This window comes from Zootoca vivipara, chromosome 14, assembly GCF_965207765.1.
Source record: "Zootoca vivipara chromosome 14, rZooViv2.hap1.1, whole genome shotgun sequence".
Taxonomy (NCBI): Eukaryota; Metazoa; Chordata; class Lepidosauria; order Squamata; family Lacertidae; genus Zootoca; species Zootoca vivipara.
In genome coordinates this window covers 43,605,037-43,824,822 of record NC_142597.1, presented here as the reverse complement: position 1 = coordinate 43,824,822, position 219,786 = coordinate 43,605,037, and the positions used below count along the sequence as shown (strand labels likewise).

General features: G+C 47.0%; 10 protein-coding genes across 22 annotated transcripts; 6 read left to right on the top strand and 4 right to left on the bottom strand.

Annotated features, from left to right (window-relative positions):
* Positions 1 to 271: 271 nt before the first annotated feature.
* On the bottom strand, positions 272 to 17,189 carry LOC118096918 (uncharacterized). Of its 5 annotated transcripts, none has more exons than XM_060268489.2 (19): positions 17,036 to 17,189; positions 16,520 to 16,658; positions 15,522 to 15,667; positions 14,782 to 14,899; positions 13,405 to 13,533; positions 11,599 to 11,828; positions 11,235 to 11,334; positions 10,427 to 10,501; positions 9,452 to 9,591; positions 7,956 to 8,109; positions 6,201 to 6,279; positions 5,649 to 5,738; positions 4,914 to 5,004; positions 3,908 to 4,003; positions 3,505 to 3,533; positions 3,191 to 3,270; positions 2,736 to 2,822; positions 1,126 to 1,220; positions 272 to 507 (listed from the first exon to the last, which is right to left on the bottom strand). In XM_060268489.2, exons 1-19 carry the CDS (start codon positions 17,099 to 17,101, stop codon positions 331 to 333), a joined length of 2,121 nt encoding a protein of 706 aa, XP_060124472.2. In that variant the 5' UTR covers positions 17,102 to 17,189; the 3' UTR covers positions 272 to 330. The 5 variants fall into 5 exon arrangements, with proteins under 5 accessions (XP_060124472.2, XP_088513687.1, XP_060124473.2 ...); XM_088657561.1 differs by having other exon boundaries at positions 6,210 to 6,279; positions 17,036 to 17,177; XM_060268490.2 differs by having other exon boundaries at positions 16,838 to 17,126.
* Positions 17,190 to 17,823: 634 nt separating this feature from the next.
* LOC118096916 (transient receptor potential cation channel subfamily V member 2) lies at positions 17,824 to 38,534 on the top strand. Of its 3 annotated transcripts, XM_088657559.1 has the most exons (17): positions 17,873 to 18,353; positions 19,202 to 19,357; positions 20,935 to 21,120; positions 22,132 to 22,259; positions 23,490 to 23,642; positions 23,765 to 23,905; positions 24,495 to 24,796; positions 26,022 to 26,198; positions 27,257 to 27,415; positions 28,456 to 28,551; positions 29,883 to 29,953; positions 31,271 to 31,436; positions 31,711 to 31,777; positions 31,931 to 32,238; positions 32,720 to 32,841; positions 34,426 to 34,520; positions 36,019 to 38,534. In XM_088657559.1, the coding sequence occupies exons 3-17, from the start codon at positions 20,951 to 20,953 to the stop codon at positions 36,114 to 36,116; spliced, it is 2,253 nt and encodes a 750-aa protein (XP_088513685.1). In that variant the 5' UTR covers positions 17,873 to 18,353; positions 19,202 to 19,357; positions 20,935 to 20,950; the 3' UTR covers positions 36,117 to 38,534. The 3 variants fall into 3 exon arrangements, with proteins under 3 accessions (XP_034995206.3, XP_088513685.1, XP_088513686.1); XM_035139315.3 differs by lacking the exon at positions 19,202 to 19,357 and having other exon boundaries at positions 17,824 to 18,353; XM_088657560.1 differs by lacking the exons at positions 19,202 to 19,357; positions 20,935 to 21,120.
* A 5,355-nt stretch (positions 38,535 to 43,889) lies between these two features.
* On the top strand, positions 43,890 to 58,458 carry LOC118096917 (transient receptor potential cation channel subfamily V member 2). The gene is made up of 15 exons (XM_088658207.1): positions 43,890 to 44,192; positions 44,915 to 45,042; positions 47,910 to 48,062; positions 48,191 to 48,331; positions 48,463 to 48,764; positions 49,644 to 49,820; positions 50,547 to 50,705; positions 52,075 to 52,170; positions 52,933 to 53,003; positions 53,506 to 53,671; positions 54,639 to 54,705; positions 55,418 to 55,729; positions 56,370 to 56,487; positions 56,633 to 56,727; positions 58,358 to 58,458. Exons 1-15 carry the CDS (start codon positions 44,026 to 44,028, stop codon positions 58,456 to 58,458), a joined length of 2,253 nt encoding a protein of 750 aa, XP_088514333.1. The 5' UTR covers positions 43,890 to 44,025.
* A 3,587-nt stretch (positions 58,459 to 62,045) lies between these two features.
* ITGAE (integrin subunit alpha E) lies at positions 62,046 to 129,614 on the top strand. Of its 2 annotated transcripts, XM_060283081.2 has the most exons (32): positions 62,046 to 62,212; positions 67,962 to 68,076; positions 71,975 to 72,066; positions 76,237 to 76,304; positions 78,413 to 78,530; positions 79,071 to 79,187; positions 80,925 to 81,074; positions 82,007 to 82,128; positions 82,249 to 82,397; positions 82,517 to 82,670; positions 85,486 to 85,636; positions 86,709 to 86,776; positions 87,691 to 87,823; positions 91,642 to 91,772; positions 95,703 to 95,843; positions 97,359 to 97,580; positions 100,101 to 100,234; positions 101,751 to 101,878; positions 102,638 to 102,786; positions 106,213 to 106,344; positions 107,499 to 107,569; positions 109,040 to 109,172; positions 109,936 to 110,037; positions 110,673 to 110,752; positions 111,385 to 111,462; positions 114,802 to 114,868; positions 114,974 to 115,078; positions 122,795 to 122,839; positions 123,513 to 123,614; positions 126,768 to 126,863; positions 127,775 to 127,885; positions 129,421 to 129,614. In XM_060283081.2, exons 1-32 carry the CDS (start codon positions 62,179 to 62,181, stop codon positions 129,475 to 129,477), a joined length of 3,555 nt encoding a protein of 1,184 aa, XP_060139064.2. In that variant the 5' UTR covers positions 62,046 to 62,178; the 3' UTR covers positions 129,478 to 129,614. The 2 variants fall into 2 exon arrangements, with proteins under 2 accessions (XP_060139064.2, XP_088513998.1); XM_088657872.1 differs by lacking the exon at positions 111,385 to 111,462.
* On the bottom strand, positions 116,028 to 119,645 carry HASPIN (histone H3 associated protein kinase). Its single transcript, XM_035139806.3, has one exon. It carries the CDS (start codon positions 119,484 to 119,486, stop codon positions 116,580 to 116,582), a length of 2,907 nt encoding a protein of 968 aa, XP_034995697.3. The 5' UTR covers positions 119,487 to 119,645; the 3' UTR covers positions 116,028 to 116,579.
* A 10,636-nt stretch (positions 129,615 to 140,250) lies between the features above and the next one.
* Positions 140,251 to 171,969, top strand: P2RX5 (purinergic receptor P2X 5). The gene is made up of 12 exons (XM_035139404.3): positions 140,251 to 140,625; positions 150,596 to 150,746; positions 154,187 to 154,258; positions 154,906 to 154,981; positions 155,421 to 155,517; positions 155,641 to 155,721; positions 157,715 to 157,853; positions 160,553 to 160,689; positions 162,177 to 162,270; positions 162,983 to 163,048; positions 166,433 to 166,515; positions 168,406 to 171,969. Exons 1-12 carry the CDS (start codon positions 140,489 to 140,491, stop codon positions 168,500 to 168,502), a joined length of 1,230 nt encoding a protein of 409 aa, XP_034995295.1. The 5' UTR covers positions 140,251 to 140,488; the 3' UTR covers positions 168,503 to 171,969.
* Positions 171,970 to 174,112: 2,143 nt separating this feature from the next.
* Positions 174,113 to 176,426, bottom strand: EMC6 (ER membrane protein complex subunit 6). 2 transcript variants are annotated; one of them, XM_088657871.1, is made up of 3 exons: positions 176,333 to 176,426; positions 175,322 to 176,240; positions 174,113 to 174,696 (listed from the first exon to the last, which is right to left on the bottom strand). In XM_088657871.1, exon 3 carries the CDS (start codon positions 174,650 to 174,652, stop codon positions 174,317 to 174,319), a length of 336 nt encoding a protein of 111 aa, XP_088513997.1. In that variant the 5' UTR covers positions 174,653 to 174,696; positions 175,322 to 176,240; positions 176,333 to 176,426; the 3' UTR covers positions 174,113 to 174,316. The 2 variants fall into 2 exon arrangements, with proteins under 2 accessions (XP_088513997.1, XP_034994954.1); XM_035139063.3 differs by lacking the exon at positions 175,322 to 176,240.
* A 1,035-nt stretch (positions 176,427 to 177,461) lies between these two features.
* TAX1BP3 (Tax1 binding protein 3) lies at positions 177,462 to 187,346 on the top strand. The gene is made up of 4 exons (XM_035139061.3): positions 177,462 to 177,571; positions 182,476 to 182,595; positions 183,852 to 183,929; positions 185,209 to 187,346. The coding sequence occupies exons 1-4, from the start codon at positions 177,533 to 177,535 to the stop codon at positions 185,344 to 185,346; spliced, it is 375 nt and encodes a 124-aa protein (XP_034994952.3). The 5' UTR covers positions 177,462 to 177,532; the 3' UTR covers positions 185,347 to 187,346.
* A 734-nt stretch (positions 187,347 to 188,080) lies between these two features.
* Positions 188,081 to 202,481, bottom strand: CTNS (cystinosin, lysosomal cystine transporter). Of its 2 annotated transcripts, none has more exons than XM_088657870.1 (11): positions 202,300 to 202,481; positions 200,438 to 200,521; positions 197,390 to 198,007; positions 196,536 to 196,623; positions 195,504 to 195,607; positions 194,575 to 194,706; positions 193,236 to 193,335; positions 193,027 to 193,146; positions 192,232 to 192,402; positions 191,067 to 191,184; positions 188,081 to 188,827 (listed from the first exon to the last, which is right to left on the bottom strand). In XM_088657870.1, the coding sequence occupies exons 3-11, from the start codon at positions 197,410 to 197,412 to the stop codon at positions 188,697 to 188,699; spliced, it is 987 nt and encodes a 328-aa protein (XP_088513996.1). In that variant the 5' UTR covers positions 197,413 to 198,007; positions 200,438 to 200,521; positions 202,300 to 202,481; the 3' UTR covers positions 188,081 to 188,696. The 2 variants fall into 2 exon arrangements, with proteins under 2 accessions (XP_088513996.1, XP_034994950.3); XM_035139059.3 differs by having other exon boundaries at positions 197,390 to 197,468.
* Positions 202,459 to 212,346, top strand: SHPK (sedoheptulokinase). Of its 4 annotated transcripts, none has more exons than XM_035139058.3 (8): positions 202,459 to 202,596; positions 203,236 to 203,445; positions 204,103 to 204,244; positions 207,788 to 207,971; positions 208,384 to 208,536; positions 209,897 to 210,072; positions 210,582 to 210,782; positions 210,883 to 212,346. In XM_035139058.3, exons 2-8 carry the CDS (start codon positions 203,260 to 203,262, stop codon positions 211,275 to 211,277), a joined length of 1,437 nt encoding a protein of 478 aa, XP_034994949.3. In that variant the 5' UTR covers positions 202,459 to 202,596; positions 203,236 to 203,259; the 3' UTR covers positions 211,278 to 212,346. The 4 variants fall into 4 exon arrangements, with proteins under 4 accessions (XP_034994949.3, XP_034994946.3, XP_034994947.3 ...); XM_035139055.3 differs by lacking the exon at positions 202,459 to 202,596 and adding an exon at positions 202,726 to 203,052; XM_035139056.3 differs by lacking the exon at positions 202,459 to 202,596 and adding an exon at positions 202,737 to 202,903.
* The last annotated feature ends 7,440 nt before the right edge of the window (positions 212,347 to 219,786 follow it).

Here is a 219,786-nt window from a genome sequence, read left to right as displayed (position 1 = left end):
GGACACATTCTACTCATGTAAAAACATGCTGATTCCTGGACCATCCGTGGGCCGGATTTAGAAGGCGATTGGGCCGCATTCGCCCCCTGGGCCTTAGTTTGGGAACCCCTGTCATACGCCATACGCACATGGCTTGGCCTAATTAGGTTCTCCATTGCTGCCCTAGGTGACTTTGAGGACATTTCCTTCAGTAGTCAAAGAGGCCAATACTTGCTCAGTGGGAGGTGTACCTGTAGCACAATGCGCTTGATAAAAGTAATGCTCTGTAGCAGATTATTAACCAGATTTATGGATTCCAAAGGCTTTGCTTATGTAACAAGGGCACACCAATCACAACACATCCATGTGGGTAATAAATGCTGGTAAACGCCTTCCTCTGGCTGCCATGTAACGAGCTTCTGCCCCTCGTCGGAGTGCCTGCTCTAGTTTCTTTTTCACGTCTTTCCTTCTGGCTTCTGGGATGTTGTTTATTTCATCTTCACTAATTTCATAACCAAACATCTCAATCTATGGAGGCAACGAGAAACAGAGTTTTGGCAGCAGTTGCTGTTGGAAGCATTCATGCCATGCACCTAATATAGAAAAAAAGCTTTAGGTACTGGAATGGCCAGCTGCCCAGCCCAGGTGAGCTGTTGAATGGAGAGAGGGAGGTGCTGTGAAATGCCTCCTGGGGCAGGGATGAAGCATAGAGGGAGGGAGGTTTGGTCCAGTGTGTGGGAAGGGCCAAGGGGTATGTGGAGTTAGGGTGGCAGCCCCTAGTATGTCATGCTTTTTATCCCTATAAAAATGACAAATCTTGGAATAACTTTTACACCTTGGCACTCCTAATAATGCATTGGGAAGATGGGATAAATCTGTGGAGGTTTAAGGCTTTCAATGGCTACCAGCTTCGATGGCTATGTTCTACCTATCCTGTCAGAGGCAGAATGCCTCTGAATGTCAGTTGCTGCGGAATCAAGTGTGGACAGTTACTGTTAGGCCTTGTTCTCAGGCTACTTGGGCACAGGACGCTGGATCTGGATGAGCTATCTGCCTGGTCCAGCAGGGCTCTGAATGTTCCTTTCTGCTGCTGGACCATACCATAAAAATATAAACGGCAAGCAATGAGTGAATGCTTCAAAATACCTTTGCATTCTTGTCATCTTCATTGTAGTCCCGGATATGCTCTCTTGTGGCTGCATCCAAGCGTTCCCTTTCCTCGGTGCTCGAACCGTTAACAACTAAAGAAACACAATTACTTTCTGGGTAGTAGACACCTAGGTTGCAACCTGTTTAAATCTAGACACTCTCACTTAACTAGTTTGTGGCTCAGGCTGTCGCACAGTGTCGCAGTGTAATACGGTTCAGGTTCTCATTCCAATTTCAGATGGAATGCAGGGATGGTCTTGGTGGATGAGATGCATCTCAAATCTACCGTAGCACACTATCTCCAGCCAGATGCCACCCAGACCTTACAATTGGGGAGTGACAGCAAGGGCCGCCCCCTATGCTTCATCCCTAAAATCTGCTATTAGGAGATAAGGGTGCCTCTCAACACAGAGGTCTGGTTTAGCTATCACAGCTAAGAAGCCAATGATAGCCCAGTTATCCATGGAGGTTTCTCCTGATCCTTTCTAAAAGCTGCCCAATATGACCTTGGGCATTGGTAGATGAGAGAAGGCTCCACACACACACACACACACACACACACACACACACACACACACACACACAACAAAACAGAACTCCCAGCCACCAGGTGAAATGTTGGGTGGCTTCCTTAGGCAATACAGGTGCAACAGGTTTGGGTGGTCACCCTGGATCATGGAGATTACAAACTAGAAACTTTCTGGCAGATTGACGCTACCTCAGTAGGATTCCAGGCAGCCCACAGACAGGTTAGTGGGATGGAAAATGGTAACAGTTTGGATCCACTTCTGCAAAGCATAAACCCTCAAAGAATCTCCCAACTCTTCCACCAAGGAGTAATGTACTGAAATAGTTGCATCTCTGACCAGAAGGTGTCGCTTATCTTCCATGAAAATGACGATAGCCTCACTCTCCAGGCTGCCCAATGCATGCACACACATTTTGTGTTCCTTGCCTGTGGTCTGTGACAGCAAAAGCGCCTTAAAATGTTTCTGGGTGAAGAGAATGAAGGGAGCATCACGAGTGCTGGTGGGGAGGAGGGCCTCAAAGCAGACAGAGCGAGCGCCAGTGACAGGCAGAGCCAACTAATTCTAGTTTTATCCCTGTCTTCCGCCCTGCTGGGACAACACTGAGACTAAGGAGGAAGGAGGTGGCTGGCAAGGCAACCCCCTGGACTGGTTGTAAGAAGGCATGAAGGTGGGGGCAACAGGTTGGTGGGGCAGTTCCCCTTTTGCCCTAGTGGATCAGCCTCCAGTGCCTCTGTCCCCAAAGCCTTTAAACTTTTTTTTTTAACTTGACCCTGAATAAAGTTTTAGGGAAAATGAGAAAGGATGAAAAACAACAATCTGCACTGTGCTGTTTGTTATTTTATAAACCGGTATGTGTGTGCCTGCTCCTAGGCACATTTTTTCCCCAGCGAATGTGTCGCTTGATAATGTTCAATTTTAGTTTCATTAACTTAAAGTAAGTTTACACACAGCTGCGTGTTTTGTCTCAGTCACCTTTGGCTACTGGCTGTTACTTTTTATCCTTTTCAGAAAGAGAGGGAGAGGCGGCAGTGAGTTCCACAGATGCCAGCATTTGCATTACAGACAACTTCTGCTTACTTGAGCTGGCTGCCTCCATCATCTGCTTCAGCAGTTTGAGGGCAATGGCGTCTCCATCGGCAGTTTTGTGTTTCTGATGTGCAGCGGCTGTGAAAGGTTGAAATGCAAAAGCCAAATTATGAGACGTGATTAATCTATTTAACCTTACATCCTGCTTTTTTGCCCAGTAGGTTGCCTGTATCCAGAGTTATTTCAATCTCAGATTTGCAAAAGAATCTCAGATTTGCAAAAGGACAAAAAATGCTAGGCCTCTTGGCTTTTACGGGCCTATGCTGTTCATTTGTGGCACATTAGCATCTAAAGCACACATCCAATTATCTGTCAGTTTAATAAACTTCCCTGCCTCTTTGGCTGGAAGTGATTCCTGTTCACCACAGGCAATTAGGGAGAGTGTTGGAATCAAATAGCAAATCTCAATAATACCTGATTAATACCCGCAAATGTTTTCCACTAACCTGTGTCTGACAAGCAAAAATGAGGCAGGGAAGTCTGAGATGGCGTCTGGGACTGCAGGGAAGGTGCAGGGGCGAGGAGACTGCAAAGCAGGAAATCAGGTGTTCAGTAAGTCTTCCAAGGAAAGCCCTTTCACAAATCCCTGTGTTCTCCTTTGTCAAGGGGAGGCACCAATTCTCAGATGCAAGGGAAGCAGACCTGTTGCCAAAGTCAACAGAATTATGCTGCCCCCTCCCTTTGGGATCACTGTGGGCACATTCTGGCTTATGTTTCTAAGTTGTGGGGTGTGCCTTTGCATGCTTGAACAGAACCTTACCTTCCAGCAGAATAGGTGTCAGGTGAAGGCTGCAAGAAAAATATGGAAGGACAGTATTAAAATCTGTGTAAGCGACAGGATCTCCTTAGGGCACCCAAGTTTGTTTTAAGACCCAAGGCATGGGAGTTAAAATGCAGAAGTCCAAAATGCTAAAGTCTAGGATGCCGGAACATAGACAGGCTTGCTAGCAGAGCCTGATTGATCATTTGCCATGGGAGGGACAGTGAGCAAGATTGTCAAAACAGATTTTTGTTTTCTAGTATAGAAACACACAGCTCCAGGCTATTGGGCAGACCATCACAGTGGACGGCCTTTCTTCCGTCTACAAGTTCCCTGGGCATTTGTATTTAGTAGTGGGTGAGCTCAATAAAACAAAACTTCATTTAAAAAAATAAAATATTACCATCTTCCTGTCCACAGCAAGTATGTGCATTTCAGCCTGCAGCCTGCTTATCTGCTCCTCTGCCTTCATTTGCATATCGTAGCGGACCTGTCTCTCCTGAAAGGTGCCAAATTGTAGTTGTTAAAACTTTGGAGTGGGGGGGGGAGAGAGATTTCATACCCCCTGAGTGCTCAAATGGAGGCTAAATTGGTACTGTAGTACACTGATTCTACTTCACTTTCCTGCCTCCTGAGTGCCCAAATGCAGGCTAAAGTGGCACAGTCCTCCTATTCTGCCTCTAGGCTAAGTGTCTCTAGCTCTCCTCATTCTTCAACATTCAAATGCAGGGCAAAATGGTACAATTCTCCAGCTCCCCAGACTCTAGGCCTGGTTGTCTCTTCCTCTCAAGTGCAGCCAGCGGCATAGCTAGCCGCTCGGGTACCCAAGGTGGGATGAACCAGGGCAGGGCGCACTGCACCTAGCCAGAGCCTGCATGGAGTCTGCTCAGCCCACCCGCCTCCTCCTCAGCCACCCTCCAGCTGAAGGCAGCAAGCAGATGCAAGCCCCGGTGCCTGCAGGTCCCCCAGCCACCCTGTCACTCCCAGGAGAGATGCGTGGCTCAGGTGCACTGCAGCACGCACACGCACACACACACACACACACACACACACACACACACACACACACCCTGCAGTAAGTGGCTGCCCAGTGCCCCCCTGCCCTCCAGCTATGCTAGTGAGTGCAGCTATGGAATCTCAAATGGTACAGCCCAGCTTAATCTGCACAATGCAATTATGTTTTTTATGCAGATTCGTGTTTCATTATGTGAGGCTGTGCCTTTATAGGCCCAATTTATAGATGGGGAACTGAGAGGACAACAGAGAGTAATGAACAGAGTGACCCACCCAAGGTGTTCATGGTTAAGCCAGTGGGGTTGACACACCCCCTTTCTCCAGGACACCCCAACCGTCTTACGTAAATCGATTGTGTTTCTCCTAATCTTTATTCCATGGTTGGAAGAAAATACCTGGGACAGCTGATCTTCCAAATGGACCTTCTGCATTTCAAATTTTCTCTTATTCTCTTCTAAAAGCTGCAAGAATCTCATCTCTTGTTGCCTGCAAGTCCATTAAAAAAAATGTTGCTGAGAAACTCCCAGGAAATTAAATCAGATATGGATGCCCAATTTCTCCTGACCCTTACTCTGTAGGGCAGTGTTTCCCAACCTTGTGCCTCCAGCTGTTTTTGGACTACAATTCCCATCATTCCTGACCACTGGTCTTGCTAGCTAGGGATGATGGGAATTGTAGTCTCAAAACATCTGGAGGCACAAGGTTGGGAAACACTGCTGTAGGGTACTCAGCGGAATGGTTAAAACAGCAGAGTCTTAGCAGAGTACCACCTCGCCTCTCGGCCCATTTTTTCTAGCCCATTTGGAAATCTAAGAAACACCACAAGATACCCATTTCACGGAAGTGAAAAAACTGGGGTGCTCTGAGCTCCCTGCCGCCACCCCCAAGCACTTATATGCATTTTCAAACAAATATAACATGGATAGAAATGTAGTTTCTATCCCACAAAGCAACAACAGGCAACATCTCAACCAAGGAATGCCCCCCCCCAATAATTAAAAACGCAACCCCTCAATTTAAAAATAAGAATGGGGCAAGAGGATTTGGGGTGCCGATTGATGCCATGCTGGGGGCTCTTATTAGCTGAGAATGTGGGTAACTGCAAATGCTGCTGACAAGAAAAGTCTTACCTCTTCTGCTCTTCCGCTCTGAACCTTTGAAGTCTCTGTTCCTGTTGCGCCCTCTCAAGGCGTTGCTCTTCCAGAAACTGGCGCTCCTCTCTGAAAATCAGGACATGCCCTGTTTGCTGTACGTATTCTCCCTCCCCGCCTTTCCGTGGCCTCAGGCGAGCCTCAAAAATGACACCGATGCTCCAAAGGAGTGGGAGAGGACCAGAATGACATGAATATGAATTCTTGGGGGGGGGGGAGGATTAAAAAGCACTAGGTACGTTCTGGGTCCTTGCCAGGGCTGATCAGCTCTACAGTTAGGCAAAATGAGGCAAAACGACAAGATCCCAGTCCTCATGGTTCTGAACCGTGGGCTGATTTAAATAGGAACAGAGCCAGACCCTTGGTCAATGTAGCTCAGTACTGTCTACACTGACTGGAAGCAGCTCTCCAGGGGTTCAGGGAGGGGACCGTTCCAGCCCCACCTGGAGATGCTGGGGATACTGAGCCACCACACCCCCTTCCTTTGTGCCTTTCATGGGGCCATGGAGCAAGAGGGCAACCCTTAAGCACCTTGCTTGCCTCCTGTCTTCTGGCCTTGTCCTTGGAGGTGGTACCACTTGGAAATCTCTGTAGCGCCACGAAGGGAAAGCTCAAAGTGGGAGGGAAAGAGAAATAATGAATGTTAATCTGCTATCCTGCCCCATACCTTTGAATGACACATAGAATGAGAGGCACAAAAGCTGATAAAATTCCAGTGCATGTTGAAAATGTACCTGTGCACCCTGGCAGCTCTCTCTCCTCTTCCTCCCTCCACCCTGCCGCTAGAGTTTAATGTCAGGTGTCCTTGAGATGATTATCAGATGTATTTTATGCATCTCACCCCCTTTACCCTGTTCCGGTATCTGCACACCTCAAGAGATTGGGCACTGCTGAGAATAATGCATGCCCCCCCCCCACAGGTGCCCAAGCTTAGCAGGTCCTAGAAACCAGACTTTTAGTGTTGCAGCGCCAGCCCTCTGGAATTAGTACTTAGTCCAAATTGGAGAGTTGTGATGTTTTCGCCCCTGCCGAAGGCATTTTAGTTTAAAAAGGCTTTCCTTGAAGTGTGAGTGACCCAGTCATCTTATGAAATATTAATTGCATGTCTGCAGAAATGGCTTGATTGGACTTTGGGGGGGGGGAGAGAATTTGAAGAGATAGCTTTCTTGGTTTTAGAGTTTGTTTGTTTGTTTACAAAACCTACATAAATAAAAAAATTCCTTCAGTAGCACCTTAAAGACCAACTAAGTTTTTATTTTGGTATGAGCTTTCGTGTGCATGCACACTTCTTCAGATATCTGAAGAAGTGTGCATGCACACGAAAGCTCATACCAAAATAAAAACTTAGTTGGTCTTTAAGGTGCTACTGAAGGAATTTTTTTATTTTACTTCGATCCAGACCAACACGGCTACCTACCTGTAACCAAAACCTACATACTACTTCACAATGATACCTCCAAGCAGTTTTGCAAACAAGTGTTGCTGAGATGTTTTTTGTTTAAAAAGCATGTGTCCTTTCAATTCTTCCTTCTTACCTTGTATACTGCTTCAGTGGCTTACTGCTATGATGGAACAATTACAATTTTACTGCGGTTTTATATTTTTAACTTTGGCTCTGCCTTGAGACAGAATGTATAGGCAGTGTGTAAAATACTGTGATGGGCTTGGGGGATCATTCTGCCTTCTGCTCTAGTCCAAGCCTTTAGGTCTGCTCTCTTCTGGCTGCTTTGCATGCTTTTTATTATGGCTCTTATTTGGCTTTTTTAAAAAAAGTTATTGTTCTGTATTTTTAAAAGCTTGCTTTGCAATTTGTTGCCTTACACCTGCTGGGGTGACAAAGGTGGGGGAAATGTATTTGTTCAGGCTGGATGCAAAAAAAGATTAGGAAGAGAAAGTTAGATCATAATGCTATAAATTGTTTTGGTAACTCAGACTTTTAATCTCGAGTTAGCTGATGGTACATACATCTGATTTTTCTCTCCTAAACATTTGCTATATTACTGCTGTGTTTGTATTTTGGTATTTGTAACGTAATTGTCATGGCCTTTCGCTAGCACAATAAACTTATTGATTGATACTTATTTTTCTTCTTGTTGGTTTGTTATGTATTTTGTGTTCCCATTTTGTATTTTTATGTCGCAAACTGCCCCTGTGATCCTCAGATGGAGGGCAGTATACAAATTTAATGAATAAAAATAATAAATTGATTGATTGATTGACAGGTAAATGTTTTGAGGCTGAGAGGAAGGAGTGACCCTGAGCAGAAGACATTCATCAAGGCCTTACTTTGGGTAGGGTCATGGATCGGGGTGGGTTCCTTGTTTCCTCCAAGCAACTGGCTGTACAAATCTTCAAAGAAGTGTTTCCCCATCATGTCTTGGAACTCATGCACAAGCAGAGACGGTCCCCAGGTTTTCAGTGTTGCTTCCAATTCCACTGGCTGCAGTAAAAGGCAGGGATGGTGGGTGGGTAAAATTGCACCCAAGGGGGTCCTCAAAGGTAGGGCAAACAAACATCCTCTTAGAAACAGCAGGGCTTTTGCTCCCACCCCCCCAAAAAAGCAGCAGCCGTTAAAACAATTTTAAAAACAAGGCCACACAAAAGCAAAAATTTCAATCCATGGCAAATTTAGAAGAAACATTCTAAACAACAGATAATACAATCATACCTTGGAAGTCGAACAGAATCCATTCCAGAAGTCCATTCGACTTCCAAAGTGTTTGAAAACCAAAGCACGGCTTCTGATTGGCTGCAGGGAGCTCTTGCAGCCAATCGGAAGCCACGGAAGCCCCGTCGGACATTCAGCTTCCAAAAGAATGTTTGAGAACTGGAACAGTCACTTCCGGGTTTTGATCGTTCGGGAGCCAAAATGTCCGACAACTAGGCCATTCGAAAACCAAGGTATGATTGTACATGCAAAGATGGCGAAGTAAGAAAGTCATATAAATGTCAGAATTTCCGGAGGGTGGTGACACGAGAACAGGACCTTTTCAGTGGTGGCTCCCTGCTTGTAGAATGTTCTCCCCAGGAAGGCATTGGGGGTTCCAAACAAGAGTTGTTCCCAGCTATACCTGGAGATATCAGGAATTGAACTGGGGGTCTTCTGCATGAGCTACAGCTTTCCCCCACATACAGATGGACAGATCTCCACTAGAACAATGTTCCATAGTCTTAGAATATAACCTCATTTGCCCCTGATTCTTGTCCATACCAATTCTATATTATTCCAGCATTTAATGCAATACTTGTTGAAGTTACACGTTTAATGTACATAAAAGCATGGTACTGTATTTAAATGCATTGTATTTAAAATGCTGCAAAGGGAGGTTTACCGTGGGCAAGGAGTTTCACTCTGGCAAAAGCGTCAGAGAAGGCTGGCATCTTCCCATTTCAATGAGCTAAACTACCGTATATCTCATCACCGGGAAACAAGAGCTGCAGAGCTCTCACAGCAGGAACTGGAAATTTAAGAAGCCAGTGTGTGGTGGTTGGTGATGGCTAGTAGCAGCGGCTGCAGAGAAGTTCTGCAATGTAGGATCTCCCTCTGGGACCAGAGAGAGAGAGGACAGTTTACTGAACAGCATGAAGGACTGAACCCCATTGCTTGGTTATTTTGTAACGTTTATCTTATTAAATCTGTTCTGCAGCAAAGCTTTGAAACTCAATTCTTGTGGAGGAGAGAATTCATTTCTGCACAAGGTCCCATCAGGGGTTCCGCTGGACAACTCTAACAATGCTTTGTAAAACAGTTGTGGCATTAGATTTCATCAGGCTGTACATACGGATTGACACTTGAGTAGCTGGCCACGGAGCAGGAGGACAAAAATTGTGGTGAACACAGGGAGACAGTTGTATGACGGCCGCTCCAGTCCCAGGATAATCTGGTCCCAGATGTACAACAGAGTGTCCATGTTTAAGTAGCCTGCAAACAAAGCAAAAGATGAAAAGCATTTCGCTAGCTTCCCTGAGGCACAACGAACACTTCAGGAAGGTCTGTGGCTCGTGGTGGAGCATCTACACCAGGCATCCCCAAACTGCTGCCTGCCTTTGGCCTACAACTCCCATGATCCCTAGCTAACAGGACCAGCGGTCAGGGATGATGGGAATTGTAGTCCAAAACATCTGGAGGGCCGAAGTCTGGGGGTGCCTGGTCTACACTGTATGCAGAAGGTCCCAAATTCAATCCCTGGAATCTCAAGGTAGGATTGAGAATGTCCTCTGTCTGCACCCCTGGAGAGCTGCTGCCAGTCAGTGCAGACATTAATGAGCTAAAAACATACAGGTGCACTATGAGGGGTTTTGCTGTGGTGAGGAACGATAGAATCAAAATACAAAGGAAGAGTTCTGCTGGATCAGACCAGCAGCCCACCCTGTTCTCACAGTGGCCAAGCAGATGCCCCAATAGGAAACCTTCAAGCATGACTCAAGCACATGAGCAGCTCTCCCTCCTGGGGTTTCCAGAAACTGGTATTCAGAAGCATGACCGCCTTTGATTGTGGAGGAAGCACATAGCCTTGTGACTAGTAGCTACTGACAGCCTTATCCTATTCCATGAATTGCCTAGTCTAGTCCTCTTTTAAAGCCATCCAAGCTGGTGACCATCTCACTATGCTTTGCAGGGATTAGTTTAACTATGGGATGTGTGAAGTGGTACACCCTTTTGGCTGTCCTGAACCTCCCAATTCCCAGTCTCAGCTCTAGGTTCAATTTTTTGGGGGGATCATTTTTTTTTGGATCACCTAAGAAGTGCATCTCACCAGCAAGCAGAGTGTTGATAGCCGGCTGGATCATGTGGCTCAGCCCCTTGAGTAAGGCGTCTCTGGAGCCTTCCTCTGGAAAACAGCAAAGATGTGGGATAATACAAGTATATGATTATTATTTATTTACAGCACTAACATCCCGCTTTGTAGTCCCAAGAGGCTCTCAAAGCAGCTGACGGAACAATTCTCAATATCAAACCCACGTTTGGTGGTGCCACTTTCAATTGTCACGGCTTCCCCCAAATGACGCTGGGAACTGTAGTTTGTCAAGGATGATGAGAGTTGCTAGGAGACTCGTATTCCACACCCAGAGCTACAATTCCCAGAGTGGTTTAGCCATCAATCTCTCTTCCCAGAGATCCGTGTGAATTGTAGCCCATCTCTTCTATAGACGTTGGAGCTGAAGACATTCATATCAGCAGGATCATCATGAAAGTAGGAATTTTCCCTCTAATCCCAAATCTTTGTTTAGGGTAAATTGGCCAAGAGATGTTAAGCTTGCTTATACAGAATTGGTGATCCTTTTCTTTTCAGTGTTCAAAGGTGAGTGACATTACTTAGGCATCCACACTCAAGAGGGAGGAGTCAGCCAGCTCAGGGAAACCCCAAAGTTTGCAGATGAAAAGCAAAAACAGAGGGGGAACGCTAGGAAGGTGAGGACTCCAAAACTTGCCAGTCAACATGCTCAGTAGCCACTGAGTATGAAATGGAGTACATTGCACAGGGGCCATGCACCCCAAGTTTAGGAAGAGAAATGCCCCTATAGTGACAGGATTACTGAGGTGGCACCCCAAAGCAGGCTTACCTGGTTGTGCATAAACGCTCTCCAGGAACCTTGCCAGATCTCTGTCTCTCTGCTCCAGCAGGGAGGCAACTTCTTCCACTATGCTGACCCGGGAAGGATCCTAGACAGAAATTTGCCACAAATAGTAAATCAAGAGAGTCTTATTTAAAGTTCTGAGTCTAGTGGTGCCATTTGGATTCTGGATTAGCTGTTCTCAATGAAATTTAATTTAATAGGACAGGCTTCCTAATCTGCTGCCCTCCAGATGTTTGCAGGGAGGGGGAGACCCTGGTTGATGGCCAAGGCCTCTGGAGTCCTATGCATGGCTCAGCAGGAATTGGGGTGTCCTGTAACCCTATATGAATGGGTGGAGAGGTGGAGATACCTGGACGGAGGCGGAGAGTCTAATAAGTTGAGGATGAAGCTTCTTGAGAGACATAAATTCTTCAACTAGGAGGGCAGAAACAGACTCCACAGAGTTGGTGGAAGAACCAAAATCCAGAATAACTTGCAGGAGAGGAACGGGTAGGAAATAATCTTGGTCTCGCAGAGGTGCGGAGGTGCCCTGAAGCTTGTGGTAATAAGAAAGCACATTCCTCAGGCACTGTGTGGCAACTAAGGAGAGGTTTTTTAAAAAGTAGCGCATAGTTAACATATAGAACTCATTCCCACAGCATGGCCATCAACCTAGATAGTTTTAAGAAGGCTGGACAAATTCATGGAGGCAAAGGCTATTAGGCACGATGGCTATGCTTGGCCTCCACAATTGGAGGCAGTGATACTTCTGAATTTTGCTGGAAACCACCGGGGAGGAGAGAGAGGGCTCTTGTTCTTAGCTCTTGCTTGAGGGTTTCTCTACTCTTTGGGGCATCTGGTTGGCCACTGTGAGAACAGGATGCTGGACTAGGTAGGCCATTGGTCAGATTCAGCTGGCTGTTCTTATTGAACCACTTCTCAGCACTGACCCCGAAACACAACCTGAAAAGAACGCCCACGCCTCGAATCTCTTCATCGCCACATTCTTTTTTTTCTGGCTGTGACAACAACACACACAGACACACTCGTGCTCATGTGAAGTTGGACTTTGACAGTCTTCCACACCCATGAGGATTAGAAGCTTGCAACGGATCCCCAATATATATCTGTGTATAGTGGATACATGAAGCCATAGGGGGATGTGGCTTCTGCTAACTGGAAATGTGCTTCCCAGGGAAAGCAAAGAAATAGATGACCTGCTGCACCACCCTTTCTGTCTTGAGGGCTTTGGGCCGATCATGCCACACGGTCTTGTTTATGGTCTTTAATGGCTTCCTCCTTTCATCCCAACTCAGGCATGTGGGAAGGAACACTTGCTTTTCTCAGAAACAGGCATCTGCATGGCCACTGTGAGAACAGGATGTTGGGCTACGTGGGATACTGGTCTGATGCAGAAGGACTCATTTATATTCTTCTGGGCTAAATATGTCAATGTCAGTTCCTCATTCTTCCAATCTTAGGTTCAGTTCTCCACATTGCCACATCAGCTAGTTAGTTAGTTATTTTAAACCCTCATTAAAATTTTCCCCCATGTTGTAGGGTGAATTTCTCTTTAAAATTTCCTAACACACACTTTTTTTTCCTTCCAAACTAAGTTCCCTTAATATAATGTGGCTTTGTATGGTATTTTGGCCAATTTATATGCATTTATATGCACACTTCACCCCACTATATGCATCTTTATATACGATACTCATCTGCACTGTAAAATTCAGAGAAGTTCCAGCTTCAGAGGCTGTTTTGGTTCATGCATTGTTTCAGAAAGTGCAAATCTGGTAAATTCACATTTAAATGCAAACTGAACGGAATCCGCCTCCCCCCCCCATCCCACCTCCAGTCTTCCTTACTACTTTTGTGTGGCTCAGGGGAGGCCCGTCCTATTTCACCACCCTGCTGCTGAAGCCCACCATACCTGGCTTGTGTGGTGGTGCCCACAAAGCAATGGCAAGGTCTGGTGAGATCCTGCAAGATATCGGCATAATCTCACAAAATCTTGTTGGAAGCCACCGCCCCTTCTTTGTCAGTGGCAGCAAGAGTGGGCATGAGTGTCCATGGGGCACCGCCTCTTGGGGTTCAGCCGCCCGAAGCGGCTGCCTCATCCTGCCTCATGGATGGGCCTTGCCCTGATGTGACTCCTGTGGTGGTTTCTTCATACCCTTGTGGTTTCTTAAGGACTGGAACGTCGGCTCAGAATCCAGCAGGGCTCGGCACCTCAGAGAGATCTCTCTGTCCTTCCGGGAAGTGGCTCTGTTTGCTGCCAAATGGGAGAGATACCCCAACCTTGCTAGGAATGAGAAAAGGAACAGAAGAAAGGGTGCATTTCATTTCATTTTCATTTTCGCAAAACTGTCCATCAAATAAAGAGATGCAATTGTGACAGTATGGTGTTGTATGCCCTCGTATATTTATGGTGGGGCTGTGATAAGCTTACTGGGATTTGGCAAAGCAATTTTGATGTAGTTTCTAATATTACCAGTTAGTCATTGAACCCAAATCCTGCTCTGGCCCCATCAGTCGCTAGGTGTCAATACATAAGGACCACACTGCCATGCTGCTTTCTGCTTCCCACTTAGAGATCACCTCCCATTGGAAAGACCCCAAAGGTCCATCTCTGATGGGATGGCAAGGGGAAAGTTTGGGACCTGGCTCTTTCTCAGCATCTAACACAAGACAGGAGGGGTGTCAGAGGCCAAAGTAAAAGCCATCATTTTGACCAGGAAAGGTTCCCATTTATCAGATATGCAAACAGAAGCAATGTTATTGCCAGACCTTTGCTAACCACAAAGGCCAAGTCAGTTGTCCAAATACTTGTTTACATATGAAGAATTGGAAGTTTTTATTTATGATTGCAAAATAGTGTTTTGTATGATGAACTGTTATTTTGTTTTTTCTCCTTTGTTTAAAATCTGTTATTCTTCTTTTTTCCCTCCTTCTTCTCATTATCAATTTGTGGTATGTATGTATGTATGTATGTATGTATGTATGTATGTATGTATGTATGTATGTATGTATATCCTTTTAAATCAATAAAGATGATATTAAAAAAACAAAAAACAAAACAAATACTTGTATACCAGGTAGAGGGTAGGTTTTAGTTCCAAATAATAATAATAATAAGAGTTTGGATTTGATATCCCACTTTATCACTACCCGAAGGAGTCTCAAAGTGGCTAACATTTTCCTTTCCCTTCCTCCCCCACAACAAACACTCTGTGAGGTGGGTGGGGCTGAGAGACTTCAGAGAAGTGTGACTAGCCCAAGGTCACCCAGCAGCTGCATGTGGAGGAGCAGAGACGCGAACCCGGCTTCCCAGATTACGAGTCTACCGTTCTTAACCACTACACCACACTGGCTCTCATAACAAATAACAAACCACTGTTTGCCCCTCCAAAAGCAGAAGAAAGCAACCCATTTCACAAAAGGGAAAACTGAGTAAAATAAACTGGTGAGGTAAACCACATGGCCCAAGCCACCTGGAGGTCTTGCCTTCGCAGTTTGCCTGCCTCTTTTAGAGAACTGGTATGTGTCATACCCTTCGTGTTAGAGAGGTAAAGCTTCCAGGTGAGATGACGCAAATCGGCAGGTAAGGGCTGGTTAAAAAGAGAACAAAGCCTCCCTCGCAGCTCCGGCCGTTCCTCCAGCAAGGTCATCTGAAAGGAAGGAGTTGACTCATTGAATGTGGCTGAATTAAGGCCCCTTTTTCTACAGTAGCTGAACCACCGGATACCATAGCATAGTTGCTTAGAGCAAATGTTTTGCACACAGAAGTCCCCAGGTAGGGCTGGGAAAGACTCGTCTGAAGCACTGGAGAGCTACTGCCAGTCAGTGTAGGTAATACTGAGCTAGATGGACCAACGACCTGACTGATGGGTCCTTTAGGGGCATTTCCTTGCCAACCTCAGTCTGCCCTCACTTGCCCTATAATATTGCCTCCATCCAGTCCAGAGGCTGACCCTGCCTGTCCTTTTCCTCTTTCTCCTTAATCTCACTGTTACGCCTTGCAGAAGTCAGCAGGAAGAAGGAGGCATAGCTGTCAAGTTCTCCCTTTTTAAAAGGGAAATTCCCTTATGCTGAATAGGCTTCCTCGCGAGAAAAGGGAAAACTTGACAGCCATGGAAGGAGGATGGGGACAAAATGGGAATTAGTTTGCTCTCCTGTCATTGGCTCTGGCGCCACCTACTGTTGGGCTCCACACCTTCCACCCTACCGGCCCTAGTGGGTGTCAGCCCCACACTGCCCCAACTGAGAATACAAAGCAGCAAAGCTACGTACCACCCCATCCTTGAGGTGATTCAGTAGCAAGGCTGGCTTATTTTTCACCCGCCTGTCTCCATCCTGAATCTCCCGGGCGATCTGGCAATAAATCTGTTCCTCTAGGCAGCCGCTGACCTGTGACATCAGGGCCTTATAAGCATCACCTGAAAGAATATCAGAGAACGAGTGGATTATTTCACAACATTTTCTTAACTCCCTTTTTCAAGGAGGGGCACAGTGGAGGGGCAAATCCATTTCTACGGACAGGGACAGGTTTGGTTGACATTTTGGTTCTAACACACCTGATTTGCACCTTCTGGAAACAGTATAGGAAATGAAAGCAGCCATTCTTCAAAATTCACACCTCCAAATTTATGCATTGTTGGCCTCCAACCAAACAAATGTGCACAGAATGCATATTATTAGCAGGGCATGCATTAAAAAATGCACATATTAGTGAAAATGTCATATCAAGATGCATTATACTGGCGGGTATTGCTTGCAAAAAAAAAGTACATTAGGCAAAAGTTCATACAAAAATGTGTTCATTAGGAGAGATGTGCACTAAAAAGAGATTTGGTGGGCTCTTTTTTTAATGCAAATTGATGAGGAAATTTGGCAAAAAGAACAGAAGCTGAGAGAAATTGAAATTGACACCTTAAGTTTACCCAGTGTACTTCTTGACTGAGTGAGGATTTGAACCCAGGTCTCTCTTGATAGCTTTGCTGCTCCATAGTGCCCCCTACTGATTGTGGCAGGGAAGGGAAACTATAGCCAGACCTCTAGCCCAAGAGGACCAGGTGACCTGGGCAGCTAATAGGGATCTTGGTGGCTCTACACTGGTTCTCCCTTAGGATTGGCTGCTTAGTCTGAATAGCTTGCTCCTGGCAGAAGCTGAGCAGATCCTGGAGAACTCTGGTTTCACCTGCATGTGTGACATTTCTTAAGCCCCTCCCTCCCCATAGCAAATCCATTGGAGGTGAACTGTTTATCAGGCCTGGTTCCTAAACTCTCACCTCCTTGGATGGCGCCGACTGCTTTCTCCAGGACAAAACCTTTCGCTGCCTCTGAGAGGTCCTGCAAGGCATTGATGTGGCTCTCAGCCATCTGCTGCTGGACAGCGTCGGACAGCGTCAGAATGAAATCTTCCCATTCCTGATAAAGGGGGAAAGAGTCAAGCAGTATTTGCAGATCTCCATCTCTGCCAGTTGGACTTCTGCCTGGTTGGCATGAGAGTGTTTGGGAAGCAAGCAGATGCAGGAGCAACCTGGCTTGCCAGCTTCTTCTTCCATTGGCCCTGCTCCTGTGTATTGACATGCAAGAGGGGAACTTACCTTTACAGAATGGCTTTGGTGGCTACATTTCAGACAAAGCCACATCTATTATCATTATTTATTATTGGTGATGATGATGATAGTTGGCAGCCACTGAAAACAACCCTGTTGCAGAGTCAGGAAACCAGCATTTCAGTCTGTGGGGTTGCTGGACCCTCTCAGATCCCAGATGCAGAGAGTCCAGTCCACCTGTCCTACCTGTGACTCCTCAATGCTGAGTCGCACCTTCTGCAGCCAAATCAGAGCACCTGAGGAACCAGCCATGAATTTCGACTGCTTTTCTTGCAAGGAGTCAAGCGGCGCTTAGAGATCTGTTGCTACAACAGTCCCTTTTTTTCAAACAGGAAACAGTTGTCTGATGCTAAATTTAGCTGTTGGAGATCAGGTGACCTTCACCAGCCTCTCTTACCTTACCTGCCCAGAGATGTTTCTTCACTTTAAATTGTAAAAATTTCTGCGTGGCAATGCAGAGAACACAAAACCTTTTTCTGTTTCAACAAGCTTTCGAAGTGAAGATATTATTTATTTTTTAGACCAGTCTGAACCTGTATTGGATTGGAAATTTCCATTAAAAACATTATCAGTGGTTTTTGTTTTGTTTTAATCGTTGAATCACTTTGAGCTGTTTCACAGAAGGAGATTCATATGTGAAATGAAAAACAGCAAATTTATAGTTATTTATAATGAACCCTGCCCCTTTTAAAAGATTGTTCGTGTGAACCCGCCTCTTCACAATACACCATGTGTCAGTCATTGCTCCCTCCCCATCTGCCTCACTTTGCCCAACAGTAGGACCGGGCCTGTTGACTTAGGGGAGAGAGAGGGGTGTGTTTTTAATGTTTTTATCTCAATTTATCAGCATGGGGGAAAGCACACTTATTTTCTCAGTAAGTAGGTCTGGCAGTGAGTGTAGCTGCGTCTGGCGGCTTTCCGCCCAAGGGTGGCATTTCCAGATAACTTGTGATGTGCACGAGTGCTGAAACCACAAGCATAAAAAAGGGGAATTAACAAAAAAGGAGGAAATCTTATTCTCAATGGGGGCCTTGCGTGACTCTGTTTCTCCGCCTTGGCAGGAGGCAAGCTGACAGATATTAGCAATATTCCGGCATCTCTGAAACGTGGAACGATTCCCACACCCATCACTCTTCTAAATGCAATTGTCATTCTCTTTATGGGAACAGGCAGTCGATAATAACCACTTCCTCTAGATTGCCTCCGACATAACCGTCTGCAAGTAGCTACGGGGTTTCAGAACGCGGAAGGTTCTGCATCAGGTTGGGTGGAACAAATACTGTGTGGATCTTTTGCTGGTGTGCAAGTGATGAAAGCCAAGGTTGCTTTCCTCTCCTTTTAATTCTTTTCACACAGAAGAATCAGCATCCGCAGCCCAACAACGGAGGGGTTGTGAATCCAAAATGCCTGACATTTGAAATATTGCTGGCATTTGGGGGGCATCGTTTGCTCGGCAGGATACAGGAGACCTGTGCACCGAGACCGGGTGGAACCCCTCTGTAGAGTAAGTACATCACAAACCATTATTTCCTTCTCCCTTCCCCTCCCCAACAAGCCTTGCCTATAACTAAACATGCAGAGCATAATTTAAGCCAGGGAAAGTCCCCAGAGTCTATGGCAGGGATGGGGAACCTCAGGGATGCGAATGTGGCCCGCCATGTCTTTCAATGTGGCCCCCAGGAGCCTCCCCAGGCCACGCCCTCCTTGAACTATCATAATGCCTCTTGGTTGCCTGGATTGAGGTATATGCATGTAAAAGCCTCTGAATTTTCTATTGTGGGAAATATGCAGCTTCCTTTGCAAAGAGAAGATTTGCATCTGTTGCTCTGCTTACTTTTACGCCGGGCCACACCCACCACTGCAATGTGGTCTCTGGAAGGTGGAGAGTGGCGACAGAAAAATGTTCTCCCTCCACTCACCCCTCATCGTGCTATGAGACCATTTTAAAATTCCAAGCATAAGTCTGGCTATTCTCAGGCAAATAATGAGAGTGTTTCAGAGCCTGTGCCGAATGCCCTTACCATGCCATGGAGTAATCCAATCTGTATGACATGTCTGAGATTAGGGCGTGACTTTTGAAATCAGGAGTGGGGGGTGGGTGACCTAGCATATACTTCTGGGTGATTTCCCCCCTTTTCTTTAGAAAAGAGATTACTGAAAACATTGAGTTTCAGATGGAAAATTGGCCTAGAGGTGAAGCAACGGTCTCTCTGTGGGTGCATGTTTATGCTGAATGTGTCAGATTCATGCCTGTCATGCAGGTACCTCTTTTCTTCCTAAAGCTCCAGGTAAGGTTCCGTGATGATGATGATGAGGCACATAGTTGTAAAAAGGCTCTTTTTGGCCTCTCAGGTTCCACGGTTGAGCCCTGGAGCGCTTGAAAGAGGTTAAGGACATCCGATGAGTCCAGTTGTTGCATCAGGCCAGTGGCTCACCTAGCCCAGCATCCTGTTCCCACAGTGGACAACCAGCTGCCCCCCGTGGGAATCCCATACGCTGGACTTGAGGGTAACAGCAACTCTCCCTCCTTGTAGTTCACAGGAACTGGTATTCAGAGAGGTCTCCAACAGTGGAGGGAGAATATAGCCATTGTGGCTATGAGTAGACACTGATATTCCTATCTTCGATGAATTTGTTCAACCCTCTTTTAAAGTCCGGGGGTCATCACAACATCAGATTGTGCGGCTCACATGAAAAGCCTCCTCCTAGCCCTCCCTCTTTTTTCCTGCTCGCTGCAATTATATCTGAAGCCTCACACCCTTTTCAGCAGGCATGTGACATGAGGCACTCCTGATAATGAATGCTGCCGTTGTCTTGTAACTCCATTAGGTCCTGCATCTTGGGAGGCACCGCCCTCAGCTGCATCCTCTTCCTAGTTTCTGTCTGAGTGTGTCGGAAGCTTGCCGTTGCAGATGGCTCTCAAAGCATGGCTCAGCAAAAACACGAAGCAGTTCAGAATCAAAATGTTATTACGCAGTTCACAGGGCTGCCAAACAAAAAAGAAAAAGAACAATCCGTCTCCTTTGGAATTGGGAAGAAATCAAGAGTCAGTTTGCCTTTAGGCTCCCTCTACATTACGTATTTAAAGCAGCACCAGACCCCTTTAAACAGTCATGGCTTCTCCCAAAGAATTCTGGGAAGTGTAGTTTATTAGGAGTGACTGGGGGTTGTTGCAAGACCCCCTATTCTCCACATAGAGCTTCAGTTCCCAAAGTTCCTTGGGAAGACGGACTGTTTGTTAAACCATTCTGCGAATCGTACCACTGTGAGAGGAATAGGCGTCTCCTAACGATTCTTGGCATCCTTAACAAACTGTAGTTCCCAGGACTCTTTTGGGGAAGCCACAGCTGTTCAGAGTGGTATCATAGTGCTTTAAATGTGTAGTAACGTACTGTATAGGCATCATTGTGATTTCAATGTATAGTGCAGATTTGGTCTTAAAGGTGAATCTGCCTAAATCACACTTCCCAACATCTAATTTCCATTTACCCAAGAGTTGTAGAAGTCCATTAAAAAACCCCACACACTTAAGGGGAAGACCCTCACCCCAACAGCCAAGGACTGAGCATTCTCAGTAACCACGGGTGTTGGATATCAGTTGGAAAAGAAAAAGAGAAAACTCAGGTTGTAGGTGGTGGGCAATGGAATATTCTGCTTTGAGATACAGTAATGGAATATTCTGCTTTGAGATAATGGCTGGCATGAACCCTGAAAATGAGCATTCCTGTAAGGAGGTAAGGACACACCACGACATTTCATTGCAGCACACACAAGTTACTGGAGATGGGGGATTTCATAGCGCCCTTGGCATGTGTATGGCAGATTTTAACCAGGGAATTTCAGGCTCATAACTTACAGTGAGGATCTTAATGGTCAGGCTAGTTTGTGCAGGTGGAGATGGTTCTTGAGGTATTTAAGGATCCGTATACATCTTATTTTATGCACAGTTCCATACTCCTGCCCCTCTGGATGTGCCAGACCTTTTTGTAATGCACTTTTCTTTGTAATCCCGAGGGCTGGAATCTATTCAGTCTATTTGCTGTAAATCAAATAAACCTTCTTGCGGTGCTCTATTCTCTTGCCAGCACTTTCAATAGCGTGATGCATAACTTACCAATACTGGAGACAGACGATGGCACCTTGGACAATGTGGAGACAAGGGAGAAGCAGGCAGTTGGGGGAAAGGGAGAACCACGGCCTATGGAAACCTCCTATGAGACGGAACGTCCACCATCTCCAAAGATTAGGATTAAGATTCCTCCCACTTTGAGGTAAGGAGCTGCCTTCAGGAGTCAACCCATCTACTGCAGGGATGGGGAACATCTGTGGGCCTCTGGAAGTTGGTGGACAATAACTGCCATCATGGCTGACTATCGGTCCTGCTGGCTGCTGAGCTCCTAGACATATCTTTGTTGACACTCTCCAAGAGCTCTGAAAGGTTAATCAGACAGGACTTGCGGAAGCCATGCTTATGTCTTCTTCAGAAATACTTGATCATCTATATGCTTGGTCATTCTATGTTTAATCATGCTTTCCACCATTTTTCCTGTGTTAATTCCCAGGTTCATTTCTTTAAAAAATGGGTGTTACATTGGCCACTTTCCAGTGCTCAGATATGGAGGCTGATACTACGGATTTTTGTTAGAAGATCAGCAATTTCATATTTGAATGCTTCAAGAGCTCTTTGGTGAACGCCTTCAGGAACAAGTGATTTGTCAGCTTGTCCATAAGGCCTAGAAGTTCATCTCTTATCACCACCATTTGCCTCACCACCACTGGTCTACAGAGGCTCTTTGAAATTTCAGGGTCACTCCCAGCTCTGCTTGGAGAAGTTTTCATGGATTGAACTTGGGACGTTCTGCATCCAGAGCAGGAGCTCTACCACTGGGGTATTATGGTCCTTCCTGGACTATATTCTGCCTAAAGAAGGGCGTCGGTTATCTCTGCACTATGAAGCATTATAACACCACCTTAACAGCTACGGATTCCCTCAAAGAATCCCGGGAACTATCATTTGCTAAAGGTTCTGAGAAGTAGGAGACGCTTAATAAAGCTACAACTCCTCTGAGAGCTTTAGCAATTAGTTTCTCTTCTAAGAGAACTCTGGAAAATGTAACCCTGCGAAGGGAACTAGGGTATGCTAATTATACATCCTTAACAAATGACAGTACCCAGGATTCTTTGGGGGAAGCCATGACTGTTTAAAGTAGTACAATACTTATTTAAATGTATACTGAAGATGCGGTCTTTGTTCATTCTGCTTCCCTTCCCGCCCCCCACAGTAAAGAGAACACTTTTAACAAGAGCCGCCTCTTTGGTGCTATTGTGAGGGGGAACCCTAAGGAGCTGGAAGGACTGGGGGACTATTTGCAAAAAACCGGCAAATTTCTTACCAACTCTGAGTACACAGGTAGGCATAGTGATGTTTTCTCAGGGAAGTTGTGTTATTTTTAACTAACAGATTCACATCTGGCGTTGCTTCGGAATTGTAAAAAAAAAAAGTGGTTAAAATCAGTGCAGTTTTGAAATGCTAGCCTGCCATCTTTATTCAATTGTATCCAGACTTAGACCAAAACCTGCTCTTTGATCTCATGAACCATCATGCAAAAATTGGTGAAAATCAATGCACTTTTGAAATGTATATTCTGTTACACCTGATTCAAAATGGTGTTCAACAGTATCTGAACATAGACAAAAAACTGCTCTTTGGTCTCAGGGAACAACATACAAAAGTTGGCTACGGTATTTTAAGGGGGGAGGTTCCAAGCATATAGAGAAAAGACAATTTCCCAAACTATAGAGTAGATTGGTGGTTCCCATCATTTTTGGTATGGCAACCCACAAATCCAAAAATATATTTGCTATGTTGACTCATCCATTTATTGTCAACCGAATGTTGGACCTTACACAGGATTCAAAACTGCTTGGGTTTTCAACCCCACAGGTTGGGAAACTCTGTAGTAGAGGAAATTATAAGGGCCCAAAGCACAGTTACAGGTACAGTTATCTGCTTTGATTGCAGAATGTCCCTGGTTCAATCCCTGGTATTTCTGGTGAAAAGGATCAGGGAGCGGATAATGAGCAAGAGGAGAAATAACAGAGAAGTTCCATTTGATTCACAAATGCAAGCTTACTTAATTCACAATTCACAACACATATGCAAATTTGAGGCATCTCTGTCCTTTGAAATAGGCTCTTCCCTGAATATTTGAAATGGATGGAGTTGCTTATATGGCACCCCAGCATGAAGTCTGCTTGATCTTTATGCACCTGTTTTGTGAAGAAATTATTTATCTCTGTTCCTACCGGTATATAACATATTAAATATTTTCATCTTGCTCAGCTAGTGCTTTTGGCCTATCAGAGCACAGTTCAGTTGTGTTTCAATATGACAGAAACTTGAGATAATTTCCAAGATTCAGGGATCCTCTCACCCTCTAGAATACTTTGGAACAAGATCCTTAGCCTAGGATTGAGCTCTTCTCAGAAGATATTATAAGATACACCTGCTGCACCCCTTTCATTGGATATTCTTAAAGCATCTGATAAGACTTGAATGGCCCTTTACGTTGTCCTTGTTAGAAAAAAAAGAAAGAAATGTAGTTCTCCAAACAAAGGATGGAAATCCCTTCTCTTCCAGATGGAGAAACGGGCAAGACCTGCTTGATGAAGGCCTTGCTGAATTTGAAAGACGGGGCAAACCCCACCATCCCTTTGCTGTTGAAGATAGACAAGGAGACTAAGAACCCAAGGCCTCTGATCAATGTAGCTTGTAAAGATATCTTCTATAAAGGTAAGGGCCTTGAGGTGGGGAGACAGCATTAAAAAAAGAACTCCTCCACTCAGGCGTAGGAGAACATGCTTGTTTTGTATGTTTGACTTCCTTAATGATTTTCTTTCATGCCATTCTTCTAGGCCACACAGCACTCCATGTTGCCATTGAGGCAAGGAATCTAGATCTGATCAAGCTCCTGGTGGAGAACGGCGCTGACATCCATGCCAAGGCCTGTGGAAAGTTCTTCCACCAGCAGGAGAAAGGGGCATGCTTCTACTTTGGTAGGTTGATGCTGTGTGCCTAAAGTCTGCTGTCACAGATTCTTGAAGTGGGTGCTCAGTTTTTGTAACTTGTGCCAAAAGCAGCCATTCCTCTCCCAGTTTTGTTTGTTTGTTTGTTTAGTCGTGTCCAACTCTTCGTGAACCCATGGACCAGAGCACGCCAGGCACTCCTGTCTTCCACTGCTTCCCACAGTTTGGTCAGACTCATGTTGGTGGCTTTGAGAACACTGTCCAACCATCTCGTCCTCTGTCGTCCCCTTCTCCTTGTGCCCTCAATCTTTCCTAACATCAGGATCTTTTCCAGGGAGTCTTCTCTTCTCATGAGGTGGCCAAAGTATTGGAGCCTCAGCTTCAGGATCTGTCCTTCCAATGAGCACTCAGGGCTGATTTCCTTCAGAATTGATAGGTTTGATCTTCTTGCAGTCCATGGGACTCTCAAGAGTCTCCTCCAGCACCATAATTCAAAAGCATCAATTCTTCAACAATCAGCCTTCTTTATGGTCCAGCTCTCACTTCCATACATCACTACTGGGAAAACCATAGCTTTAACTATACGGACCATAGTTTTACTTCTGTTTATCTCCTTCAGGTGAGCTTCCCCTCTCCTTAGCTGCTTGCACCAACCAACCAGAAGTGATCAGGTATCTCCTGGATAACCCTCATCAGAAGGCCAACCTGGCAGAGCAGGATTCCCTCGGCAACACAGTCCTCCACGCCTTGGTGATGGCGGCCGATGATGCAGATGAGAAGAACAGGGAGCTGGTGATCGAGATGTACAACAAGATCCTGATGCACAGTGCCACGCTCAACCTATGCCAGAAACTGGAGGAATTAACCAACAGGGAAGGCTTGAACCCTTTGACCCTGGCCGTCAAGACTGGAAAGATAGAGGTAAGACAATTGGGAGCTTATCATCAGCTGCATTTCTGAGCTGAGGAACCTGTGACCTTCCAAGATGTTGTTAGACTCCAGCTCCCATCATTCTCCTGGCTGCTCCCACTTCTCATTCCCACTGGCTACTTGGAGACGGAAGTCCAACAATATCTGGAAAGCAGCATCTTCATGTCATGCTCGCAGAGATTCAGGCCACACAAGATAGGTCAGTGTTGTTAACCTCCAGGTTGCAGGCGGAGACTGAGAGGACAACTTGCAGAATACAACTTAAGAAGATTTGTACCAGGGGATACATGATTTCACAACTCCTCCATTACAGTGCAGAAGCTCAGATATCATGTCCCAGGGATGGCGAGACTCAGGCCCAAGATGGCGAAACTGGAGGTCCAACCCTCCAGGCTTCTCTATCCAGCCCTTGGGACTATTTTTAGGCTTCACACCCTCCAAGCTACAGGCGTCCCTGGCAGATTGCAGTCCGCCAAGGCTCTTTTTCCAGCCCTTGGGACTCTTTCTAAGCCACACCCCTTACTGGCAGAGATGCTTTGGTCTGGGGGGTCACAGGCGGTCAAATACCCATTATAGCAGGGTACCAGTGCCATCGTCTTCTTCAGTATCCCAAAGCTGCCCAATCAGCATGAAATGGGAACTTTTTAGCCACTGAGAAGAAGTATTCCCACCCTTTGTGCTGATTGGAGCCAATCAGAGTGGAAGGAGGTAAGGTAGCCACTCAGGGTGGGCTCCTAAGGTCACTCTGGAGAAGACATGCCAGCAGAACACTGAGGAGTTGTTGGTCTGTGTTATTGTTGTTGTTTTTGTTGCTGCTGCTGCTGTTGTTGTTACACCACCATCCATGCGAAGATCACTGGCTGTTTTACAATATAAAAACACAAAATACATAATATAACAACGGAAAAAGCAATACCCTCCCCTCTGGCACATTTAAACGGCCATAGATTGTTTAATCAGCCAAAGGCCTGGTTGAAGAGAAATGTTTTCACCCAGTCGTTAAAGGTGTGTAATGAAGGTGCCAGGCAGGCCTACCTGAGGAGAGCATTTCATAAGTGGGGAGCCACCAAAGAAAAGGCCCATTTTCATGCTGCCACCCTCCAGATCTCTCACCGAGGGAATACACAAAGGAGGGCCTCAGATGATGTCTAACTATTCATAAATGTTGGAAGGCAAAACTCAAAGAAGATTCCTCCCCCTTTTCTGTCCTTCCTAGATCTTCAAAAACATTATTCACCGTGAAATCAAAGACCCGGAGTTCCGTCACCTTTCGCGAAAGTTCACTGAATGGACCTATGGGCCTGTCCACATCTCTCTCTATGACCTGACCTCCATTGACAGCTATGAGGAGAACTCTGTGTTGGACATTCTTGCCTACAGTAGTGATACTCCGGTGAGATGATCAACAAAGGCGACTTGTCTGCTTCAAAATAATCCCTAAGGGCTTCTCTCTTCAGGAGATTTTCTTGGTGCCATCTTTGTTTTCTTCTCAGTGCTCTGCACCCATCTTTTTTTTTTTTAAATAGTTTACACAGGCCCCTTATATTATTGATTTATTCTTCGAAGATGTCTCCACAAGAATAGTTTTTTTGTGGTCTTCCCATAGGCACCTGGTTGGTCACTGTGTGAAAGCAGATGGGCCATTCAGCTAATTCAGGAGGGCTTCTCTTGCCTTAGAGAGTCTTGATTTGTGGATACTTACAGTATTTTGGGAAAACAAAATGGGTTACCCCGATCGATTGCCTCTCCCCATAAAAAGCTGTAATGTAAAATATGGGATTAACCTGGAAAATGTTATCCATAGCACAGAATATCACAGGACGGTGACCCATGTACACAAGCCCCAACATTTTCTGCTGTTGCCCTTCTCAGTCCCATAGCTGAAGCACAATCAATTATGTACTAGTGACTTCTTGTAAAGATTTGCATGTTTTCCCTGTCTATAAGAATGAACACTGTACCAGTAGGTTCATTTATCTCTGTTTTGATAGCATTGTTTTGTCATTCCTACGCTGATTTGCACTGTTATATATGACTTAGAATGTTTTAGATGAATAAGCAGTTTAATACCTTTAAACCAGGCATCCCCAAACTGCAGCCCTCCAGATGTTTTGGCCTACAACTCCCATGATCCCTAGCTAACAGGACCAGTGGTCAGGGATGATGGGAATTGTAGTCCAAAACATCTGGAGGGCTGAAGTTTGGGGATGCCTGCTTTAAACAAAGAAACACACACCAGTATAGGCCTCTTCATTACGCCAAACCACAGTTTATTCAGCCAACCTGTTTGCAGGCTGAATAAGCTGTGGTTTCGTGCAACTTGGAGCAGGGCTAGGGTACCCTGTGGCCCTTCAGATGTTTTTTGGGTCCAACTGCCAGCAGCCTCAGCATGGCTGAGGGATGATGGGGGCAGAATCAATGAATTATTTTCTTTCTTTCTTTCTCCTACAGAAGCGGTACAAGATGGTGGTCCTGGAACCTATAAACAAGCTTCTTCAAAGCAAATGGGACTCCTTTGCTGCCATGAGATTTTACATCAGTTTTTTCTCTTATGTGGTGTTCATGTCAGTGTTCTCAGCTGTTGCTTATCATCGGCCTCTGGAGGGGAAGGTAACAGCAGCTTTGGTGCTTGGGGGATACAGAGAAGGAGGCAAAGGGAGGAGAGTGGCTCTCTAGGGCAGAAGTGTGGAAGCTTCCTGTTTGTTCTACAAGGTCCTTTTGGACCAAGCCGCACCCACCTGCCCATACATGATGTAGGGCAGGCATGTCCAACAGGTAGATCGTGATCTACCGGTAGATCACTGGATGTCTGCGGTAGATCACTGGTAGATCATTGGCTCCTCCCAAAGAAGCTGAACAACTGTGGCTCCCCTAAAAAGCTCAACATTTTGCCTCCTCCCTGGAAAAACATTGACACCCAAACCCTCCCCCAAAATAGGCCTTACTCCTTCCTTAAAAAAGCTCAACAACTTTGTCCTGAACCCCCCCCAAAAGGGGGTAGATCACTGCCAGTTTTTAGTAGATCACAGTTTCTTGGGAGTTGGCCACCCCTGATGCAGGGTAAGGGTGGGAGAGAGATTCAATTCAGTTTGCACTGAAAGGCAAACCTACTTAATTTCCACTTTCTGAACTGAAATGCATTCATCCTTTGAAATTCACACTTCTCCGAATCTTTGACTGCAGTTCTGCAGCCAAGCAATGTGTACGAAAGATGAACAAGTGTGCATTATTATGGATATATCAGGGGAAGATGACGTGCAAAAGTTTGTTATGTTATTTTAGGGGGGGGGGGGAATAGGCAAAAATTGCCAGCAGAGATTCACATGGATAAATTTTCATGATGTCTTAAAAAAATGAAATTCATTTTGATGAGATTAAAAATAAATAAATCATAAGCAGATGCAGAAATGTTGAGAACTAGAATAAAGACTGGAATAAACGAGAAGCTGAAACTGCCAGATCTGTCCAAGTCATATCTGGTCAAAAAGGAACTTGTAGGCACTCCCAACCAGCTGGTCAGTGCCGGCAGAGTCCTGTGCATAGAATCCTGTACAGCCCTTTGCAAGCCCTGACAATCAGCTGATTGTCACTGCTTTTATCTCCCCCAATTACTTACGTTCTCCCCCTTTTCTTTTATTGTATCATCCCAGCCTCCTTTTCCAGTGTCAAATGCTGCTGGAGACGTATTGTGGCTCATTGGCCAGGTCATTGTCTTAATCGGAGGCGTGTATCTCCTCGTTGCTCAGGTACAACATACTCTTATTGCTCTTCCTGCTGCTGTTTGGGATGTGTTTGATGCTTTTTTTGCATCTTAGGTTGGCTACAGAAAGCCAGCAGAAAATAGGACTGGCTGCAGAAATTAAGAGCATCAAATATTTCATTTTAAAAGAATTAACAAAATATATACACTACTTCGGTTTGCACATAACCATGGTTTGTTGAGCCTAACTATGGCTAGTTTGGACATATAAGCCTACCACAGCAGGCTGATTTTTCTGACAAGCAAACACAATGCATAGCTTTGATTTGTTGTTGGCTTATAAACCATGTCTTCATAACGCAACAGCTCACTCGCATGCATGTAATTCCTTGTCTCCTATGGCTGCCTGCCCAGTGCTGAAATACAAGGTTGCAGTTGAAAATCTGGGGTGGGGATAGAAGGAAGTGAACCATTAGGATGGTTTAATACATTGTGGAGGAGGAGTCCTTTTAATCAACTAGATTCTCCAAAAGGAAGCCCACAGTTGGTTCCTGAGTGCAAGAGCCAACTTGAGATTCCCAATAACTGGATTTCAGAAGCACACTGCCTCCAATAGAGGAAGGAGAACACAGCCATTGTGACTAGTAGTCACAGATAACTCTCTCCCCCATTAATTGATCTAATCCTCTTTTAAAGCCAGCAAAGTTGGTGTCCCAGACTGCCTCTTGTGGCAGTCAACTCCAAGTTGAACTCTGAGCTGTGTGAACAAATCCTTCCTTTTGTCTTTCCTGAGACTTCCCAACATTCAGCTTCCTTAGGAGACACACATTTCCTTTGTCACTAGGTTTTGCAGGATTTTATTGCCCAGAGATGAAACTGGGTTGAGTGAAAGCACATACCAAGGGCAGTGATCCTTCTGGTCAAATCACCCTTAAAACACTCCTTTTAAAAAAAGTTGTTCACCTCCACACTAGAAGAGCTGGTGAGTAAGCTTGTAAATAAATACCCACCCAGCTGCTTACCCATTTACTGCTCAGTGATTTCTTTTTGTACCACCACTAGTTGGTTCAACCTGCTGTACAGAAGTGTAGTGGTCTAGGGTCATGGGGTGGAGGGGCAAATACACCTTATTATTTCTGCAGCAAGGTTTCAGAAGGACTCCTGTCTCCAGAGTCCTAGGGCTGCTCCATCAGAATGAAAAAAATAGTACACCTGGCTGAAAGGTGACACACGGGTATCTGCACTGATCATTGCAATGCATCACTGATTAATATTGTATAATTTTAGAAGGTTGTGCAGACTTAGTTGTGACTATCATGAAGGGATCTTGCACTTCTACTGTACTCACAAGAGTGTTCCTCTCCGTTTGCTTTTTAGACTATTTACCTGTGGAGAAGGCGCCTGTCACTGAAAAGTCTACTTCAGGATGGCTACATCGAGATTTTCCTGTACGTTGGGGGGGGGGGAAGGGGCATGTGGGCAAGAGGCCATTGTGGGTGGAGGTGGTTTACAATTCAAAAGTTCCCCCTGTTTCGTTTGCGGAGGAGAAAGGAAGCCCAGAATCAAGTGAAGCTTTGGCTAATCTACACAGAATCCTTGTTGGATCCATCATTTTATAGGGGGTAGCTCTGCTTTTCATACCTGCCTTGTTTTGTTTAAGATCACAAAAACAACCACAAAAAAATCTCCCCCCCCATTTCTCCCACCATAGCCTGCTGTCATGTACAATAATTTTGATTGATTCAGTTTGTATTTCAAGACATTTCAATATTTTCAGTATTTAACAATTTGCACTTTCTGAAAGAATATGAATTGAGTCCTGCAGTACAGCCGTCCTTCCACATCTGCACTTCTCTACAGAAGTGTGCATCCTAGGAGAATTTTATTATTTATTAATATTTTAAATAATTGTTTTCAACTGTTTCTACTGATTATTTCTTGCTTCCTGAGTTTTGTAAACCACTTTGAGTTTTTTATTTTTTAAAGTCAAGCATTAAATATGGTTTAGTAGTTCTTGCTTCATCTCTCATGGTTTATCCGGTGGGAGGTGCAAATCACAAGCCCAGTTTTGGATGTAATGCATTCTCCAAGCCATGGCTTAGCTCTGGACCAAGTGAGAGCTGGACCATAAAGAAGGCTGATCGCAAAAGAATGGATGCTTTTGAATTATGGTGCTGGAGGAGACTCTTGAGAGTCCCATGGACTGCAAGAAGATCAAACCTATCCATTCTGAAGGAAATCAGCCCTGAGTGCTCACTGGAAGGACAGATCGTGAAGCTGAGGCTCCAATACTTTGGCTACCTCATGAGAAGAGAAGACTCCCTGGAAAAGACCCTGATGTTGGGAAAGATGGAGGGCACTAGGAGAAGGGGACGACAGAGGACGAGATGGTTGGACAGTGTTCTCGAAGCTACGAACATGAGTTTGACCAAACTGCGGGAGGCAGTGGAAGACAGGAGTTCTCTGGTCCATGGGGTCACGAAGAGTCGGACACGACTAAACAACTAAACAACATCAACAAAAGGGAAGAGTGAAGAGGCTGCAATTTTTTCCTTTTCTTGCTCATTCATGCTTAGCTGGGGCATGTGGCTTAGTTTTTTTGTGTTAGGCAGGCCAAGGAGACTTTTCTATGCCTTAAAGGTCCCTCCTCTGGCTTCCTTGTGGAATTCTGCAAGGTATATTGAGCAGATTTTTGCATGCCTTATTTATAAAGGAAACCTCTAAGCAGGGATCATTTCTGCATCCCCCCCACCATTTTCTCACAGGCTGTTGCAGTCAGTGACCCTGCTGGTTTCAGCAGTGATGTACCTTGCAGGCCTGGAAGATTACGTGCCTTGGATGGTTTCCTCCCTCCTGCTCGGCTGGATAAACCTGCTGTATTACATGCGAGGCTTTCAGCAGACCGGGATCTACATTGTCATGATACACAAGGTTGGTAGAACACCAATCCAATAAAAACTGCTATCATATTTGCAAAGCAAAGTCTGGTTTCCATGCAGTCCTTCTCCTCCTTCTCCTGGCCTAGGAAGAATCATGCCACCTCCGTTCTGAAGCTGGCCTTGCTCTTAGGTCCAAGTTCATCCACTTGAATTTCATGCCTGGGCAAAGATCTGAACCTGGGTCTCTTCCCATTCATAATTTCTATACTCTTATCTACACCATGCTGTGGCCCCTTGGTTCACTTATATCCTGCTCTGTGTTCCAGGCTATTCTGCGGGACCTCTTCCATTTCCTCATGGTCTATTTGATTTTCCTCTTTGGCTTTTCAACAGGTGAGTCTCTACTTGTCCCCGCAGGAAGCGCTGGAATGGGTGGCAGCAGCCAGAATTCTATCTGTATTTTGGGACTGGATTCTGGTACAAATAGAGATGTTTTCAAGGTCTCTAAGGGCCTCTTGGTTTGAATATTCTGATTTATCATTTCAGCCCTTGTCATACTTACCGGGGAGGCTCCCCAGCCTGTCCAGAATGGGTCTTCCCTCATCAACGGTGATGGCAAAGACCAAGTCAAGTATGCCGGGCTGCTGCAGACTTCCCTGGAGCTGTTCAAGTTCACTATTGGGATGGGGGAGTTGGAATTTCAAGAGAACCTGAAGTTCAATTACTTTGTGATGCTCCTCCTTCTCTTCTATGTCATTATGACTTACATCCTCCTTCTGAACATGCTGATTGCCCTGATGAGCGAGACAGTAACCAAACTCTCTGGATACAGTCAAGGCGTTTGGAAGCTGCAGGCAAGTCCATAACCACTGGGCATTGCTCATTGCTTTGGGAAAATAAAGCTAATGGGTGCAGCATACAATGGTTGAAAATAAAATAAAAAATACACAAGTTCCTGGCTCCTCGCTCTCCAACCCTTGATCCCCCTCTGACAGTTGCCTGTTAGCTCAGCCCTGATGAGGGATTCACACATAAGGAAGAAGATCAGATTAAAAGCCCATGTAGTTCAGCATCCTGTTCCAAAGTGGCCAACGAAGTCTGCAAGGAGAACAGCAGTTCAGGGCACCTGCTCTGCATGCAGAAAGTCCCTGGTTCAATTCCAGCTATTTCTAGGTGGGGCTGGAAATCTCTGCTTCCTGAAACCCAAGAGAGCCACTGCTAGATGGACCAATGTCAAATAACTGTATGGAGGCAATGAGACAGAGCTCCCCTATAGATCTAAGATGGTGGGGAGGTAATTGTGAGATGTACATTCTTCCTATATTGCATCCACAGAGAGCGATTGCTATTATGGAGTTGGAGAAAAACTGGCTTTGGTATTGGCAGAAGCCCAAGAGATCTGGTTGCCAGCTGTCTATCGGCTCTGAAGAAGAGAAAGATAAGAGATATTTTTTCCGGTGAGTTTGGCCATGCCCCACACTGTTGTAAACCCATAGGGCACCTTACAGTCAGGTTAATGTGCAATGCAGCACAATGGTGACTTGAGGTGGATCCTCTACTGTAGTTTGTTACGTATTGATACAGCTCCATCTATGTAGGTCAAGAGTGGGGGGGCCTTTTTCAGCCTGGGGGGCCAGATTCCCATCCGGACAACCTTCTGCAGCTAGCAGTGGGCGGGACCAGAGGCAAAGGTGGGTGGAGCAAGGAGAGTGAAAGTCACCTTTGTATATAGTAGCCTAGTTCCTTCATATAGGTCTCCACATCCTCAATGCCAGGGGTCAGCAAACTTTTTCAGCAGGGCGGTCCACTGTCCCTCAAATCTTTGGGGGGGGGCTGGACTATATATTTTTTGGGGGGGATGAACGAATTCCAATGCCCCACAAATAACCCAGAGATGCATTTTAAATAAAACAGCACATTCTTCTCATATAAAAACACGCTGATTCCCAGACCGTCCATGGGCCGGATTTAGAAAGCAATTGGGCCGGATCCAGCCTCCATGCCTTAGTTTGCCTACCCATGCTCAATGCATGCAAACAATGAGGCATTACCAGAGCTCAAGGACACATTTCCAGGGTGTGAAAGAGGACTGGTGGTGTGGCCTGGGGCGGATGCCCAGGGCCACATAGGATGCCCAGGGCCTGGATAACTGCATTTGGCCTCAGGGTCACCACTTCTGATGTACAGTAGAGTTGTAGATTTGTGAGAGGCTTCCTAACAGCTCTCCACACCCTTAGCAAGCTACATTTCCCAGGATTGCTTGGAGAAAGCCATGACTATTAAAAATAGAATGATTCTGATTTAAACATTTGGTGTGGATGTGACCGTAACCCCAAGGAAAGCTCAAAGTGGTTAATAGCTAGGGCTGCCATACGTCAGGAGTTTCCCAGACACTACCAGGATTTCAAAGGTGAAAGTGATGTCCTGTAAACCAAAAAATTGTGGTTTTTGGGGGGGCGTTTTCATTATAAAAAGCTCAACAACTTTCGGGCTGTCCTTGTTTTTACTTCTTGAAATATGGCAACCCTATAAGCCTGCAGGAGAAAAACCATCAACACACAATGTTAGCCTAATCATTATTATTATTTGTATTATTATTTATTAAATTTCTATGCTGCCCTTCATTTGAGGATCACAGGGTGGTTTGCAATATGAAACCCCCAAAATGCACAATATGGTAACAAACAAAACAGTACTCCCCAATATAATCTTCAATGTAACAAAACATTGCAACTTATGAATGACAATAGTATTCTGACAAATTAATAATAGGGTAAACATATCAGAAGCATTTATGGGTCAGTTTTGCAGAGCCACTGAAAATGTGATTAATCTGTATTGGAATATTTTTAAAGTTGTTTTTATTGTTTGCCACCCTGAGCACTTTTGGGAGGGATGGCGGGATAAAAATGTAATCATCATCAAAACAAACAATTATGCCAAAAAAGCTACACAGCTAAGCAATATGTCGACTGTATATTTGCTCCCAACTGAGTGATGGGATTCGGGCAGTTCATTGTTCATTTGTGTTTGTTTTGTAGTGTGGAAGAGGTAGATTGGGATAACTGGAAGAAAGAACTGGGAACCCTCAAGGAGGATCCTACAGACTCAGACCACAGTGAGATGGCGTCTAAAGGTAAATAAAGAGCAAAGCCCAACTCCAGACATGGGTAACATATGATCATTCTTACGTTATTAAACTCCAACTCCCATCACTCACAACTAGTATGTCCCGTGGTTGGGGTGGTGGAAATTGTGGTCCAACAAAATTTGGATGGCCACAAATTCCCCATCCCTCTATTACTCAAAAGGTTTGCTTACCTTCTTGCCTTCAGAGCCATCAGGGAAACCTCTGTGGCACAAGAGGTCATTGGACCACCACAGGGCCGTGCCAGCTGGTGATGGTGTAGCTATGCCAAATCAGGAAACTGATCCCAGGGGAAAGTCTCATATCTGCCCATCTCAGCAGCTGAGTGAATTCATCTGGCAAAAAAAAATACAGTGGTACCTCAGTTTACAAACACAATTGGTTCCGGAAGTCTGTACTTAACCGGAAGCCTACTTAACCTGAAGTGAACTTTCCCATTGAAAGTAATGGAAAATGGATTAATCCGTTCCAAATGGGTCCGCGGAGTACTCAAAATACTCAAACCGAGGCGTACTAAAACCGAGGTATGACTGTAAATTAAAAAACCCAAAAATAATATTTTTGAAGTCATACCTGCTCTCTCTCCACTTACTAGAGTTTCTGCCCTTGAGAAATCTTTTTAGTAGACCTGGAAAAAAGAGATTTCAAAGTTCCTTGCTTGCAGCATCAAATGATGCAGAATAGGAGTCAAGTATACAAGTCAGAAACACACACACACACACACACACACACACACACACACTCCCGTATTCCCTGATCGTAAGAATTTGACTTTAGTCTGACTTGATATATCTGCCCATGTAACCCATCTATATTCTGACCGGCAATGGCCCTCCAGGGTATAACAGAGAGAAAGGTCTTAACCACCACCTGTTCCCCGATCATTCTAACAGGAGATGTCAGGTATTGAAACTGGGATCCTTGAGTGCAATGCAGGGGGCTGCCATAGAGCATTTCCACTTAAAATGTAACAAGGTTCTAGTCCTCATGGTTCTGAACAAAGGGTTGACTCAGAAGCATACGAAACTGCCTTATAGTAAATCAGACCACTGTTTCATCTAGCTCAACTTTATCTACTAACCTCTCCTGGCAACAGGCAAAGGGATGCCAAGCATTTTGGTGTTTTTTTAAAGGTTTTTTTTTTTTAAAAAAATATTATAATAAGAGAAAGAAAACCAGAAAATAACGATGAGGAAAATGCAGTTTGGGGGAGGTATATGTGCTCTCTTTAACTGCAAACCCTTTGAGGCACCATCATTCCAGACAAAAGTATACCTAGAGTTTTACACTACAAGCACCAGTGGGAATGCAGTGACAGGCAGAAAGATTTCAGGAGATGAGGCCAGGGATTGAATTCTGCATACGAAGCAGGTGCTCTGCCGCCCAGCTGTGGCCCCTCCTAACCCATTTGCCAGGGCACAACAGCTTTTCTGCTTGAGGACTTGCCTGTCCCTGCTCAACAGCCTTCTTCTGTTTCCTGTTCCAGGGAAGCGTCTATGGAGCTGGGTATCACAGGGGATGACGAACATGGCGGCGTCGGAAGCAGAGGAGGAGCAAATACCCTTGCGTGACAGAAGTCAGTGAGTGAGAGAAAGCCACAAGGAGGACGCGGTGAATTCTTCGGGCCACATTAACAGCCACCTCCAGCGACGTTCCTTAAGCTGTGAAGTGCAAGAGCTTAGCAGGAGCAGCCCAGCCACCATTAAGGCAGTGACTCAGACCCACGTTCCATGTCATTTACAGATTTGTGATGACAGTCTTGCCTTAGAGGAAGAATAATTCAGTCTCCTGTCGAAGAGTCTCAGCCTAAGAACCGAGGAAGAGCCTGGCTGCAGGATCAGGCCCAAAAGGGCCCACCTAGTCCAGCATCCTCTTCCCCTAATTTGCCAACCCTAAAGCAGGACATGAGGGCAAGAGATTCCCAGCAAGATTTATTCAGACGCATCCTGCTTCTGACAGTTTAGGGAAAACTTAGCCATTGATATCCTCCAGGGATTTGCCTAATCCTTATTTAAATCCGTCCGGGTTTGTGCCCATCGCTACCTCTTGTGGGAGCGAATTCGCTGTTTTTTAGTTGACACCCTGCAAATGAAAATCGACTCCACATCTCCCCCCCGGCTCTCTGGCCCCCATTTTTGTTTTCACTTCAATGTGTAACAACCTAATCCACACTTCCTGAAACAATCACAGATTGAAAGACAGCTGTCCTATGAAATTTGCACTTCTCTGAATTTTCTGATGTTGGTTGACGTATATATTGGGCAATACAGAAAGAAGCACCTTCGTGTCCTTGATCCTATTAAAGACTTCTTTAAAAAAAAATCCAAAGGACTGTCTGACAAATAAAGAAATGAAGGATTTTTTTTTTTCATTTAAAGCATACACTTTACTTGGTACCGAACTGTCAAGCTGCAGGCAGGAAAAAAAAAACCCCAGACTAGCACCTGAAGTTGTATCTCCCCTCATGTTCAAGCCACAACCAAGTTACATGTATTGTGCAGAAAACTAAACTCTACTGAGTGTATTTCAGGGGTTCCTTAAGTCAATGAATTGAAACCCAGGGGAAAAGAAAGGCCACTATACATTTTCAATAGCTAAGGGAGAAGCCTAATGAAACTAGAATTAGGAATAATAATAATAATAATAATAATAATAATAATAATTTATACCCCCCCCAATCTGGCTGGGCCTCCCCAGCCACTCTGGGTGGCTTCCAACAGAAAAATAAAATACAATAATCTATTAAACATTAGGAAAGGAGAATGTTAGCCACTTTGAGACTCCTTCGGGTAGTGATAAAGCGGGATATCAAATCCAAATCCATTAAAAGCCTCCCTTTAAAAAAGCCCATTTTGTAGTTTCACGCAGCAGGGTAATTCTAATCCATCCTCTAGGGGAGCCCTAAAACTCCCCATGAGGTAATTAAATGAATTTGTTTATTTCATTCTGAAGCTATTTAGAAAGACCAGCTGCCCTTGCAGAGGCCTCCACATACTAATTTTATTTCATAAAAAACTATACATTGCTTGATTGTTAAAAAACAACAACCTCAAAGGGTCTCCCTTCTTTTTGTAAACCGTTTTTAGGTTTTTCTCTTACGATCCAGTGTATATAACTAAGCAAGCTACCCCTCATGGGGGGAAGCGAGGGAGAGATAGCCTTCTGAATCCTCATGAAAAACAATTCCCAAGGGAACGGGTGTTTATGCACTTATTTCCTTGCGGGGAGAGAAAAGGCAGCTCTCTTAAGGGAACCATTTTGAGCCTGGTTACAGGTAGGTAGCCATTTTGAGCCTGAGATTCTGGCACCCCCATGAGGGCAAGGAAGGAAAATGGCGGGGAAACTCCTCAGCTAAAGGACTACTCCCATACCTAACCCTATGGGCGAGGGGCAGGATCCTGAGGGCTCGCTTTTGGAAGTCCCTGGACACAATCCGCACTGCCTTTCCTAAGTGTCACGAGTGGGGTTCCTCAGCATTGCTCAGCCCACTCCCTGCTCTGAGGCATACGCCACAGCTGTTATACTTTTGCCTGTTGCTTCCGCCATCTCTGGCCAAGATGGCCGCCCAGGAGGGGTCTGGCCAGGCTCCCATGGCTCTGCCTTTGACAGTGCCAGGGCTCTTAAGGCAGGGGCTTCACATTCACCGGCTCATAGTTCAGGGGTGGGGGTGGGGTGGTGCTTTCTGTCAGTTATGGGTTTTTTCCTCTCGTGGGTACGCTCCTTGCATTTCCAAAGAGGTAAAGGACTCCCTCCCTCACAAAGGACATGTTGGATTTTTCAACTTTCAACTTCCAAAGCTGCGAGCTGATAAAAAGTTGGAGCACGACTTGGAGGAATTCAGAATATATTTCAGTTAAATTAATATGATTTAGTAAAGTGTGTGCAAAATCATTACAAATGATTGCCAACTACTTGCTGCTATATTATAAATTATTGTTATTCATATTTAGCATGACCTGATGTTAACAGGAGGAAAAATTAAAGTTCTTTGGCTTTCTGAAACCAGTTGATGTGGTTCTTCATGCAGTGTAGACTTACCAAATTGAATGTTGTCCAGTCGCAAAAAATAATCCCCCACACCCCAAAATCTATCTATCATCTATCTATCTATCTATCTATCTATCTATCTATCTATCTATCTATCTATCTAATTTTTATTTATTTTCCATTTAATATTATACATTCACATCTTCATTATCCACTTTACCACCTTGGCTCTTTAGAGCCTATCAACTTCCTACCCTCCCGCCTCATGGCTTTCAAAATTAACCTTTATACCATTGCATTTTGTACGTTTTCCAATTCTAATTACACTCATTACAAAATAGCTCAAAATTTAAATAAAAATAGAAAGATAGACAATTTCTCATTAGAAGTCTTCAGACAACCCTGCTGTTGGTGTTAATTGCTTACAATAATCTTTCAAATTTTGTATAAATTTACTCTAGCCCTTTTGGAATACTTGATCAGGCTGGTTTCGGATTTTTTCTGTCAGCTTCACCAGTTCTGCAAAGCCCATCATCTTCATCTGCCACTCTTCTCCAAAAAACACGTATTTTTAAAGACCCCTCACGGAAGTAATTTGCAAAAATTGTTTCACCCCCTAAAATGTCACACTCTCACAGTCAACATAGAAGGGGGGACTCCTCTTCACAGAGCTTCACGAAAGGAAAGAGTTGGCACTCTCTGGGAGGTATAAGAGAAGGCAATCCCACAAAATCTCCCTCATGTTGCCCTTCTGTGAGGGTCTCCTTTCTCTCTTGTCATTATGGAGCCAGCTAAGAGATATGCTGAGGGGACACATGGCGCTGCTAGCACTTTGTCCTGAAGCAAAGAAGGACAACTGTCCACCTCTGATGCTTCAACATCTAAACTAGGCATCCCCAAACTGCGGCCCTCCAGATGTTTTGGCCTACAACTCCCATGATCCCTAGCTAACAGGACCAGTGGTCGGGGAAGATGGGAATTGTAGTCCAAAACATCTGGAGGGCCGAAGTTTGGGGGTGCCTGATCTCTTTGAATGGGAGGACAAAGTGGCGGTGGTTGAACCTTAACCAAGGCTGTTGCCTCCTGAAGCTTTTTCATCCTGGCAAAAGCACGGAGGGTGTAAGATAGCAGCTTCCTGAATCATATAGGATTGTAGAGTCGGAAGGGAGCCCCGAGGGCCATCTACTTCAACCCCCTGCAATGCAGGAATCTCAGCTAAAACATCCATGACAAGATGGCCACCCAACCTCTGCTTAAAAAACTCCAAGGAAGGGGAGGCCACAACCTCCTGAGGGAGTCCGTTCCACTGTAGAACAGCTCTTGCTGTCAGAAAGCGCTTCCTAATTTTCCCCTGGAATCTGCTTTCTTGCAACTTGAATCCATTGGTTCAGGTCCTACCCTCCAGAGCAGGCATGTGTTGGATGGAAAATTGGCCTAGAGGTTTTGTAATGGTGTGTGTGCTGCATGTGTTGGATTTCTGCCTGTCTTGCAGTCTCTCCTCTGTTCTTCCTAAAGCTCCAGGGTCAAAGTTCTTGGCCTCTAGAGTTAAGCCCCAGAGCACTTGAAAGAGCCCAGCTGTTGGATCAAGTCAGTTCCCCATCTAGTCCTGCATTCTGTTCTCACAGTGGACCCCCAGATGTCCCCAATGTGAAAGCCCCACAAACAGGACCTGAATATTTGAGGAAGTAACTCGTTGTTTGTTGTGTGTCAACTACTGGATAAATATTTGCATTTCGGACAAATGTTCAGAGCACCTATGGAGCAGATGGGTAATGTGACTCTCCTGTTGCGCATATCGGGATGACGCTGGCATATTTTTCGAAAGATCATATTGTGGGAGCTTGCCTGGGATCCGTAACTGCTTTGGACTCTGCTGGTCTCTGTGTGCTGTCCAGCACAAAATCCTAAATCTTAAGGTAAGATACCTTTTGAAATTTCTATTTTGCTTCCCTGAGGTGTGGCTTGGGGAGCCTGGAAGGGTGAGTGGAGCCTCATACATGGCCCAAGAAATGATCTCAGATACAACATCAGGAAAATGAAACAAAACAACCTCCCCATTTGGAGCTTCAGTCCATTGGCAGAGGACACCTTAAATAGAGCATATTTTCCATCAACCATGGCTGTTCCTACTGCCAGTATCATGGTGCAAGGATGGCTTAGGCCCAGCATCTGGTTCATGTGTGTGGAGGCTACATTGTTATTGCTCTAATTGAATTTCCACGCTGGTTATTATTATCCTCTCATGAATAGCAGCTATTATGTTTGGAGAACTGTTCAGGTTAACCATTATTGTGCTTAGTTTGTTCTAGTCCTCATGGGCCTGTGTTTTACCGTGTTTCCCCTTTTTTAAGACACCGTCTTATAACTTTTTTTCCTCAAAAAAACACAAAGTGTCTTATTTTCAGGGGATGTTTTAATTTTTTATTAGGTTTTTATTACAGTCCGGTACCTTACTGGCTCGGGGTGCTGCCATCCATCCCATCGCTAACATGGGAGCCGAGGGGCACGAAATCGAGGCGTGAGAGCGGGGGGGGGGGAGAGATGAGAGAGACGCGAAGCAGGTCGTCTGAAAGATGCCTGTGTACGCCCTGTCCCATGAGGGGGAAATGAGACCCGTGTCCACACCTTGTCCACACCACTGAAACACGCATTCATAAGGGGCGGCAGCTCGAGGAGCTAAACTTCCTTTCCCGCTTGAGCGCGCACGGATTCCTCTGCGCCCTTAAACTCAGGTCGAGTAGCCAGCCAGCCAGCCCCCGCACGCACTTTTTTTACACTGATACACTGAAGTCCCGCGGAGTTGCCCCAGGAGGAGTCGCCGGCGGTGGCACCCTGACTCCAGAGGGAACGGGGCGAGTTCGTCATGGCCCACCCGACGAGCACCCCCGTGGGTTTTTTGGGCAAAGCGGCGGCGGCGGTGCCTGAGGCACAGCTAGCAGCGCCGTAGCCGCGCTCCCTGAGGCACTCCCGCCTCCCCACCCCGGGCCGTTTCCATTAGCGGGCGGAGCAAGGTGGGGGTTCCCTCGCTTGCTCCTCGCCGCCCTTCTCCCTCCAGGCATTGGCGAGGCCGCCTGTCAATCAGCCACCAACTCGCCCGCGGAAGGGGCCAGCAGTGCTCCCTCCGCCGTCCATCGCGCGGGCCTTGGCCCATGCAGCCCACAACGTTCTGGTGGCACAGAAGGGGCCAGCAGCGCTCCCGCCACCATCTGTCGCCCCGGTGGCACGGAAGGGCCTGTAGGCCTCCCGCCGCCGCTCTACCTCGGGCCATGCTTCCCACGACGCTCCAGCGGTGCGGAATGGGCCAGCAGCGCTCCTGTCGCCATCCGTCGCCCCGGCGGCGCGGAAGGGCCCGCGGGACTCCCACCGCCGCTCAGCTTTGGGCCATGCAGCCCACTACGCTCCGGCGGCACGGAAGGGGCTAGCAGGCCTCCCGACACCAAGGGGTTTCCCCATCCAGGCACTCCGCCGGAGTGGAAAAAAGTCCTGGGAAGAGCGGGGGGGGGAGTCCTCCTAGCGCGGCTTGCCTGGCGACGCGCTCAATTCATGCACCCCACTCCCACCTGGTCTCAAGCCTCTCTGAGGCTCTAAAGGAAAGCAACAAGGTATGCCTTATTTTCGGGGTATGTCTTAAATTTCGCAAATACTTAAAACTCCTGCCATGGCTTACTTTATGACTACGTCTTAAAAAAGGGGAAACACGGTATCTGCAGAAAACGTGCTTATAGAACCGTCACATCTAATTAATATGCTTCTTGCTTCATAAGTACAATTGCTCCTGCTGTAAGAATTACAACCCAGCTCCCTTCTGGTAAGGTTAGGGACAAAAGAGAACTTTCAGAGGCCCAAAGGTATTAGGGCATAACCATACCTCAGCTTGGTGTGGCTGGCCTATGCTTTTAAGGGAAATTGGAAAATGAAATAACCTTATGGGGGGAAATGAAAATAGTACTGTGAAATAGTGAAAAACGATTTTTTTGCTTGTCAGTCAGGGAGAAGAGTTTCAGAGCTTGTGCAGAATGCTTTCCCTTTGCCCTGGAGTCATCAAAGCCACAATCCCAGCCCCATATGCCTGTGATTAGGGAATGACCTTTTAAATCAGAGGGGGTGAACCAACAGATATTTCTCAGAATCATAGAAACATAGAATTGCAGAGTTGGCAGGGACCCCAAGGTCCGATGCAGGAATCTCAACTAAAGCATCCATGACAGAGGGTCACCCAACCTCTGCTTAAAAACCTGCAAGGAAGGAGAGTCCACCACTTCTCGTGGGAGTCTGTTCCACTGCCGAACAGCTCCTACTATCCAAAGGTTCTCCCTATATCTAGTCAGAATTTCCTTTCTTGTAACTTGAATCCATTTGTTTAAGTCCTACTCTCTGGAGCATCAGGAAACTAGCTTGCTCCATCTTCCATTTATCAACCCTTGAGATATTTGAAAATGGCTATCCTATCTCCTCTCAGTCTCCTCTTTTCCAGGCTAAACATACCTAGCTCCTTCAATCATTCTTCATAAGGCTTGGTTTCTAGACTATTGATCATCTTGATTGCCTTCTTGCTGTTTTTGTTCTTAATAAAGTTTTTATTCACTAAAAACTTGAAGTGAGTTTCAGATATAAAATTGGCCTAGAGGTGTTGCAATGGTGTCTGTGCAAGCAGGCATGCATGTGTAGGGTTGCCAGACTCAATAGAGGACAGGACTTCTGTGCCTTTAATTGCCCTGCTCTCTTTTGAGTCTGGAAACCTTAAAGAGAAACCAGCAGACTCTTTGCTTGGAAATTAAATGGGAAGCCTCAAAGCAAGACCTGAGTGCGACAGGAACCAGTTCCTGGCAACTAGTATTCAGAGAGGTCTTTCACACTAGTAACCTTATCTTCCATGTATTTGCCTAAACCTTGCTACAGAAATCAATAAAGTTTGGCTTCAGGAGGAAGGATAATGAAATTTCCCTTCATCAACAATAAGAGTGAAAGTGACATGGAATAAGGGTTCATATTTGCTTCGTTCATATGCTGTATATTTGAGGAAGTGACTCATTGCTTCTTGTGTGCCCACTACGTATTTGCATTTGATGATGATGTTCAGTCTCTCCTAATACATGTCTCATAAAATAAAGCGACGAAGCTGGCTTATGTTTCAATTATTCTCTTGCACTTTGATTTGGGCCTCAGTCCAGTATACCTGAAGGAGTGTTTCCACCCTCATCGCTTAGCCTGGACACTGAGATACTGTAGTCCTCTGAGGGTCTTCTGCTGGTTCCCTCACTACGAGAAGTGAAGTTACAGGAAACCAGGCAGAGGGCCTTCTCAGTAGCGGCGCCCGCCCTGTGGAACACCCTCCCTTTAGCTGTCAAGGAGATAAAGAACTACATAACTTTTAGAAGAAATCTGAAGGCAGCCATGTATCGGGAAGTTTATAATGTTTGATATTTTACTATGTTTTATATATCCTGTAGATTAAATAACTCTTCTTGTGGTGATCTATTCTCTTGCCAGCACTTTCAATAGCGTGATGCATACCTTACCAATACTGGAGACAGATGATGGCACCTTGGAGAATGTGGAGACAAGGGATAAGCAGGCAGTTGGGGGAAAGGGAGAGCCGCGGCCCATGGAAACTTCCTATGAGATAGAACGTCTACCATCTCCAAAGATTGGGATTAAGATTCCTCCTCTGAGGTAAGGAGTTTCCTTCAGGAGTCAACCCGTCTACTGAAGGAGGTAGGGATCATCTGTGGCCCTCTGGAAGTTGGTAGACAACAACTTCCATCATGGCCATGTTGGCTGCTATCCAACTCTCAAAGGTAACCCCCCCAGAGCCACCTGGAAACACACTGGATCAATCAGTCTCCATACTAATAGATCTCCAACCTCTGCAGAGGGGGATAGGTGCTGAAAGCCTCAATCTCCAGCCTTTCCTGGAGAAGCTCCCATGGATTGAACATGGGACCTTCTGCATGCAAAGCAGGATCTCTACCTAGGCTAGCTGGTTGGCATCCATCTGTCTCAGGAGACAATGGAAAAGTGTGCCTTTGGCGGTGAGGTCAAGGGATTCTCACATGGCGGGCGTAATGTTGCCAGCCAGTCACATCTACGCTATAAAATGCTATGATACCATCTTAACATCCACCAATTCCCTGGATAAAAAAATCCCGGGAACTATAGTTTGCTAAAGGTTCTGAGAGTTAGGATTGCCAGAGAGCTTTAGCAGACAGTTCCTCTCTTCCATGAGAACTCTGGAAATTGTGAGGGGAACTGGAGTCTCCGAATAACTCTACACACCCTTAACAAACCGTTCCCAGGATTCTTTGGGAGAAGCCACGACTGTTTAAACTGGTATGATTCTGCTTTATATGTATGGTGCGGATGTGGCCTTTGTTCATTCTGCTTTTCTTCCACAGTAAAGAGAAGACTTTTAAAAAGGATCGCCTCTTTGGTGCTATCGTGAGGGGGAACCCTGAGGAGCTGGAAGGACTGGGGGACTATTTGCGAAGAAGTGGCAAATATCTTACTAACTCTGAGTACACAGGTGGGCATGAGCCTGAGAGCTGGGGCTATTATTATTATTATTATTATTATTATTATTATTATTATTATTATTTCTCATTGATGTGAGAATAGGCAGGAATTTCAGGCTTCACAGAAGTATTTGCAAGATAGAGGAGGACCATCAGAGTGCAAGAGGACTGACAGTGGAGTTCGGAGGAGAAAAATAACCCACAAATAACCCAGAGATGCATTTTAAATAAAAGGACACATTCTTTTTTTTTTAAAAAAAAATACTTTTTATTAAATTTTCCAATTAAAACACAATTCAATTATTGCAATTATATCCAATTATACACATACATACATATCAATTAAGCCAAATATTATGCCGAATCATAGAAAAAATTTTTCAGGCTTCCCATGCTCCAAAGTCTGGGGATTCTAGATAACTGTTCGCACTGCCATCCTAATCCTGATAACAAAATTTTGCTGTAATCCACAATAATCCAGATCTTTTCCAACAGTCTCTCTAGATGTTTTCCTCTCTCTTTGGTCTTATGTCGCAGCTTCTGAGATAAGTATCAAACAAGATTTAACACAATCCATTCTTCCTGTGCGGGTTTTTTATCCATTCCAACCTCCCCATAAATCTCTCTTGATCTGGAGTGCCTTTCTTGCCGCATCAACAGTCCAACACAAACCAGCACCATCTTGGGTGTCTCAGGTCGTATTCCGTCTTCTTCCAAACTTCTTCTATATTTTTGCAAGAGTACAGTTTTTTTGCGAGGAGTAGCTAGTTCACATTATACACAATCTCTTATAACTGATTTATAGCTTTCCTCGCCTTCCAGCTGCACTCTGCACTCCAAGACTCCAACCAGGCTACTGTTGTCTCTTAAATTCCAGATACGCCACAGCTCAGCACCATCTTGAACGCCTCGGGTCACACTCCGTCTCGTTCCAAACTTCTTTCAAACTTTTGCAAGAGCACAGCTTCTTGGCAAGGAACAGCCAGCTCATACTATGCACAGTCCTTATAACTGATTTATAGCTTTCCTTGCCTTTTAGCTGCCCTCTGCGTTCCGAGACTCAAATTAGGCTACTGTTATCTCTCAAATTCCAAATACGCCACAGCTCGTAAATCCCACTCGCCGGCGGCTTTCAGGCAATCCAATAAACACACACAAGAGGTTTTAATTCTAACAGTTTAAAAAGCAACTTCTAAAATCATACCAGATGACAATCCTCTATTTATATGAATTCCCATGCCACACAGTTCATTTCCATTTCTCATTTGTCTCAAGTAATCAGACAATCCGTCCAGGAAGGTTGTAAGTATATCTTAAAGTATGAAAATAAAAAGTTCACTTCCCTTTTCGCTCCGTCCCAATCATTCTTTCCTCTTGATGAAATACTCCCTCGATTCTCTTCTCGCTCAGACGCTGATAAAGTCCTGGCAGTATCTTCTCCCGCTTCTTTTGAAGCATGTCCATGATTTTACATCCAATTATTCTCCTTAATCATAAAAGGACACATTCTACTCATGTAAAAACACCAAGCAGGCCCCACAAATAACCCAGAGATGCATTTTAAATAAAAGGACACATTCTATTCATGTATTCACATGCTGATTCCCGGACCGTCCGTGGGCCAGATTTAGAAGGCGATTGGGACGCATCCGGCCCCCGGGCCTTAGTTTGGGGACCCCTGAGTTAAGCAGACAAAAACCTGTTTCCTGATCTCGCAAATCATCATGCAATATATGATTACGATACCTTAAGAGGTGTCCAAATACACAGTTCAGTTTTGAAAGGTTCAATCCCTCTTCTTGATTCAAAACAGATCCCTGTTGTATCCAGACTTAAGACAAAAAACTGCTGCTTAGTCTCAGGGGCCAACATGCAAAAGCTGGTTAAAACCAACGCAGCTTTGAAATGCATATTCTGCCATATTGATTCAAAATCGTCACCTGATTTTGGACCTTACATATTTTGTGGCCATTGATTTTGTAACTGCAAGTTTTCCTATTTTACAACTGTTGCTTCAGACTTACATTTTTTTTAAACTTAATGTCCCAATTAATGTGAGATTTGTTGAAAAATATTTGGTACTTACAAATTAGTGTTGTTCATGGGAATGCATGTATATCATCTGACTGCAGGATATGTTGGGTTCAATCATTATGTGACCCATCTACACAGATTACATAACCCAGTTGAACAGACTGAGAAGAGCTGTAGTAAATCATGTCGTAAGGACCCACAGTGGTACATTTACCTGTTTTGTGTGCAGAAGACCCTAGGTTAAATCCCTGTGAATTTCCAGTGAAAAGGATCTGAGAGCAGATGAGGAGCAAGGCTAGGAATTGCAGATAAGTTCAGTTCAGTTAACAAAGTGAATCAATTCACAAATCAAAATTTGCTCTTCCCTGAATGTTTGAAATGTGGGTGGGGTGGCTTATTTGGCCTCCTGGCATGAGACTTTCTTGATCTTTATGCACATATCTTGTGACTAAAATCTTTAGTCACTGTGTGAAGACAGCAGATGAATATTTTAATCTTGATTAGCTAGTGCTATTGGTCCAAAGAATCATAGATCTGTTGGGTCTTTGTTAGGTTTCAAAAGTAGCTGCAACACAATATTGTTTTCAAGACTGAGGGATCCTCTTCCCCTCTAGACAACTTTTGGACACAATCCTTAATTTGGAGATGAGCTCTTTTGTGAAGGCTTTCTAAAATTCACCTGGTAGTCCATCTAAAGCTTTACGGCAAAACTCCCTGCTGAGTTTCTTTCCTTGGATATTCTTAAAGCATATGATAGATTTGAATGGCCCTTTACGCTGTCCTTGTTAGAAAAAGAAAGAAATGCAGTTTTCCAAACAAAGGATGGAAATCCCTTCTCTTCCAGATGGAGAAACGGGCAAGACCTGCTTGATGAAGGCCTTGCTGAATTTGAAAGATGGGGCAAACCCCACCATCCCTTTGCTGTTGAAGATAGACAAGGAGACCAAGAACCCAAGGCCTCTGATCAATGTAGCTTGTAAAGATATCTTCTATAAAGGTAAGGGCCTTGAGGTGGGGAGACAGCATTAAAAAAAGAACTCCTCCACTCGGGTGTAGGAGAACATGCTTGTTTTGTATGTTTGACTTTTTTAATGGTTTTCTTTCATGCCATTTTTGTTCTGCTAGGCCACACAGCACTCCACGTTGCCATTGAGGCAAGGAATCTAGATCTCATCAAGCTCCTGGTGGAGAACGGTGCTGACATCCATGCCAAGGCCTGTGGAAAGTTCTTCCACCAGCAGGAGAAAGGGGCATGCTTCTACTTTGGTAGGTTGATGCTGTGTGCCTAAAGAATGCTGTCACAGATTCTTGAAGTGGGTGCTCAGTTTTTGTAACTTGTGCCAAAAGCAGCCATTCCTCTCCCAGCTTTGATTTTGTTGATCTCCTTCCTCCTCCAGGTGAGCTTCCTCTCTCCTTAGCTGCTTGTACCAACCAACCAGAAGTGATCAGGTATCTCCTGGATAACCCTCATCAGAAGGCCAACCTGGCAGAGCAGGATTCCCTCGGCAACACAGTCCTCCACGCCTTGGTGATGGCGGCCGATGATGCAGATGAGAAGAACAGGGAGCTGGTGATCGAGATGTACAACAGGATCCTGATGCACAGTGCCACGCTCAACCTACGCCAGAAACTGGAGGAATTAACCAACAGGGAAGGCTTGAACCCTTTGACCCTGGCCGCCAAGACTGGAAAGATAGAGGTAAGACAATTGGGAGCTTATCATCAGCTGCATTTCTGAGCTGAGGAACTTGTGACCTCCCAAGATGTTGTTAGACTCCAGCTCCCATCATTCTCCTGGCTGCTCTCACTTCTCATTCCCAATGGCTACTTGGAGACGGAAGTCCAACAATATCTGGAAGGCAGCATCTTCATGTCATGTTCACAGAGATTCAGGTCACACAAGATAGGTCAGTGTTGTCAAGCTCCAGGTTGCAGGCGGAGACTGAGAGGACAACTTGCAGAAGACAACTTTAGAAGATTTGTACAAGGGGATACATGATTTCACAACTCCCCCATTACAGTGCAGAAGCTCAGATATCATGTCCCAGGGATGGCGAGACTCAGGCCCAAGAGACAGGTTCAACCCTCCAGGCTTCTCTATCTAGCCCTTGGGACTATTTTTAGGCTTCACACCCTCCAAGCTACAGGCGTCTCTGACAGAGTTGTAGTGGATCGGGGTCACGGGGGATTGAAGTCCCATTACTATTTCTGCAACAGGGTCCCTTTCTCCAGTGTCCGAAAGGGGAGCTTTTTAGCCACTGAGAAGAAGTATCCCCACCCTTTGTGCTGATTGGAGCCAATCAGAGTGGAAGGAGGTAAGTCAGCCACTCAGGGTGGGCTCCTAGGGTCACTCTGGAGAAGACATGCCAGCAGAACACTGAGGAGTTGTTGGTCTGTGCATTCCAGAGCTAAGCATTTAGAAACACAGAAAAGGCCCGTTCTCATCTTGCCACCCTGCAGACCTCTTGTAGATGGAGCGCACAAAGAAGGGCCTCATATGACGTTTAAGTAGAAATAAGCATAAACGTTCAAATAATAAACCCAAAGAAAATCCCTCCCCCTATTTTGTCTTTCCTAGATCTTCAAGTACATTATTCACCGTGAAATCAAAGACCCAGAGTACCGTCACCTTTCGCGGAAGTTCACTGAATGGACCTATGGGCCTGTCCACATCTCTCTCTATGACCTGACCTCCATTGACAGCTTTGAGGAGAACTCTGTGTTGGACATTCTTGCCTACAGCAGCGATACTCCGGTGAGATGATCGACAAAGGCGACTTGTCTGCTTCAAAATAATCACTGGGGGAGATTCTTCAGTTCTCTCTGCATCTAGACTTCTCTCTTCAGGGAGATTTTCTGGGTGCCATCTTTGTTTTATTTCCAGTACTAAGCAACACCCCCTTAAAAAAAGTTTCGCAAAGGCAGATTAGATACTTGTTTTATTCTTTGAAGAAGTCTCCACAAGAATAAATTTATTGTGGCCTTCCCAAAGGCACTGGTTGGCCACTGTGTGACACTAGATGGGCCATTCGCCTAATCCAGGAGAGCTACTACGGAATTGTCTTGGAGAGTCTTGATTTGGTGCCTTTGGGGATACTTATTTTGGGATTTTAGGTAACCTTGATCGATGGCCTCTCCCTATAAAAAGCTGTGATATAAAATCTTGGATTGCTGTACTTTATTTCTGTTTTTATGAAATTTGTTTTGGCATTTTCATACTGATTTGTTCTATTGTACATGGCTTAGGAAATTTGAAACAATTGAGCAGTTTAATATCCTGAAACAAACATATAGACACCAGTAAAGGTCATAGGTTGAATAAGCTGTGGTTTCGTGCAACTTGGAGCAGGGCTAGGGTACCCTGTGGCCCTTCAGATGTTTTTTGGCTCCAACTGCCAGCAGCCTCAGCATGGCTAATAACCAGGGGTGATGGGGGCTGAAACAATGAATTATTTTCGTTCTTTCTTTCTCCTACATGCAGAAGCGGTACGAGATGGTGGTCCTGGAACCTATAAACAAGCTTCTTCAAAGCAAATGGGACTCCTTTGCTGCCATGAGATTTTACATCAGTTTTTTCTCTTATGTGGTGTTCATGTCAGTGTTCTCAGCTGTTGCTTATCATCGTCCTCTGGCGGGGAAGGTAACAGCAGTTTTGGTGCTTGGGGGGATACAGAGAGGGAGGCAGAGGGAGGAGAGTGGCTCTCTAGGGCAGAAGTGTGGAAGCTCCCTGTTTGTTCTACAAGGCCCTTTTGGACCAAGTCACACCCACCTGCCCATACATGATGTAGGGCAGGCATGTCCAACAGGTAGATCGTGATCTACCGGTAGATCACTGGACGTCTGTGGTAGATCATATTGGCTCCCCCAAAGAAGCTGAACAACTGTGGCTCCCCTAAAAAGCTCAACATTTTGCCTCCTCCCTGGAAAAACTTTGACCCCAACCCCCCAAAATAGGCCTTCCTCCTTCCTAAAAAAAGCTCAGCAACTTTGACCTGAACCCCCCAAAAAGGGGGTAGATCACTGCCAGTTTTTAACTGTGAGTAGATCGCAGTTTCTTAGGAGTTGGCCACCCCTGATGTAGGGTAAGGGTGGGAGAGAGATTCAATTAAGTTTGCGCTGAAAGGCAAACCTACTTAAGTTCCACTTTCTGAACTGAAATGCATTCATCCTTTGAAATTCACACTTCTCCAAATCTTTGACTGCAGTTCTGCAGCCAAGCAATGTGTACAAAAGATGAACAAGTGTGCATTATTGTGGATATATCAGGGGAAGATAACATACAAAAGTTTGTTATGTTAGGGACAGTTGGTGTGCCAAAATCTGCATTTTAGGCAAAATTTGCCAGCAAAGATTCACATGGATAAATTTTCATGGATAAGTTTTCTCCGAATCTTTGATTGCAGTTCTGCAGCCAAGCAATGTGTACAAAAGATGGAGAAGTGTGCATTATTATGGATATATTGGGTTAAGATAGCATACAAAAGTAGATTATGTTAGGGACGGTTGGTGTGCCAAATTTGCATTTAAAGGCAAACGTACCTAATTTCCACTTTTGGGAACAATCCATAGACAGAAACGCGACCATCCTTTCACATTCTCTGAGTTTTACAATGCAATTCTCCATCCAAACAGCATGTACAAAAAAGAGAAAGAAATGCATGTACAGTACTTAGAGCAATGTGTGCATAGCTTTTTGTGAGAATGTTTTTAAAATGATAATCCATTTTCATGACTTTTTCCCTTTATTGCAAACTGCTGCAGAGAACCAAAATGAAGATTGGAGAAAGTGAGAAAAGAAGAGAAGCCAGTACTGACAGATCCATCCATCCATAGTTCTTAGGGAAATAAAGTTGTGTCTAGGTCAAAAAGAGGGTACCATCGACCAGTTGATTGGCACCGGCAACACCCTCTTCAGACTTCTGTGCAGCTTTTTGCAAACCCTGACAAACAGTTGATTGTGTCTGTGTTACTTAAGTGCTCTCTCCCCAACCTATCTTTTTCTTTCACAGCCTCCTTTTCCAGTGACACTCGCTGCTGGAGACATATTGAGGCTCATTGGCCAGTTCATTGTCTTAATTGGAGGCGTGTATCTCCTCATTGATCAGGTATGACATACTCTTATTGCTCTTCCTGCTGCTGTTTGGGCATGTGTTTGATGTCTTAGGTTAGCTACAGAAAGCCAGAAGGAAATAGGACTGGCTGCAGAATTATAGAGCATCAAAAATTTCATTTTAAAAGAATTAGCAAAGTACCTAGTCCTTAAGGTTCCACACACTACCCTGGTTTCCACATAACCATGGTTTATGGTTTGTTTATCCTAACTATGGTTAGTTTGGACGTACAAGTCTACAACATCAGACTCACTATGTTTTTTTCTGTCAACCCACCATGATGTGAAGCCTTGGGGAAAAATAGGTGATATCCTAACCCAAGGATACGATAAAGCAAAAATGAATATTTCACAGAGAATTAGAGGCATGGGGGAAGAACACTGAGGAAGAGTTGTTTTGCATGCTTCAAAGCCAAGCATTTAGGAACACTGAAATCACAAGCTGCTAAAGTTTCAAGAGACCATTGTGCAAGTTCCGTCATGCACAACTTCAAGGAAAACACAAATTAAACCACTGAGATAGAAGATCTGGAGCATTTCAGATGATTTGCCTGTGTATATACCTGGCTGGAAGGCGACACATGGGTGTCTGCACTGATCATTGCAATGCACAGCTAATTAATATTGTATAATTTTAGAAGGTTGTGCAGATTTAGTTGTGACTTATCATGAAGGGATCTTGCACTTCTGAATTTGCCTCTGCACTATTTCTGCTGTACAGTACTGACAAGAGTGTTCCTGTCCCTTTGCTTATTAGGCTATTTACCTGTGGAGAAGGCGCCGGTCTCTGACAACTCTGCTTCAGGATGGCTACATTGAGATTTTTCTGTATGTTTGGGGGGGTTGTTTTTTGTTTTTTAAAGTTGTTTTGAAACTGTTTTTACTGATAGTTTAATTGTTTCATTCTTTTTGTAAAGAGCTTTGATTTATTTATTTATTTACATTTAAGCAGCACAAAACTTTTATGAAATAAATATATTTTTTGTGGAATTACTGGAGCCAAGGTCTCTCATTGGGACACTTATACTGTAGCTGTGGTTTGTTCCTGCTTCACCAGTCATAGGACAAATCAGAAGCCCCACTTTGAATGTAATGCAATATCCAAACCATGGCTTAGCTCTGGGTACTGTGGCGGTAGCAGGACCAAGGGAGGAGTGAAGAGGCTGCCTTTTCCCCACTGAATATCCACCCTGTAGCTCATTCATGCTTAACTGTGACATGTGGCTTAGCTTTTGTGCAGTAGGCAGGCCAAGCAGACTCCTCTATGCCTGAAAGGTGCCTTCTCTAACTGGAATCATCTCTACACCCCTCCCCCCCAATTTTCTCACAGGCTGTTGCAGTCAGTGACCCTGCTGGTTTCGGCAGTGATGTACCTTGCAGGTCTGGAAGATTACCTGTCTTTGATGGTTTCCTCCCTCCTGCTTGGCTGGATAAACCTGCTGTATTACATGCGAGGCTTTCAGCAGACTGGGATCTACGTTGTCATGATACACAAGGTTGGTATAACCCCATATTCTAAAGGTCTACCAGCCTGTATTCCCATGCTTTACTTTGCTGCATGTTCTGCGATTTTAAATCTCTGCTGGCGCCCTCTCTCACCAAAGAGTACTCCAAAACCTGGATCTAGGCATTCAGGGAATTGCCTCTTTATTTTTCCTTTTAGCCAAATACCAAAATATTAAAACCAGCACAATGTGTATAACAGACCTGGCACACATTTCTCTTGAAACTTAAGCACCTGGTGTTTTCAGTGTTCTTGAATGCTCAGTATACAGCATACAGAACTTCCTTGGTGTTCTTCCTGAGTACCTTCTTCATAATGACCCTAGGAGCCCATCCTCCGTGGCTGACTCACTTCTGCTTACTCCAATTGGCTCCCAAAAGGGTGTGAGGATTCCCTTTTATGCTGATTGAGCAACTCCAGGATGCTGGAAAGAGACCCTGCTGCAGAAATAGTAAAAAGTCATTGACGCCCTGTGATCCTTGACTACAACGCCTCTGCAGTTTAACCTGCCTCATAGGCTTGCTGTGTGAGGTTAAGCCTGTTGGTTATATGAAGCTGATTAATCCCACACTTTAAATAAACACAAATTAAGTCACTGAGAAGGAAGATATTGAAGCACGCAAATTATTTGCCCGTGTGATTTACGCAGAAAAGTACTGCTTATTGCAACGCATCCCTAAAAATATTGTTATATATTTATAATATTATTGTACAAACTTAGAGTTGTGTAATATTAGAAGGGTGTGTGGCTTTGAGGGCACGTGTCTGTGGATACCATGAAGGGACCCTGTATTTCTGAATTCGCAACTGCACTACTGTTAAACAGCAAGGGAATGTGATTGGCCCAAGGTCAACCACTGGAAAGTCATCCTTGGGCAAAAATCTGAACCCAAGTCTCTGCCCAGTCCTCCATCATGCTGGGATTCCCCAATTCACTTCTATACTGTTCTGCGTTCCAGGCTATCCTGCGGAACCTCATCCATTTCCTCATTGTCTATGTGATCTTCCTCTTCAGCTTTTCAACAGGTGAGTCTCTACCTGTCCTAACAGGGAAGGGCCAGAACTGGCAGTAGAAGCCAGAATCCTACCCGCCTCCTCCTTTAGCAGCACCGTTGACTATTTTTTGCATCCAATATATACGATGACAAGGAAAAATGACACATAGTAATAATCATGCCTAGTAATCATGCCGCCTGATCTCAGTTGCAGGCTGGCCCTGCTATTAGGCAGATAAGGGGATTCATTGATATCTGTGCATTCCACTCTCCCCTGCAAAGGCCAGGGTAAAGAGGTGTGTCTTTAGCATATTGCAGAAACTATATAATGGAAGTGCCCTGTGCACCTCTATGGGGAGAGGCTTCCACATATTAGGGGCTACCACAGAGAGTGTCCTTTCTTGGGTCACCTACCCCCAAACTTCAGAGGGTCACAGAACTTCCAAGGAACCCCCTCTGCTGATCTTAATGCCCAGGAGGGTCTGTAGGGAAGTAGGTGGGGGTTCCCCCCCAAAAAAAGCTGTTTGGGGGCTATGTCATTTATGACTTGAAACACTCATGTGAGTGCCTTAAAATGGACCTTGAAACAGTCAACCCAAGATAAGTTGTGGATGGCACAGTCTATGACTAGTAGGTCCTGAGTTGTGATATCTTTTGGGACAGGATTCTCATGCAAATAAAGAGGTTTACAAGGAGATTCTTCAGGGACCCCCTGATTTAAATATTCTCACTTCCCATTTCAGCCCTTGTCATACTTACCGGGGAGGCTCCCCAGCCTGTCCAGAATGGGTCTTCCCTCATCAATGGTGACGGCAAAGACCAAGTCAAGTATGCCGGGCTGCTGCAGACTTCCCTGGAGCTGTTCAAGTTCACCATTGGGATGGGGGAGTTGGAGTTTCAAGAGAATATGAGGTTCAGGTACTTTGTGATGTTCCTCCTGCTCTTCTATGTCATCATGACTTACATCCTCCTGCTGAACATGCTGATTGCCCTGATGAGCGAGACGGTCACCGAGGTCTCTGAAGACGGTCAAAAGATCTGGAAACTGCAGGCAAGTCCAAAACCACTGGCGCTTTTTCTGCTGGGTGGGGCAAAATGTGAGCCAGGGCCAGTACACTAAAGGCCCCTCCAGACTGGTTGCTTCTGTGTGCTCTGCAACATGTCTCTTTGCTTTATTCATTGGTGTTGACAAGCACAGTTGGCATTGTTCACTGGCCAGGGAACATAAAGCTATACGTTGAGGCATACAGATGCTGTCAATAAATAAGTACACAAATTCCTGCCTCCTCACTCCCCAACTCTTGATCCCACTCTGACAGCTGCCTATTCGCTTAACCCTGGCAAAGGATTCACACATAAGGAGAGCCCTGGTGGAACAAGGTCAGATTAAAAGCCCATGTGGTTTAGCACCCTGTTCCAAAGTGGCCTCCTGGGTGCCTATGGCAAGTGGGACAGCATTTCAGAGCATCTGCTTTGCATGCAGAAGGTCCCAGGTTCAACCCCTCCAGTTTTCAGGAAAGGGCTGAGAATGTCCCTTGCCTGAAACCCTCAAGAGCCACTTCCAGTCAGGTCAACTATACGGAGCTCGATGGAGGAGTGGTCTGACTTCATATAAGACAGCTTCCCCTGCTCCTACTCAAATCATCCCTAAATCTGAAAATGTGACTATTCCTCCTGAATTGTACCCACAGCGAGCAACTGCTATTATGGAGTTGGAGAAAAGCTGGGTTTGGCATTGCCAGAAACCCAAGCGATCTGGTTGCCAGCTGTCTATCGGCTCCGAAGACGAGAAAGATAGGAGATATTTTTTCCGGTGAGTTTGGCCATGCCCTGCACTGTCGCAGGTCCCTAGGGCAACAAGGGCTACACAGATAAGCAAATATATATTGGCTGTGTCTTTTCCCCCCAAGTGAGCGACGGGATTCAGGTGGTTCACCATTTATTTGTATGTTTTGCAGAGTAGAAGAGCTCGATTGGGCTAATTGGAAGAAGGAGGTGGGATGTCTCAAGGAGGATCCTGCAGACTTAGACCACGAGGAGACAGTGTCAAAAGGCAAGTGAAGAGCAACACCCTACTCCAGATGTGGGGAACCTGTGACCCCCCCATCACCCCCATCCAGTACGTCCGGTGTTTGGGGATGATGGGAGTGGTAGTCCAACAATATCTGGCCTTCTCGGTAGTGGCGCCTGCCCTGTGGAACGCCCTCCCATCAGAGGTCAGAGAGATAAACAACTACCTGACATTTAGAAAATACCTAAAGGCAGCCCTGTTTAGGGAAGTTTTTAATCTGTGATATTTTAATGTATTTTAATGTGTGTTGGAAGCTGCCCAGAGTGGCGGGGGAGACCCGGCCAGATGGGCGGGGTATAAATAATAATTTTTTGTTATAGGGGAACCTGCAGGCTTCCAGACGTACAGTTTCAACCCTCAGCAGGCAGCGTGGCCCAATGCTCAGGGGTGATGGGAGTTGAAATCCAGCCACAACTGGAGGGAAACCACAGGCAACCCACCCATCTGTTACTCAAAAGCCTTGCTTATCTTCTTGCCTTCACAGTCATTAATGCACTATCAGGCAAGGCTATGTGGCCCTTGAGGCTTGCTTGTGGCTCTCTCTCTTTTTTGGCTGGCCAGCAGGTGACGTTGCTTTATCAGAATCAGGAAACCAGTCCCAGGAAAAAGTCTCATGCCTGCCCATCTTTGCAGCGGAGTGACTTCTCCTGGCAAAAGAGTATTTTTATTTTATTTATTTTTAAAGATAATATTCATGATGTCACGACTGCTCTCTCTATACTTCCTAGATTTTCAGAAGCACTAACAGGTTTTCAGGAAAGAGTCTTTCTCAGTTCTTGAAGGAGGAGCCAGGATTTTTGTTTTTTTTAAAAAAACATATATATTTTTAATGTTGGAGATGCAGATTAAACAAAGCAGATTGCATACATATCTTCTTGGATTGTTCTCAAATAGAAATGTTCTGAAAATATGTTCAGGTTAATATCTCTGATATGTTAGGATACCATATACTCTTGGATCCTAAAATATCTCTGCTTGGTTATCTAAAAGATGTTATTTTGGAAAATGATCAAGAAATAATGTTCAACCTTATAACTGCTGCTAAGATTAGAATAGCTAAAGGGTGGGGCATATATCCTACTATCTCTGAGTGTTATGAAAATTCAGTCTATGGTAACTATGATTAAGCTAACTTATTATATAAACCAGTCTAACTTTGTTTTTGGTGGGGAGGAAATGAATTTTTTGAATTGTTTTGGAACAACAAGTTCAGTGATTATACGCAACCTCATGCTGCGTTCAACCTGCTATAATAGTATTTCTTTATGCTCTTTATCTTTGGTTCATTTTGTTTAATTAAAAAAACAAAACGTTTTTATTATAAGAAGAGGAAGAATGCCATACATTAATGAAGGGGGAATGGATTTTGGGGGAGCTTTAAATCATTCCAGGCAAAAATATGCAGAGAGTTTTGCACCACAAGCATCAGTGGACAGGAAGTGACAGGCAGTATCAGGAGATATCAGGGATCGAACCTGGGACCCTCTGCATACAAAGGCCCAGCTATGGCCCCTCCTAACTTATTTGCCTGGGCAAAACCGCTGACCTTGAAGACTTGCCTGTTCTTGCTTCACAGCCTTGATAGATGCTTCCCCATTCTGTCCCATTCCAGGGAAGCGCCTATTGAACCGAGTGTCTCAGGGGGTGAGGGCACGTTTCACAATGCCAGAGGTGGCGGAGGAACAGATGCCGCTGCAAGACGGAAGCCACTGAGGGAGAGAACACCAGGAGGGCATGATGGATTGCTCAGACCACATGAACGCCCACCTCCAGCTAGACTCCTTAAATGGCTTGAGAGTGTTGTAAACAAAATCTGCCCTTATAGAGTCCCTTTGTAGGTTCTCCATCGGTAGGAGAAAATAACAGAGGCCAACCAGAGAATATTGAGAAGCAAAGCAGCCAGTAAGCCTGATCTTTATTGAACTGTTGCAACAGGGTGCTCTCCTCACTGGCAGGAGAAAGGAGGAGGACCCAGAACAAAGGTGTGCCTGCCCATTTTGAAATTCCCTGCCCTGGCGCTCAAGACCACCGCTCCACACACCACACACACACACCACAGAAGGGGTGTAGCCCAAGACCACCACTCCCCGACAGATATCTGATGAAGTGTGCATGCACACGAAAGCTCATACCAAAATAAAAACTTAGTTGGTCTTTAAGGTGCTACTGAAGGAATTTTTTTATTTTGTTTCGACTCAGACCAACACGGCTGCCTACCTGTAGCTGAAAGGGATTGTTCATGAGCTATAAAAGTGTTTGAATTTTGCATTCTAGGTCCAGAATTTGGAGAACAACTCTCTCTGGATCATTTATGCTTACTGCAAACTGCAATAAAATCTGAACTCTTCCCACAATGCTGCTGTCTTTATTTGGCTAAAAAGCACACCTAAGTAATTTGTGAAGACTGAGTGCATAAAATGATGGATGTGGTGGCCAGGGAAGGGGTTACTTGCATTTCCATCAGGGACAGGGCTGGGTGGAAAGGATTAATTTTGTCCCTCACCCCCTCTCTTTTGGTTACTGCCAAAATTGGCAGGGTCTTGCAGGGCTTTCCCCAAGGTGGTTTGTTGCCAGGGGAACCCACATAAGCCCTGCTCACTTCATTAAGATAAACCAGGAGGCTTTCTTCAGCATCCTTCCTACCCCTGAGCCGAAATTCCTCGGTATGTGGATAAAGGCAGTCTCTGCAGAACTAACCTGCAGAACTCCCTGCCTTTGGAAAGTACACCTTGCCCATATGCCTATGGAGCGTTAGAAGTTTGGAAGCCAAGCTGTGCTCCATTTGCAGTTTAAACCAACCAGTAGTGATGGGGTGGTGTTAACCCCCACCCCCACCCCCACCCCTGCAACAACTTTCTTGCTAAAGATGTTCTGAAAGGGCAGCTTGGCTGAGTGCCTTAGTTTTTTTCAGACAGAGCGCCACCTATAGTTGGAGCCGCAACACAGCAGTTAAACTCTGTGGGTGGCTTCCAACACTTATAAAAAAATAAAACACATAATAAAACATTTAAAAAGAATGATATGTTTATGAATTTTCATTTTCAGCATTAATGTGAGCTTATTGATCCCTACTGCAGAGAGAGAGAGAAACCCCCACTTGAGGGTACCCATGGGCCCCAAATTGGGGATCCCAGGCCTAAGCTCCTTTTAAACCACCTGAGTTAGTGGCTGATGGTGTAAGACATTTGGGTGCCCTTGAGCCAGTTGCTACCTTCCCAACCTAGCCTACCCCACAGGGTTGCTGTGAAGATGAAGCCGAAAGGAAGGGGGGAATATATGCGTGTTGCACCATGAGCTCTGTGGAGGATAAGTGTAATAGAAATGTAAGGTAAAGGTAAAGGGACCCCTGACCATTAGGTCCAGTCGTGACCGACTCTGGGGTTGCGATGCTCCTCTCGCGTTATTGGCCGAGTGGAGCCGACGTATAGCTTCCGGGTCATGTGGCCAGCATGACTAAGCCGCTTCTGGCGAACCAGAGCAGGACACGGAAACGCCGTTTACCTTCCCGCTGTAGCGGTACCTATTTATCTACTTGCACTTTGACGTGCTTTTGAACTGCTAGGTTGGCAGGAGCTGGGACCGAGCAACAGGAGCTCACCCCGCCGCAGGGATTCAAACCGCCGACCTTCTGATCGGCAAGCCCTAGGCTCTGTGGTTTAACCCACAGTGCCACCTGCGTGCCTAATAGAAATGTAATAAACAAATACTGTAAAAATAATGCTGTAGGAAATGCCAATGTTTAAGAATGTGCTACGTCAAGAAGTTCCTCCTTTGGTTTCTCCTGAATCTTTCAGCATTTGGCTTCATGAGATGACCCTGTTGTGGGTTCTCATATTCTGGCAGAGGTAAAGCGGCTTCTTATCCATTTAAAAATGTGCCCAAATTATAAGGGAAGTGGAAGTACAAAGAGGCTGAAGAAGCAATTAGATATAGTAAGGAGGAAATAAGTTTAAATGTAAAATAATTATTAAGATTTCTAGATCTAAATTATATTGTGAAATATTGGGAATGTGTGGTTAAAATAGAAAAATATTAATAACAAGTATCCTAGAAGAAGAAATGGTTTAAGAAGTTGTTGTTGTTTAGTCGTTTAGTTGTGTCCGACTCTTCGTGACCCCATGGACCAGAGCACGCCAGGCACTCCTGTCTTGCACTGCCTCCCGCAGTTTGGTCAAACTCATGTTCGTAGCTTCGAGAACACTGTCCAACCATCTCGTCCTCTGTCGTCCCCTTCTCCTAGTGCCCTCAGTCTTTCCCAGCATCAGGGTCTTTTCCAGGGAGTCTTCTCTTCTCATGAGGTAGCAGCCAAAGTATTGGAGCCTCAGCTTCACGATCTGTCCTTCCAGTGAGCACTCAGGGCTGATTTCCTTCAGAATGGAGAGGTTTGATCTTCTTGCAGTCCATGGGACTCTCAAGAGTCTCCTCCAGCACCATAATTCAAAGTTTAAGAAGTAGAGAGTGCTATATAAGTTATAAATAGAAACGTGGAAGGTGGGGAAGGAGGAAGTCGACACGAGTAAGAAATATATTTGACAGATGTTAAAGAAACTTTTTTTGTTTTTTCTTCTGTTTTTTGTTCTTTTTTGTTTTTTGTATTCATTTTTTCTGTATTTGATATAAAACCAATAAAAATATATTTTAACAAAAATGTGCCCAAATTAATACTGGTCTGCCTAGTAGTCCAATGTTGCCCGCACTGACTGGCAGTGGGTTTCCAGGATCCTAGAAAGAGAAAGGTCATTCCCGGAACTCACTCCTCAAGATCCTTGTAAACAAAGATAACCGAGATTTGAACCTGGGACATTCTGCATGCAAAGCTGGATACCAGCTTCCATCAGCCAACTTGGCCAGGGATGAGGCGAGTTGTAGCCCAGCAACATCCGGTGAACCAAAGATCAGGCCCCCCCTTGCTCTGGGTGGGGTGCGAGCAAGTGTGGCAACCCCTAGATCAAATCTGTCCTTCGGGTGGTGCTGTTTTGGGCACCCAAGGAAAACTATGGCAGGTGAGTAGAGTCTGGGGCCTGTTCTATCTACAACCACCTTTCCCCTCTCTGAACGAAGCAGCAAATGCAGCCCAGAAGATGTTGCTTGTCAAAATGTCGGAAGAAGGCAAAAGACGTGCCGCCCCCACACAGGTGCAAAACTGAAACCCCTTTCAGTGGGCTTGAAAGAGAGCAGGTGGAGGAAAGGTGGTCCATGAAGATAGCCTTTGATGCAAGCAGCGCTTCGGCTCCGCCTGAAGCCTCAGAGGCTCAACCACATCTTGAAACTCATGTGAGGAAACCCACAAAGGGCTTGTCTCAAGTTGTGTCTCATCAGTGAGAGAGGCAGCAGTTCTGGAAAAGGCCTCCCCTCTTTCACGCCACGAGTGGCTGCTTCTCGTGAGTTTTATCTCAGAAGCTTTTGCACTGTCCGCCCAGGAGCATCTCAGCCATGACCACCCTTCAGTTCCTCCTCTTGCTTCTGGGTAAGTGAATCATCTCTTCTGCACAATTAACAGAAAGATCTCTCTCTTTTAAAAAAAAAAACAATGTTGCGCTGGTGCCAGTATTTTTCTCTCCACCTCCCCGCATCCTTTTTGCATGACATGGGAAGTTGCTGTACATATACTGAAGTCCATCTAGTTCAGTAATGTCTACGGTCCAGTTCAATACTGACTGGCAGTGGCTCTCAGGGGGTTTTAGACAAGGGGACATTTCCAGCACTACCTGGAGCTGCTGAAGATTGGAGCTACGTAGGACCTTCTGCATGGAAACCAAGTCCTCTAGCACTGAGATAAAGCAAGATTCTAGTCCTCATTACTCTGATTTAAATAGGAAGCTGCCTTATGCCATGGTCAGAACATTGGTCCATCAAGCCCAATAATGTTGATTGGGGCATGGCTCCCCAGGGTTTCAGATGGGGGGGTCCCTCTCCCAGCCCTACCTACGGATCCTGGGCTTTGAACTCTGCTTGCAAAGAGCAGAGTCGTGTCTCTTCCCCAGACCCTCTGGGATATGATTTTAGGTTATGTTCCCTCTCCCCCAATCCAAACTGTATCCTATCATGCTTTCCAAGCACAAAAGCTTCTTTCAAAGCAGTTTGCAATCGTGTACATTTTTAAAAAACTTCAAAAGAATTCATTCAGTAATGAGGCAAGTCATGAAGAAACCTAGTATAAAGCAGCTTTTGCAACACTATGTGCTAAAAGGACCCAAATATCAGCCCCGACAGACTTCCGCAGATATAAAAATCAGCAGAGGGGGTGCCCTCAGAAGCTCGCGGTGGTGGCAGCCCTAGAAAGAAGCATTTTCTGTAGCAGCCCCTAAGCTGTGGGACTCTCTCCCCACAGAGCTGTGTTGGACACCTTCACTGTTAAGTTTTCATGGAATATGAAGATTGCCTTCGTCTTTGACAACTGAGATGTATATTCTTGGGATCAACTGTATTCCTGAGATAGTCATTTGTTTTCAACTGTTTTTAATGTTTCATTTTAAATTGTCGGGGTCTGCCTTGGGACCTTAGGGTGAAAAGCAGGTCAATAAATCAAATTAATAACAGCAGCACCAGCAACAACAACTCAATTCTCCAAGACATTGTGTTGATAAAATAGCTCAGGAAGCCTCAAGTTTCCCCAAAGTTGTTAATTAGTTAATACATGTTGCACTTAGCACCAAGACAGGCTTCTCTTTCGTAGGAGGAGACCTGTAGCTCAGTGGTTGAGCTTTGCACGGAGAAGGTTCGATCCTCGGTGTCTCCAGGTAGGGCTAGGAATTGTCCCCTCTGTCACACGGCACTTCGAGACACTTCAAGGCACTTCGGGTGGGATTCAGACACACAGCCGCAAATCCGGGCTGCAACATTATCCTTGATGAGGAGGCCTTGTGCTTTGCCAAAAGACTGAACATTTTTGTGTGTATTGAAAAGGGAAGGGGAAATGTTCTGGAGAGCATGGGCTGACGCAATGTCTCCTCTAGCCTCCCCACAAATAAGTCAGAATGAATACTCAATGAACAGGTCATCTGGAAGACCCCTCAAACGCTGCGGGTGGCCCTGCCAGTCAGTGAGGCAGTGAGAGGGCATGTATTTTCTAGACTCATGGGGGATGCATGCTTGTGTTTTACTGGAACACTCAAAACCACTTCTTCTTTGGCGATCACTCGTAGCCGAATACGATGGTCTTCCAAAGCAGGGTTTTATCAGTGTGAGTCTATAAGTGACTGTGGAGGCCAATTCTGGATCCACACGTCCTTCCACAGTGGGGACATTGGTTTCCAGGCGGGAGTTGATCACGGTTTGGATTTGCCAAGCGTGCCTTCCTCTTAGCATGTTTCTCCCTTGCATCCTGAGATCGAGTTTCTTCAAAGCCCATGACACCTTTGGTAAAGGCTGTTCTCCAACTGGAGCGCTCACAAGCCAGTGTTTCCCAGTTGTCAGTGTTTGTACTACATTTTTAAAGATTTGCCTTGAGAGAGTCTTTAAACCTCTTTTGTTGACCACCTCCATTATGCTTTCCACTAACCACTAACCGGATCCCAATGCAAGAGATGCACACTTGGGAATTATAATGAGCATTTGCAAATTTTCACCTAAGAAAACCATAACTCCTTTTGGCACTTGAGATGTATATTTTAGGACCCACCTTATTTTTGTGATTGTAAGATATAATAATAATAATAATAATAATACATTGCAAAAACAAAACCCACCCTCCCACTCTTTCTGAAGACGCGAGATCAGACTACACATGTCACATCTCTTAAATTGTCGTAGTCCATTTGTGCGGCATACAGACATAGCAACCAATATTTTTTTAATATAATGTGAAGAAGGTCCCACACTCTCCTCTTTTGCACTGCACATAATAAAAGGACACCAATCCACTAGAAATGTGTCTTTTTGTTTCATTTCCATTGCTATTTTTAGTTTAATGGTTAATTTTTCCGTCAGCACTAATGGCCAGACTGTTTTTATGCTTAGTCGTCAATGTTGCACCTTCTGAGAATTTCCAGTATTACCAGTCTGGCTCCCAATAAAGCCAGCCAAAAAGATGCTCAAGATGCAGATTCAGACTGTCTTCCTTGAAAAGATTAAGTAAAGTCTGGGCCTCTGACTAGGTTTTGTCCAGTTATCTCCAATTTCCTTGAACACATCCTCTCAGAATGTGGCCACCTTATCACAAGTCCACCACATTTACATTGCAAGTAGTTTTAAGCGCCTTTAACATTGTGTTTTAATTGTCGCAAGCTGCCCCGGGACCTTACAGAGTGAAGGGCAGATGATGAATCTCGATAACAGTAAAAAATTTAAATGCTGAGGCACATTTCACGTCATGTCTGGCTTGGGTCTGAGCTGAGAAAAGTTCCGTTTCCACGAAAACTGTTCTGCTCTATACCTCTTATGTACCTGATGCACAATGCAACGTTCTGGGACACATTTAGCGTCATGTCTAGTTTGGATCTGAGCTGCTATGCCACAAAAACCACGGTGCTCTGCAAGACTTCTTCAAGATGAGACTTCCCCATCTAGAAAACTGTGTTCTCGGGGGGGTGGGGAGCTTAGTCATATCGATAAAAATAGCAATTCCACCCCACACTTGCAGTGAATCTGTTGTTTAAAGTAGCAGCACCTACTTTTGGAACTCCCAGCCCATTGATGTTAGAAAGATGCCTTTACTGCATTGTTTGCATGGACAGGCAGAGATCACCACCCCCAAGCCCCAGGCGACACCCCCCCCCCCGGGAGGAATAATGACACCTGACAATGTGTTATGGGATTAAAACTGGCCACAACTTTATTAAATTCTCAGATGTAGGAAGACCCAGGCTTAGTTATTGGGCGTTTATCCCTCCTAGTCCCCAGGGAAAATCAGGGTTCCCCAAAGTGTGTGGGGATTGGGCTGACTCTGGAAAAACGTCTGTTCAAGCAGAGAGCCCCCCCCCATTTCGCCACGTCGTAGGGGAGAGCACTGACACCCCATTGGCTTATGGCCAGTGCCTCCCCTCCAAATAACCCCTTTAACGGGGAACCCTGGGGTCGCCACCGCAGGGGGGGGCCATCGGTCACTGCTTCACGCCGTCCCCCCATTGAGGAAAGATAGATTAAAGGATTCCGCCCAAGGCCTACAAACTGCCAAAGTTATGACGTTTTGCCACGGGGAAGGCGAAACCTGCCAATGCAGGCAAATTCCTTCCGGGTCCCTCAATGGCAAGCATCCTCAACCTTTGGCCCTCCAGATGTTTTGGACTACAATTCCCACCTTCCCCAACAACTGGTCCTGTTAGCTAGGGATCATGGGAGTTGTAGGCACAGCTTGTTAGGTTGGCGGTTAGGCTTTTGGTTAATTAATTTGTTGGAGGAGGGGTGTGGCATCTAGATGTCGACCCTCTTCTTAACATTGCTCCATATAGAAGTATTCCGTTAAAGGAATCCTGGGGCTTTGTCTCTCGTCCTTACATCCCCGTCAAATGGCGGGGCTGGGGGGCCTCTTTACAGAGACTGAGCCTTGGGGAACACTCATGGACAAGAGGGGGGAATGTCCGGGCACAGCTACCTCCTCTCCCATTGGGTGTTTACTTGACTTCCCTTTACGCGTGGGGAAGTCGGAGCTGGTCCTGTCCAAATTGGACAGATGGTGATGGTCCTGACCCAAGTGGTCAGATGGAAATTGGTCCTGTCCCAAAGCGGGGGACAGATGGTTTAACCAAAAGCCTAAGCCAACACTCAACTAAATAATTGTAATTAAATAAAGTTGTGGCCCAAATAATGCCAAAAACCCAAACCAAAATTAAGTGTCCTGGTGTGAGTTATTTGGGGGGATTTCGGGCATCCTCGTCACGCAAAAACAAAAACACAATTACAGCCACACATACACACACATCACAACTCCCCAATATCATATTATTTAGTTACAGCATTTAAGATGGTTATAGCTCTTGGATAAAAACTGTTTTTCAGTCTATTTGTTCTTGATTTAATTGTTCTGTATCTCTTGCTCGAAGGCAACGGTGCAAAAAGACTATATCCAGGATAAGATGAATCCTGCAAAATATTATTTGCTTTTTTAAGGCAACGGGAACTATATAGTTCTTCCAGAGATGGGAGGGGATGACCGATAATCTTTTGGGCTGTGGTTATGACTTTCTAGAGCACTTTCCTATCTATGACTGTGCAATTGGAAAACCAAGCACAGATACAGTATGTAAGAATGCTCTCTACGGAGCCTCGGTAGAAGGACACCAGCAGTCTCTCACTCAGCTTGTTCTTTTTTAAAAGTCTGAGGAAATAAATTCTCTGCTGGCCTGTTCCATTGCCCCTTACCTCTCTCGCCCTGATCTGGCCACAGTGATCCATGCGACAGTCACCTCCAGGCATGATTATTGTAACTCGCTCTACGCGGGGCTGCCCTTGAAGCATAGCTGCCAAGTTTCCCCTTTTCTCGCGAGGAAGCCTATTCAGCATAAGGGAAAATCCCTTAAAATAAGGGATAACTTGGCAGCTATGCCTTGAAGCTGACCCAGAAACTCCAGCGGGTGCAGAATGCGGCGGCGAGGCTCCTTACAGGGTCCCGGCCGCGGGATCACATTCATCCAGTGCTTTACCAGCTGCACTGGCTCCCGGTGGAGTACAGGATCCGGTTTAAGGTGCTGGTTTTGACCTTTAAAGCCCTATGCGGCTTGGGACCCTCGTACCTACGGGACCGCCTCTCCTGGTATGCCCTGCGGAGGACCTTAAGGTCCACAAACAACAATACTCTGGAGATCCCGAGCCATAAGGTGGCTAGATTGGCCTCTACTAGGGCCAGGGCCTTTTCAGTATTGGCCCCAACCTGGTGGAACGCTCTTTCACAGGAGACCAGGGCCCTGCGGGATTTGTCATCTTTCCGCAGGGCCTGCAAGACGGAGCTGTTCCGCCTGGCCTTTGGGTTGGACTTAGTCTGACCCCTGTGTTTTTCCTCCCTCATGGCTGGATTTATGGACTACTTAAAATGAGGCTGCATTTTAAATTTTAATATTGTATTTTAATCTGTATTTTAATTAATTGCTTTTTATGTTTTATTGTAATTTTATTGGTGTGAGCTGCCCTGAGCCCGGTTTTGACTGGGGAGGGCGGGGTATAAATAAATTTTATTATTATTATTATTATTACTGTATCATCAGAATGTGCTTCCTAATGTTTAAACAAATTCCCACTTGCTGTCATTTCAAGCCGCCAGTCACTCATGGTCTTTCTTTCAGCTCTAGAACCTCTGAAGAGCTTTAACATTGATACCAGCTGGAGGTGGGTCTCACCAGAAGTCTCCCCTTCCTTTGGACATCAGGTTTTCCAACGCACAGATGGGCGGCGGAACTGGTAAGGGGAAACATCTTGAGGCTGGTTGAGAGGGAAAGGAAACTGCCCCACTTCCTGCAACTGGAAGAATTTTCCAGAGAAAGGTGCAAAATTGCATCCATTGGGTCCATGTGTGTGCCAAATCGCCACATAAATCACTGCACAGCCCTGACTCAGTGGGTTGGACTGAGGCAAAGGATTGTTTTCGCACATTAAACGCGTAAATTGGGTAACCAATGGCAGAAAGTCAGTCTCGTTTGAAAACCGTTGTGTGATTGGCCACTGCGAAGGACAGATGGGGGAGAAATGTGATTTGGTTTGCATTTGAATAAGAAATTACCGAATTCCCATTTCTCAGACCATTCCACGAAAATGGAAGCCTTCCAAATTCACACTTCTCCCAATTTTACAATGCAGTTCTCCATCAAACACTGCACATATATATGGGGAAAGTGTGCCAAAAATGAATATATTAGCAAAAATAAAAAATAAAGATACAATTACCCTGTGGGGAAATTGGTTGCAAAAATGTGCATACTGTATGGCATATAAAAATATGGATATCAGAAGAAATGTGCAGTAGAGTATTGATGAATTTTCACGAGGACTTCTTGTACAAAAATAACTTGCAAACTGGTGCAGTAATGTAGGGAACATAATTTATGGTGGGGTTATTATTATTATTTAAGTGAGGCACCAAAATTGACAGATGTGTCCATCCTTAGAGGTAGGTTTGGCTGAGAGACAGTGGCTGATCCAAGGCCAGCGCTTCAGAGAGCTTTATGGCAGAGTGGAGATTCGAACCCTGGGCTCTCAGGCCCTAATCCTGTGCTCTAACCATTACTCTCTGCTTTCTCTCCCTGACTTCGCTGGCTGCGCCTGATGGGGTTGGAGTCTGGCAACATCTGGGCATTTCTGCCCAAGAGCATCTCTGCACTACATACTCAAAGGAGAATGTACCCAAAATCCCTGGGACTAGCAGCTTTGATTTGAACGTATGCCAAGCCAGCTCTTCAGTCCCTCTACCCTAGTGCTGTCTGCTCTGACCAGCAGCAACTTTCCAAGGTCTCGGGCAGACAAGGGTCTTTTCTTATCACCTGATCCATTTTAACTGGAGATTCCGGGGATCAAATCCGGGTCCTTCTGTTTGCAAGAAAAAGTGTGTTTGCTCTTCTGTTCCGTTGCAGCTTCTTGTTGAGTTAACATAATTATGAGGGAATGGGGGTGTCTCTCAGATGCATGAAGAAAATCTTAAAAGCTGCACAGAGGTTTGCTCTGGCCCACAGTGAGCAGTATAGATTAGTGGTTTCCTCTAGCGTATCCTGCCAGAGGGCTGCGCTGAGAAATAGATTTCGGTTTATATTATAAAACATGCTTTTTCATACTAGGCAGACAAGGCGAAGAGCAGTGACGATTACTCAGTGGAACTTCTGCATTCAGGAGCACTCTACCCCCTGAGTACCAAAAGCTCCAGGAGGGCCGTTGTCTGTAGGGCGGTTGCATGTCCAACTTTGCAGGGGGACATCTTGGGTCTGCTCCAGGGCTGGAGAGCCTTTGGCCCTCCAGATGTAGTTGGACTCCCAGTTCTCAGCAGCCAGCATGGCCAATGGTCAGAGCTGCCAGTTCCTGGGGCAGAGCCCTTTGGGGGGGGCAATATTTTGGCGGTGGGGGTCACGCGCCCTCAACGTCCAAAAAGTGTGGATGTCAAGCATGGCATGGCTCCAGTGGCTGGTTCCTCCTCCGCCTCCTCCCCAGAGGAGAAGGAGGGTCAAAGCAGCTTCCCACCGCCCAGTGGGAAGCAGAGCCACCAGCCGTTGAAGGCACACGACCACTGCATTCCGCTCCATCCTGGCTCCTCCCAATGTCCCGATGTCATGCACAAGATGTTCCCCCCCCCCCCGCATGGCCCTCTGAAGCTGGTGCTTTTGCTAATGGTCAGGTTGAAGAGCTGTCCAGTATAGCTTAAAGATAAAGAGCCCCAAGAAAGGAGAGTTGTAGTGGGGGTCAGGGGGGGGGCGGTTTAGGACCTTGAAGGTGGCATCAACACTTAGCACTTGCCCAGTAGTGATGTATGGAAGTGAGAGCTGGACCATAAAGAAGGCTGATCGCCGAAGAATTGATGCTTTTGAATTATGGTGCTGGAGGAGACTCTTGAGAGTCCCATGGACTGCAAGAAGATCAAACCTATCCATTCTGAAGGAAATCAGCCCTGAGTGCTCCCTGGAAGGACAGATCCTGAAGCTGAGGCTCCAATACTTTGGCCACCTCATGGGAAGAGAAGAATCCTTGGAAAAGACCCTGATGTTGGGAAAGATTGAGGGCACAAGGAGAAGGGGACGACAGAGGATGAGATGGTTGGACAGTGTTCTCGAAGCTACCAACATGAGCCTGACCAAACTGCGGGACAGGAGTGCCTGGCGTGCTATGGTCCATGGGGTCACAAAGAGTCGGACACGACTAAACGACTAAACAACAACAACAACAACATATTGAGCAGGCAAGGACACAACTCACTTGGGAACAGTCTTCCCCACTATGGTGAAATGGGTTGCATTTCTACGTAATGATTTGGCCAAGGGCATCCATCCATATATGAACTAGCATGTATACTCTTTAAATCTAAATTTCCTGCGCATTTAATGCAAATTTTCACCCTCTTTCTGTTGCAGTCCGCTAATCGGGCCCAAGCTGCCTTGGTCACTGAAAAGCCAATAAATGCCATAGACAGAGGAGATTCCCATACAGTAATCACTCGTTTATTCAGCTGAGTAAAACAGAGCAGGCGAGCCACACTCACCAGTGTGATGGTGAAGCCACGCCAAATAGCCTTTATTCATACTTTTTATAGGCATCTCCCCCTCCTGAGGTTCCTTGCACTGATAGAAACAGGACACCCTGCCTGGAGACCTTGAAGGGGAGAGCTGCCTGGCAGAGGGAGGTTTTCCTGATAATCGCCTAGCAACATTATCTGGTCGTCACATATTTGTGGCTCACCCTCCTAAATTCTAAAGCAGGCAGTTTTTTACAGAAGCAAAATGGCATCAGTTAGGCCAGGGGTCAGCAATCTAAGGCCCATGGGCCGGAAGCGGCCTGAAGAGGTCGCTTGACCGGCCCACGAGCCACCACCACCCCGAACCAAGTTTCCTGCTTGCACACTGCGGTAAACTGGCACAGCGCGGGGACTCACTTCCATGGCGCCGAAGATCGTGTCTGCACACGCTCATGCGCACGCACGATCCGGCCCACGGAGAGATCTCTGCCGGACTGATCCAGCCCAGGCAAGATAAACCTTGCTGACCCCTGAGTCAGGACAAGATCAGGCCTCTGTGGCTTTTCCTGAGACCCCACACTTTCGTTTATTTTGGAGATTTTGAAAAACAAAAATAAATTTAAAAAGCTCAGCAAATTTGGTCACCTCCCTGCCAAAAAAAGAAGCTCAACAACTTTTGTGTCTGGATCGCCACTCTCCAGAGCTCTACTTTTACAGAGTTTCACACAAAATGGCAGGCTAGGTATATTCTCCATGTGTTTTTTAGGGTTGCCAGACTCAATAGAGGGCAGGACTTCTGTGCCTTTAATTGCCCCGCTCTCTTTTGAGTCTGGAAACCTTAAAGAGAAACCAGCAGACCCTTTGTTTAATTTCCAAGCAAAGGGTCTGCTGGTTTCTCTTTAAGGTTTCCAGACTCAAAAAAGAGCAGGGCAATTAGAGGCACAGAAGTCCTGTCCTCTATTGAGTCTGGCAACCCTAGTTTGGATCTGACCATTCTTATCCATAGCTGTCAACCCTCCCCCTTTTTTTTTTGCGGGAAACTCCCTTATTCCAAATGTTCTTATCCCCACTGCTCTTCTTATATTCTCTGTTTGCTAAGAGACCGGACTTTTTGTCTCTCTCTCTCTTTCTCCCCCCCCCCCCCAAAAGGATTGTAGCTGCTTCCTTGGGTCCAGGCGACTTGGGCAAGCTGTATAAATGCAACCCGCAGGATAACCATTGCGAAGCAGTAAGCTTAGGTGGTACGTACTCTTCTTAATTCTCGTGAATCCATACCTGGTCTTTCTTCAAAAGTATGCAAGGCAAGGCAGCTCGTGCAAAATCAACCCAGTGCCAGATGAAATAGAAACAGGAGCAAAAACATAAACAAAACCCTTTGCAAATGTAAGTTTAAAAATACAGCCAAAAAAAAAAAAAAAGGCACGCACGCTGCAACCTGGAAAACCAACAAACATAGGGAGCTGTGTTATCCCAAGTCAGATCAGTAGTCCATTTAGCTCAGTATTGCCTACACTGACTGGCAGCAGCTCTCCAGGGTTTAAGGCAGGCAATATCCCGGGCTTTACCTGGAGTTGCTGGGACTGATCCGGGGACCCTCCATGTGCAAAGCAAGTGCACTATGGCCCTTCCTGTGTGTCGCTCCTCCAGGTACATACTTTAAGAGGACACGCCACTTTCCGATTCCCATTCCCCAACAGACGAATCCCACAGCAAGGTTAAAAACAGCAAGCAGTTTTCAAAACAGCAGGCCCACACAATAGAAGTTGTGGGGTGATATGCTCCTTCCCTCCTCAAGCTCAGGTTCCTCTGCCCTCTGCCATCCTTAACCAGCCCTCTTAACCAAGATTTAGAAATCAGGATTTGTGCCTGCTGCATCCATAGTTAAGAGGGAACCTCATTGCTGTGCTTATGGTTAACAGTACAGTGGTACCTTGGTTCTCAAACTTAATCCATTCCGGAAGTCCGTTCCAAAACCAAAGTGTTCCAAAAACCAAGGCACGCTTTCCCATAGAAAGTACAGTAATGCAAAATGGATTAATCCATTCCAGACTTTTAAAAACAACCCCTAAAACATGAATTTAACATGAATTTTACTCTCTAACGAGACCACTGATCCATAAAATGAAAGCAATAATCAATGTACTGTACTATAAAATGAGTAAGACAGTATTGTTGATGATAAAAATTTAAATTAATTTTTTTTCTTACTTGCACTGATGATAGTCATTGTTTGGATGGGGGGCTTTTATCCATTTCCGCAGTCACACCATCAATCCAGCTGAATGGGGTTCTACAAGGTCACGAAAACAAATTAACTGAAAAAGCCACAAAAGCGCAAAATAAATAGCAAAAACAAAAGTGCCAAATACAGTGGTACCTTGATTCTCGAACTTAATCCGTTCCGGAAGTTTGTTTGACTTCCAAAATGTTCGAAAACCAAGGTGCAGCTTTTGATTGGTGCAGGAGCCCCGGAAACAATAGCCGACAGCCGCATTGGACGTTCGAAAAACATTCAAAAACTGGAACACTTACTCGTGGGTTTTTGGCATTTGGGAACCCAGGCGTTTGAGAACCAAGGCATTTGACAACCAAGGTACCACTGTAATTGTTAACAGGGAGACTGCTGCCCAGTGCAGGGGGGGTCTATTAGGGCAAATGGAACTTGATAAGCCCCTGATCTGAACTAGCCACCAGACTCTCCTTAGGCTCCCAAGAGCTCATATACCACTGCTTGCCCTGCATTGTGCAAGCTGAGGAATAATAAAGGCCTTCGAGGCAGTCAAGAAACATAAATGGATGCAAAATAAGGGATATCCCATATTAAAAGAATTTACTTTGCAACTGACATGTTGGGCCTGCAATAGAATGCTCATGTTCAGGGTTCGAGATATCCAGCCATGCCCTTTCCCTGGATACTCCATTCCATTCCACCCCTACCCAAATCATTTTCTATTTCCTCCCTCAACAGCCAGCATTCTGCAGCCACTGAGCATACTAAATTCTCATTGGGATGTTTTTGTTTTGGAGCAGGTAAATGGCACCTTTTCTAAGGATTTTTGTCATTCCGCAAACCTTGGGGTTCAGCCAAATATTAAGAAAGCTGATATTCGTGGTGTGCTTCGGTACTCACCCTCAAACATTGCGAGTAGAATGAATGGTTGTCCAATTATGCAGCAATATTCTTTCTTTTGCTTATTTCTTCCATGAGCCCTTCTTTCTTGTGATTCTTTCCCGCACAATTTTCTCTCTGTTCTGCTAGTCGGTGAATAATAATAATAATTATATATATATATATATATGTGTGTGTGTGTGTGTGTGTGTGTATGTATATGTATATATATATGTATATATGTATATATGTATATATAAATGTAGTTGTGGGGAAAGGTTCATTTTGTTCCAATGAACCTTTCCCCACAACTGCTTACCCGATTGTCCTCAAATTTGCCCTCAACACCAGGACCACATGTGAGAGTGTCTCTATCCACTTACATTGCCCATACACACACCTAGGACAGGAAGAAACCTGGATTTGTATACCCAAAAATTGCCCCCTCCAGTGGACATCCTACGAACAACATCCAACATACTGCCAAAATCCTGCCCACTTCCCATCCACCCCACCACCAGAGACCAGACCTCTGCCAGGGACCAGGCCACCGCCACCCCAACAGTAGCCCGCTCCCCAAGGACCCCCACCCGCCACGGAGGTACCTACCCCAGAGATTCCCCCCTCAGGGAACAAGTGGGGCCTACAGGGGAGTCTGAAGGGGGACTCTGAGGGCCCATTTCGGACCTACAGGGATTCTGAGGACCCATTTCACAGACTAAACCACAGTGGGGCCTATAGGGGGGGTCTGAAGGGGGACTCTGAGGTCCCATTTCACAGACTAAACCACAGTGGGGCCTATAGAGGGGTCTGAAGGGGGACTCTGAGGGCCCATTTAGGACCTACAGGGATTCTGAGGGCCCATTTCATAGACTAAACCACAGTGGGACCTACAGGGGAGTCAGAAGGGGGACTCTGAGGACCCATTTCACAGACTAAACCACAGTGGGGCCTATAGGGAGGTCTGAAGGGGGACTCTGAGGGCCCATTTCACAGACTAAACCACAGTGGGGCCTATAGGGGGGTCTGAAGGGGGACTCTGAGGGCCCATTTCACAGACTAAACCACAGTGGGGCCTATAGGGGGGTCTGAAGGGGGACTCTGAGGGCCCATTTCACAGACTAAACCACAGTGGGGCCTATAGGGGGGTCTGAAGGGGGACTCTGAGGACCCATTTCACAGACTAAAACACAGTGGGGCCTATAGGGGGGTCTGAAGGGGGACTCTGAGGGCCCATGTCACAGACTAAACCACAGTGGGGCCTATAGAGGGGTCTGAAGGGGGACTCTGAGGGCCCATTTAGGACCTACAGGGATTCTGAGGGCCCATTTCATAGACTAAACCACAGTGGGACCTACAGGGGAGTCAGAAGGGGGACTCTGAGGACCCATTTCACAGACTAAACCACAGTGGGGCCTATAGGGGGGTCTGAAGGGGGACTCTGAGGGCCCATTTCACAGACTAAACCACAGTGGGGCCTATAGGGGGGTCTGAAGGGGGACTCTGAGGGCCCATTTCACAGACTAAACCACAGTGGGGCCTATAGGGGGGTCTGAAGGGGGACTCTGAGGGCCCATTTCACAGACTAAACCACAGTGGGGCCTATAGGGGGGTCTGAAGGGGGACTCTGAGGGCCCATTTCACAGACTAAACCACAGTGGGGCCTATAGGGGGGTCTGAAGGGGGACTCTGAGGTCCCATTTCACAGACTAAACCACAGTGGGGCCTATAGGGGGGTCTGAAGGGGGACTCTGAGGGCCCATTTCACAGACTAAACCACAGTGGGGCCTATAGGGGGGTCTGAAGGGGGACTCTGAGGGCCCATTTCACAGACTAAACCACAGTGGGGCCTATAGGGGGGTCTGAAGGGGGACTCTGAGGGCCCATTTCACAGACTAAACCACAGTGGGGCCTATAGGGGGGTCTGAAGGGGGACTCTGAGGGCCCATTTCACAGACTAAACCACAGTGGGGCCTATAGGGGGGTCTGAAGGGGGACTCTGAGGGCCCATTTCACAGACTAAACCACAGTGGGGCCTATAGGGGGGTCTGAAGGGGGACTCTGAGGACCCATTTCACAGACTAGGCCACAGCAACGTGTGGCAGGGCCAGCTAGTAATAATAATATTTATATATGCCGCCCATCTGAGTGGGTTCCCCCAGCTACTCTGGGTGGCTTTCAACAAATTAAAACACAATACATGACAGATAATTGGTGAATAGAGCAAGCAACATATAGCCGCGTGTGTGCGTGTGCGTGTGCACTCATCTGTACCCCCAATTTCTTTCTTCTCCCTCTCAAGAAAACATTCGGAAACTGAAAAAGCTCCGGTCTGGTATTGCTGTAGCCCAAAGCCCAGAACATATCCTGGTAAGTCACAGAGATTTTGCAGAGTTGAGTGTGTTCTGCAAGTTGCCTCAAGCCAGGGATACAATTAAGATTGTGGCAACAAAGTCTAGTCATGTAACTAGCCATCAAGGATTAAGTGGGCCAAGAAGGTGCCCTGGTGTTTTCTCACCCCACCAGCTGCCCTCCACGCCATGCCACCTTAATTCATCCTTTTTTTAGTTCCAAGGCCACCATTTATTCCATGCATTTATTCACCTTTGAACATTTTACACATATGGTACATGAAATGCTTCGCTAGAAGCGTCTTAGTCATGCTGGCCACATGACCCGGAAGCTGTCTGCGGACAAATGCCGGCTCCCTCGGCCAGTAAAGCGAGATGAGTACGCAACCCCAGAGTCGTCCGCGACTGGACCTAACGGTCAGGGGTACCTTTACCTTTACATGACAGCGTTGGGGAACCTGTGGTCAGGAAAGGTCAGGAAGCAGAGAGTTCCAGACCAGAGTGAACTGAAGCCTTTTGGTAAAGACCTCAGAAAATCTGAAAAGTATCTGAAACTGGGAAGTGAACCCTCATGTAAAGCCCCGGGAACAAGCCTGAAAGTTAACTGGAGCAGAGTTAGAAAGGGTAATTGACTAATATTATTGTAACCTTAAACATCAGGAAGAACTTTCTGACAATAATGATCATGATGATGATGATGATGATGATGATGATAATAATAATAATAATAATAATAATAATAATTTATTATTTCTATCCCGCCCATCTAGCTAGGTTTCCCCAGCTACTCTGGGCAACTTCCAACAAAATATTAAAAACACATTAAAACATCAGTCATTAAAAACTTCCCTAAACAGTGCTGCCTTCAGATGTCTTCTAAATGTCATATAGTTGTTTATTTCCTTGACATCTGATGGGAGGGCGTTCCACAGGGTGGGCACCACTACCGAGAAGGCCCTCACCTGCTTTCCTGTAACCTCACTTCTCGCAATGAGGGAACCACAATAAGGCCCTCGGTGCTGGACCTAAGTGTCCGGGCAGAACGATGGGGGTGGAGATGCTCCTTCAGGTATACAGGGCCGTTTAGGGCTTTCAAGGTCAGCACCAACACTTTGAATTGTGCTTGGAAACGTCCTGGGAGCCAATGTAGGTCTTTCAGGACCGGTGTTATGTGGTCTCGGCGGCCAGTCACCAGTCTAGCTGCCGCTTTCTGGATTAATTGTAGTTTCCGGGTCACCTTCAAAGGTAGCTCCACATAGAGTGCATTGCAGTAGTCCAAGCGAGAGATAACTAGAGCATGCACCACTCTGGCGAGACAGTCTGTGGGCAGGTAGGGTCTCAGCCTGCGTACCAGATGAAGCTGTTAAACAGCTGCCCTGGACACAGAATTGACCTGCGCCTCCATGGACAGCTGCAAGTCCAAAATGACTCCCAGGCAGCACACCTGGTCCTTCAGGGGCACAGTTACCCCATTCAGGACCAGGGAGTCCTCCACACCTGCCCACCTCCTGTCCCCCCAAAACAGTACTTCTGTCTTGTCAGGAATCAACTTCAATCTGTTAGCCGCCATCCATCCTGCCCGCCAATAGTAAGAGTTGCTGGACAGTGGTCTCCCTTGGGAGGCTGTAGACTCTCCTTCCTTGGAGGTTTTAAAGCAGAGGTTGGATGTCCGTCATGGATGCTTTTAGTTGAGATTCCTGCATTGCAGGGGATTGGACTAGATGAGCCTCTGGGTCCCTTTCAACTCTGCAATTCCATGATTCTACCTGTGAAGTGAAAGGGTCTCCATCCCTTTGCCATCCTTACACAGAGTTCTCTTTGATGCTTTGCGTTCTTCTTAATGGCACACCCCCAAGCTAGCACCTCACCCAGGAGACCAGCCTGGCTTACTTAGCCGTTAACACATGCTGATTCCAGAGGATTACCATTGTCTAGCATACAGCCCAATGCAAACAGGTCTGGCCTAATGTCTGCCTGATACACTATTTCCCAGTTTTAACACTGCCAAACATTTATTAAATTCCGACACTTGCTCAATCCGGAGATCACAGTTGCCTAGCTAGCGCCCGCAAACTCATAACCATATAAAGTCTTTGTTTCTCGGTTCCTGTCTCTCTCCCTTGACAGGCTTGTCTCCAGCACAGACGGCGCCAGCGGCGTCGAGTCATGGAGGAGCTGAACGGGCTTTGTGTGCTGCTTGCAGCTGACTTCCAGGAGAAGGCTTTTATCAACCTCACAGACATCAGTATGAGATATAGATGTGTTATAAGATATAATTGGTCACGGCCGTGTTCGGTTCATCGGGTGCAGGAGGAAACTGGCCCCGTGTCCTGAGCCGCCATTTGTGTCTGACATTTTTCCCCCGAGCTGCGGTTTTGTGTTTGATTCTAACCCCAAAGCCACCATCTCCCCCGACACTGCCAAGTGCCAAGTTGCACCTAGCCTTGAGCTGCCATTTTGCATCTGATTCTTCTGCCACGGCGGTTTCCCAGTTTGCAGGTGGTTTCAAGAAGCCCAAATTAAATGTGAACTGGCCTGAATTTCTCCCCTCATCCCTGCTCTATGCAGGTACAATGGAAAGAATGTGTGCTTGCTAGTTTGTTTTGACTGTCCCATGTGAGCATCCCTTTGACTTTGTTCAACATTTCTCCCGCTGCCTTTGACTGGCTCCAAAGGGATGGTCTCCCTACAGTAGCCAGACGCAGGTTCTTATCAGGCGGCCCTCCTGTTCCTTCAGGTGCCTTACTGTCGCTCTTGTTTTTATCGTTTTTTGCACTTCCTGTAGTCGAAACCAAGCTATCAAGCCGGAGAAGTGAAAACCGGGGGAAAAGGGACACCAATAGTCACGAAATCAGCGTCCTCGACACCAAGTTTGGTTTGGCTGAAAGTACTGTATGCAAAGGTGAGATTGAAAGATGGAACTTTTGTTTTGTTTAATTGATTACATTATTATTATTATTATTATTATTATTATTATTATTATTATTACTGTATATCATTTACATTTGATTTGGGGTTTGTTGGAGGCATATGGCTGGGCGTTGTGAGATTGCAACTGCGTTCAGATCACACAGTTAACACACTATGATACCACTTTAAACATTAATAAAGGTAAAGGTAAAAGGACCTCCTACCGTTAGGTCCAGTCGCAGATGACTCTGGGGTTGCGGCGCTCATCTCGCTTTACTGCCCAAGGGAGCCGGCGTACAGCTTCCGGGTCATGTGGCCAGCATGACAAAGACGCTTCTGCCAAACCAGGGCAGCGCACGAAAACGCCGTTTACCTTCCCGCCGGAGCGGTACCTATTTATCTACTTGTACTTTGACGTGCTTTCAAACTGCTAGGTTGGCAGGAGCTGGGACCAAACAACAGGAGCTCACCCCATCACGGGGATTCGAACCGCCGACCTTCTGATCGACAAGCCCTAGGCTCTGTGGTTTAGACCACAGTGCTACCTGCGTCCCTTTTAAACATTCATAGCTCCCCACAAATAATTCTGGGGGCTGTATTTTGCGAAGGGAACTCTGTTGCCTCAGAAAAATAAAGATCTTCCTTGCTTTCACTGCATCTTGCCTCCATCCATTCATCTCTGACCGATCATGGACTTAGGGGGACTCAGTCTCTTGGGGAGTTGGGCAGCAAAAGCCACCCACCCTTATTTTTCTATATCGTGAAGGGTGCTTGGAGTTGGCAGGAGACGACTCACTCCTTTCCATTCCCTTCCCAGAGCTATAGTTCCCAGAGTGTTTTAACACTCAATCCCTCTTCAGAACTGTAGCTCTGGAAGGTGAATGGAGGGTTCCCTAGGAAATCTCAGCTCCCAGAAATCTTTGGGGGAAGCCATGACTGTTTAAAGCGGTATTACAGTATACTAATTTAAATATGTAGTGTGAATGCGGCCTCTGGGTTTGGTTCTTTTGCTTGTTTGTCTCTTTCTTCACAAAACCACTACCTCAGTGTCTGGTGCTTTCAAAGAGGGCAGGTCCCTGCCCCGAGGCGATTGCCATTTGATGCAGGAAGGCAATTTCCCAAACTTATGGGTTGAACTCCAGATTGCCAGCAATTTCCAGGAGAAACTATTAATATTATTATTAGCAGTAGGCAGTGCTTTTCCCCCCTAAAAAATTGTTTAGGGGACACTCTCATTTGGACTCAAAAAAATCACCATAAGTAGAGGTACCACTGTATAGTCCTCCTTCAAGGATCAAAAGATGGTGTACACATGCTTACCCGCCCCCCTCTCCATTTTATCTTCCCAGTAACCCTGTGAGGTGGGCAGTGGCCAGGCTGAAAGATGGCAACTGGCTCAAGGTCACCCAGTGATTACTCCCCCCTCTCCAAAATCCTTAATCCCTTCACTTATTTTTTTTTAATTACAATTTTGTCCCACTGTTCCTCCAAGGAATTCTAGTAGAAATAGCCCCTCCCGCTCTCGTTTCATCTTTACAAAACCCTGCAAGCTAGGTCAGCCTGCTGCAAGATGGGTGACTCGCCCAAGGTCATCCAATGAGCTTCGTGGCTGAGTTGGGATATGAATCCTGTATGCCAATAAAGGTTGATTGATTGATTGATTGATTGATATGAATCCTGCTGGGTCCTATTCTGACACTCTTTATACTTAATTTTCCCTTTTTAAAAGAAAAATATTCTACAGATGGAAGCTCTCAGTTTGGCTGCCAAATTCTTGAATCTAACAACAACAACAACAACAACAACAACAACAACAACAACAACAACAACAACAACAAAAACAGCTACTACCTGGAAGAGGAGGAAGAGGATGAATCCTGTAAGTCAGGGATGGGTAGAAGGAAGATGAGGTACATCTATATAGATGATGTCCAGGACTCAAGTTCCCAGTCGCAGGATCCCTACCTTTGCAGTATAAATCTAAGCAAGTAATAAATCCAATATCAGGAATAAATCAAATGTTTGTTTCCTTCTGTTTACCCAGCCTCCTCCTGATGGCTGCGGTCTTGGCCCAGGGCTCGGCAGCACAGAACTGGTCTCAAATACCAAAAGTCATTGCTATAGCTGAGAGGGTTTCTGAACATCCACATGTTAAATCCCCGCCATGGGTGAAGCCAAGGGGGGCAGCACACAGCTTCCCATAATCCTCAAAAAGTATTGAAAAGCATTAAAAATACTTAATTAAGTATTTTCTGCCCCCCACCCCCAACAAAAGCCTGTCCCTCCCCGTAACACCCTTTTTTGGTGGGATTCTTACCCATGCTTTTGAAAACAAAGCTCAACAAGTTCAAACTACAAGAAAGAAGATTCCACCTAAACATTAGGAAGAACTTCCTGACAGTAAGAGCTGTTCAGTAGTGGGATTTGCTACCAACGAGTGTGGCAGAGTCTCCTTCTTTGGAGGTCTTTAAGCAGAGGCTTGACAGGCATATGTCAAGAATGCTTTGATGGTGTTTCCTGCTTGGCAGGGGGTTGGACTGGATGGCCCTTGTGGTCTCTTCCAACTCTATGATTCTATGAAATAAAGCTCAACAAGTTTTGGGGGACACCCCACCCAAGAAAAACCCTGGCTTTGCCACCCCTTTCGCCACCAAGCAACCACAGCAGTCCACAGGCACTTGTGTTTAGAGAGCAGGGTGCCTTGGTCCAAGGGTATAGAATGGCCCCCAAACCTCTCACTTTTAGAAATCATGTATTAAAATCAGTCCAGTAAGGGCTCTGGATTAAACCTCGTGATCTTTTCCGCGACAGACCTGCGGACTGAAATCGCCTTGGTCCTGGACGGCTCCGGGAGCATCGACCCGCCGGACTTCGAGCGAGCCAGGAATTTCACCTATAGCTTGGTGAAGACGTCCTACGAGAAGTGTTTGGAGGTGACTGCCTCAGTCTACCTTTTGGGTCATGATGCCGGGGTTCTGCCAGGGACCAGGGAGGGTGTGTCATCTCCTGAACGCAATCTCCGCCTGCTCACACAGTTTCCTTCTGTATTCCAGTGCGTCTTCGCCTTGGTTCAGTATGGAGACGTCATCCAGACAGAATTCGACCTGCGAGAGGAAAGGGGCAACGGTGCCCTGGAAAAAATTAAGGCCATGACTCAAGTGCACAGCATGACCTGGACCGCATCTGCCATCCAGCATGTCCTGTGAGTTAATGGGAACCCTTGAGGAAGAACTCTGTGTGACCCAGAGGTCTGCTTCTGGGATATTCTGCCCCAAAGCTTGCAAACCAAACAGTCATATTTTTTCTTTCTGTTTTAAACAGAGATTCCATCTTCAACCCAAACTATGGGTCGCAGCAGAATGCCTTGAAGATCATAGTTGTGTTGACAGATGGGGAGATTTTATTGGACCCCTTGGACATAGAAACGGTGATCAGTTCGACCGGGAAGGCAGGCATCACACGATACGCCATTGGGGTGAGCTCTGGTTTCAGCAAGGCTCTTACAGGCATTTATCCTTTGGACGTATCAGAACCTGCATTCTTTGGCATGATATCAGGTTGGGGAGGTGGGTTTTGGTCATGTGAAGGGAAATAATAATAATAATAATAATAATAATAATAATAATAATAATAATAATAGCAGCACAGGGAGCAGCAGTGGGTCTGAAGCAGCCGGGGGGGAGGGGAGAGAGTCGGAGGGAGAGAGCAGCCAGCGTGCGGAACTGCCTTGGTCGCACTGGTCGATGATCTCCGGCGGGCTAGGGACAAAGGTAAGAGCTGTTTCCTTGTTCTGCTGGATCTCTCAGCGGCTTTTGACACCATCGACCATAACATCCTTCTGGACCGTCTAGAGGGCTTGGGAGCTGGGGGCACTGTCATGCAGTGGTTCCGCTCCTTCCTCCTGGGCCGTGTTCAGAAAGTGGTGGTGGGGGATGAGTGTTCTGACCCCTGGGCTCTCACTTGTGGGGTGCCTCAGGGTTCTGTCCTCTCCCCCATGCTTTTTAACATCTATATGCAGCCGCTGGGAGAGATCATCAGGGGGTTTGGGCTGGGTGTCCATCAGTATGCTGATGATACCCAGCTCTACCTCTCTTTTAAATCAGAACCAGTGAAGGCGGTGAAGGTCCTGTGTGAGTGCTTGGAGGCGGTTGGAGGATGGATGGCGGCTAACAGATTGAGATTGAATCCTGACAAGACAGAAGTACTGTTTGTGGGGGACAGGTCAACTCCGTGTCCAGGGCAGCTGTTTATCAGCTCCATCTGGTACGCAGGCTGAGTCCCTACCTGCCCACTGACTGTCTCTCCAGAGTGGTGCATGCTCTAGTTATCTCTCGCTTGGACTACTGCAATGCGCTCTACGTGGGGCTACCTTTGAAGGTGACCCGGAAACTACAACTAATCCAGAATGCGGCAGCTAGACTGGTGACTGGGAGCGGCCGCCGAGATCACATAACACCGGTCCTAAAAGACCTACATTGGCTCCCAGTACGTTTCCGAGCACAATTCAAAGTGTTGGTGTTGACCTTTAAAGCCCTAAACGGCCTCGGTCCGGTATACCTGAAGGAGCGTCTCCACCCCCATCGTTCTGCCCGGACACTGAGGTCCAGCTCCGAGGGCCTTCTGGCGGTTCCCTCATTACGAGAAGCCAAGTTACAGGGAACCAGGCAGAGGGCCTTCTCGGTAGTGGCACCCACCCTGTGGAATGCCCTCCCACTAGAGGTCAAAGAGAACAATTACCAGACCTTTAGAAGGCATCTCAAGGCAGCCCTGTTTAGGGAAGCTTTTAATGTTTGATGGATTTCTGTATTTTAGAATTTCTGTTTTTTTGGAAGCCGCCCAGAGTGCCTGGGGGAACCCGGCCAGATGGGCGGGGTATAAATAATAAATTATTATTATTATTATTATTATTATTATTATTATGGGAAAGCTCAGGGGAGGAGAGATGTAGGCAAGGGCTCCAGGATGCTAGAGAGCCATTACACCGCTCTGGCCAGGAGGAGGCTGAGAGGGCATCACTCCTTCCAGCACAAGAGTTAAGGAGAGCACCGCGACGCAGGTCAAGGGGGAGGCGTTTTGGGGTGCCCCGACTACTTTGCTGGCGTAGGAACAGACGTACGCCATTGGCGGATTCTGGTTCGGACTGAGAGGTCATGTTTTAAGCCAGGCATCCCCAAACTTCGGCCCTCCAGATGTTTTGGACTACAATTCCCACCATCCCTGACCACTGGTCCTCTTAGCTAGGGATCATGGGAGTTGTAGGCCAAAACATCTGGAGGGTCGCAGTTTGGGGATGCCTGTTTTAAGCACTGTAAATACTCTGCACAATTTAAGTCTTTAAAGACAAACTGGACTCAAGCAGAGTTACTCTAGAGTAGCCATGACGACCCTCTGACAACAACAACAACAATAATAACAGTAACAACAACAACCCACCCTTTGCCCTAAGGTCCATGGGTAAGGTTTGCATAAAAATGTATATACTGTACCGTATATCAGTATATCAATGAAAATAACATACAAAATGCATTAGATTAGGGGAAATTGCTTTGTACAATGCGTATTTTAAGCAAAATTGCATTAAAAATTTAATATGAGGAGGAATTCGCACTAATATGCTGATGAATTTTCACGAGGACTTAAAAGAACAATTGCAAACTGATGAGAAAATGTGGTGAACTAAACTTAATATGGGAAAAATTAGAGACCAAAATTGACCTATTTGTCTGTTGCTAATCCACGCACAAGGGGAAAAGGTATCAGGAAGATTTGTTGATAGTACCAAAACAAACAAACAAACAATGGCGCCCACTCCCCCCCCCAAAACCAGCCCAATAAGAACAGAGCATGCTCAGTAGCCCTAGAATGAATTATGGTGATTTAAGTGGAAAATCAGGGGAATGGAATATGCTGGAAGAAGGCATGGCTGGCAGGTAGAAAGGAACATATGCGCTCTGCACTGCAACATTTTGTTGCAGAGCCCAATGATCGATGCCTAAATAAATGCCTATGGTAGCTAAATGTAACCTCCATATTCAGAAACGGTATAACCCAAAAGACCAGCTGGGTAGGTAGGAAACCTGGAGAGTTTTCTCCAGGTCCTGCCTGGCTTCTGGGTTCCTTGGCTAGCCTCCGTGTGGGGAAAAGAATGATGGGTGAGATTCAGCCTGTGCCAACTGGGCTGGGGATGATGGGAGTTGTAGTCCAAAACATCTGGAGGGCGGCCGGTTGGAGAAAAGGCTGGTACAATCTGCGGCCATCCAGTACTGCCTGGGTTGGGGTGTCCTCTACAGGTCGGGGAGGCCTTCGAGAAGCCAAAAGCTCTGCAGGAGCTCCAGCTGATCGCCTCCGACCCGGATGAAAAGCACCTCTTCCGCGTGACAAACTATTCGGCCCTGGCCGTCCTCCTCTCCATGCTCCAGGAGAAGATCATCGGCATTGAAGGTGAGGCGTTGGGGTATTGGGTTTTAGGCAAAGCTGTCTTAAACCAAAGGTGAGCAGCTGAAGGGGAAGGGGAACGAACCCAAAGGACACCAAAGGAAACTCAAAGTCTGTACGTTCCCTTTTCAATGTATAGTTAAGAGAGTAAGCTATAAGCCAGGATGTCCTCCTGAGCAGAACATCAGAAGTTGCCTCGCACCAGATCAGATCTAGCCCAGTTTGTCTGCTCTGACTGGCAGCAGCTCTCCAGAACATTCCTAACCATACCTGGAGGGGCTGGGAATTGAACCTGGCATGCGAAACAGGTGCTCTGACAGAGGGCTGGGGTCCCTCCCCTAAAAATAAAGTAAGATGCTAGTCCTCATGGTCCTGAATAAAGGGTTGATATTGGAATATAGGAAGCTGTCTCATTGCAACTTGGACTATTGGTCCATTGGGGCTGGGGGGGGTTGTTGTGGGGGGGATTGTTGCTGTTAGATTTTTGCATCTTTATTTTAGATCTTGTTGTGATTCATGTGGAAATTGTTCCATTTGGTTGTGTATTTTTTAATGTCTTACTTATTTTTCATTTTTCTATTTCTTTTTTAAAAACTTTATTTTCAATGCAAAAGTACAACATAAAATATAAACAAAATAATGCATTAATCAAAATATCAAAGAAAGGAAAAGAAAAAAAGAACAACAACCACAAAACCACAAAAACATAAACAAACATACATACACTTTGACTCCCTTCCATCCTTTTGAGACTTCAACTTTTCAGTCTTATTTATTTTTCATGAGTACTTTTGTTATTTTGTAGTTATGTGATTTTCTCCCCCTGTCGCAAGCCACCTTGAGCATGGTTTGAACTGTGGGAAGGCAGCATACAAAATAAAATTATGTATGCCGCTCAGTACTGTCGACAGGGTAGGGACTGGCAGGGACTCTCCAGGGTTTTTGGCAAGGAATATTTCTCAGCCCTAACTGGAGATGCCAAGGATTTTACCCAGGACGGACCTTCTGCATGCAAAGCAGGTGTTCTGCTATTGAGCTTTGGTCCTCTCAGAAATACCTCCCTGACTTTCCTTCTCAGGAACGGAAGGTGCCATCTTGGAATTCGATCTGGCCCAAAGTGGCTTCAGCGTTCACCTCCTGCATGAGGTAAAAATGTGGTGTTGGGATTTTGGGGGAGATAGACAATAGAATCAAAGAATAGTAGCGTTGAAAGGTACCCGAAGCTCATCTAGTCCAACCCGCTGCAATGCAGGAATTATGAGCTTACTGGCCAGCCAGTGCTATCTGAGTTTCTATGCCAGGCATCCCCAAACTGCGGCCTTCCAGATGTTTTTGGCCTACAACTCCCATCATCCCTAGCTAACAGCACCAGTGGTCGGGGATGATGGGAATTGTAGTCCCAAAACATCTGGAGGGCCGAGTTTGGGGATGCCTGATCTACCAAGACAGACAGAAGAAAGGACTTCTTCACACGGCACATAGACCGTGAAACTCACTCCCCTGCAAGAAACAAAGATGGCCACTAACTTGGAGGGCTTTTAAAAAGAGGATTAGCTAATTAATGGAGGGAAAGGCTTTACCAGCCGCTACTGAAAATATTATGGCGCTCCTCCCACCATATGTAATTCAAAACAAAAACAATTTTAAATACTAAAATAACATTTTAAAACAAAACAAAACCTCTGTTTATTGCAACACATGGAAGGATGTGATTTCCTCTTATTTATCTATATTAGGGGGCGACCAACTTTGTCAGGATTTTCACTTTCGGGAATATGGCAGCCCCAATCTATATTGGCAGGATGCCCCCTGGTTTAGGTGGGGATAACTAAAAAAGGGACAGAGAGAGAGAGAGAGAGAGAGAGAGAGAGAGAGAGAGAGAGAGAGAGAGAGAAAGAAAGAAAGAAAGAAAGAAAGAAAGAAAGAAAGAAAGAAAGAAAGAAAGAAAGAAAGAAAGAAAGAAAGAAAGAAAGAAAGAAGCAGGGGATCTATCTAACTATCTATCTACTATATCTATCTATCGGCTAAACTTTCACTGACCCAACTACTATCTGTTTCAGCGCTATATACTTTTTGGTGCTGTGGGAGCGTTTGACTGGGCCGGAGGGGTTCTTCTCTACGACACGGCAGACAAGACCGTGGTTTTCTTGAATGAGTCAATGGGCACTCCAGGTGCAAAAAACGGCTATTTAGGTAAGGACCCTCTCAGATTACTGTTGTTCCGCAACTCCTCTGAATGATTTGACTTTTAGGGACACAGGAAGCTACTTTTCCCCAGGGCCCGACAGTTGGTCTACCTAGCTCCATATTGTCAGCACAGGCTGGCAGCAGCTCTCCGGGGTTTCGGGCAGGGGGTCGTTTCCCAGCGTTGGCTGGAGGAGGATCAGACCTTCTGCAAGCAAAGCAGGCACACTGCCATTGAGTTCCCCTATAAAGAAAGCAAGATTCTAGTCTTTGTGGTTCTGTGTTAAGGGTTGAGGTAAACAGGAACACAGGGAGTTACTTTATACTGAGTCAGATCACTGGTCCAGCTCTCTAGGATTTCAAGCAAAGGACCTTTTTCTCAGTCCTATCTGGAGATGCCGGGGATCAAACTTGGGACCGTCTGCATGCAAAGCAGGTGCTCTGCCACGGCACTACAGCCCTTTTGTCAGGAGTATGGGCAGGAGTCAGGCTCTGGGGACTGTAGTGCTTTGCAGGACTGGGGCATGCCTCAACTTGTGCTGGAGAAGCAAGGCGTGGCCACACAGGTGAAGTCCTCAGCTTGTGCTGGAGAGGCAAGGAGTAATCACCCAGGTGAGGCCACTTGAGATCTCACTGCACCTGGTGGCAGGAGCTGGGAGGGATAAAAGCCCAGCATTTCCCTTCAGCTCTTTGCCACAGCAACGCTATCCCTGCCTGGTTGCATCTGGCCTCCTGTTCCTTGGACCCTTGCCTTGTTGCTGCCGTGCTTCTTGGACCCCTGCCTCGCCTTCGCCTTGCTCCTGCCCCGTGGACCTTCGCCTTGCTTCTTGTTCCTGGATCCTTTGCCTTGCTCCTTGCTCCTTGGACCTTTGCTTTGCCTTCACCTTGCTTCGTGCCCCGTGGACCTTCGCCTCTGCCTTCGACCCTGCTTCTTCACCACCATCTTGCCTCTGGTCCTGACGCCCGCCGACCGGACCGTGACACCTTTCAATTGGCTTCAAATGAATGGGTTTCGCCCACTTAGTGCTGATTGACTGGGAGTGTGAGAACCAACAGATCAATGCAACTCTTGGCCCGTAGAAGGACACTGAGATCGTATATATCTTCCTTGCTGACAGAGTCATCTATCCTCATCCATGTTCAAGGAGTTGCGTATGGGAAGAGGTCCAGCTTTCTTTCATCACAACCGTTTTCTGACGTTTGCCTTGCCCTACCCTCACAAGGCAGAGTCTCCTGGGGGGAGGTTTGACGAGGAACCTCCATCTGCTCCTGGATGCAGCAGCCGCTGGTGGCCATTTGGGACTGGTAGGGCGGCAGGCAGGGAGACGGCCAGTAGGGGGAGTCAGAGCAGGAGGGAGCTGGTTGAGGGCAGAGCGAGGTTGGTGGGGTAGTGCTACCCCCCCCCCAGTGGACCAGTCTCCACTGCTATTATTATTATTATTATTATTATTATTATTATTATTATTATTATTATATCTGTCTCACCAGAGTGGTGCATGCTCTAGTTATCTCCCGCTTGGACTACTGCAATGCGCTCTACGTGGGGCTACCTTTGAAGGTGACTCGGAAACTACAACTAATCCAGAATGCAGCAGCTAGACTGGTGACTGGGAGTGGCCGCCGGGACCACATAACACCGGTCTTGAAAGATCTACATTGGCTCCCAGTACGTTTCCGAGCACAATTCAAAGTGTTGGTGTTGACCTTTAAAGCCCTAAACGGCCTCGGTCCTGTATACCTGAAGGAGCGTCTCCACCCCCATCGTTCTGCCCGGACACTGAGATCCAGTGCTGAGGGCCTTCTGGCGGTTCCCTCACTGCGAGAAGCAAAGCTACAGGGAACCAGGCAGAGGGCCTTTTCGGTAGGGGCGCCTGCCCTGTGGAACGCCCTTCCATCGGAGGTCAAGGAGATAAACAACTACCTGACATTTAGAAAACACCTAAAGGCAGCCCTGTTTAGGGAAGTTTTTAATCTGTGATATTTTAATGTATTTTGCTATTTGTTGGAAGTCGCCCAGAGTGGTGGGGGAAACCCAGCCAGATGGGCGGGGTATAAATAATAATAATAATAATAATAATAATAATAATAATAATAATAAGCTTTTCTATTATATCACATCATCAACACATACTACGTCAAGCACAGGATAATAAGAAAGAAATAACAAAAATATAAGACACATATAGGCGAATAAAAATGATAACATTACTTAGGGAACCAGGCAGAGGCCCTTCTCAGTAGTGGCGCCCGCCCTGTGGAACGCCCTCCTATCAGGTGTCAAGGAAATAAACAACTATCTGACTTTTAGAAGACATCTGAAGGCAGCCCTGTTTAGGGAAGTTTTTAATGTTTGATTTTTGTTGTGTTTTTAATATTCTGTTGGGAACCACCCTGAGTGACTGCGGAGACCCGGCCAGATGGGCGGGGTGTAAGAAATAATAACAATAACAATAACAATAATAATAATAATTTCTCTGACTTATTTAACTCTTATATATCTTAACTTTTGTTCCCCTTCCACTCTTTCCATGGTTCCCCGTTTGCTGTTATTTTAACTGTGTTTTATTGCTCTACTAGATTATTTCCATTACTTTGGAATCTCTCACATTGCAAGTGCTGAATATTTTTTGTCCACTTTTTAACGATTATTTTCTCGTAATATTTTCCCATATTATAGTCTTTTAGACTCTTATCATCTTCATTTCTTAATCTATTTGTCATGCTGGCTGGGAGTTGTAGGTGTTCTGCAACATCTTAAGGGCTGCAAGTCCACACACACACACACACACACACACACACACACACACACACACACACACCATTGTATGTATTTGGGCAAAGAGTTGCAGAAAGTGTCTGGGTGAAATTAGCACACAATCCTCGACGACCCGGGCTGTACACATCCTCTCTCCAGCCTTGTTCCCAGGTTGACATATCCCGAAAGGCTGACAGATTCTGGAGAGGCCTTCAGAACACCTTTGCACTCAGTGCTTTTTTTCCCCTTGAAAAATGTTTAGGTGGTACTCTCATTTTGACTCAAGAAAATCACCATTTTATACAGTAGTTCAAATCGGGGGAAATAAATACAGTAAATGGGCAAAAGTACCAAGAACATGCAATGCTCATATTGAAATACGGCCCCTCAATGAGGCCAAACTTTCATCAAAACACCACACATCCACATTCCACGCTGCTTCACATATTAAACGCTCGCTTCCGTCTGAGACTCAGGAAACACCGTGACAAGAAATGAGACCACCATTGGGGATAGCAACGGAACTGACGATTCACCGTGCTAGAGAAGAAACTAAAAATTTTAAATGTTTGGGTTTCTTCTCCCATTAGATTCACAGAATGTTTAGGGGTATGAGTCCCCCTGCGTCCCCCCAGAAAAAAGCACTGTCTATGCCATGGGTAGGCAAACTAAGGCCCGGGGCCGGATCTGGCCCTGTAACCTCCTAAATCCAGCCCGCGGATGTTCCGGGAATCAGTGTGTTCTTACATGAGTAGAATGTGTGCTTTTATTTAAAATGCATCTCTGGGATATTTGTGGGGCACAGGAATTTGTTCATTTCCCCCCCCGCCAAAAAAATATAGTCCGGCCCCCCACAAGGTCTGAGGGACAGTGGACTGGCCCCCTGCTGAAAAAGTTTGCTGACCCCTGGTCTATGCACTCATAAAGTGATGAGGGAGAAATAAGAGAACCCAAAACCCAACCGTCTATCCGTCTATCGCTCTGCATTGTTCTTTGTGTGTAAAAGTCCCACCAGCCTCCCATCATCTTCTTGACCTTGAGGAAGTTCTGCTTCTGGTCTGTTCTGCTCCAGGCTACAGCGTGGGCGCCATCGACACGGCACGCGGCACTTTGGTCGTGGCGGGGGCCCCTCGACACAGCATCAAGGGGAAAGTGATGGTGTTCGAAGGAGACCATTTAAAGCAGATCCTCCACGGGGAACAGGTATGTCATCACTAGTTTTTCCACAGCGCCTGCCTTAGATCCTCCTCGTCTTCTCATTTGCTCTTAGGCATTTCCTGGATCAGTGCCCTTCTGGATGTCAGGCGAAGCAGAGTTGACTGCAGACCAGCGGTTCTCAACCCCTCTCTGGCATACTTCGAAGTTGCTGGCTAGTTTTGCTTAATAATAATAATAATAATAATAATAATAATAATAATAATAATAATAATAATATATTATTTATACCCCGCCCATCTGGCCGGGTCTCCCCAGCCACTCTGGGCGGCTTCCAACAGAAGAATAAAACACAATAATCTATTAAACATTAAAAGCCTCCCTGAACAGGTCTGCCTTCAGATGTCTTCTAAAAGTCTGGTAGTTGTTTTCCTTTTTGACATCTGTTGGGAGGGCGTTCCACAGGGTAGGCACCACCACCGAGAAGGCCCTCTGCCTAGTTCCTGCAACTTGGCTTCCCGCAACAAGGGAACCGCCAAAAGGCCCTCGGTGCTGGACCTCAGTGTCCGGGCAGAATGATGGAGGTGGAGACGCTCCTTCAGGTATACTGGACCGAGGCCATTTAAGAAATGGTTTAGCTCAGGCATCCCCAAACTTCGGCCCTCCAGATGTTTTGGACTACAATTCCCATCATCCCTGGCCACTGGTCCTGTTAGCTAGGGATCATGGGAGTTGTAGGCCAAAACATCTGGAGGGCCGCAGTTTGGGGATGCCTGGTTTAGCTCTTGTTCTACAAACCAAAGCACATACATGATTTCATTTTATTAATGGCAGCCTTGGCTCTAGCTTAGGGTTGGGGACCTCAGGGTTCTATCTGGCCCTGTGGGCTCTCCCCAGACTATGCTTCCTCCTTTGCCACATCCTCTCCTCCCCCCTCCAGGTGTCAGAGACCAGGCTGAGGAGTACAACTCTGATGAGGAATGGTGGGAGCCTACCCCTCCCCCTGCTTCATGGCCAGGATCCTGAAACTCCACAGGAGCAGTGGAGTAGTGTTGCTTTGGAACAACGGTTTGCCGAGGGTCACAGTTTGGAAGATAATAGTTGGGCAGAACTGGGAGGTGAACAGCAAGGAGAAGAAAGGGAAGAGAGTGAGATAGCAGACTCTCTCTCACTGGATGATGTGCAGCTTCTCAATCCCAAGGCTAGGAGGTTAGATAAGGTGGCTTCGCAAAAGGCTCAGTGGTTGAGGAATCAGGTGGCTGGGAGACAAGAGGACGGGAGTGACTAGAGGGAAGGGCACTCCGAGAACAGTCGCTTGTTCTTTTGCTGCGTTCATTAAACATTTCTGTTACTGGTAAGAGACTGCTTTCTCTTTGAACTGCTTATCCAAGGCCAAGGGGGGCGGAAGCCGAGCCCCCAAAGCCTGACCCAGGCCACTCTCCTCACCAAAACCAAAAGAATCTGGCAGTGGTAGATGTTGGCACAGGCAGACAAGACAAGGATTCCTGGATTCCTTGCTATATACAAGTATGTGCATTTATAATATCCTTGTATGTTTCTTTGGAATTTGTGTAGCTATTATATTACAGAGTGTCTATGTTTATATGATTTAGAATTACGCACAGCTGATGAAGCCCCTTTGGGCGAAACAGGGGAATATCCAGGAATCCTTGTCTTGTCTGCCTGTGCAAGCCATCTACCAGTGCCAGATTCTTTTGTCTACCAACTTTATCATCTTCATTAGATACTTAGAAGGTTATTTCATGTCACTCTTCTAAGGAATACGTCGGACAGAAAAATACAAGAGAAGATGAAGAAATTAGAAACGAATGTATTACGGCACTGACAAAATAGGATTTGTATTTTGTACATACTGGACTTGGTTGTCAACCAAATAAGCTACATTTAAATATATTATGTCATGATGTTGATTTCGACACTATGAGAAGCTGTATCTAATTTTTGAGGAGCAGTTTCTAGTAAATAAGTTTGCAGTTGTTATCAAACTGCAGCCTATTACGTTTACGTGTTTTTTCACTCCTCACCAGCCCGGCTTCACACCCTCCTTGCATGTGTTTGCCTGGCTGGAAATGTGCCCTTGAGCTCTGATCCTGCCTCTTTGCTTGCCCAGATAAAGGCTAGAAAAGGGCTTCATGACTATGGATAGAAACTAGCCTACTGTACAGAGATAAATTGTGCATTAATCGCTGTGTGTCAGGGGCTGGGCAGAGGAGGACTGGTGAAGACCGCCTCCCCATCCAGACCCTTCCAGGGAGGAGGAAGAGGAAGACGGTATAGATTTACAACTGGGATTTGAGGGAGGTAGCAGCTCAGAGGCAGATGAGGGGGAAAGCTGGGAAATCATAGGAGAGGCAGAGCTGCAGGCTGACACGATGTCACTAGAAAGCACCCCAGACCCTCCATCTTCCAGAACCTGGCGGGCCTTAAAAGTAGGAGAGCAAAGAGCTCAAAGACACACACAAAGACACGTAGAGGAGAAGATGGTGACGAAGAATGAAGAAGTGGGAGAGCGGGGGGGGGGGGGTGGAGATTCACCCGGGACAGCACCATGTTCCAAGAGGCTGGGTTCTATAGCCTCTCTCTGCAAAGTTTGAATTAAAAAAGGACTGTAAGAAACTTTCCCTTGTCTTTATGCTTTCCTGGGCAGCCTGCCAGGAGCTGCTGAGCGCGCCCTCACTCTCTGTCTGCTTCTGGCCTTGCCCACCATTGGTTTGTGGCCCTTGTAGAGTTGCCCACCTAGTCATGTTGTGAGGGGGAAATTAGTAGACAGCGGCGGCGGAGACATCAAAAAATAGGAAAATCTATTAAGCCATTTCTGTCTTTACATGGGACACTGTGGAGGGCTCTTCCCAGGGAGGCTTGCCTGGTACCTTCATTACCTATCTTTAGGCACCCAGGAAAAATGTTTCTCTTTAACCAGGCACTTGGCTGATTAACATTCTATGTCTTTTAAAATGTGTTTGTGGGAGGTGACTTTTTTTGGTTTTTCTTGGCTTTTTTCTTGTTTTTATTACGTATTTTGTGTTCTCATTTTGTATTTCCATGCTGTGAACCGCCCTGTGGTCTTTGGACACAAATTTAATAAATAGAATTGTGGCTGTTTAAATCTGTTTAAATCTTGAATTCTCTGATTGTAAAAGCAAATTGCCTTCAGCCCTCGAGAGCAAAATTTAAATCAAGCACATCCATATTCTATGTTGTTGTTGTTGTTTAGTCGTTTAGTCGTGTCCGACTCTTCGTGACCCCATGGACCATAGCACGCCAGGCACTCCTGTCTTGCACTGCCTCCCGCAGTTTGGTCAGACTCATGTTCGTAGCTTCGAGAACACTGTCCAACCATCTCGTCCTCTGTCGTCCCCTTCTCCTAGTGCCCTCAATCTTTCCCATCATCCATATTCTATATATATATATATATATGATAGATAGATGATATAATAATAATAATAATAATAATAATAATAATAATAATAATATATTTATTATTTATACCCCGCCCTTCTGGCTGGGTTTCCCCAGCCACTCTGGGCGGCTTCCAACCGAATATTAAAAACAGTACAGCATCAAACATTAAAAACTTCCCTACACAGGGCCGCCTTCAGTTGTCTTCTAAAAGTAAAATAGTTACTTATTGCCTTGACATCTGCTGGGAGGGCGTTCCACAGGACGGGTGCCACTACCGAGAAGGCCCTCTGTCTGGTTCCCTGTAACCTCACTTCTCGCAATGAGGGAACCATCAGAAGGCCATCGGTGCTGGATCTCAGTGTCCGGGCTGAATGGTGGGGGTGGAGATGCTCCTTCAGGTATACAGGACAGAGGCCGTTTAGATAGATAGATAGATATAGATAGATAGATAGATAGATAGATAGATATAAAGAGAAAGTGGATGCCTTTTTGTGGTCAGTGTGTGGAAGCGGTTGGCACAGAAATCCCACCGGTGTTTGTTCTCTTGGTCTGCAGATTGGGTCCTATTTTGGCTCCAAGCTCTGCCTGTTGGACATCGACCTGGATGGGGTTACAGATCACCTTCTGGTTGGCGCCCCATTTTTCCATTTGCAAGGGGAGGAAGGAAAGGTTTACCTTTATCGCCTGGATAGCCAGGTAAAATATCTTACTGTGCACATTTTGTTGTTGTTGTTTAGTCGTTTAGTTGTATCTGACTCTTCGTGACCCCATGGACCAGAGCACGCCAGGCACACTTTACACCTGTGCTAAAAAGATTGCACAAGCTGCCTCTTTACTACTAACCAGTTTAATACAGCTTCTTCAGCAGACAGAATTCTACACAATTCTTAGGAGCTGCCACAGAAAATGCCCTCTCCCACTGCTCCGAAATCTGAGGGCGGTGTAACGACCAAGAGAGTCCTTCCAAATGCATTTACGATTTATTTTTATTTCTCAAAATGTGTACAGTATTCTGCTTGATTGTAAGCGGGAAAAGGGTTGCCAGCAAAAGACAAAGTTAAAATGAGAATTAAAAAAAATATTTTAAATACAAATATAGTTAAAATCAGTGGTTAGGCGGGGGGGGGGGGAGAGACGACTAATTAAAACACCTATCAACTTTGACATGTTTTGGCTAGCCTTCCCTGAACAAAAAATGTTCCGGTTTGCCGTGAGGGGAGAAGGAAGCTAGCGCTGTGAAGAGGTTTGGCAACTGAGAATATGCAGAACTTGCAGGATCAACCCTCAGAATAAGAGAGCAAGAAGAACGTATTTTTAAAGAAGAGTGGAACATATTTATTGAATATGTGGAAAATAATTGTACAAAGCAGGGGCGTGGGTGGCGCTGTGGGTTAAACCACAGAGCCAAGGGCTTACCGATCAGAAGGTCGGCAGTTCGAATCCCCGCGACGGGGTGAGCTCCCGTTGCTCGGTCCCAGCTCCTGCCAACCTAGCAGTTTGAAAGCAAGTCAAAGTGCAAGTAGATAAATAGGTACCACTACAGCGGGAAGGTAAACGGTGTTTCCGTGTGCTGCTCTGGTTCGCCAGAAGCGGCTTAGTCATGCTGGCCACATGACCTGGAAGCTCTATACACAGGCTCCCTCGGCCAATAATGCGAGATGAGCAGTCACGACTGGACCTAATGGTCAGGGGTCCCTTTACCTTTAATTGTACACAGCTGAAATGCTGGCAGCGTTAAGATAAATTCAACAGAGTAAACAATATTTGATTAATGTAAAAGTGGAAAATTGATTTGAACAGTTATAGTAAAATAGGCAGGAAAGTATGATATGAACCATGGAAGCAGAAGAAGGGAAGCCACTGGATATTTCAAAGTTTGTAAAATGTTTGATTTGAAATGCAGAAAAATGAAGAGTCAATTATATATCCGAAAAGAGTATAGTGAAGGCACCTGCTATGCTAAAAGATCGATTTCTTACGGTACAAGAGCAGAATTAGGATCATGTGGCACTTGTAACAGTACCAGATCTGCAGATTTAAGTGATGGGATAAGGGGATGCCTCAAGTAAACTGGTCCCAAGCTGTTAAGGGCTTGAGTCCTGGCTTGGTAAATTCAGTTGAAGGAACCTCTACCAACAGGTGGAAGCAGCAGACAAAAAGCATTTCCATGTAACTTTCCCCTGTTCCTCTCTCTCTCCTGCTTTCTCCCAGGCTAACAACTTTACACTACAGAGACATTTACACGGCCAGCCGGGGTCCCTTTTCTCCAGGTTTGGATTTGCCATGGCTAGCCTTGGTGACATGGACCAGGATGGTTTTGGAGATGTTGCCATTGGTGCACCCCTCGAGGACCATGGGTTGAACCCCAGCTCTTTTGGCAGTGTTTACATCTTCAATGGCGGCAAGGAGGGGTTGCGGGATTCATTCTCCCAGGTAAGGGGGCCTTGTGGAATTGTATTTCAGAGAAAGAAAGAAAAAGAAAGAAAGAAAGAGAAAGAAAGAAAGAAAGAAAGAAAGAAAGAAAGAAAGAAAGAAAGAAAGAAAGAAAGAAAGAAAGAAAGAAAGAAAGACACTGTTTTCCAGGGGGCATGTTTATTGAGCATCCCTACTGATTTGTTTACGTGGAGATTAGACCATGTCGACCATTTATTGAGGCTTCACTCTGCTTAGTTTGCAGAGAGAGAAGACAGCATGGCATCAAAGCAATATAGGAAGCTGTCTTATACGGAGTTAGACTGTTGCTCCCCCTACTGCAGTCCTGTCTGCACCAGAGCTTTCCAAGTGGTGTGCCGCGACACGTTAGTGTGTCAGCTGCAGTGTGGAGGTGTGTTGAGCAAATGCTCCCCACGCTCTTCCCGGGGCTGGAAAGGGGCTAGTTCATGGGTAGGCAAACGAAGGGGGCTGGATGTGGCCCAATCGCCTTCTAAATCCGGCCCACAGATGGTCCAGAAATCAGGTGTTTTTACTAGGGTTGCCAGATTCAATAGAGGACAGGACTTCTGTGCCTTTAATTGCCCTGCTCTCTTTTGTGTCTGGAAACCTTAAAGAGAAACCAGCAGACCCTTTGTTTAATTTCCAAGCAAAGGGTCTGCTGGTTTCTCTTTAAGGTTTCCAGACTCAAAAGAGAGCAGGGCAATTAAAGGCACAGAAGTCCTGTCCTCTATTGAGTCTGGCAACCCTAGTTTTTACATGAGTAGAATCTGTCCTTTTATTTAAAATGCATCTCTGGGTTATATGTAGAGCAGGCATTCCCAAACTGCGGCCCTCCAGATGTTTTGGCCTACAACTCCCATGATCCCTAGCTAACAGGACCAGTGGTCGGGGAAGATGGGAATTGTAGTCCAAAACATCTGGAGGGCCACAGTTTGGGGATGCCTAATGTAGAGCATAGGAATTCGTTCATTATTATTTTTTCAAAATTTGTTCCTGCCCCCCACAAGGTCTGAGGGACAGTAGACCGACCCCCTGCTAAAAAAGTTTGCTGACCCCTGGTGCTAGTTTTAACCTCCGGTTTGCTCGTAAAACTGGATTGCTGTGTCGGACAGAATGATGCATGTCTACAAAGTGTGTCACCAACATGAAACGTTTGGAAAGCTCTGGTCTCCACTGACTGGCAGTGGCTCTCCAGGGTGGTGGTTGAGGCAGGGGGCATTCTCAAGCCGACCTGGGCTGGGGATGCTGGAGATTGAACTTGGGGACTTCTCTGCCTGCAAAAGAAACACTCTGCCCCTGAGGTATATGACCCTTCCCCTAATAATAAATCAAAACTCCTTTCCTCGTAGCTCTGAACAAAGGGCCGATTTGAACAGCAACATAGGAAGCTGACTTATCACATGACTTAAGCAGTCGAGAAAATGGTTTTCCTCTTAGAAGAAAACCGTTCCCTGACTCAGGTCACTGGGTAACAAAACTGGCCTTTGAGAAAGTAGCTTCTTTCCCACCAATGGGAAATAAGCTCGTGAGTACCAGCGCCTGTGTTACCTCAAACGTTGCTGGGCTGAAGGTCAAGCTTTGAGGCTTGCTAATTTAAAGCACTACAATGCCACTTTTTAAAGTTGCGGCTTCCCACAAAGAATTGTAGTTTGTTATGGGTGCTGAGAGAGTTATTAGGATTGCCTGCATGCCTCTCACAGAGCTATAATTGCAAGAGAGCCTTGTTAAACCACTCTGCATATTTTATCTTTGTGTGGGGAATGTCGTGTGCGTGTGCCTCCAAACAATTTTCAGCACCTTAACAAACTACTGCTCCCAGAATCCTTTGGGGGGGAGCTCTGGCTGTTTAAAGTGGCTATCTAGAGATATCCCTCTTCCCTTTTGTTTCTCATAATTGGAACGGGGGACACCCAGAGCCCAGAGACTCACACAGAGTCAGACCGGGTAGCCTCTTCTGCCGGTGGGTTATTTTGTGTTCGCCTTGAGCGGGGCTTTAAATTATTCTGAAAACTCTTTGCATTTCTCATGGCACACTGGCTAGTCCCTCACAGCGCCCCGTTGAACTATCCCATGCAAGGGAAACCCTCTTCCATTATATAATTAATTATTGCAATTCTATCCTTAAAAGAGCTCAAAAGTGGTGTTTGTGGTTCTACCTAGGGTTGACATATTTCAAAAAGTGAAAATCAAGCACTGAAAACTCATTGGGCTTTGTTCTGGCCAAAGCTGTTGAGCTTTTTTCAGTTTTGCCCAAAGTTCCCTATTTTTAAGGGAAATCGCAAAAAAAGACAGTGTTGACATGGTTGCCATGTGTCCAGATTTTCCCAGATGTTTCAGTGATTTCTGCCCGGACACTGTTCCCGATAGCCGATCAGAACAATCTTGTAAGGTGGGTTAGTCCGAGAGACCAAGTATGCTTCATCACTAGGGATTTGAAGCCTGGTCTCCAGGGCCCTAGTTCAGCACACTAAACACTGCACCAACTGTACCCCTTCTTCCATTTCCCTCTTCTGATTCCAGAGGATAACAGCTGCTCAAACCGGTCCGCCTGGACTCATGTATTTTGGAAGGTCCGTGGCTGGTGGATTGGACTTCACTTCGGACGGTCTCCCAGACATTATTGTTGGATCATTAGGTTCTGTTACTTTGCTCCGGTAGGCAGTAATGATCTTTGGATCTTTTTTTCCTGGAGGAAAGAGAGACTAGAAACCCCTCTGGATGGAGAATTTTCAGCCTTCCCACCCTCCCAGACTAGGGGTGGGAATGTCTTTCAGCCCAAGCACCTCCTTCCATTCCGATCAACTTTTGGGGCAGGGTGGGGGGTGGGCAGAGGTAAAAGTAGGCAGAGCAATGGATTGAAAATTTATCTTTGCACAGTAAAGGTAAAGGGACCCCTGACCATCAGGTCCAGTCGTGACCGACTCTGGGGTTGCGGCGCTCATATTGCGTTATTGGCCGAGGGAGCCAGCATACAGCTTCCAGGTCATATGGCCAGCATGACAAAGCCGCTTCTGGCGAACCAGAGCAGCACACGGAAACGATGTTTACCTTTCCGCCAGAGCGGTACCTATTTATCTACTTGCACTTTGACGTGCTTTCGAACTGCTAGGTTGGCAGGAGCTGGGACCGAGCAACGGGAGCTCACCCCATTGCGGGGCTTCGAACTGCCAACCTTCTTATTGGCCAACCCTAGGCTCTGTGGTTTAACCCACAGTGCCACCCGCATCTTTGCACAGTAGGGCAGGACGATTTATCAATATATCACTCAAAGCGTGTTCAAAGTCCATATTGGGATATCAGTTTCATAGTTTCTGACCTGGCAATATGTTGCAAATCAGGATGTTTGTTAGGGCTAGCCCAGGCATCCCCAAACTGTGGCCCTCCAGATGTTTTGGCCTACAACTCCCATGAACCCTAGCTAACAGGACCAGTGGTCAGGGATGATGGGAACTGTAGTCCAAAACATCTGGAGGGCCACAGTTTGGGGATGCCTGGGCTAGACGATGTATCGTCTAAAGCCGGTTTCAAATCCATATCATGGTATTGGTTTCATCATTTTCGACCTGGCAAATATATTGCAAATCAGGATGTCTGTGTGCTTTGCAAAAAATCACAATTGGGGGGGGGGGGAGAACAGACAGACCCAGCCAATGCCTCTACATAGCTCCACCCTTATTACAGATAGCGTGATATATCAGTATATTGTGATGTTTAGCTGGTGATTTATTTCAATGTTGAAAACCAGAAATCGCCCAGCCCTATTGTATAGGAGGCTATTTTGTACACGCACACCCCTCTCTACCCTCCATCCAGACAAGCAAGAGGCATTATCAAAGTTCAAGGACATATTTCCAGCTGGGCAAAGCCACTTAAGGAGGATGTGAAGCAGGGCCAGTGAGGGACGAGACCTAGGGCCAGGTAGAGAGGCCGGGGGGGGGCACATTTGGCCCGAGAGGTTCCCCACCCTTGCCCCTTCCACTTCCCCAGCTCACTGCCCAAATACCAACCATATTCTGCTCCCTCCATAATCACCTGGGCGGCCGCTGATTTGGAGCACTCTGCGGAGGCAGCCAAGAAAGGTAGCCATCCTTGAAATATTATGCTCCCATTTGCCTTTGGGGTTTGATTTTAAAGTCAAGCCTATCTTTCTTTCCCTCTTCCTCCATTTAGCTCCAGGCCAATTCTTCGACTGAAACCCACCATGCATTTTACCCCGGGGAGAATAGTCCATTTCGACGGCGTCGTTACGGCCAGATTGTGCTTCAATAGGGCTTCCCCTCCTGGGACCGTGCAGTCAGGTAATGAACATCCACATAACAAGCATTTTAGCAACGGTTATCTTTAGCCCAACAGGGATACCGCAGCAGCGGCAGCAGCTGTGCCGTACGGTTGGCACTTAATTTTTCCCTAGCGGCAAACAAAAAGGAAGTTATATTTCTGCCGGCGTGAAGTACTCTAACAGCTCTGCAAAGCTACAATTGGAGGTCACAGCAAAGGGGCAGTTCATTCCCATTTTCCATTCAGACTCTGTATTTGGGATGAATCTCCCATGTCGATTTCTCTCTGCTTCTTTCACACACCCCTACCCCAGTTCTTAAACTCTGTTCACATTTCTGTAGGAGGTTGCAGGTTATTCATTCAGCGCCCTTTTAAAACGTGTTGGGGGGTTTACAGTGGCGCCTTGGTTCTCAAACACCCAAAACCCAGAAGTAAGTGTTCCGGTTTTCAAATGTTTTCTGGAAGCCGCATGTCCAATGCGGTTGTCGGTTGTTGTTTCCGGGGCACCTGGACCAATCAGAAGCTGCGCCTTGATTTTCTAACATTTCGGAAGTCAAACGGACTTCCGGAATGGATTAAGTTTGAGGACCAAGGTACCACTGTACATTAGGTTGTTCTTGTATTTATTTTGATTACACATTTTGTGTTTCTATGTTGTGATTTTATCCTGTGAAACACCCTGAGACCTGCAGGTATAGGGTGGTATAATAATAATAATATAATCCCTGGACTTTTTTCACCATCCTCCTCGCTGCCAAGAGTTTCTTTCTCTCTCCTAGGGCTGCCCCACCTCCTCCTTCGCTACACTGTGGATTTAGATGTTCAGATGGAAAAGAAGAGGGTACAGTTTGAGGACCAAACAGTCTCCAGCAGCAGCCACACCTCCTACATTGGGAATTCTTGTCCCGAACTGCAGCTCCACGTCCTGGTGAGTGCAAGGAGAAAGCGAGTTCTACGCAGCGGCTGCCGTTTTGGGACGGGGGAGCACCGTGGTGGAGGACCCCCCCCCCAGTCATAAATGTTGGTCTGAGAGCACCATCTTTACTGCAAAGTCCACGTGCATCGAGGATAGATCTGTCACTAGCTAAACAAAGCCTTCATGTCTAGAAGCAATCTTCCTGTTAGTATCAAATGTTGGGGACAATCAGCAGGGAAGGGCTAACTGTATTTGAGCTGCCCAGTGCTATCTGCCTAGAGAATGTTCCGTGGGGTCTGATCTGTAGTTCAGCTTAGAAGAAGCACCGTAGGCAGGTTCATTTTTTTTAAAAAAATGATTTTTATTAATTTTCAATTTAACAATATAAAACCACATCATTATTTTCCACTTCCCTCCCTCCCGTCTCTTGGCTTTCAAAATTAACCTTTATGTCCAGCATTTTATACATTTTTCAAATCTGATTAATTTCATAACGAAATACTTCAAAATTTAAATAAGTATAAAAAGGGAGAAAATTTCTCATTACAAGTTTTCAGACAACCCTGCTAGTGATGTTAATTGCTTACAATGTTTTTCCAAATATCATATAAGTTTACTCCAGTCCTTTTGGAATACTTGATCGTGCTGGTTTCGGATTTTTCCCATCAGCTTCGCCAATTCTGCAAAGTCCATCATCTTCGTCTGCCTCTCTTCTTTCATTGGTACTTCTTGTTGTTTCCATTTTTGGGCTAAAAGAGTTCTTGCTGCTGTTCTTGCATACATAAAAAACAATCTTTTATCTTTTCTTCATATCTCTTCACCTACTATCCTATATAATAAAGTCCCTGTGTCTCTGCGTCCAGATTCCGTGTGTCCCATTTTCCGCGCTACTGAGCATGTGCCCCAGGGACACAGGGATTGGACGCAGAGACTGCACGCACATGCACACACACGCTCTCCCCACCCCACCCCCCACCCCTCTGCCCTGCACTGGCTCAATAAGCAATTAAAACAGAGGCCACCAGGTGGAAGGCAGGAGCAGGCAACAAGGCCCCTAAGCAGGGCCGGCCCTCTCTTAACGTGCCCAAGGGCCTGAGGAGGAAGCCGGGACGACCAAAAAATCAAGGCCCCAGCTTCTCCTCACTAACAGGCCCAAAATTGAGGCCCAAACAGCGCAAGCAACCGGGAGAGCCCCGCTGGGCCGGAACGGCCAGGAAAGGCGCGGTGAGGCCACCGAATGCTCAGCACCAACCGCGGGACCCTCAGAAAGCGCCGGGGCGGGCGCAACCCCCCCCCGGACGGCAAAGCTCCCTCCCGGACACAGCAGGCGACTGAAAAACAGCCGCGGAGGCCAACAAAAGTAGCGGGAGCCACCCCCACCCACCCCGAAAAACTGGGCGTTCACCCCGGAGCAGCCGCCCGGGCCGTCCAGGAGCCAGAATTCGGCCACTGGGCCCTGGCAGCAGCAGCGCTATTGACGGGGGGAAATTAGGAACCAAACGGCAGGCGCAAAAAGCGCGTGAAAACAGGGTGGGGAGGGATCCGCACTCCAAACACAAGCTTCGGAGGGGGTAAAGGAAGAAATACCCCCCGCACCCCCCAGCCGAGCCCAGGCTGTAAAGGTAAAAAGGGGGGGGGACTTTAGCGGGGTTTGGGAACGGGGGGGATCAAAGGGAGGGGAGAAAGGCCTAATGTTCTAGCACCCGTTTATTAAGCGGGCTGAATGACACTAGTACCCAATAAAAAGGCTTCTGGTTTTTTAACGAAAGTGTTTTTAAACATTTTTTAAAACTCATTATATATCATTTCCCAGGAAGCCTTTACTTCTTTACAAGTCCACCACATATGGTAAAAGATACCTTCCTTTTCTTTACGTTTCCAACATTCATTAGTTCTTGTCCTATACATTTTGGCAAGTTTTGGTGGTGTTAAATACCATCTATACATCATTGTCACGACATTTTCTTTAAGTGCATTGCATGCAGTGAAATTAATACCTTACTTCCACAGCTATTCCCAAGATTCTAACAGAATATTATATCCAAAATCTTTGGCCCATTGTATCACCAACCCTTTACCCTCTTCATCTTTAGTATGCCATATGCCATAAAAGGTACCCCTGAACATTAGGTCCAGTCGTGACCGACTCTGGGGTTGCGGCGCTCATCTCGCGTTATTGGCCGAGGGAGCTGGCGTACAGATTCCAGGTCATGTGGCCAGCATGACAAAGCTGCTTCTGGCGAACCAGAGCAGTGCACAGAAATGCCGTTTACCTTCCCGCCAGAGCGGTACCTATTTATCTACTTGCACGTTGACATGCTTTCAAACTGCTAGGTTGGCAGGAGCAGGGACCAAGTAACGGGAGCTCACCCCATCGCGGGGATTCGAACTGCCAACCTTCTGATCGGCAAGCCCTAGGCTCTGTGGTTTAACCCACAGCGCCACCCGCGTCCCGCCATATGCCATAGGCAGGTTCAATTCCCGTTGTCATCGCCAGGTAAGTCTGGGAAAGAAAACTTGGAGAGGCACTGCTACTGAATGTGGACAATACTGAGTTAAATGGACCTGCGGTTTGACACAGCACTAGGCAGCTTCCTGTGTTGTGGTTTCAACTAATTCTCAATTGAGAACCATGTGGACTGGCACCTTATTTTTAGTTTTAATCGAAGAGCTCTATGTTGTGTGCTCTGTTGGAACGAGGGGGGAAGTTTATTCATTTGATGTTTAAAGGTAAACCTACCTAATTTGCAGACTCCTAAACAATATTTGGACTGCAACACAGACATCCTTTAAAAACACTTCTCAAAATATTGCAATGCACTTTTCCGGCTAAGTATTGTTTACAAAAATGCATGCACTAACAGGCACGTATTAGTGAAAACGACATACGGAAATGGGGGAGGCGGAGGACGGGAGGGAATGCAAAATTGTGTAGAGTTGCATACAAAAATGGGTGTGTTAAGAGAAATTCACACTATAAAATGCTGAATAATTTGGAAATTGCAAAGTGAGAGAAACAAAAAAAAACGATAGGTTCACCCATCCCTCATGCTTTGATGATTAAAAAGAGCTGGGTCTTGAGCTTGACCAGATCATGAATAAAACTAGGAAGCTGTGTTCAGCTAGGTTGGACTATTTGATCATAGGAGCAAAGGAAGCGGCCACTCGCGTCTCTCTCCATCCAGTCAAGCAAAAAGGCAGATTAAAGGCACATTTCCAGCCAGGAAAATGCACTCAATGAGGATGCCAAGGTGGGCTCGTGAGAGGTTTTGTCTGAGGAGAGAGGGTGTGGTTAGGGAGGAGTTGTGGTCTGGGCAGAGTCCCGGGGGCCGGATGGAGAGATCTGGAGGACCGCATTCAGCCCTTGGGCCGGAGGTTCCGCACCGTTGCCCGGCTTGCTTGCAATTTCATCTGTCCCTTTTTCAACTTCAATATCAGCCCTGCACTGATGACTGTTACTCCGACATTACTCTCCGCCTCACTTACGAGCTTCATGACCCTGACGGGAAAGTCCTGGACCACCCCAAGCCTATGCTTGATAAATGTCAGAAACCTAAAGTGGATTTCCAGGTAACAAGATATAGATAATGATTTTGTAGGGGGCTTACCTTTGTCTAATGATGATGATGATGATAATCTGTTAATTTGTGGCAGAGTGCTTCTGTGTGGTGTTGAAGGCTAAACTGAGGACTCAGCTACACTGCAAATAAAACATTTTAAGTGTGTTGTAAAGTGCATTATACAAATGTGACACTAGATGGCGATGATGAGCTATGGAAAATTCAATATATTTTCCAAAACTTTTTTTAAAAAAATGATTTTTGCAAACTTTTTTTATAGATTCCACCAGAGAAAGGCACCTGGATAAGTGTCTAATGTGGTCCCACTTACAGTTTTCTGGCTGCTGTTTGAGCTGTCTGAGCCCTGGCCAAATATTATAGGAGGAGCTTGCATAGAAACCAAACTGCCGTCAAAAGTGCCCTTCCCAACCAAGAGAATCCCAGTCCAAAGGGGGGACCTGGTAGACACCACTGTCTTCCATATGCAATACTAAGGAGTTTTTTTTAAAAAAAAAAACAGATACCAAAACGAGGTATCTGATGCCATCTAGATATGTCCCCCAGTATATCTGTCCATTGATATAAGAATACTCTGGGCTCCAGCATCAAACGGAATATAAAGCAATTAGTTCACTGGGTTCATGTTGTTGTTGTTGTTGTTGTTGTTGTTGTTGTTGTTGTTGTTGTTGTTATTTTGTTGTTTCATAAAATTTATACACTGCTTGATTATTATTATTTTTTAAAAAACACCTCAGGCGTTTACGAAAAGATCAAACAATAAAATCAAGAAAAAACAACAGTCATGCTTTAAAACAGATTAAAACTGCCTCAACGTTCTAAGCATCTGGGTAGGCTTGCCAAAACAAAAATGTCACCGTTTCTCAGAGTGGCCTACTTTGCAGGACTGTTGTGAGGCTGGAAATGTGAGATGACACACACAGTGGGGTTGTAGCCAACCAACTTTACAGAAAGTAGACCTAAGTGAGTTACGGCCATTAATTTCAGTGGGTCTACTCTGAGAAGGACTAACATGGGCCATTCACATTCTCCTTTTGGGAAGGGTTGAGTTGCTTGGATTCTGGCTGGCTTCAAGAGTTTTCCACAGTGATAAAGATGATAATAATACTCTTTTCTTGTCCCTTTGACTCCCCACATCCCTATCAGCTGCCAGTCATGGAAGACTGTGGTGACAAGTCCGTCTGTACACCTCGCTTGAGCTTAGCTGTTGAAACGGAGTGAGTTTTTTGAATGCTGTTATTTTAATTTTTGTAATGTGCTTTTGGCCATCAGATCGGGAACGAAAACCCCATTTTGGGGCATATTCACACCATCCACTCAAAGTGCTATATTACCACTACTCATGGCTTCTTCCCCCAAAGAATTGTGGGAGTTGTAGTTTGTTGAAGGTCTTGAGCATGCATCCCCAAACTGCGGCCCTCCAGATGTTTTGGCCTACAACTCCCATGATCCCTAGCTAACAGGACCAGTGGTTGGGGAAGATGGGAATTGTAGTCCAAAACATCTGGAGGGCCGAAGTTTGGGGATGCCTGGTCTTGAGAGTTCTTGGGTGCCCCACATTCCCCCCACAGAGGTACAATTCCCAGAGTGCTTCAGCAGTCAATCCCTTTTCACAGGGAACTCTGGGAATTGTAGCTCTGGGAGGGGAATAGCGGCCTCCTAACAACTCCCTTTACAAACTACAGTTCCCATAATTCTTGGGGGGGGGAGCCATAACTATTTATAGTGGTATCAAAGTGCTTTTCATAGATGGTGTGACCCACCCCACTTTGAACAGGGAGAAGTAAAATCCATTCACTGAGCCTATGCTGTAGAGGCAGCGCATAAATTTAACCAGAAATGTCCCTTTCCAGACATACTTTTTATCATGCATTCATGACGATTTGGGCTCACGGTGGTATCATGGCGATCCCAATTTCGCTTCCGTTTGTGGATGTTGCTGATCTGGGCTCTCTGACAAAAGCTTCTTGGCCCCTGTGCTAAGTTTTTTTTAAGATGCCACGAGACCTTGCGCCATATGCAGCAGCTAAAAAAGCCAATGCAATTCTGGACAGCATCAATAGGAGTATAGCATCTAGATCAAGGGAAGTAATAGTACCACTGTATTCTGCTCTGGTCAGACCTCACCTGGAGTACTGTGTCCAGTTCTGGGCACCACAGTTCAAGAGGGATACTGACAAGCTGGAACGTGTCCAGAAGAGGGCAACCAAAATGGTCAAAGGCCTGGAAACGATGCCTTATGAGGAACGGCTTAGGGAGCTGGGTATGTTTAGCCTGGAGAAGAGAAGGTTAAGGGGTGATATGATAGCCATGTCCAAATATATGAAAGGATGTCATATGGAGGAGGGAGGAATATTGTTTTCTGCTGCTCCAGAGAAGCAGACATGGAGCAATGGATTCAAACTACAAGAAAGAAGATTCCACCTAAACATTAGGAAGAACTTCCTGACAGTAAGAGCTGTTCGGCAGTGGAATTTGCTACCAAGGAGTGTGGTGGAGTCTCCTTCTTTGGAGGTCTTTAAGCAGAGGCTTGATAGGCATATGTCAAGAATGCTTTGATGGTGTTTCCTGCTCGGCAGGGGGTTGGACTGGATGGCCCTTGTGGTCTCTTCCAACTCTATGATTCTATTATTCATTTTTTACAATGTCTGTAGGTCTTGAAAAAGCATCTCTTATTTCATTTACAGGAAGGAGCTGGTGGTTGGCTCCACCAAGGAACTGGCAATGAAAATCTATTTGTCCAACAGTGGCGACAACTCCCACATGACGACTCTGGTTGTGCTGTACCCTTCAAACCTCCATTTTAAAAGCGTCCAAGAGGTCACGTCTTTCTTTGAACTTTCCCAGGGTTTAACTGTCTTCTGTACCCCAATTTGAGCGGCTAGGGGGGCTTTAGCACATTGGCAGAGCCCCAGGGTTCAATCCCTGGCATCTCTACGTAGATATGACTCCTTGCTGGGAAGCCTAAAGACCCACTGCCAGTCAGTGCAGACAGTACTAAGCCTTATGACTAAAGGTCTCACATGGGAAAAGGAAGCTTCCTGTGTCCCTATTCAGAATCATGAGGACAGGAATCTCACTTTATTTTGCGCCCAGAATGTCCCGGGCTCAAAGTCCCAGCATCTCCAGGTATGAAATGCGCCGGTCAACATAGATGGATAAATAGACTGACTCAGTTAAACTGATGGGAAAGGCTCTTTCTCTGCCAGAGACCCTAGAAAGCTGCTACTGGTCAGAACAAAACAAAATAAAAAAATCCTTCCAGTAGCACCTTAGAGACCAACTAAGTTTGTCATAGGTATGAGCTTTCGTGTGCATGCACACTTCTTCAGATACACTGAAACAGAAGTCACCAGACCCTTATGTATAGTCAGAGGGTGGGGAGGGGTATTACTCAGAAGGGTGGTGGGAATGGGTGATGGGCTGAACAGACAGCTGAAGGGTCTGACCCTGGTATAAGGCAATGTCTCAAGTTCCTAGCCATTTCCTCAGGTGCACGCAGTATCAAAGGTTTCTGGCACATTCTGGATTGAAGGAAGATTCCTATTCTGCCCTACCCCCCCCCTCACCCATGTCTCAACAGATTTCCTCTTCCATCGTCGACTGTGGCGCACCTCAGCCAGTCTCTGTTTTATTCTCATCTCTGCGCTGCAAGGTTGGACACCCGATCTTCAAGAAATCTACCGTAAGTTCCTTTGTGCACACGTCCAACCGCTTCCTAGGATCCTCTTGCCTGTTGCCTTTGACACCCACCCCCTGCCAGTCATTGGCTGGGCTGTTGCATGACATCATGGAATGTTTGCCAAATATTCCAGCCGCTCAGGCGGTCGTGAGACTATTGATATACGCCGTACCCACAGCGCTTTCTCAGAATGCCAGATGTACCAATGTGAGAGTCAAACCAAACAGCTGTTTCAAAGGCTGCCCATCAACATAGCTGCCAAGTCTCCCGCTGAAAAATGTGGGATCAGCAGCGGCACGGCACCGGAAGTCGCTTCTACGCATGTCCGGACATGCGTAGAAGCGACTTCCGGTGCCGTGCTACCCATGTCTGGGCACCGGAAATCGGGCGGCGCCAGGACCCAAAATGGAGCCTCCCTGGCAGGTAGGAAATCCGGGGGATTTACGGGATTTTTCCAATCCGGGCTGCCAGCGGGAAAAGGTTTAAAATATGGGGGCTTCCCGCGAAAAACGGGAGACTTGGCAGCTATGCCCACCAATGCTTAAAAGTGGAAGGAGTCCAGGATTTGATTATTTTGCTTAAGTACTCATTATCTAATTCTTGCTCTTGCTCTCTCTCTCCTTTCATTTGCTGCACAGGCAAATTTTTCAGTGACCTGGCAACTAGATGGGAAAAAATTCCCCACAGAATCCGCTAATTTCATGCTTAACGTTACCAAGTAAGTGGTCAGCCTCTGCTGAAAACTATTGACTCGGACAGGGCAAATGATCATGTTCGGCGCATTACATTTTTATGCCTGGTGTTTTATTAATGCGCATTGCCAAAGTAGATTGGGGTGGGTGGGTGGGTGAGCTGGAATCTCCAGAGCAGGGGTCCCCAAACTACGGCCCCCGGGCCGGATGCGGCCCAATTGGCCTCCCAATCCGGCCCGCGACGACCCCCGCCGCCCGCTGCCGCCGCCCGCTCTTATGGCGCGCGGCGCGGCGACAATCTTCAAAATCGGCAAAAAATCGCCGAAAATCCTTTGTGCGCATGCGTATGGGCCTCTCCCGACCCAGAAGAGGTCATTTCCGATGCACTTCCGGGTCGGGGGAGGCCCATACGCATGCGCACAAGCGATTTTCGGCGATTTCCCCCCGACTGCGTGCATGTGTGCATGCGCACGGGCGCGCACTCCCCCGCCCTCCAGCCCGCTGCGCGGTAAGTCTGGGGACCCCTGCTCCAGAGGCCACTAACTAGATTGGAGAAGGCTGTTTTAGAGTCATCAGGTAACCGCAGAAAGGTAACAGTTCTGTTCTGGGGAAAGAGGTGGGATATAAATAATGCAGCTCATCTGTTTGATTTTCACAGTGCCAACAAAAACAGCACAGCCCTGAGAGAAGACCATTCCCTGGGTGTGAAATACTCCATGAACGCCATCCTCACCAGGTCGTGTCTTCAGGATTAACCAAAACCGGAATGTCTCTTTGGACACAAACGAATGAGACAGGACTTAGGCAGTTGGCTGTGCTTAATTTTTTAAAGCTCTTTTTGATTTTGATCTTTTGAATGTTGTGGTCTAGACCACTTGAGCCTCTTGGGCTTGCTGATCGGAAGGTCTGTGGTTTGAATCCCTGCAATGGGGTGAGCTCCCGTTGCTGCTCCAGCTCCTGCCAACCTAGCAGTTCGAAAACATGCCAGTGCAAGTAGATACTGTAAATAGGTACCGCTGCGGCAGGAAGGTAAACAGCATTTCCGTGCACTCTGGCACTCATCACAGCCCTCCATGCACTAGTAGCCGTTTGGTCATGCTGGCCACATGACCCAGAAAACTGTCTGTGGACAAACGCTGGCTCCCTCGGCCTGAAAGCTAGAGGAGTGCTGCAACCCCATAGTCGCCTTTGAATGGACTTAAACATCTAGCAGTCCTTTGCCTTAAACCCATTTTCAGTTGGTAATTTTAAGGTTTTACTTTCTGCTTTTCCAAATGTTAGAGGGTTGTCTCTCCCCTCCCTTCAACTGTATATAAAAAGGTAAAGAGACCCTTGACCATTAGGTCCAGTCGTGACCGACTCTGGGGTTGCGGCACTCGTCTCGCATTATTGGCCGAGGGAGCCGGCATACAGTTTCCGGGTCATGTGGCCAGCATGACGAATCCGCTTCTGGTGAACCAGAGCAGCACATGGAAACACTGTTTACCTTCCCACTGTAGTGGTACCTATTTATCTATTTGCACTTTGACGTGCTTTCGAACTGCTAGCTGGGCAGGAGCTGGGACCAAACAACGGAAGCTCACCCCATCGCAGGGATTTGAACCACCAAACTTCTGATCGACAAGCCCTAGGCTGTGGTTATAGATTATAATAATAATAATAATTTATTATTTATACCCCGCCCATCTGGCTGGGTTTCCCCAGCCACTCTGGGCAGCTTCCAACCGAATATTATTACTATCAAACCTTTATTAGGCATTTTACAAATAGAATCGCAAGAAAAAGAATCACATACAAAAGTATTTAAAATACATACAAAGAGGCAACAGTAAACTGCATATACTAATTGTATGTGTATGTATATATATATATATATATATATATATATATATATATATATATATATAATCTGAGATTTCTTCCTATTAAACTACTCCTTGAGGCACTGCTGCCAAAAACTCAGCTACTCCCACAGTCACCTTATGATCAATGTCAGACAGGCAGAATCCAAAATTTCCACCATGCTGCGGTGCCAGAACACCCAGAAGGGGGGACAACACATGTTCACGCAGCATGCTGTGGAGTGGACAATGAAACAGAATATGCTCTACACTATCCGGCACATTCAGAGAACACCTACAGTATCTCTTGCCTCTGGGAGTGTTCTGATATCTACCCCTGACAAATGCCGAGGGAAATACATTCAGTCGGGCTAGCATAAATGCCCTACGTTGGGCTGGGATTATTAGCTTTGTAATATAGTTGACCCTATTATCTAAGATATTTAAATCATAGACCATGGGGGAGCAAACTCTATTTGCGGCTGCCACAATGTTTTGTCTTTCAACATCCTTTAATCTGATTTGGACATTGTGGAAGATATATTGCTCACTTGAATATTAAAAACAATACAGCATCAAACATTAAAAACTTCCCTAAACAGGGCCACCTTCAGTTGTCTTTTAAAAGTAAAATAGTTGCTTATTGTGTTAAATAAAACAAAACAGTAGTAAAAATAACTCCCAGCAGCCTGGCCAGTGACAAGTCAGGAGTCGAACATCTGGAGGGTACCACCATAAACACTTGGTATCCTAGAAAAGCCTCTGGTGTGTGTGGGCAGATCCTAATAATAATAATAATAATAATAATAATTTATTTATACCCTGCCCATCTGGCTGGGTTTCCCCAGCCACTCTGGGCAGCGTCCAACAGAAAAATAAAATAATTGATTAAACATTAAAAGCCTCCCTAAACAGGGCTGCCTTCAGATGTTGCGACGAACCCAGGACGTTGTCACCAATTATTATGACAGTCCCGGCGTTGTCACAAAAACTTTCAATGATCCCACCTAATATGTGCGGATCCCGCCCAAAAGCAACGTACCTCCCTTTGTATAACTCTATCAGTGTTGAAGGAAATAGGTTATTCCCTAAACAACACACTTATCCTTCTTACGCCCCAAATAAACTGCCTGTTTAAGTTTGGGGTCTGCTAGTAATCGAATTGCCGTAACGCGGCTCAGTATCCTTCCTAACTCCCGACAAGTGTATCAGGAACCACCTTGTGCTCACTGTAAGGATTCCCTTTTTAACCTAAGGCTCACCTCCACAGCCTGTTGCTACTTTGTGGCGCCTCCTCCTGGCACTTGTCTTCCCTGGGCTTGACCTTGAGGTTTTAAACTATTTTCCTGCTCCCCAGGTTTAGTCTAACCACCTCCCTACAGTCACAACCCCTTTGAGTTAGGATACGTAGCTGGAATAACTAGGCACATCCACTTTTAATATAACATTTAAGAAAGCTTTATTTAAACTAGAGGACTTTTAAATGCGTAATGTTTTCATGTGTACAGGCTTAGATCATATTCTTAGTTTCATTTAACAATGGCTAGATAATGTAATTCCAGAAAACTCCTCAGAACACTTTAAGATCTCCTACTCCTACCCACACGCTCCTTCGCTCCCTCTCAACTCCCACAACCCTCTCCTAATCAACCGAATTAACTGCCTCCCATCCCTTTTAAACTCCTGGCAGTCCGTCGGAGTTCTATTGCCAACCAGACCAATCCGTCACAGATGTCCTCTAAAAGTCTGGTAGTTATTTTTCTTTTTGACGTCTGGTGGGAGGGCGTTCCACAGGGCGGGTGCCACTACCGAGAAGGCCCTTTGCCTGGTTCCTTGTAATTTGGCTTCTCGCAGCGAGGGAACCGCCAGAAGGCCCTCGGCGCTGTACCTCAGTGTCCGGGCAGAACGATGGAGGTGGAGATGCTCCTTCAGGTATACTGGACCGAGGCTGTTTAGGGCTTTAAAGGTCAGCACCAACACTTTGAAATACAGTGGTACCTCGGGTTAAGAACTTAATTCGTTCTGGAGGTCTGAAACTGTTCTTAACCCGAGGTACCACTTTAGCTAATGGGGCCTCTCGCTGCCGCCGCACAATTTCTGTTCTCATCCTGAAGCAAAGTTCTTAACCAGAGGTACTAATTCTGGGTTAGCTCCTTGTGTGCTGCTGATGTTTTTGTTTTGCAATGATCAAACAGCTGTCCAATTAATTTATTTTTTAAAATGTTTGTCCACAGGCAGCTTCCAAATGTCTATGTGAGCCTGGATGAAAGAACCTCTCCCAGCACCCAATTCACATTTAATGTAGGTACAAAGCCGCCGTACTCTTCCTCTCATCCCTAAGGTTCGTTGTTACCTGATGTCGGTGTTTTTACCCTTCATTCAAAAATATATAAAAATTCTTTGCAGATCACAGGGAACCAATTTGGGGCACAGCTTGAGTTGCGGATCTGGGTCCCTGTCAACATAGAAAACCGCCAGATTGCAAGCATAAAGAACGCGGCAGGGGTGCAGGTACGTTTTCTGGTTTCCTCCCACTTTTTTTTTAAAAAAAATAAAACACAAAACCAACCACCACGTGTGAGTATAGCTATAAAGATATGAAGCTGCTGGGATGATAGCACAGTGCCAGCATCTGCCCCACTGCATTTTATTATTATTATTATTATTATTATTATTATTATTATTATTATTATTATTAAATTTTCTTCATACATATTCAAATTTACAAAACATAAACTAATAAACAAATACACTCTAATTACCAATCAAGGAGAAACAGAAAAGTAACAATAACCAAATAACCAGTCATCGATAGATCTCTAAACCCCTCCCTCCCTCCCAATCCCCCCCCCCACTGAGTCCCCTCACCCTTGTGTGGTCTCATTCTTAATTTTTCTATTTCAAGGTTTTCAGTTGTGTCTGAATCTTGTTAACTCATATATCCATTTCATCTTGTTTCTTTCTCTTCCTTTTCCCATGCGCTTTATACATTCCATCTATAGCAGATTATCTAATTTAGAGCAGTACTTTCCTAAATAATCCTTCAAACCTTCCCACTCTTTCACCAAGTCCTGATTTGAACGGAAGTAAGAAGGCAGGCTGGTAGGGGGCGGACTGAGGTTGGGGGAGCAGTTTTGTCATTCCCCCAATGGACCACCCTGCACTGTTATCCCAACACAGCTGTAGCTCACCACCCCCCCTCACCCCAGGTGTGTTTGGGGAAATTCTGGCCATCCAGATGTTGCTGAACTACAACATCAGTCGAACCAGCATGACTCGTGGCTATGGATGATGGGACTTGTAGAACATCACCTTTTCTGTAGCCTGGGGATAATGTAAAACCTAGCTAGACTGACGTAGTTCATTTGCAGTATGTGAACTCTGGATTTACTAGGCGCGGCGGGGGGGGGGGTTAGAGGAGAGCTCCTGAACCTCAAGGGTCCTACAAAAGAGACATGGGTGGGGTACAATTTATGGTAGACAAACTGTATTGTTCCAACCATTACAAAAATACTCATTAAAAATATACATACATACATACATACATACATACATACATACATACATACAAGTTGGACGCCATATAAATCTTTACCAATATAAAGCAGTGCTCTTAACAGGTTTAATACTAGCAAGTGCATTCTACAGTATGCATATTATTTTTTAAAAGGAACTATAACATTAAAGGATAAAATCCCGCAAGATTTTTTTTAAAAAAAGATTTAAAATAAAGGCTTTAATTAAAAATGCATGGACCTAAATTCTGAATTAAAATGATTTTGAACTAAAAGCAATTTGAGGAGGGGAGGTGTAAATTAGGCTGAAATCTATTAAGACAAAACACAAACCAATTATTTTGAAGATCCACTGCAATTGACCAAAAGTGCAAGTAAAAGTTAAGAGAGAGAAAACACCTTATCTTTTATTATATGCATAAATCATTAGAAATACCTGCATGCTTACAATAGCACCAGAAAGTTTCACCATTCGACAACCACAAGGCTCGGTTTAGTCACTGAAAGAAATTGCTTGTGTTCAGCAAATCTGTGGCAGACTTGAAGCTGAGAACCTCCTCAGAGAACCGTTTGAGCTGCTTCTGTGCTTGTTTCAAGGAGGAAGTTGTGGGCTTCTTTTTGTAAGACACCTCTTTCAGAAGTTTGTCTGCTAAATAGTGAAGCCACAAGATGTTGCTGTGGGGGAAGTAGTCAGCCCAGCTGTTTGCGTTCTCCTCTCTCATCTGCCTGTAAATGTCAAACTGATAGTCACCTCTGCCTTGGAAGATCTCCTCATCGGTGGACAGGTCACAGTACACAGTTAACCCATCCCTCTCCAGCCTGGAGAAGGTGTAGTCAATAATGTTGACAAGGATGCCGTGGGTGGGGAGAGTGCGGGTCTCCCCATTCAACGTAAAGCTCACCTCCTTTAAGGTGGTTTTCTTCACCAGCACATTGCCCCAGTGGAGATCTCGGTGCTCAAAGTGCAAAGCTTCCTCAGCCACGGCCAGCGAAGCTGTGACTTGGTGCAAGATGCTCTTGGAGGCCAGCACAGAGCTCAGCTGCCGGTTCCGCATGTATTCCAGGTCCATGCCTCCATACTCAAACTCCAAGACCACAAAGAGCTGCTGGTCTCCAAAGAAGTCTGGCCGGTCGTTTTCAGATTCTCTCAGCCTGTGGTATTCATCCCAGGCAGCCAAGAGATGGTCAGGGTAGCTGCCCTGGACACAGTGAATGGAATGCAAGGAGATAAACCCAGACGTTTGGTGAACCACCTCATCTGCCAAAAGGCTGAGCTCTTTTGAAATGATGATCTCGGGTAAGATCTCGCCGAAGGTCTTCTGAGGTTCTCCGTTGACTCGGTCGCTCCCTTCAATGGGGATTATTTTTAAAGCTGTGAGACCCCTTTCACCTTCTGTCCTGAAAACCTCCCCAAAAACACCTTCTCCAATTTTCTCACACTTCTGCATCTTATCGGGGGAGATGCATTCCTCAAAGGAGATGGGGCTGTCTTGCTTACATTCCCTGTAGACTTTTTCCTCATCTGTTAGAACCATCTCTGGCGTGGCAGAAGAGTTCATGGACGACAGCAGGACCATAGAGGAGGAAGGGGCTATAGAGTAGCCCAGTTTTCTAGTGAAGGGGGTCTTGGGAGTCTCCGTCACGGAAGGAAAAGTAGTATTGGCAACGATGCTGCTGCTTAAGCTTTCCGCCTCAGACAGGATGATCTTTTTTTTGTGGAGAGAAAAAGAAGCCCGGATCCTGCGCCACAAGCTGGAGTTCTTGAATGAGCACTCTGGAGACAGAATTGACGAGGAAAGATAGTCTTCCATTTTCTGGCATTTCAGGTGTTTCTGAAGGAGGGAAGGATCAGCCTGCCTTTTCCACCCCAAGTTTCTCTTCTGCCTTGCTTTCTCAAGCTTCCCTCGTTGTCCCCATCGACTGGTACTGAATCCGCTGATGCAAGCTTTTCGACCCGTGCCTACGGTGCTACAGGTGGGGACCAACTTTCTGCTGGTCTCAGATAGGCCACAGAGAGATTCTGACTGCAAGGTATGTCGAAGCTGGACTACTGCTTGTTTTTTGGTGGACTGACTAGCCAACCAGTTTGGGACCACCCGACTGTCCAGGAGCACAGTGGGCTGAAGCTGGGGGTTACTATAGTCTTTTATGTTACCATTCCCTTCTTCCGAGACCGCTCCGTTTAGCTCACCAACTGCCTTTGGATAACTGGTGCGTGCTTGAACTGAGACACGCTGCCTCTTGTTAGCAAGAGGTGCTGCATCTTTTGGCAAGCAGAGGGAAATCTTGTCATCATGCAAACTGGCTTGTAGCTGGAAAACACCACAAAGAGGCTTTTTTGGTGACACTGGGAGGCTCTGGCCATGATCTGCATCTGGGTTTTGAAGACGACTGGGGCTGACCACATAACACCCCGGCGAGATTGTGAGCCCTTCCCTGTTTTGCAAAGATGCACCCGTCTCGCTGCAGGAATTGCAAGACTGCAAGGCAGAGCTGCTTTTGAACAGTGTATGGGGTGAGCTGCTGCAGTGCGGCTGAAACAACGTCATGGGCAGAGGTTCAACCTGGGAACTCTTGTGCAAAGACTTCCGCTGTAGACTCGGGACATCCTCCAGGGTGAAGAGCTCCAAGCTGCCTCCCATCTCCCTGGAATCCCCATCCATCTTCATCGAGCTCAGCTCAGGGAGGCCATCACTGCCGCCACGACAGCAGTCCTCTTGCAACACTTCCTGCAGATCTTCAGGGTGAAAGCAGCGGGCGTAAGAGACAGGGCTGCTCCGCAGGATGCTCCCCTCTCCTCCCTCTTCCTCCAAATCCCTTTTCGCCAGACACGGCAGCTCGGGGGTGCTCGACAGCAAAGGCAACCGTATACTCAGCCCTCTCTGGACAGGCTTCCGGCGGCGCTGAGTGATGTTCCTGCGCAGCGGAGTGGGGAGCACAAAGGTGTTGCCGGCAGCAGGCTGGCCCCCAAGCTCCCCCTGCGGGGCCTTGTTTTCCTTGGCCCCCTTCCCCTTCTTCTTGGCCGTGCCCTTCCTGGCGGGGGGCTTTTTGCGCAGCCGGGCCTTCCTGGTGGGGGGCAGGAAATCGGAGTCTTCAGAGGAAGGGAGGGCAGCGGGGGCCTTTTCCTGCCTCTGGGCCTTTTGGACCCTCCTGGAGGGCAGGTAACTCGGGTCTCCGAAGGAGGGAGAGGAGGCTGCCTCTTCGAAGGACAGGGAGGAGCAGCTGCTGCTGCTGAAGATGCGCTTGCGGTCCACCGGGGGCGAGATCCAGGGGACGGGAGGGGGCAGCCGCCTCAGCCCAGCCCGGCGAGCGGCAGCAGCGGAGGCCGCGCACGGCCTGGCCCGGCCCGGACCCCCCCGCAGCCCCGAGTACGTCCTCAGCAGCCGGGCCCCAGGCCGCTCCATGCGAGCGGAACCAGGCCCTGCCCGAGCGCCTCTCACCCCACACGGGAAGTGGTCTGCCGGAAGCGGGCGAGGGGGCGGGCCCCTCGAGGGGCGGGTTCCTTCTCCTTCGCTAGGCTACGGAGGGAAGTTCGGCGCGCCCGCCACCATTTGAAATCCAGCTCTCGCGAGAACCCCGGCGAAACTTTCGTTAAAGCTGCCCTCGTGAGAGGCGTCCGCGGCCACCGCAGCCAATCGGGGCGGCGGCGGCGCGCGGCCCAAGCGCTCGCGAGATTTTTCGGGGAGAGGCAGTGGTTTGCTCCTTTCCATTACTGTACTGTCTTGCCTTCCCCGTCTCTATGGTATAGATCGAGTGCCGCCCCGCGCATCTTCCCTCTTTGACGGCCCCTAGAGGAAAGGGGAATTGGGGCGACGCTCTACACCTTAGCGTCCTGTTTGGGTTTTTGCTCGCCATTTGAGGGGTCAGGCAGGGGAAATCTGCGTTCAGTTGAGGGTGTGTGGCGGGATTATTCTTTCTGCTCCAAACTGAGGTGTGAGTTTAAAAGTAGTGTGTGTGTGTGTATTATAAGTATATTATAAAAATATAATGGGTGGTATGTACTTTAATGCACAGAACCATTGAAATTAATAGACGTTAAGTTAAGCCCGTTCCTTTTTATGGGTCAACTCTTGAGTATAACTACGGTAACGCTGAAAAAATAAAATATTTCTTTTCCGTTTATTTTATATTCTTTATATTTCTATTATATTCTTAATATTCAGGATTTCAAAGCAGTGTGCATAAACTTCAAAGAAAAACCGTACACAACAAAAAATATGAATTCATCATCAGAACAGAAAACCACCTTAGAATGCCGGTTGAAACGTTTATATCCAGCTGCCTTTGCATCCTCACTAATGTTTCCCCCATGAATTCCACCCCCCTCAGGATTGCTTTGCACAGTGTAATTTTTAAATTGCGGCTACCAAAATGAATTCCAAACACAGCAATCTGTAATAGGTGGCGCATTAGGCACATAAATAGTTAATGCCCTTTGAAATGATACATTTGAAAATTGATAATAATTAGAAATAAAGTTTCTCATTAGCTGCCTCCCCAAGAGCTCACCATAAACTATATGGTTGAGCATTGTATCAGCTGTTTATCACTACTGTTCAAATAAACATGTAATTAACCAAGTAATTAAAGCCAGGCTGCCGAGGTCCCTGGTGTACAGTAAGACAAGCACCAGGAGCTGGAACTTTTACCATCTGCTAACTTTCTTTCTCCTCTGTACAAACGTATTTAAGTCAATATGTGGGGTTTTTGTGTGTGTGTGTGTGTGTGTGTGTGTGTGTTTGTTTTGTAATACGTACCAAATTTATTCTGTGTTTGCCAAATTGTTGGTGTTTGACCTCCTTGGTCTGTTTTGTAAACTGCCTCCCCCCCCCCCACACACACATACATACACAAATTGATTGTATTTTTATAAGAGGTGGATGTTTGTTGTTCCCCAAAGCATCTCACAACTCACTGCTGAAAGGAAGAATCCAAATAAACTCAGTCAATTTATTATTAGTGGCAAAAGGTACTGCTAGAATCAGCCCTATACTTGTAACAGGGGCATAAGAATTCTGGACTACAGGGTGGCAATAAAACACTTTTTCTTTCTCTCTCTCTCTCTCTTCCTTCCTTCCTTCCTTCTTTTTGCTTTTTGGTGAAGAGGGCTTGTGTTCCTATCTGTGGGCCCTTTGGTTGATTAAGACAAATTCATGGCAGATCACAGGCTTTCAATTGGCCACAAGCTATGATGGCTACTTCCACTGTCAGATTCAGACCAAGTACTGTATCCCTGTGTTCCAGGGACACCCCTGATTTAGATAAGCTGTCCTGACGGTTTCTGATTGGATCCCAGAATGTCCCACTTTTCCTTAGGATGTCCCTGTTTTCATTGGAGAGGATGGCGTTATCCGATCCCCAAGCTGTCTGAAGGCAATCCTGCATAGGGAAGTTTTTTTTAAAAAAAAACAATGTTACATGTTTTTATTATGTTTTTATATATGTTGGAAGCTGCCCAGAGTGGCTGGGACAACCCAGTAAGATATGTGGGGTATAAATAGTAAAATTATCATTATGGAATAGGACGTCCCTATTTTCATTGGAAGAATATTGGAGGGCCTGCAGATTTAGTATGGCTTTCAATACCAGTGTTAAAATGGGATGCTCGCATCAGGCTCTAACACAGGCATCCCCAAACTGCGGCCCTCCAGATTTTTTGGCCTACAACTCCCATGATCCCTAGCTAAGAGGACCAGTGGTCGGGGAAGATGGGAATTGTAGTCCAAAACATCTGGAGGGCCAGATGTTTTATAAAGTAAGAAACTGTTGCAGATGATAAAAAAGGGATGAAAACCGGGGAAGGGGGGGGAGGGGAAGCCCACAAAATATGGTTTTACAACTATGAATGCAAGAAAATTTTTTCTGTTTTGTATTGTTTTTTTCTTTTTTTCCGCCCTTTCTTTTTTCCCTTTTTTCCTATTTCTATTTTTCTCTTTTTTTGGTATGACAATAGATGGTTGGATGGATGTCCTCCTGCGTACTGCCCTGGTTTGCTGGAGCTCCCTGGTGGCAGGGGGGGGCTTTGGGGTCAGGGGAGGGGGAGGAGGACAGAAATCCAAGCATAAAATGGACCATCTCTGACTGTTCACATACATGGGATACTTCTGTGGCAGGGGAGGACCCATGTGGGTGGGTAGGAAGGAGGTGGAAAAGGGGTTTAAGTATGTACCGTTTTTTTGTTTTTTTGTATTTTGTAAAATTAATAAAAAGTATGTTCAAAACATCTAGAGGGCCAAAGTTGGGGGATGCCTGCTCTAACTGATCCAGCAGCAGGTTCTAACTTAAGTCCTTTAATTTCAGTGGGTCTTCTCTGAGTAGGATTAACATTGGGTACATTTATTATTTTAAAAGAGGCAACAGTATACAATCAGAAATCTGTATGACTTTAATACTGCACACACTCTGTACATATAAAGCACACTCAAACATTGTTTCCCTCAAATGATTACCCTTCACAGAGTTGCAATTCACAGCAGGTCTTAACAAACTACAGTTCCCAGAATTCTTTTAGATAAGGAATGTGTTTAAAGGTATATTGTGGACATGGCCTAAGTGCTATGAGTTGTATCTAATTAAGTGTTCTTGGTAGACTCATTGAACTCAGTGAAGCTGAAATTAGACCATCCCCATTCATTTCCGTGTTGCTTACTCAGAGTATGACCAACATTGGACTCAACCCTGTTTCATTAATTTTTTTCTCCTCTTTCATCAGAATACCACATTGTGCAAAACGGACCTTGAACGCACAGACTCAAAGGTAAAAATAGGGCTATGGAGGGAAGAAGCATGTTTGCTGATCACACTCCTGCCCTTTTGCCTCTCAAGAAGGCAGCATACAAGAAAGTCATAAAGTACAAAGGTTGGTGGGGTGGGGGGCATAGCTGCCAAGTTATCCCTTTTTTAAAGGGATTTTCCCTTATGCTGAATAGGCTTCCTCGCGAGAAAAGGGAAAACTTGGCAGCTATGGTGGGGGGAGACAGAGAAATTAAACCGGAGTGAAAAAAACCCAAATAACCAGGAGTTTTAGTTTTTTCAAAGCAAACAAACTCAAATGTAATTAATAGGTGACTTTTTTTTACCAACCAAAATCTGTGGGTTACAATCAAAGGCTGCTTCTGTTACCAGGAAAATGCCCATTGCAAATTGTTACCAGAGAAATGGTGCCTTTTGATGGCCCAAGTCCCCAAGTTCATTACCGGTCAGTGATTAATGAGCTGAGGCAGAAATCCAGTGAAAGCAAAGCTGGTTTTTTAATTATCTGTTGCGAGTCCCACCCCCCTTTTGTCAGGAGATGAAGGACTCGGAACTAAATAAAAACAACTCGTCTTAAAAGTTTGCAGTGAAGGTGGAGTCACATTGTGCACAATTATAGTCTCTCTTCCTATGGGTCCGCTCTGTTTTGAAATATAACTGTGCTCTTTCTCTGTCAGGACAGTGAGGGAGTTGGATACCAGCTTGTGAGTTGTACCATCACATCAGAGAAGGAAGACGTGGTTGTGACGGCAGAGCTACCTTTAGCTAATTCCTTACAGGTATATGTTGCGGGGAGAGATTCTTTTCCAGGGGCAAAGTTCCACCACTGAGTATATCAGGGGTGAGGAATGTCTGGCCATCGGACCAAACTTGGACTGACAGAGGTTCAGAATGGACCGGTGAGGCTGTTTCCCCCCCTAAACCACACACCCCATGGCCGGCATAATATGTGATGTCAGGCATGACTGGGAGCCTCGAAGTACACTCCTGGTTGGGCTTTGGCAAGAGAAAACAGGCTTCGACAGTTCAGCCCAAAGCCTGATGGATCGACTGCATGAGTCCTCTGCAGGGAGTGCAATTGTGAAGCCTGGGAAAAATTATAATTATAATTATTATTTATTTATACCCCGCCCATCCGGCTGGGCTTCCCCAGACACCCTGGGTGACTTCCAACCGAATACTGTATTAAAAACAATACAGCATAAAACATCAAAAACTTCCCTAAACAGTTGCCTTTTAAAAGTAAAATAGTTGCCTTCACATCTGCTGGGAGGGCATTCCACAGGGCGGGGTGCCACTACCGAGAAGGCTCTCTGCCTGGCTCCCTGTAACCTCACTTCTCGCAGCGAGGGAACCGCCAGAAGGCCCTCGGCGCTGGACCTTAGTGTCCGGGCTGAACGATGGGGGTGGAGACACTCCTTCAGGTATACTGGACCGAGGCCGTTTAGGGCTTTAAAGGTCAGCACCAACACTTTGAATTGTGCTCGGAAACGTACTGGTGAGTGCTTTGACATCCTCAGGTGCTTTGGTGTCCCGATTTTGGGATTTCAAAGTCGTGCCCAGTCCCTTGATGTTACAGTGGCCTCAGGCGATCGACAGGTAGGTGGCCCTGTCATCCTTACAAATTTGACCCAAGAGGCTAGAATCTGGTCCACATAGCCTTAATAGTCCCCTCTCTGCACCATGGAAAAACTTATAAAGCTGCTTTGTGTTGAATCAGATCCTTGATCTATCTTTGTCTGCACCAGGTGTGGGAACTTCTGAGCCCTGAACTACAGCTTCCTTCATTTCAGGCCATTGGCCATGCTTGCTGGGGCTTGAATCCCCACTTGCACCCTTGAGCGCCGCTGCACCCCAAAGAACCCCAGATCGCGCGTTCTGGGGGCAGAAATAGCCAAGCAGCGCCCCAATCCCGACTCCCCAACTCTCCGGCAGGCTCTAATAAGAGCTCCGGAGCGAGAAGGGTCGCAGTCGCGGGGCCATTTTGGAGCGCCATCGCTACCCTTGCAGGGAGAAGCTCCGTGCCGGAGGCGGAGAGCGCTGGATTTTTCCAAAAGAAGAAGTCAGGAAATTGAGAGACCGTGAGTAAAAAGGACTCAAAGATTTAAAATTGGATTTGAGATTTGGAATGGGGGTGAGATTTAAAAAACGGAAGCCGATCTCCCCCCTACTGATTTAAAGAGGAAGCAGCTTAAGGAGGAATCCCAGTGCCGGGGGGCTAAAAACTTTATTGTTTGAATATCTCCGAGGACTGACTAAAGACTCTCCTCCTGAGGCAGGGTTAGGGGGGAGAATTGTTTTAGGCAATAAGAATCCCTGCAAATATATTCAATTGAAGAAGAGAACCCTTCTGTACCCTGAAATTCGGCACCCTGAACAGAACAGCGAGTGGAATATAATGGGGTGAGTGAAAGGAAGGAATTGACACTTTAAAACTTTTGGTTCGATATTTGAGAATATACTGTATCCAGTTTGGGCTATGTGGAAGAACTGCAACTTGTAACCACTTCCTGTTTCCCAAGTTTTGCTCTGCCCTTGAAAAGCTAGGAAAATGTCAACAGAAGATTACACACCTGGCTTCCAGGAGAAAGTTTTGAGACTCTTGTGGGAAATGAGAATTAATATGTATAAGACTCAACAACAATTGGAAGGAATAAATCAAGATCAAGATTTACAGGAAGATGAAATACTTCAAGAAATGGTGCATGAGGATAAACAGACAGACGAACTGATTTACAACACAATTGAAGTAAATGAGGATGAAATACAGGACTTGCCAATGAATAAAGACTTAGCTGAGAGTGGAATTAACCCTCCTCAGGAGGGGAAAAAGCAAGAATTTTTGAAGAGACAGAAAACCCACAAGAAAAGCATCATACAAAGAAGAAAGGACTTATGGGGGGGGGGGAGAACGGAGAAGACAGGATTGAAAAATCTGTCAGGAAGGGGGTGGGATGAAGGAGGAATATTTGTTGTTTAATAGGGTGGATAAAAAAGGACTGAAAACTGGATCATGGACTTTGGTACTTGCTGGACTGGAAGGGGATAGAGAGGGGATAGAGAGGAAAGTCCCAATTGGAAAAAGAATCATTGCCTCTCCCTTTCTTTCCTCTGGGACTCTCGGTGGCAGAGGGAGTGCTGGGGGGGGGGGGAGGGAGGGAATGGGAAAAGATGTTAGAAAATAAATTTATTAGAAATAAGGATACTATGGAAGTAAGATTGGAGAGTTTGGAAAATAGAAAGGGGAATATGAGAAGAAAACTGCTAAAATGGAGTTAAAAATGAAAATCAGAAAAGGGGGGAGGTAGGGGAAGCCCATAATAATACAATGATTTTAAAGGAATGAAAGGAATAATTATTAATTGTTCCTCTTTATTCTTAATATTTTTTTTGCAGTTGCTCTTTTTTTCTTTTTCTCTTTTTAATTATTTCTGTGTTTTTTTTTCTTTTTGGGTGATTTTTGATAAAGTTGAGATAAATGGTTGGGTGGACACCCACTCTCTTCTTATTTCCCTAGGATCTCTCGGTGGCAGGGGGGGGGTTCTGGGGAGATGAGGGGGGGTGGGGACAAGCCCAACTATAAAGATGCACCACCTTCGACTGCGCACTGTCCATGGGAATACCTGGTGGCAGGAGGGATCTCGGGGGGGGGGGTTGGAAGAAGGAGGAAAATATGTTATTTTTTGTTTATGTGTCTATTTCTTTGTTCTGTTAATATGCAAAATCAATAAAAATTATTTGGGGAAAAAATATGAATCCCCGCTTGGGAGAAAGTCAGGATATAAACGCAGGAAATACGTAAATTAACAGCAGGAGGGCTAAAGGTCCCCCCCCCCTGGCCTGGCCGATACTGACTTTCCTCACTTAACTATTGGAAAGTCCAGTTGGGTGTCATAAACATTGCTATTGCTTCTTCCGCTTCTTCCTTTTAGGCCTTAGAAAACAGGACTGACTTGCTGGTTCGAGGGGAAATCGTTTTTGACAGGGACCTTTACGTGGGCCTGAATGCAGAAAATTACAAAACACAGGTAACTAGCGGGAGGCAAAGGCACTTCAGCCCTTTTCCACAGGGAATAATAATAATAATAATAATAATAATAATAATAATAATAATTTATTATTTATACCCCGCCCATCTGGCCGGGTTCCCCCAGCCACTCTGGGCGGCTTCCAACAAAACACTAAAATACAGAAATCCATCAGACATTAAAAGCTTCCCTAAACAGGGCTGCCTTGAGATGCCTTCTAAAGGTCTGGTAATTGTTGTTCTCTTTGACCTCTAGTGGGAGGGCATTCCACAGGGTGGGTGCCGCTACCGAGAAGGCCCTCTGCCTGGTTCCCTGTAACTTGGCTTCTCGTAGCGAGGGAACCGCCAGAAGGCCCTCGGAGCTGGACCTCAGTGTCCGGGCAGAACGATGGGGCTGGAGACGCTCCTTCAGGCATAGGATGGAAGGAGAACCGAAAGTGAGAAATGCAGCTCAATCCTTAGCACAGCAGGGCCAGCCCTATCATTGGGCCCTGGGGGGCAGCTTCCCTCTGCGACTGGTTGTGGGGGTTCACGAAAGGGCAGCCAATGCTTAATAGCATGATTTAGTACAGTCATCCCCAAACTTTGGCCCTCCAGATGTTTTGGACTACAATTCCCATCATCCCTGACCACTGGTCCTGTTAGCTAGGGATCATGGGAGTTGTAGGCCAAAACATCTGGAGGGGATGCCTGATTTAGTATCTTACGGTTGGATTTTCACTGTGTGTTTCTACACCTACATACACATCCAGGCAGCTGTGAATGTGCAGCCCACTCATGTTTATGAGGGAGCTGAAACATTTAAACCAATTTAAGGTTGTAGCAGAGCACTAAATGCCTCAAGGGCTTAGGATCGCTTGCCCTGCAATATGCATCAGCTTCCCTTGTTTTGTTTTTGCCCCTTGTACGTAGATCAAGGTGATCTTGCTAAAGGAGAAAGTGTTTGATTTCCTCCCCTTCCTCGTTGGCAGCTCTGTGGGCGGCTTGGTGCTGCTGCTGCTAATCATCGCCGTTCTTTATAAGGTTGGTATTCCTTCCGCAGAGCCGTGTTTTAAAAATAGGCTGGGTCAAGTCAAATCCAATATTTACTGTTGCGGTCGATGAGCAGCGTTGAAGAAGCAAAGTAATAAGCGCGTAGGGTGCATTATCCAAATGACTACAGCAGGATAAACTAATAAGAGCAGCACAGAGTAAAATAAAAGAGGCACCCACATTTCAAACTGTTGTAGTCATGTCACGAACTCCAGAAGACGAAAAAAGTACATAACGTCTGGGGTCAGTTTCCTGGCGGGGCTTGCTGCAGCGCAATGTTTGCCCACACTGAGAGCAATAGATGCATTTTGATCGCAGGGGAGTAAAAGGACGTAAAATGCATTGGTTGTCCTGGCAGATTTAATTAAAGGGGTTCAGTAAAGATTTTGAACAGATCTCCGTCAAAGAGCAATACAGAAGGACATGGGCCATTGGCTCGACCCCTCCCAGATTTTTTTAGGATGTTGTCAGTGGGAAGATGCTGATATCTGAGTTGCTGCTGCCAGGGGGTGACTTGGTGAGCGAGCATCAAGGGGGTTTGGTACAGACCACAGCAGAAGGGTTTTACACCTGGGAAGGGCTGTAGGTCATTGTTAGAGCACCTGCTTTGCACGCAGAAGGCTCTGGTTCAACCCCCAGCATCGCCAGGCAGGACTGGGTAAGACATTGGCCTAAAACATTGGAGGGTCACTGCCAGTCATCAGGGAGACGACATGGTACCCTCCAGATGTTGTGGGATTCTAACTCCCAGCAGCCAACAGGGTCAGGGATGCTGGGAGTTGTAGTTCAGCAGCACCTGAAGAGCACCATGTTGGCTATCCTTGGTCTAGAGCAGGCATCCCCAAACCTCGGCCCTCCAGATGTTTTGGACTACAATTCCCATCTTCCCCGACCACTGGTCCTGTTAGCTAGGGATCATGGGAGTTGTAGGCCAAAACATCTGGAGGGCCGCAGTTTGGGGATGCCTGGTCTAGAGCAATGTTTCCCAACCTTTGGTCTCCAGCTGGTTTCAGACTACAATTCCCATCATCCCTGACCACTGGTCTTGCCAGCTAGGGAAGATGGGAGTTGTAGTCCAAAAGCAGCTGGAGACCCAAGGTTGGGAAACACTGGTCTAGAGAACTTTGAGCTGGGTGGGTCAGTGTCCTGACTGTATAAAGCACCTTCCCATGTATATACAGGGATGAGGAGCCTGTGGCTCTAGACTCTGGCTCCCATCACCCCATGACCACCAGCCCTGCTACCTGGTGCTGATGGGAGTTGGAGTCTAAGAACCTCCTGAGGGCCACAGTCTCCCCTTCCCCCATCCGTGGGATTAGAGTGAATTTCTATGAGCACAGGAGCATGCCAGAGAGTTTGATTAAGAGCTCTCCCATCACGTTCTTTTACAAACTTGAAAGGCGTCTATTACTATTCTCTGCCTTTAAAATTGAAACTGTTGTTGTTGTTGCTTTTTTTAAAAAAAATGGAACAAATTAGCCAGATTCCCCGTTGCTTATTTCTGCTCTCTTTTCACCCCCTTCTAGTGTGGTTTTTTCAAAAGAAAGTACAAAAATAGGATTGCAGAGCAGTGCGATTCCTGAGAACGAAGTGGAGGGAGATTCTGGAATGGGACGATGGATAACCTTTCTCAGACCACGAGGCACAGTCAGATTGGAACTCGGCTTCTTTTTATTAATGTATTCCTTGCTGTAGGCTGAAAATAAACCTTTTGCCCTAGTCTTGGGTTCCTGAAAACCATTATTATAGTGTGGCACTTACTGTAACAACTTCATGGTGAGTACCGGCACCTATTTTTCTAGGGAAAAAAACACTGATGGGTTTAATCTGAGAACCTCAGGGGCTTTGTGTGGCTTTTTGGAGGCAACCTCATTCTCCGCATGGCTTAGTTCACAGCAAGCTTGAGATTGTGAACATGTTTTTTTTTCGCCCATTCTCTCACTCCTGCCATCATCCATCACCTCCCATTTTCCATCTTAAAACCGTGACCTGGGGCCTGTAGTTTCGCCATCAACCGATGGTTCTCCTTCCTCAAACCTCCCACTCCCCACACTCTGTTTTACCAACCTGCCAAAGACTCCTGGGTAACACGAAAGCTTTCTCACTATCTTTGTGACATTTCTTATCAGCCTAATAAAAGTATTGCCCTAATATTGGTGGGTTTTTTTTGTTTTTGGATTTTGGATTTTCTACCCCAAGTTTCTCTTCTGCCTTGCTTTCTCAAGCTTCCCTCATTGTCCCCATCGACTGGTACTGATCCAGGCTTTTCGACCAGTGCCTACAGTGCTACTGGTGGGGACCATCCAACTTTAGGCTTAGGACCCTCGTACCTACGGGACCGCCTCTCCTGGTATGCCCCGCGGAGGACCTTAAGGTCAACAAATAACAGCATTTTGGAGATCCCGAGCCATAAGGTGGTTAGATTGGTCTCAACTAGGGCCAGAGCCTTTTCAGTACTGGCCCTGACTTGGTGGAACGCTCTCTCACAGGAGACCAGGGCCCTGCGGGATTTGACATCTTTCCGCAGGGCCTGCAAGACAGAGCTGTTCCGCCTGGCCTTTGGGTTGGACTCAGTCTGACCCCTATGTTTTCCTCCCTTATGGTTTTGATTTGGGCTACTTTAAAATGAGGCTGCATTTTAAAAATTTAAATTTAAACTGCATTTTAAGCCATATTTTAATTAATTGTTTTTCTTTCTTTTACGTCTTAAGTGTAATTTTACTGGTGTCAGCCATTCTGAGCCCGGTTTTGACTGGGGAGGGTGGGGTATAAATAAATAAAATATTATTATTATTTTTATTATTATTTGGGGAGAAACCCTCCATCAACTCTAAATGATGCCATTATTCTTTTGCACAGAGGTTCTAGGGCAGTGATGGCCAAACTTGGCCCTCCAGCTGTTTTGGGACTCCAACTCCCATCATCCCTAGCTAACAGGACCAGTGGTTAGGGATGATGGGAATTGTAGTCCCAAAACAACTGGAGGGCCAAGTTTGGCCATCACTGACTAGGGGATGTGGCCTTGTCTCCTGGGCAAGTCGTGTGCAAGACGTAACCTGGCATTTTGCTCTTTCTCTCATCTACATGTCATTCAGCGACTGCCTGGGGAATCCTTCACATGACTCTCTGGGGTGTTAATGTAGCAGGCAAAACAATCCAGCAATTCAAAGACACTTTGGGGATATTTAAACAGATGACTCTTTATTCGGGGGATGGTTTGATGCAGAAAATCGGAATGTCTGCTTAAGAAAAGGTTTGCAGTACTGACAACCCCTAAACTTGCACCTGACACCTTCATTGTATAGCTTTTGCCTTATGCAGAAGACATAACCTCTTTACCCTGGCCTTTTGACACCAGATAAAGATAGATATCTATCTGACCAACCTGCAGGAGTCAGTGGAAGAGAGGAGAGCCTGGTGTGCTCTGGTCCATGGGGTCACGAAGAGCTGGACATGACTAAACGACTAAACAACAATGATAGATAGATTTGGTAGGTAGGTAGGTAGGTAGGTAGGTAGATAACAGGCTAATGTAAGAAATCTAAATCTCCACTATCCCTCACTTTGTGCTCTGTTGGCTGGAGCTGATAGAAAAGAGTCCAACATCATTTATTTGGCCTGGATGGCCATAGATTCTCCATTCTTGAAATAAATTAAGAAAATAATCTCTTGTGTTTATAAGATGTTGGAACAGGTGGGGGGGGAGGGACGACCTTTGGGCCTCCCGCTGTTGCTGAACTACAACTCCCATAATCCCTGGCCATTGGCTATGCTTGCTGGTGATGGGAGTTGTGGTTCCGCAACATCTGGAGAGTCAAAGTTCCCCCACGTCCGAATTAGAAGGAAGCTGTTGGCAGGCACACAAGCCACACACAAAGTTCTCTCTTCCAGCCAAGCCCCTTAGCTACTGTGGATCTGGTCCTATTTCAGGTAGGAGACCCTGTCAAAACAAAGCAGATGAACATAAGGAATGCATATATATTTGAGGCAGACATACGTGCTGCGTATATATATATATATTTGCAGTCTGATCATCCCTGGCAAGTCGGGGAGGCATAAAACTGACCGTCCTTTGGCAGTTGGCCCAGAAAAAGGAGGAGATTTGTAGGAGCACATTTGAGAAATGGGACCAGACTGCTGGTCCAGCAGATTCCTTCCTGGATCATTAATCCAGAGTGTCCCGTTCTGCTCCGTTAAATCCCTAAGTGGCAACCGTGAGCCACTTGCAAGGAAGATCTATGCATCACCGAGGGAGCCTCTGCATTGCATGTCTTGTAAGTCCTGTGGGATGGGCCATATGTCAGAGCGTTGCTCATCTGCGGAGGGCAAAGCCTTTTAAAAATAACCAAAACGTCTCCTGTGAACTCCCGACACAAGCCGCCTGTCTTTGCCAGCCAATCTCCATGCCCTGCCTTTTCTCAGTAGGCAAAACTGCAGCTGGACCTCTGAAGTTGGGAACATATCTCAGTGGGTGAAGCCTCTGCTTTAAGGTCCCGGGTTCAAATCCTGACATCTCCAGTAAAAAGAAGACGGAGATCTGGGGGCCAAATGTGGTCCTCTGGATATCTTGATATGGCCCTCAAAACTTTCTCCAAGCCACACATCCTCTTTCCGGGCCACACCCCTCACCCAACTAAGCTTTTCATTTTCCCCCTCCCCAATGTTTTTTGTCTGGATGGAATGTTCCCCGCTCTCTGACAATGCACCTAATTAAATCCGCTGTCAGTGATGCTTGAGAAAAGAGATGGCAGACCAACCGTGGCCTCTCCCAAGGACAGCAGACAAACAAATCAAGGTGAAAAATGACCTCCTCAAAAAGACGCTCACCGTCAACAAAAACATCGTTTCAGGGGAGTGCAGGAAAAGTGAGGGGAGAGAGACACTGGCAGTTTCCCCCAACGTGGCTTTGTAGTCAATGTGAGAGCTTGGGCGCTGGGATTTTGAGGTGATGGAAATAATATCTAAAGCCATGTTCAACTGTGATACCACTTTAAGCAGTCATGGCTTCCCCCCTAAGAATCCTGGGAGTTGAGAGCGGTTAGGAGACCTCTCTATTCCCCTCCCAGAGTTACAATTCCCAGAGTTCCCTGTGATGAGGGATCGATTGTTAAACTACTCTGTGCGGGAAACAGTATTTTCAGCACCCTTAACAAAAGCGCAGTTCCCAGGATTCTTTGGGGAAAGCCATGACTGTTTAAAGTTGTACAATAACTGCTTTATATCATCATCCTGCGCCATTGGCTGATAGAGTTGATGGAAGACGGTAGTCTACGGTCACTTGGAAGTCCACAAACAAGGCATCAGAGGGGAACTGCAGTTTTTGGAGGCCAACAGCTATTAGATCTGTATGCTGACCGAAACACCGAGGCATTACATTCCGAGCCTTGATTTTGGGACCTCAGAACTCTTTACTGTTTCTGCATCCCCGCCGTCCATTTAAAGCTCATCTCCCTCACCTCTGGGAAGGGTCCTGGGAATTGTAGTTTGTTAAGGATGCTAGGAACTGCAATGCTGTGCCAGGTAAACTACAGTTCCCGCGATCCTTTGGGAGGGCGTGTGCTTTAAATGGATGTGCAGCTTGTAAGAGTCCGGCACCAATTCAGTGGCTGAATGGGCCGTAATAGAACGCCCTTCCTCTTCATCATCATTGTTAGGCGATGGCCTGTGGTTTGGCTTTTTTAAAACACACACACAGAGGACACCGCTGCTGCAGGGGAACAGTGGCAAACAAGGACCTGTCTGAGGATGAGCCTTTATAAATGCATCTCGTGATCTTATTTTAAATGCCCTTTAAACGCTGGGGGGGAAGCTTGCTGCAGAGGGTGCCATCTGGCTAGCATTTGCGATGCCCCCAACCCTGAAAGACTTTCCACAGCAGTCCTTAGTGTAACGTTTTCAGTGGTGCGTATTGGCCTGCGCCTGTGACATCCCGAACACACCCATCTAAGAAGGGCCCTGCTAGTCGCTTCATAGCCATTCTGGACTCCTGTTTATTTCCGATTCCTCTGACAGACGGGCATGGTGGTTAACTAAAGGAGTCGGGGAGAACTTATAAACACAGAACAAAACGAGCTGTCAAGATGTAATGAATTAAACCTCTGGCACACCTCCAGGGAAAAACAGCTTAAGATGGAGTAAATAACAGCCAACAAGAGGTGGGCGGCTGAGAAATGTTAAATCCATAAGCGTCGACTATTGAAATATCGTAGTAAAATAGATCACTGGGCAAAGGCGGATGTAACATTTCTTCTTTTTCAAATAATTTTTATTAAAAAATTTCCAATTAAACAAAACAAAAACAATTTTTTAAAATACAATTCATCTTATGTTCACCCATCTCAGTTCATTTCGCTTCTGCCGAGCTGTGACTTCCCTCCCTCCCGTCATTCGGCTTTGTTTCTCACTCTTAGCTCGCAGTTCCTTTTCACCCACATTTTAAACCAGTTCGTAGGATTTATTTCAGTCCTGCAAGTGTCTTTAAACTTCTACAGTTCTTCTCCCTTTGGAACTTTGTCTCTCCCTGGTTACGGATCCCGCAGGTCAACTTTGCTAACTCTTGCATAGTCAATCATTTTCGTCTGCCACTCCACTCTTGCCACAACCGCGGCAAGGACTTTATTAGCCCAAAAATGGAAACTACAAGAGATACCGACGATTGAGGATGTAACATTTCTTAGAACAGTGGGAGCCCTCTCACTGGAAGTGGGGGGGGGGCTGCAATGAAAAAGTTGCACTATGTGTCATTGGTTTAAAAGGGAAACCTTTTCAGCAGTGAGTGGTGGTGTAGAAGGGTGTGGTCAATGAGAGAGAGGGGGGGTCTTCCTACATGCCTTAAGGTACAGCCAGGTATCCTGCTCATTTTTATGAACTGCTCGTGTATCATAGCCTGTAGATATTTGTATATAGCTCACAATAAATATGCTGCACTGAAGAACCTGGAACTCTGAGCATTTCTGCTAAAGCGCTGTGACTGACTGATTGATTGCGTGACTGCAGAAATGGATAAAAGCCCCCCATCCAAACAATGACTTTCATCAGTGCAGGTAAGAAAATAATAATGTTTTAATTTGTATAATATTATTATTTTTTAAAAAAAATATGAAATCTTTATTTGCATATTTTAAAAAGTTACACGCAAAAAAACTCCAAAAAAGATTACAAAGTAAAGAGAATACAACGACGTTTAAAAATGCAAATTTGCATAGAAATCAGATACAAAGAGAAAATAAGATACACATACAAAATATATCAGGGATACAAAAAAAAAAGAAAGAAAGAAAAGTAAACAACAAGAAAGAGGGGGGGAACACAAAGAGATTTTTTTTAAAAAGATTTGACCTCCTTAATTTTTGTCATCTACAATACAATACTGATACAGTACTACAATTTCATAGTACAGTGCATTGATTATTGCTTTCATTTTATGGATCAATGGTCTCGTAGAGAGTAAAATTCATGTTAAACGGCTGTTTTAGGGGTTGTTTATAAAACGGATTAATCCATTTTGCATTACTTTCTATGGGAAAGCGCGCCTTGGTTTTAGAATGCTTTGGTTTTGGAACAGACTTCTGGAATGCATCAAGTTTGGGAACCAAGGTTTACAAGGCTTAAGTCGGGTTGTGAATCCATAGCAGGGACCAGAGGAGGAATGCCCTCTGGGAGGAGTGCAGAGAGAATAAATGCCATGGTGTATCTGCAGCAAACTGGACGCCTTCCTCTGCCCCGGCTGCAACAAAACATGTCTCTCCTGTATCGGTCTCTGCAGCCACAGCAGGTGCCGTGACTCTCCAACAAATTGATTTCACCTTCCCAATACAGATGGATGCCAACCAACACCACTTTGTGTTGTTTTTCTTAAAAATATAAAGCAGTATAGAAATGAAATAATGATAATGATTATTAGAGGGAATGGTGTACATTTTCTCTCTCTCTAAGGGGGCTGATAGGTGGGGAGAGAATAAACCAGTTCGGCCAAGCTTCCGGAAAGTTCATCTGAGCCATTGAAAAGACTGCTGCGGAAGGCGCCTATTGGCTAGTGCCAGTATGTCACCAACACTCCATGGTGAGACAATAGGGGGGAATAGCTGGGGGGGGGGTGGATGGGCGAGGAGCAGCCCTAGGTGCCGCCTAAGGAGGTTGCCTGTCTTTGCCTAATGGTGGAGCAGGGGTCTTGGAGAACTGCCTAAACCGCTGTGCGAAAGAAGACCAGGAATAAAACACCTGAAAGGCGAGTCAGATAAATCCAGCTAAAGAAGAAGGCAATCCATTCTCCATCTCATAAGTCACACTCTTGAAGTGAAATGGAAATTGAAAAACTAAATAGTTAGACAGATGCTTCCGATACTCAGTGGCGGCCCGACCATTGGCATCCCATTATTTTCTTCAAATATATAAATCAGCCAAACGGGTGACACCTCACCATTTTGTGCACAAGGAAGGCCTCCTTCCGAGCAGCGAACAGCAGAGCCAGGCTGTTAAACAATGCTGAAAGGGGCCCATTTTCATTATGATGAGGCTGTTATCTCGCCTTGCAACCATTTCTAGTAAATCACTTCTCTGGCCGACATAAGGGCAATGTCATCATCACTATATAGGTATGTTTTTGCAATGCTGTGCCGTCTCAGCTCAGCCGCCCCGACTGGAGACTCTGAGCTGTTGCCTTTGAAATTTATTTTCATGGGAACAGTAATGACCGTAATAATAGTAAGTGCACAGGGAAACCAATAATGAAAACTGCACACATCAATATAGCATTAACTCGGAGGGAATCTTTGACCAGGCCTTGTGGCTGCCTTAAATGCAGAGGCGGGCAAAGCTCGGGGCTTGTGGGCGGCGGCGGCAAATGTGGCCCTTCAGGTCTCTGAAGCGAAGAAGTGAAGAAAGGGAAGAAATGGAGGCAGTGAGAGATTTTACTTTCTTGGGCTCCTTGATCACTGCAGATGGTGACAGCAGTCACGAAATTAAAAGACGCCTGCTTCTTGGGAGAAAAGTAATGACAAACCTAGGCAGCATCTTTAAAAAGCAGAGACATCACCTTGCCGACAAAGGTCCGTATAGTTAAAGCTATGGTTTTCCCAGTAGTGATGTATGGAAGTGAGAGCTGGACCATAAAGAAGGCTGATCGCCGAAGAATTGATGCTTTTGAATTATGGTGCTGGAGGAGACTCTTGAGAGTCCCATGGACTGCAAGAAGATCAAACCTATCCATTCTGAAGGAAATCAGCCCTAAGCGCTCACTGGAAGGACAGATCGTGAAGCTGAGGCTCCAATACTTTGGCCACCTCATGAGAAGAGAAGACTCCCTGGAAAAGACCCTGATGTTGGGAAAGATGGAGGGCACTAGGAGAAGGGGACGACAGAGGATGAAATGGTTGGACAGTGTTCTTGAAGCTACGAACATGAGTTTGACCAAACTGTGGGAGGCAGTGCAAGACAGGAGTGCCTGGTGTGCTATGGTCCATGGGGTCACGAAGAGTCGGACACGACTAAACGACTAAACAACAACAACAGGTCTCTCAAGCTGGCCCTGGGAACTCTCCCCAGGTCCCCAGGATACACCATGAACTGGTCCTCCTTCATACCCTCTTCGAGTGTTTTTGCTGGGCTGTTGGTGTGTTCTTGGACTCTGATAATGCCCCCTTGCCAGGACGGAGGATGAGAGAGGGATCTGCTAGGTAGGACTCCATTACACTGTGGGCTATAAGGTTGCCTCTCGCTCAGAAATCTAACCCGTGAGGGTCCATGGGTCAGTTGGAGAACACCAGCAGCACGCCTGCAAGCAGAAAATCCCGGGTTCGATCCCAAAAGGCATCTTTAAGTAGGGCCGGAAGAGACACTCTGCCTGAAACTCCGGAGAGCTGCTGCCAGTCAGTGTCGACTGTACAGAGCTAGATGGGTCAGTGATTTGGCTCCGTATAAGGCAGCTTCCTGTGTACCAGACATCGCACCTTAAGGTTAGGGCACATATCAGACTTTTGGGGCTTTTTAAAAGCTTTCTTGTTGCTGTTGGGCAGAGTGCCCTGCTTTCTTGCTTTCTTTTTTAGTTGGTGTTTTGTTTTGTTTTGTTTTCTTTTGTTGCAGGGTTAGGTATGTTCTGCCTCTTGTTCATGTGGAGCGGCTGTTCGGAGTATCACCAATTTTTTCTTGAGCTCTGCTTCCTGCATTGCAGGGGGTTGGACTAGATGACCCTTGGGTGCTCTTCCAACTCTACAATTCTGTGATTCTATGACATTTTTATAGTTCCCAGTGTGCCCCCCCCACACTCAAAAAGCTTTGTTCCCCCTTGGCTCTGAGCTTATTTCTCATTGCAGCTGCTACTGACCACAGCGGAACTAAATTCAAAATACTGTACAGTGCTACCTTGGTTCTTGAACGTCTCTGTTGTCAAACGTTTCGGAAGCTAAATGCTGAAAACCTGGAAGTAAATGCTTCCGTTTTCAAACGTGCCTCAGAAGTTGAATGGCTTCCGCTGCGTGTTTTTCACTTTTCTCAATTGCATTTGCAGCCAGCCCTTTGCACCTCGGTTTTCGAACGTTCGGAACTTGAACGGTCTTCAGGAATTGATTATGTTCGAGAACCAAGGTACCACTGTAAATGTGGCAGAAACAAATGGATCTGGCACTTCTGGTTCTTTCAGATTTTCATTTTTCCAATCTTGAATTCAACTCTTCACATTCTTGCAACAACATGTGAATTTTTGTTTTTTAAATGAATTTTGGAAGCCATTTAGTGCAAATATGTCCCAATAAACATATTTTTGGTATGCTGTTTTGAATAACGCACACACATTTGGTAAAGCAACTTTCTCTACTATTATAAAAAATTGTATGTTATTTACTGCATTGTATTCTATTTTATGAATGCCTTGCCCTAATAACGCATTTTCGTAAATAATGGTTGGCGAACGGCATCACTCACAACATTCAGGAAAGGTTTCGAAAGGTAGCTGTGTTTAAGTTCCTGCAATATCATTATTAAAAATGTTTATTCCTTTTATTACTTATTTTTGCCATGAATGAAAGTGAGAGGGCCTTACAAAGTGAAACAAACATTAAAACCAAGCATAAAAATTTAAACAAGCCTGCCTACACAGCATACATTTAAAATGGATTTATTTTCCAATATAGAATCTGTAATTTACCCCCTCCCTAGAGCTACAACTCCCAGCACCCTTAACAAACTACAATTCCCAGGATTATTTGTTGGGTGGAGGGGTAAACATACTCAAAATGTGCTTCCCGTCACGTGTTTGCAGCATACAACTGTTGTAAAATTTAAGCTGGTTCCTATGAACCCAGAGAAATGGATCTTGACCCAGGGAGAGCTCAAGGATCCAGGCAAGCAGACGAATTTAAGCGTCTCCTGCCCACCAAATAACAGAGACCAAACCAGGACGTACGAAGCAAGGCACTTTTATTTTTGCTGTTGCAACAGGGTCCTTCCTCTCACACAGGAGAACAAGGAAGGAACCCCAAACAAAGATGTCTTGCCCTTAAAAAGAAATTTGAAATTGGTTTCAGCCCACCCCCCAGAAGCATCATCCATGTGTCACAGAAGGGGTGTAGCCCAAGACCCCTCTCCCTAGATTCATCATAGGTACATACAGAAAGGGGAGGTCTGGTGGCAGTAATCTGAGCAGTCTGGACCCTGCCCCCTGCCCCCAAAACCTAATCAACAAAATTGAGAGATATTTACATTTCCCTGTTTCCCAGCCAAGTTAATCACACCCTTTTGTCTGGCAGTCAGGTATCAGGATGCCAGGGATTATCACTTTAATTCCTGAGACAATGAGAAGGTTCCCCCCACCCCACTTCTTCCTTGCAGAGGAACACCTGGTCAGAGAGAGTCAAAATGGTGTCAGTCAGGCCTGTTTTCCTGTGCTGCTTCAGACATGTTTCTGTACATTCATGTACATGTTTTATGAACAATTATTATATATATATATATATATATATATATATATATATATGACCTCAAAATTCTTATAACACAACAAAACACTGAAAAAAAGCACACCTGCAAATTCATCCCACCCGTCTTTAAAAGCTGAGCAAAAATGCATAAACAAAGAGGCCACAAATATGCTTAATATCCCCTCCAGATTAAGGACCCCAAACCTGGATGATTGCTAGGAACGTTTTGCCAGGTGCCTAACAGCGGAGCATCACAAGGAGGCCGTTTTGCAAAACCGGGTCGTGAAAAGACAAAGGCGGCCAGCTTTCTCCTCCTGCAGAGCTATTATTGCAGGCTTGCAAAGGCTGAGGACCTTCTGACTCAGGCTTGAGATTCCATCACAGGCGGCAAAAGGAAGGTGGTTCTTCCACATACCTTGTCCAACCAGCAAGGGCTGCTGCTGCTGTTGCGAGATCTATGCTCAGCTGAGCTCTTCCTTGCCACCGAAAACCCAGAGCAGAGCAAGCGCAGGAGAAAACTCAGCAGCAGAGCTGAACCGGAGCTGGCGTTTCAGCTTTCCAGGAGAAACACGTGTGTGGCTAATTCCTCTCCACCTGTCTTTTTTATATTTTTATTTCCCCCCTTCCTCCCAACCCCTGCCAATCTTTCTCCTCCTTCAGATGCTGAGCCAGCCGGGAGAAGATGGGGCAGGTCGCCTGGAAAGCTCTGTGCCTGTCGCTGTTCGATTATAAGACGGAGAAATATGTCATCGCCAAGAACAAGAAAGTGGGGGTGCTCTACCGAGTGGTCCAGCTATCCATCATGGCCTACATTGTGGGGTAAGGAGAGAATCTTTGCTCTTCGTTTTTTTTAAAAAAAAATTCTGCGTCATTGATACAGAGAGAGAGAAACCAGACTGGTCCCTCTTCTCCATCACCTTTTCTGATGTCTCTGCCTGATCATAGAATCATGGAATTGTAGAGTTGGAAGGGACCCGAGGGTCATCCATTCCTACCCCCTGCAACGCAGGAATCTTTTGCCCAACGTGGGGCTCGAACCCACGACCCTGAAACTGAGAGTCTCACGCTCTGTAATTGATGGATTGTTTCATGGCTTGTGGGGCTTAGCTCGAAAACTGAAATGCAGGGAAACGTCGCAGCAGCTGAGCAAACTGCCTTCTACCAGGTCAGAAAATCGGCCTGCCTACACACCCAGTGTTGCCCGCTCTGAGTGGCAGCTGCTCTCTGGGGTTGCCTTGGGCAGGGCGAAGGGTCCTCTTCATTGCCAGATCCTTTGAAACGGGAGAGGCCAGAGGCCAACTGGAGGGGCTCAGCTTTAATAGTTGTGAGATACCCAGTGGAGGGAGGGTGTGGGGGTCGAGGGGGCTGGTGTGTCACTGCTCAGAACCCCCTGACCTTTGAACCCACCTAGGAGGGCTCATCTTATGACCTGGAAAAAACTGCAGGGAATAGGTACGTTTTATAAAAAACACTGCGGCGTTTTGATTTTGCCGATTTGCACTGATTTTGCTCGATGCTAAACATTCTGCTGTTGGGGCTCCTTTGAGGATGGGCATAAACTGTGTTGCAGGGCTTGGCAAAACCAGATTTTGTTTTGCAGGGGGGTTGTCAAGATGCTGTCTTCTAACTGGTGGTGTGGGGTCAGGATCCTCAATCACCAAGAGAGACAGAGAGGGGAGTATTTGGGCTGTGAGGGCAGCAGCTGGGCACAGATCAGCAATGCCCATTTCCCCTGCTTGGCAGATGCCCAGAATGTTGACGGCCGTTACCCATGTGGTTCATGCCTGCCGTTCCAAAACTATTCCTTCTCGGAAACGGCTGCTTCAGAGTCTCCAGGGCAGGCATTGCACCCAGGGGTAGCTATCGACGGGCGATCGCTCCCCGCCAGATAGGAACAAGACATTTGTTGGCAAAACACCACCCTTTGGGGGGGGGGGCCTTCCCGGTGGGCATCTGCCGCATGCCGTTCAGCTTGCGTCTGTCCCTCCCTGCTGACAGAGTGCAACCAGAACATCTGCGCTTTGCCGTGTAAAAAAGAAAAAGCTCATCCGCATCTCATTCCAGGTAGAGTGCTCCTGATCATGGGGTTTCTACTTAGCAGTCCATTGACAGACCTCTTTAGACACGGCCTATTTTTAAAATAACAAAATACTGGCTGGCGAGTGAGGGCTGTCAGTTGCTTTTAGCCACCACAGCTGAACAGAACCTCCACAGTCAGGTGCAGTGTACCCCGCCGTACCAGATGCTGGGGACAGGTATCAAGGGGGTTGCTGTTGCCTCCCCCTTGCCAGTGTGATGTAGTGGTTAAGAACAGTAGACTCGTAAGCTGGGGAATCGGGTTCGCATCTCCGCTCCTCCACATGCAGCTGCTGGGTGACCTTGGGCTAGTCAAACTTCTCTGAAGTCTCTCAGCCTCACTCACCTCACAGAGTGTTTGTTGTGGGGGAGGAAGGGAAAGGAGAATGTTAGCTGCTTTGAGACTCCTTCGGGTAGTGATAAAGTGGGATATCAAATCCAAACTCCTCCTCCTCCTCCTCCTCCTCCTCCTCCTCCTCCTCCTCCTCCTCCTCTTCTTCTTCTTCTTCTGAGCATCAAAAAATACCTGGCTGTCCCCTGTTGGTAACAGGACACTGGGCAGAATTCCTCAGCTTTCCCGTCTTCCAACAAGGCTCTCTTTGTTTTCATTGGTCCCAAGAGAATGAAGACCTTTGTAGACCCGCAACCATTTTCCATGGTAGAGAAGGGATATAGTGTTGGATTCCTAGGAAACAGAAGGACTCAGTCTGTCTTTGTGATCTGAAAAACCTTTCTCCTGATCATTCGTGCGGGAGACGTTCCATAGTTATCCACCGGTGGCGAGGGAAATGCACTCTGGACATGCTCAGGGACACTCTCGCCTATTCTTTTTCCAAGGAGGACCATGTCCAGTTATGGATGCCATATTTTAAGGAGGGTGTCGACAAACTGGAACGTAGAGGAAGGGCAGCCAGGAGAACAAGGGGCCTGATCACCAGGTCATGTGTGAAGCTAAGGCTGAAAGAGAGCTGGGTGTGGTTAGCTTGGAGGAAAGACATTTAAGGGGGAGGGAAATGACAGCCGTCTCCAAATAGCTGGAGGGCTGTCACATAGAGGATGGAGCAGACTTGTTCTCTGTCGCTCCACAGGGCAGGATTTGAACCCGGGGCTCAGAAATTACAGCAAAGCGTATTTCAGCAAGACACTAGGAGGCAGTTCCTGCTTGTCTCATCCTGACTTGTCTCATCCTGTGTTGCAGATCCTGCACCGAGCAGTGGGTTGGACTACATGAGCTCAAGGGTCCCCTTCCCGACCCTGAAATGCTCTGATTCCATTCTGCCCTGTTTCCTTCATTCCCCATTTACCACTTGCATTTCAGGGTATTTGCAATGACCGGCTGTGGGCGAAAGCCAGGGCTTTCCATCATCTTGTAATCTCAGAATGGGGTTTTTGTGGCTGGCGTTGGCACTCTGTACATGCTCCGTTGCATTGGTCCGGCGTTCCCATAGTACAGGATTGTAACAAGATGAGTGGGTCGGGACTAGTGCAGGGAATGGATGTCTCTGGCCCTCTGTATCGAGAGCAAAAGGCGTATTGCACTGTTTCCAGGAGGACTCTTGAATGCAGAATTTATTATTTCCACCATGCTTCACAGCATAAAGGTGTTTATGTGTGTGGCTGTGTCCAACCCGTCAGAAAATTTTACAATCCTGGGCATATTTATTCAGAAATAAGCCTCTCTTTTCCGAGCGCTTGCTTCCCCCTACCCCTCTGGAAGTGCATTTGGGAACTGCACACAGACTCGGGTGATTAATGGATCCATTGAATGGATTGATTTAATCAGCTAAAACATCTGCATATATTAAGGAACCTGCAATGTCCCACGTCCCCCTGGAGGTTTAAAGGAGTCGTGTTTTGTTGAGTTGGTGGTGGGGCTGAAAATGCTGGCGGGGCTCAGGAAGAAGATGGGAATCCTTCCATTATCCGCGGGGTTTTTAAAAAAACACCACAGTTCCTTTACAAATAATCTGGTGCTCAAGTTATAGAAGGATGTGTGAGAATTTAAAACAGTTGGTTAGAGCGTGGTGCTGATATTGCCAAGGTTGCAGGTTCGATCCCCATATGGGACAGCTGCATTATTCCTGCATTGCAGGGGGTTGGACTAGAGCAGGCTTCCTCAACCTCGGCCCTCCAGATGTTTTGAGACTACGATTCCCATCATCCCTGGCCACCGGTCCTGCTAGCTAGGGATCGTGGGAGTTGTAGGCCAAAAACATCTGGTGGGCCGAGGTTGAGGAAGCCTGGACTAGAGGATCCTCAGGGTCCCTTCCAACTCGATGATTCTCTGAAAGGTTCTGGGTTCGATTCCTTGCATTGATGAAGGATCTCAGCTTAGTGGGGATGAAAGCTGGAAAGGAGCACAGCAAAGTGTTCTTCCAGACCAGGCATCCCCAAACTGCAGCCCTCCAGATGTTTTGGCCTACAACTCCCATGATCCCTAGCTAACAGGACCAGCGGTCGGGGATGATGCGAATTGTAGTCCAAAACATCTGGAGGGCCGAAGTTTGGGGGTGCCTGTTCCAGACTGTCTCTATCTATTTCATCAGTACAGAACAACTTCCTGTGCTCCTGGTTAAACTTTTCATTCCAGACCATGAGGACTAGAATCTTGCTTTATTTTTAGGGAATGCTCATAACTCGGCGGTTATGCAGAAGGTTTCAGGTCCAGTTCCCAATGGCATCATCCCCAGGTCGGGCTGAGATATATTCCCTGGCTGAAACCCTGGAGGGCTGCTGCCAGTCCGTGCGGACAGCACTGAGCTAGATGGACCAGTGGGGCTGACTCTGTGTAAATCAGCACCTGGACTTCCCCTGCCTGCAACTGGCTTTCAGCTGCTCTTCTGCAAAGCCCCATTCAGCACATGACAGCAGATCAGGTTGCCATGGCAGCAGCCTCATGGCCTTTCCTTTGTGATCGTGATGTGTGGAGATGGTTTAGCGCAGTGATCCATCGGTGCTGCAGAATTTGGGAGCAGGCGTGGCCCACCGTCCCACAGAGGTGGTCCAAAATCCAGGGGCGTAGCCAGGATCAAAACTAAGCCATGGTCGTTCAGGGGCGGGGCCAAGGCACGGAAGGGGAGGGGGCATGAAGTGGGCGGGGCTAAAGGGCCAGCGGGCCTGATGACATCGTGGCGGTGGCAGCAGCGGCCACCTTGTGCTTCTGGGGCTGGCAGCGTTGGCGGCTACCCTGCTTGGCTGGAGAGGACAGGAGTGTCGGGCAGGCGAGAGGGGGTGGCAGGGCGGGCGAGGGCGAGGCAAGGCATGGCCGCAGCCACGACAGCTCCGAGGCGTTGCTGCATATCAGCATAATATTTCAACCATGGTTCAAGCCCCACCTTAGAAAAAAATCCTGCATTGCAGCGGGTTGGACTAGATGACCCTTGTGGTCCCTTCCGACTACAATTCTACGATTCTATTGATATATTACCATACCATATGCATCGTTCTGCTTTCTTGAATTGTTCTACTCCTAGGCATAGCAGCCAACTCCTAGAGGCCTAGGTGCCTCTCCCCCCCCCCCAATTACTGGTAAATACCGTATTTGAAAGAGTCATCCCCCCATGTTGATGGGCTTTCTATGTGGGGCTTATCTGCCCCCCCCCCGTATTTTATTAAGGATGGAAGAGGGAGGGAAGGAAGGAAGAAATAGAGAGAGGGATAACTCATATTTGTGGGTGCCTCTGGGTGACGCTGTGATGCTGGAACTCTGCATGTACAGGAGCCTTGTAAGCAGCTTTCTCTCTGCTTGATTTACAGCAGGCACGTCCAACAGGTAGATTGTGATCTACCAGTAGATCACTGGATGTCTGTGGTAGATCACTGGTAGGTCACTGGCACCCCTAAAAAAAGCTCACCCAAAATTTTCCTCCTCCCTCAAAAAAGTTGAACTATGACCTGAAGCCCTAAACAAAAATGGGCCTCCCTCCCTCCTAAAAGAAGCTAAACAAGTTTGACCTAAACCCCCCAAAACAGGGCTTCCCTTCCTTTAAAAAAAACTCAACAGCTTTGACCTGAACCCCCCAAAAGGGGGTAGATCACCCCCAGTTTTAAACTCTGAGTAGATCAGAGTCTCTTGGGAGGTGGCCACCCCTGATTTACAGTATACAGATGCAGGAGAAGGGGCAGACTGGAACACCAATGCTTTTTATAAACATCACTGTGTCTGTCAAAGCTACAGCCTCCCCCCTTTCTTATTCACTTCTTTTTAGCCTTGCAGAGCCACCTTAGTCAAATTGAATCCTCTGAGTCTGCACCCTCATTAAATTGCCAATAGAACTCTTAATGCTCCTGAATGCTCATTAACAACTCCCACTTAAGAACAATAGGGTGAAATGGTAAGCTATCGAATCTTGCCTGGGGATATATGCTCCATTGTCTTAACTGCTTAACTACTGGTAGCCACTTTGCTTTATTTATTTGATGTGTTTTTGTTACTGCTGTGTCCCCCCCCCCCAGCAAGCGGAGACTTAGCTGCTCTTGCTAAAGCAAAGCCCTTTCCACCTCAGTTTTTGGAGAGGAAAAGTGCTGGTTATGGTCTGTAAAATACATTAATTTTTTTGCTTCTAGGGGGGGCAGCTGCCCCCTCCTGCCCCCCTGCCTACGCCCATGCCAAAATCACTAAGGGCTCATCCACACTTTGAATTCCAGGCACGGGTCTGAAAACCTTTACCTTTGTCTTGTCACTTTCCCCGGGGAAACCCCTACTTTTTCTTGCTAGATCAAAACGAACGTTGATCGACAGAAAACCCAGTTGGCATCTGTTCTGATTCAGCAATAGACGGACCACGGGTTTTCCTGTGGAAAGCTGTGAGACCAAACCTCTGAGACCCATGCCTATAAATCAAAGAGGAGCTTGGACAAGTCCCCCCAATGAATTTCATGGCCCAGGGGAGATTCGCACCCAGGTCCCGGTCTGACACTAATCAAGACACCACATTGGCTCTCTGTGCTGAGAATCACATGGGGGGGGGAGTAGCTGCTCCCCCTTAGGGCACCTGGGAGGTCACTGTGGGACCGGGAGGCCGGACTGGATAGGCCTTCTTTAGCCTGATCCAGAAGGGAATAAAAATAAGGTTTGGGGGAAACCTCCCACAGTGCTTTTGTTGCCATGCGAGGGGGTATTTGTGGGGTTTTTTTGTGGGTGCATAATGGGGTGGAAGGTGCTTGGCGGACCTTGTCCTCAGGCTGTGCGTAGCAATTAGGAAGCAAACAATGCCTAATTAAAAAAACCACATATATATATATATATATATATATATATATATATATATATAATCAAGCCGTTACACCAATCTGTCACCCCGATCGCTCACTGAGGTCCAGCTCCAAGGAGGGCCATCTGGCAGTTCCCTCCCTGCAGGAAGTGAGGTTACAGGGAACTAGGCAGAGGGCCTTCTCGGTGGTGGCGCCCGCCCTGTGGAACGCCCTCCTATCAGATGTCAAGGAAATAAACAACTACCTGACTTTTAGAAGACATCTGAAGGCAGCCCTGTGTCGGGAAGTTTTTAATGTTCGATGTTTTATCTATTACTAGCTGGTCCTGCCACGCGTTGCTGTGGGTTATTTGTGTGATTTCCGCTACCCTGTGCCGATCCATGACGTATCCCTGTGATTCCCCCACTCCTCCCCTCAACCCCCCCCCGGCTTATCCCTGTGATTCCCCCCTCATCCCCCTCCCTCATCCCTGTGAATCCCCCAACTCTGTCCTGATCCATGACCTATTATGCCCCCTCTTCCCCCCACCCCTGGCTTATCCCTGTGATTTCCCCCCTCTCCTCCCCCTAACCCCCCGGGTTATCCCTGTGACCCGTTCATTTTGCACCCCCCCCCAATGTGCGTGTTCTGTAAAATTTTGGCCTGTCCCAACCCTGACTCCCCTACCCACGTGTGTTATGTGAAATAACATTTATTCTACCCAAAGGCACGGCCCTGTAAAAGGCCCATATTCAGTTGATTCTATGCTGCGGCCTATTCGCCCCCCCCCCCCGTCAGGCCCCTAAATCCATTCAGCCTAGTCTGCAAAGCCGAGACGAGATACTGTGGAGAGGGCAGGTTTCATCCCTGTGTCTCCCCCCCATCCTGTTCTGACCCATTACCTATCCCTGCCCCCTATTCGGCCCTCCCACCCACCCCCCGGCAGGCCCCTACCTCCCTACATCTGCGTGCGCAATGCCTAAATTTATATATATATATAGATTATTATTATTATTATTAAAGCACAGTTTCCCTTGAGCTGGGGAACAGAAGCCAAGAAAAACATCAGCATCATTATTAGTGCAATTAAAACACAGCATTTTTTCTATAAATTGCAGAATTCTGCTTTTCTTAGGGAGATATTATGAGTTGCAATTTTTCAATTTTTCTGTTAGGGCAGTGTGCACGAGTTTTCACTTGGGAGACGGCTGATGTGATGACCCAGATCCCTGCAAGCATCAAAGGAGAACAAATTGCTCCTGTGTAGCCAGGATGCCTCGCTGATGCATGCGTGCTCCAGGATGTGCCCGTCATTTACGTGGCACGTGGCTGTCGAACGACATACTTTCTGATGCAGCTGTCAGCGTTTAATTACATTTAATTCCCTGCTTCCGCCTGGGCTTGGCAAGTTAGTAATTTAAGCCACGTTGAGGTGGCGATACCTCCAAGATTTCGTTTAGAAAGAAAGCAGACACAAACACACCCTGAGAATGCCGCTACCTTTCTCTCCCCACCACACCACTGCTGTGTGACAGGCATAAATTCAACAGGGAATGCTTTACCCTCCCCATGGAGAAGCCAGTGACTTGCTTTGCCTTGCCGTTCCTGCTGACGTATGCAGAGAATTCCCAATGAGGGAATAGAGGCCACAATCCAATCTGTGTATCAGGAGGGATGGAGTCCTGGTCACCCGGAGACTCACAAAGGGAGACACCAATGAGTGCTCAGATGTCACTGGAAGAAATTCCTAGGACTTCTAGTTCCCAACTGGAAATATTCCTGGAAGTGAAACCCCTTCCAAAGTAGTAGTAGTAGCAGCAGTAACAACAACAACAACAACAACAACATAATAATAATAATAATAATAATAATATATTTACCGTATACCCCACCCATCTGGCTGGGTTTCCCCAGCTACTCTGGGTGGCTCCCAACAGAATATTAAAAACACAATAAAACATCAAACATCAAAAACTTCCCTGTACAGGGCTGCCTTCAGATGTCGTCTAAAAGTCAGATAGTTGTTTATTTCCTTGACATCTGGTCTCGGCGGCCACTCCCAGTCACCAGTCTAGCTGCCGCATTCTGGATTAATTGCAGTTTCTGGGTCACCTTCAAAGGTAGCCCCACATAGAGTGCATTGCAGTAATCCAAGCAGGAGATAAACAGAGCACGCACCACTCTGGCGAGACAGTCTGCAGGCAGGTAGGGTCTCAGCCTGTGTACCAGATGGAGCTGGTAGACACCCGCCCTGGATACAGAATTGACCTGCGCCTCCATGGACAGCTGTGAGTCCAAAATGACTCCCAGGCTGCGCACCTGGTCATTCAGGGGAACAGTTACCCCATTCAGGACCAGGGAGTCATCCACACCTGCCCGCCTCCTGTCCCCCCCAAAACAGTACTTCTGTCTTGTCAGGATTCAACCTCAATCCGTTAGCCGCCATCCATCCTCCAATCGCCTCCAGACACTCACACAGGACATTCTCCGCCTGTTTTGTGCCTAGTTTGAGCCCTGATTTTTAATTTCACCCAAGCCAAGAACTGACTTCTGATGGAACATTAGCAGCTTCCTTTATTGAAGCAGACCAGCTCAGTCCAGCTCAGTATTGTCTACACTGACTGGCAGCAGCTCTCCAGGGTTTCGCACAGGGAGTCGTTCCCCAGGCACAGTTTCAGAGGAAGGAAATTTCCAGCCCTACCTGGAGACAATGGGGATTGAACCCTGAACCTCCTGCGTGCAAAGCAGAGGCTCTGCCACTGAGCTACTTCTCTTCCCTGAGATACAAAGCAAGAGTTCTAGTCCTCATGGTTCTAGATTTAAAGGTGATTAAACAAGAGAATAGGGAGTTGCCTTAGACCAAGTTATCTAGCTCAGTACAGCATGCATTTTATTGAGTCACCTAGTTCCGTATTGTCTAGACCAGGCATCCCCAAACTTCGGCCCTCCAGATGTTTTGGACTACAATTCCCATCTTCCCCGACCACTGGTCCTGTTAGCTAGGGATCATGGGAGTTGTAGGCCAAAACATCTTGGAGGGCTGCAGTTTGGGGATGCCTGGTCTAGACCAAGTAGATCGTGATCTCCCGTTATATCACTGGACATCTGTGGTAGATCACTGGCTCCCCCCAAAGAAGCTCAACAAGTTTGGCTCCCCTAAAAAAAGCTCAACAACTTTGACCTGAACCCCCAAAAAGGGGGTAGATCACCGCCAGTCTTTAATTCTGTGAGTAGATCGCAGTCTCTTGGGAGATGGCCACCCCTGGTCTAGACTGACGGGGAGATGCCACGAACCGAACCCGGGACCTTTTGCATGCAAAGCAGATGCCCTACCGCTGAGCTATGACCCCTTCCCAAAGGAAAGGCCAGGTCCAGAAACGAGTGGGATGTTAATTACATTTTTTTTAAAAAAAGAGTGCCCCTGAGCATGTCCAGAAGGCCATGCACCACAGCTCTGATTTAGCCCCTGCTTCAGAAAACTCTGGGTCGACTGTTGTTTCACTCTCTGTTGCATTTCCAGGTGGGTCTTTGTGGTCAAGAAAGGCTACCAAGATGTGGATACGTCTATCCAGAGCTCTGTGATCACCAAAGTGAAAGGAGTGGCTTTCACCAACACCTCTGAGCTGGGCGAGAGGCTGTGGGATGTCGCGGACTATGTCATTCCCCCACAGGTACCCACACTGACGCAGTTTTGCTGCCTTCTTTCCCCTGATTTTAAGCATCATGTCTCTCATATCTATATCTATAAAGGTAAAGGTAAAGGGGCCCCTGACCATCAGGTCCAGTCGTGTCCGACTCTGGGGTTGCGGCGCTCATCTCGCTCTATAGGCCGAGGGAGCCGGCGTTTGTCTGCAGACAGCTTCCGAGTCATGTGGCCAGCATGACAAAGCTGCTTCTGGTGAACCAGAGCAACACACGGAAACGCCGTTTACCTTCCCGCCGGAGCGGTCCCTATTTATCTACTTGTACTTTGATGTGCTTTCGAACTGTTAGGTGGGCAGGAGCTGGGACCGAGCAACGGGAGCTCACCCCGTTGCAGGGATTCGAACTGCCGACCTTCTGATCAGCAAGCCCTAAGCTCTGTGGTTTAACCCACAGCGCCACCTGGGTCCCATCTATATCTATATCTATATCTATATCTATATCTAATCTATATCTATATCTATATCATCTGACCACATTGTTTTTTAAAAGGTTTCAAATTTCCTTTCATCATCACCATCATTATTAAAATATATTTATCACTTTCCCTTTTATTTTATTTTTTGCAAAAGGGAGATAGATACTCATGTGTCCCTCATTACCAACGTGTCAGCGCTAAACAAGCTATAGCGTTGGGTGCATTTTTCTATACTGTTCATATTAGTTCTATTAATTTACACATCACCTGGGAAGACAGGCGAACTAATGCCAGTGTACTGGAAGAAGCAAAGATCACCAGTGCTGAAGCAATGATTCTTCAACATCATTGGACTGGTCATGTTGTGCGGATGCCCAATGATCGTCTTCCAAAGCAACTACTCTATTCCGAACTTAAAAATGGAAAGCGTAATGCTGGTGGTCAACAAAAGAGGTTTAAAGACTCTCTCAAGGCAAATCTTTAAAAATGTAGTACCGGTATGAGCACCGACAACTGGGAAACACTGGTCTGCGAGCGCTCCAGTTGGAGAACAGCCTTGACCAAAGGTTCTAGTTACAGGTAGGTAGCCGTGTTGGTCTGAGTCGAAGCAAAAGTGTGCATGCACACGAAAGCTCATACCAAAATAAAAACTTAGTTGGTCTTTAAGGTGCTACTGAAGGAATTTTTTTATTTTACCAAAGGTGTCATGGACTTTGAAGACGCTCAAACTCAGGACACAAGGGAGAAACTTGCTAAGAGGAAGGCACGCTTGGCAAATCCACACCGGGATCAACTCCCGCCTAGAAACCAATGTCCCCACTGTGGAAGGACGTATGGATCCAGAATTGGCCTCCATAGTCACTTAGGGACTCATTGTTAAAACAGTGTTTATGGAAGACAATCTTATATGGCTACAAGTGATCACCAAAGAAGGAGAAGATTAATTTACAAGCCCAGGGTAGCTCAGGGATTGCCTGAACCTTTTATATCCTAGCAGAGATCATCTGCAGGAGCGTCTCTGGTCATCCCCCTGCGTTGGTGAGGCTCACTGTGGAACAACAAGAAACTTGGCCACTTAGAGATTCATCGGGCACCTTCTCTGCCAACTTTGGCAAGTTGGGATGGTCAAGCCTGTGTGTTTCGAGTCTTTCCAGGACTCTCTGAGCCAGTGGATTTCCCCTGCAAATCCTCCTGGCCTTTGTGGATTCCTTGCCGGCTTCTTTTCAAGGTGAATGCAACCAGCCCCCTGTGCCTCTCTCTGCGGAGATGTGGCTCTATGCCCCATGCTAAGTATAGCCACTGTAGCAATAAACAGGGATTGCAAGGGGAGCCAAAGGTTTTTTTTAAGAAGAGGAAGAAGGAGCACCCACGGGCCGCAAATTAAAGTGCTTTTAAAATCGACCGGCTGCTTGAAACGGGAGGGTCATAAAACCGGCAGACATGGGGAATGATCGATGCTGACTTTTAATGTCAGTAGCTCTTAATAATGTGCAGCTTGCAAATCACCCGGATGTCTACGAGACGGATGCTCGAAGGGATCTGTTATGTACTGAGCTGAATCCTAGAACAATAGGATTCAGAATCAGCATTCTGATTGGTCTGCAGGAGCTACCCAATCCAACTCCAGGTGGAAGTGAATCCGCAACCTGATTGGCCTGCAGGTGTAGCCCTGAAGTAGCCAATCACGCAAGGCCCATTGTGTAAATAATGTATATAAGCAGATGGTTTGGGGAAAAGAGCCATTCTTCTCTTCTTCTCCTTGATGACTATGAGCTGAATAAAGAGCATGAAATTCACTCTCGACTCCAAGTATATTTCAGGATCCTAGCTGCTGGGTCAGGCCAAAGGGAGCCCATCTAGGCCTGCATCCTGGACCAACAAGATGCCCCGATGGGGAACAGGAAAGCAAGACCGGAGCACAAGAGCAGCGCTGTGGTTTCCACCAAATGATATTCAGAAGCATGGGCATTGCGTGTTGGGGGGGAAAGGTCATAGCTCTGGTGGGGGACACATCCTGCTCCTTCTGGGGTCGTTCATCCACCTTTGGTCCCCACCCTGCACTTGGCTCTCACCTGTGGCTCCTAGAAGCTGGCAGCATGCGACAGTGGCCACACCCAGACTGGCCGGCTCAACCAGGTGAGGGTTGCCAATGCAATGGAGGGTTGCCAATGGGTCTCAAACCCTCAGTGAGTTAGGGGCTTCCCCTGCCTGCGAAGACAGGCTCTGGCGGATCGAACGGGCGAGACCAAGAGTGGGTCCAACGGTCAAGAAGGCGGTTTCTGCACATGCTGTAGTGGGAAGTGAGGGCAGGTGGGGCTCGTCCACCTGGGAAGGGAGCCCATCTAGGAGAAGGAAAACTCTGGTCCGAAACCTCCGCTGCCTTGCAGGAGAAGAAAAGGCTCTAGGGAGGAGACCTGAGATGGTTGGCTGGCTCCTTATACACCTGCTTTCCTTTGGACCACCTCAGCGAGGGCGAGAGGGGGGTCTTGTCATCTGGGGCAGCCCAGGACCTCCAAACACACTGCCCAGACTTGAGCCCCGGGGAGCTGCTAACAGAACAGTTTGACTTCACCCGCGGAGGCGGACTCTGTTGTCTCTCAAGGCAGGCAGTTGCCAACAAGAGCTTCCTACAGTCTGGGCAAAACATCTTAACTAGTGGCCATGATAAAGGATATTAATCTGGCGTGGAAAGGTAGAGAAACAAGCAATTAAAACAATTAGTAATTTCTCACAGCAGCTACCCGGACGCCCCAACCAGAACCTCACGAGCAGGACCTGAGTCTAGCAGCAACTGGTATTCAGAGTCATTCTTTCTCCAGCAGTAGAGGAAGAACATGGCCAGTATAAACCAGTAGAGCCTGATCTTTGCTTTGCCCACCCTGACCACAGGCCACATATCATTTTCTTTGTCCTCAAGTCGTCAGATTTTTCCTAGCAAAATTCTGAAACTCTCTTTTCCCCCAACCCCTTTTCTCTGCTCCGTCTCTTTAGGGCGAAAGCGTCTTCTTTGTCATGACCAACTTGATCGTCACTCCAAACCAACGGCAGGACACCTGTGCTGAGGTAGGCGTTTGTGAAAACGGAGAAGCGTTGGTGAGTGCTTGTGTCTTAGGCAGCGGGAAGGGCAGCCGTTTTGGAGACCATGTGTAAAGATTTCAGCAACGATGACTTGGGCAGTCCGATGGCAGCAGGCAAGGAATAGGGGCGCTTGCAGTCTGACACTGTTTTGGGGTGGGATTCCATTAAATGCCAAAACAAAAACAGGTTGCATAGAATCATAGAGTTGGAAGAGACCACAAGGGCCATCCAGTCCAACCCCCTGCCAAGCAGGAAACACCATCAAAGCATTCTTGACATATGCCTGTCAAGCCTCTGCTTAAAGACCTCCAAAGAAGGAGACTCCACCACACTTCTTGGCAGCAAATTCCACTGTCGAACAGCTCTTACTGTCAGGAAGTTCTTCCTAATGTTTAGGTGGAATCTTCTTTCTTGTAGTTTGAATCCATTGCTCCGTGTCTGCTTCTCTGGAGCAGCAGAAAACAACCTTTCACCCTCCTCTATATGACATCCTTTTATAAGATATCGGGCTTTTTTTTCAATAAGAAAAGTGATGAGAAAAGGCAGCCACACAAGTCAGCAGGTGACAGGCTTTGAGCCAGTCTCTGCCTTCGCCCCTAATTCACGGGAATTCCTTCCCTGTTTCCTTACAGAGCCCTGGCATTCCAGACGCTCTTTGTTACCGCAACAGCGACTGCAATTCTGGAGAAGCCGTCGTTGCCGGCAACGGTAAGGATCTCCTAAAGGCAATTTCTAAAGGCCTCGCCCCAATGTCAAAGGCTAGGTTGGAAAACAAATGGTTTTGCTGCATAACGAGCATTTCTGCCTTGAGTTAAATTTCTATTTTAAACTGTTACCTCTGCTGCTGTTGATTTTATTTTATTTTATATTTTGGGGGTAACTTTTAAATCGCTGGGGAAGCCACCCTGATTTTCAAAGGCTATCAGAACGCCGAACGATAACTGAAATAAGTAATCTATGCGTCCTTATAAACGTGAGCGGTTGTTTCTAAAAGTTTCCTGCAAGCTGTGTGTTCCTCTTCTCTGTAGCTTCTTGAAAGCTGTGTGCTTTGTCCATTTTAGCCAACATTACTATTTCCCCACTAAACCCGAACTATTCCAGCTAGCTGATTCTCTCCCCCCCCCCCATAACTTTGTCTGCCCTGCAGGAGTCAAGACTGGCCGTTGTCTGAAGGTTGCCAACAGCCTGAGTGGAACATGCGAGATCTTAGCTTGGTGTCCAGTGGAGAAGAAAGGCAGGCCCAGGTTGGTCCTAGTTCTTGCATTTATTTATTGACTTAAAATCAGTCTAAATTTTTAAATACAGGCCAGCTGTGCCCCACTTCCTTGAAGAACCATTAACACGAGCGACCTGTGCTTTTCCTTTAGAAAGCCTCTTTTGGCAAATGCCGAAAACTTCACTGTCTACATCAAAAACTCCATCCGCTTCCCCAGGTTTAAGTTCTCCAAGTAAGTATCCCATCTTCCCTGTTGCTTAACTTTTTGCAGTCGCAGCAGAAGGTACAGCTTCTGCTCGAGGCATGGATGGTTTTGAAATCAGAGTAGCCAAATTCATGGAGGAGAGAAGTGGCAGCAATAGGCTCTTGTCAGAGGAGACGCCTTCCATTCCCTCTATTCCCAATGTTCAGTTGGTGGGCGCTGGTAATTATTTTGTGAGTGCTTGGAGGCGGTTGGAGGATGGATGGCGGCTAACAGATTGAGGTTGAATCCTGACAAGACAGAAGTACTGTTTGTGGGGGACAGGAGGCGGGCAGGTGTGGAGGACTCCCTGGTCCTGAATGGGGTAACTGTGCCCCTGAAAGACCAGGTGCGCAGCCTGGGAGTCATCTTAGACTCACAGCTGTCCATGGAGGCACAGGTCAACTCTGTGTCCAAGGCAGCTGTTTATCAGCTCCATCTGGTACGCAGGCTGAGTCCCTACCTGCCCACTGACTGTCTCTCCAGAGTGGTGCATGCTCTAGTTATCTCTCGCTTGGACTACTGCAATGCGCTCTACGTGGGGCTACCTTTGAAGGTGACCCGGAAACTACAACTAATCCAGAATGCGGCAGCTAGACTGGTGACTGGGAGCGGCCGCCGAGACCACATAACATCGGTCCTGAAAGACCTACATTGGCTCCCAGTACGTTTCCGAGCACAATTCAAAGTGTTGGTGTTGACCTTTAAAGCCCTAAACGGCCTCGGTCCGGTATACCTGAAGGAGTGTCTCCACCTCCATCGTTCTGCCCGGACACTGAGGTCCAGCACCGAGGGCCTTTTGGCGGTTCCCTCACTACGAGAAGCCAAGTTACAGGGAACCAGGCAGAGGGCCTTCTCGGTAGTGGCACCCACCCTGTGGAATGCCCTCCCACTAGAGGTCAAAGAGAACAACAATTACCAGACCTTTAGAAGGCATCTCAAGGCAGCCCTGTTTAGGGACGCTTTTAATGTTTGATGGATTTCTGTATTTTAATGTTTGATGGATTTCTGTATTTTAGAATTTCTGTTTTGTTGGAAGCCGCCCAGAGTGGCTGGGGGAACCCGGCCAGATGGGCGGGGTATAAATAATACATTATTATTATTATTATTATTATTATTATTATTATTATTATTATTGCCAAAATGGCACAAGGGAGATTATCAGCAGAACTTGGGGAACCCCCAAGGGTTTGTAAAATTACAAAAAAGTGTTTGGAGAAAAAAGCCTAAGTGGGGAATTCCTTCCTCACCTCCCCCCCCCAAAAAAATTGATTGTGAGTTTTATCAGTGGTTGGTTTATTTATTGGCTGTCTGGTTTAATGGAGGTTTTCTACAATGCTTTTTTCCCTTAAATAAAAGTTATGGGGTACTCTCATTTTGACTCAAGAAAATCCCCATTTTATAGTTCAAATCGGGGGAAATAAATACCTTATTGGCCTGAATATAAGCCTCACTTTGTTTTCCAAATTCTGACTATGAAAAGTTAAAGTGCGGCTTAAATTTGCGACCTTACAAAAATTGGCTTTGACGATACCGCTCCTGAAACAGACATACGGCAAAACATAATGGATGTGAGTGCCTGCGGAATTTTAAGCGAGCGCCTTATATTCGGGTATTGTCTTTTTTTCTCTCCCCCCCCCTTGAATTTTAAAGTTGTGGCTTATTTGCAGGTACAGCTTATATTCGGCTCAATACAGTACAGTAAATGGACAAAAGTACAAAGATTAACTAACTGTTTAGTGGTATGCGCCCCCCCCCCAGGAAAACCCCCACTGGTTTTGCATATGGGACACGTGGTTACTATTTGCTACTGCATTAGTGCGGTCAGGATTTCATGGTTTTAAAGAACGGGCATGTCAATTGGTTTGTCCGCTTGGTTGTTAAAAGCCACCCTGAGCTCCATATTGGAGAACGAAAGATCTTAAATAAATCAGTGAAATAAAACGTGGCTGCCCATTGAACTTCCTGCACTCCCTCAATGCAGAACCAACGTCCTCCACACCACAGATGACAACTACCTGAAAACATGCCGCTATGGACCGGACCATCCTTACTGCCCCATATTCCACCTGGGGAACCTCGTCTCGTGGGCTGGGAGCAACTTTCAGGAAATGGCGTCAGAGGTACGGAGAAGCCTTCTGTTCTTCTTCCTTTGGGGGATAGGGCTGCAGCTCAGTGGCAGAGCGTCTGGTCCCGGGTTCGATTCCCAATGGCATCTCCAGGTAGGGGCTGGGAGAGAGACATCCTACCTGAAACCCTGGAGAGCTGCTGCCAGTCAGTGGAGGCAGCACTGAGTTAGATGGAGCAACTGTCTGTACAAGGCAGCCCCATGGCCTTGTTCAGTGGCTAGGGACTGGACAGTGGCACCTTGGCTCTCAAACTTAATCCGTTCCGGAAATCTGTTCCAAAACCAAAGCGTTCCAAAACCAAGGTGCGCTTTCCCATTGAAAGTAGTAGTAGTAGTAATAATAATAATAATAAATTTTTATTTATACCCCGCCCTCCACAGTCAAAACCGGGCTCAGGGCAGCTAACACCAATAAAATTACAATAAGACATTAAAAAAACCAATTAATTAAAATGCGGATTAAAATACAATACTAAAATTTAAAATGCAGCCTCATTTTAAGTAGTCCATAAATCCAGCCATGAGGGAGGAAAACACAGGGGTCAGACTAAGTCCAGCCCAAAGGCCAGGCGGAACAGCTCCGTCTTGCAGGCCCTGCGGAAAGATGACAAATCCCACAGGGCCCTGGTCTCCTGGGAAAGAGTGTTCCACCAAGTTGGGGCCAGTACTGAAAAGGCCCTGGCTCTAGTAGAGGCCAATCTAGCCATCTTATGGCTCGGGATCTCCAGAATATTGTTGTTTGTGGACCTTAAGGTCCTCCGCGGGGCATACCAGGAGAGGCGGTCCCGTAGGTACGAGGGTTCCAAGCCGCATAAGGCTTTAAAGGTCAAAACCAGCACCTTAAACCTGATCTTGTACTCCACCGGGAGCCAGTGCAAAATGGATTAATCCGTTCCAGACTTTTAAAAACAACCCCTAAAACAGCAATTTGACGTGAATTTTACTCTCTAACGAGACTGTTGAGCCATAAGATGAAAGCAAGAAACAATGTACAGTGGTCCCTTGACTTATGAAGTACTCGACTTACGAAAATTCGAGTTACGAATGAAAAAAATGGCCGCACACTTACGTTGTTTTCGACATCTGAAAGGAAAACCGTTGCGGTTTAGATGGGGTTTTCTCAACTTGCGAATTTTAGATGCGGTTTACTCAACTTACGAATTTTTCCGTTTCCAATGCATTCCTATGGGAAACCGCTTTTTTTTACTTACAAACTTTTCGACCTACGGATGTGCATTCAGAACGGATTAAATTCGTAAGTCGAGGGACCACTGTACTGCAGTCACACAATCAAGCAATCAATCAATCAATCAGTAACTGAACTGGCTTCCACACAGTCACAAAAACAAAACAAAAAAGAGCTACAAAAATGCAAAATGAAAAGCAAAAACAGACAGACCTCAGTGTAACACTCAAAACAGAAGTGTGGCACTAAAATCGGAAGTGTAACACTCAAAACGGACCACGTTTGGCTTCCGAAAAAAAGTTTGCAAACTGGAACACGTACTTCCGGGTTTGCAGTGTTTGGGTTCCAAGTTGTTTGAGTACCAAGGCACCATTGTAGCTCTTGAGTAGAATCACAGAATCGTAGAGTTGGAAGGGACCCTGAGCACCATCTAGTCCAGGCATCCCCAAACTTTGGCCCTCCAGATGTTTTGGACTACAATTCGCATCTTCCCCGACCACTGATCCTGTTAGCTTGGGATCATGGGAGTTGTAGGCCAAAACATCTGGAGGGCCGCAGTTTGGGGATGCCTGATCTAGTCCAATTTCACCCCAAGGCAGGAATATCCCAGCATCCCATACGGGGATCGAACCCACAACCTTGACATTATCAGCACCCCTGCTCTAACCAACTGAGCACTTGCTTTGCATATAGAAGGTCCCTGTTTGATCCCTGGCCCCTCCGGTTGAGAAGGGGATCAGGTGATGGGGAAGAATCTCTCTCTTTCCTTGAGATCCCAGAGAGCAGTGCCGGATTTATGTATAAGCGAAACAAGCTATAGCTTAGGGCCCCACTCTCTTGGGGAGTCCCAAAAAAATGTAAAGGGGGAAAATACCTAGATGTACATTTCCAAAATATTAGATAAAAACAAATAAAATGAAACTTACCTACAGCAACAGTGTTTTGTGTTGTGTAGGCTCCTATGATGTAAGTCATGGGCCCCGCCTCCTAGCCTGCTCCCTAAAATATCCCTGGTTTTCTCATTTCTATATATAGGGTGCCTACATTCTGCATGGCAACATGTGCAAATGGCTTTAGATACCTATTAGGTCCATAAATTACCACGTAGCACATCTTCAACACAGAAAAAACAGCAACAATTTGTTGTTGACCAAGGACAGCTGGACCTATAAAGGGCTCCATTCCCTTCAGTAGCTGAGGGCCTCATCAATCCTAAATCCAGCCCTGTCAGGTCAGAGCAAGTTGCCGGTCAGAGCAAGTTGAGGCAAGACTGTGATGCTGCGGCATAAAGGGCCGAAACAATTATGTTCGCCTGACCTGCCGTTCAGGCAGCTTCCTGGATGGCACACAAACATTTCATGACAACTGGAATGGACAAAATCCCACTGGGAGAGCCTTAGTGGGGGGGGGGATCAGGCAGGAATCGCAGGACCTCCTGGGGAAAGAGGGCTCTGCGACCTTAACCTGGAGCTCCCGCTGAAGCAAACCTTTGTCTCTCTTTCGTTAAGGGTGGTGTGATAGGAATTCAGATTGAATGGGACTGTGACCTTGATAAGCCCCCCTCTGAATGCAATCCTCACTATTCTTTTAGCCGACTGGATAACAAGTTTGCAGAGAAATCCGTCTCGTCAGGATACAACTTCAGGTAACAAGACATGGTGTCTGTCTGTGTGTGTGTGTGTGTGTGTGTGTGTGTGTGTGTGCGCATGTGTGTGTGTGTGTGATTCCTTTGATATCTGCAGCAAGCAGAGCCTCAACCTTTATAAAGCAGCCCCAGGCCAGTCTCTCTCTCTCTCTCTCTCTCTCTCTCTCTCTCTCTCTCTCTCTCTCTCTCTCTCTCTCTCACACACACACACACACACACACACACACACACACACACAGCCTAGCCTACCTTGCAAGGTTGTTGTCGGGATTAAATGAGGAGGCGGGAGAAGCATGTACACCCCCTTGAGTTCCATGGAGGAAAAGGTGGGGTGTAAAGGTGTGAGAAATAAATATAAATGTAATAAATAAATAAAAAACAACAACAACTGAGTACTGTGGACGTTGCTCCTAGGTATGCAAATACAGAACCCCAGCATTCATTGATTCATCAGCCTGATTGGTTGTTTAAAACTTTTTGAATTGGGCAACGCTTAAAAACAAAAGTTAATTTATTTTCAAGGCAAGACCTTACGAAAAAGGGTGGATGACAGGTGCCGCTTCCTTAGGAAATATATTTCCTTTTTTAAAAACAAAAACAAAACCCCCACATACGATCGTAATTGCCAAAAGTCCAGAAGAGGAAAAAACACGCCATAGATAAGTCAGAAATTAAATCGTTAAAAGAAAAAGAAAACGCTATGTAAAAATGGTGTCACAGTGGCCGGAGCGGACTACTTCAGAGTAACGACTCTACCCAGCTCTGCATTTTATTCTTTTATTGGTGCTGCGTATTTACAGTGCTGAAGTCATTGCTATTTACACGGAGCGATGTGTTCAGTCGGGTTCAGAACCTCCGAATGGCTTTTGGCGCGTCTTTCTCCAACACAAAAGCTTTGGCAGACCCATCCTCTTTCCTCTCCTCTTTCTGTGTAATTCCGGAGTTGGGGGGATGGGTCTCCCCCCCTTATTTGCCCCTTCCTGTCCCACCTGGGACCCTGGCTCCGCTACCTTGCCTGAGCCTCGGACACGACTTCCTGCTTCCCCACTGGAATCGGAACTCTCTCTGCTTTCCCCTGTGCTCGGGGATGGGCTTGAACTCAGGAGGGGAGGGACTTCGCGATATCCTCTGTCCCTCACAAATGGCATAGAATTTTTTCTGCTCTCTGGCGCCATCTGGTGTTGCATGTTTATAATGAATTCAAAAATTTGTTTTTTTTTTTACTAATGTAGCTGAGTCATCTCTCTCCCTCTCTTTGTGGCATGTGTGCCTCTGCTAAGATGTTCCTCAAAGTGACATGTACTGGTTTAGAAACAAAATATGCTGTAAAGGCTGGGGCAAGAGAGAGGAGGGAAATGGGATCTGGGGTCTGATGCAAAAAACAACCACCACCAACCCCCCCCCCCAGTGCTCCCCATTGTCTGCAGCCGCCCCCATAACAACTTCATTATGGGTGAAAATCCCTGCTCTGCTTTCTGGTATTGCAGGTTCGCCAAGTATTACCGTGACGCAGCCGATGTTGATTTCCGGACTCTGATCAAGGCTTACGGGATCCGCTTTGATGTCATGGTGAACGGAAAGGTAGCTGCTGTGTGTTTTGCTGCACTCGTGTTTTTCTCTTTTGGTTGGGCTGACTCCAGGTCCGAGGGGTTTTCCTGGGCAAAGTTTTTCCCTGGTGGACCCCCTGCCTCTCTGCATCTGGGATTTAGAAGATTGCTGTCTCTAACAGGGGAGGGAGAATCTCGCTGTCATGGCTAGCAGGCATCAAGGATGTAAAGGGGCAGAGATTTCCATCCTGGGCTGAATTCTTTGCAGTGCTGTTTCCGTTCCACTACAGTTCGGCTTCTGCTAAAACCTACATTCTTTCCCTCACTATCTGCTATGGCCAAAACAAGTACTGTATAATTAATTTCAGTGACAGGGATACATCCAAAAACAATGCAGGAAAACATGTAATTATTTACATAACGTTTTCGGACTAAAAAAAAAAAAAGAATGCCGCTCTTACGGTCTTGCATGATTTTTGTTCCTGACCTCAAATGTTGGGACAATTCCAACAGAATTCTCTGACCTCTCCAGTAGCCACTGGTAGTTTTAATCCTCTCATTGAATTGGTCTGTCAAAGTCATCCCACTTTGGGTGGCCATTTCTACATCCTGTGGGAGAGAGTTCCACAGTTTCACTTCGCCTCTCCCTTAACTCCAGCCTCCCCACACATGATGAAAACAAAACTTTCCTGAATGTGATTTTGGTTAAAGGCCCAATTCACAGCTTTTCATATGTTTTCTTTCAGGCGGGGAAATTTAACATCATTCCGACGATCATCAATGTTGGATCAGGTGTTGCGCTTATGGGAGCAGTAAGTCGAGTTGAATCCAATAGATTTTTGCGTTGGCCCAGTTGTGTGCATGAAAATCTGGTCTGCTCCCACCCACCTGCCAAAAAAAGGCTGGTCCCATTGTCTTATCAAGCACATTCTTTATTTCACTAAAAGGAATCTGGTGGCTTGCATATGCAAAGGTTGAGCCATGTTTCTGAAGTCATGTACAGGGCCTTTTTGGTTTTGGCTCCCTGCCTTTGGAATTTTCTCCCCAGAGACCTACCGTACAATTCCCAGAGTTCCTTGTGAAGAGGGATTGGTTGCTCAACTGCTCTGGGAGAGGAATAGGAAGTCTCCCCACAAACTACAACTCCCAGGATTCTTTGGGTTTCGGAGTGCTCTAAACAGACAATGTGAATGTGGCAACAACGAGACCTTGGTGGTATCTAAAAACTGCTCTGAAAATGCTTTAAAAAAAAAAAAAGTTTAAAAAAATAAATTGAATTTTCCATGAAGCTCACCATCGCCATCTAAAAAAATTCCTTCAGTAGCACCTTAAAGACCAACTAAGTTTATATTTTGGTATGAGCTTTCGTGTGCATGCACACTTCTTCAGATACACTCATGTGTGCATGCACACGAAAGCTCATACCAAAATATAAACTTAGTTGGTCTTTAAGGTGCTACTGAAGGAATTTTTTTATTTTGCTTCGACTCAGACCAACACGGCTACCTACCGTGTTTCCCCTTTTTTAAGCCGTAGTCATAAAGTAAGCCATGGCAGGATTTTTGAGATTTTTAAAATATAAGACATACCCCGAAAATAAGACATGCAGCAGCGAAGGTGGGAACGGGGCCGAGGACGCCTCTGGCCAAAAGTTTCGGGGTATGTGTGTCGGGAAGTTCCATTTGGTGTGGGGGGGGAGTTGGAGGGAGGGAGACACCGCTGACCGGTCTCGTTGCCTCTTTTTTCTTTTCACGTTGTTTGTTCCTGTAAAATGCCCGCAAGCCGGCTAAGCAGGAAAGAAAGGGGAGAGGACTCGCGCGTTTTCCCTCCCCGCCGACACCTTTTTCCTCTTTCTCTCCCCCCCCCCGAAGCTTCCTCGATCCGGAGCAGGGCGCCGACCCGGCAGGCCGCTTCCTTGATCCGGCGGCCTGCCGGGTCGGCGCTGATCAGTGCTGCGCGGAGCACAGGATCAAGGAGCCAGTCTGCAGAGTCAGCGCCCAGCAACGCCGTGCTGGATTGAGGAGGCGATGCTCTGTGCGGCGCTGCTGAGCACTGACTCTGCAGACTGGCTCCTTGATCGGGTGCTCCGCGCAGCACTGATCAGCGCTGACCCGGCAGCCCACTTCCTTGATCCGGCGGCCTGCCGAGTCGGCGCCCAGCTGCCGATCCGAGGAAGCCCCGCTGCCGCCGCCAGTCCCCGAGCTGCGCTCCAGCTGGGGGAATGGCGGGGAAGGCAGGCAAGTGGCAAGCAGCGCCCGCTGAGCTTCGGCTCCGGGACTGTTGTTGCCTGCCTGCCTTCCCCGAGGAAGCCCCGCTGCTGCCACCAGTCCCCCAAGCTGCGCTTCAGCTCAGGGGACTGCCACGCGCCTGACATCACCGGGGCCGGAATCCGCTCCCCGCTGCCTCTGGTTTCAGCCCCCGCACGCCTTCTCCTGGGGAGCCTCGGTGTGGCGCTTCACAGGCAGCCCCCGCGGGAAGTCTGCAGCTACAGCGGGGACCTGACCTGGCAGCAGAGGTGGCGGAGGTGGCCCTCCCGGGCCATTTGCACGCGCATTGGGAGCGCATTGATTCCTGCAGGTTGCACGCACACGCCCTGCCTGATCTCCCTGCAGCCCAGAACTGGCGGCTGCTGCAGCGCAGAGCGCACAGCAGCACCGGGCAGAGCACCCGAGCCAGTGGCCGGGCCTCTGCCTGGCCCGGCTGAGGAGGCCTGCCACCCCGCAGCCCAGAACTGATGGCTGCTGCAAAGCAGAGCGCTCGGAGAGCCCAGCAGCGCTGCGGAAGCAGAGAGCCTGCGAAGAGGGAGGAGGAGGAAGAGTAAGAGGAGGAGGAGGACTCTGTGCTGCTTGGCGGAGGCACTTTAGCAGCATGGTCATAGACACTCTGGGGTAGGGGCCCTTCCTGACAGGGTGGCTGCGGCCACTCAGCACAAGCCGAGACCCAGCGCCGACGGGGTGCCTCCTCGTCAGCCCAGCCTGCTCCATCTGAACGCGGGGAGGGAAGGAAGGCATGGGCGTGTGTGTGTGTGTGTGTGTGTGTGTGTGCGCGTGTGCACGGTCTAGCCTGCTACAAGTTCTGAGGGACAGTGAACCGGCCCCCCACATTAAAAGTTTGCTGACCCCTGTCCTGGACAGTGTTGCATGCTCTCCACCTGCTCTGGCTTCCCATATATTACCAAGCTAAGTTCGAGTTCAAAGCCCGGAACAACTGTAAGGTACTGTAATAAAAACAGTAAGGATGATAAAAAAGACATCCCCTGAAAATAAGACACCGTGTGTTTTTTTGAGGAAAAAAAGTTGTAAGACGGTGTCTTAAAAAAGGGGAAACACGGTACCTGTAACCATCGCCATCTAGTGTCACATTTTATATTGCACTTAAAACACACTGAAAACATTTTTTTTCCAAGGGATGCCCGACACAGAGCATGTTGCTGTAGCCCAGTTGTGAGGTTCCCAATGTATGAATCACGGTGGCTAAGCTATGCAATCAAAGGCTGGGAAGCAGATTTCAACGAAATATCAGCTCTCATTCATAGGCGCTGTCGTCTCATCCTGCACCCAGCTGGGGGGGGGGGGTTGGTCTAAATTACCCCCTGGATCCCTTCCATCTTTAAAATTATGTGGCTCTGCAGGCTTACTGTGACCTCTGTGTTATTTTATCGTCTTGATTTTCTGCTGTGAGAGCTTAGGCTGCTTCTGCAACATACAATTAAAACTCATGGAAAGCACATCACACTCCCCCCCCCAAAAAAAGAATGCTGGGAACTGTAGTTTGTTAAGGGTGCTTGAAACTGTAGCTCTGTGAGAGGTAAACTACAAATACGAGGCTTTTGGGGGACAGGGGGATGGGCTTTAAATGTACAGTGGACTCAGCTACCTTAGTTTTAAAAAAAACCCAACGTTTTGAATTTGTTATAAACATGCAACACCAGATGGCGCCAGAGAGCAAAGAAATTATATGCTATTTTTACTTAGCATTTTTTTCTTTTGTTATAACGATTTAATTTCTGACTTAGTTATAGTGTTCTCTCCCCCCCCCCCGTGTGTAGATCCACCCAGTATATATGCAGTGCTTTAAAAAGAACCACCCCAAACGTGTTTGGAGGTAGCAATGGGGAGGAGCTTGAGTTGTTTCTATTGATTTATTGCTAAAATGTGTAAATTTGTTGTGTCAGCAATGCCTTGTTTGTTTCCCAGGGGGCTTTCTTCTGTGACCTGGTGTTGCTGTACTTCCTCCAAAAGAGCAATTTTTACCGAGGCAAAAAATATGAAGAAGTGAGGTATGTTGTTTTCAGGTGCAAAGAGGTGTGTGGTGTGGCCGAGGCTTTTGAAACTTCCGCCTTGAAGGGAGTCCTGCCGATCAGCTGGTTGTCGACATAGGGGGTGGGGAGGGAAGCGGGTCCCCCTGACATCATCGTGATGTCAGGCAATTGACAGGTGGGTGGCCCTGCCCACTCGTCAGACTTCGGCCCTCAGGGGAGAGCCTCCCCCTCTCCACAAACCGTCACCGTCTCTCAGCCTAACTTACCTCGCAGGGTTGTTGTGAGGATATAATGGGGAGAAACATTCACCTTGAGCTCTTTGGTGGAAAGATGAGATATGAACGAAATAAAGAACAGAGCCGCCACACCAAAATCGAAAGAAAGAAGAGAGGATTTAAGAGGAGACTGGTGCGGCCTGTGGCTCCCCCCCCCCATGGCACACCTGACCATCGTTCAAGCCCCCCCCCATCAGTTGGAAAATCACTAACCTAAGGACTCCTCTTTAGGAAAGCATTTCCAGGCTGGCTCCTGGCTTGTATTCTAACATGCTTAATTCAGTACCTAGGACTCAGGAATTGGAAGAGGGGTCCAGGCGCCGAGCCCCCCCCCCCACTCATGACAATATAAGGAAACTGGAAGGTGATTTAAACATTGACCTTCTGCCCTTGGCTTAAGACTGGGAAATGGGCCTCAATAACTCATCGTTTCCGTTGGTTTAAAAGCCTCCCTGATTGGCCAGGAGCAGATGCGGCAGAGAGCATCCCTTGAGAACCATATATTACAGTCTGGCAGAGGACAGAAAGTTTAATATGGATTCCTTGCCATATGCATTAGGCTTTTTTAAAAAATGCACCGGCGTGTTTTGATTTTTAAAAACACACCAACCCATACGGGCGAATGGGTTTAAAATGGTCAGTTTTCAAATCCTCCTTTTGGTCTCTGTATTGACTTTGTTTCCCAAGGGAGGCGGTGAAAGTTGGGAGGGAGGCAGGCCAGGCCGGGGGGTTTGCCCCCTTGTTGAACCACGAGCCTTGGAAGGCACCCAGTGATGCTGACTTTTAACGCCAGCCCTGCAAGGGAGAGTCAAGTGATTTGTATTTAGCAAGATATGGGGTGCAAGACCCTTATGGAAGGAGCAACATTCAGAGCAGGTCCTCTGAGCAGCTTTGGTGTACTGCCGTTCAGAGTCTCTGTGGGGCACCCCTGAGATCTTTCCCTGCCAACCCATGAACCCCCCAGAACCTACCCAAAAGCTTGCCGCGCCCTTAGCCACGAGGGGGTGAGGATGCTTACCTTTTCATCCCTTGAAAAGTACATTGAGTTAGTGGAGGAAGTTAGAAGAATGACTCTCTTTCGCTCTTGCCCTTTCAACTCTATGTCTTTTTCTTTCTACTGGATCTATGACACAGACTCCTTGAAAAAATGATGTGCATGTGTGCAAGCGCATGTATGTGCGCGCATGTGTTTTCCTTCTTCCAGGGGAGCGGGGCTGAGAGCTGACGAAAGGAAGTGGCACCCATAGCACTCACTCAGAAATCCATGGGTGCCTCGCACCCTGGGAAGGTTGAGAAAGATCTCTCCTGCAAAGTGATCCTCTGTCGCAGAGACTGGATGACCACAGGACACCCCTTGGGTCCCTGGTTCGAGACGCGGCATGTGGCCTAGTTCATTGCCCCACCCAACTCATAACATTCCAACAAGTCCTTCAAGCCCCGTCTCTTACATTGGGTATGAGGAACCAGTAGCCCTCCAGACAAAGGCAGAATACGACCCCCATCATCCCTTTGTGCCCATTGGCCATCTCAGTTAGGGAGTTGTAGTCCGGAAAGTCACGGGTTCCCCACTCTACGCCAACAGCATTGTCTTATCCCTCCACTACTTCTTTCTCTGTTTTTTTTCCTGCAACAGGAAACCCGTACCAGAAGCAAATATCAACGGAGATCAGAGTTCTGACTCCCTCTCCAGGCTGGACCACCTGAGGCAATTGCAGACGGTTGAGACCTAGCGCCAAGGCCAAGACCGGCGACAGCACTCCACTAGGACTTCATGGGCCGGGGGAACTAAGCCATCCATGATGCCAGAGCCATCGTTTACCTCACGGATAGGCGATGGAGACCGGGAGGATGTGGTTAACCCCAGGCCTTTCACAGCTCCCCAAAGCCTTATTTTCTGGTGACGTTCCGCCATACCCTGAGCCATCTATGTCACTCAACACAGGATTTTACATTTTTTTTTAAAAAAAAACTAAAAATCAAATGCCAAAGCGACCTGCCTATATAATTCCTCAGTGGAGATGGTAGAAGTTAGGTATTGCCATCTTGAATATGCCTGGGGTCCATCCATCGTGGCCCAATTGTTGGGCAGCCATGTTGAATGCAGCAGGATCGATCCACCTCAGTTAATAGTGCTACCTATTATTTCCAGGCCTTTGTCTTTCTACAGACAGAATAATCAGGACATATCCTTGGCATTCCTGACAGGCAGCTTATATTAATATTCCTTGGAGCAACACACTTGGCTAATGAGATTTCAGTCAACTGCTTTTCATCCTGCCGTGTCTTCTGTCCTGCAAATTAGCCTGTTTTAAACTGGAGGGCCCCGAACAAACTGGGGTGGGAGTGATTTTTTTTTAATTTTCCGGCTTGGCAGGGCAAGGCAGGACCCTCCCTCTCCAAAGAAATGTTGTGTGGACTCTTCTGCAGGTCTTGGAGAAGTTTCACGACCCCATCTCTGCGGATAGCAAGGTGAACAAGAAATAGGTGGCCTGTTTACGGAGCTTTCCTCCTGATTCGTTGGCAGGGAGGTTAGATGACATTTTGTGAAACAAAACGACTTCTTTTATTGCAAAACGTTCGGTTGTTAGCGTATGGTTGTGCCAAAGAGCTCCAGATCAAATTGTGCAGCCTGATTTTGCCGGTATGTGATGGGATCTCACTGGGGAAAAATAGCAACAGTCTGCAGAGTCACGCCCTTAAATAAGAAAGCTATGTACATTCTGAAGGAAATCAGCCCTGAGTGCTCCCTGGAAGGACAGATCGTGAAGCTGAGGCTCCAATACTTTGGCCACCTCATGAGAAGAGAAGAATCCTTGGAAAAGACCCTGATGTTGGGAAAGATTGAGGGCACTAGGAGAAGGGGACGACAGAGGATGAGATGGTTGGACAGTGTTCTCGAAGCTACGAACATGAGTTTGACCAAACTACGGGAGGCAGTGCAAGACAGGAGTGCCTGGCGTGTTATGGTCCATGGGGTCACGAAGAGTCGGACACGACTAAACGACTAAACAACAACAACAACATGTACAGGCATAGGCTCCTGAATGTGGGCTCTGCAGAAATCTCTGTCCTCAGAAAGAGAGGTCTTGGTTGACACCCAGCCAGCGTGACATTATGCTCTGGCATTTAACGGGCGTAAAAAAACCCACAGGCTGCTACATTTTGCCCAACATGAGAAATCAAGAGATGGCGCTAGGATTTTGAAAGACGGAATAAATCACCACGTCAAGAGGACTGAGTCATCTCCACGTACCCGGCAGCCTGGGTGAGCTGGTTCGATGGCATTTCAAAAGAAGACTCTGTGCCCTTTTGTTTCATAACCCTTCCCGGGTTCAGTCTTCCAAATTAACTTTCCACCCTTGCACTTCGCAAGAATCGAGAAACTGTTTTGACTTCCAGGTCTGGGGGAGTTTTTCTCTCCCCTGCCCCTCTTATCCCCTTTCTTTACAGATGTCTTGCTTTCTTCTTTATTAAGGGCAAGATCTTTGGGCTTCCATTGCATATTGTTTCAGGAACAGAAGGAGAAAACATGCTTGCTTTTCATAGGGCAGATCCACACGTACACATTTGACACATCCAATCTACATGTAAAGTACATTACTTCCCCCCAAAGACTCCTGGGAAGTGGAGTTTGTTAAGGGTGCTGGAATGAAATCTACAGTTCCTAGGATTTTTTTTTGGGGGGGGGGAGTCCTGTGCTTTAAATGTGCAATGAATATGCTTTCACCGTACAGTGTGGCTCTGCCCTTAATGACTGGCAGATTCTCTGTCGCTATAATGATGGGGTCCTTGCTGCGGTGTCTGTAGGAACCAAGGCACCCTCACCGCCAGCCAAGGCTTTTCCCTCTCCTGTTTTTTTTAATTTAAAAGCAGGTTTGGAGGGTTTTTTAAGGGGTTGCCTGCTTTTTTTTAATGGGGGGGACAACCTATTCTTTTTGTCTGCTTTGGGGTGTCTTATGGAGAGGGGTCTGAGCACTGTTAGGTTTATTTATTTATTTTAGTCAGGGGCCGACAATAGTTTCTTAGATTTCCAGGTGTGCCCCTGGGTCCAAAACAGAGTTAGGACTCCTGTTCTAGTTAGTGGTGTGCGTGCATGGAGGGCGGGGGGGGGGGCAGAAGAGGATGTTTTAAACAGGAATACTCATTTCTCTCTCATGTCTCAGTATTAATCTTTGCTTACTGTGAACACAATGTAGCCATGTATGCCATAACAAAGATGCTTTTATAGGACGTTTACATATTTATACGCTGGGCTGTGCCAAATATCCCCCCCCCCCAGCTGCTACTTCCCCTTCCTTGAATTAGCCACATGGCCAATCCTACCCAATCAGGGATCACATAGTGATGACATCATGATGCTGCCTCTGTCTGACATGTCGTCGTCACTGGACACCAGTGAATAAGGTACTTGCCCAAGGATGGCTTGTCTCCACCCTGAGGGCCTGATCCACACCTCGTTCACGCAAAGTTTTCTGGCCCCTCAAGATCCCACTGATATTGACAAGCTCTGGCAAAAAAGGAGAAGGTATTATTAAAATCATAGTCCGTCCTTCCTACCAAAGGAGCCCTGGATAATTTGTGTGTGTGTCTCGATTAGATTTCAAAACTCTCCATGAAGAGTCCAGGGTGTGCGGCTGTTGTTGTATTTTGCAGAATTAATTAAGTAAGCTAATTATGCACCCTGGAGCCTGCCTTCCATATGTGGAACAACAAATCCCAGCAGCCAGCGTGGCCAATGGTTGGGGGTGATGGGAGTCGTGGTTGAGCCACAGCAGTGGATGAGTGGGGGACCTGTGCTGCTCTAGAGGTTGCTGGACTACAACTCCCACCATCCCTTGGCCATGCTGGCTGGGGCTGAGGGGAGGGGCAGTCCCAATGTCAAGGCTCAGTAATGAATGTAAAAAGTGGTGCAGTGATCACCCCATTGGAAGTCTCACCCCATTGGAAAGGACTATACCAGTAGCCTATGTCTAAAACGCTGACTTGCGTGATCACAGGTGCTGCCTCCCACACCCTCGCTCGGAATGCACTTTATGAAGCCAATGCAGAGAAAGGACTTTGGCACGTTTATAAAAGGTCCGTGCATCTGCGTTGCCAGTGTGAAGGGTTGGGGCATTTGCAGGATTGGTCCCTGGTCCAAAGCTTCCGACACACCCGAGACTCATTGTAATGTGAATACAGATTGCTGTGAAACGAAGCAAGTCTCTTGTGATGTTTCTCTTCGCTTCGTAGGTGTCAGTGCTTGCTAAACTACAAATTTAGAAAGTGCTGGTTTCAGGAAAAAAACACTTGGCCCCACACACCATCAAGAAGAAACAGAAGATTGTGGCTGTGTTGCTGGTGAGATTTAGTTGCAGGCCAAGATCACACAAAATGGGGCATAAACTGAAAGGCTTGAGAATGAATGAAAAGTGATGTTTTAGCACGAGGGTGGGAGGAACCGATGGCTCTACAGGTGTCTCTGGACTACAACTCCCATCAATGCTGTCCTTGGCCACGTTGGCTGGGACTGATGGGAGATGGGAGTCCAGCAATACCTGGAGAGCCACCAGTGGCCAACCCAGTCCCTGATTTCACAGATGGAAAAAAGGCTAGGAAGGAAAGTGAAGCTGCAAAGGAGGGTCAGGCATTGCAACAACAAATAAATACATTTTAAAATGGGTTCAAAGTCTGGGTTGTGCAGAGGGGGAAGCTGAAAATCCCCAGGGGCGACAGAGGCCCAGCTGTCTCCTACCAAGGGTCAGTTGGGAGCCCAACAGGTGGTAGAGGGTATTATGTTGGCAACCCCTGGCAAAGAACTCTCCCCCTGGACATTCTGTCTAGCCTGGTGTCCACATTTCCATCATTAGCCCTGAACAGAACAAGGTGGATCTGTGTAGCCCAGCACTGTTTCCAAGGAGGGCAGCCTTACAGAAGGTTGCAAGGAGCACACGAAAGCCACAGCCTTGTCCCCTGATCATAGCTGCCAAGTACCCCGTTTTCCCCGGGAAACCCCCCGTTTTTACTTACCTTTTCCCGGTGGTCCCCCATATCACTTCGTCTCCCGTTTTTCTCCGTTATTTTCTCCTGCCCTTCTATGGGCACCAAAAATGGCCGCCGCCGGCTTCAAAAGTCGCATCTGCGCATGTCCGGAAGTGCATAGACGCGACTTCCGGTGTTGGCGGCGGCCATTTTTGGTGCCCATAGATGGGCGAAGCGACACTGGAAGTTGCGTCGACGCACTTCCTGACATGCGTACAAGTGACTTTCTAAGCCGGCGGCGGCCATTTTTGGTGCCCATAGAAGGGCAAAGCGACACCGGAAGTTATGTCGACGCACTTCCTGACATGCGTACAAGTGACTTTCGAAGCCGGCGGCAGCCATTTTTGGTGCCCATAGAAGGGCAAAGCGACACCGGAAGTTATGTCGACGCAACTTCCAGGGTCACACAGCTGCCGGTCCCGGATTCTGCAGTCTGGGACTTGGAAGGTAAGCCCCTGATGCATCTCACAAAGGGTGCTGTGGCGGGGCTGGCTTTCCTCACAAAAGCAAGCTGTTGCGACCACACCCCAGCGCTCCTGGGTTCAGGGAACGTGCAACCCTACAACAAATGCTGGAACTGCTAAGGCAGGGCTGGGGGGCGTTCTTCACCCCCAGGGGCACATTCCCACCTGTGTTCCATTGGTGGGTGGGGCCAGAAGCAAAAGTGGGCAGGGCAAGGAATGCAAATTTTGCCTTTGCACAGTAGGCTAGTTTCCACCACCCTGCTTTCCTATCCTCCCATTCTGACGAGCAAGAGGCAGGATCAGACTTCAAGGATACATTTCCAGCCCAGCAAAAACACGAAAGGAGGGTGTGGAGCAGGGCTGGTCAGGGATGTGAGTTGCAGAGAGTTCTGATGGCCAAATAGTGAGGGTCAGAGAGCTGCATTTGAGCCCCAGGCCTGAGGCTCCCCACCCCCCCTTTAGCCTAAGGCTCAGATGATGACCTGTTCTGCAGGTTGGTGGTAGGTGGAGCCAAAAGGGAAAGTGGATGGAGCAATGCATGTAAATTTTGCCTTTCTACAGGAAGCTAGTTTTCTACACCCACACCTCTCTCCATCCAGGCAAGCAAAGACACGAACAGAATTCAAGGACACATTCCTAGCCAGATGAAAACACTAAAGGAGGGTGTGAAGCTGGCCCAGTAAGGAGTGCATCTGGAGAAAGTGTATGGCCAGAGGAGAGCTCTAAGGGCCAGGCAAACAGGTTTTGAGGGCCACATTCTATACCTGGCTCAAATGAACAAATACAATACAATAAAACCACGACTGAAAGAAAGGCAGTACTCTAGAAGGAGCACTATTTTCTCATCACACCACCTTAGGGATTTCACATTTTGTTTAATTGGCAGGGTTTTACAGGCTTGTTTCCCAACAGAAGTTACTGGCAGGGTTAAGCAGCACAAGCAACGGATCAACAGCCCCAGACGTCTGGCCTAGGGGACATGGTGACCGTCTCCCCCGAAGTCCTGTCACTCCACGAGAACCGTACTAACTCGGCGCTTCTCCTCTTCCGCCCCCCCCCCTAGTAAACATGTACCATGCCATAGAGGAAAGTCCAGAAGAGAACATATGTGAAGAGACCCCCGATCAGCCCTCCAGTGAAAAGGGGCCTTCGGGATTTAAAGTACTTGCTCCACCGCCGCCCGGCTTTCAGCACCAGCAGGATGGAAAGGAGGGCGGAGGCCAGGAAGTAGAAGATGAAGCCATGAAGGCCGGTCAGGCCCAGGATTCCAGCGGTCGCTCCCGAGAGGGCAGAGACTGACGTCCGGCAGTAATCCAAAATGGCTGCGTTCCCTCGGACGGCGGCTTCACTGATGAACTGGGGGCCTTCCCGCTTGGCAATCACAGCATTGGCCATGGCTGTGATCCAGATCCGAGCGCCGCTGCTCACTTTCTGCACTCCTGTGAAAAGAAGAGCAGGGAATATTGATTAGTCAGGAAACACCAGGCGGGACTATGCAGCAGTTTGCCTTCACCCCCAGAGACGCACTCCATTATTTCTTGAGGCAGATAATTGCCAACAGCAACTACATTCATACCACAAAACAGCTCTGTATAGGCAAGATTGCCCTTTCGCTCCCTGAATTAAAACAAAACCATATTGTAAGCTATGAGGTTCTGGCTGCAAATTACAAACCTCTGGTTCATCGTAACTGACTGAGAGTGGTTCTCATTCCCACCCCCATTCCCCTCCTAAACCTCCTAGGTTCTCTGCCCTCTTAGAAATGTAAGCACAACTATAAGGGAAGGACATGTGCTTTGCCTGCAGAAGGTCCCAGGTTTAGTCCTCCTGTTAAAAGGATCAGGTAGTTGATGATGGGGAAGACCCATCATGGTTGAGCTTCTGGAGAACCAATGCAAGCCAGAATGAACAATAATGGTCTGATCAGGGCTGGGGGACACCTGACCTTCTAGATGTTGTTGAACTACAATGCCCATAATTCATGGTCATGCTTGAGGGAGAGTCCAACAAAATCAGTACGTTTCCAAGCACAATTCAAAGTGTTGGTGCCTCAGCCCAGTATACCTGAAGGAGCATCTCCATCCCAGTCGTTCAGCCTGGATACTGAGGTCCAGCTCTAAGGATGGCCTTCTGGCGGTTCCCTCACAGCGAGAAGTGAAGTTACAGGGGACCAGGCAGAGGGCTATCTTGGTATTGGCACCCTCCCTGTGGAACACCCTCCCATCAGACTTTTAGAAGACATCTGAAGGCAGCCCTGTTTAGGGAAGTTTTTAAAGTTTAATGTTTTAATGTATTTTTAATATTTTGTTGGAAGCTGCCCAGCCAGATTGGAGGGATATAAATAAATAAATAAATAAATAAATAAATAAATAAATAAGTTGTTGTTGTTGTTGACACCAGGTTCCCAGTTCCTGGACTGAACAGACAAATATGGCATGAGATAGCTTTCCCTGTTCCTTTGGAAGGGGCTGTAGCTCAATGGCAGGTTCAGCCCCTGCCAGGAAAGACCCCTCTCTGAAACCCTAGAGGGCAGCCACCAGTAAGCCGTATTGAGCTTGATGGGCCAACCATCATCTCACTGTAAGGCAGCTTCTCGTAAATTTATACAGTATAAGCCCTTTAATCAGAAACATGACGACTGGAAACTTGCTTTATTTGTCAGGGGAAAGGCTGCAGGTCAATGACAGAGAACCTGCTTTGTAAAGCCTTCTCCAAGCAAAGATGGGAATGTTTCCCAGCCTGAAACCCTGGAGAGGCGCAGCGTCCAAACAGCTGTGATCTTTCCACACATGCGGACAGCTTTGAAGCATATATTCTGTATATTCTGAAGCATAAGCATGGTGATGATTATTGCAAGCGAAATAACGCTGATCCCATCCAACAAGCACAACTCCACTTCTTCCCCCTCCACTGGAAGCCCGCCTCTGTCCCGCTGCGGGATGACGTCAGAGCCCCGTGTTATGGTGTCAGGATCCTCTGCGGTCTGAAATAAACGCCGTAAGTTACCCATTCGGTTCCGAGAAAGAGGACTACCGTCCCTTCCTCCCCGGGCATACCAAGAATCCTGCTGCTTACCAGTTTTCGGTTCCTTTCTTCCTCTCACTAATGCCGATCGAAAAAGTATTTCCCTTCCAACCGTCTTTACCGGAAGTAGGTAGACGCCGCCATCTTACAACAGAAAGGATGCTGGGAGCACGGGTGACGTCACCCTCAGCGCGCGACGCGGCGTAACTCCGCCCCGCTTCTCACAGGAGCCCCACGGGACTTGGCCACGGGGATACTTTCGCATGCCTTATTTAGAATTTCCGGTTTTGTTTGGACCTTTCGGCTTCTTTATGCCACACTTCCGGCGTCTTCACGCCACATTTCCGGTAACGTCCATCGAAGTTCTTAAAGACGCCAAGGCGCCTTTGGGTACCATTATATGATGCGAGCTAGAGCGACCGATTATTCGTAGACCGGATTTCCGGTCTGAAGTTTGGCATGTAAGTTTCAGCGCTGAAAGCTGATTGGGTGGCCTTGTGCCAGTTACTATCCTACCTCACAAGGTTGTTGTGGAAAGTTGTTTGGAGCTGTTTGTCGTGGGTTCATTTAAAAAAAAACCTAGACCGTTAAGGTAACAGTCTAAATAACAGTAAAAGAAACTGAGAGGAGTTGGGGGGGTCAGGTGAGGAGACCGAGGGAGCGGGATGAGGGGGAGTAGGCGTGGCCTCTTGGTAGGCGGAGATACGTTGCCGGGAGCGGGGGCGTGACCACGCCTAGCGGCAGTTGGAAAAGGCGTGGCCCATCCGCGAGAGGGGGCGTGGCCAACGAGGTCGCGGGGGCAAGTGCAGTATGTGCGCGCGAAGAGGGGCGTGGCGACCGTTGGAAGGAAGGGGCGTGGTCTGGGCGCGGGAGGGGGCGTGGCCCAACGAGGTCGCGGGGGCAAGTGCAGTATGTGCGCGCGAAGAGGGGCGTGGCGATCGTTGGAGGGGAGGGGCGTGGCCTGGGCGCGGGAGGAGGCGCTTGGGCATCGCGGAGGGGGCGTGGCCCATGGCGAGAGCGGCGCTTTTGGGGAAGGGGCGTGTGCCTCCTCCGCCTCGGGCGCGTGAGCGACACGGGGCGGGACGAGCGGGCAGCGAGGGCGTGGCCGTGGGTGTGTCCATTCCCCGAGGGGGCGTGTTCATGGCCCGGCTGGGTCGGGTCGGGCCGCTGTTCGCCTTTTGTTCCGTGGGAGGCGAGAGAGCGAGGCGCGGTGCCCGAGGCGGGAAGGCCGAGGCCAGGCCAGCGGGGACCATGTCGTACATCCCCGGTCAGCCGGTCACGGCCGTGGTGGTAAGTGGAGGAGACGCCCTGCCCCGCTTCTGGTGTGGGACCCCCCAAAATACCCAGCCCTCCGCCCCCCCGTTTCATTCTCCTATTTTGGGCTGGGGGGTGGAGTGGGAAACCCAAGAATTTGCTATATGGATTAACGTTGCTTTTAATCGTTTTGTAAACCGCTTTGGGGGAAAAACAGCCACAAGCGGTATGCAATTCCAATGGAAGAAATGTTGGCAATCCGGATTTAAAATAAAGCCCATTGCTCTGGATGGGAATAATGGTGTTAATACAGTAATGACAAACGTCACGCTCGTCGGTGGCGACGCTGATGGCGATTTGTTCCTTCAGGGCGGGTTGCAACAATTAAAACAGCGTTAAAAAGAGTTTGAAACAGCTCACAGTCAGTGCTTTTCTTCTGGGGAAAAAAGGTTCCAGTACTGTACCTTGAGTACCTCCAGAAAAAAGCACTGCTCACATTCACAAAAGTGGGTTCTCAAAGCAGGCACAGTCGAGTGTCAAAAGCTAATGAAAGTAGGCTTTGATGTATTAAAAGAAAAATGTATTAACGGTAGTGATAATTTATTAAATTGTTGATATATTAATAACATACAGTACTATAATCTCCCTGAAATGCATAGTGGAAGACCTGTCTTTTTCATTCAGGATGCCTGAATGTTGAAGGGCCTTCTTCTGGGGTGAGGGGCATTTTAGCCCATCCCACTTCTTTTCTTTACCTGCTTTTTAAAAAAAATGCTGGGGATGGAAAATGGGCCTGAATGTGTGTGTGTAGAAAAATCAGCTATTTTGCTGCCCCTTTCCAACCCTAACTCTTTCTTGCCTCCTTTAATTTGAATGGATGCTTAGAATCGTAGAGTTGAATTGGAAGGGATCCTGAGGGTCATCTAGTCCAACCCCCTGCAATGCAGAAATCTCAGCTAAACACATCCATGGCAGATTGCTATCCAATCTCTGCTTAAAAACCTCCAAGGAAGGAGAGCCTGCCACCTTTCATGGGAGTTTTCCCCCCACTGTTATTCTACTCTTTGGCTACTCTCTTGGAAATGCTCCCAGAACATCTTAGAGGTTGCTTAATTTCAATGGGCTTGCTGATTAATGTTGGATATAACCCATTGTGCAAATATGTGTGTGAGCTTCACATATAATTTATATGTATTCATAAAAATAGCAGTGAAGACTGTTTTTATTCCTAAAGTACTTTGACCTTTCCTATAATTGAATCTCAGATAGACATTTACAAGGCACTGCACTTGAGAGTTTCCAAGACACCCTCCCTACAGTTTTATCTATGTGCGACAAAAAGGGACCATAGAAAGGGCTGTGGAAAGGCAAGCAAATTGATCCCGGCCAAATAGGAATCCTTGCAATGACCTGGTGGGACGCTCACTGTGGGCGACATTTCTGGGCAAGGAAGAGGTGCCAAACGGCTGCATTTGTTCTCTGCTTCTGCTTTATTAGGAGGCTGCCCACAATTTTGTAGTCTCTTGAGAGATGTTTCCCTCTCTTGCTCTCTCCCCTTATTCCATTACCTCACTTACTCCATTTGTTCTTATCTCCCCTTCTTTCCCCTTCCAGATGCTGCTGAACTGCCACCTCCCATCATCCTTGACCGTTGGCCGTGCTGGCTGGCCATTGGGAGCTGCAGTTCTGCAACATCTGGCTGGCCCCAAAAGCCTGTTAAGCCTGCTGCATTCAGGGGCCCTCCTTCAGCTGCTGAGCAGGGGTCTCAAACCCCATGGCATTCTTCCAACCCTACCAGTTGATCAGACCCCCACAATCTCAGAAGCCTTCCGGCTAAAAGTTCCAGAAGCCGTGTGTGTATGGCTCTTGCATTCCATGGATTTACTCCTTCCGGGAAAATTCCTCTCTTGCCCAGCCTGATCAGGGTCTTAAATCTCTCTCCCTTGTTTTGTGCCTCTCTTCTACTTCCGACCTTCCCCCACAATTGCAAATCTTTATACTTTATTCTTACCTGGTTCCACCTGCCCCACCCTCCAAACCTTGCTCTCCCTCTGGCCGCCAGTCTCCCCTAGATTAGATCTGTTCGATTCCATCTGATCGGTTCAGTCTCCTTTGGGAGTGGTTGGGTGATTCATGGCTGGTTGAGCAAATAGCTGGGAGGAGTGAAAAATGCTCTTTTTTGTGGTCAGGGCACTGAATAAGCATAATGTATGTGTATGTTTTGTTGCCGTCTGGTACAGGAAGTGAGAGAACCCTCAGGGCAGACTGGCCCATAACCTGCTTCCTCCACCATATGGAGCAAACCATAGTGTGTGTCTGATCACAAGAGTAACACCCTCTCCTTATCCTAAGGTCTGGGGTGTTTGATGAGTATACACCTTGACAGGAATCCTGGAAAAAGACATGGATGAGTCAATAAAGGCTTGTCTAGCCCGAGTGCTTACAAGCCCAGTGGTGATTTTTTTTTAAAAGGTGAATGGCACAAACTGGTAGAGTATGGGTGTGGTGGGGAGAGTTTGGCCCTGGAAATCCCATTTGCCAAACAATGGGGCAACTGTGAAGTTCAGGGAGCGGCTTTTAAATGCGAACAAAGTAGAACAACTTTGTGGACCCTTCTTCCCCAACCTGGTGCCCTCTGGTCATTTTGGAGTATAGCTCCCAACAGCTCCTAGTCCAGAACATCTGGAGGGAAACAGGTTGGAGAATGTGGAACAGAACAGTGGAAGGAAGGGTTTGAAAATATGGGATTTGCTGAAAACTGGCACTTGTTCATTGCATTTATGTCCCCCCCTTTCCTCAGGGCAGTGTAGGTGAAATGGGGCGCACAATGGCCCCGTGAGGTCGATTAAGATGAGAACGCAAGAGGGACTGGCCCAAGGTCACCCAGTGAATGGAGATTGCAACCCAAGCCTTGTTGGTCTGACATTCTGCACTGCTACACCCCGCTGAGCTCACAGAGAGCGAGCGCATTAGTCATGCATCATAAGAATTTGGGGTGTGGAGGGGGATACCCGTGGTGAAAGCACCTCCTTCTGGAAAGAGCCTTTCTAACTGCTTTTCTAACAGGCTGTGAATGCTCTCTGAAAGTGCTAAAGATGGAGAGAGCATGGCATTATCTTATCTCATGGTATGAAGGAATCCAGAAATAACAGTCATGAAGAGGCGGGGTGAGGCTTGTTCCCAGACGTCAAGTGCAATTCTACCCAGATTTACTTGGAATTCCGTGTCATTTGGTTTAGTGAGGCTTCACCCCTCCAAGTAAGGATGTATAGAAAGCATTGCAGCCTAAAGCTCAGCATTGGTCCGGGTCTGGGTCTTTTTGCACCCCCTTCCCCTAAACATCTGGGTTTCTCTGTCCCCTACAAGGTAGTCCTCCAGATGTTATTGGGCTCCCCTGACCATTGGCTGAAGGGTTTTGGAGTCCGACAATGCTGCTGTTTTCTACAATTCCCCTTTCTACTCCAGGAAACAATTCTTTATCGTCAGGGGCAGGGAACGTGCAGCCCTCCAGATGTTGCCAGATCAGAGCCCCCTTGGTGTTTGGGGGGCCACAGTTAGCCACTCCTGCCATAACTGTGGCAAAGCCGTGACCCTCAGGGAGTGTGGGGTGGACTTCTCTCAGCCCCAGCCAGCATGACCAGGGGGTCAGGAATGACAGGCAGGGCAGCCTGATGCCATCAGGAGCGGCTCGGGTTCAGCCACCCCTGCTCAGCTCTGTGATCGTGAGAGAGAAACGCTGATGGTTTTCATTTTAAAACTGAAACTGACTGTTCTCTGAAGGCAGGAGAGTGAGCCCACTTGGCTTTAGACCTGTCCAATAAAAATGCCAAGTGATGGTGCCATTTCATCCCCTCTAACCTTTTGTCCATCTCACGAGGCAGCGAGCCACTTATCTCTGGACTCACTGCTCTCCTCTCTGCCTTGTTTGGCTGTCTTCCCTTTGGTCTCTCTCGCCTTTTATCTCTCTCTCTCTCTCTGAAAGTGCTTTTCTCTTTCCCCCCTCAATGAGCTCATAAGCCCAGTCTCCAATAAAAGGGTGCTTGTTTACACGGGTGAAATCCGATGCTTCCCCTCATTTCAGAACTGGCCGTTCTTGACCCCCAAGGAAATGATCTTGGATAGAAAGAATGGGAGCAAGGCACGCTCTGGGAAGATGGGGGCTTTTTATTTCCAAAAAACCCTGCTGCCCAAGCCTTGGCAGATTACCCTAATCTTTACCCTAAGCTACTGCCCTTCCCTAAAAGTATTTCCCTTTTCCCGTGGTCTGTTCTTTCTTCCAACCCTCCTTTCCCAAATTGATCCCCTGCCATCCCCTGTGCTAGAGCATTTGGTCCAATCCAGCAGGGCTCTTCTGAGCTGCCTGTCTCTCCTTTCTGCTCCCTCTGTGACACAAGGGAAGGTCAACCAATCGCTGCTGAGGGCTCCTCTGCCCCCACCAAATCCCATGCTGGGCTCAGATGAAGCTGCTTTGGTTTAGAAAAACGCATAGCTGGCTCAGTTGCTCTTTGTAGTTAAGGATAGGGTAGAGAGAGAAATTCTTCTGCTTTTTTGGGGGGGGCAGATGGGAAGCAGGGCTTTGTGAAGAGCAGATGGTGGTTTTGTGCAAGATGTTGTGTCTGGCAGTACAACAGCAAAGGCCTTTGTTGTACTGTGACACACAACCTCCTATTGAGACACCCACCCACCCCTTTTGCAGTTTCAGAACCCTTTTCCCTTTCTGAACCAAGCAGGATATGACCCATGGTGTCATCACATGCTTGCCATATGTCTCTCTTTAAAATAAAGGCCTTGTTGGCTCCAGATTGCTGGACAAGAGCACCTCTTTGTCCTGTTATCAAGCGTCTCACAAGAGCCAGAATGGATGAATCCCAAGCCGCAGGGGTGTTCAAGGGCCTGCAAAGAGTCCTCGCTTTTCACACGACTCGCCTCTCCCATTTCAGCAAAGGGTTGAAATCCACAAGCTCCGCCAGGGGGAAAACCTGATCCTGGGCTTCAGCATTGGAGGAGGCATTGACCAGGACCCCACGCAGAATCCCTTCTCAGAGGACAAGACGGACAAGGTCAGTATCAAAAGGCCCCAAGCCTAGCCTGGGCTAGGCTGGTTTCGTGTGGGTCTGGCCTTGGCGTGATTTGGGCTGGCTGGCTCCAGAATTTGGCTGGATCCTGATTGGGTCAAAAAATGCCTCTGTTGCTGTTGCCCAAATCCACCCTGAAAAGATAACTCTTGGTCCGGAGCCAGGCTGATCATGCAGGGAGACTTTTTGAGGGGGTGGCAGTCTCTACAGGCTGTAGAGAAGACTGGCAGTGTGACGGGGGACTTCTGGGCATGCCAACTCTTGTCTGTCTGACTAGCTTTCTTTGGAGCAGACAGGTCAAGATCTACTCACCTGGCCTGTTCTTGAGAAAGAAGGAGTCTTCCCAGGGAACCAGACAGGAAATGCCTGGGGGAACCATCGTCCTCCCCACTTGTGGTGTGGAAGAAGAAAATGGCCATTGCTCCTTTTTCTTTTATGCCACAAGTGTAACTGGGTATGTGTAGACAACAGATGGACTATTTCAACGTGGACTAGCAACTTGCAGGGCTGTTTGGGCTTGTGCAAACAAAAGCCCTGGTACAGGGATGGCCAAGTGGCTCTGAGGACGAACAAGCAGGGAGGGTAGAGGATTTGGCCCCTGGCATTTATAAACTAGATCTCTCTGTAGTGTTTGCTTACTCTTGTGCAGGCCCATCTGGAGGGTGGCTGTCTGGAGTTATTTAGCAGGGATTCCACTGGCTGAAGCCTTCCTCTCCCCCCCTCACTTCCTGGTCATTGAGCAGAGCAGAAAGCTCTTTACAGAGGTGCCTCCCAGAAGCAGTAAGCCAAAGGGATCTTTTTCAGACACCCTCACTTCTGGGCAACCTTCTGAGAGCCACAGGGGCAGGGGCAGGGATGCAATTTTTACTTTTTGTATGGCAGGCTAATTTCTGCCATTCAGTCACGCATCCCTCTCTACCCTCCATCCAGACAGTCAAGAGGCATGATCAGAGTTCAATGGCACATTTTCACCCAGGCAAAAGCCCACAAGGAGGGTATGAAGTAGGGCTGGTGAGGGTTGTGGCCTGGGGAAGAGTCCTGAGGGCCTGATAGAGAAGTATGGAGGGCCGCATCTGGCTCCTGAAGGTTTCCCACCTGTGAACCAAGTCATCTAGAGCCGATCATGCAAGTGGATCAGGGCCTTGTCACAACATGAGCCTGGATGTCCAGTGGGGGACCCGGCCAACTGCGGAGACCTCCGTGGTGGTATCTTTATGCAGTCTGTCTTCTTCTCCTCTCAGGGCATTTATGTGACCAGAGTGACGGAGGGTGGCCCCGCCGAAGTGGCCGGCCTCCAGGTCGGAGACAAGATCATGCAGGTAAATCCCAGACTGGTTTAAGAAGAAGCAGGGGGGCAGCCCAGATTTCTTCCACTGTCAGGCTTTCCAGCTCCTAGTTTTCCCATTTGATTTGTGGGAGGTTAGGCTGAGAGGTCGTGACTGGCGCAATGTGTTTCATGGATGAGGGGGGATTTGAACCCTGGACTCTCAGGTGCAGGCCTAACACCCTAACTGCTACACCACACTAGTGACTCTTCTGAGTGGACTGTTTTTTATGAGCTCGAATTAAAGCTTTTTATCACTCCATCTTGTGAATTAAGTTGCTGAAGACCTTCCCTACAAGACAAAACAAAAACACAGAAAGCTGCCTTATATATACCAAGTATCATTAGTGTCCACACTGACTGGCAGCAGCTCCCCAGGGCTTCAGGCAAGGGGCTTCTCTGTCATTCCTGGAGACACTAGGGATTAAACATGGGACCTTTTGCATACAAAGCAGATGCTCAATCACTGAGCTGCAGTTTTTATTTAAATCCCCCTCTTCCTCAGAAAGGAAACCCTAAAAACAAAAACAAAACTCTCAAGTTCTCATGATTCTGAATTAAGGGATGATTAAAATATACCTGGAGGTATATACCTCTATACCTGGAGATGAGGGATTCATAGCTGCCAAGTATCCCGTTTTCCCCGGGAAACCCCCGTATTTTCTTACCGTTTCCCGCAGGTGTCCCGAATGGCAAAATACTCCGTATTCCCCCGGATTACGGAGCTCCTGCCGGCAGCCATTTTCTTCTGGTGCCCCGCCGGCACCGGAAGTCACTTCTACACACTTCTGGACATGCCTAGAAGCTGTGCCATTTCCAAAATGTCCGCAGCGCCAGAAGTCTTTTCTATGCACTTCCGGACATGTGTAGAAGCGACTTCTGGCGCTGCGGACATTTTGGAAATGGGCACAGCAGCCGCGCACAACCCAGCTCACGGAGGGATCTCCACTGGAGTGAACCGGCCCAGGCGAGGTAAACCTTGCCGACCCCTGGATTAAAGCAACCCTTTTCACTGCCACAAAGGATGTGGTGGTAGCCTCTTGCTTGGTTTTAGAAGCATTTTCACCCAGATTTGTTGAGGTCTGGGGGTAATGGTTGTGGTGGTGAAACAGAACTTCCATGTGCAGGCAGAGGCTACCCCTGGATGTGTGGCATTAGGAGCTGGCTCCCAGCATCTGACTGCCAGCACCCCTCGGTTGGCTGTCTTGCTGCTCCTAGTATGCTTTGAATTGGTGGTGGGCCTTCGCTCAAGCAATGCTGCAAATGTATTGCAGGTGAATGGCTGGGATATGACGATGGTGACCCACGACCAAGCCCGGAAGAGGCTGACCAAGAGGAACGAGGAAGTGGTCCGCCTCCTGGTGACCAGGCACTCCCTACAGAAAGCTGTGCGGGAGTCCATGATGTCCTAACCATGCCGTTGAGTTGTCGGGGGGGGGAAGAGGATGGATAATCTCAAACAGGGTGGGCAGGATGCTGATCATGGATCACAGCCAGCTGGGCTTGGAAGACTGCTGCACCCCTCCCCCACTGCAGAAAATCCCTTCCACAAAGGAGGTGCCATCATTGTTGAGACTCACCCCCCTCTCAGTTGTACTAAAATGGCACCAGTGTGCAGTAGCAGTTTGACCTGGCGGGATCAGCAGCTATGGCTGGTGTGAGGATCCTCTATTCCCTGCCTCCCCAGGTGTTGTTGGACTGATCCCTCAGCTGAGCTGGCTGAGGCTGCTGGGAGTTGGAGTCTAGCAACATTTGGAGGGCTCCTGGTTCCCCGCTCCAGTCCAGCAGGGGTCAAAGTGAGGTGCTCCCTTGGGTGGCGACATTGGTACCAGCCGTGCAGGGAAATATTTTGGCTTAAGGACCGACCCTTGTATATAACCAGCCGTGACCTTCTCTTGCACAAATGGACGGCATCCAGCTTCTCCTGGTGAATTTCTCTTCCTAATGCTGGCTCAGTTCCAAGCCTAGAGAGCCTTCGTCAATCAGCCAGGGTGGGGGTTGGGCGGGACAGGGGACAGTTTTACAAGCTCCAATATCTTAGCTCCTTTATAGAGTTTCCTCTAACATAAAATGTGCCCCGGGAAACTCTTTGTGGCTTAATCACCAAAGGCTCTTAAAACTTGTCATTTTGCAGAAAGCCCACATTTCAATTTTTATAGCAAAGGCATTTTTTGTAAATAACCTTGTTCCCTCTGTGTCCTCATTCTAGTTCTAAAACTTAGGTTTAAGATACAGTAACAAATACAGCCCACAGGAGAGAGAGAGACCAAGCCTACTCTTGAAACTTGGGGTTAAGCCGAAACCTTCTTGTTGTGCCAAAAGCGCCATGTGCGAGTCCCCTTTCAACCTGTACGTGGCAAATTAGTGGCACCCTGGACTGGAAGTGCTGAACTGCAAAATGATGATAAATAACTCTAGCATAAAAGGCCTATATTGTTATAATACATGTATAGGGGTGGCTCACCTGTGGCCCCCTGGATATCACTGGACTCCAGCTCCCATCATCCCTGACTCTTGGCTATGCTGGCTGAAGGCAGCTGGGAGTTCAACCCCTCTGGATGCCAATGGGTGGGCCCACCCGTCTTGTAATTGGAAACCTCCCCGATTCTCTTCCCTGTTTATCTCTGTTGAGGTCAGGGAGCCTGTTGCGTTCCAACACCCATCAGCCCTGCTCCAAGGGACTGGGGGGGTCATAAAAGCTGGGGGTCCCCCAAAAGGCCTGGAAGGTCACAGGTCCCCACTGTCACACTAGGTCTTTTTTCTGGGGCTGAAGCCTTAAATCATGCTTTGGGAGGGCTATTGCTCCCCCAGAATTCCTGTCTTCCCATACCTGCTTGAGGCAATAGCTGCATGTGTGAAGTTTGTCCAAAGGGCAAGCGGTCTGGATCTTTTAGAGGGCAGAAGGCATCTCCCTGCCACACTGTTCCAGCGGGGTATCCTAGTACACCCATTTTGATTGATTTTGTATACGGCCTTTCTGGAATTTGCTTCCAATCACAGTTTTTGTATTAAATGTAACGGTCCACATTACTTTTTTTTTTAAATCCACTGTAAATACGCCCTTCTTTCTCCCTCCCCGCAAAGTTTGTACCTCTAACTTATTTCAGTATATTACTGCTATTCCACTTTTGTGCTGATTTTACTTCAGTGATGTTAACCTTCAAGCTGAAAAGAAGTTGCCAGTCTTGTCAAATACCACTAGATGCCTCTTAATCACTGCATTTTGTACTTTGATGATGCCAAGGTAGTTTAGGGACTTTCTCTCTTTTGGCAGACTTCCGTGAGGAAGCCTTGGCGGGGTGGGGTGGGGCATGCATGTTCAACTGTTTCGTTTTTTTGTAAGGGTGGGGAGCAAGCAACCGTACAGCTCTGCTCCATCTCATTTTACACAATAAAAGGAAACTGGATTTTCTGTCTGGGGTGTATTTCTGTCACTGCTTTCGTTGACATGTTAAGCCTTGGAGGACAAGAGCCAACTTTTAAGAAGCAGTTCCACAAGCGTTGCTTTGTTCTCACTGTAGGAGAATAGGAAGGCCTATAAGCCTTCAGGCTCGGTGGATGCCCTCCAACTCTTAGCAGCCACAGGCAGCAGCATGGCCAATGATTTCCTTCCACTCCTAATTTAGGGAACCACAATGAACATGAGAAGGGCCTGCTGGAGGAGGCCAGTGGCCCATCTAATCCAGCATCCTGTTCTCACGGGAGCCAACCAGATGCCTCTTCTAGGAAACATGCAAGCAAGACCTGGGCCCATGAGCCCTCTTCCCCAGCTGCCGTTTCCAGCAACTGATTTTCAGAAGCATAGCTGCGTCTGACTGTGGAGGCAGAGCAGCGCCATCAATGGCCTCGGCTCCCATGAATATGTCTATTCCTCTTTTGAAGCAAACCAAATTGGTGGCCATCACTGTTTCCTGTGGGAGCGAGTTCGAGGGTTTCCCCTGTGCACCCATCTCCAGTATGGGAACATTCCTACACTTCCTGACCTGGAGATGCAGTGAAGAGAATGCAGTGCTTTGCGCTCTGAGTGACAGCACTTCCCCAATATAAGCCACTCTGCCCCACGGCTGGAGACTAACCAAAGGCTGCTTTGATCAGTCGCAACCGCACTGCATCGGGTTTTGCGGGATGAGTTTTGAGTCCGACCACCCTTGTACAAAGTTGCTTTTATTTTGCTTTTTTGTTTTAAAAGGGCCAGATCACCAGTTCTTCATCTCAACAGCAAAGCTAGGAAGGGAAGGAAGAGGTTGACTCAAACAACCTCCATGAACCCCTTTTCCTTCCTCTTCCTCCAGCCCAAGGGAAGACTTGCATCTGTGGCACAAATAACCTTCAAGTATATAAGTAGTTTGCGTGGTGGCATAGATTCCTTCAGAGGAACGACCCTTTTCTCCTTCCTTGCAGCCAGCTGCAGAATTTTAGATAGCAAGATAATGCCCCACAAGCTGGAGAGGAGGAAGTACCCCCCAAAGGCCGCTCCCCATCTTCCTTTACTTCTGAAGCAGCTGTGAACAACACTTGCTTGAAAAGCCCCCAAGAGATTTCCCTCTTCCAGGGGTTGTGCTGTAGTCTCAGAAGATATTAAGGCACCGGAAGGCGATTTGGAGCAGCAAAATGAGGTTTGTAGTAAGACGTCCATGTGAGGAATAGGTTGGAGTCACTGTGCTTTTCAGACAACCAAGCCTGCTTTCTGTAGTGTTATCCACCTCAAGGAAGCGCAGCTGGCAAAGGCAAGCAGAGGGGGCGTCGCACCAGGGCAGACGGGTTACTCAAAAGTCTCGTATTCTTGGGGACGGTACAAGCAGTAATGCTGGACGATGAACACAATGTCAAAGATGATGGAGAAGAGGCCCAGACCAAACTTGGTGGGGTCCCCAAAAAGCAGCTGCCATTCATCTGAAAAGCAAAGCAGGGAAGGAATGCAATGCAGATTGTGTATCAGCAACAGAATAAGTTGAGAAAAGATTAAAGGACACAAGAGGAAGGGATATGATGAAAGCTTATCCAAACTTGTACCCCTCCTGTCCAGATAGTTGTTTATTTCCTTGACATCTGATGGGAAGGCGAATAATAATAATTGGGAGGGCAAAGAATAAAAATAGCCTGCATCTTCACACAAGGCATGCGTAGACAGATTCACACACACCTCCCTCCAAACCCAATCATTTTGTGGTTTCTAAAAGCAAAGTAGGGGAAACTTCAAGCCAATGCAGTCCTCTAGGGCAGTGTTTCCCAACCTTGTGCCTCCAGCTGTTTTCGGACTACAATTCCCATCATTCCTGACCACTGGTCTTGCTAGCTAGGGATGATGGGAGTTGTAGTCCCAAAACATCTGGAGGCACAAGGTTGGGAGACACTGCTCTAGAGCTCTGCCTAGCAGCCCCAGGGCACTCCTTGAGCAGCCCTGCTCCACCCCTCTCCTGAAGCACTTTTTCCTCGGCAGAATGTGAAAAAGGAGGAGGATGACTTGTTTGCTTGGGTGGCAGGGCGCCTGTTTCTAGAAACTGCAGACCTGTGGGGCTGGAATGCAGCGTACTGTGAAAAGGGACTGCCCACTTTTGTCCCTGTGCGCCCACCACCACCAACGGCATGTGGCGCCTGGAATGTCCGATCCCTGTTATAAATGTCTTAAAAGGGGTGCAACGGAAAGCTGCCCCAAGCTGCTTAAGCAGATCATTGGGTTTTTAAACCGATATATATAAAAAAGGGGGGGCATCATCCACAGTGAATTCACCCTGACAAGATGAGGCAGGGGGCAGTAGCTTAGGCCTAGTGTATGCATGCAAGGGAATGAGAGGGTCAGAGGGGGCTCTACCATGGGTGGCGCTGTGGGTTAAACCACAGAGCCTAGGGCTTGCCAATCAGAAGGTTGGCGGTTCAAATCCCTGCGACGGGGTGAGCTCCCGTTGCTCGGTCCCAGCTCCTGCCAACCTAGCAGTTCGAAAGCACGTCAAAGTGCAAGTAGATAAATAGGTACCACTACAGCGGGAAGGTAAACAGCGTTTCCGAGTGCTGCTCTGGTTTGCCAGAAGCGGCTTATTCAGGCTGGCCACATGACCTGGAAGCTGTACACCGGCTCCCTCAGCCAATAATGCAAGATGAGCGCCGCAACCCCAGAGTCGGTCACGACTGGACCTAATGGTCAGGGGTCCCTTTACCTTAAACCCAGCACAGAAGTTTCAAGAATGGAGAAGGATTACGGGGTTTTTAAGGGTTTGTTTATACACTGCTACTTTGCCCAAAGACAGCTCCCCCCCCCAAGTGAACAGCATATTAGTATAATAATAATAAATGCAATAATCATTCAAAAAAAAGATGGCAAAAAGAAAATACCAATATTTCCATCAGCTTCACCTAGCATGGGTGATGGGGGCCCAGCGATATCTGGAGGACCACAGATTGCCCCCCCCCCCGCTTGTGCTCTGCGTGCAGCAGCATGTGGGGAAGATCATCTCTCACCTCCTTGCCCATCTTTAGATTCTTGTGAAAGGTCAGTATCAGAAAAAACAGAACTGTGGCAGGACAAACCTCTGGCTTGATCAAGCATGCTGAGTTCTATGTTAGATTACTGCAACACATTATACGTGGGGCTGCCTCTGAAGATGGTCCGGAAATTCAGCAGCCAGGTTGCTCACCAGTTTGAGAATATAATGGCATCCTGACCCAACTGCACTATCTGCCAATTAGTTTCCAGGCCCAATTCAAAAAGGCTTTAAAGCCTTAAACGGCTCAGGATGGCAATACCTCAAGGATTGCCTCCTTCCATATGAACCTGTCCAGACCCTGTGATCATCATTCCAAGGCCCTCCTTTGTGTGCCTCCTCTGCGAGAGGTCCAGAGGGTGGTAACACGAGAATGGGGCCTTTTCAATGATGGCTCCCTCTATGTGGAATGCTCTCCCCAGAAAGGCTCACATGGTGCCCCTCTTCAGGTGTCAGGTGACAGGCATTCCTTTCTAACCAGCCCTTTTTCTTTGAACTGTCTATGGCTTTTTCGATAGGGTGGGATGTTTTAGTGTATTCCCGCACTGGTTTTAACATACGTACTTACAGTAGGGTTTGTTTTTGAAAGTCTTTTGAGTTGCTGCGTTGAAAAGAAAGCGGCTAATAAATTTAACAATAAAAATAATAGTTACCATTGTTGTAAGACTGCAAGAACATCTGAATGAGGCTGAAGGTGCCTCCCGTGAAGTCCAGCAAAACGTTCCCGATGCTCCAGCCCTCAGTGCTCTTGCGGCGGAAATTCAGGTAAGCCTAAAAGAGGAGGGAGAAGGCATCAGGGCAAGGGGACTCCCACTGGGAAGGAAGATTGTCTCCCAAGCTTCAAAAGATGGGTTTTTGGTAGGCTGGCACTGGTTTTCTGGTAAATCGGGCCCAACTGCATACAAAATGAGGTGGTCTTTTTAAAGGGAAAATGGGACCGACTGAAGGAGGGTTAGGAGAATTAAGGAAAATGACACATGGATCTAGTTAAATGGCATTATTTGTTTTGATGTCAAGCTATAGAAAACCACGAAAGCTGTAAAGCAAAAATTAGTAATTTATATCATTGTATATCAGATGATTATGTTAAATAGGAGATTATTAACCCACAGGTGGCGCTGTGGGTTAAACCACTGAGCCTAGGGCTTGCTGATCAGAAGGTCGGCGGTTCGAATCCCTATGACGGGGTGAGCTCCTGTTGCTTGGTCCCAGCTCCTGCCAACCTAGCAGTTCGAAAGCACGTCAAAATGCAAGTAGATAAATAGGAACCGCTACAGCGGGAAGGTAAACGGCATTTCCATGTGCTGCTCTGGTTTGCCAGAAGCGGCTTTGTCATGCTGGCCACATGACCTGGAAGCTATACGCCGGCTCCCTCAGCCAATAATGTGAGATGAGCGCGCAACCCGACTGGACCTAATGGTCAGGGGTCCCTTTACCTTTTAATCCTATATTGTGTAATCTGAAATCTGCTCATAGGGAGGGGACAGCCATGTTTATATTTATACCCTAATCACCATTACAGGCAACTCCTCATTTGCGAAGGGGCTGCATTCTGGGTCGCTGTGTTCTTGCGTGAAATTGCATATTATTGGGACAGCCATTGAAAAAGCCTGCAAACACCCCCTCTGCCGCTTTTTGTGGTGTTTTGGGGTCACTTCCGGGTTCGGCATGTATGGGACATGCCTAAAGCAGTCGCTGCCTGCACTGTACTTTCGTAATATTGTTTGGTATGGACGTTAAGAAAGGAGACAGGGGCTTGATGACAGACAGAGGCGAAGCCCAGCCATGAAACTCAGAATGGGTTGCCCCCCCACTTACCTGTGGGAAGTATTTGACAAGGGTGACGCCCAGCTTGATGTAGGAGAAGTAGAAGAGGAAGGCCAGCCACGTGATCTTCCCGGCAGCGGCCACGGACAAGGTGGTGAAGACAAAGAGCCAGGCAAAGACGAGCAAGCCAACGGCCACCCAGGAGACCTTCTGGGACCCTTTCTGAAAGGCCAGATCAGCAGCATAAACAACTTACAAATGAGATATGCAGAACCAGGAGTTGGCACGTTGGGCGGAGGGTTTCTTTGGGGCCTGGCTCAGTGGTTAGAGCATCATCTATGCAGGCAGGAGGTCCTAGGTTCAATGCCCCCTGTATGAAACCCTGAAGAGCTGCTGCCAGTCAGTGTAGACATTGAGTTAGATGGACTAATGGTCTCTCACTCAGCCCTAAGTCACTTTATTGCATTCCTCTTTAAATCTGCTCTTAATTCGGAACCATGAGGACTAGCATCCTGCTTTATTTTGGGCGGGAGGAAGGGGTGCTGTGGCTCAGCGGTAGAGTCCACAGAAGGTCCAGGTTCAATCCAAGGGAGGGAGGGCCAGAAGAGACCCTTGCCTGAAACCCTAGAAGAGCTGCTGCCAGCCAGTGCAGGCAATGTGCTGGATGGGCCAATGATCTGACTCTATAAGGCTACCTATGTTTCTAAAGGGTTTCTAAAGTGAAAAAGCTTTTCCTTTGAGTTAAACCAATATAGATGGCATGCTGGCAGTCGGAAAAGGCGCAGGCGTACGATCTTAACCCTCAAAAGAGCTTCCGAGAGAGCGATCTAAAGGCTCCAAGCTCACCTCGTAGATCAGGCACTGGAAGATGATGAGGAGAGTCACAGCGACAGCGTGGAGGCTGAAGAAGACGTCATTGCTGTCCACCGGGTTCACGCCATTGGGATAGGAGCGCAGGAACTGCTCCTAAGGAGGCAGGCGGCTGCTGGTCAGAACTGGGAATATGAGGCAAAGGCCCAGCCCCATTGGAAGGAAGGAGAGGGGTTCCCACCTACCTTCACAGGTTTGACCCAGAAGAGGCCAACGTTAAAAACAGAGTAGGCAATGAAGCCAGTAAGGTTCAGGGCGATGAAGTCAAAACTGAGTCCCACAACGCTGGAAGGAGGCAGGGGGAGAAACCCCAGAAAATTATTACAACTTGATTTCTTGAATAAGAAATCAAGATAAAAGTATTTTTTATAAAAGAATGAAAATGGTTTATTGAATAAATTGTAACAGATAAAAACATTGGCAGTTTCATAACGGTATATATTTAGAGACGATAAGTAAATGAATAAATTAAGTTAATATGGATATGCCGAAGGTATTAAAAATAAATTTAAAGAACCGCAGAAAGTGGGGGAAGAAAGTCAAGTTTTGAAATGTCAGAATGATTGTAAAATCAGTGAAATGTCTAAATCTGAAAAGTATAAATAAAAAATTAAAAAAGAAAGAAAACTATTGCTACTTATTATTTTTAATTTGTTACCTACCCTTTGCTCTAAGGACCCAGAACGGGCAAAAACAATTTAAAATGCGGGATTAAGGGACTGTTTTGAACAACTTACAATCACAGCAACAGGATGGGCACTAAAACCATATGCATCTCAGGTGACAATGGCCAGAGTAAAGAGAAGCCTTCTGCATTCGCCAGAAACTTATCATGAAGGTGCCAGGGGCATCTCAATAGGGAGGGAGTTATTTGACTTAGGGGCTGCCAGAGAGGATGTTCTGGACTGCTGCAACTCCTCCCCGAACTTCCGAGGGTGGTAGAACAAGCAAGAGGGACACACACACACAACCTGCCGCCAATTTCAACACCTGAGAGGGTCTGTAGGGAAGGAGGCAGCTTTTCAGATCAATCAAAAGGTTATTAAAATGTACACCTTGGTAGGCATTCTTTCAGCCCAACAGGGAAAATGCCATCGGCTAGCTTCCAGGAGTTGTGCATCGTCAATGTCTTACGGCGACAGCCAACTCTGAATTTGCCTGTCTGCTCAAGCAAAGCTAGAATGTCAAGTTCCTAGACCTTATGACTACAGAGATTTTAAGACTGAAGGAAGCCTGTAGGAGGGGTCTGCTGTAAAGTCAGAGGCCAGAGGGGAAGCTGAGGGTGGGACACAGTGGCTGTGTGACTGATCCTTCAAGGGAGGCAAAAGTTGCTGCGTCCAGGAGAAAATGGGACAAAGGAGGAACAAAACAAGTCTGCACTTGTTTTTCTATATGCGATCTCCCCCTAGTGGTAGCTAGAAGGGATTGTATTTTAGCTTGTGTACGGGCTCCCCAACCTTTCTGGAAATCTGAGAAATGTATCATGGGCACCCCAAAAGCAAGACCCCTCTGCTTCCTTTTTACCTTTTCCGTCTCCAGTTCTCGAACACCTGAGGGTAAAAGGAGACTGACCAAGCCAGAAAGTAGATCCAACCAATCACCTGGTCCAGGATCCTCACTGCATTGCTGTGGATCACGAGAAAGCGGATTCTGGGCCTGTGGAAGAGGGAGGGGCAGCAGGTCACCAAAGGGAAGCTCACAGCACAATCCATTACAGTATACAAATCAACTCTGGCATTTAAAAGCCACTGGGCTCCAAGGGCCTCACCCTGAGGCCAGTGGGATGGAAGCCTTCAGAGTCCATTTCAAAGACGGGGAAGAGGAGGCCCCTACAGGTTTCACTTGGGAAGGGCCACCCAAATTTAGGACAGAGGGCCTCAAATGCAGCACTGTCTGGGATAAACATATGTTTTGGGTTTTTTAAAAGCAGATTTCCATACTAGCAAGCACCTCCCAATTTACTCTGCCTCCTAAAAATGGTTTTGTTCAGGCAGACAAAAAAAATGTGTTTTTAATTTGGCATTTAGGTTACCCTCAATTTTAATTTTGAATTGTTGCTCTTAACGCTTTCACTTAAGACTTCATGGTTTTAGTCTTTTCGCAAACCTCTGAGGTTTGTTTTTTGTCAGCCAAGCAGTACATAAATTTTATGATACAATATTTAATCAACTGCATTCTGTCATTTTCGAATATCCGACCTTTTCCCCAAAGAGCTCAAATTGGTGTGCATGCCTCACCCCCCCCCCCTCTACATTTTTTCTTCACAACAGCCCTGCGAGGCAGGCACAAAGCTGTAGGGCAGGTGGGTTATGGGTTGGCCAGAATTGCCTCACATCAGAATTGTGGGAAGGGAGGCTGAGTTTAAGAAACAAAAAAAAATCCCAAAATTGTTCCATTATGGCTCTCCTAACAAGGACAGAAAAACAGTGAAGGCTTACTTTACAACCGCTTACCCTGTTTGGCTGGATGAGTTGGACTGAAGATACACAGTCAGCTGCCCGACTTCTTTTGCTCTCACTAGGAAGCTCACCTTCTTTACGCCTGCCGTTACGATTACCTGGTAAGGCACAGAGACAACGGAAGTCGTTTCTTCCCAAAGGACCACCTCTCCCCATATGAACCGACCCGGACCCAGCGATCATCCTCTGAGGCCCTTCTTCATGACAGGTCTGGAGGGCGGCAACATGAGAACAGGGCCTTTTCTGTGGTGGTTCCCCGTTTGTGGGGTGTTCTCCCCGGGGAGGCCCGCCTAGTGCCTTTCGTTATAGATCTTTAAGTGCCAGGCAAAAACATTCCTCTTCTTCTGGGCCTTTGGCTAATTAATATTCTATATCCTTTTAATTGTGTTTGTGGGAGGGGGTTCAGGTTAGTTTTTGTTTTTATTATGTATTTTGTGTTCTCATTTTGTATTTTTATGTTGCGAACTGCCCTGTGATCTTCAAATTTAATAAACAAATAACTAGTCCAGGGCACTCTGCCTGGACCTTGGGACTCCTCTGGGCCACACACCCCTCTCCTAAGGCCACACCCCTCACTGGACATGCTCTGTGTCTTCCTCAAGCGCTTTTGCCTTGATCTGTTGATATCGCCTGGACAGAGGGGGCTGTGCACATAGAAACACGTTACACAGGTGTGACTCTAAGGCTACACTGCCCTGCTCAACTGAATTGCATGGATGCCTATTGCTTGCCTGTACAGGGATATGGGCTGGTGTACATAAAGACATATTAGACTTTGGCTCAGTTGGAATGCAGCCTGCAGTACACAGTTGGGTCCATCTATTTCCCCCCGCTCGTCCCGCCCACCACAGCCATGTGGCCCCCGGAAGCTCACCCACAATGGGAAGCGGCCCCCAGGCCTCATCGCCAGATTCACGTGTGCTGGCAGTGGTTCTCCCAGACTTCAAACAGGATTCTTTCCCAGCCCTTATTGGGGATTGAACCCGGGACCTTTCCCAAAAGGCTGGTGTGCATTCCGGGACTTACTTGATCAGGCAGCTCGACGATGGTGGCATTTTCCCTGGACGAATACGTAACATTAAACGTGATCACCAGCGTCTGATTGAGCGGAGTGCTGGGAAAGATGGGGCGGGGGAATAGGAGAGACATTAGCAGAACTACAGAGCATTTCTAAGACCCCATCTGCATTACCAACTTTATACTGTCAGGGCTTCCCCCCAAAGAATCCTGGGACCTGTAGTTCCTTCAAGAAGCTGAGTTGTTAGGAGACCTCTATTCTCCGTGCACAGCTACAGTTCCCAGAGTTCCCAAGGAAGAGGAGAACTTTCGAGGGTAATCCTGGGAACTCTAGTTCTTTAAGGGGGCTGGGAATTTTATCTCTAGGGTGTAAAATTCCCAGGCCCCTTAAAGAACTAGAGTTCCCATGATTACCCTGTAGATTCCTTGGGAGAAGCCATGTGTTTTAATGTAATGGTATGGGTGTGACCTTTGTCCTGGGGGAAGAAAGCTATATTCTGGCTATTTTGCAAGATGAGAAGTGATATAACTAGGCAAATACCCGTTTCGCATATTTTAAGACATACCCATAAAATAAGCCATAGCAGGATTTTTAAGCATTCAAGGAATATAAGCCATACCCCGAAAATAAGACATAGTGATAGGCGCAGCAGCAATGCTGGCCGCGGCAGGAGGAGGAAAAAAATAAGACATCCCTTGAAAATAAGCCATAGTGTGTTTTTTTGAGGAAAAAATAAATATAAGACGTGTCTTATAATATGAGAAACACGGTAGGGAGCTGAAAACCACAGTTATTTCTTACCACCACCACCATCCCTCCTTGTAATCTTCAAGGACAGAGATCAGAAACCCTAAGAGTTTACCTCAAAGTCACCGCAATGTCCATCACGCCACCATTCTCCAATGAAACCTCCCCAGGAACAGAAAGCGCTGGAGGTCCATCTTAAATAGAAAAGGGCAGGGGGAAGAGAGCTAGAAGGCATTTTCCAGCTTGAGGCAAGCTACTTCTGGCTTGGCGGAGAGAGAGGAGGTATGCTAAATCCCAACTGCCACATGAATCATGCATTTTACGCCAACCCCAAGGGAGCGTGCGGGGGGGGGGGGAATTGTATGAACATAGGTCCCCACACCCTCCTTTGATGTCGTGTATAATATTTAGAGGAGAGATTAGCTGGACTAACCTGTGCCCTAGCCTGCAACTGTGTGTGCAGCAAGTGTCAAGATTGAGGGGGATAGCTCAGAGCTGGTGGATTCTGAGCTGCATCACTCTGGTTACTGGAAGTTTGATGTACTGTAAATTTCTTAATAGAGTAGACCAGATTAAGTTACTCGGTTAGAATCTTGAGTAAGGTTTGCAAGTACTCGTATTGTAGTAGCCTGGAGGGGGCTACTTTGTATGCAGCGACTGGTCCAACTTGCCTGACTGGGAGTCTGGAGGGGTGAGGGCCTTCTTGGTTGTGGCACCCAACCTGTGGAATGCCCTGCAAGGAAATAAACAAGTACCTGACTTTTAGAGGACATCTGAAGGCAGCCCTGTTTAGGAAAGTTTTAATGTTAGATCTTTTGTTGTGTTCTTAATATCTTCTTGGAAGCCACCCAGAGTGGCTGGAGAGGCCCAGCCAGGCGGGTGGGGTATAAATAATAATTTTATTTATTTTTATTTATTATTATAGTATGGTGTTTCAGTTTAGCAATTCCTTGGTGTGGTAGCAAGGAAGCAAACACTGTTGCTGGTGTGTGACCAAATCTTAGTTTTTCAGAGACATGCTCAACTGGTTTAAATGTTGGGGTTTGCATTGCGTGATGTGTAAGCACTCTGTACATGGTCACGGTTCTACTGTTTCTGTAAAAATGAGGGGGGGGGGTGTTGGACATTCTCTCTTGTGTGTGTGAATCATTTGTTCCAGAAACAAAGAACAGAGAAGACGTTTCAAGAAGCAGCAGAAGGCCGAGATATTTTTTTTTTGTCTATACAAGGACCTTTTCTGTGGGAACTGTCATGCGCAGTGTGGCAGGAAGTACTGATAACAAAGGTTCTGTGTAAGTTGTTGCGAGTCTCTTGCTTGTGTCTTGTGGTGAGAGAAGCAGAGAGTGCATCTTGGACTCTAGTTGGACTCTAATCCTGCCTTGACCACTGCAGTGGTGAATGTCTGTATATATTTGCTACCAATATGCTTTTATGCTTGTCAAGTAAACTTCTACACTTGACTGAATCTTTATGGCGCCCATGAGTGTTTATTGCCTACTATGTGTACCTTTAACCCCAAAGACACTTCCAAGGAAGGAGCTGTGTTGAGATGCAAATCTGAGAATGGATGCTGGCACACTGGCACGCACACGCACACACACACGCACACACACAGCAAAAGTGATGCCAGACCCAATCCTTCCAAATCATCCATCAGAGTTGATGGATTGATACAAGATTCATTGTGCATTGTAGAGTTCCCTGTATATTTCTCCTAGGGAAATCTCTCTTGAAAGAGATTCTTGAGACAAGTTGCTTCCCCCCCCCCCACTCACTCCTCAGAGGAGTGGGGAAGAAAGATCTGTTGCTTATCGGTGGTTAGGGATAAATATGCCACAAATTAGGTTTCTGTTTTTGCTCTAACAGATCAGACAAAACCATAATTACGCGAAAGAAGGATCCGATGGCCTGATTGACTAGAGCTGAACCCGGTTGCAGTTTTGCAACAAGCAATCGCTTCTAATAAATAGATTTTGCCTGTAAGATATTGCCTGAATTTTAAGTTTCTTTGCGGGTGGGGAACATCAAGCAGCAGGGGCTGAAAGTCGACACCGACCAATACCGCCCCCCCCCCCAAAATCTCTCTATCAGGCCACCAACCCCTTTGGCCTTGCTTTGGATCCTCCTTGCGTGTTTTCGCCTGGCTGGAATGTGGCCTGGAACTCTAATAATAGCAGCAATAGAGAGGGGTGCTTGCATGTGTGTGTGTGTGTGTGTAGAACAGGGTCCCCAGACTACGGCCCGTGGGCCAGATGCGGCCCAATGGCCTCCCAATCCGGCCCGCGGCGATCCCCACCGCCCACTGCCGCCGCCTGCTCTTACGGTGCGCAGCACGGGTCCAGATTGGAAAAATCGCCGGAAATTGTTTGTGCGCATGCGTATGGGCCTCTCCTGACCCAGAAGAGGTCATTTCCGGTGCACTTCCGGGTCGGGGGAGGCCCATACGCATGTGCACAAACGATTTTCGGCGATTTTTCCAACCTGGAAGCGCGCCACCGCGCCAGCAAGTGTGTGTGCGCATGCGCACGGGCGCGCACTTCCCCCGCCCTCCGGCCCGCTGCACGCACACTCCCCTGTCCTCCAGCCCAAAGCCGAGTAAGTCTGGGGACCCCTGGTGTAGAAAGTAGAGCACAATACAAAAACACAATTTCCATGCTCTGCCCACTTTTGGCCTCTTACCAAGCAGCCCCGAGAAAACCACTCAGAAATGTGGCCCTCAGACTGAAAGAGACTCCCGACTCCTGTTGAAAGGACATTATTTAAACATATTCCCATCTCAAGGAAAGGTATGCCTGCCGCAGGGTCAAAGAATGAGCATCGTCAGACACCCACAGCAGGGTAAGTGGGCTCCTTCCAACTCAGTGGAAGTACTTTTGATTTCCCCCCTATTTACAGCTACCACCCAAATTGGTGGGGGATCTTGTAAGGAGCTAGCAGGAAAATGTGTTTTGAGAGAGGGCGGATCAGCACCCTGAACTGGGGGCTTCCCATCCCAGCCTTAAAGCCACTGAAAAGCCATTCCTACTTAGACTCAGGAAGTGATGGTCTTTGGAGGAAGCACTGCTGGTTCGTGAGTCTCATGACAAGATCACACTCGCTTGAAACGGCAAGGAATCTATCCAGAGGCGAAACTCCATCCTTTGATGGATGAGGGGTGACTTACCACAGGCTCCCAAGGACGCGAGAGACAGGCCCAGCAGAAGGAAGAGGCCGATTCTTTGCACCATTTTCCCCCAACAACTGGCAGCTGCAAAGTGGCAAGTTAAAAGAGGAAGTCCTGGTTAGAGAGGCAGGGAGCGAGGGCTGACGTCCCAAGACAAAATTATGCTAGGCAAGGGGCAGGCATCAGTCTTAAAAGTGGGTAGGCCTTAGTTCAAATCCCAGCTCAGGTGCGAAGCTTAATCGAGGAGCCAACTGCCATCTGACTTTCAGCAGTCTACCTCGCAGGGTTGTTGAGAAGGTAAATGGGTACAGTGGCTTCCGATGGCCTGCTTGTAGAGCATTAGTTACAATTTGTTTGTGCTGCGTCAAGCAATCATTACCCCATGCCTACACCAGCGCATTTCCCCATCCTTGTCGCAGAAAAGTCCTGATTTTGAAGTGAAATGGGTTTGTTGTGCAATACCTCCTAGTTAACTATAATTTCTCAGCCCTCCAGCATGTGACTGAATTCTCGGTTGGGAGATGACGATGATGACATTCCTGCCACCTTGAGCTCCTTGGAGGAAGGGCAGGATAAAAATGAGAATACTCTTTTTCTCACGAGATATTTAAGTTTTACAACATCCCAAAATTAAGGACAATAAAACGGAGCACTACAGACACTTAATGCAGACTCTTGCATCATCCAACTGTCATGATTGTGCATTTGTACAAAACCATATGCTCCCATTAAATTGAGGTGGAAATCTCATACCCACTTAACTGGGCATGTGCCCTGCTGAACTCAATGGGGCTTACTTATATGAGGAGACATATTCCAATACGGACAGCCCAGCCGCCCAGAGTGGCTGGGGAAACCCAGCCAGATGGACGGGATGAAGATGATAATGATAATAGGAATAATCATAATTATTATTTAACCTTTGCTTTAAAAACAACAACAACACCCTCATGGGCAAAGTTATATTGCAACCAGAATAAAAGAAAAAGCTCCAGCATAAAACAATGATTGCTTGGGATGAAGATGATAATAATAGGAATAATCATAATTATTATTTAACTTTTGCTTTAAAAAAAAACCCTCATGGGCAAAGTTATATTGCAACCAGAATAAGAGAAAAAGCCCCAGCATAAAAAAAGATTGCTTGACCAAATTTTGAATCACATCAAAAGCAGAAGTGAGCAGGGGAAACTCTTACTACCACCATTATTTTATCATTATCAAGACCACTCACTGCCAACCACCTCAGCGTCCAGCGACTGCACTGTTTCAATGCAGATTCCCCACTCCACCCGCAACCCGAGATTTTAAAAAATACCAGTATGGCTTAAAATCTAAGCAAAGAAGAGCCGGTTTAGAAGCGAGACGTTGAAAACATTTGGACTGAACTCTGTATGTGCTCAGAGGGGCTCTCGGACCCTTGCTTCACTGCCTCATAGCAAAGCATATGCACAGAGGCGCCCCGACTTGCCTGGTTCCCTATTTTTGGGGGGAGGCGGGAGTAAAGTTTTGAAGGGTCTCAATGGTGCGGGCCCCCTTGGGTGGGGACTGGGCTGCCATGCCCCCTGTGGCCATAGGGTGCTTCTGGGGGCTGAGAGAAGGAGGAGGGGAGGAATGAAAGGGGGACACTTCTCTCACACGATCCCCTTTCCAGCCCAAAGCGAGCGCCCCTATTTTAAAAGCACCGCTGTTATAGACTACAAGCCCCGTCATGCAACACGGCACCTGAGGCTTCCCAATGCCGGCGGCAGCGCACCGCAATGCACACTGGGAGTCGAAGTCCTGCTCGGTCTGATTTCCCCCCTCCCAGAAATAAACTTAAAAGGCCGCCGCGCAGTCCTTACAGCGGCCCCATAACTCACCGCAGCGGGGCGGGGAGCGGCGTCTCCTCCTGCCAAGCGGTTCCCGCGACTGCCGTCTTTTTCCTCACCGGCGTTGCTCCCAGGGAGGCCTTTCACGTCGTCACCAAGGAGACGGGCTTTATATAATGGCCGGCCGCGCCTCAGGCCTTCCTCCCTCGCCCGGCGGCCATCTTAGGTGCGGCAAAGTCCCCGCTCTCTCCCCGCCCCCTCTCTCCTTCCTGGCTTGTGAATTTTTTTGTGTTTCTCTTCCCCACCCTCTCAGGTGAAGTAGTGATTTGAGGACACCTGTAAAGTAAGGTAAGCTTGGGGAAGGTCCCTAGTGAGGAAGGAAGGCGGGTCTGAAAGAAGGCAGCTGACACGCCCAATATGGCGGTCGCAATCTTAGTTGCGTCGTACTTCCCATCGTAAAAATCGTACCCACATCCTGAAGGAGAACGACGCACCCAAGATGGCGGTCGCGTCCTGAGGTCGCCATGTTTGGTGTGGCGGACACCCCTCGGACGTTGGTCCAAAGTTCACTTTCTTCAACGCGATTCTGCTCATTTGATCTGCTTTTTTACTTCGTATTTTAGCCCCATCGTCTTAACACTGGCCCCATTTTAAGGTTGGAGGGGTTGTTAGCAGTGGCAAGCGTTTAGTCTCCTTTGCATTGATTTACCTACCTGTTTTCCTCCCTCTAAATTGTATTTTAATTAGTTCTATTCTTACATTCTTATATTGGTTTTTTTGTAAGCTAACTCTCGCGCAGGCAAGGTAGGATACAGGTTTGTTACTGTGCATTAAGTAAATAGAAATAGCATAGCTGATGGCACCATTCAATATATGTTTACTCAGGAGTAAGCTGTGTTGATCAGTTGGGCTTACTCAATTTCAGGTAATAGATTATAGCTTTGCACTCTTGTACAGCATTGAAACCATCCCTTCCCTTCCCTGCAGTGACCCAGGTTTTGTATAAGGAAGATGCCTCCCAAAATTCAAGACAAGGGTTTGAATCCTGCCATGGCGGCCTGCGTCCTGGGGATCGACTTGGGCACTTCATCAGTGAAAACCATCCTGGTGCAAGAGATGGAGCAGGGACCCACCGTGATCGCAAGCTGCGCCAGGGAAACCCGGGCTCAGGTGGAGAGCCCCAATGCCGGGCCACAGGTGAAAGAGGATGAGATGAATTAATGGAAATCAATTGGGTGGTTATTTGTCGTGAGTGGCCCATGGAACCTTCAAGTGCAGGAGCAGTCTACCTTTGAATATCAGCAGCACATTGTAGGCTTCCCTAAAGTGTCCTGTAGGCTGTGGTGGAGCACAGGAGACTTGACTAAATCGACCTTTGGTCCGATCTAGCAAGATGGATCAGAGGGACCTTTGGTTTCATCCAGCGTTGCGTTCTCAAGAACATTGGAAGTTGCCTTATACTGAACCAGACCATTGTTCCATCTTACTCAGTATAATCTACATTGACTGGTATATTTGTTCTCCATGGCAGGCAGGGAGTCTTCCCACCCAGGGCTGGAGAGGCCAGGATTGAACCTGGGACCTTCTGCATGCAAAGCAGATGCTCTGCCACTGAGCTATGGCCCTCTCCAAGTCCACTGGGGTTCAGAGGAGGCTGTGGACTTAGGTCGCCACACTTCTCCCCCTGCTAGAGCTCCTCTACATTCAAAAGCAGTTCATCCAACTGATAGAGCACTAAAATAAATCTGGCATGCCAAGATGTGAGCTGCTTTGCTATCACAGAAAGCAGGTAAAACTGTTTCCAAGCTTCATTCCCTAGGGACTTTCTCTCTCTCTCTCTCTCTGCTCATGTAGGGGAACGAGCAAGATGTCCGCAAAATTGTCGCTGCCTTGAATGACTGCCTTGCCGGTCTCCCCCAGCAACTCCTGGGAAGGGTTTGCCGCATTGGCGTTTCCGGACAAATGCATGGGGTCGTGTTTTGGAAAACGGGTCAAGGTGAGAGAGCTGATTTGCAGAATCCTCCTTTCCAAATCCAGCACCACGCCTTCCCCAACACTTGTGTGGTGGCATCCTATTTAAAAATGCAAGCATTTAAAAAAATCATAACTTAAAACTTTCAAGCCTAATATCTCCCTATCCTCAGATTCTAACACCATGGGGCAGGCACCCCCCCAAAAAAAACCCCCACCCCCAGGCAGATTGAACCTGAGATTGTATCTCAATGAATAGCAAAGATATTCAGGACTTTCCTTACACTGTTTGTATTCACGCGTGTGTGTACATGTTCTCTGTTCTTTTCTGTTCTTTTTCCTCTCTCAAAGTCATGGCCATGATAGCATTAAAAACGCTGGAGGAATTCACAGAGGGGAGGTTAAGGTAGGGTTACCAGACGTCCCCTGTTCCCGGTGACAGTCCCTGGATTTGCAAATCTGTCCCCGAACAAATTCCGTCTCCGGAATGTCCCCAGATTTGCAAATCTGTCCCCAGGAAATGTGGGAGCGGCAACCTCAGCATCCCAGAAGCACAGTGGGCTCTGGCTGGCTTCAGGAGCTGCTTCCTGCTTGCTGCAGTGATGCCCACCATTTTTCCTCGCTGGAAGTCCCCATATGATGTGTCTTGTGCACAACACATCATATGGGGACTTCCGGAGAGGAAAAATGGTGGGCGCCACGGCAGCGGGCAGTGAGCAGCTCCTGAAGCCAGCCAGAGCCAACTGTGCTACCAGGCTGGCTCTGGGCTGCAGAAGTTGCCGCTGCCGCCGCCACTGCCAAAGAGGAACTGGGGACGTCCGGCGGTACAGATCTCCTGCCCCCTGCCCCCTTTGTTTTGACTGATCGGGGGAGGCTTGGGAGTCACAGGCGGCCGGCCATTGCCCAGTTTTTTAAAAACTCTGGGCATTTATGTTTCACAGGATGTGAAAGAAGGGCTTTGCACCTTTATACAATATGCATGTGTGCTTGGGCCCACGGTCCTTCCCCTCACCATCCCCACTACTGACTCCCTGTTGCTACTCAGCTCCAAAAAAAAAAAAGTGTCCCTGGATTCATTGAAAAAAATCTGGTAACTATAGGTTAAGGGCTGTTAGCAATGATAGTGTAAATCAGGACATGAGAACCTCAGGCCCCCAGGGGGCAAATGTGGCCCTTCAGGCCTCTCATTCCTGTCCATGGAACTCTCCCTGGCCACACCCCCTTTGCAACCAAGCACTTTACTGGTCAAGCTTTGCTTGAGTGCTTTTGCCTGGCTGGAAATGCATCCTTGAACTCTGATAATGTCTCTTGCTTGCCTAGACAGCGGAGTATGTGAAGAAGCAAGCTTGCTACTTCACCCATTTTTGCCTGTGGGCCCTCCCAGCACTGGTACCTGGCAGCCCAGAAGGGCATGTGGCCCTCAGACTGATAAATATTCCCTAAAACGAACCATAATAATAATGATTATATATATTTTATTAATACCCCGCCCATCTGCCTGGCTTGCTCCAGCCACTCTAGGCGGCTTCCAGCACACATAAAAATAATAATAAAACATCAAACATTAATAGTAACAATCAGATCCTATATAAAAAGTCACAATAGCTTTAAAATAAAGAGCATTTGTCAAATAAAGCAATATTCAAGAATCCATTAGCAATTAAGCACCAGCAAATAATAAACACTTTACACTTATCAATTACAATAAAGAATTACTAATCTATGATCAATAAAAATAACAGCAAATCACAAGGCATGAAAATACCAGAAAACGTACAAAACCATGTAAAAGAACCAAACAGAAACAAGGACACACAACTTATATAATTATTTTTTTAAAAAAAACTATCCCTGAACTCCTCTCTTCCCAGCTGCTTGTGCTGTTCTCCAAGCTATGGTCTGTGACTGGAGGGGCAAGGCAGGTGGAGAAGCCATTGCCTGCAGAAAGTCTCTCCCATCAGAAAGGAATTGGGTCGTGTAGTGGGGCTGATTTCCTGAAAGAATTAGCTGCTTCTTGTCAGAGATGAATGTGGTCTTTAATGGCCTAGCAGGGTTCCCAAGCGATTTTATTCCTGGAATGCTAAAGCAATCAGAAATGGCTGATAGGTTGAAAGACAAACTTACTCCATTTTCCAGATTTCCTGTGGGTGGCGGGCGTAAGATGAAATAAAATCTGGAGGTTACTATTTGTGTGTGCTTTTGAGTGGAAATGCTTAATTTTTACCTTTCTCCAAAGCCATGAGTATTTGGTTTTGACCTCTGCCCAGATGTAAATGGATGCAATCTCTTTCTTCCTGCTCCTGAGTGGATTAGCCAAAATCACATCTTCTTTGCTGTAAATGATGATTTTTTTATCTTTTTTTGTTTTGTTTTTAACTGATTACCATTAATGTCCTTTCAAAGAGCCCATTTTCATGTTAGGAAGAGATAAATGGGAAGGGAAGGACAACCCAGCATGGTTGAAAACAACTTTTTAAAAGGAAAACAAAACAAAGGTCAGGAGAAAGAAACAAAACAAAACAAAGGTCAGGAGGCAGATTTTTCTTTCTTTTCTTTTTTGCTTTTCTGTGGTTTTAATCTTCATTTATCTAATGTCTGAAGAGCTATGCCTCTTCCAAAAAATCAGGCAATGTAGTTCCGCAAAAGAGGATTGCCCTTAACACCATTATACCAGTGGGTTGGTTTTGGGCGCAGGGAAGGGCCATTGATCAGGATTTGAACATCTGCTTTGCATGTAGAAGGTCCCTGGTTCGATAGGACTGGGAAAGAAGCCTGTCTGAAACCCTGGAGGGTTTCTGCCAGCCAGTAGGACTGGGCGATATATTGATATATTGTCCAAAACCAGTTTGAAGTTCACATAGTGATAACTGTTTCATAATATTTGAGCTGGCAATATATCGCAAATCACAGTGTGTGTAAGGGCTAGGCGATACCTGGTTTCCAACATCACCGGAAGCGGTGTCCTGGTTGTAGAGAAAAACAAGCACACTCAAGTTGTCAAGTTCAAGCACTTCTCTCAATGACCAGCTGGGATGGAAACCGCTCAGAGAGGGGAGGAACCCAATGGAGCTGGTCTCTCAGCTGAGCCAATGGAAGAGCCCTGCTTCTGATCTACCTCTGCCACAGCATGATGGAATATGTGTTGTCTGTTGCCCATTGGAGAAGCCCAAAGGGGCTGATGTCTCTGCAGAGCCAACAAAACGGCCCTGCTTTCCACCCACCCCTCTCAAGACGCTAGGAGGTTCTTGCTGGGTGCAAGTCACTATATCTCAGCAATGGACTTTGCAAGCCTCAGCGCTTGGAATTTGCAGAATGGAAGAGTTTATTGGGACAGTGTTGTCTGGGGTGGAAGTTCTGCTAACTTGGGGGCAAATGGAACGCCCCAGGTTCCCCCCCCCTGCTTCATTGAAAATTAAGGGTGGGGGTCCTTGTGTCCGTGCAGACATCCACAGTGCTTCGGGAGGAGACAATGATGGATGAACACGTCTCGGTATGGTCTGGGTCGCTTTGAATGAGCTGCACCTGGCTAACGGGTCCTCCTTCAGCAGCTCTCTCTCTTCCGTTCCAGGTTGCAAGTGGATCGAAAGCGAGCACGGGCGGAGGTTTGAGCCTGAAGAGGTCAGTCACCTGATCACATGGCAAGATGGCCGCTGCAGCATCCCCTTCCTGTCCTCGCTACCTCAGCCGCAGTCGCACCTCAGCGTGGCCACGGGCTACGGCTGCGCCACAATCTACTGGTACTTGAAAAACAGGTACTGCTGCCCCTCCCCACTTCAGCTTCCGCATCTTGCTTTGTCGCCTGCGATTCTGTGATTATTTATTAGCAGCCAGAGGCTGGGGTGGCCTTCCTGGTGGGTTCAGTCATGGGAGAGAGGCAATTGGGTTCAGCACTGGGACTCAGACCAGGAAAGTTCACGGGGCGACCTTGAGTCAGTTGCACATTCGCTCTCTTGGCCTAACCTACTTCGCGGGGCTGTTCTGTGGATCAAAAATGGTTTTTTGGGGTGAGGAAATAAATGCTTTGAGTTTCTTGGAGGAAGAGAGAGTTCTCTTTCATTGTATACAAGTCGTTTTTTCCACCCAGAGTCAGTCACAAATTAAAAGTTGTATTAACCAGTGGATGCCCAGGTTCATCAACTTTTTGTTTGCATGTTTATTGTACAGCCCAGATTTCCTGAAGTGTTACAATGCTGCCGGCACCATCCAAGACTACGTTGTGGCCATGCTGTGTGGCCAGGAAAGGCCACAGATGACTGTCCAGAACGCGGCCAGCTGGGGCTACTTCAACACCACAAGCAAAAGCTGGAATATGGACATGTAAGTTAGTGCTGTCGACTCAGATGGAGCCACTATTTTGAAGGGGGGGATCATTATTTCCTTTTTCGATTCTGTGTGATGGGATATGAGAGAAGGGGGAATGCATTTTCTTAGATTCCACCCCAGCCCCACCCACCAGCTCAATTTTATTTTATTTTGTAAGTGAATCAGGAGCAACCTCTCTAGCAAACCAAAAATGCTTTTCATTTTTAAAAATCCAACCCCTTGACGGACTGAAAACATTACATTCCTGACGATCATCTCCCCCTCCACCCAGAAAAGCTGTGTTAGCTGCTGTTTGAAGTGGCCCGGTTTGCTCTTTTCAGGGACAGGCATCTGAGGCCTCCAGCTGACTCCCCGAAGGGAAGATTCTCACATGCACAACCCTGCCAGGGAAGATAAAATCCGCTTCCTAAATCTGACTCAAGGTTGCGGACAACTTGGATTTGGCTTGTGTGTGTGTGTGTTTTCGGGGCTAACCTGGTGTGGCAACAGCAGCATGTGACGGCCATAACAGGGTAGGGGTTGTCCAAGGGGTGCTTGTTGGGTCTAACTGCTTGTGTGTGTTTTAAACTTTCTGAAGGGTTAACCCTTGGAGCGGTGTGTCCACACACAGCACTCTGCTTTTTAAGGGCAGTAGCTCGTCCTGATTTATCTAGCATGTCTGTGCATGTTTTTAAAGTACCACCCATACATTTTCTTAACAACAGCCCTGCAAGGTAGGTGCCAGGATAACCAGCCCCATGTTGCTGGGGAATGTGGGTGGGTGTCTCTAGACTTGCGCTGCTGTTGACAAGGAAAGCTGATCGGGAACACCCTTTGCGGGGAAGCCGTGACCTTCCAGATATTGTTGGCCTCCAACTCCCACCGCCCCAGCCCAGGGGCCGCATTCCCATCTGTGCAACCTCCCGGGGGCTGCATTACCAGTGGTAGGCTTGGCCAGGGGCAATGGCGGACAAAGCAACAAATGTAAATTTTAGAGTTTCTATTCTCCATTGAAGCAAGCAAGAGGCACTAACAGAGGTCAAGGACACTTCCCATCTTGGCAAAAATCCTCAGTGAGAATGCAAAGCAGGCCTGGTGAAGGTGTTGCCAGGGGAGAGGTTTGAGGGCCGGAAAGAGAGGCACGGAGGGCCGCATTTGCTTCCTAGGCTTGAGGTTCCTAACTTTTCTGGTTTCTGGCTTCCGCCAAGGGCCTCCCCTTCCACCTTCTCCCCCATAATTTGAGCAGTGATTTGGTGCAACTGTAACCCACACGGCTGTGTTAGCCTGAGATCCCTCCTTCCAAGCATGTCCGGTAGCCGGGCCCTTCTCCTCCTAACACAGACGGCTCCCCGTTGACCTCTGCCTCTGGTTTCAGCCTTAAAGAGTCCCACTTCCCCGTCCACCTGCTTCCTGAAGTGGTCCAGCCCGGAGAACTGGCAGGGGAGACCGCCTACGTGTGGCACCAGATACCAAAGGGGACGGAGGTCGGGGCCGCACTGGGGGACTTCCAGTGCTCGGTGTACTCCTGCATGACCGACAGTGCAAATGCAGGTAAGGGGCACAAAGCAGCACCTCTCCCCCCACCCCCACCCCCATAGCCTTCTGGAAATAATTTATTTGGAGCAGCTGTACCTGCTCTTTAGCAGGAAAGGCTCTCGGAGCAGCTTACATACAGTCAAACAAGACAGTCCCTACCCTCAAATTTACAATCTAAAAAAACATGAGATGCAAGCAAAAAGGGAGAGGGAAGGAGGAGGAAAATAAAAACACGGGCACCCATTTCTATACAGTAGTTGCTATAATGATCAGCTGGCCCAGTTCAGGGGCAAGAGGTGCCTGAGGGAGGTTCCCCTCCCTCCCTCCCTCCCTCCCTCCCTCCCTCCCTCCCTCCCTCCCTCCCTCCCTCCCGGGAGTTTCTGGGGACATGCAGGAGGACCCCTGTAGAAGCTCCCTTGTGGGTCCAGACTCACCCATTGAAGGCCAGTGTTACATATCTCTTTAAGCAGAATTTAAGCCCACCGGGTATTTTCCAACTTTTGCTTTCCTCTCCATTCTCCTAGTCCTCAACATCAGTACTTCTGCGCAACTCACCGTCCTGATGCCTCCGGGCTTCCAGCCGGGTGATTCCCCGAACCCTCGTTCCCCGTTGGCCTACTACCCGTATTTCAACAACACCTACCTGGTAGTGGCTGCTTCCCTCAACGGCGGCAACGTGGTGGCGACATTCGTGAACATGCTCGTGCGGTGGATTGCTGAGCTGGGTAAAGGAAGGGATAATAAGACGGGGACCTGTTTTTCCCCTCTACCTTTCAGTCATTTGATCCGTCTTCTTCCCCCAACCCTTTTAATATCCTTATGCAGGACTCCAAGTCCCAGAATCGGATCTCTACCCACGTATAATCAGCGCTGCCTTGGCCCAAACGGACACTGACCTCAACATCTGCCCCACCATCTTTGGAGAGAGGCACATGCCGGAGAGGTTGGCCTCGGTGATTGGGATCGCGGCCTCTGAACTCTCCCTGGGCCACGTGACTCGGGCGCTGTGCCACGGCGTGGTCCAGAACCTGCACTCCATGCTGCCTTCGCAGCTCCTGAAAGAAGCCGGGGTCACGCGGATCCTGGCCAGCGGGAGCGCCCTGGGCAAAAACGAGGTGATGCGTCAGGAAGTGGAGAAGGCCTACCCGTTTCCTGTGGTCTATGGGAGAAATGTGGATGCAGCCGTGGGCGCCGCCTTGGCGATGCTGCGCAGGAAGTGACTTTGGGGCTGCAAGAAAGCACTTCCTCCGTAAAGAGGGTTCGTGAACACACAGAGAGCCAAATGTTGCGGGGCAGAGGGAGAAAGGGAAGGCAAGAGAAAAGGCACCCCCTCCCCTGGAATAAAAATGCAGTGGATTCAGAATGATTCCATCTGTCTACCCAAAAATCAGATCCTTCCTGGAGCTTTCTGCTCCACTCACATCCCTGGCAGTAGAGGGATTGATGCAGGCCTCAGACGCCACTGAAAATTTGTGGGGGAAGACTTTTGGTGCCTATTCTGTACCTCCTCCCCTCAGAGTTACAGTATATACAGGCCATTCTGTGTTTCCATTGCTAAAAGGAACCAAATATTTATTCCTGTATTTTTTCCAGTCATCTGCTATTCTATTATAGCAGGAATGTCCACCGGTATTGTTGCAGGAATTTATGTATAGGTTGGGGGGGGGTTGCCCCTCCAGCAGATATCATGCCCATGAAGCCCGCTACCAAAACCAGCACAATCACTTTTGTGACTTTTGTGATTTGTCCCCACAAAACACTTCATCACAGTTTCTTCCTATCTGTTCAAAGGGCCTCTGCTGCAAAGTACCAAATTTAACAATTCACTGATAAATGTGTCTATGTACTAGCTCACTGGGAAAACTACAGAAATTCATAAAGAGACGTGAGCTCAGCTACTCGGCAGCCCCTCTGCCTGAGTGATAATCCCTGGCATCCTGATACCTGAGTGCCAGACAGGTAGCCATTCCAAAGGTTATGATTAACTTGGCTGGGAAACAGGGAAACGTAAATATCTCTTTTGTTACACTTGACAGATGTTTGGTGGAGGGCAAGGGGAGGCATGGGGCAGGGTCCAGCGTGCTCAGATGACTGCCACCAGACCTCCCCTTTCATGATGTAACCATGATGTAGTTGGGGGGGGTGTAACATGGGGATCAGCAACTAATAAAAGTTTGGGTTCTCTTTTGTACGGGGCTTCCATCTTGTTTCACCTGGTGGCAGGTGGGAGTCCTGTTGCGACAGTCTTCAATAAAGACCAAGCCTACTGGCTGCTGTTTTGCTCCGGTATTCCTGGCTGGTGTCCTTGTTTTTTGTCCAAGGGAGCCCTCAGATTTCTCTGTTAACAGTCTCTACCGGTAGATCACTGGACGTCTGTGGTAGATCACTGGTAGATCAGTGGCTCCCCCCAAAGAAGCTGAACGACTGTGGCTCCCCTATAAAAAGCTCAAAAGTTTACCTACTCCCTGAAAAAACCTCAACAACTTTGACCCTGAACCCCGCCAAAGGGGGTATATCACTGCCTGTTTTTAACTGTAAGTAGATCGCAGTCTCTTGGGAGTTGGCCACCCCTATATTATAAGGACAGGGAAGTGATGCCTTCAGATCCTGCCAGACTCTTTGTTGGTGCCTGTGATGGCAGCCATGGGCTTTTGGGAGGTTCCTCCCTTTTGCAGATAAACCCAGTGCAGCAGTACATTCCAGAATTAAATCTGGGAGGTGGATTACCCATCCCGTCCCCCCGAGTTTGTTATTCCTCTTGCCTTCAGGATCTTTTGGGGAGGGGTTTCCCATACTGAAGAGGAAACACACACCCCCTTGCATTAGAGAAGCATTTCTGCTTCGTAGTGGCTGCAGATGTCTCAGTGCAACGGGAATAAGAAAACTTGCCTGTGCTGATTTTGTGCCGTTGTCGTCCTTGCCTCTCTCTCCAGCCCACCTGCACTCGCTCATGTCTCTCCAAGTGGGGAGGGAAAATGGGGCTTGGAGCCATAATATGGGGGCAGGGAGCAGTCAGATGGAAGCAACAGCCCGGAGGGAAGCTGCGTCTCTAATAACTCAGGGATGGGGCATCTATAACCCTCCAGTTTGGATGGCATTTGGATACGTGCAAATTTTGAAGCATAGCTGTGTTCCGGTTCTCATACCATTCCAGAAAGTGCGGGTTTGATTGATTTTGCAATAAACGCACACTGAATGAAATTGCTCCATCCCAGGGAGAGACCCGTGGTTTTCTCAGCGCATCAGCGATGCAATCTACTAATCTAACCCTAAACATTTAAAAGCACCCTTTTCAGTGGTGGATTGTCAAAGCCAGCACCATGTGTACCGTATGTAAATGTCAGGATTGACGTGAGAAAGGTTTTCACTAAAAGGTCCGGCTCTTGAGACCCTCAGCGGTTTTCAAGGGGGCCCATGAATCTGCCAACATATGGAAACAGTTCTAGGTGTAAGGGGCTGGCCGAAATGTCCTAAATGAGCAGGTGCCAGTTTTGCATTTTTGATAGATTTCTCAAATGCAGCATCTACAGGGTTGCACTTGTTTTATCTCTAAGGGAAACAAACCGGAGAAGCAAAATGCAACGGGAACACTTTTAAGAGTTTAAAGTGGGGGTTGGCACCTTTTGGCCCAGTGGCCAAATGCAGCCCTCCAGGCCCTTGGGACTCCCCCCCCCAGACCACACCCCTTCTCCCCCAAGCAACACACCCCACCAACTCTGCTATTAACTCTTAAACGTCCTCTCCTCCCAAACTAGAAATATGTCCTTGCCCTCTGATAATGCCCTCTTTACTTGCCTGGAGGAAGCATAGAGGGAGGCGAGGGTGGTTGTAGAAACCAGCCAGCTGTACAAAGGTGACAGTGGCACTCCCTGCTCTGCCCACCACTGGCACGTGTACCCCAGTGGGCTGCTCAGATGGGAACGTGGTCCTCGGACACAAAAAGATTTCCCCATCCTGGAGCAGAGTAATCCTGTGGCGGACAGATCAGTGGCTTGATTCACGGCAAGGTAGCTTCCTGTGTGGATGATGGGCCTTGAAAATGCATCAGTAGTACTGAAGCTCCCCTTTAAAGCACAGGTCACTAACCCCCCTTCTCTACACCAATCTGAACCTTCCATCAGGAGAGCTATGCATTTCCATTGCTTTTTTATTGCTGCCATTATCATTTATGCTCTCTGTCATTTTACTCAGTCGCCTTTTCTTTATAAATTACTTATTCCGCAGAGGGCTCTTTGGAAGCATGGCCTGCCTCGGAGGAAACAACCGAGACACCAGTCTGGCTGCAACAGTGGGGCTGGGCTCTCAAAGATGCACGCAAACAGGAAGATGAGATCAGAGTCTAAACCAGGGGTCCCCAAACTAAGGCATGGGGGGGGGAATGCGGCCCAATAATTGCCTTCTAAATCCGGTCCTTTTATTTAAAATGTGTCCTTTTATTTAAAATGCATCTCTGGGTTATTTGTGGGGCCTGCCTGGTGTTTTTACATGAGTAAAATGTGTCCTTTTATTTAAAATGCATCACTGGGTTATTTGTGGGGCATAGGAATGCGTTCATATTCTTTTTCAAAATATAGTCCGGCCCCCCACAAGGTCTGAGGGACAGTGGGCCGGCCCCCTACTAAAAAAGTTTGCTGACCCCTGGTCTAAGCGGCCCCATTTTTCTCCTCCTTTGAAGGGAAGAGCTCTGGCTCAGTGGAACAGCATGTGCTCTGCATGAGGGAGGGTCCCAGATTCCACCCTTAATGTCTCCAGGTGGGGCTGGGAAAGAGGACCCCCGCCTAAAATTCTGGAAAGCCGCCAGTCACTGTAGGCTGTATACTGAGTTAGGTGATCTGGTTCAATAGAAGGCAGCTTCCTATATTCCTGTTCAATCAGCCTTTAGTTCAGAACCACAAGGACTAGAATCTTGGCTTCATTTTTTAACTGAAGAGCTGTAGCTTAGTGATAGAGGTCCCCTGTTCAGAAGGCGTCTTGGGTTCAGTCCCTGGCATCTCCTGGTAGGGGCTGGGAATGTCCCCTGCCTGAAATCCCGGAGAGCCACACTGCCAGTCAGTGTGGGCAATACTGGGACCAATGCTATGACGCAGTATGACGCAGCTCCCTCTAACTCCTGCGTTCCTCTTTCCTAGCAAAGTATCCGATTTTAATGATCGCTCAGTCCTGTATACTACAGGTGGGGAACACTTTTCAGGCCAGCGGCCACCTTTCCTTCTGCACAGCCTTCTGGAGGCCAGAGGCAAAAGTAGGCAAAGCAAAGAATGGATACGGTAGGCTACAAAGGAGCGTCGTTGTGCAGAAACCTGTGACTATTCGAGCCCCAGATGATGGCTGCAATTTAAATGTATTTTTTTCCCTCATGTCTCAGGAAATGTGAAATGTCTGCCACTAAACTGTAAGTGTGCTGGGGGCGGGGGGGGGCAGGGAGTGGGGAATAAAATCCCGAGCAAAAAGATTTGATTTGTTTGTTTGCAAAAAGCCTCTGGAGGTCTCCTGGGAATAGCAATCACTTCGGCTTCCCTGGCCGATTTCTCCATTATTATATCACTCAAGTCTGGGTTTGCGCTCCACATCACCGCCGCCTGCTTATTAAAACTGCCACTGTATGGTCCAATCTACAAGCAAAGAGAGAAACAGGCACCTGATATTCCTCACCCCTCCAGCCAACGCCTAAAAAGAGGCAGTTTGGCTTCAGACACTCTTTGCAGGATGCGAAAAGTTTGCTGAGACGAGAATCCAGTTGCAGAAGAAGAAGGACCCTTTCGAGAGCTGTAAGTTCTGTGATTTACTTTCCTAGGAACGCTGGAAGCTGCCTTATACAGAGTCAGACCATGGGGTGCACATAGCTCAGTTCTCTCTGCACTGACTAGCAGCATCTCTTCAGGGCTTCAGGCAAGTAGCATTGTCCCTGGGTTGGAGCTTGGACCACGGACCTTCTGCATGGAAAGCAGGCTCTTTGACACTGAGCTACAGCTCTTCCCCCTAAATTTAAATCAGGGTTCTAGTCCTCATGGTTGTGAATTACGGGCTGATTTAAATAGGGACTCCGGAAGCTGTTGTATAGAGAGAGAGAGGCCGTTGGTCCATCTAGCTCAGTGGCAGAAGCTCTCCAAGGTCTTATCCTTACCTGGAGATGCCGGGGATAGAACCTGGGACCTTCTGCATGCAATGCAGGTGTTCTGACACTGAGCTACAGCTCTTCCCCCTAAATTTAAATCAGGGTTCTAGTCCTCATGGTTCTGCGCACAGGTGTTCTGCCACTGAGCTATGGTTGGTTGGTTGCTTGCTGTGCATGCAGTGCTCATGAAGTCCAGTTTGGATTTGTCCTTTTGACTTCCACCATTTGCTACCATCAGCTGCACTGTCCCAATACTGTAATTACAGTATTGTGATTACTATTCTCTGTTCCTTACCCATCCACATTCCCTGGCAACTTCACACCAACCTGCAGTACGGGGGATTATAGTATCTTTAGGCACCAGGCAAAACCACTTCTTTTTTCACCAGGCTATCTATGGCATTCTTGAGTGCCTGGGATGTCTTAATTCAGCTTTTTGGAAATAGAATTGTCTTTTAGATTCCTTCGTGCTTTATGCTGGTCTTAATGGATGTGTTTGTTTATACTGTAAGTCACTTTGTGTTACAATGGTAAAAAAAGCCAAATTATTATTATATTTCTGTTTTACATTTTAAAATATTCACTTAAAAATATCAATGACTTCCCTTCTTCTCTTTCCATGGTATATTCTGCATATCATAAATCCCTGCATATTTTAGATAAACTAAACCGTTCCGTATTACATTATAACATCCATCAGAACTTACCCGTGTTTCTCATATTATAAGACATGTCTTATATTTATTTTTTCCTGAAAAAAACACACCATGGCTTATTTTCAAGGGATGTCTTATTTTTTAATTAAGTACCTGTATCTGTACAGACCACAGACCTGCTCCCACCGGGTCTTCGCGCACGGCAGGCAAAGGCTGCAGCTGGGTCCTGGGGCTGCGCGCGCGGCAAGCATAGGCTGCAGCCGGGTCCTGGGGCTGCGCGCGCGGCAAGCAAAGGCTGCAGCCGGGTCCTGGGGGTTAACGCGGCAGCAGCAACCCTTCTTTGCCACAGACCTGCTCCCACCACCCGGCACGGCTTATTTTCGAGGTATGCCTTATATTTTTCCACCTCAGGAAAATCCTGCCATGCCTTATTTTGTAGGGATGCCTTAAAATATGAGAAACACGGTATTTACACTGTTGAATTTATCTTAATGCTGCCCACGTTTTCAGATATACACAATTTTACTACATATATTCAATAAACATTTTTCCAACCTTATTTAAACATATGTTCTTGTTCTCTTATTCGATAGGTCTGCAAGCTGTGCATATTCCATCAGTTTAAGTTGCCATTCTTCTTTGTTTGGGACTTCGCTCCTTTTTCCATTTTTGGACTAACCAAACACAAGCCACAGTAGTGGCATACATAAATAGCCTTATTATTATTATTATTATTATTATTATTATTATTATTTAGCCTACCTTGCAGAGTTGTTGTAGGTCATACTTAGAACATGCAGGAAGACCACACTTGGAATACTGTGTGCAAAATTCTGGTCACCTCACCTTCGAAAAGGATATTGTTATGAGCTGGGAAAAGTTCAGAAAACATGAACTGAAATTATTATGAGGGCTGCAGCAACTCTCTCGTGAAGACACAGCATTTGGGGCTTTTGAAAATAGTTTTTTTTTAAAAAAAAAGGTGAGTTAAGGGACACACATAGAGACACTCTCAAATATTCATAGAATGGACCACAAGTTTGATCTAATTCTAGTCCAAACGCTTGCACATGACAGAGGTGTAGAAGATTATGCATAATGGGGAGAAAGTAAATACCGTATATTCCAGCGTATAAGACGACTGGGCGTATAAGACGACCCCCAACTTTTCCAGTTAAAATATAGAGTTTGGGATATACGGTACTCGCCGTATAAGAAATACGACCCTGCATATAAGACGACCCCCGACTTTTGAGAAGATTTTCCTGGGTTAAAAAGTAGTCGTATACGCAGGAATATACAGTACTCTAATGAATACTAGTGTGGTGTAGTGGTTAAGAGCGGCAGACTCGTAATCTGGTGAACCGGGTTTGCTTCCCCGCTCCTCCACATGCAGCTGCTGGGTGACCTGGGGCTAGTCACACTTCTCCGAAGTCTCTCAGCCCCACTCACCTCACAGAGTGTTTGTTGTGGGGGAGGAAGGGAAAGGAAAATGTTAGCCGCTTTGAGACGCCTTCGGGTAGTGATAAAGCGGGATATCAAATCCAAACTCTTTTTCTTCTTCTACTAGAACTTGGGGTAATCTACAGTGGAACCTCGGTTTATGAACATCTCGGTTTACAAATTTTCAGTTTGCGAACGCCGCGGACCCATCTGGAACAGATTAATCCACTTTCCATTACTTTTAATGGGAAAGTTCGCTTCAGTTTATGAACAGACTTCCGGAACCAATTGTGTTCATAAACCGAGGTACCACTGTATTGAGGCTCAACGCTGGAAGATGCAGGAGAGACAAAAGATTGTGTGGAAGCTGCTCTGGCAGTGCCGGGTTTATGTATAAGCTAAACAAGCTATAGCTTAGGGCCCCATCTCTTGGGGGCCCACAAAAAATTGAAAGGAAAAAAACCTGGATGTACATTTCTAAAATATAAGATAAAAAACAAATAACATAAAACCTACATACAGCAACAGTGTTTTGTGTTGTGTAGGCTCCTAGGATGTAAGTAATGGTGCCCCAATCATTTTAAGTTAGAGCTTAATAATAATTTCACTATTAATATACTGCTTCTTAATTGTATTTCACTATTAATATACTGCTTCTTAATTGTATTTCACTATTAATATACTTCTTAATTGTATTTCAGTTCAACAATTACTTTGAAAAAATACATATTGTGTTATGTGCAGGTGGCTTTAGATACCTATTAGGTCCACAAATTACCATATAGCATCTATTCAACACCAAAAAAACCAGCAACAATTTGTTGTTGACAAAGGACAGCTGGACATATAAAGGGCCCCATTACATTCAGTAGCTTAGGGCCTCATCAAATCTAAATCCAGCCCTGCGTTCTGGGAACCGTTTTTGCTGAAGAGCAGGGTACAAATGCTCTAAATAAATAAGCATAAAAGCAAGGACTTCCTTCACACAGCACAGTCAGTTTGTGGCAGCTGTGGGGAGAAGGTTAATTCCACACTAGGGATCATTAGGAAAGGAATTGGAAATACGGTACCATAACCCCTTTACACAAATCTATGGTGCAACCGCATTCGGAGTAATGTGGACATTCCTGGTTGCCTCGAAAATGATATTGCAGGGTTGGTGAAGATTCAGAAAAGGGCAAGCAAATGATCGGAAGAATGGCGCCACTGCCCTGTGAGGAAAGATTGGAGCGTTTGGAACCTTTTAGTTTAGAGAAAAGGCAAGTAAGAAAAGGCAGCATGAAAAGGAGTTTATAAAACTTTTGCATGGTATGGAGGAAGTAGGTTGAGGGAAAATTTTCCTCCCTCTCCCCTAACGCTAGAACTCGTGAAAGATTCAGGTCAGATAAAAGAAACCCTTCTTCACGCAGCGTATGAACTATGGAACTCCCTTCTGCAGGAGACAGTGATGGCCACTAACCTGGATGTCTTTAAAAGAAGAATAGAAAAATTCAAGGAAGAGAAGACTGTTGTTCT

Excerpts from the sequence above, each read along its gene's own strand:
- LOC118096917 (XM_088658207.1), top strand. The coding sequence starts at position 44,026 with ATGCATACCTTACCAATACTGGAGACAGATGATGGCACCTTGGAGAAT. Across the intron at positions 44,193-44,914 it reads ATTAAGATTCCTCCTCTGAG|TAAAGAGAAGACTTTTAAAA; the intron begins GTAAGGAGTTTC and ends TTTCTTCCACAG. Across the intron at positions 53,004-53,505 it reads GGCTACATTGAGATTTTTCT|GCTGTTGCAGTCAGTGACCC; the intron begins GTATGTTTGGGG and ends ATTTTCTCACAG.
- TAX1BP3 (XM_035139061.3), top strand. The coding sequence starts at position 177,533 with ATGTCGTACATCCCCGGTCAGCCGGTCACGGCCGTGGTG. Across the intron at positions 177,572-182,475 it reads AGCCGGTCACGGCCGTGGTG|CAAAGGGTTGAAATCCACAA; the intron begins GTAAGTGGAGGA and ends CTCCCATTTCAG. Across the intron at positions 182,596-183,851 it reads CAGAGGACAAGACGGACAAG|GGCATTTATGTGACCAGAGT; the intron begins GTCAGTATCAAA and ends TTCTCCTCTCAG.
- ITGAE (XM_060283081.2), top strand. The coding sequence starts at position 62,179 with ATGACCACCCTTCAGTTCCTCCTCTTGCTTCTGG. Across the intron at positions 115,079-122,794 it reads AGAACGCGGCAGGGGTGCAG|AATACCACATTGTGCAAAAC; the intron begins GTACGTTTTCTG and ends CTCTTTCATCAG. Across the intron at positions 127,886-129,420 it reads TCATCGCCGTTCTTTATAAG|TGTGGTTTTTTCAAAAGAAA; the intron begins GTTGGTATTCCT and ends ACCCCCTTCTAG.
- EMC6 (XM_088657871.1), bottom strand. The coding sequence starts at position 174,652 with ATGGCCAATGCTGTGATTGCCAAGCGGGAAGGCCCCCAGTTCATCAGT.
- HASPIN (XM_035139806.3), bottom strand. The coding sequence starts at position 119,486 with ATGGAGCGGCCTGGGGCCCGGCTGCTGAGGACGTACTCGGGGCTGCGG.
- P2RX5 (XM_035139404.3), top strand. The coding sequence starts at position 140,489 with ATGGGGCAGGTCGCCTGGAAAGCTCTGTGCCTGTCGCTGTTCGATTAT. Across the intron at positions 162,271-162,982 it reads ATGTCATGGTGAACGGAAAG|GCGGGGAAATTTAACATCAT; the intron begins GTAGCTGCTGTG and ends GTTTTCTTTCAG. Across the intron at positions 163,049-166,432 it reads GTGTTGCGCTTATGGGAGCA|GGGGCTTTCTTCTGTGACCT; the intron begins GTAAGTCGAGTT and ends TTTGTTTCCCAG.
- LOC118096918 (XM_060268489.2), bottom strand. The coding sequence starts at position 17,101 with ATGGCTGGTTCCTCAGGTGCTCTGATTTGGCTGCAGAAGGTGCGACTC. Across the intron at positions 16,659-17,035 it reads TCAGCATTGAGGAGTCACAG|GAATGGGAAGATTTCATTCT; the intron begins GTAGGACAGGTG and ends CCCCTTTATCAG. Across the intron at positions 3,271-3,504 it reads GACACCTATTCTGCTGGAAG|TCTCCTCGCCCCTGCACCTT; the intron begins GTAAGGTTCTGT and ends CCTGCTTTGCAG.
- LOC118096916 (XM_035139315.3), top strand. The coding sequence starts at position 20,951 with ATGCATAACTTACCAATACTGGAGACAGACGATGGCACCTTGGACAAT. Across the intron at positions 23,906-24,494 it reads AGGGGCATGCTTCTACTTTG|GTGAGCTTCCCCTCTCCTTA; the intron begins GTAGGTTGATGC and ends TATCTCCTTCAG. Across the intron at positions 32,842-34,425 it reads GATAAGAGATATTTTTTCCG|TGTGGAAGAGGTAGATTGGG; the intron begins GTGAGTTTGGCC and ends TTTGTTTTGTAG.
- CTNS (XM_035139059.3), bottom strand. The coding sequence starts at position 200,501 with ATGGTGCAAAGAATCGGCCTCTTCCTTCTGCTGGGCCTGTCTCTCGCG. Across the intron at positions 197,469-200,437 it reads CGCGTCCTTGGGAGCCTGTG|ATGGACCTCCAGCGCTTTCT; the intron begins GTAAGTCACCCC and ends TTTCTATTTAAG. Across the intron at positions 192,403-193,026 it reads TCCAGTGCCTGATCTACGAG|AAAGGGTCCCAGAAGGTCTC; the intron begins GTGAGCTTGGAG and ends CTGGCCTTTCAG.
- SHPK (XM_035139058.3), top strand. The coding sequence starts at position 203,260 with ATGCCTCCCAAAATTCAAGACAAGGGTTTGAATCCTGCCATGGCGGCC. Across the intron at positions 207,972-208,383 it reads TACTGGTACTTGAAAAACAG|CCCAGATTTCCTGAAGTGTT; the intron begins GTACTGCTGCCC and ends TTTATTGTACAG. Across the intron at positions 210,783-210,882 it reads GCGGTGGATTGCTGAGCTGG|GACTCCAAGTCCCAGAATCG; the intron begins GTAAAGGAAGGG and ends ATCCTTATGCAG.